The sequence below is a fragment of the Phalacrocorax aristotelis genome, chromosome 3 (genome assembly GCF_949628215.1).
Source record: "Phalacrocorax aristotelis chromosome 3, bGulAri2.1, whole genome shotgun sequence".
Lineage (NCBI taxonomy): Eukaryota > Metazoa > Chordata > Aves > Suliformes > Phalacrocoracidae > Phalacrocorax > Phalacrocorax aristotelis.
The window spans coordinates 3,490,865-3,754,884 of record NC_134278.1 but is presented as its reverse complement, the minus strand read 5'-3'; the positions used below and the strand labels follow the sequence as shown (position 1 = coordinate 3,754,884).

At 48.1% G+C, this 264,020-nt stretch overlaps 4 protein-coding genes across 4 annotated transcripts; 3 read left to right on the top strand and 1 right to left on the bottom strand.

Moving 5' to 3' along the window:
• Positions 1 to 13,451: 13,451 nt before the first annotated feature.
• LOC142055696 (cygnin) lies at positions 13,452 to 14,885 on the top strand. Its single transcript, XM_075089816.1, has 2 exons — positions 13,452 to 13,509; positions 14,752 to 14,885. The coding sequence occupies exons 1-2, from the start codon at positions 13,452 to 13,454 to the stop codon at positions 14,883 to 14,885; spliced, it is 192 nt and encodes a 63-aa protein (XP_074945917.1).
• Positions 14,886 to 23,543: 8,658 nt separating this feature from the next.
• On the bottom strand, positions 23,544 to 24,885 carry LOC142055695 (small basic protein 1-like). Its single transcript, XM_075089815.1, has 2 exons — positions 24,265 to 24,885; positions 23,544 to 23,777 (listed from the first exon to the last, which is right to left on the bottom strand). The coding sequence occupies exons 1-2, from the start codon at positions 24,320 to 24,322 to the stop codon at positions 23,647 to 23,649; spliced, it is 189 nt and encodes a 62-aa protein (XP_074945916.1). The 5' UTR covers positions 24,323 to 24,885; the 3' UTR covers positions 23,544 to 23,646.
• Positions 24,886 to 28,572: 3,687 nt separating this feature from the next.
• LOC142055694 (cygnin-like) lies at positions 28,573 to 29,904 on the top strand. Its single transcript, XM_075089814.1, has 2 exons — positions 28,573 to 28,630; positions 29,771 to 29,904. Exons 1-2 carry the CDS (start codon positions 28,573 to 28,575, stop codon positions 29,902 to 29,904), a joined length of 192 nt encoding a protein of 63 aa, XP_074945915.1.
• A 33,880-nt stretch (positions 29,905 to 63,784) lies between these two features.
• On the top strand, positions 63,785 to 256,878 carry XKR6 (XK related 6). The gene is made up of 3 exons (XM_075086529.1): positions 63,785 to 64,622; positions 228,117 to 228,313; positions 248,675 to 256,878. Exons 1-3 carry the CDS (start codon positions 63,892 to 63,894, stop codon positions 249,637 to 249,639), a joined length of 1,893 nt encoding a protein of 630 aa, XP_074942630.1. The 5' UTR covers positions 63,785 to 63,891; the 3' UTR covers positions 249,640 to 256,878.
• The last annotated feature ends 7,142 nt before the right edge of the window (positions 256,879 to 264,020 follow it).

Genomic DNA, 264,020 nt, shown 5'->3' with positions numbered 1-264,020 from the left:
AACAGTCCTGTGGCCCCAGAGAAAGAGGGAAAAGGAAAATTTGGGCAGTGGCTGCACACCCTGAGGCCAATTATAAATGCAGCGCTTCCCCCATGTTAAACCTAACGACTCTGCAATCCCCAGCCGATGCGTGGAAGTGGATCATCTCTTTCTCAGCTCAGAGAAAAAAAAAAGCATAAAATATAGTCCCCAAATCGAGGGCATATCAGATATTACACTGACAAAAAGGAACGAGAGATGCTTTAGAAATGTGCCTAAGAAGAGGAGTGACTGGCACTCAGGTGGGTTTCACTGCCTGCCTTTTTCTATGTGCTTTAGGGAAAATGAACTGCTGTGTGGCAAAGCTGAAAGACTTGCACTCAAAAAAAATTTGGCTCAAATCTCATCTCTTCCAGAGGAACCTCTGAATACTGCAGTGAGAGTCATCCTGCTCTTTTGGACTCATTTTTCCTCCTGTAAAATAAGGATCAGTAACATTTAGAGCAGGTTCCTTCCCTTCCTTTATTTCAACACTACCTGGTGCAATACAGCCCTGATATTGGTCGGTAAACGTTACTACAATCTTATGAAGAATGGAGGATGTACGGGACACCATGAATAGTACAACACGCCTCCTGTGCAATAAAACCCTACCGGCCTGGCAGCTTTTTGCTGTTGGTCCTGCACAAATTATCCTGCCCTGCGTTCCTAAACCCACAGCTGCCGCTCCCCACTCAAGGAGAAATAACCCAACCTGTAAACTGGGCTGTGCACACCAACATTTTTAATATAACCTGAAGGCAAGTGCGTACAGAGCTCCCTGTGTCCGGCAGAGAACTTGTATGGGTATTTGTGAGGGTGCATTTGGTTCCTAATAACATATAATTTATTGATCTGGGCTCAGCAGCTGCCATGCACCGTAAGCTTACTTGCTCTGATAAAGTCTCCTAAGAAACAGCGTCCCTATCAAGCAGGAGTACCGTGCACATCTAGAAAGTGTCCAAGCAGAAGGAAATGCAGCTAAATCAGGGGTCTTTGCCAAATGCCCAGAGATTCCTCCTGCCAGACCCCTAAATGCCCGGCCATCTGCTTCCCTCTGCCCCATAATGTGTCTTGAAGAGATTCGCAGAGGGGCTTGTCTGACCTCAGCAGGAGAAGGGGCTCTTCCCACATCTCCCTTTCCTGGCTGGAGAGGAACCATACGGGTCTCTGGCCACTCTCCCTGCATCTCCCTGGAGGACCCCAGGGCACGGTACAGACCTCGGGGAGTGGAGCCTTCTCTCCATGGTTGCCTGTGGTTGGTCTGGATTCACCGGTGAGAACAAATCTCCCAGATCAGAGTCAATCATCATGATTTTTGGCTTTTCAGCAAGCGAGCTCTCCTCCACTACGTGTGTTCATACCAGCAGGGTTTTGCCTGTGAAATCCAAGAATTAATTGGCTGCAGAACAGCAGAGAATCACCCTCCATATGCTGCAGTCCCATGATCGTTTCCCTCTTGGATGAGCACTAGTATTTTTTAGGGCTCTCTACTTACTTGTTTTCATTCCTGAAATAGATCGTGATCTTATTATCCAAACACCCAGCTGCTTTCCCCTAGGAAGGGGAGCGAAGGAGCAGCAAGCGCAAGGTAAAGGATATTTGTGGCTGAAAATCATCTGTGATTGCAGTGACTGTATCCGTAGCGGTAAATCCAAGGCAGCCGTGAGGCCAGCTGGCATGACCGAGCCATACACAGGATATTGAGGTCTCCTGGCTTCCCAAAATGGGATTCATAGTGGGCGACTTGCTGGGTATTAGTCCCTGTGCTAACTCTTGAGCTCTGCCTAGGACCCAGTTTACCCAGACCAAAAGTGTGCCAGGGGCTGTGCTAAAGTTTGTCTTAGCCTGGTCCTGGCACGGCTTCATTTACTGGTGTAGATGTAGTCAGGGGGACTGGAAAAGAAAGAGGTGGAGAGCAAAACCCTCCCATAATGAAGCAAATAAATTATTCTATATACAAAATTTGCTACAACAGAGGAAGAATCAGCCGAAGCTGATTTATATGTTGTTTTCCACTTAATATCCACCAGTATGTCTGAGCACACAGCACTTCCTAAGAGCCGCCATCTACGTTTCTTCACTAAACTCTATATGAAATATATGATTTCCCACAAACTGGGTTCATCCTCTTGACAGCTGGGAGGAGGGAGCCTGCAGGTGTGGGAGAGCTTCCCAGTTAGCTCTTCTGAAACCACAGCAACGTCAAACTGGGAATATGGCAACCAGAGAGTGAGTGGGCAAGTCTGAAGACAGACCGCAGGAGGAAGGAGGCTGGGAGGATGCAGTGGAGCAGACATATGTACCCAACACTGCAGACACAAGGGTTCCTGGTGTCTAAGTTTCCTTAATAAATTATTTTTAGCGTAATTTTTTTTTTTTTTTTTTGCAGGGAATAGCTAGTTTCTGGCAAAACTTTTCCATTTTGTCGTAAAGAATCATGGGACACTGCATAACGTTCAGAAATTTAACATTTTTTGCAAAGCTTTTTGTCTTTTCCCTCTCAAGGGTTTTTTTTAGTTTTCATTTGTCAATGTCTGGGCAATGAAAAGGGAACTCTGGGTTTGTTTTCTCTTCATTTTATGAAAATCCTTTCTTCTTGCAGAATTATCCAGGCACTCACCAAGGACAAACCTACAGGTCTCTGCGCTCTCGGAGTATCTTTAGGGCTGGCCATCCGAAACAGACGGACAGCTTGATGCCAAGGTTGTATGCAATTATTCTGAGTGAGTGAGAACAATTGGTCAGGTACAAATTGTCCCCAAAACTTTCCCCAGCACTTGTTACTACCCATGTGGGAAGGGTAGGATATCTGATATCATCTGCATTTGGCTTTTTCAGAAATTATTAGGGGGGAAAAAACCCAACCTCTTTCATGTACTCAGAAAATACTGAATCCTGAAGACAACATCAACTTAAGCCACTGCATAGGGGTCTGATAATATTTCATGTATTGATGCGCCGTGACCTGATTCATTAGATGGAAGCATGAATGGTTTTGAGAGTTTAGCTCTGGATGGGATTTAACATTTGGGGGGCCCCGACATCTCTCCGTGTGGAGGGAAAAAATGGAGAGAAAGAGAAATTGGTGGCAGAGAAGAGAAACCCCTGTGGTTATAAAGGTTTTCCATCAGAGAGTGCTGTGAATAAAGGGGCAGTAATGAAACGATCTTGACCTGCACACGGCTTTAAGTGGATAGAATTAAACAGGCAGTTATACAGTGACTACAGTTTGCAACAGAGACAGCTGTGCTTTCTCTGGAGCCCACAAGAAAGCATTATGTTATTCAAGTGAACGGGGCTCTTCTTCCACCTGTTTCTGAAAGGGCAAACGAAGATAACATGAGGTGATGAAACAAATTGTTTATGAACTGATTTTTTTTAATTACTATTTAAAAACTGTGGTGCTCTGAAAATATGGTTCTTGGTGCTTTTCCATAGGATATGGGACAGGTTCTCTGTGTCCTAGGAGGTACATACACTGCGGAAATTCTTCTTGACTTCAAAGCTGGGTTCTTAGGGTCTGACTGAATTTAGATCATTCCTGAGAAATCGCATCGTGACTTGCCTCTTGAAGAGTATAAATTAATATATCTTCAAAATCAAACCCTCCTGGACTTGATGGAGACTTGATAAGGGCTTCTGCTTAATAAAAAAAATAAAAGGGGGTTTTATGCAGGAAGATCAGAACTGGTGAAACCTGCCAAGTTGCCCCATAAGAAATTGCAGACTGCTTAACTATTAGTTCATCCCTATGAAGTGAACAGGCTTGTCCTGGTTATGTTAAGGGACTTAAGAATTCATTTCTTCCCCCTTTATATTCTCTGTGTATCCAAACACTGTGGTTATGCCACAAATACATCTGATACATCTGATATATCTCATGTATCTGTGGTCCTTCATCAGAGCCCTGACGGACAGGGAGGAAAGTCTCCAACTGAAGTATTTGCTGAAAACCACATTTCACAGTGGGTTAAACGGGCAACACCAATAGGACCTGAGGAACCATTTAATCAATTCCAAGATGCCCTTTAGATGCTCGAATGCACCAACATGGAATTCTGACTCAAAGGCTTAGAAAGTTTTGCTTGAGTAGGTGGGGGGACGTGAGGAGCTACAGGTTTCATAGACCCAGTATGAGCCTCCCAAACAGAGGGGGCAGAGATAACAAGACCAGCTCATACCTGATTCAGAAATAGCAGTGAACAACCTGTTCTGGAGAACAGGAGAGGAGCAGCAGCCGACTACCTTCTTTCTCTATGGACCCTCCTTGGCCACCAAGTCAGCCTGAGGCAACATCTCTATGCATCAGCCATACTTCCCACAGCTGCATTTTCCTACAAATCTCCATAGATTTGTGGACGTTGGGTTACTGTGGGCACCGCTGCAGATTTCACTCATGAACTTCACAACCAGGGAAAATGGTTTTAAATGTCAGGAGCTGGAACCGCATGCTGGTGTTGTCAGTTCAACAGCGAATGCTTAGGTTGTGCTGAGCATTTAAGATCAAATATGAATAGGCTGAGTTAGGGCTTGCTAGGCTGAGTGTCTAGAGTAGCTTGAGGCTATGTGTGAAGCATTGCTTGTCAGGCAAAAAAGGGGTTCTCAGCGTGGGAGTAAATGTTCTCTCTGTCGGATGTTCAGAAGTGGAAACCTTTTCCTTCAGAATCCAATTAATGGCTCCAGTTAATAAAGAACAAATGGCCAGAGTACCCGTGCTTATATGTGACAAAGAGATTAGAGGTAGGGTAGCCCAGTAGGGTCAGACATGCTCCTACAAGCTGAAAAGCCTTTTGTTCCACTCCCTGTTGTATGGAGCGGGATAAATTTAGAGCAATGACTTGTCATTTTGGAAATCAGAAAGGACACAGAGAAAGTGAGCACTGGAAAAAGTCAAGCTGTGCTATAACTCACCAACAGTGCTGAAGCAGAGTAAAAGTCTCTTTGGCCGTAACATCAGAGACAGAGCGGAGCTGCTATTGTAGTACGAGGGCTTTCCAGAGAGCATCGGCACAGCCAGCGGCCAAATATTTTGCTGTGGTGTTGAGGAAGAATTAGGGTCAGAAAATCAAAAAATAATTGGGAATGGCCTCAGTGGGAGCCAGTCCCACAGGAAGGGAGAGCCTTATTCACTGCCATCCTTCCCCAGATTTAGAAAAGTGGCACATAAAACCAGGGTGAAATAACAAGGACTTCTCAGGAGTCTTTTCAGTCTGTGACTCCACTGTAAAATTTGAGAACAGCAAACACAGAATTACAGTTCAGAGCAAGAAGTAACAAAAAGAGACATCCAGGTGAGTATGATCTGATCTCAGTATTATGCAAGGCTTTGAGAACAAACATGTGAGCAAGAACACAAAAGAAAATGCATCATGATTCCTCTGCTGAAGAGATTTCAATAGACTGGCCTGATGAAGTAGGGTTTCTTAGTAAAGAGAAGGCATCAGATCTCACCAAATGCACTTTCGTGAAGAGCATTAGTAAAATGTTGACAAAAAACTACTTTCGATGAAGTGGAGGGGGTTAATAAAGGCACTGTAAATCAGCTGAAGTATAACCTTGAAAGAGAAAGTGTCAGGCACAAGGGAGGTTACTGAGAAATTTTCTCAAGGATCATTCTTAGAACAAAAATTCAGGTGTGAAAAAGTAATGTACTGGACCAAAAGCTAGTGTGTGCCATCGACACAGGAAAAGATTAAGGCAACACAGAAAGAACTGGGACGTCATAAGGACTGGAGTTATAGAAATGAGATTCACAGTGTAAAAAATCATGAGATTCAGAGTGTAAAATTGTTCACAGTGTGAAACTGTTGCTCATGTGCCAGAAGACTAAGACCAGGACTCTGCTCTCACAAATACTTTGTCACAGGTAAAAAGAAGAGGTGTATTAGTCTGATCACAGCAGAGCCCTGGACCAATACTTTAATGTGCTGAGAAGGCAAATGCAACTGAGGCATCAAACTCTGGACAGAAACAGAGCAGAACTTGTGCCTTTACTGGTATCTTTCTTGTACTGAGCAGCCCAAAACTGGACACAGGACTCCAGATGAAGTCCCATAAGTGCCAAGTAGAGGGAAATAATCACTTCCCTTGACCTGGTGTCCATGCTTTTGCTGGGACAGTCCAGTACACAGTTGGCCTTCACTGCTGCAAGGATACCCTGCTGACTCACATTGAACTGAGTGTTTGTGGTTGGTGATGCTACTGGAAAGAACATGTTTTGGAAAAAGATGTGAATTTATATAGTGAAATGGAGGAAAATTCACCTTGAGGAAAGATAAGGAGACGAAGCAGTGTGGCTTATCAAAGCTTTGCCCTGGGGAGTGATCCAGTTCAGGGTACAAATATCTTCACAGAGAGAATATGCCAAAAATTACTGTTTAACTGAACAGAGGAAGGCATAACCTCCTGATGCTTCCTTTTCACAGAATCCCAGAATCCCAGACCGGTGGGGGTTGGAAGGGCCCTCTGGAGCTCATCCCGTCCCACCCCCTGCTGGAGCAGGCACACCCAGAGCAGGGGCACAGGGCCGCGTCCAGGCGGGGGGTGAATGTCTCCAGGGAAGGGACCCCACAGCCTCTCTGGGCAGCCTGTGCCCCTGCTCTGGCACCCACACAGGGAAGGGGCTTGTCCTCATGTTCAGGTGGAGCTTCCCGTGTTCCAGCTTGTGCCCGTGGCCCCTTGGCCTGGCGTTGGGCACCACTGAAAAGAGCCCGGCCCCATCCTCCTGACACCCACCCTTCAGATATTTATAAGCATTGATGAGACCCCCCTCAGCCTTCTCTTCTCCAGGCTGAACAGACTCAGGTCTCTCAGCCTTTCCTCACGAGGGAGATGCTCCAGCCCCTGATCCCCTTGGCAGCTCTGCCCCGGCCTTGCTCCAGCAGTTCCCTGCCCTTCTTGCACTGGGGGGCCCAGAACTGGCCGCAGCCCCGCAGCTGTGGCCTCACTGGGGCAGAGCAGAGGGGGAGGAGAACCTCCCTCGCCCTGCTGCCCACACGCCTTTTCATGCAGCCCAGGATTTAATGCAGCCCTGTCTTGTTTAAACAGACTAAACTTAGAAAGAAAGCTTAAGAAAGTTCTTAAGAGTGAGAGTAATTAACAATAGATATGTTGATGTCTTCATTTCCTGGAGATCTTCAACTCATGACTGGATACTGTTCACCAGGGAAAATTTTCACCAAGAGTGCCACTTCGTGTCTTGTGAAGTCCAAAAAATCTGATTATTTTTACTCCTCCTTCTTTCTCTAGTACTTAGAGATGTTGTGATCCTGTTACCCTAGGGTGCACCCATACTCTAGTTTAAACCGTGTTGTACTTCTAAACGGTTGGTACAGTCCCAGGAGCTGTTGTGTTCTAGGACAACTAGCCCCAGTTTCACCAAATCCCAAGTGCAAGTTCAGGAGTTACCATGGACCAAGGACCATGCCCAGTAGGCATTTTGGATAGAACCACACAGTTTTGGAAGCTGTTATAGTTTAATATCATGGTCATGGCCAAACCAGACTAGCTGGTTTATGGACCAGGACATGGGTCCTGATGCTGTTTAGTTCATAGCAGCTCAGCAGAAATGCAGATCGCAAGATGAATCAAGTCTGCAAACATCCTTGCCTCCACAGCTAAGTTCTCCTTTTCACATCTCCTTGCTGCACAGCACACGGTTCAGCTGACTTAGACTTGCCAAGGACTTGGCTTCAAGTTTTCAACTGCAAAGAGCCAGAGGAGAGGAGTCAAGAGATGGCAGTACCCTTGGCTGCCTCGCTACCTGAGCCATTCACCCCCTTGTCTTTCCCTCTTCTGGATTAAATGAACCTAGAGCAGGTGAAAAGGGAGCCACAGAATCAAGTCAGGTCTTGTTGGAAGAACTAGGTGAGGACTTTTATCTGCTCATATGAAAATTTACAGTGGAAGGTTCTCACAGATAGCTCGTAGGTATCTGATGCCCTTGAATGGTGATAGGGTACGATGGGGTAGGTAGGTCAGGACAGTTTTCTTACTGCCCTCCTCCCTTGAAAATGTGCCCAACATAATTTAATATGGGTGAAAAATAAGGAGTCTAGCTTAAACCAGCAAAGACCATAACTATTTAATTTACTGGGTAATTCCTCTGTAGTTTTAAAGAGCTGTCAAGGTACCCACTTTCTACAGCTGCATCCATTGCATCTGCCTTCACTGGAGCAGGAATACAGTGAAATACAGTAAAAAATATGATTTGTGAAGAGACATAAAAGATCCTTGCCCTCCTCTGCTGGCTTTTCTCCAGCTCTGCTGTTCTTCCTGTGGTGCAGAGTGCTTCAGCATCTCCCAGCACTGGCTTCTTTCGTGTATCTGTAGACTCATCCAGACTCATCCTTTCTGGTCCTTGTGCCTCAATTTCCTCCTCAAAGGAGGAAATTATAGCTGTTTGTTTTGCATCCAGAAAAGGTGAATCCACACAAACACTGCAGCTCCGTGTGCTGAGCCCACACTAGCAGTGAGTGGTGGTGTTTGTTTGAATTCAAATGTGAATAGCTTGAATGAGGGATTCCCTGTTGAACATTTATAGGAAAATACACATTCAATATCTATAAAATAAACTCTGCATATGAAAAAAAAAAAACACTTCCTTGCCAAGAAAAGAAGAAGCTGCTTAGTATAAGAATAATGATTTTTTTTCCTTCAAAATTTTGGTAAATGGAATTACTTATTTTAAAAGGTTATGAATGGTCAATTGCAGAAATGAGCGGACTTATTTCCCTGTAGCGGTCATGTGACCACTACGACAAACGAGAAAAACAAGAAAAACAAGACAGAGATGGAGTGCAGAGCAAAGGGAAAAAGCAAAGAATGAAGGAGGCTGCTAGGAGGGCATGAACATATCATGGCAGATAATTGGGGGAGGCATAAAAAAGAGAGAAGGAATGGAGAAATCTGGAAAGGGGGTAAATGGGTGACAGATGAGAGGCTGGGAAGTCCTTCTCCAGTCTACTCTTTGGCAATCTGAACATACAAAATTTATGGCCATTGGACACTATACAAAACTGTCCCACTGCAGGTTGCCCAGACAAGACTCTGAAGGTGGTAATTCCTAATTTTGACCTCCCAGCTCTCTCTGTCCTCTCCAGCTTCCTAGCTGCTGCGTTACCTGAGCAGGCAGGGAGAAAAGCAAGAGAAAAGCAAAACAGTGTAGAACATGCTCATGCCTGGAGGCCAGGGGAGGTCTTGGTGTGCTGGGAGCAAAGAACAATGCTCATCAAAAACAAAGATAAGACATTGGTGCTTAGAGAAGGACTCCTGCCACAAGTGGCATGGCAGGAGGAGAAACTTGAGCAAATCCATCTCCAAAGAGGCGTTGTTTGCTTGTCGGCGTGTGCAATGTCACCCCGACCCGCTGGTCCCACTCACAAAGGCGCCTGGCAGCCAGGTCCATGCTCCAATGGGCTTCTCCTCGCTGCTCGCCGGCCACTTTCACCAACCCGGACACGCGGGGGCAATTCCCCCTGCCCCAGATCCGGCTGCTCAGACTCTGCCGCCAGCATGTGCAGAGCTGCCGGGCACAGCTCTGCTCGACCCAGCGCCAGCCGGGACTGCTGGCGGCAGAGCGGCTCCCCAGAGGTGCAGGAGTTAAGGCTGGCTGCCGGTCTGATAAGCACTGTCTGCAAGGCACAGACACAATGGCCGATACCGGGACATCAGATCCATCACGGGGAATAGTTTTCAGGGTGCATCCATCCCTGTCCGGTGCACTGGCAGTGAGGGTCCTCAAGGGTCTCCCCGAAATGTGGTCCTTCACATTTTCATCCCATGCATTTGGCTGGGTACTTTGTCTCAGTTTTGTTTTGGTTCCCTGCCCCCCCCCCCCCCCCCGTATTGATCATAGCCTAAAGGAAATTAAGGAAAAATTGTGTATGAACAGGAGTTAATAAATTTCCAGTTACCATGGTGATGGTAGAAGGACATCTCAGAAGGCTGTTCTGAGTCCTGAACTACCCAGGGTCCTCATTAACGAACGGCATAATGGAATAAAGATTGTTCTTACTGAATCTGCAAATAGCAGTCTGAAAGGGACTGCAGCATGTTGGGGGACACTGGTGATTGGCATTTTTTTGCAAAAGGCAGGAACAACTGGTGGAGAAGGTGGAACAAGCAATATCTGGCAATGCAGTGATTCTGCAGGAGAGGTGCGGGGCTGCAGTGGGTAACAAGGTGCACATGTCATCCTGTAATGGAAAATGCAGAAAGCATTCTTTTTAAAGAAACCCAACAGGTTATCACTTGTTAGGCGCTTAAATTAATCCATGTATTACTCCAAACTGCTAGACTTGCAGGGAGTGTGCTGTTTACTGCTTAGGGCACCATACTTCAAGATGAGGTGGAATAGTTGGAGGGAGCCTGGTGCTGAGATGGTTAATGGACCAAGAAAATGCAATCTATAACAAAAGTCTGGAAGAACTGAGATCATGGTGATGGGAAAAAAAGTACGTGGGAGCTATGATGCCCCACAAATCTGGAATAAAGAGTGCATAGGAAGGGAATCATATGCTCCCCATGAGTAGGGTGGTCCAGATGAGAAACAGTGGGCTGAAACTGCAGGGGTGACCGTTCAGTGTTGCATACAGTACACCATCTCTGATGAGTGTCCTGAAGGAGGGGAAGTGATGTGGGGGACGCCAGTTATTGGCCAGTTATTCCCAAAGAGGCTTATCAACTTTCTGAGAGGGATGATTTAGACTTGTAAGGAGCTTTGCCTGGGGGATGTGGAGCAGTGACCCTGAGGATATCTACAGTTCCACACATTTTTGGTAACAACACACAATAAATCATCATGGTTGCATCTTTGTTGGTAAACTGAACAGCACCAGGGCCCACTCCACGGTCCTGAGGCCATAACCTTGCTGCATCCGTAGTGATAAACTCTCTTCCACTCAAAGCAGGATGACTGCATCCCAGTCATCTTGGAAATCATACCTGTCCTATACAGACACATGAAGTGTTGTGGGAAATGTATTTACAAAAGTGTCAAGTGGCCTTGGAAAAAAGCATGGCCAGGGCTGTCCTAAAAACTTACCGATGGGGACAGCCAGCTTGCTGTGTCAGGCTTCAGCACAGTTTATTTATTAGTATAAGCCAGCCACAGAAGGGTAAATCATGCTATAGAATCATAGAACCATCTAGGTTGGAAAAGACCTTTAAGACCATCAAGTCCAACTGTTAACCCAACACTGCCAACTCTACCGCTAAACCATGTCCCCAAGCACCACGTCTGCACATCTTTTAAATACCTCCAGGGATGGAGACTCAACCACTTGCCTGGGCAGCCTGTTCCAGTGCTCAACCACTCTTTCAGCAAACACATTTTTCCTAATATCCAATCTAAACCTCCCCTGGCACAACTTTAGGCCATTTCCTCTCATCCTATCGCTTGCTACTTGGGAAGAGGCTGACGGCCACCTCACTACAACCTCCTTTCAGATAGCTGTAGAGTGATAAGGTCTCCCCTCAGCCCCCTCTTCTCCAGGCTAAACCCCCCCAGCCCCCTCAGCCGCCCCCCAGCACACTTGTGCTCCAGACCCTGCCCCAGCTCCGTTGCTCCCTGCATAGCAGGGACGGATCTAGCCGAATGTCTTCACTCTGACAGTGGTGAATAGCTGATGCTTAGAAGGGTGGAAGAACATGGCAAAAATACAGCAGCGTGTTTTTGGAAACCCGTCCAATTCCAGTAGTCTGAGGTTTGGAGTTTACTGAGTTGGATATGGGTCCGTATCATGTGCTTAATGCCCCTCAATGGTTTTTATGGATTTCATGGAAGTATAGAATAACACAGGGTGGAAGGGAGCTCTGGAGGTCATCTGGTCCAGCCAGCTGCTCAGAGCAGAGCAAACTTAAAAGTTAGATTGACTGCCCTCCTTGCTTTCTGAACGGATTTACAATATTTTCCTCCATGATATCCATGGCGATGAGTTGAAGCATCCCATTGCATGCAGTGTGAAAGAATTATTTATTTGTTCAGTGCATCGTACTTCTGTATGTCATCTCGTACATCTCTGGTTATGAGAAAGGGAAAACCATAGTTCTCTCTTTCTTATAACACTTAGAGTTTTAGCACTGCTGTCACATCTCCCCACATACTTGTCTCCTCCTATGGCGGAAGAGTCTCAGTATAGTTACTGTCTCACTGTCCGAAAATAAGTCCTCAGCTTTCACCATCCTTGCTACCATCCTTTGTACCTCTTCTTGTCTTACTCTACGTGTGCAGAGACACGGACACCAGCAGTGTGCACAGTGTGCAGCATGAAGTTCCCTTGAAACTCTCACAGGTATGCACTGATTTTTGTCAGTGCTCACTCTGGCAAATCCCAAGACTCAGATTTCCTTTCTGACTGCCTCTGCACACTGAGGTGGCTTTTTTTTTCTGCAGTGCTCTTTGGAAGCACCTCTTTCCTGGAAGGTGAAAGTAAGTTTGCCATCTTGTCTTGTCTGCCATCTGCTTACGCTGCCGCTCGGTGCTGAGATCCTTCTGCCTTTCAGACCCCTTGCAGTCAGCTTTCATTTCACTGCTCTGAATAACCTTCTGTTGGCATCAGAGCTCTCATGGCAGCAGGAATCAGGCTATCTTGATGATCCTAGAGGTCTTTTCCAGCCTTAATGATTCTGTGATTCTATTAGTCTATCTCCATCCCAGAAATTAAGCACGCTTGAGACCCCAGAGCTGTCTGGAGGGTTTGTGAGGAAGAAGTGATGATCAAAGTGTCTGCAAGTGGTCGGCTCATCCAGGCTCCTGGGAAAAGGCTCTCAGCTCTAGTGCTCCTGCCATCAGTGGGGTGAGAGGGGACAACAGAACACGCTACATTGAACGTGGTGTTTGCTAAATTTATCAGAGGGATTTTGCAGTCGTGGTTCCCAAGAGGATGATACACAGATATCAGGTCCTTCCCAAGACAAGGCTGCTCACACCAGGGCCCTCTCTCAGCTTGTCCAGCCCCTCATGGTGACAGGTCTAGACAATGGAGGGAGAGTTATTGGTGCATCATGGTCATGGCTCAGCCCTATTGCATGCAGTTGCATCCCTGCCAATGGTTGAGAAAGACCTGAAGCCCTTTGATATTGATCTTGCTGTCTGTGAGGTCCCTCTGCCCCAGCAGATCTATCTACTCACCGTTCGCTCCTGTCACACTCAATGGTTTTCATTTGAATTGGATATTGATACCAGATCTGGGGAGAGCAGAGTTTTGCCAACATAGCCAGGTGCAAGGTGGAGGGGCCAGTGGTTGTGCTGTGCGGTGAACCATGAGCAGTCCCGTGAGCAACAGGACCTCCCCCAGAACCGTCCTCTCTGCTCAGGAAGGCACTATAAATATGAGGATCCCCAGCCTTGCCACTCAGCAGCGTCCAGCTCAGGCCCTCTCCAACCCTCCTCTCTCCAGCCTTGCGGAGATCCCAGCTCAACTCCAGCCATGAGGTTCCTCTACCTTGTCTTCACTGTCTTCCTGCTGGTCTCCTTGGCTGTCCCAGGTAAGAGGGTGAAGCTTGTTGGAAGGTGAGCTGAGCAACGGTGGGAGAACTAGAGTGATGAGGGTCAGTGGGCCATATTTTGATAGGCAGCCTGAGCAAATGTGGTCTCCATTGGCTTTAAAGGCTGTGATTTTGTTGCCCACATAAATATGTTTAGTCCTTCGGGTATGCAGATGGGTGCTGATCTCCTGCAAATGCAGAGATGACTTGGTTACCTCAGGTTGTCTTAAATGGGGCTCTATGTTCATGTGCAGACAAAACAGTTTTCAAAGGAAAAATCACTTTAAAGTACTGCAAGAGGCACATTTAGGATGTTTTAGACATTTTTGACACCTTCTAGATCAAGGTGAGCTGGGCCCTGGTGTAACTACTTTAGCTATGGAGTACCAAGTGAGTGCTGGATGTCTTTTTCAGAGCCTCCTGGATCATCTGCTCAGATGATGCCACATTTCGTGTCAAACCAGGTCAGGAGTATATCTTCAGGGTGCTGTTCCCTTGCATTTTTAATGTGCAGTGATGACAGATATCTCTCCAATTCTGGTTCTTGCCTCCCTCTTCAATGAACTAAAGGGGATTGGGGGCTCAGAAGGGTTCCCAGCCCAATATCCATGCACTCTGGACACCATTTCCCAGGTATTTTAGGCCAACAGTCTTCCACCCTAGTGCCTAGTGTTTGGCACTTGAAACTCTTTTAACACATGCAGGTCAGATTTCTGGTCACCACAGGAACTGCCACCTGTGAAATCCTTCATATTTTTTGGAACACCAACTCAATTGTTTGAAACTACTTCGGTGTTGCTTTTGCTGTGTTGCTCTGAGAACACTGATCCTGTCCCTAAAGGAGAGGTGCAAGGCGTCTGTGCAGTCTTGCGTAGGCGAGCACCTTTATGAACTTTGCTGTTGGGGCATCGCTCAATGCGGGCAAGGAATCTGCTCTCCTTGGGAGCGTCTTTCCCAAACTGCACCTGTGTCACCAACTGGCCCTGTAGTCACCAGCTGGGGGCAGAGGGATGCACAAAGGGTTTCTCAGGCTTGCGCTCTTCAAGGCCCCTTCCTGCCCTGGGGCTGGGCTTGGGCAGGAGCATGGACGCGTGGGAGGATGGGGCAGGACCTCCCTACGAGCAGGGTCTCGTCCTTCTGACCACTGCCACACTTATCCCTGGAGGTGATGGAGGGCACGGCGGTGGGGCACAGAGGCACCTGTCCTGACCCAGCCGCTCTCCCTCTGTCTCCCCCTTGCAGGCTACGGGCAGATAAGGAAACACTGCCCCAAGGTGGGCTACTGCTCCAGCAAGTGCACCAAGGCGGACGTGTGGTCCTTCTCCGCCGACTGCAAGTACTACTGCTGCATCCCGCCCGGCTGGAAGGGGAAATAGGAGCTGAAGAGGAAGCTTCTGGGGAAGAGGAGGCAGCGTGGTGGCCTTGGGAGCAGCTTCTCAACTGTCTAACCCAATTGTCATCCCCTCCTTTCAATAAAGAAAAAGAGAAAAAAAGGAGATGCAACTCTGGTGTGTGCAGTGTCGTTACTTGTGTCCCCATGATCCTGTTAGGATGGGTTCTCCAAGCCCAGCCCAAAAGGCCCATTAGCACCATGTCTCATTGTTCTTTTTGCACAAAATGTGTTGCAAAAGTGCTAAACATACGGAGTTTTCCTCTCTGTTTCCCCCAGTGAATTCAGCCAATGGTGAAAGAAAAATTTCTGGTTGGAATATCACCCTCCTGGGTGTCCCTTTCCCCACTGAGCCTCAGAGCAAAGCCCATAGGTCTCATGTGTGGCAGGGAGCCTGGTTCAGAGCTGGGACTCAAAAAATTGGTATCCATCTGAGATCCTGGCAAGACTGTTGCTCCCAGGACTGAGTAATGAGCAGGAATGGCTGGGTGCAGTATTTCACGCTCCCTTCAGCATCTCCCGGAAACCTTTTCTAGAAAGGTTCCCAAAAGCTTCTCTGCTGAAACCTCCTTCAAGAGCATCTACTGAAGTCATTCACAGGTGCCTGCTGTGGGCATACAGCAGCCCTAGTAGGGTCTGTAAAGGGACTATTTGCAGCAGCCTTTTCTCCTTCAATGATTATGTCCACCCTCATCTGTCTCAGCCTATGGAGTCACCGTTGGTACCATCCCTATGGAAAATAGAGTCATTATCTACATGTCCTTTTAATGATGTCCTGTTTCATGTTCCTGCATCCTAGCTGTGGTTTCATGAGTGCTGGTCATGTGCAAGTCTACGGAAATCTTGCGGTGTCAGAAGGTGTCCTTGGATTGTGGGGAGAATGGTTCACAGCGTTGGAGAAACCCACAAATTGTAAGGGAACACAATGAAACAAAGCAGGGATTGGTGGAAGTGAAAAATGTAGATAGAGGGACCTAAGAGGGAGCACTGAGAGACCAACCAGTATGACCAGCGGTTGGTGAAGGTGTTCAAGGAGCTACCTGCAAGCATGATAAACCCACACTGGCCTGTGGCGAGCTTCCACCTCCTTCTCTTCTAGTAAATACCTACCCAGCTTGAATAAAGGCAATGCCATTTCCCATGGCCTCTGTGGACCTTGGATGGGGAAGGGATAAATGGGAAAGTGAAGGGAAACACACAACCAAAATCTCTGCAGCAGATTTCAGGCTAGAAAAGGGGCTGCAAACTGCCTGCTTTGTTTTCCCACACGGTCATTCCTAGAAGAGGAACAATTTGGGGAACTTAACGCATTTCTGGCAGCCTCAGCTCTGACCTCCCAGTGAACTTTGGTGTTGTCAAAACACCTTCTCAGCAACTCCAGAGAAACTGTAGTTCTTCATGTTGTAAAATTAGGCCACTGTCAATCTCTTTTAGGATGTTCTCTGTGCCACTGATCCAGGGCTTGATTTGGTGTACGTGAGCCCAAGTATTTTGCAAGTCTCGAATCACCCATGGGTCTTCGTTCGCTGAAGTCGTTGTGGAAATTCTCACTATTTCAGCAGAGGATCCTTCCTCAGGCATCATCTGTAGTTCCCTTCTCATACATTTTCTTTGACTGGTGAATTTAGTAAGAAAAGCAAAAAAAAAGTGAGGAGCCTTAAGACTTGGGGTTCTCAGGGGTCCTGACAAATCTGGAAAAGAAACCATATTTTTCAGTGACGAAGCAGAATACCCTTGTATTTATAGCCTACATAGTCACAGGATTGGAATAATGAAGTGATCATGAATTGCTGTTGTTTTTAATCTAAAACCACGTCACACTAGTGCAGTCATTTATTCACCCCTCTCATGTGAAGATTTCGTGGTGTTCCATGTCTTGAAAGGACAGGTATTTTAGGAAAAACCCTCTGTCTTTCATATCTGGCAGCTAGAGTAATTTGAGAAATTATGATAAATACCAATTAAAACAGCATCATAAATTGCAGCTCCAAAAGAAAAGGTCTTTTTCTGAGCCCTGTTTCTGGAAGCTGCAGGGTGATAATAGATTGAATCTTGTTTGTAAGATTTTTTTTCCCCCACTGCTTTCCTTTATATCTTATTTTCAGTGAAATATGATGACTTCTGCAGAAACATTTTAAAGGAAACAAGCTGCATAGAGCAGTAAAAAATACTTTCCACACAAATCTGGAGTTACCATATTGTCTGGTGCTATATATTATAAAGATCTGTCTTTTCTTGTAGTGACAGTCAGTACATCTGCCCCGGAAGAAAGAGGAACGCCAGGCATAATGAAAATGTCTGGTCCAATGATTCGTGTTAATATGCCCATCTGCTTCTCTGTCACTCGTACCTACGTCTAATCGCAGGCAGCAATTGGGGCAGAGTCTGCACTGGCTTTTTTTGCATCGGGACGTGGACCTTTCTGGTTGAGTGTAGTTTGTATAAATAGCAAAGCAATGACCCATCAGGGCTTTTTCTAGTTGATGCTTCCCCAAAAAGGGGGAGGCTGAAGGCTCATCAGATCTCAGGTTTTACTCTCTGAATGGCACATACAAGGCTCGGTGCCTCCAACTCTTCCCTCTTCTTGCATGGGGGTGTTAGCTGTCATTAAAAGGAGGTGAACACCTTCTCGTTGAAACAGGAAAATTAAAAAGCAAGGAAAGGGTCCCAAAATTGCTGGCTAAAATTCCCAAGATTTATCAAGCAATACAGTGTGATGATGCTGTTCTCTCCTCTCTCTTCCTTTCCTAATTACGTGCATTCCCGGTCTCTACTGGGCAATGAAATAACCAACATAGAGTCATTCATTCCACGTATAAAATTAATTTGATTATTCCTATGTGCATCACTCTGCATCGATCTGCACTGAATTTCATCAGCCAGTTTGCAAGCCAGCCGCTCAAACCAGCGAGCTCCTTCCGCAGCCATCACCTTTTTTACACTGAACAACACAATGCCAGTAGCGAATTTTGCCATCTTCCCATTCAACCCCTTTTCCAGATCTTTTATGATCAAATTTACAACTGTAGCCCCAACAGTGACCCCCCCGCAGTGCTCCTGTGACCTCCCTCTCCTGCAGCTAGAGCCCCATAGCGCTAGTCCTTGCCTCCTGCACCCCAGTCTCTCTAGCCCTCAAGTCCGCTGTCTCATTCAGGGAGAACTAGCAGGTTTTTAGGAAAGGATTTTCCTCTGTTTTTTTCCCATGTTATTACATTTATAACTGGTACAATCCTGGCTTACAATCCTGTAGGACCTTTTAAGCTGGTATTTTTCATAACATTAGCATCTCCACATCTTCCCACAGTAAATCTTTGTTAAGCAATAGATCAGACACTGCGGTCAGGAGGGCAGCTATTTCATCCTTGAATTCTCTTAGGACTTTTGGGGAAAAAAGATCTGGCTGCTGGTGATGTGTTGCTGCTTATTTCCTCTCTTCCACCTCCTTTACATTTAGGACAAGTCCTTTGATGAGTTCCCACAAAGGAGAGTTCAGCTTCCGACCTGTGATTCTGGGATTCTTGCAAGGTGAACACAGCTCCAAATATTTCGTTTAGCTTCCATGGGGTGGCCTTATCTTTTATTAGCTCTACTGCTCTGACCATCTCCTGCCCTACACACTCTTCATCAGGCTTCCTGTTCCTAATCTGTTTGGAAGAAAAAGGCCTATTTTAAGAGGTTTCTTTGCCTTTTGCAAGATCCTCCTGCCATTCTCTGCTGAGTTGCCTTATTGTGTTTTACACGTTGTCAGGCACAGTTTATTATCTTTTCTATTTTCCATGTTCGGACACAATTTCAGCTGCTTCTTTCTAACAATGTCCCTCATCCCACTGTTCTGCTATGACCTATTCCTCTTCCTCTTTCTCAGGGCTTTTTTTTAATAGGTGTCATACATTTTGTCTTAGTCTCCAGTACAGTGGCCTTAAATAGCTCCCACGGTACTTGCAAAGAATCTTTTTGCAAAGATCTAATTCTTTTAATGGTCCCTTTTGTCTTCTTTTAAACAATTTCTCCATTTTAAGTAGCTCCCTTATTGCAATTAAGCACAAAGTAGTGACCTTTCCATCCGTTCTTGCTCCTGCAACGATGTGGAGTGTAAGCACCGTATGGTCTGTGCTGCAGAGTGGCTCTCCCAGGGTAAAACTCTGAACCAAATCCAGCATGTTGGTCAGAACTGAGCGCTGTTTCTCTGTTATTTAGCATGCCAAAGGCAGTACTGAGAAATCATGTATGTCTTTGTCTCCTACTGCTAGGTCAGTGAGCCTGTAGCTGGTGTTTTCTCCCTGTAAATGTATGAGAACCCTGTAATCAAGTAATTTATCAGTACTGGCTTCATAAGGTATAAATATTCAGCTACTTCTCCAATAAAAGGTGCTTTCCAGGATATAAATCTGCTTCTTGGCATAGCTAGAATTTATAAAATGAACAGACTGAAATTAGAAAGAGACCATATTTTTAGCAGTGACGATGACTGACCACACTAGGGAAGATTTCTCTTTTTCTTGGATGTCTGTTCACACCTGGATACCTTCGGCCATGAAATTAACTTCTGGGCAACTAATCCCCTCCAAGATGAGTTTCTGGGATCCTCTGTACCAGAGCTCTACTCTGGGAAGATGGGACTGTGTCTTCCAACCTTATCTTGCACCTTCATACCCAAAGCGCCATCCAACGTGCATCACACTTTCAGGATGATGCTGTAAAACGCGTGATGTCGGGGGTTACTGTTTAAGACTCTATACTTTTGCTCATCCTTCTTCTGAAAGCCTGAAACTGCCACAAGCATGTTCCATGTATGCAATAGCATTTGATTGCTTGTCTTTTTTTGGATGCTTAGCTTCCTGATGCCAAGAGGAAGGTTTAGCCTCTTGTTGGTGTAATAGCTGGCTATTTCTCTCATAATGTCAGTCTGTTATCACAGATTTCTCAGACACCAGAGCACAATCCTACCGTTTTTACTTTTTTTCTTTCACACATGTCATCACCAATACCTCTCTCCTGCTGCTTTCACTGTGTGTGAAAGCACTCATGAGCCAGCACCGGGCCCTTGGGGCCAAGGGGGCCAGCGGTGTCCTGGGGGGCATGAAAAGGCGTGTGGGCAGCAGGGCGAGGGAGGTTCTCCTCCCCCTCTGCTCTGCCCCAGTGAGGCCACAGCTGCAGGGCTGCGGCCAGTTCTGGGCCCCCCAGTGCAAGAAGGGCAGGGAACTGCTGGAGCAAGGCCGGGGCAGAGCTGCCAAGGGGATCAGGGGCTGGACCATCTCCCTCGTGAGGAAAGGCTGAGAGACCTGGGTCTGCTCAGCCTGGAGAAGAGAAGGCTGAGGGGGGATCTCATCAGTGCTTATAAATACCTGAAGGGCGGGTGTCAGGAGGATGGGGCCGGGCTCTTTTCAGTGGTGCCCAACGCCAGGCCAAGGGGCCACGGGCACAAGCTGGAACACGGGAGGTTCCACCTGAACATGAGGACAAACCCCTTCCCTGTGCGGGTGCCAGAGCAGGGGCACAGGCTGCCCAGAGAGGCTGTGGGGTCCCTTCTCTGGAGACATTCACCCCCCGCCTGGACGCGGCCCTGTGCCCCTGCTCTGGGGGTGCCTGCTCCAGCAGGGGGTGGGACGGGATGAGCTCCAGAGGTCCCTTCCAACCCCAGCCAGTCTGGGATTCTGTAAATAAGAGTGGTTGAAGTGCTCTTTGCAACCGTATGGTTCCTATCTCGTCCTGGAACAACAGATTTGTGGTCAGAAAGTTCCCTACCAAAATTAAGTTGTTATTATTGACCATCTTTACAAGAGATTTTTAGTTCCTCAGCTTCTGTCCTGCCTCCAAAGGCATCACTTGGATGCCATTCACAGAGGGGCCTTTTGCTCTCCTTTGGTGAAGACAGCTTAGTCAAATAGTGTTTCCATACAACAGAGACAACACTTTTGCAGCCAAAACATTTGCCCTAAGCACCCGATGTCTCTCACTCCCTGCTCCTCACTCACTGCTTCTGAAGACGAATCCATAGCATCTGCAGGGTGCCCTACCATCGCAAGAGGAGATGAGTGGCCCAGCGAAGTTTGGGACGTTTCCTGCCTATCAGGACAGGGCAGACACAGCTTTTCCTCCTTCGAGTGCCTTTCACTGTGGAAATGTTAGATGGCTGCACTGCTGTTGTGAAAGAGGTGAAAAAGCAAAACCCATATTTAATATAAGCACAAAGTGTATGCGTATGAAATGCCAGCTGTTCTGTGTAACAGAGCTGTGTCCGTCTGCCTTCCCTGCTTCTGCGGTCAGTGGAGGGAAGAGACAGCTGCAGTGGATGAACCCGCAAATTGCACCACGTGCAACTTCTGCGGCGGGGAAATGCAGGGATAGCGTTCAGGGCACCTGGGCAGAAGAGGCCAGGCAATTTCCTTCCACCTCTTTTTTAGGAAAAACCCCACCTTTTGTGTGTTAAGGGCTTCTCTATTGTAGGGATCCTCTTAGGGATCCCATGTCCAACCAATAAACGAGGTGGGATTTGAAGATGAAGGAAGCCTGTCTCCCCATCTCCTTACATCAAACCCATGTCAAATTCCAGGCTGAAACCCCCAAAACAGGACCCGTGCCTGTTGTTTAGGGCAGTTGGAGGGTCTCTTTGCTCCCCAAGAGGCTGCAACAAAGTGCCCCAGGAAGTTACACAGCTGCATATGCAGGGGAAGTACCGGGGGGAACAGTCATTCTAACAAAGGAAATTCAAAATAAACTACTGGTGTCAGAAACTTTCTTTAGCTGAAGAAACACTTTGAAGGCTGAAGATGCAGCAGAGCGAGAGACACCACTTCAAAAACCCATTTTGCAGTTCATTCACTTTCACGTGGCTTTTCTTTTCACTCTCCTCACACCATTCTTATTTTTCTCTTGGGGAGAAAAAAACAGCAAAGGGTTGCTGCTATTCAGTGTTTCCTTTTGCAATTTTTATTATTTTATCAAACTTTCAACCCCGTGTGTCTATGCAATCTTCTCACCAGCACATGGTTGTCTTAGGTGACTTTTCCTTCTTTCATATCCTATTATCTGGGGTCAGGTGAAGCTTGACAAATTACTGCTTGGAAGAGAACAGTCTGTGGCTCTTGATGGGCCATCCTCTACCAAGTGTGACATTTACCTGCTGCCTATCCCTGCCTGATCTCAGCCCCTGTGCATAGGATGTTAACATCCTCACGCTCAGTATCTCACAGTACGCACCCAGTTTTGAAAGAGACTTATTCCTCTTATCACGAAAAATATCATAAGAGATCCCACCGTCGCCACAGCTTTATCAGGATTCCTGTATCCTTGGTTAATCTTTAAAGTGATAAAGTTTTTAAAGTTATCAGATTTCATATTTATCTTACGTCCTAAAACAAAGGATCATAAGGCTGCTCAGTGAGTTATTTCTGTTTGCCCCTAAATTACTTGGTACACAGTCATTTGGACCACAGTAGCAAGCCCCTTGGAGCACCCTACGCTGTACATAGAGACACGAAGGGTGGCTTCACCTGCCCGGCTGGCAGCAGAGACACGCCTGCAGGCACCGTGTGTTCAGACTCCCCTGGCAATTGGACGAGTTCGGAACAAATACAGAAATTAGCCTTTGGAAGAAATCACTTTTCCCCTCAACTCCATGTACTGGCTGTAGTGCCAAGATCTCTGCTGACCACCAGGGATGCTGCAGAAAAGAGGAGACACGGACCTTCCCCCTGCAGAAATTAAACAATCTTTCTGCAAGGCAGAGGTCTGCATCTCCTCTCTTCTCCTGCAGCATCTATCAGTCCAACAGTAGCCTTTTTCTGGGTTTGAAAGGCCCCATGATTGGAAACTTATTCTTTTTTTTCCTGGAGGGTTTCAGAGAAACAGGACTGTTCTCTGTCCCATGAGCCAGTCAGGAAATTGACCCTTTTTGACACAAACATCTCTCCCTCCAATGTTGCTCCTGAGGCTTGTCTGGCTGCCCTTTGCCAGGATAGTCTGGGCCACCCAACACCAGATTGCTCCCCGCCCCTCTGCAGGAAGCCTGCAGTGAGTGGTTTATCATGCAGTGGAGGGGGTACGGAGGGGGACACTCAGAAATCCACCTTGTTTTTTCTTCCATTAACGGTGACCTCCAAGGGAATAATCTGGTCATAGGCTACACTGAGAAGCCACCTGCTTTGTGCATGTCCAGGACAGCCACGGGGCCAAGAAACCTGAGTGACTGCACTGGGATGAGGATGCTCTAGAGGCACCCCGGGAGTGGGATTTTGGGGGTGCAAGGTGAAGGCAGTGGCTGTTTGCCTCCAGTCTCTACCCCTACAATGGGAGGGAGGTCCCCAGTGCAGAGGCTGAGTGGCACTTATGGGGCACTGGGGGCTGTTATGTCCCTTTAAACTGGGATTCAGCTTGTGGCGGAGGGAGACACAATATTAGGCAGTCAGTCCCCTCCCAGCCTTTGCCACCACCCTGCTTTGAAGCAATGGGAAAATCCCAAAGCCTCTTCTCTTCCAGTGTGTCACTTTGCTGTCACAAGTCTGGGGCTGTGGGAAACGTCCAGGGCTGTCAGGGGTGTGTCGTGATCACTGTCCAGGGAGGTCTGGCTGCAGAACCTCTCCTGGTGCTGCCCTCCCAGGAGGTGAATGAACCACACAGCACACAAAAATCATATCTGCCCATCTTTACTTGAAAGCAGTGAACACCGTCTCTGTCACACCATGGATACAGCGCTGGGAACCCTCCCACGAGTGCTGCTCTTCCTCCACAGCTGGACTCTTTCACAATCATTTTCCCTTTTTGGGTGGGGGGATACAGCAGTACCTCTTCCCACAGGACTGGCTGAAAGTCCACTCGTCCCTTTTGCCACACATGTGGGAACAGTATCCGTCACAAGAGCCCTTATACTGCCCGTACCCTGCGATGGGAGGGAGAGAGAGATGGGTTACAAGAGAAAATGTCAGACACCATAGGAGAACAGAGCCCCAAAATTTATCTCCTTGCTGGCTCCAGGGTGGTACTGATGCACAGGGTACCTTTGGGTTTAAAACCACATAGGATGGGACCCAAGCGGTCAGTTCCCATTGAGCTGGGGGACCTCTGGGCTCTTAAAGGTCATCTCTCTGCATTTGTCAGTACTGCACCTTGCTGGCAAGATCCCTTTGCATGAGCACAAGAGACAGGCATTGGCAGTGCAGCATTCATCTCATCCCAAATCGGTTGTGCAAGCTAGGTTGGGTAAATCATCAGCCAGAGTTAACTGCAGGTAGCCAGCTGCCAAAGCTGGGTGGGATGAACCACCTCCCTCCACACCAAGGCACAAAGCCCAGAGGGGTGACAGGCACCCGTGCTCCCAGCCTCTGGGGTCAGCCCTGCTTTCGCTCCTCCATGAGTTGCTGTCTTACCTGGGGTGGCCAAGGAGAAAAGCAGGAGCACAGCAAAGACCACGCAAAGCACCCTCATGCCTGGAGGCCAGTGGAGATCTCAGCACGCTGGGAGCAAAGTGGGTCTGAGGTGGCCACAGCGGGGGACCTTGGAGGGCCTGGGTTTTATAGAGGGACTCCTGCCGTAAGTGGCACAGCAGGAGGGGAAACTTGAGCAACCCATCTCCAAAGAGGCGTTGTTTGCTTGCTGGCGTGTGCAATGTCACCCCGACCCGCTGGTCCCACTCACAAAGCATTGTTTGTGATGTCCATCGCAATAACTGTGTGTGTTATTGTCCATCGCAGTAACATAACATTGACATAAGAATGGACATTGTTATGTCCATGTTTGCGGGCATAAGCATTTTTTAAACTTTTTAAATAACTTGGGATTTTGTTTTGCTTTATTTTGTTTTATTTTTTTTTTTCTGGGATTTTTAAAAGCTTCCCCTTAGCTGATTTCCTGCTTCCCCACCTCGGATAGTGCTGGCTCTATTTTTTCAGGTACTGTAGTATGGACATTGAATCAGAATTGAGTTTTTGAGTATTGCAGGAGCCCTCAAGTCCATTTTGAGTATTGAAGACACTTGGCAGCCAGGTCCATGCTCCAACAGGCTTCTCCTCGCTGCTCGCCGGCCACTTTCACCAACCCGGACACGCGGGGGCAATTCCCCCTGCCCCAGATCCGGCTGCTCAGACTCTGCCGCCAGCATGTGCAGAGCTGCCGGGCACAGCTCTGCTCGACCCAGCGCCAGCCGGGACTGCTGGCGGCAGAGCGGCTCCCCAGAGGTGCAGGAGTTAAGGCTGGCTGCCGGTCTGATAAGCACTGTCTGCAAGGCACAGACACAATGGCCGATACCGGGACATCAGATCCATCACGGGGAATAGTTTTCAGGGTGCATCCATCCCTGTCCGGTGCACTGGCAGTGAGGGTCCTCAAGGGTCTCCCCCAAATGTGCAAACTCTGCAACATTTTCATGGAATCATAGAATCATAGAACCCATAGTTTGGGCTGGAAGGGACCTTTAGAGGCCATCTAATCCAAACTGCCCCACCATGAGCAGGGTCATCTTCAACCAGAGCAGGTTGCTCAGACCCCCGTCCAACCTGACCTTGAGTGTTCCCAGGGATGGGGCATCGACCACCTCTCAGGGCAACCTGGGCCAGGCTTTCACCACCCTCACTGTGAAAAATGTGTTCCTTATATCCAGTCTAAATCTGCCCTCCTTTAGTTTAAAACCATCACCCTGTCCTGTCACAGCAGGCCTTGCTAAAGAGGCTGCCCCACCCTTCCTACAGCCCCCCTTCAAGCCCTGAAAGGCCGCAATAAGGTCTCCCCGCAGCCTCCCCTTCCCCGGCTGCACAACCCCAGCTCTCCCAGCCCGGCCTCGCAGCAGGGGGGCTCCAGCCCTCGGAGCATTTCTGTGCCCCCTCTGGCCCCGCTCCAACAGCCCCGTGTCTGTCCCGTGCTGAGGAGCCCCGAGCTGGAGGCGGCGCTGCAGGGGGGTCTCACAGAGCGGGGCAGAGGGGCAGGACCCCCTCCCTCGCCCGGCTGCCCGCGCTGCTGGGGATGCAGCCCGGGGCACGGCTGGGGGTCTGGGCTGCGAGCGCATGTTGCCGGCTTGTGTCCAGCCTTTCACCCCCCAGCACCCCCAAGTCCTTCTGGGCAGGGCTGCTCCCCACCCCTCCACCCCCAGCCTGTGCTGATCCCGGGGGCTGCCCCGACCCACGTGCAGGACCCTGCACTGGGCCTGATTTTCATCACGTTCATTTGGCCCAAGACCTATTTGGGTATTTTGCCTGAAATCTTTGAAAAAGGACTATGATGCTGATTAAAGGGCATGTAGGCAAATATGTAAATAAAGCTAAAGTAATGAATTGACACACCACATCTGATCTGTTGTGAGTCTAATGCTCTCCTGCCTAATAATTTTCATGGTTGTCTAGAGAGTGTGCTTACTAAATTCACATATAAGAAGTTGAAAGGGACTGCAAAGCATTAGAGGACAGTATTAGCATTCCAGTGGATCTTCTCTTGCTAAAGAAATAATGAAAAAATATAATGAAGTGATAGGGAAAGCTACCTTGTCTATACAGACAAGAATAATTAGCTGGAGAATACAGAACAAGGAGTTTCTGGCTGGATGGCAGTTCTGTAGGGAAAATTTGCGTTGCAGTAGATCATAGGTAGGCAGAAATGAGCAATTGCATGGTGTTGGGAAACCAGCACTAATTGTCCTACAAGCATGAACAAAAGCTGCGTAAAACACAGGACGTACCCACTGCACTGGGCACCCTTCTGAAGTGCATCCATCCAGTTTTGTCCACTGTGCTTCAAGAAAGCACTGAAAGGGCTGAAGGGAGCTCAGAAAATGACAGGAGGTCAGGAAGATGTGACCTGCAAGAAAAGGCTAAAGCAAGTGGAATAATGAGGAGGAGGAGGAAAGAGAAGACATGGAAAACATGGAAGTCCTCCAATCCACAAAAGTCAATACATTGGAAAGGTATGGTCTGTTCTTGGTGGCCAGGATGAGAAGTGGGTGACTCCAGTCACAGGCAGAAGTCCTCACTTGAGATGTAGGAATCACCTGCAGGATCACACCGCAGCAGAAAGGATTGAGTAGGGGGAGTGTAGAAACACCATTGCTGAAGGTCTTAAGTAAAAAATAAACAAACTCCTGAGAGCAACACTTAGACATGGGGGTGATGAAGCAGACAAGGCGCACAGTCCCCCCACCCTTGCTTTTACTCAATTTCTGTACTTAAGTAAGATCAGAGAGAGGAATGTAAGGCTGAGCCAAGTCAGAGTGCGGAGCCTGGCTTGGGCCGAAGCGAGTACCTGGGAAGGAGTCCAAGAGCATGTTTTCACTGGGTAAAATTCCCCACCCGCCAGTAACATGAAGGTTGGTGAGTTCCTCAAGAAGGTTTTATACCTAATGTTTTAATTTGTACCTGCTCCATTAATTTATAAATTCCTTTCAATACATTTGTCCTTTGAATACATTTTGACTTCTTGAACTTCTGCAACAAGTTCCATGTTTCAGCGACACTCAGTGTGGAAGAGGACATTTTTTGGGTATTTTTTTGATAAGTGCCTGATTTACCACTGCATCCCACCTATTTCTTGGGTTATGAAAATTGGAGAACCAGAGTTCTGTCTTTCATAGGCCTCTAAAATTTGTACAGCTTTGTGGTACAAATCCAATAACGTTTCTTCCCTGAGATGAAGATGATCTCCAGAGGTCCCTTCCAACCCCTGTGATTCTGTGTTTCTGTGACACTGATTCAGCATATGGTATTTGCTGCCCAGTTGTTCAGTGTTGTAAGATCCTTCTGCTGCCCTTTGCAGATTTAGGTTTGACGGTATTCAGTAATTTTGCAATAGCAGCAGCTTCTGTCCCTTCACCAGTCACCTCTTTTTTTCTGGCTGTTTGTAAAGCTATTAAACAGCCCAGTGAACTGAGGCTGGAAAAGTTCCTTTGCAGAGCTCTGCTGATGCCTGAAACCCCAGAGCTGTCTGGAGGGTTTGTGAGGAAGAAGTGATGATCAAAGTGTCTGCAAGTGGTCGGCTCATCCAGGCTCCTGGGAGCTCTCAGCCCCAGTGCTCCTTCCCATCCATCAGTGGGGTGAGAGGGGACAACAAAAGAGACTACACTGAACGTGGTGTTTGCTAAATTTATCAGAGAGATTTTGCAGACATGGTTCCCTTCACAAGTGGAGATGGGAACATGGGTCCTTTCCAAGCCAACAACCCCACATGGTGACCAGTCTGGACAATGGAGGGATTTTTATCAGTGCATTGTGGCCACATTTCAGCCCTATTGCATGCAGTTGCATCTCTGCCAGAGGCTGGGAAAGGCCTGAAGCCCCGTGATACTGATCTTGTTCTCCCCTCATCATTATACCTGCAGATCTCCATCAGGTCCCTCTGACCCATCAGCCCAGTCCTAACAACTCTGCTATTGACACCCGCTATTCATTTGTGCTCTCATCAAAGCCAGTGTGCTGAAATCCTATCTGATATTGGGTAACCACATCTGGGGGAAGGGGGTGGCTGCCAGCACACTTGGGCACATGGGGGAAATTCTGGTGCTCATGCCATGACTGCACGTCCAGCCACAAACAGCACAACTTGGATGAATTCCAATGTCTCCCAAGCATCCTCCGCTCTGCAGGGAAACGCTCTATAAAAACCGGCAGCAGCAGACTCCCTGTATACAACTCCTTCCTTTGAGCTGTCTCCAACCCTCCTCTCTCCAGCCTTGCGGAGATCCCAGCTCAACTCCAGCCATGAGGTTCCTCTACCTTGTCTTTGCTGTCTTCCTGCTGGTCTCCCTGGCCACTCCAGGTAAGATGACAAATAGCGTGAGATGATCTGGTGCTAGCTGGGATTCCTTTAAAGTAACTTTAGCTCTTGAAAATATAGTTATTACCATCTGAGGTGACTGCTATAATCTGGCCAGATATTTTAATGACTTCGTTCAAGGGACAATGAAATGAGGGCCACCTCAGAGAGGTTCGAGTAGGAATAACTGAAGTTAAGACTTCAGTATCCACTTTGGGGGTAAGCCCAGGCCAGACAATTGCCAAACAAGAGTCTGTGTGTGGCCACTTCTCTTGGGCACTCAGAGAGTTTCATAGAACCAGACAGTGCTCTTCTGTGCAACTCAGTTTCTGTATCAAGGCTCACCTGGGCACGTCTGATTTACTGATGTGGCATAGCTGTTGTTGCTTATGCCTGTTTCTGAGACTGGGAGGTTTTCTGGTCCCTCTACCAGAGTCAGAAGAGAATTCAGGGCTGAGATCTCCCAGACAGGCATTACAAGCTCCCTTCAGATATCAATTCTCATCCACCTGGGACAACTTTATCACTTGGCCCACTTTTAATCTCCATGCTGAACATTTGTTGCTGTTGTGGGGCCAATTTTAAGACCATTTCAGCATCCTTTCTGCCTTTTCTAAGCAAGAGCATAATTTTTAAAAGCATTATATAAGTACAGGGACCTGAGTGGAGAGCTAAGTTTTTGAAATCAGCCTGATGTGGCTTTTGCTGTGTTGCTCTGAGAACACTGATCCTGTCCCTAAAGGAGAGGTGCAAGGCGTCTGTGCAGTCTTGCGTAGGCGAGCACCTTTATGAACTTTGCTGTTGGGGCATCGCTCAATGCGGGCAAGGAATCTGCTCTCCTTGGGAGCGTCTTTCCCAAACTGCACCTGTGTCACCAACTGGCCCTGTAGTCACCAGCTGGGGGCAGAGGGATGCACAAAGGGTTTCTCAGGCTTGCGCTCTTCAAGGCCCCTTCCTGCCCTGGGGCTGGGCTTGGGCAGGAGCATGGACGCGTGGGAGGATGGGGCAGGACCTCCCTACGAGCAGGGTCTCGTCCTTCTGACCACTGCCACACTTATCCCTGGAGGTGATGGAGGGCACGGCGGTGGGGCACAGAGGCACCTGTCCTGACCCAGCCGCTCTCCCTCTGTCTCCCCCTTGCAGGCTACGGGCAGATAAGGAAGCGCTGCCCCAAGGTGGGCTACTGCTCCAGCAAGTGCACCAAGGCGGACGTGTGGTCCTTCTCCGCCGACTGCAAGTACTACTGCTGCATCCCGCCCGGCTGGAAGGGGAAATAGGAGCTGAAGAGGAAGCTTCTGGGGAAGAGGAGGCAGCGTGGTGGCCTTGGGAGCAGCTTCTCAACTGTCTAACCCAATTGTCATCCCCTCCTTTCAATAAAGAAAAAGAGAAAAAAAGGAGATGTAACTCTGGTGTGTGCAGTGTCGTTACTTGTGTCCCCATGATCCCGTTAGGATGGGTTCTCCAAGCCCAGCCCAAAGACTCAGCAGAGCCAAAAACCCTGTGACAACAAGCTGCAGAGCTGCCAGTGGTCTTATGGGATAGGGACCTGGGAAGAAAGTGTATCATTTTCCCTCTTGCCTTGAACACAGACCTCTAGAGACAAGAGAGACCCTTGCAGGTTCTTCCTGCTTTTTCAGGCTACAGGTTTTCTGCAGATGTCTTAAAAAATATGGGTGGTTCAGCAATGTCTCCTCTAAGCATAAGACAGCCCTCTTTCCATGAAAATTTTAGCAGATCCCCAGGGGTGGGCAACAGAGAAGCAAATAGGCCCTTACAGACCTCATGCAATGGATTTTATATCCTCTTTGTGCCAAAGTCCCAAGACTCAGTCAGTGCTTCTCTCTTATTTGCAGATCAATACTGTATGTGGGGTTTGGTTTCTGCTCTCCCTTGCTCAAACTGGGTGTGTTGGAGCAGAAAAAGCTATGAAGAAGAGCCATGAAGGTGATCAAATGTATGTAGAAGCTCTGTAGCAGGAGCAGTCATGGACCTCTGCATAGCCAAAGTGTTCAGAGACTGTCACCACTGGATTGGCAGTCTCCTGCTTTTACACCAGTCTAGGAGAGGCAACACAGTTTTTAGGCTTCTCATAAGAAACCTAATTCTTTCTACCACATAAGTACAGGTGTGAAGGTACAAGTATAGTATGGGTATGTGGATGTAAATAGGGAATAAGAGCCTGTGGTGGGTTGACCCTTGCTGGACGCCAGGTGCCAACCAAATCCACTCTATCACTGCCCTCCTCAACGAGGCAGGGGGAGAAAATACAACAAAAGGCTTGTGGTAAGGACAGGGAGATCACTCAGCAATTTCCATCATGAGCAAAACAGACTCCACTTGGGGAAATTAATTTAATTTATTGCAAATCAAAGTCAGGTTAGGCTAATGAGAAAACAAATCTTAAAATACCTCCCTTCCTCCTCCTTCTTCCTGCACTCAACTTCACTCCCAATATCTCTGCGTCTTCCCCCTGACCAGAGCAGGAGGACAGGGAATGGGGGTTGGGGTCAGTCCATCACATGTTGTCTCTTCCACTCCTTCCTTCTCTGGGGGAGGACTCCTCACACTCTTCCCCTGCTCCAGTGAGGGGTCCCTCCCATGGGGTGCAGCCCTTCAGGAACAGACTGCTCCCATGTGGGTCCCCCACAGGGCCACAAGTCCTGCCAGCAAACCTGCTCCAGCATGGGGTCCTCTCTCCACGGGCCCACAGGTCCTGCCAGGAGCCTGCTCCAGCATGGGCTTCCCATGGCGTCACAGCCTCCTTCAGGCATCCACCTGCTCTGGTGTGGGGTCCTGCACGGGCTGCAGGGGGATATCTGCTCCACCATGCACCTCCATGGGTTGCAGGGGGACAGCCTTCCTCACCATGGTCTTCATGATGGGCTGCAGGGGAATCTCTGCTCTGGATCCTGCAGCACCTCCTCTTGCCTGGCACTGGCTCTATCAGACATGGGGGAAGCTTCTGGCATCTTCTCACAGAAGCCAACCCTGTAGCCCCCCCAAAAAACCTTGCCACATAAACCTAATACAGATTCTAACAGTGAAACAGCTTCTGCAAGGAAAAGCTGCTACAACCAGCTCTGCTCTCACTTTTCTGGGGAGGGATCTATATGACATTACCCAACAACAGTGGCCATTTGGGGGGTTTGCTGGATGGAATTTGTTGTGAGTCAAGGACTGCCATCACTGAGTTATCTAATGGATACAGTGGTGGTTGTTATTTGTAGAGGAATCAGGGACCAGAAGAGCTATAGGGACTGAGTGATCAATTCCCTGCTAGAAGGAGGACCTGTAGAAGGGGGCACTGGGAAAATCTGGGGTAGCTTAATCGTTCTGCTGTAGTTCTCCTCTACTTCTCTTCTGCTTTCCTACCTTGCAATACAATGGACACACATGGTGCAGAAAGAGAGAACATCTGCAAATCCACAGGGACTGGGATCTGCTCAGCACCTTAGAGCTGTGCTGTCCAAGTTGGATGTGAAGGACAGACCCCCTTGTTCCCAGTCCCTTCATGTCTTTGGCCACCTGGCACTCTGTGGGTGGGTTTAAAATGGAGCTCAGGGAGAGCTAAACGTGAGGTGCATAGAAGATGTACAGACATGCTAGTGGTTGATTGAATTGCCTGAATAAAGATGTCCAGTGCCATGTGAGGCACCAGTGAGTGTCTGGGACATCCATATGTCGTTGGCAGATATGACGTGGGAGCTAAGGGAGACCATTACCCTCTGGAGATGAGGTAGGACATCACAAATACACACCTAAGATGTCTTGGTCACTGGGAATAGTCAGTCCAGTCAATAGTGCTGAGAGAGTTTAAAGCATAGTTCAACTCACCCTAAATAAAAACCTCCAGGCCAGTAATCTGAGTGACTCTCCCATCTCCATGGATTATATTGAGTAGATCTCCATTGACCATCAAAGGCGTGTAGACATCCAGAACAAAAGGAGACATCCACGTGAGAAATCAAAATATAGGTGTATTCATCTCTGGATTAATCTCACTCAGAGTGGACAGACTTGGAGTGAGTGCTTCTGCAATTTTTGCTCTCCAGGGCAGATAGCCCCAGTTTGCTCTCAGGCAGTTCTGGAGGGAATGGTATAATGCAGTGCCAATATTGTTCGGTCTCAAACATTCACTCGTTGCCAGGGAACACAACCTACAGTGTCTCTGCTTGGGTTCAGTGTCTTCTTGGACTGGAGGTGCTGTGGTATTTCTTTGCTTCTCCACAAAGGAGAAGGAAACGAGGGAAGAAATACATCAATCACTGATATATCAAATATAAATGTAAACGTTAGGACTACTTCCCAGCTTGTGGTGAGCGAGACTTTAGGTGGGCAATAGAGGCATAAGCTACTTGCCACTCTTCTTTGGTCATTTCTGCACTTAGTCCTTGCTATATTCTATTCATTTATGTTCACAAAGTCCAATACTCCGTGACTAGAAGTGAGTTGATATTTATCCTATCTGCAGAAAGTGACTTCCAAATCTCTTGGACATGGCTGAGGTAGGAGAGCAGGAGAAACACAGGAAATTTTAGGGGTCTCATATGGTGCTCTTTGTGTTCAGGCAACTGAATGGAGCCCCAGATGATTATCTTAGACTGGTGACCTCACCTTCAGACAGCCAGTGGTTTTTTTGCAGGAGAGGCATTTCAACTTTACAACAACTTGCATGTCCATTGCCACAGCACTTAGGATTCTAGTAGAGGGTCTAGGTCTTGACATACAGTTGGGAATGCATTCAGTGGCGTTGGCCAGGGTAGTACCAGTCCTCTCAGGTCTCTGTTTCAGAAGGGAAGAAGAAGGGGTCTCAGACTTGTTGCTGTAACACTGTCCACCACAACCATTCCTACAAGCCGACACCAAGTCCCCTGACCAGGGACTGATAGTCCCAATTATCTGTGCTAAAAGCTTTGGCAGCCAGATTGAGAGGAGTCCAGCTCCCAAGGGAGAGAGGCCTCCACAGGCCACACGAGATGCCTTCAAAGAGCCAGTGACAAACGGGCACAGAGTAGATGTCTCATTGTCAGATGGCCACTGGGTTGGAGTGACATAATATCCCGCTAAGCAGCAAACAATGTGTCCTTGGACAACAGTGAAGTCACGCTCCTCCTTAACATTGTCCTCTCTGTCAAGAAATGTCTATAAATACCAGGGTCTCCAGGCTTTTTCTTAGCAAGTGATTCAAGATCTCTCTGCAAGGCTGCATCCCAAACCTGCTGTGAACCTGGTGGATATCCAGTCATGAGGATCATCTATGTTGTGTTTGCTGTCTTTCTAATGGCCTTGATGGCCACCCCAGGTAAGGTGGCAAATTATGTGGAGCAGAAATGAGAGATAATAGTGAACCATAAAGGAATTAAGGTTAAAAAAAGACTTTTCCAGGAAAGTAGGTGTGGGTGGTGAGTCTTGTATGAAGATTTTGGTTGGGTTCATCTCACAAGACTTTTGGAGTGGAGTTCAGCTCCAGAATCACACCATCCTAGATTTAAACATCCACCATCTGAGGGTCTTCATGTGAACTGGGTCCCATCATGGTCATTGGACACTAGTTGATAGAGTCAGAACAATCCAGTTCATCTCAAGCTATGGTGACTATACCGACAAATTCAGCAGCGCCAGGGGTGAGGTCTCAGCTTGACACCTGAACTAAGTCCTCCACAGCATTTAACTGACAGCACTGTCACTGGCTTAGTTTTGCTCTTAGCCAAATGGCATGGACTCAAACCATTCCTGAGACAAGTGCTGACAGTGACCAGAGTCCATTCCCAAGTATCCATGTAGATGTGAACACTTAGTTTTAAGGAGCGAGTTTACTGTGTAGTGGTGAGATTTCTGTGCTGTTGACCATGATGAATCAGTCAATGCAGACATAGCTTGCTTGCTTTCTTTCCACAGGCAAAAGCCAGTCAAAAAAGAGCTGCAGTGGCTATTGTTGCAGGACATGTGCTAAAGGAGAGAAGGAGGAGCATACCGAAGACTGCAAGAGGATGTACTGCTGCCTGGCACACAGGAAAAAGAAGTAGAGCAGAGACTTTCAGTGCTGAGAGGAGGAAGGAAACAGTGATGTTTACATTAGTTTCTTCTTCCTTGATGGAAATAGAGTTTGCTCCTCTCATTAAAAGAGACCAGTTCTCACCCTGAAGTGTGCTCTGTGGTTCGTTGTCTTCCAAAAAGTTGTGTGCAGAGGATCAGGAAAGGTCTGGTAAGTCTTGCCAGATAAGTTCATATTTATGAAGATGATATGGCCAAATGCAGGTACTGCACTTTCTCATAACAGCTGCATCACAACAGGACTCGTAAGTGAGTTTATTAGTAGTCTGTTCATGTGAAGCTGTGCCTTTGGACAGGGATGTGCAGGAGCAGAGATGGCCAGGCAGTATCAGAGAGAGATCCTCGGTATGCGTCATCGCTGTCTCCAGAGGTCCATCCCACACGTGGACTGAGATGGTCTATCAGCAATGACCATCACCAAGGCTTTGCATGTTCACTATATCCATCACCAAACATGCCCACATTGATAGCTCTGAGTCATGTCCTCTAAGCTCAGACTTGCTCACTGCCCAAGTTGTGGTACGAGCCAGCAGACCCCAGCAGGTCCCACAAAACCGCCTAGCATTATTCTTTGAGAGGTTACCCAGCACCGGCTGAAAGCTATGCTCACCAAGGTGCGCAGCACACTGCAGACGCCATCTTTGCTTTGTAGGACTTTGTAGAGACCCCTACACAGGTTTTCATTACCTCTTCTTCTGGTCCAGACAATCTGAGCCAGCAAACCAGACATAATCCTATGAAGGTGATGGTTTCAGTTTCCAAAGCCCTTTTGGATTTCTTTAGAAGATGTCTTTGACATGTGAGTAACCTTAGAATTATAGAATCACAGAATCATTAAGGTTGGAAAAGACCTCTAAGTTCATCAGGTCCAACCACCAACTCAACACCTCCAGGCCTCCTAAACCATGCCCTGAAGTGTCACATCTACATGGTTTTTGAACCCCCCCAGGGATGGGGACTCCTCCACCTCCTGGGCAGCCTGTGCCAGGGCCTGACCACTCTTTCAGTGAATAAATTTTTCCTAATATCCAATCTCAACCTCCCCTGATCCAGCTTGAGGCCATTTCCTCTCATCCTAGACAGGAGGAGGAAGAGAAGATGCCTTGTTTCGTCCTAGAGAGATGCCTGGGATGTCCTAACTCCAACCCTCACCCCCCTGCACTGCCAATACATTGGAAAACAATCCTCTAAAGCATTTGTATCCGATGATGTTGATGTTTCCTCTTATTCTCCCCCACTGTTTGTCCGTAGTGAGCTCAGAGCCTACTTGCTCAAGAGTCATGTGAAGGTATCAAACTCCTGCTAAAGCCTTTGGCTTGGTCTGCTGTAAAGCCTTGGTCCTGGAGTCAGTATTTCATGAGCAAAGCTCTCACTGACTTAAATGGTGCAAGATCAGGACTGGAATAAGAGGGGAAATAGGGTAATGAGCATTGCTTTGTGAGCAGGTCTGTGCTGTGCTGCAGGGGCACTTTGTAAGCACAGGCTCCTCGGGACTGAGTAGCTGGAGAATTAAGCAGGAGGAGAGAGACACAATCTGTCACATCTCAATAACAGATTGGACTCAGGTAGTGCGGGTGCAGTCTAAAAATTGTGCCGTGGCTTCTGAATCTGCAAATTCCCACTGGCAATTCAGTATTGTCCCCAGACGGATTTAAGTTTTTTTCCTTCTGCAGTCTTGTGCCATTAGCCCGTTTTCTCCAAAACAGGGTAACTCTCTCAATGAGTTTGCATGGTGGGGTAAGTAGCCCATGGCATCCATGCTGAGTCACGAGAAGACTCTTTCCAAGGAGACAGCACGGCGATCTTGCCCTTCAGTGGCTCATTCTCGGCCAAGGCAGTGTCTCTTAGCACCACTGGGTTCACCTGAAGGAGGAAATCTGGTGACTGTGAAAGCAACCCACAGTCCATCATTGAGAGCAGAACTGCAGCCACTGACAGCAGCAAAAAGCCCGACCTTCTGCAGTGCAGAACTTAGAAAATATAAGGAATAGTTGGGGAAATATGCCCTAAACCCCAGAAATTGTCCTTTTGGAAAAATTTTGGAGGGTCTTACCATGGGTTAGGCACGTGCCACCAAGATGCTAAATAACAGCCCTGAGGTATTTGCCTTCCTGACACTCATTTATATCTCACCCTGCCAAAGGAATCCAACAGGAATGTGCAGGGAACGCAATGGCCCGAACCTGCCTCTCGCAAGGCACATCCGTGGTTGTCTCTGCACAACCCGGGCATCCTCTGCAGCGCCTTTCAGCTTCTCCCTCCCACATCAAAGCAGGAGGGCTTCCTCCTGTCTCGCACGTTCCCCATGAATTATCCAGCCTCACTGCTGTGGGACCGTGCTGGATGAACCAGGCAGTCCTCCTCACGAACCCCTTGCCTTCCCCTTTTTCTTCTGTGCTTTTATTTAAACAAGAATTTAAAATGCCCAGACATGAAAGAAAACATTTTGCCTGATCATGAAGGAATCCTTTCTTCTTTCTTTTTTTTTGGACAAACTGAAAAGGCAAAAACTTCATCTCTTTTTAGGTCAAAGTCAATTTTCTTTCAACTCTTGGGGCTTGCCAGTGAACCGGAATATCCACTGTGTCCCGCTCCGGTTCGGAGAACAGAGACGCGCACCGGTGCCGCAGCGGGAAGCAGAGCACACAAGCTAGGCAAGAAGGAAATATCCAGGGCTCTTCTTTCTCAGCATTTGTTTTGGAGGCAAAGCATAAAACAAACTACCTCAGCCTCGCATGTTGCTGATCCTAGCTCCTGTTCACTGTGTTTTTTCTCTCCTTTTCTAGCAACGCCTCCAGGAGGGACACTTAGAAATCCCTGCTGTGGGGTGCTGTGGATGCTGAGACTTCACCTGGGTAGGAGGGGATACTAGGTGGGTTTCCTGGAGAAGAATTCACTGGGGCTCAGGGTATTGCCTTCTGCAGGCATTTGAGGCCAATTTTTGCCTTTCTCTCCCATCAGTGCCCTCAGCTGTGGACTCTGGTGTCACCTCCCACAAGGCACAGGTGAGTTATCCTAAGCACAGGGGAAAAAAGGCTCCCCTGCCTCTCTCTAAGGGCAAGGAAGTTGTGGTTTTTCTCAGTTCTAATATACAGCAAAGGGAAAAGATTTAAAAGCTCAACATATCTGAGAAAAACACTTGAGCCAAACCCAAATCTTTCCCCTTCCCCAGCTGTCCTCCATCAATCCCAATTTCACCTGGTGGGATATTTATTTAAAGGAATTATTTTCTTTCTATAGAAAAATACCTATGGAAAGCTGTGAGTAATACTGCTATCATGTCGCTATTTTGCTCTTGCCCTCATTTCTTCCCCACCTGCATTCCTGGGGCTGTAGCGAGATGCTTTGGGAAGGGCAGGAACATCTACTCAGAGCACTGGGAGTGGGAGTGATGTCCGCTGCTTGTGCGCTGCCCAGCTTGCTGATTTCTGCTTCCAACATGCCTTGAGGAAACACAAAATACAGTGCGGATATTGACAATTTCATTTTTCATGAGGCTAGAGTTGATGGGGTCAAGAGAGCCTGTTGCAGGTCTAACCTGGATGCAGGTACCAGCGATGCACTTCCCTCCTTGGCTGAGACGTGCCAGTTCACTTTGCTGTTTGGAAATATCTAAGGATGCTCATAAAGGCAATTTCCAGCCAGCCCAGTGTTGCTGCAAAGCACCCTGGCAGGATCCCCACGTGTCCTGACCACCACACAGGGCAAGTGCTGCAGAGCCAGCCACAGTCAGTGCTTATTTCTACAGTTCTCATTGCGACTGTTGCTGCAGTTTTTGCTTTTACCACTGTGGGAGCTCTTCGAAATGATCCCCGTCCCTGTGCCCTTGTTTCACTAGATGGTGGGCAGTCAGGGAGCAGAAGACAGCAGATGTCACCAAGAGCTGAAGACTTACAATCTTCATCACCGAAGCCAGCTCAGCAGAAAGGCAATGATTTTACTTCCAAAACTTAAACTTACCTCCAAACGTTTAAGCCCACAGCTGCCTGTCTTGCAGGAGAGAAATGCTCCCTGGCTACTCAGCAGAGAGATCTCCTGTCTGGCAGGGAGGCCGTAAGGGCCAGGTGAGGACAACAGCAAAGCTGCCCACTGGTGAGGGATGGGGATGGCGGAGGGGTAGGGGATTGCTCACACACCAGTCATAGTCTGGCCATGGCCAGGTAGTGCCAGCTGGCCTCAGGGCCAGAAAACAGGCCCTGGCACTGTTTAATTGACTGGAAGAGATGTCTCCAGTGTGTCCAAGGCCACAGGACCAGATCCAGGAATATGCTGCATGACTTCTTCTGGACTGGTAAACTCAAAGAAAGAGGGGTGGGGGAACAGAGCTGAGGAGGTTGTTTTGTATTTGGGTGTCTGTAGATTTCCATAGGTTGCAAATATGATGTGGAGAGAAGGGTGACCTGATAAAAGGGGTGCTTGGAAAAGAAAGGATTTTATGTTTGTGTTCCCATCTTCCACTTCCAAAGACAAAGCCTGGAGAACAGAAATGCACTGTATGGGGACAGGGAGGGGACCTTGTTTCTAATCCTGAGGAGCTCCTGCAACAAAAGCGGAGGCAGAGAAAAGCTCTGGGAAAAGAGGTGGGGATTTGTTGAGGGGACACACTGGTCTTTTGTGGGTGGATGACCGGTAGCACAGTGTGCTCTGCCACACCATGAAGGCACCAGGTGGTAGAGCTTACCCCACCATCTTATTGTGTCCTTCTGAAAGGAAGGACAATTTGGGAATAGAGACCACAGACAGCTGAGACCAGAAGCCAGTGTATTGCTGGCTCCTACAGCCTCCTCCTCCTCGGGTTCCCATCCCAACCACCCCATCCTAAAGGAGCTGCTCCAAGCACCATGGGAGGGTGAGGAACGGCTGCAGGAGCAACGCAAGCTGCTGGGTCTGACAGCATAAAGGCAACTTGGCTCACGTAGAACCAAGAGGAAATCCAAATCCCTCTTCCAGGAGGAGGCAGGCGTGGTCACTTTTCCAAGCAGAAACGAGCACAAGCAAAATACCAAAAGCATGGCTAGAGACATGGCTTTTGGCAGCTCTCTGCAGCTTCTGATCTCTGCCTCCCACGGGCCGTGCCAGCTGCAGTGTCAGTAGTCAAGGTGAGACACACAACTCCTGGTCAGAGTCCAGCCAGATGGCGAGAAAGAAGATTTGGGGAAGGCTGCCATCTTTTGGATGACTGCAAAATAACGGCACCTGCTTAGGAAATGCTGCTCAAGGACCAGAGAGATGTCAGCTCAAGCCTTTTTCTTGGAGGATGAGCTGCAGCCATGGATGACTGACGTTTTCCTGCTTCGCTCTTGCCTCCCACAGACAGACCCAGATCTTTATTTACGGCAAAGTAGGATCAGATCTGGAAACGATCTGGCAGATTTTCTGTCTGGCCCTTCATGCCCTTCAGCAGCGGCTGCTGAAGGAAGGAGGTGCACATCTGGAGAGCAATATTCAAGCTACCTTCCACCTGGCTGACTCAGGTCCTGTAAGCAACACAGAGGATGCAGGTGGAAGGGGTGCATCTAGGCTTGGTACATTAGTTTTGGGGGTCTCTCTGCCTACCCCTGCTGCTGTTAGGGGATTTCAGGGTCTCCTGTTACCTTTCCACAGAAATGTTTTCTGGTGTTTGTAATTGCTGTACCTGCTCTCTCAGCCTCTGAGGTGTAAACTCTGACACCAGTCACCTCGGTCCTACACTCCTCTGATAACTTGTCCCCTGGGTCCCCTCCACCGCTCCGTATCACAGGCCCAGCTGGCTCATGGCCTTAAATGCATCAGAGCACCTGCCCGCCTGGCGGCCCACTTTCCTGCAGATTAAACATTTGTCTAATGGCCGTAAGCTGCTTAAATATGTCTTGGGCAAAGCCCCTTTGTGAGCGCTCTGAGAACACGTGGTCCCCTGCTGGGACCCCTGCTATGCCCCCACACCAAAGCATTTGTTATGGATGTGTATTCTGGGTTTTCTTCCCTTTTGTGCACCCAGTCTGCTCATCTCCCTTCTATGGGCATGAAGGAGTGAAGAATTTGCACCATCATGGACAAAGGGAAATGGCCTGCTTCACATGGCCAAAGAGACTCTGCAAGCCTGCATCCCTTTTCCACCCTGCCCCAACTTTCCGGGATATCCCAGTGCAAGCCTCTTCCCTCGATCCCATACTGTCTTCATCTAGCAAGCCAATACCACAATGTTTAGGATCTGTCAATGCATGCATGTACAGCACGTTTTAATCAGCCTGACAAAACCCAAATCAAGTCAGAGTCAAAATATCGATTGCTTCCATGAATTTCCACCCCCACAATCCTGGCAGCTCCAGCTTGACCTCCCCTGCCATCTCTGATCAAGCTGAAACCTTTAGCCTATCCCCCTAAAAGCTTCAAATGCAAGTGAAGTGAGAGTTCCCCACAGCCAGATCAGCAGCTTGTTTGACTGTATGTAGCATGGGAGGATGATCAAGCTGGCCAATGCTGGGAATGTCTGGCCCAGACAGCAAGAGTTGGGATTTTTTTTCCAAGGGAACTTTTCATCTTGATGACTTTAACCTGTTACACAAATTTTGCCTCCAGAGAAGGGATGATAGAGACCACTGCCCCTCTGCTGCATCCCTGCTTTGTTGCCTGTATTGAAAGCAAATACTACCTCTAAAATCTAAACAATAATACATTTTACCATGCTCTGAATATACAGCAAAGAAATAACAGAAAAGACCCAGTACAGAACTGAAAGCACTAGAAACAAGGCAAGGAATTCCAGAAACACTCCGTGCGCTAAAATCAAGGGGATTCATGCAGGGCTTATGATATTAGAGGGGGACAATGGGATGTGCACATCATGCGATGCTAAGCTGGGGCTCCTAAGCCGTGGCTCCTTGAGGATTAGAGAAGGAAAGTGTGTGGGGGAGGTGGCTGGAACAGAGGAATGGGGAATGGCTTAGCATTGCCAGATTTTAGAGTATCATGGGGGTTGGTGGCTGTGATCCCCTTTGGGAGAGCATGGTCTGGTAGGAGGGAGGGCCTCGTGGGCTACATGGAAAGGTGAAAAAGAGGCAAGGTGATGCTATTGCCCAGAAATATGTTCTGCTTTTCAGCTAGGACATGGGGTGCCTCCCTTGTGTGGGGAGTCCCAAGGAGGGGTGCTTTGCAGGCAGGAGCGTTGGAGCCCAGCCCTTCAGCTCCCATCGCTTACGGTGCTACAAGGGCTGGGAGAGAGCAGACGGGCCCGTAGGAAGGAGCACAGTGGTATGAGGGAGACATGGAGGAGGGAAGGGAAGCAAGGTGGCCGGCAGGGGCAGGGAGGGATGTGGGCGGGAAAGATTCCAGGTGCAGAACATCACCAGAGACCAGAAAGGAGAAGGTTGCATAAACCAAGGTGATGTGATGGCTTCATGAGTATCTCAGGACTTGGCACAGGGAAGGGTTGGGTAGGTGCTGCACACTGTGGCTTGAAAAGGGGAAAAAATGGAGGAAGGAATGGTGTCAGGGAATGAAGGCAATTCATCTTATGACTGTATGACCAAGAGGATTTAGAGGTGGTCCTGGGGAACTGGTCTGGTTTGGTGTTTCACTGGAAATGAATAGTTGGGTGCTCAGAGTGACTAACGGTGGGTAATTGTCTAGAGAATCAATAAAGATATGAAGCTTCAAGGTATGAGCATCCAAAGCTGCCCTGGGTAAGAAAGGACACAGTATCACCAGCTCCAAGGCTCAGTGTGCTGGAAGATGTGGTCCAGCGCAGACATGTTCATTCCTCCCTAAGGAACTCTCTGTGGTGGGAGTCCCAGGCCCGCTTAGACAGACCTGTTCACAGTTGTGTTGCAGGCACTACTGGTGTCTCCACCATGCTCTTGTGGTGTGCACACACTACACGCCTTGGGGTATCTGCCAGCCCAACATGCAGCCAGCCAGCCCTTACAGCATCCCTGTAAACTCTTTTCCAGCCTTAAGCTTGACTTGGACCACCTGCCACTGAGTTCACCACTCAGCCCCCATGTTCTGCTATCTCTTGGAGAAAGGATCCAGGCTTCCCGTCCCTATCTTGGAGATGGGACTCCCTTTGGAGGCATTTCTTGACTACAGAGGGAGCTCAGGGCAACGCGGCCCATGATAGGTGCTCTCATATTCACAGGCCCCACTGTGCAAGTCACCTTGGGGGATGACGGCCTGAACTATGCCAATATCTCTTAACAAAGGATGGTGAACAGGGATAAAGAGCTAGACCGCAGGGCTGTCTGATTTTCTCCCTGTTTCCCTGGACCAGACCAACCTCTGTTTTGTCCCTTTGTCCTCTATTTGTTCTTGCTCACAGGCATAGCTGCCTGTTCAGTGGTGACCTGGCTGGGAAGAGGGACAGGACCAAGTAAGGCTCATGTAGGGCAGCAACCCAAAGGGCAGTACAGAGGTGTCAAGGCTGTGTGCTGTGTCTGTCCCATGCCCTACAATCTTTTTCAGCTCATTGCTTGGTGGGTCTGGGTCACTTGGCTCCCCAAGTGTCCTGGGCTCTTGCATTAAATACAGAGGTAGGGACTGGGCATGTGGATGCAGTGGCTGTGCTAATCCACAAAGACCCCTCCAGAAAGGCTGAGGTGAGCAATGTCCCCAGTCATAGGCATGTGTATAGGGCAAGAGCAACTCACCAGACTCATATATTTAGAAATCTCTTAAGAGAGATTTTAAAGAGAGAGAATTTAATGTGCTCTTGTGCATGTATCAAAGACAGAGTGGGCAGTTGGGCTGTATCTATACCAGTCAAAAAAGCCCCAGGGCCAGGCCTTTTCTCTAGTCCTGAGACCATTTGGCATAGCCTGGCCACATCCATACTATTAAATCCTCTCAGTCTTCAAAACAGGGTTGTCACTCCAGCGGTCAACTGGGAACGGTCCCTGGTCTATGCTAACTCCTGAGCTTCCCAGGGTTGTTTGGGTCAGTGCTTGTTCACCTCGGCTGAAACTGGCAATTTAGCAGTATGGGTGACTGTGCCCCAAATTGTTTAATTTGCAGTTAATCATGTAGCCCTAGGGAATCTAGCTTCAAGTACAGTAGAGTGGGATAATGGCCATGTGGCCATAATGACCAGGACAGGAGCAAACCAGAAAGACCATACAGGAAAGACATTCACCAACAGTGTCAGCTCATAAAATATGAGGCAAAATTGTAATTCACGCAAAGAAGAGAAGCCTCCTTTTCTCTGTAAAAGTGAAAACGCAGCAACCAAATAATTACTCCAGCCTTGGCTATCCAGTCAGAAAGCATCAGGCATTTCTGAACAGCGCTGAATGAGGGACTGACGGGGCTGGCTGGCATTTCATTCCAGCTTCCTTTCACTTGAGCAATCCACTCTTAAGACTCTTGCTTCTGTCACTTTTACAGCTCCTTGCACTCAAGGCTGCAGTAGCATGTGCTTGAAGAGATGCTAAATGTTTTTTGTGGCATTGTTTTTCTTAAAACTAACATTTTTTCCTTCTCCCTGAATAGCTGTGCCTCCTATTGTTTCTGATACCAGTTATAATTTCATTGTGAAATGTGATCTCTGGCCAAATTATTCTTTGAATGATTGAGTTTCTTCTTGTCTATAAATTTCCCCTGAAAGTTTAACTTTCAGATGATGCACTCATCATCTGAAAGGATGTTGTAGTGAGGTGGGTGTTGGTCTCTTTTCCCAAGTAACAAGTGATAGGGCAAGAGGAACCGGCCTCAAGCTGCGTCAGGGGAAGTTTAGGTTGGATACTAGGAAAAACTTCTTCACCGAAAGGGTTGTCAGGCACTGGCACAGGCTGCCCAGGGAGGTGGTTAAGCCCCCATCCCTGGAGGTATTTAAAAGACATGCAGATGCGGTGCTTGGGGACATGGTTTAGTGGTGGGCAGTGTTACATTTATGGTTGGACTCAAATCTTAAAGGTCTTTTCCAACCTAAATGATTCTATGATTCTATGATTCTTCCGGGTCTCCGGTGGTGTAAGTCCTTGAAATGACCTTTCTTCTTGCATTTGCATGATAGCCATGCTCTTTTCCCAGAAATGCCTGAAAGCTTTGCCCAGAGAAGCCAAAGGATATGTAGGACATTTCATAGGTGATATTCACCTCACTCCATGGTGCTGGAGAAGCCTGCAGAGCAGCACAAGTATGTTCTTCCCTGAGGAGAGGAAATAGCCAAAAACCCAGAAATGTTTTATAAAAACAAAAGAGGAGTTTAAGGATATTCAAATTAAAAAAAGGGAACAACAGGCCTAAAACACTCTTTCCATTTTACCCTGCCATGTACAATATAAGTCCTGGATGTCAGTTGTTGAAGGTAAAGTTCAAGTGAGGTGCCGCAAATGAGAGATCTCACCGCTGTATATAGCCCATTTATGGACTTCACTGCCACAGAAGGTCACTGAGTCAACTGCTGTGACTGGATAATTGCACGACCACGAACATTTGTAGCTCTGCATGCAAAGATCCTGTAATAAAGGTAATCAAATCTCATGCTTCAGCGCATAAGTGGATCTTCTGCAGCAGCTAGGAAAGAGGTTTTCCACCCGCACACCCGGAACTGTGCAGTTAGTTTGGTGTGCTACGGAGGCAACCTCTGAAGCCTCAGGTTTTGGCCATCGCTGGAGGCAGGAAGCACGATTTGATGAGCCAGTGGTCTAACCAGGTATGGCAATTCCTGTGCAAGAGCCAGGGAGATCACAAAAAGAGAAGTGTACAATTAATATGCTACAGTGAGCCATTTTGCTGCCACATTTGGAAATAGATGGGGTTGAGGAGATAACCTCAGCAGCAAACCATAGTTTGAAATATCGAGAAAGGACCAGAGGGCACTTATGCAACGGAGTCTGAAATATCCTTGGAGACTGCAGGTGGCACTTTGCCCAGTTCAAGAATGAGGAGCAATGAAGAAGCCCTCAGTCCTCAGTGAACACTAAACCACTGAATCTCCCTCCCATGACAAGCCATCGGTATTCCCTTTAAAGAAAAGACCAGCCATGGTGCTACCTCTACTGCAAACCAGAGAAGAAACATAACGCCCTGGAGGGTGTCATGCTGCGGTCAAAGATTGTGTTCTATACTCGTTTATGTGGATAAATCTTGGAAATCAGAATCCGTGCAGGCCTACCCCAACTAAAATTTCCACCATATGCAAGAGAAAAAAAGCAACGTGGCAAGAAGACAACTGGCATTGCAATATGAACGATGCACTGCAGAGTTGGGATGTTTGGAAGTAAGAAGATGGTACAGACAAGCAGCGTCTTGGAGAAAAAGGCATCATCTGATAGTGTGAAAACTGGTCAGACAAAAATGCCCACTGTAGGTGATACAGAGGAGGCTGAATTAGTGCTTTTCAAACCTAAATGTCCGAGTGACTTCACTTTTGATTACAAGGACCCAAGCTCTGCATCATGAGGCTGTGAAAGCCTGTAACTTCTGCAGGTCAGCACAGACTGGAGCAGAAATGGATGTTTCCCAGCAAGCAGAGAGCTGCGAAATATTCTATTGAAAACCAGCGCCAGGAAACTGTTCCCATCTGATACACAGTAATTTTGCACAGTGGTGAAGGTTTTCACACATAGCAATAAAGAGTGATTTTGGAAAGCAAATAGCTGAAAGAGCAGTTGCACCTGAAAATGAAGGTATCACCTCCGGTCATGATTGCAGCTCCCTGACGTAGCGAGCCAACGCGAGCCAGGCACAGGATTTCCCACTGGGGTACCAGCCGCCAGACTGTTACACTGCCTACACACTGTCAAATGCACTCAGATTTGCAATTCGCCGAGCACCGGGTTAAAGTACACAGGGCTTTAAAGAAAACAAGCTTTGCTGCAGTGCTGGCAGTCAGCTGTGATATTCATCGGTCATTTCTGTTCATAGAGACCATACAGCCTACTTATTCCAGCATCCTTCACCGGTGCAAGTTTTATGTTGACACATCCAAGCTCTTCTGAAGAAAAAAAATAGGTCCTGGAAAATGGCTGGGAAGCCACAGATTATACAATAATATTTTCTGCATGTTGAACAACAAATTGAACTTGATCAAAGAGGCATTAGGTGGATCCATCTTGTTCCAGTGAGAGCAAAGGGAAGATCTGGAGATCATTGGGCCTCAAGACTCTCCCATTGATGTTTTCTTAGTTTCAGCTGATCTAACTGTACCCATTGCTGTGAAGAAGCTGCAAGCACTTACCCCAAGGTCTCTGCTTATTTAAAGCCTTGCCATAGCAGAGTTCTGCACTCTTCTCACTCTTTAGGAGGCCGGTCCTCAGCAGACACCAGTAACGAGCTGCATGGGAGAGGACTCATTCCTCTTTCCCAGCAGTGATGCCCTGAAGGAGTTTGTGGCAACACTCACCTGTTGAGACCTCAAGGTGACACTGGAGGCCAATGCCATCCAAAGCAGGTGAACCACAGCTTGGGTCTCCACAAACCATGAGGTCTCTCCTAAAGTTGAACGTATATATGGCTTTGACTCTCAGGTGAGGTCCAACTGCCAAGTCACCCTTCACCATAACCTCTATTAACCAATTCAAGACAGACTTGAAGACTCAGGAAGAACCTATGAGGTCCTTCCACCTGCATTTGCTCCTGCAAAGACAGTGTTAACTTGCATCTCCTGCAGCAAATGGGATGTCCTCTTCCACTGCACTTCTCTGTACCTAGATGGTTGTCCTTTGCAGTGGAAAAAGGCAAGGTCCTGATTCAGCAAAGCATTACACCCAGAATTAATCCGAAGCCTCTCTGTGCTCTTTGAAGCAAGTGTCACTGAAAGATAGTGTTTAAATATTCTGCCACACAGACATGTCTCAGGCACGTGCTTAGATAGGGATGAAGATTAAAATGTTTTGTTTAATCAAGACCTGATAAAAAAGCTGTCGACAAAGAGGTGGAAAGAGTGGTGAGCATTTATGTACTGAAAGCACACGTGAGCAATGTGACGGCATCGCATTCCCTGTGAGAAACGTGGGGCGAGGAACGGGGTGTGTGCGCTAGTCCCTGGTGTGTCACGACACTACCACGGCTCCTGAAAATAAAGAGTTTGCTGTCTCGCATCCTGCCAGCCCGGCCCAGCTGCCATCTTGCGCCGAATCCTCCTGGAAGCCATGAGCTGCAGCACACCGCGCAGAGAGCAACTTGCTCGCACAAGTGGAACCGGTGGCTTCTCTCTTGAATGTTAATTAATGAATAGCTAGCACAACAGATGCCCTGCATCTTCACAGCACCTTGCAAAGCATTAAGCGTTGAAAACATAATGAATGCCATTCCTCATGAAGAATGTATTTTCTCTAAAGTAGAGATTTCTTGGTGGGATTTTCTGACCTGTCTTATGCATGATCAGCAGAACTACTCTTAGTGTTCAGGTCTATGAATTAAGTCTCTCTCTATGTCTCAGAGGAATGGGAATTCTTTCCTCTCTTCCAGGTGAAATGCTAGAGGAGCTGAGGAGGCTGCACAATCTCCTCTGGAGCTAGAAGGACAGTTAAGAACTTTTTGGGTCAGGGTAAGTCTCATCCAACAGGCCCAGTTTTGCAGTTCTCACCTGGACAGTTGCCCCATTGGATTCATTGCAAGTACAGTGTTCTGTAAGATTTAGATCAAGAGTTATTGTCTGCTGCTGTTTCAGCTTCTTCTTTTTTCTTTTTTTCATTCTGCCCTAAAAATGCCAGAGCTTGTTATCCTCTCAGAGATTCAACCTGAGCATTTGTGCTGCAGAATCCCCCGTGCCCCTTTTTTTCAGCCTAACTAGCAGATAACTGAGTTCCTAACGCTTTTCTTTGAGGATTCCTTGCTACCCTCCAGCTTTGCTTGACCTCCCCAGGTTTCCCTCTGTATTGCACTTGAGCAACGCAGGAGGTAGGTTTCTCCGGTACTGGCTGGGTTTCCCATGGGAGATGCCACAAGGAGCACTTTTGTGACACTTGCCCAAAGACCACGCACACATGGCTCTCAGGCTCTGGCAACCCAAGAAGCAAGACTCAAACTGTCACCTAATCAAAGCATCCGGAGCTGTTGGGGCACAGCTCTACCTCTGAACATGGCTTTGCTCACTCTGCCTAGTCTGGGTTGCTCTTGCCTAATGTCAGCCCTCTAGACATTAGATTTCTTGTGCAGTGCTCTGCACTCTCTCCATGGTCAGCAGAAAGAGGACAGGCATCTCCAGAGCATGGTTCATCCTGTCCTAAAGTGCATGACTAAGACAGGGAGAGGAATTGCCTTCTAGATGTGCTGGCACCCTCTCCAAGTCCTGCAGAGAAACTCTGAAGGACCAGCTTGAACAAGATGTCCAACTTTTAGGTGTTTAAAACAAGGTGAGACAAATTCCCATGCCTGGATAAGTATTTAGGAACCTTATAGGGAAGAACAATTCTTCCACTGCTTTATTAAGCAATCTTCAAGCTTATTTACCTCATCTTTCCTGTCTCTTTAAATGCCACTGAAGTTGCTGTCATCATAAATCAGAGTCATCAGAACTGCCTTTCAAAGCAAAACTTCTAACCGGGAAGAAAAGACATCACTGTGAAGCAAACACCAATGGGTTATATATTGCTACTGCATGAGGGCTGCTCCAACCTCACCTCACAGTGGGCCAAACTGATGGGCTTGTGGTCTCCATCCTTCCAGGGAGCAGTATGCCCCGAGAGCTTTACAACAGCGGGACTGGTTCAAACCAAGGATGTACCTAGCATTTTCCCCCTGGGTTTTGGCCATTAACAGGTCCTTCTAAGAAGAGCAGGGCGAACACATATGATCATATGATACATACCTCTACTAATTTCCCTCTTTCTGGTCATTTTCAGCTCAGGGGATTCCTTGAACCTGTTGCTATTTGCCTGCAATGGGCTTTTTTTTCCTAGTTCTCATTCTGGAAAAGATGGTAAACGGTTGGTCCCCATTCACAGTTCTCAGGTCCTCCAGGAGTTTGCGGTCTCTGCTGCACAGAGCTCTGGGGCAGCCCATGCAGAACATGTCAGGCATCCCACTGGGGAGGTTTGTCACTGTCCAGCCTCGGTGGCTGGGTGTCCCTGAGGTTCTCACGCTCCAGCAGTTTTGCATGCAGTGACTTGTTTCCAAGCACTGGCATGACTGGTGGTTAACTGGTGGTCCCCAGTGATGACTAATCAGCTGACAAATGAAGCTTTTCTCTGAAAGAAATGTCCATCAACCCTGAGGTGAATCTGCAGGCTGTGCTGACTTTGAGCCCTGAGTGAGCCCAAGCTGAACAGTGAGACTTGGGAATGGTGATTTATAAAAGAGCTTGAAGCAGTGAAAAAGAAAAGAGCAAAGGGAATAAAGGCTCTTTTATGTCTTTCTGCTTTCTTGAGGAAACAAGACTTGGGAGATCACATCCTCAGGGTGGTCGTCTCTGATTTTCCATGTCCTTATCATTCCTACCCCCTCCAAGAACTCCTTCATCCCTTAGCCAGTTTCTACTGGATCTGAAGGAGAGGAGAGACATCCTATTCAGGTCTTCTCCCAGTCAAGATGAACCCCACTGGTTCTTCTACTGGGCTGTTGCACAGCATGGCCAACTCTGTGCATGAGCAGGCCTCCTGCACTGTCCCTCTGCCACGGCGCTCATTTATTCATAAACCAGTGTTTTCCAATGGAAGGGTAATGCTGGGGAAAACAGTGTCCCCTGTTGTCAGAGTCACTGGTTATGTGCTTTTCAACTAAAAAATAAAAAGAATTCCACACCAGAATGTAACACATAAGGATACAAAACGAATTCACTCTTATAATGAATTTCTGCCTTTTCCTCACACAAAACTCTCTCACAATTCTTAAACATACTCCTTGTTCAAAGATCGTTGGATTCGTTTTGTTTGGATTTCTTTTGCAATCAATAATTATGTTTGACTAAAAACAAAGAGCATCACTGATACACATATATGCATTTTAATTATCATCATAAAGTATCGCTCTGCTCATGGGTTTGATGACATTAATATTGATAATAATTGATAACTTTATGACATTCCCAAAGTATTTGCCATGTGTTGTTTAACTCCCCTACCTAACCAGGCGGGGAAGAGGACATTGGAACAGGTTGAAGAAAGGACACATTCATACCTGAAAACGCTATTTGAAAATTAGTTTCAATGGCTATTCAGGTGTTTGAGCAAAATCCTCACTCTATAAATTCCAGAGTTGAACACAATGAAATTGAAATTCACTTTGAGGATCAAAGAAACATTACTATAAATCGTACCGTAAACTCAGAGGTAGCAGTACCTGGTGTCGGTGTAACATGAATCCTCGGAGGGCTTGCCAGAGGTTAACTCATGTGTGTATCATGAACAACCCACGAAATAACTTTGCTGGCCCTTGCTAGGACTCCCTAGGCTTGGTCTTTTCTGCTTTACTGTGGAATTGGATGAGTTTTGGGTTTTTTTTTTTATTTCCCAAGTTCAACAGAAGATGCTTCTCTCAAGGGCACGAAACAAAGACCACTTTATCTCCTGCAGCAGAATTTCACTCACCACTGGTACTTCAGAAAGAGGTCTATAAACACACCAACTAATTCTGCTTGGCAAGGGTAAATTTCCCCCACCAGTGCATCGCTGCTGTGTGAGGGTGGCCTGACGAATGCATTGACAAGACATAAGGAAAGATTTAGGAGTGGTTTGGGAGCATAATAAATGAATCCCCCTTTGAGTCGACTCTATGTTCCTTGGATCTATCAAGCAATCAAAATAAGCCCTTTGGATTACTTGAGACAAATGCCTGTCTGCACAACAAATCACCACAGATTGCTTATGACAGCCAAATGAGACATCCTTTCAGAACATCACCCAGCAACTCTCACAGGTCTGGACCATATTATAAAGCAGGAGTTAAGAAATTTAAAAGCACATCACTTCTTTTGGGTTTTCTTTCATAGGATAAGGACAAGTGACGCCAAACGTGTGTGGGAATGCCTGCTCTTCCAGGGCAGTTTGGCGAAATGTTTGCTACAAGGCATTAGAGATTTTCCATTGTCTTTGACATTTCAGGTTACTAAAGGATTATATCTGTAGACTGTGGTAATCCCTGAATATTTGGAGAATACAAGCACGACTCTCCAAACATCAGACATCTGCCCCATGGTGCTGCACATCTGCCATTCCTGTGGATTTTTGAACAATTTCCTTTGATGAGCAGGTTTATTTCAATGGAAATCTACAAATGAGAAAAGCTCCGTGGCTGTGTCGAGTCTGCAGTTTTATAGCTTAACATTTTTATCCAAGACAAAATACACAGTCAGTCTCTTTGGACATCACACAAACACGCATAAATGCACAAAGATAAATAGGCTGAACCCACACATGCACACACAAACACACGCTGAAACCTACTTTGCTGAAAAATCTGGCTCTGAAACAAATATATATTTTTTAAATTAACATTTTTTAGAGACACTAACTGCATCTTGAGTGCAGAAACACATTATTTTGTAGGCGTTTTCAGTAGCACAATACCAACCCCTATTTTTAACTATTGACTAATTACCAGTAGATCTTAATTACATGGTATGTGGAGGCACTAATAAGTTTACAAATCTGCCAACAACACTAAACACATATGTCTTTTCAAGCATTAGCCTCCCTCTCTTTTTTAAAAAACCCTTTCTCCAATTTGGCAGCAGAAGATACTGGAAAAGGCTGTAATTGTGGCTGATTAGAGGGCGAGCATCTAAACACCCATTCTTGCAGAGAGAAGAATGGCTCAAAGCATGCGGAGGAATCAAAAGAGAAGCCAGCAGAGCCTGGAGAACTTGTATTTTCAGCGAGGTGAAAGAAGGGTTGCCTTTGGAGTAGTTTACTTTTTTCTTCTGTGCAAGCCTCATGGAGCCGTGTGCAGGTTTTATTTATTAGCTCTGTTTAGGAAACAGTGGCACGATATGGCCCATATTTTGCGATGGGGCTGAAAATCAGTATAAAGGGGAGCTATGCAGAAGGAGCTGCTGGTTCTGCCCCCGCTGCCATCCCATGGCAGCCCCCAGGAGCCTCCCAGACCAGGTGCACACAACGGCTCTATTGCAAACCCAACAGTGCCAGGATCTTCCTCTGGCCCCAGCTGGCCTGCTATGGTCATGTCCACAAAATCAGTCATTCCAAAAACTCAAAAAACTCTTGCAAAAAAAACCCCAACAGTCTCCAAGATAACTATTTGCTATACTAAGATGGATATCTTCTCTGAGAAGAAGCATGGTGTTATATTGTGCAGTTACTTTTGAGCTTCTTTTGCAAAAAGCTTTTGGCCCTTCCAAACGTGAGTGACTTTCCAGGAGTTCCCCCTCTATTCTGCTTTGCTGGTTTATGGCACAATGCAGCCAAACCCATCCCCGGGTGATTTTCTGTTTTCCCATCTTGTTTGAGGGTTTTGACAAAGTTTTGGCCCTCTTCACTCCCTATAGATGCTTTACACAGCAGCTGGACCCTCACGTCTACCAAAATACCTTTCAGACCCAGGTCCCACAAAGATGCCCACTCATGCAGACGCTTCCCACAGCCCTGAGTGGGGCTGAGCGAACCTGTGAGCCGTGGGGGATGCTCCTCTTGTGCAGAGTGAGTCTGCCAGGGAAGGGAAGGGGGCTGTGGGTCCTGCGGCACGCCTGTTAAATCCACACTGGCATTGCCTGCTTTGGGGAGGTTTGCTCAGTCCCAGTGAGTGGATTCACAGGGATCTAGGACGCAAAGAGGTCATTGCAATTAGCTGATCGTCTGGAAGTCTCAGACTTTCATGATCCCCTTCAACACTTGGTCTACCTCCACCTGAAGCCAGGTGGACGGAATGTGCATGCACACGATTAAAGAAATGTGCATTTGGTAATTGGAGTTATATCCCTTATAATATACCTAATAATCACACCGCATTTTATCATGCACGATTCCAGATGCTTCACAGACTTTCATCCTCTTGAACACCCTCATGCTGGTGACTGCACTGCCACATACAAACCTCAGAATCCCAGAATCCCAGACTGGTGGGGGCTGGAAGGGCCCTCTGGAGCTCATCCCGTCCCACCCCCTGCTGGAGCAGGCACCCCCAGAGCAGGGGCACAGGGCCGCGTCCAGGCGGGGGGTGAATGTCTCCAGGGAAGGGACCCCACAGCCTCTCTGGGCAGCCTGTGCCCCTGCTCTGGCACCCAACCTCTGCTCACTCATCCTGCTCCCTCAAGACACATACCTGTTTGCTACCCTGGGTGAAAAAAGCAGAGTCTAGCACTGGTCAGGATTTAAGACCTTGAAAGCAGTTTTCTGTAGGAGGTTAGGGATTTCCTTTTAATCAAATGTGAGATAAAAACCTCCCTTTTGTGTTCCCAGTGGCAAATGCTCTCATGCTCTGGAGAAGGCACCCATGCACTTGTACATGGGCCTTCCATTTCAGGCCACAGAGTTGATCACTCTGGTCCATGTTAGCATACGAAGCTGCTCTTCCAGGAAAAGAGCACTGGGAGGAGATGCGTTTTTGGCATCAGGCACAGAGGATGTCCCAGAGCCACTGAAAAAGCCTTCAAGTAAGTGTTTCCGAAGGGACAACTCCAATGCTGACGGCTACTCACTGCGTAGAACTGCACATCCAGAAGTGTGCTGGCAAAGCTTCCCATGTGCTCTTCCCAGCAGCGCAGTGCCTGACAAAAAGGACCAGCACCCTGAGCCCGCCCTCACCACAAGCCTCTGCACACCCAGCAGCGCTTATTACAAGAGGTGACCACTTGTGGGAGGTCTAATGTTGCTTTGGAAGCTGTACAGAGGCTAGTAATAATATCAGGGAGCTATCAAAAGCAGGAATTTATAGCAGAGTTGCTGTATAGGATGATTTTTAGTATAAATAATTTCAATAATTTAACAGGAACAAAAATTAATCTTCCATTTCAAGTGCAAGTATAACCAGAGTGAAGAATGTGGATATTCCTGGGAAAAATGCTGGCGACATTTGCAGACTGAGTCGGCACTGCTGTTGATCTCCTCAAGTATTTGCCATGGAATCTCTAGATAAACTTGAGTTTTACGACTATATAAACGAGAGCAGGCGTCACCTTTCCGTATCCATATTTCTAAATGCAGAAGGGTATTTCTGCCTGGGATGATTCAATGTTTATTTCTACATGGTGGAGGAGAAGAGATTATTGTCATTTGCTTTGATGAAGGAGGTAGTTGTCACCTTCCCATTTTTCCATATTGAATCTTTGTTAGCAAATAACATGTCTTGAGTAAAATGAGAGTAGGAGATAATTTAAATGGGTGCCACACTTAGCCTCGGCAACGAAATTACAAAAGTGAATCAACATGAAAGCAGAACCATTTTTCTCAACAATTTAGGTAATTATGGACAAGGCAAGCATTAGTTTTTGCTGCAGAGAAACTGAACCAGTTACTCTGGTATCACGGGGCAAACTGAAGTTCCTTAATTAACAGATTCAGAAATATTGTGTGCGCTGGCAGATGGAAGAACCGGTAAGAGCCCTTGCCAAAGCTGGATACGCTGGTGATGTGAACATAGCAGAGAGCACAGGGTGTGCCTGAACCAAGGCTTCAAATAGAAATAGTTTTCAGGCATTGTCTGAAATAGCCACATGATCATTTTTGCCATACAGATGAGAGACCTTAAGCGTCCATTTCAAGCTGGGCAAATCTCATCTGTCCCCTGAGATACTAAGTGACCTGTGCAAAGCCAAATTAATTAAAAGCATTTAAAAATAGAGAAAGGGAAATGGTGGTGCTTTTAGCATGGAAAGAGAATAAAAGGAAGTAAGAAATAGCGTTTCTGTTATCCTACAAAAGAGATCTTTGCTCAGTTGTAGAATAAACAGTATTTATGCCCCATGTCCTTACATCACTTGATGCCAAGTGGCAAAGCCAGATGAACGGTTCTCTTCAAAACAGGTAAAAAGTCCATGTCGCTGCCTGAAACTAGAGCCTGCTCCTGCCAAGAGTGGATGAGGCAGGAGAGGACACAGGGGCATGGGGTGGGAAGGAGCCTGAAGAAGCAAGCTGGGTACTTCTGCTGCTGTTGAGAAGTTGACAGCTGTTAGGGAGAACAGATCTTGTCCGTGCCTAGAACCAACATCAGTCATAGGTACATGTGGATGTGCACTGGGGCCCTAACCTGGCTTCTACCAAAAGTAATGGCAGAATATACGGATAATTTTTACTATGAGGGTGATGAAAGCCTGGCCCAGGTTGCCCCAAGAGGTGGTCGATGCCCCATCCCTGGGAACACTCAAGGCCAGGCTGGACGGGGCTCTGAGCAACCTGCTCTGGTTGAAGATGTCCCTGCTCATGGCAGGGGGTTGGACTGGATGGCCTCTAAAGGTCCCTTCCAGCCCAAACCATTCTGTGATTCTATGATAATAATCTGGGCTAGATGCAGTTTCTGAATGTCTACTGCCGCCTGACATGGCCCAAGGAGGCTGGGACATCCTGCTCCAAGACTGGCAGGTATGATGCAGGAGGTACGGAGACCCAAGCCCTCTTGGAGCATCAGCTGGAGGCCAGGTGAGATTCCCTGGGGCCTTCCAAATGGCACTAGATGTCTCCATGAAGGCAACTGAACAGAGCCATTGGTGAGCTCTTTCTTGGCTACGATGGGAACTTGGATGCCTAAATCATGCATGGTTGCACTCGGGTGTTGCAGTTTGGAGTTGAATCCAACTCCCACAGACTTAGAATAGGGGCTTTATCAGAGCCAGGCATTTTATTCAGGACCAAAGTGTCAGAAATTGTGGTTGTAGTGGAGCCAAGGCAGGGGACAAAAGATTTACCGAGTGCAAAAGGACACGTAAGTGAGAAATCCCACGTGGTTCATGTGAGAAGAGAAAGGCTGCAAAGTTGTAACCAACCTAAATAATAGGAATAAAATAGGAATGGAAATTCTGTCCTGAGGACAAAAAAGGAAAGAAAAATAAGGAGACCTGGTGTGGGCAGCGCTTTAGGAAAATGGTCCGTGGAGGATCTCACAAGGTCAGTGGGAATCGGGGAAGATGATTTCTCTGCAGTACCCTGACTACAGGAAGGACCGTGAAGAGAGGAAGGGGAGACACTAAGGTGTAATAGCCCACGTTAGAAACAGGCGATGCTTGGGCTCATGTTTCAGCTAAAGGGAGGTGGAAGAGACTACAGCCACCAGAGCAGCTACAACCACCAGCCTTTTCCTTGTTGTTTTCCAAGGGGAAACCTGAGCAGGTTGGGATTAGTGCAACATTCTATCTTTATTTGGTTTGATAGGAAAGGTCGTGCATTTAATTAACAACTCCGTAGTGACAGCATCAATTACAGGAAAATACTTCCTTCTATTACATGCATGGGTGTGGATGAGGTTTACAGCATTCCCAGGTATTAAAATGAGCATCAGGGAGTGTGTCTGGAAACGGGGGTCCTGTTACAGGGAATATACTTCACCTTAGTTAAGGTGTGAAATCCTGCTCCGCTTCCTCCCACGGTCCGTGGCTTTACGCTGGCTTTCTCAGTGACCTGGAAGAACTGAAAAGCTCCACGCTACGAACAGTTCCTATTGGGACAGTGGCCAACCTCCGCACGCACCCAGGTCAGAAGGGGAAGCGTCACCTGATAACTTTATTTTTCACTGAGCTCCGAAGAGCAGCGTGGCACGCTGACAAGAGCAGCCAGCTACTCTATGAGATACGTCCCTGCCCTTCATAGCCAATTAAATCATTGGAGCCCCATGGGGGGATGTAGGAAATGCTGTGTAGTTGCTTTTCCTAAATCCCAGCTTGGAAGATTACCAAGCAGGTCCATCAAACTGGAGGTCTTAGCTGTAAATGATTTTCCAAGGGGAGAAACACAGTTCCCTGCACCGCCCACCACCGTTTTTGGCTGATGAAGTCACGTTGCTTCTTCCTGCCAGGTAACCAGTACCTCGAAGAGCATGACTGAGGGGATTAGCCTGTGCTTGGTTAAGTGGGAAAGCTGCAACTACTGCCAGGCTTTGCACAGAAAAGGCAGGCAGGTCGGAAAGCTTCTTGCAGTCACCCTTTTCCGCGCAGGCAAGTCCCCAGGTGACCCTACGATCACGCATCCGATCTCACTGGTTCGGCTGATTGCATCTAAAAGGTGTCCCACGGAGGCAGGTCTCTGAAAACAGACAGGCAGGTTCCTTTTGATGTACAGTAATAAATGAAATCAGTTGCAGCTCCCAGGAGATTAAAGGAAGCCTACAGAGAGCTGCATAAACCATGTCACCGCGGGTAAGGTCTAGATAATCGGAACTATGAAGTTTGCTAATGCACACTTCCCAAGACCATACTAATTCTTAAATTTGCTAGATGTGAAGTGATTTAAATGTAATATTACTGTCCAACAGAGAAAAGTTTGGGATACATGTAATTACATATTCATTAGAGAACCGTTACCCATCTTTTATCATGTGACATCTGAGGTCCTGAACATGTTTTAGGGATGCTAACCAAGCTTCACAACCTCTTTAGATTATATGGGTGGCTCCATTTTGCCAAAAATATAGCCAGAAGGAGGAGTTTGTTTTTAAGGAATAGCCTCTTGTTTAAAATGCCCTCTTCTGTGACAGCCCCATCCTCCTAAAATCTCAGCAAGTGAAACCAGGGTGGCTTGCAGGGATATTTACTTTGCACAAAGACCCGCCTCTGGTTGGACTACTGGAGCCTAAACATATTCTTTAATTTTAATGTATTTCCTGGAAAGCGTAAGCCATTCAAAACTACTGAGTTGCCCATGAAATGATAGAGTTGTAAGGAACTGGGATTATAAATCAAATACCTGGTCTGGCTGTCAGAACACACCACGTTCAGTTGTTTCAAGGTATCAGTAGGGACTAACACATGACTGTTGGCAATCGCTGATAACACTTATTGATCGGTTGTACTACTCAACTGAAGGCTCAAAAACTACGCCCTCAAATAAAAAAAGAAAAGAAGTGCTAGAACATTTCTCAGGGTCTCCTAGAGGCAGTTCTTAGGACGACTGAGGTGGCTTTTCAATATGTAACATTTGGCACCTTCTGCACCTTTCCTAGAGAGCCTGATGTCACAAAGTGCTGTCACAGGGCCATAAATAACAGCAAAAGCAGCACCGTGTTAATTCTCCCCAGATATATACATGTAGCATTCAAAAAGTCTAACAGAAGTGCAGAAGTTAATCAACAGAAGGACTGACCAAAGTGTGCCTTCTAAGTCAAGCTCACGCAATAACCATCGAGTTTACCAACATCTCCAACTTTTAATACTGCAGAGACTTTAACATCGTGGCAAAGGAAGCTGGAGTTTTTTTCTGCCTCATGCATGAATAACAAAGCCACCTGCTATATTCCAGCGGTGGATGCTTTATTGTTAGTGATGATGCATGAGGCAGAAATAATGCAGTTTGATTTTCAGAGGCAATACCAAGTTGAGCTTGCAAGGCTGTCAGCCCACACTCGTTTGAATTGAGAACTGAGCAAACAACATGGAAGTAATTGATGGAAACTAATGACACAATAAGATGTCATTTTTTCTGACCTACTTTGCTTAAAGTAAATCCCCGTTAATTGTAATTATCTGTGCTGGTAGCAGAGTACTCCACACACACCAAACACTCAGCTGGATCCATCTCCCAGTTATTTAAATGAGGTAGTTCCAGATTTACACAACTCTGATTCTGGCTCACATACCTCTCTCTATATAGTGTTTGTTCCCCTGATCTGAATAAATGCCTGGAAGATGGAAGACCACACAGCTCAATTAGTGTATTGATCAGGACGAAAAAAGCCTTTAAGCAACCAGCACGGGAAGGTTATGATCCCATGCCTTGGTTTGCTGGGTGCTCTGGAGGACCAAACACGCCTCCCCTCCCTGGTGTCTCGCTGGTGCTCTTGAAGAACAGAAAAAAAACATGAAATGCAAGGCACGGACAGATCAGCTCTGAGTGCTGTGAGGGAAAACCCCTTACTAAACATGTTATAGAAATACTTGCAGATCCAAGGGTCACCCAGAGTCCACCCGGACCTCTGGACACAAGTGCCTGCAGCGTGATGGAAGCGTGGGTCACTGCTTAGCGCAGGGAAATGCTTTCTCCTCTCAAACATATGAGGTAAGAGGGATATGAACAGGGGTGTGACTGACACATCCTTAAAAAAAACCCAACCAAACCAACTTAAAAATACATAGTGTTGGCTAATAAAAGAAACAGGCTTTGACTAATAACTCTTCTAGCTTGCTGTAAGGGCCGGCGCGACAGCAAAGCGGGACTGCGGCTCTCGTTGGCTGAAGGGGCAAAGCCCTTTCCCATGTCCTCGGCTGAAGCAACCCCGCCGCGGTGGCTGTGGGTACCAGGGAAATTAGGGGGTTTGGGGTGCTTTGATCACAGGCGCATCTCTGCTGTGTGATAAGTGAGTGAGCGGGAGCTGGAGAACATCATGGGATAATCAGGAATTAAGATGTAAGCGGTGGAGATATCACTTCTGGCCACCCACGGAGTCATGTATCCGTGACTCATCGCCTGATGCAGGAAGGAACGTAGTGTACCACACATCGAAATGGACAAGATCTTTCCAAGGAGAGATGATCTGGGCTGGTAAACCTTTCAAGGGCTTTCATCCCAACTGTTTATTGTTTCACATTGCTATGTAATTTCCTTTATAAAATTACGAAGCTATGTGTTAAAACTAGTTAGGCTTTTTTTTTTTTTTTTTTACTCCTACTGGAAGGATCTTCCGATTTCTAGACTAAATATATTCACGGCCGTTTCCTACTCATTTACTCTTCTGCTGCTGCCCTTCAGCGTCCGACGCCTTCCCTTTGCTTGCATTTACTTTCCAGGATATATTTATAGGCAGAAAACATATCTCTTCTTCAGTCTTATTTTGCTAAACGAAACAAGCCAAATCCTTTCAGTCCACAGTAGAAAGCCAGGCTGTCCTGACCTCTGATCAACACCTGGCTCTCCCCTGCAGACGTCCCAGCTTGAATTCACCCTTCTTGGACACGGGTGGCCACAACCGCACTGAGAAATTCAGAGGCAGTCTCAACAGTATATTGTATCATGTCATATATTGTCCAAGAACTGCTTTTCTCATTTAGTGTGCCAATGCTAAAAATCAGCTGCTGTCTTCTCCCACCCGTATGTCTCATCGCACAAGTTTGGGTTGTTTTTGTGTCAAAACAGATGACTCTTCTGCCCCCTTATTGGTTCGTGAAATGCAATGTGCACCTACACTTCTATTTAAATAATAAGACCAAATAGTTTTATTACTTCTGTGCTGTTTTATTTCGGTATTTTTTTCCCTTTGAAATTTGCTACATAGAAAAGTTTGAAGAAATGAGGAACGCTTCCATTTATATCTCATCGTACTGCAAAACAAAAGTTTAAGCTTAATACGGGTGCCTCTCACCCGACACTACGGGTCCCAGAGTCCTCATTTCTTCTGTTAATTCTTACGAATTAACGTACATGCTTAGGTTTTAAAGTGGAAAACGGGAGAGGGGTTTTATGTTACGTCTATGCCTTACGCGTTCAAATTCATTTTGGTCAAGTTGAGGGCTGGCGTTCGTCTCATTTATTTCCGTGTTCATATTTCTTGCCACAGCTTAAGTCAGCAGAAAATGAGGGACTATCCGCAACATTTGCATTCAGCGTCGTGGGGACCCGAGGGATCACGTCCCCCCCCCGACCCCACTCTGTAACACCGGCTTTCTCCTTCTGAAGAACGTTGTGCTGGAGTTTCGCGCACTGCGAATGACTTTGATTTGGCCACATACGGGCGTGCGTCAGAGCGCATTCATCTGGACAATGCACCGAGCTTTGCTCTTTGCTGTCTCCTTTCTTCTGTTTCTCTGCTCTAGGAGGATCCAACTGTTTCAAAACCAGCAGCATCTTTCAGACTTTGCGAAACTTTTGAACTCCAACATCACTCGGAAAGGCCAAATACATGCTTCCCAGACAGCTTATTTAAGATATGCAAGTCCTCCCACTCTTCTCAAGATTAAATTAATTTTCCCTCCCTGGATAAAGCATTTTATCTGCGCTCATGCACCTTTCCACCTGCTTGGCTTGCTTTTTTTTCTGTTGAAATTTAGACTCTGCAAAGCAGTGACTTTGGCAGCCGGTTCTGAAGCCCTGAATCCACCAGCCCTGATATTTTGCCACAATTGTGAAAAAAAAAAAAAAGAAAGGAAAAAGAAAAAAAATAAAGGGCAGAATTCAAAGTCTCACAAAAAGAGGCAAAAGAGCCCACAGGAGACTAAAGAGCTGGAGAAGGAGCATCTGGAAGGATCAGGCTTATTGAACGGGGGAAAAAAGCAACAGAAAAGAGGGGAGATTGTAACCTACAGAGGACAGCACAAGACAGCACAGAAAACATGGATGCGATGAACAAACAAATGTGAACGGGTAGAAAGGGAACTGTGGGGGGAAAGGACCTTGAATTTGGCTTCCCCAGCCTGCCAGCCGGTCCTTCAGTGAAACACCTGCCTGGGGTGCAGCTCAGCCCCAGGCAGATCCCAAAACGGGAGCTGGGAGCTGCTTCCTCAGCTGGCCAGAGGTTTGTCCCCTCCGGCAAGGAGCCGGGCCCCGGGAGGAGCCGGCTGGCTTGCCTGACCCGTCAGCACAGGGCGGGTGAAGCAAGTCCCCCAAAGTGGGTAATGAAGGGATAAGTGCCGAGGACGGGATGGGGGATCCGTGCGTGTAGAAGGAGAGGGACAGGAGGAGACTGTGGTAGGGGATTTGGGAGGTCACTGAGGCCGTGTGAGGTTGGGGTGCTGAGGTGTGCTTGGAGACTGCTGCAGTGCGATGGGGGACCTATGGGACAGGGATGGGACAGGGATGGGACAGAGCTCCCCCCTCCCCAGCACAGCCATAGGAAGGAGAAAGGCAAAGGGAAACCCAGAGGAGGGCCTGGACCTGGGAGCTGCTGGAGGTGGGAAGGAGGAGGTGGTCTGGCTGAGGGTGGGCTGAGGACAACCTGGGTGGCAGAGTGGTGGCCCTGGGGCTTGAGGGTGAGCAGGTGATGGGGACAGGGGGGTTGCACTGCAGGATGGGGATTTGAGGGCCAAGATACTGGGCTGGGGAGCTGATCTGGGAGAGGGATGGGGTCAGCACAAGGGGCCCCAGCTGAGGATGATCTGGGGGATGCTGGTGTCAGCGCACGGTGGTTGGGGGAAGAAGCACAACGGATCCTGTGGGTGCTAACACAGAGGGGACAGGGAGAAGAGCAGTGGGTGCCAGTGCAATGGGAACAGGACAGAGGGCAGTGCTGGGTGCTGGTGCAATGGGAACTGGTGCAATAGGGATGGGGCAGAGGGCAGCGGTGGGCGCTGCTGCAATGGGAGCAGGGCAGTGGGCAGCATTGGGTGTCAGTGCGATGGGAACGGGTGCAATGGGAACAGGACAGACAGCAGCAGTGGGTGCGGCTGCAGTGGGAGCAGGACAGAGGGTAGCAGCGGGTGCCGGTGCAATGGGAACTGGTGCACTGGGAGAGGCGCAGCAGGCAGCACTGGGTGCTGCTGCAAAGGGAACAGGGCAGACAGCAGCAGTGGGTGTAAGTGCGATGGGAGCTGGGCAATTGGCAGCAGCGGGTGCCAGTGCAGCCAGAGTGGGGCAGCGTGTGGTGCTGGGTGCCGGTGCAATGGGAACTGGTGCAATGGGAGCGGGGCAGAAGGCAGCACTGGGTGCCGGTGCACCGGGAGCGGGGCAGAAGGCAGTAGCGGGCGTCAGTGCAATGGGAGCAGGGCAGTGTGCAGCGCTGGGTGCCGGTGCCACCGGAGCGGGGCAGCAGCATGTGGCGCTGGGTGCTGGTGCAATGGGAGCGGGGCAGAAGGCAGCAGCGGGTGCCGGTGCACCGGGAGCGGGGCAGTGTGCAGCGCTGGGTGCCGGTGCAATGGGAACTGGTGCAATGGGAGCGGGGCAGCGGGCAGCAGCGGGTGCCGGTGCCCCGGGAGCCGGGCAGCGCTGGGCGCCCGTGTGCGGGGGTGCCGGCAGAGAGCAGCACCGAGCGGGGGGGGGGCGGCCCGCTGCCCTGTGCCCGCTCCGCTGCAGCGCGGCCCGGCCCGGCCCCGCCGGCCCGCCCGCCCGGCCGCCCCACCCGCCGCGGCGCTGCCCCGCTCGGTCGCTAGGCGGCCCGGCCCGGCCCGGCCCGTCCTGCGCGGAAGAAGCGCCGCCCCCGGAAGCGGCGGGCGGGCAGGCGGGCGGGCGGCGGGTGGGGGGGTGCCGGGAGCGGGGACGGGGGGGGGCAGAGCCAGCGAGCGCGCCCGGCGGAGGGGCCGGAGACGCGGCGGCGGCGGCGGCGGCAGCAAGATGGCGGCCAAGTCGGATGGCGGCGGCGGTGGCGTGGGCTTCGCCCAGCTGCACAACCTGGACGAGGCGGCGGCGGCGGCGGCGGCGGCGGGCGTCTGCGGCGCCGGCGGCGTCGGGGCAGCGGCGGCCGAGGGCGCGGAGGAGCCGGGCGGCAGCAGCTCCTTGCACATCTGCCACTGCTGCAACACGTCGTCGTGCTACTGGGGCTGCCGGAGCGCCTGCCTGCGGAGCCTCTTCGGGCGGGCGGCCGCCGCCGCCGCCGCCGAGCCGCTGGCCCCGCGTCCCGCCGCCGAGGGGCCGCCGCGGGCGCCGGAGGTCGGCGAGGCGGGCGAGCGGCCGTGGCTGGACTGCCTGTGGATCGTGCTGGCGCTGCTGGTGCTGCTGGGGGACGTGGGCACGGACCTGTGGCTGGCGCTGCACCACTACGGCCGGCGGGACTACGTCTGGTGCGGCCTGACGCTGGCCTTCGTGCTGCTGCCCTCGGTGCTGGTGCAGATCCTCAGCTTCCGCTGGTTCGTGCAGGACTACACGGGCGGCGGGCTGGGCGCCGTGCAGGGCCTCAGCAGCCGCGGGCCGCCCATGATGGGGGCCGCCGTCCGCCGGGGGGGACCCGCCGGCGGGGTAGGAGGAGCCGCCGGCACCGTCACCCCCGGGGCGCAGCGCCTCTGCAGGATCTCCGTCTGGGTCTGGCAGTCCGTCATCCACCTGCTGCAGATGGGGCAGGTCTGGAGGTAAGGGGAGGGGGCGGCCGGGTGTCCCCCGACCCCGGGGGTGGGGGTGGTCGGGGGGCGCCGTCAGCTCGTTGGCCGACATGGCGGTGGGTCGGAGCGCCCCGGGCGCGGGTCGCTGCCGCCCGGCTGTCGTGGGGCTGGCGGGCGTCACCGCCTCGTGGTTCGAGGTGGATCGGGGCCCCCTGGCAGAGGTGGGACGGATGGGGGTCAGTGTCACCTCGTGGTCCGAGGTGGGCGTGGATCAGTGTCCCCTGGCTAAGGTGGGGCAGGTGGGGGTCGCTGTCACCTCATGGTCTGAGGTGGACGTGGGTCAGTGTCACCTCATGGTTTGAGGGGGGTGGGGGTCACTATCACCTCGTGGTCTGAGATGGATATGGATCAGTGTCCCCTGGCTAAGGTGAGGCAGGTGGGGGTCGCTGTCACCTCGTGGTCCGAGGTGGGTTGGTGTCCCCTGGTTGAGGTGGGGCAGATGGGTATCACAGTCAGCTTTTGGTCCAGTTGGACATGGGTCAGTGTCACCTCATGGTCTGAGGTGGGTCATTGTCCCCTGGCTGAGGTGGGGCAGATGGGCATCACTGTCACCTTGTGGTCTCAGTTGAGTCGGTGTCCCCTGGTTTGAGGCGGACAGGGTTTGATGTCAGCTTGTAGTCTGAGATGGACGTAGGTCAGTGTCATCTCATGGTTTGAGGTGGGTCTCTGTCCCCTGGCTGAGGTGGGGCAGATGGGGATCACTGTCAGCTCGTGGTCCAAGGTGGACGTGGGTCAGTGTCACCTCATGGTCTGAGGTGGAGCAGATGAGCATCACTTGTCACCTCATGGTTTGAGGCGGATCGGGGGTGCTGTCCCCTGGCTGAGGTGAGGCCAGTGGGGGTCAGTGTCACCTCATGGTTTGAGGTGGGTCATTGTCCCTTAGCTGAGGTAGGATGGATGGGCATTGCTGTCACTTCGTGGTCTGAGGTGGACATGGGTCAATGTCATCTCATGGTTTGAGGTGGGTCACTGTCCTCTGGCTGAGGTGGGGTGAATGGGGATTGCTGTCATCTTATGGTTTGAGGTGGACATAGGTCAGTGTCACCTCATGGTTTGAGGTGGGTCACTGTCTCCTGGCTGAGGTGGGGGATGTCGGGGTTGTTGTCACCTCACGGTCTGAGGTGGACGTGGGTCAGTGCTCCCCTGGGCGGAGGAGGTGGGAGGGCCCCCTTCATGCTGAGGGGATGTCCAAGGGGAAGAGAAGTTCCCCCAAAATGTGCCTGTGGGGATTGCTGGTCCAAGTGTGACGTGGGTCAGTGCCCCCCGTGTGGCGATTTGGGGTGACCCCTGCTTCACTGAGCAGAGCCCCGAAGGGAGGAGATGTGCCCCCCCAAGTGACTGTCTGGGGCTGGGGAGAGGGGATTGGGGACTGCCATCACCTCACGGCACGGAGGGGACATGGGTCGGTGCCCCCCAGAATCAAGGGGGCGTGGAAGGGGTCCTAGCTCTGTGGGGCTGTAAATGGTGCTTCAAGGGCCAGGGTGGGCTCTTGGTGCCCTACAAAAATGGGGCAGGACAGGGGGTTGGGGTGGAGCTGCTCTTCCTGACAGGAGTTAGTGGGGGGGACACCCCACGGGTGACACCGTGGAGGCTGGCCCGGGGGCTGGGAGTGACCCTCGCCCTGGCAGCGCTGCGGAGGGAGGTCCTCTGGCCCTGGGGAGGGCTTGCCCCACCGCTCCCCTTCTGGAGCCAAGGGGGGGATGCATGGGAAAGGCCCCACAGAAAGCAGGGGGCTGCTCCAGAGAGGGTCTGCAGGGGGGGCAGATGGCAGACCCCCAGCTGCCGAGCGCTGGGATGTGCTGTTCCCAGAGGGTTGGTGTCTTCTGGTGTGGATCGAACCCCCCGTGGAAGACGAGGGGGTGAGGGTGGCATCCGTCCCTGAGAACCTCTTCCCACCTGGTGGAGGGGGAGCCCCCCCCGGCTCGCTGACCCCCTGCACTGAAGGAGCGGGTGGTGGGAGTGGAAAAACGCAGCGTGATGCTTTGGCGAAAGAAGAAACCTTCTCCTCGGGGGAGTGGGGATGGCATTGGGGTTGTCGATGCGAGACTGAAGGTCAGGGACAGGGACTGTTCCCCTCGAGAAGGAGAGGTGCTGGGGTAGGGGAGGTGCTGGCCAGAGGAAGGGTCTGGGAGGTGACCCCAGGCTCAGTGGGAATAAAAGAGCATCCTCCAGAGTGAGCTGGAAAATGCGTTATCCTCCCCAAAAAGAGAAGTGGGAGGAGGCGGGGAGGGATTCTCCGGGATGAAAGCCTGTAGATGCAAACACTTCCACAGAGATGTCAGTCTTACCGAGAGGGGTGTTGTAAGGACAGCTGGAAAGACCCGGCGTGGCCCAGTGTCTTCCGAGACAGGACGTGGGTTAATAAGACGGGAGGGGTGTGAGGCGTGGGTGTGCTGGAGGGTGGAGGGAAGCCTCTGGGGTGTGTCACGGGGTGGCGGATGCACCCCTCCACCCCACGGGTGGGTTAAACTGTAGGGAAAAGGTGGCAGATGGGGTTGGTTGGGTTTTGTGGCTTTTAAAATGATCCTTAGGGAGAAGACGCTGAATTTTTTTTAAGGGGGGAGAAGATGGCATGTCATGGTGAAGCAGTGGGAAGCCCTGGAGGAGCTCCCGGGAAGGGTTAATATCTCTGCGTTGGTGTTTCCCGGATGGATTAATGGGGCAAAAATAACCTCACTGGTGGATTTTAGGAAATTTTTGCTGGGGTATAGATGAGAAAAAAGATGAAGGGAAAGGCAGAAAGTGATGACTGATGGGGAGGTCCTTCCCCCCCCCATCTCAGTAGCTGAAGGGGTTAACTCTGCTGCCTAATGAAATCGGTGAAGAAGTGGCTGGAGTTAAGATGGAGACAGCATGGTTGAGCCTGGAGGAGGGGTGCGTGGGTGGAGGCAGGGGAGGGCCTTGACACCTCTTCTGAGGACACTGCTCTCTCCGGATAAAATGAATATACACATCAAAGATTTCTTTTTTTATTTTATTTTATTTTTTTTCTAAAGAAGCCGAGGGGGCGGAGGGGAGGGGATCTGCGTGGGAAGGGTGCGTGAAATGTATACCTAGGAAATAAGCCCATGAAATCGTGCAGCGCAACAGCAAATACATATTTCTTCTGCATCTTCAATGTCATTTGTGTAGCATTCAAAGCACATTTGTTCTCAACTTCTGCTCGGGGGGGGTGTCTTTGATTTTTTTTCCCCTTGAGGCTGAGGTTTGGGCTGGGGATGGTGGGAGGGGGGATGCGTGCAGGTGATGCATGCGAGGATGATGAATCGGTTCGCGACCCTTCCTCCTGCTTTCCCTGGTACTCCCGAGTGCTGATCCCATCAGCAAAAAGCAGTTCTCGATGCAGATGCTCCTCTGGCAAGTTGGATTTTTCCCCTCTTGGAGCCAGGCAAAAGAAATGATTGTGTATTAGCTGCGGTGAAAGCCAGGGTTTGCAGAAGCGCCCCGTGCTCCTGCACGCTTGAGTGAACGAGGTGGGGACGGGTACGGCGAGGCGATGCTGGCAGAGACGGGGGGGGTGCGTGAGGAGGGCTGATTTTTCTTTTTTTGTTAAAATGGAGAAGCAAAGCTCAAGTTACCCAGACTTTTACCCCCTTTCTTAACGCGGAGGAAAAACATTTGCTTCTGAGGTTGTGCAGGGCTGGGACTGCTGAAAGGGACCGAAAAGGAGCGCTGCAGACCCGATCACGTTAGGTGAAATAAGAGAGCTTGCTCTCCTGTTGATCACTAATCCTGCTAGCGCACGGCTCCTGCTTTTTTAGGCACGCAGAACAGCGTAGCCAGCGTGGAGCTGCCTCCCAATATCTGACCAAAGCAAGAATAACTTCATGGGATCGGCGGGCTAGCCTCCCTCCACGAGGGAGTCTTTTTACATTCCCACTATAGCTATTGCAAACTCCATTAAAATTAATCTTGAATGCGGTGATGGGACTAATGCAGGAAAGCGCTGTTTTAGCGGTGTTTGCCTGCAGCTAAATCGCTTCGTGCCGGTAAGAAGTTTAGACGTGGGGACAGAGGAGGAAGACCTAGGACGGTGTAATGCACTGAGCCTGCTTTCCTGCGTAATCATGGATACGCGCTGCGACGGCACGTAGCGTAATTGGGATTGTACGGCGTGTAGGGGCTGTTGTGGCTGTTGCTCAGCAGCTGGAAGCGAAGTCGTAGAGAATAGAGAGGGCAGGTTGGAGTTGTACAGAAATCCTCGTCCTGAACACGTTAGGTAATCTGGGTTTTGATTTGAGGGATCACACAGTTCCTGTAAGGACTTCTTTTCCTGAATGATGGGAAGACTTGCTAATAAGATGATGAATAAATAAAATTTTATGGCAGAAATATAAACATACATCGGGCTCTTACTTTAGCAAAATTCTCTCTTCATTCTGTCAGGATTGTGGTGGAAGTAGCTTGTTGTTTTTGAGTAATCTGGGTGGGGGCTTTGTCTTCTCTTCATGTCCTGGTCAGGGGGTGAATTGTGACCAGCGGGGAGTGCTGGGCGGGCAGCACAAGTGCTGAGGGGGGAACTTAATGATATTCCTGGTGTGGTTTTTTTTGGTTTTTTTTTTTTTTTTTCTCAGCTGAGAACCTAAGGCTGTGTTAATACTGCCTGCCTGTAGTGGCTGCTGGAAAGAAAGTGTACGTGTGCATTGTAAAAACGTGTGTATACATAGATGTATATATCTAGGTATAATCTATGTGTATGTATATTTTTAACTGTTGCTTGAAGTCATATGATCTCAGGTGGCATTCCCACTGATAAAGCTCAGGTCCAGCACTTTTTACCTTCATAAATCTACAATTTTAACCTTTCATCTCAAATCTCTCAGATTATCTTGAGGGCTAGCATGATCCAGGCAGAGTGTCCGAAAAGTAAAGGGTGGTGGTTGGGGCACATGACGCTCGCTACGGTGCTGCTGCGCCGCGAGCTGCGGAAGGGCCGTTCATTGAGGAGGGATGTTGCAGTGCTGTGGTTTTGCTGGAAACAGGCTGAAGGCGGGTCGGTTGTTGGAGCTTGCCAGGGCTGCTGATTTTGCCAAAGCCATTCAGCTGGGTAAATTCAGGAGAAATAGTTTTGACTTGAAGTTTTTGCATCTTGGATAGTTGCACAAGTTGTATTAATGACAATTAAGAGTATAAGTTCTGTGTCTGATGTACCTTTCTTTAACCCCTGTTGTAAGTGGGTTAGTGGGTCATGATTGCTGTCCTGGAGTACAAGGTTTAGAGTATAAAGTACAATCCTTTGCGTTGCGGCGCGCTATGAAAAGAAAACGTTCTTGGATTCCATTGGATTAACAGTACGTGGCATTTGAGCTAAGATGAACGCTGATCAGCTGGAAATCGCGCTGTGTCTGTTAAACTGTCAATGACGGTACATTTTGTGACTTGAATGTAATATGTTTGTGGGTTTTCTTTTTAAAACTGATTTGTATACATATTTAGGAGAAAAACGTTCTGTAAGAAATCAACCAAACAAACCAGAACAACTCTTGTCACTGTCTTGACATTAAAAACACCTTATGTGTTTGTGATTAAAAGAAAGATTCTGAAGATTTAGTCAAAGACTTGACATCTTGTTTATTAGTGGAAAGACCAAATCTATGAGTTGTTCTTCTTTCAGCGTGCCCGGAGGTGGAAGGATGAATCAATGGGTTTAAATGGAATATGTGATATTTAATGACTACGCAATGAGTGGGTTTAGACTCTACTAAAATACTTTGTTCTCGGATGAACCGTGAGTTAGATACATGCTGCTTCAGATAGTGCAGAAATACAGGCAGCTACACTCTGAAGATATCTGCCCAAGTCCCTTAGAAGTGGGAGACATCTGCTCGTCAAATGACAGACGATCGAGAAGCTGCTGACCTAACGCTGCCTCGTTGTCTTGGTTGGGGATGTTCAGCTCTGTAGAGCCTTTCTGTAAATTTACTGCCTTCCCTGGCACGCTCGAGTGTTTTTTTCAGCTTTTTCTGGTTAGCTTGTCTGGCAGCTAAGTTTTTCCCTTTAGCCAAGTTTTAACAGCTTGCTTTTATAGTATGGAGTTTTGTCAGCTTTTGACAAGTTGGCAGAGGGAAGACATTCTGGGATAGATGATAAATATGTTCTCCCTACAAAATCAGGTCTGGGGTATAACTGTTTTTCCAGAGAGGTGGTTCTCCTTTCCAAAAACCTTACCAGCTCTCCCCCATTTCTAAGAGTTTTCTATGGGATCTCTGTAAGTAAGTGCCGGGCTGTGGGTGTAGAGGTCCAAAGACATTGAGTCTGAAGTGCAAGGCAGGTAGGTTGTGTGTGTGTGTGAAAACAATAATCATTGTAATAATCATGAAAAAAGGCTTTATCACTTGAGTAGGGTCTCCATTGGTTGCGGGGTGGTGGCGAGGCTCCGTGTCTTGTTGAGTGCTACCCACTAGAGGGGGTCAAACCACAGATGTTGAAGCAGATCTGCTGTGCCAGCCTTGGGAGGGCAGAGTTTTCTCCAAACCTTTTCTTGGGAGAAATAACGTGCTGCCCTGACCTGGTGGGAACTCACCTTCCCATGCAATTCAGCGTTTCTGCAGTGACAGCATGGCTTGGGTTAGGTGGGTGAGAGGGATTCGGAGGAGAAACTGGACTTTGGTTTCCTCTTGGATGCGGGGATGCTGTTGAGGAAGAGCACGAGGTGCCTTGCGATTGAGGTGGTCCTGTGGTGGCAGCAGCTCATTGCCTCTCCACCGTGGTATGTGGGGAGGAAGAAGGGGAAGCAGAAACCCTTTGGTGACCTGACATTGTTCTTACTGGAATGAGCATAAAGTTTCCATGGCTTTCAAGGTGAGGACGCTGGTGCTAGGTATTTTCAAGAGACCATCTCCAGGAGTCTGAAAACTATAAGGGAAGATGGCTGCTTTGAAGTTGGGTTGCAGGCTGCTTTCCTAAACACTGCTACCCACGTGGTCTGTGACCAGAACGTCCCTTTTCAGTTTCTCAGGCTTCACGCTGAACTCGAGGACAGACAGTTGTGCCTTTTTTTTCCAGGTGCCCTGTGGCTTTATCTCTAATGCCAGTGGCAACCTGAAAGTGCTCTTCCTGGTGGAGGGGAGGCAGGGTGCCAAGGGAAGGAGGAAAGATGGCTCACCTCTTTAACATTGAAAAAAAATTATAAGCGCTCTACTTCCCACCTTTCTAGACACTTCCATTTTGCTTTTAGCTGCATTGAGCTAGCTTTATTCCTTGCAGTGGTTCTCCTCTCAGTACAAATGTAGGTTATTCAGGGAGCATTTCCTTTAATGAAAAGGGTGGATGTAGAACTGATGGTGATAAAGCATCTTTTTGGAGGAGAGCTGCTTTTGCTGTCTTGAGACTGCAAGGAACAGAAATTGGACGTCAAACGTGTAATTTTCCTCGGGGAATGAAGGTGAGCCTATGGAGAAGTCTGGATCCCTCACAGAACTTCTCCCTGTACTTCCGTTTCGCTTTATTTCCCTTGAATCCTGACTTGATTTTTAGCATCTCACTGTCATAAAAATCAGTGTAGTATAAGCAGTGTTTTAACACCTGAAAGCTTTTAGGCAGGAGGAACTATGAATCAGAGTAATGCTTTGCTATCGCTAGAGATAAAATTAAATTGTAATTAAAGGTATAGGCAAAGAACATGTGCCAAATATTGTTACTTCATTGACCCGCTGCCTTCTGATGGGCTGGGATTCAGACCGACACCCTAGCCTGCTATGACTGCTTTAAGGCACTGAGATGGTTTTCCAAACCGGATCCCAAGAAAATGGGGAAAGAGCTTTCTTGGGGAGAAGGATCTTTAGAAAATCCTCAAACCTAGTGGCCATCTGGCAGTGGGAGGGATAGCTTGCACTTCTCACCCTGTGGAGCAGAACAGCACGATCTTTGCAGGGCAGATCAACAGGCATGTTCTAAGCCCTTGGGGACTGGTGGTGCCCACAGTGTCAGGGATGCTCCTAAAATTCCCTGAGTTGTGGGACTGAGCATTTGGCTGTGTCCCAGGGCGGCTGGTAGCAGCCCACCGCAGCTCCCCATGGCTGGATTTTTATTTTTATATTCTTTTTGCAACTCCCCCTACTCTGGGAATTTGTATTGCCCACCACCCTATATTCTGGTTTCAGCCTTTGGTTATGTGTAACTGCTGTAGCACGGGAGCCACAGTCACATTGCTCAGGAGGAGTCTCAGGAGATGCTGATTGTCCGCTCTTGGACAAATCTGACCCACGGACCGAGTACTCCATTTAAAGTATGGACCTGCTTGGATGGCTAAGCTATGTGTCTGTGTCTGCTTTTGTTATTTCAGTATAAATGGCCGTGTTATTCCTTCCACCAGTGTCTCGAAGCCCTGGCTGCACCAGCAGCCTCCTTAGGGCAAAACTGGATCTTGGCCGAGAGACAAAAATACAGAGCGAAAGGCAATCTTAAATGTGTCCCCAAAACTATAATGGGACCTGAAGACTGTGCTTCTCCTCACCCCTCCTTTCTTCTGAAATCTGTGAGAGCTCAGATTCACCTATGAAATATTCAGTCTGTCCTTAAGTGACTTCAGCTGCACAGAAGATCTTTTGCAGAATTGTCAGCTTCGCTGAAACCTCCTGTATTCAAGCCCAAAGCCTTTATCGCAAGGACCTCCTCTTCCTCTGCTCCGCTCTGCCTGCACGGTTGTACATTATGATTTGGTTTTCCTGCTGCAGAGGCTGTTGAGTATTTTTGCGTCCCAAATAAATACCTGTGTATTGTATCCGCTCTAGCACAGTATGGGTTGAGGGAATAGGCATGTTCTCACTTGTCCCAAAACCCCATGGGAAATAGGAGTGCATCATAAATGCTGCCTCAGTGCCCTGCCGTGGATGGTCTGTGAACAGGGACTAAGAAAAACAAGCCTGTTACGAACAGGTTTAAATTAACACTGCAGAGGTCTGGACTCATGCTGGAAAAACTCAATAGGCTGTTGTGCTGTATCACCCTTTCTACCTTTGCAGGTCATCTGGATGTGGGAAAAATTTGCTGTAAAACCCCCACGAATTTGGCAGAACTCTTATTAAAAACTCTTCAGGAGTCACAATGCAAAAGGCTCTGGCACCTGGAGCTGCCTTTATCACCTTTCTAATTAAACCTGCAGAAAAAAAGTCAAACCCAAGCGACAGAGAAGCATGGCTGGCTGCTGGAGCCTCCTTCAGCTCGCGGGTCTCGCTCGGTGGGGTTTTCTGTGGGGCAGCAGTGGGGCAGGGGTGCCAGGCCACGCTTCTGCTTGCACGACGGGGAGTGGACTTCCCAGCTCTTTATAAAAATAAAGGAGTGATGAGCTCCCCCGTCCTTCCAGGGGGGTGGCTCAGGCTTGTCTGCTAAGCAGGGGGATGACAAGTATCCCTGCGAGTTTGCAGAGAGCTCCAGCGTCTGGGAAAATCACCATTTCCTCAGTTTCTGTTGTAAGAGGAGAACAGTTTAACTCTTCGTGCTTGCCTCCCCCCCGCCCCCCGCCAGGCAGTTCTGGATGATAGGACTGGCAGCAATGCATTGCCTGATGTACCAAACACAGAAGACAGCAGTAAAGCACCGGGAGTGGTTTTGAGTTTGGGATTGGAATTCATCCCAGTTATGTCTAAGCAAGGGAAAAAAAGAGCAACGGAGGCCGATGTTGTTGAAGTAAAAATTGTAAAGAGTGGTATAAGCAGAAGGCATTTAAATAATGTAAACAGTCTGGCATAGGAGGAAGGATGGGAGGCATTCCAGAAACAAAGGGAAAATAGTTTTAAAACATGGCTATAAATATACCAACTCTTGAATTTCAGAGATTATCTCAATTAGTGCTTTTTCAGTATATCTTTACAACAGTATTGTAGGAGTTCACAAAAGATAATAGAGGCTATGACATACAGAGAACTGATATTAATTTGTTTAATTAAAAGGATGAAGGGCTCCCTAAAATAAGATTCACTTATCTTCCGTTGCAGGGAGGAACGAGGTTATATTGAGAAAACCATGGCTTATAGCATTGTAGTGTGGAGAAAGCGTGGCGAGAGCCGGGGCTGGGAGTAAGAGCCCCTTCCTCAGCCTCGGCAGCTGCTTGCTCAATGACTTTCACTAGCAAATCCCTTCCCGTGGGATTAATGTGATGTTAAGAGCAAAATGGTATGGTTTTACATTTCCAGGAGGATTTTGTTTGATGTTTTGGGAGCAGAAATTTTCCTCCAGTTAAAAAAAAAATAAAAATTCAGACATCAGAACTTTCGGGTGCAGGCAAACACACTTTTAACTGGGCGTCTGTGAGTGTGGAGCTGTGCGTGTGCGTGCTTGGTGCCCGCTTTGGCTTTGGAGGCGTGCAGGCGCATGTCAGAATATATGTCCAGCCTCAGCTCCGCGTACGCATCCCTTGGCGTGGGGGGGTAGGTGTGCGTTTGCATCCAGCCACGTCTTAGGAGGTGTAGGGGGAGGCAGTAGGGGCCGGGGGGGAGAGAAGACCCTCATGCAGATCTAAATTAAATTAGCCCCCTGGATGTATATTAAGACGTTAAGTAGCACTAAGCTCTGTATCCTGGCTCAGCAATATTTCGAGGCACTTTATTGCTTTAATGGAGGGATAAAATAGAACCTGCAATTATAGTAATTTTTTCTAATTGAATATTTTGCTTTATTCTTTTCCTTTCAAAGCATGACTGTAAGTACTAGCCTTCAGAAAGCTTTTGGAAATATTTATACTTTCTGGCAATGGGTGTAAATACGCTTTTCCTTGGGCAGACCGTTTCAGTCCCTCGTGGCTGGGGAGCAGAACGGCCCTGGAAAGTGGTTGGAAATAAGCATTCCTCCGGTCATTTTAACCACCTTGCCATTACCACTGGGAAATACCAGTTTCCCATCTGCTGGAGTGGGGAATGCAGTGCTTTCCGTCACTGTACGTGGGCTTGACGTGCTTTTGTCAGGTGTCTTTTTAATTAATTTATTGTTCATGCAGAGCTAGTGCTCAACGGCTGCATCCAGTCTTTTATCTGAGGGCCATGCTCTGCGCGGGTGGATGAGATCCTTGATTTCTGCCACCTAGGCTGAGTTTGGGGAGGAGGGTGAGAAAAAGCACTTTGTGGATCTTGCTTGAGCAAGATGAAAATGGCAGGTAAAAGCAAAAGCTGATGGGCAACGTCCTCGCCCAAAACTGTTTGAGACTGGTGGGCAGCAATGCTGACAATAGAGATGGGGAATTAAACTTGAATCGTATGAACGCTGATCGTATAATTGGGTGTCGATTGAAGTTTTTGAAGTGGCCATTTGCGGTGACACAAAATACCAGCTTTTCAAAACCTGAGTTCCTACCTCCAGCTCAAGCCCCAAGCAGGCAGAAAAATGCAGATGAATTAACATAATAATTGCATTGTCCATGCTTTGTGCCAAATCTCTGGTTTAAAGAGGGAGATTTGCCGATACTTCCTCCGTGCATACACCCACGATGGGATGCTATCAGTTCTACGCTGTTGCAATAGCTGTCTTCTCGTCTAAAGGGGACTTTTGATCCAATAAACTGCTTATCTCATGTAGTTGTCCTTTCATCTAGCGTGGGTGGTGTGTGACGGCTGATTGAAGGCACAGTATTGTGGTTCATTTATGAATATTAATTAGGAATGGAAATAATTTGGAACAGCGTGCACCAACAACTCTCGACACGCTGGCTGCAGAAACGCGTCTGTTCCTCCCTCGCAGGAGACTTATGGCTACGAGTCCTCTCCTGGGGAGGATGCGAACTGACGTTGGGGTGTGAAGTCACCGCATACGGGCTGTCACGCCGACACACCGACGGTACAGCAAGAGCTTGCTGTAATGCTTTGCTTCCCGGCGTTTGTTACGACTGGGCTGGGGAAGAAACGGTTTCTGTGGGAAGGCTGCAGCGGTGCCTTGCCAAGTCCTGTGGATCAGACCCGGAGCGGGAGCTGGAGGTTGAAGCTTCCACATCTGCATGTGGTTGTATTGAAAGGCAGCGCGATGGACTTTCGCACCCGTCTTTTTATGAAGGACGTGCTTGTCTCCTGAACGCTTAATCTTACCTTAGTCCTTGTCAGTCCTGTTCTTTTGTTACGTGTTGATGTAAACGCATCGTACCACCGATGCCAGGAAAGACTCCAGCCCAAAATCTGGCGCAGCCTGATTTTGGATGATACAGGAGCCTCTCTGCAGGTCCGTCCCATTCCTCTCCTCTCTCAGGTAACAGACCCACAAAATCCCACCATGTGCACTCACCAAGCGTAGAGCCCTCTTTGTCTCACCTTCTAGGAACTTGCCCTTAATGGCCACGTCTCTGCTTATGAGCTAAGTAGTGGCAGGATTTGTCCTCTGGCCCTGAGACGGGCTGGCGTAGCCTGGCCGTTTCTATTGTATTAAGCTTTCTTGGCTTCAGGAGAGGGTGGCTGCCTCCAGGCTGCCAGCTGGGAGTGGTTTTTGGTTCGTGCTGACTCCTGAGCAGTGCTGAGGAGCTGCTGGGGTGGGGGTTGGTAGGTCCTGGCCAAAATTGTGCCAGGGATGGACCTGTAGCTGTTGGGCTGCAGAGGCTGCAGCGTACTAAGTTACAAGGAGGAGCCTGGAAGGATGCAACGCTTTTGGGAGGAAAATATTCCCTTTACGTAGGGTTAATTTTTGTTTTCTTATGAGATTATGTGGGTTTTTTCTTTTTCCAGTTGCTGAAGGTGTATCCAGCCTATCAGAGTCTCTAGCAAAATGGTGAAACTCTGGCTCAGGTTGCCCCGAGAGGTGGTCGATGCCCCATCCCTGGGAACACTCAAGGCCAGACTGGACGGGGCTCTGAGCAACCTGCTCTGGTTGAAGATGTCCCTGCTCATGCCAGGGGGTTGGACTGGATGGCCTTTAAGGTCCAACCCAAACTATTCTGTGATTCTATGAAAATCTAGCTTTCGGATGTGGCCACATGGTTTACCTGTTTGGGTCTAAATTTACTTTATGGCCCATGTGTGTGCTCCAGTAGTGGACCAGATGCCTTCAGTGGATTAGATTGTAAATATCACCTTTGGGACATCTGTATTCAGTGGGTCACTTTAGTATTAATGCTTAAGGGTGAGAACCAGGTGGGCAATGGAGAAAGGAGAATTCCTTAGGCACATCTGTCCAGCTGTGAGACCCAAATGTTTGCGTCCTTGTGAACCCGTCCAGCTCAGATGCTGCTGGAGGAGGACGTGGTTTGTCATTCCAGCAGCTTTCTTCAGCATGCTTTGCTCTGCAGTGAGGACCATCCTGGGAGCACAGGACAGGCAGCGAGCCAGAAATGTGGGTTTCTGGGGTCACCCATCTTCACCCAGACCCAGCCAAACTTAATTTCTGTGTCATGCATTTCTTTTGAAGCAAGATAAGTAATTAGCTGATTTACTTTAAAACTCTTCAGAGCCCTTAAAAAGAGTTGTTTAGAAATGACATGATTATTCCGCTTTCTGCAAAGTGGGCTATTAGGAAAAGTTGTTCCTCTCGCAGCCCACGGGCAGTCCAGGGGTGCCGCGATGTGTCACACGCGCTCAGTGTCGCAAATCACTCGCGTTTACGTGCCCCTTGCTTTAAGTGAGACATGGTGGCTGTCAGAGAGCAATCATCTTGATCTGCAGGCGCAGTTTGGCGTTTGCTTCGTTCCCGGCGTGGCTGGGTTGGGTCTCTGGACCAACACGCTCTTTGCTTTTCAATTGTGCGCTTTAGATCTGCGATAATAAAACATAATATCAAAGTAAACTATACTGTTGTGGATACAGAAAAATCAGGATGCTCAGTAGGACTTTAGGGAGTAATAAATTTGTTCTATATTTAATCTCGTATTTATCACAGTGTCAGTATGAGACCGCTTCATTTTACTATTTTAACTGTATCTAAGAATAACTGAATACTTGAAATACTGAGAAAGTGGCTAATACCTGGTGGTAGCTGATGGGATCCAGCTTTAATAGTTATTGATTGGTTTCAAAAAGATCCCGGTAATATTACATCTTAGCTACTGTGTGTTGCAAGTTAAAGATCTCTCAGTTATGTAAGATTAGAAGTAATTCTAGATTTTCAACTTAATCATCCTTCAGTAGATAAATGCAGCCAGAACTTCAGGTGTCATTTATAATTTTGCAAAAAATTGTGGTTGATCTGCTACAGTTTTATTGTGTGAAAACCTTGGCATCCTCAAGTTCAGATGTTCTCGAGCATTTGCCCAGCTGCTCTAAAATTGGTGTGGCTTCACTGATGGGGATGCAAATACCCGTTTGAAATTTGCTTGTCAGACAACGAACACGAGAGACAAATGAACCCTGTAGGGTTGGTCTTATCGCTTGGTCCTTTCTGATAATGCCCTGTATCCTAGAATGTACAGGAGAGCCTGCAGAGGCAGGCTGAAAAAACCCCTTATGTTCTCATATGAAAATAAAAATTAACCCTAAGTTAGGGGAATGTTTTCCTTCCAAAAATCCAGAGCAGAAAGTAAGATTAAACACTGCTCTGTAGTATTAAAACTCTGCCTGGGTAACCTGGCATTTACCCGAACAACCCTTCCATTGGTGTGCTTCAAAACACCACCTTAATTGATGCTTTACTGCCATTTGTGCAGAGCGTGTTTTTAGTCTTTGTTTTACTGCTCTGGAGTTTAATAATTCTGTTTATAAAAATGTTTGGGTTTTTTGTTTTGTGTGTTTTTTTTTTTTCCTGGTATGGCTTGTTGCACAATTAGAACTTTGTTAAAGGCTCTCATTATTCTTCCTTACTGTGATCAAGCTCTGCCCGGAACGAGCCACCGAGTTTTCTGTTTGAACACGCAGATCTTGCCGTAATTCCCTGCTGCTCCTTTATTCAGGAACCAGCTCTTTGTAGTGACCAATTTTTTAGCAGTGAGGGCAATTTATTTCTGACCCTTGTATTTTTTCTTGTTGGTATTTAATGTGTCCTCAGACCTAAAAAAAGCTACTACAATTATCGGGAGCTATGTAACTGCAGCAGGGAGCTTGAATTCAGGGTTTGAGTCAAATTTCTGATGGCTTTGCTGACTTCTTTGCCTGGGACTGGATTATTTTCCCCTTTCTTTCAGGGGATTAGGGGATTTGTAAACCAGGACTCCTAACAAAGGTGTCTAAAAAACCAGAAGGTCACAACTCTGTCATTTGCTTTGAATTAATTGCTTTTATGGTCCTGAAAGCGTGTTTTGAGGGAAATGGAGAGGAAAGAAAAAAATCATACTTTTATTTTGGAGGGGAGCTGCTGAAATACTTCACATAGGAACTCATGAATGAAGCGGTACTGACTGAAAGCTCGTTAGTTCGTGCCATTTCCCACATTGAAAATGGGGCTCACTTCAGCAGAAAGCTGTTTAAGCCTCCTGGCTGCTTGAGGAGCCGGTCCGTAATCGGGGCGGTGTTTCTGGCTGGGGTCTGGTGCTGGGTTCCTGTGCGCTGCTGTGGAGTTACTGCTCGTAAAGGACCACAGCCCTCTACCCTTCCCTAATAAAGAATTAAAATGCATGTGTTCAGACTGGATATTTTGCCTAGCATCGACCTTTACGGTCAGCGAAAGGGTTCTTGCCTTGGTAACACTTTCCACTGGGTATAGTGTTAATTGGTTGTGTGAATTAACTGAAGACTAAACTTCATTAGGCTGCCACTGTCGTTGCATTTGTATTCTTCCTGTCCTAAATCCTCAGTGAAAACATCTGTCAGTCACCCAAAATAGAAGCTTGAATTCTTAGGAACAATTTCACCATCATAACACTGTGGATTAGGCTTAAAGAACAGTCACCTTTAAAGAAATTTCTTTTTCTTCCAAACCCCTTTCCAAGAGGAAACCTTTCAGTAGGACGCTTAATCTGTGTTAGCTGTAACTGCAAGTTTGCGTTCGTGTTTGTGCAGCGGGTGCGGTCCTCCAATATATCAGATGCTCCGGGATGAGCAATGTCCTCCTCCCTTGGCAGCGCCGGTCTTCTGTTTTCTGCTCTTTACCCATTTTCCTTCTGTGGGAGCATATTCCACTTTTGGCTTGGAAGGTATCGTTGTTTTCTTCAGCAGTACGGCTAACGTAGGTCAACGTGTTTTATTTGGACTCTTACCTGTTCCCAAACCTGGGGTTTCTGTGTAATCAATGCACTGCATTGCTGTGGTCATTAATTATTTTATTAAACCAGATGTCTCCAGGGTTGGGCTACTTGCTGTATGTATGGAACTGAGTGGCAGAAACCAGCGAACGGCAACATTTTCAAGTTTCAGTATTGCCTTTGTTCCGTGCAGACTTTGTAGGGTCCTCCAGCAGACAGCCGGGCGTGATGCCTGAGAACTAGTGGTAATCAAAGGAAGGAAAACCTGTCATTGCCATTTCTTAGCCGAAGAGTCTTCAAACTCTCAAACAGAGGCTTGAACACCAGCAGACTGATGCAGCCTTGCTTGCCCGAATTTTCCACCCTAGCTAGTCCCAGCTTGGGTCTTCAGCGGGCAGCCTTCCTGCTGAGGGCCCTTAACATTAACCCAAAACTGAGGGAGTGTAACTCCACAGGTGATGAGTTTTGAAAAGTGTCAGCGGCTGAGAAGCTGATAGTGCTGTGAGTTCTCTCATTGCAGGAGAAGGCATTTAGGGTCGCCTTCCTACCAACAGTGGAGAACTAGCCGAGAAGAGAGCAGCAAAAGAGGCGGTTCATAATAGAAATGCAACTTTAAAGCCTGACAAATTAAGGCTGGTTTTACTGAAAGCGCTGTTACGCACTGTATTAGATTTCAGAAAAGCACGTTTGTAGGAGCAGGGAATGACCATGAAAATTCACCATCCCAAATATAAAATTTGCTCATGCATCCTTTGCTCGATGATTCTAATGATAATGCTGAAATGACTTTATTTGCCCATTAAAGGATATATATTACTCTTCCTAATCATATGAGTAGAATTATAAAAAGAAATTTCTGCTTTAAATTAGGCTGTTTACTCAGCTCTGCGGAGTAGCTGTTATTCTCCTCTATACACCATTTCCCATTCTGCGTATCTCCGCAGCTACACGGACCGCAGCAATGGGGCTGGCGTACAGACACGAAGAGTGAGATACATCTAAAACCTCTGGATTCAGTCAGCAAAGACAGCTTTTGTCAGTTTATGATCTCATGCTTTTTATTTTTTCCCCTGCAGGAGTTCCGTTATCTGATAAGGTTGTATCGCCTTGGGTCAAGCCAACGGGATTACCTAAATGAGGCTGTTTGCTACCCTGTCCTTCCCGACTCAGCGCTGGGTTTTCTTGCTCTGCGTTGGCTTTGATGGGGGCCGTTCCTGGGGTGTCCTGCAGTCGTTCGGTTGTGCCTTTGGTGAATTAAAGGAATAACTCTGTATCCTGAATGAGTCAGGGCTCAGGGTGACAGGTATCACTGGCTGTTGTGCAGAGCTGCCTGTGATCTGTAATGACTGCCTGAATTAAAGGAAGAAACCACAAAGGAGCATCAATGTTTGGTGTTTTTAATGGAGTTCCAATTTGAGCATAAAATACCTTTTTTCTTTTTCTTTTTTTTTTTGAACCCTACCACTTATTGAAAACAGTTCACAATGCTTGAAAGAGCTTTTCTGGAGGTATAGCAAAGTGCAACTGAAGCATTTGTATCTTCAGAGATCTCAGGCCAAAACGTTGTGCAGCTCATTATCGTGTTTCTGATGGCGAACAGAAAAGAGCACAGGTGGCCTAGGAGAAGGCATTGGATCCAGGCAGGTGTGTCGTGATTTTCCTCCAGGTTATTGGGCCGTCATCTGGCATTTGTGGCTTAGAAAGTTCCTGAGCAGGAGGTGGCATGTGTTTAACAGCCCGTGATGAATACATCAGTCCTTTGAGGGTTTTTGAAGTTTGGCAAAATTTTCTTCAGTGCTGTTTAGAAAATTTTGCTTCATTTGGCATCTCCTCGCCGTTGTGATGAGGGAGATACCCACACCAGGGCGTGAATTCTGAGGGTTTGAAACTGTCTTCCTGCAAAAAAGGAAGAATAGGAAAATTACAGCTAGTCGTTTTGTTTCTTGTTTTTTGTTTTTTCCCCATGCAAATTCATGTGTGCGATAGGGATCTCATTAAATCACTTGAGCTTTAGACACGTTAGTTATCCTGGAAGAGCTGAAACCAGCGGGGTGAGTTTCTGTCCCTTGCAGAGGCAGAAAATACCTGTGCAAGAAGTACCTTTCCATAGATCAATTGTGGAGACTCTTATTTTTGAGTGGAGCGAGATCCTGAATGTTGCAAAGTCGGTTTTCCAGCTTCTCTGCAGGATAGACATGGAGGCCCGAGTTCCTTCCCGGTGGCAAACCAACAGAGTAATGTCAGCTGAGGATTTGTCTTACTGACACGTTGAAAAGACTTGAAGACCCTTGCGGTTTCTAGGGTTTGTATGTGCAATAGCTTCTGGCTGGAGTTAGTACCAGGACTACAGTCAGATGAGAAGCTGGCTTGAATAGCACAGTGAAGATTTGGAAAACTTGTGTTTGTTCTTGATACTGCTATTAGGTAATTATGTTTTGTGCGTATTGGACTTCAGGAATATGTACAAAGTACTCTCTTGCTGTTGGAGTTTTTAGTGTGAATGCGTTACCTACTTCACAGTCGAAGTGTGTTTTAATGTGATGGATTTCGTAGGTGAGATTGCCATAAAAACATGCCCGTGCTCTCTACAACCGCTGCAAGGAGAGCTGAACACCTTTCGGGAGATGGGAAACCCAGGTCTGAAAACAGACGCTGTAATACCCCCTCAGGATCAGATACTGCCTCTTACCTGGGATGCACGTGCTAATGAACAGCGTACCGGGGGTGATTTGACGCAGAGATGCCTTGGCGTGAAACCAGGAATAGCTTCAGCAGCAGAGATGCATTCACGGCCGAGTCATTAAGCTGAGTTTCTCTCATTTTTCTTTCTTTCTTTTTTTTTTTCCTTCTGGAGTACTCGCCGCAGGGTCTAGCGAGACTGGGGTCCCCACTAATTTCGCTGCAGGTCGTTATGATCCCAGCTGCAGGATGTGCGGCTTGATTTGAAGAAGAATCCTGGAAGAGGGCAAGCAGTGAGAAGGGAGCGTGGGCATTGCAAGAACATATTTTGCCTAAATACTTCGTGGGAGGCTACCAAGTGGTGTAATAACTAATCTCAAAGGTGATAGCTGTTTTTTAAAAAAAGAAAAACCTTGTTTCTGATTTCAGCTTCTCGATAGCGTGGTTTGGCTCACGCCCTGGAGCTGTCAGTGCAGGCGTGGGGCAGGAAGAAGGTGAAGGGCTGGTGGATGAATTGAGGAACATCATTGCTTCAACAAGTGGCAGTGTGAAACCTTGTGTGGGGTTCTTCTGAATTCATAAGAGCAGGAAACAAAGTGAAAAAGCAGCTGAATTCAGTATCTCGAGAGCTTTCTGTGATCCTGCGTTATAGGTAGGAAAATTCCAAGTAGTTCCAGCCTGTTCATATTGTCCAGTTAACAGTAGTTTCCCTTTAAAATACCTTATTTTCTCAAGACAGAAATTAATCTGTAGGATTCTTTGCCAACGTTTACTTGGTACATAAACTTCTGATGTCTCTTCCCACCCCTTCTTCTTTGTTTTTATCATATTTCACATTTCTGAGCGACCTCCTCCTGCATTTCCCGTGGGGCACTGACAGTGTTACTGCTGCTTTCGAGGTTTGCTTGCAGTGAGCGCAAACAAGGAGGCACCTGCGCTTCATATGTCATCTGAAACACAAAATCATCAGCTGCACGATGCCTTCCCAGCCCTCCGGAGAGTAGGGTTGTCCCCTGGTACCCCAGCCCGCCGCTGCTAATTCACCTGCTTTCTCTGAGCACTAAGCAGGTCTGGATCCCACGTAGGCCCTCCATCTCCAGCCACAGGCCTTGTGTTCTCCGGGATGAGAGCAGAGTGTAATATTGATTATAATGTTTACTGTAGTTATTTATTACATTCATTAGCAGGGATGAGATGAGAGACTATCTTACTGTATTAAGTTGTCCCAGAGACACCTGGACAGTAAATAATAAATAAACAATCGACGATGGCGTAGAACTGGTGGAAAGCTGGGATGGTCAATGTAAGGATCTACCAGCCAGCCTTTTTAAATGAATAATGTGCGGATAAAGTGTGGTTATTACTTTCTGTGGCTGGTAATACTGTATTAAGGGACCTGGGTGACTGGAGACGTATCTCGACTGAGCTAATTGAGGTCCATCTTGAGACGGCCGTCTTCCTCGCTGTTGCACAGCGTTGTGGCTTTGGATACACGTCTCCACAGGATTTCACGCAGAGATAAAAACCTCAAAACTGCGACTCTGCTGTAAACATACGCTTCTTCTAATGAAGCAAAGATATAGCTAAAGTGATTAATGTTCCTGAAGTGGTGATTTGTTGGGAAAGGGAGGTAAAAACCAGAGCAGAGCAAGGATATTTCCTTGTGCTACTCATTTAATTTCCTCCTAGTTTACCACCAAATAGACCTTCCGTTATCACAAGAGAGAGATGAAGGTCTGTGCGGAGGCACGGGGGACTGCAGCATTTTCCAACTTCACTGGTTATCACGGACGTTTACCCAACGTTCAGCTTTTACTGGAGGCTTTTGAACCCAGAACCAGCTCAGAGCCCAGTACTGCAGCTGTGGTGCCCTATTTTGTAGAAGAATAAAACTTATCATTTGACCAAAGAGGCCTCAGCAGGAGGTCGGTGACAGAAGGGGCAGGAGGACTGGTAGAAGGCAGCTGAATTGAAAGCACGGAAGAGTAGCCAAACTTTGTTGGCTGCTTTTAGTTGTAGTAACTATTACAAAAAAAACCCAACCCAAAAATCCTACATTTACACTTTACCTTAAGCAGCCATGACTCGTAAATGAAGCCATTCAGCTCTGAGTTCAGAGCGTAAACCACTGGAGATGTATTTAAAGCAATAAACCCTGTAGTTGCACTTGTATTTTTGTCTTAAATCCTGTTTGTGTAAGGCTGATAATTTACACAGGGCTTTACAAACACAGATAAGACATGCTTTCCTTGCCCTGGTAACTCATTCTTAGAGGCTCTGGCTTTCCAAATCAGTACTTTGTCTGTGTATGAGGGCATCCCCTTGCTTCCTTGTGTACCCTCTGCCTGGCACCTGTGAGTGGTCCTTGAGCCAGGGCCTGGTTTTTGTGTACAGACATTGCTTCACCCCTGGGGGCTCTGATTCCCAGTTGGGCACTGGGCTTCATTTTGATGCTGGCAATCATTTTGGGGGTGGTGAGTACTGCATCCAGGAGGCGAGCTGCCAGCTCATGTAACGGTGGTCTCAGGAGCAAGCCCAGGCTCGTGTTACTGCTAAACTCCTGTTGTGACAAACACTAGTTAGGACATTGTGCGTCTAATACTGACAGTTCTTGGCGTTTCATGTTGTTGTAGATCTGTCCTACTCCTTGGGAAGGATCCTCCTTACGTTGGAGACACGGGGAGTTTGGCACATCATAGCGCGGGTCGCATCTCCGTCGCGCTGTCGTGCTCTGGCGCAGAGCGTGCTTGTTCTCGTGAGGTTTTTCTCTTGCTCGTGATCTCTCGTGGCATCGAGCACTTCAGACAGGCTGAAAAGTGTGAGTGTTTCCTGCGGGAGCGTATTGTACTCTCCTGGTTCCAAATGGGTCAAAGTCCCTGATGTAGTTGTGGCAAACTGCAGAGCTGGCAGAAGAATGAATAAATTGGAGACCGTATGAACGTTATGGGGAGATGATCGTTAACCAGCATTCATGTGTAAAAAGTGGCGTCTAGACAGTCAAACACTGCTAATAGCCTTTGATTAACCATTTTTGTTTTGTTCTTGCTCAGTGTGTTAATCACTGTGATTAAAATGCTTAGCCACCATGGAGCTAGATGTTGTATAAATTAGTAAGTAAGCAAATCCAAACAGATGGGGCAGGGAAAATTAGTGTCTCTGGCAGGGCCAGCGTTAGGCAAGGCAGGGCCAAGGAAGGTTTAGGGGGAGACCCTAAATAATCTAAGAAAAGCAGGCCTGCCAGACCTCCCTGCTCTCCTGTTCCTGTAAAGCTTCACCACCTCAAGCCTTCTTTCTCTGCCCCTAGAGCCCATTGCTGTCCTCACCTGGTCCACCGGTCCCCGGATAAGCTGGGTCTTTGCCCAGGATGCTACAGTCAAGCCTGGAAACGGCTCTTCCCTTTGCACAAGACGAGTTGTTAACATGCCGGCTTCTCTGTGGTGTGGATGCTGTCCCCTCCGCTCCAAAGCCCTGGGGCAGAGGACCTGGGGAGAAGGGTCAGCCACTCAGTCCTGGCTCAAGACCTGACCAGCTTTCTAGTTTTTTGGGTTTTTCTCTTTTTTATAGCAATAGCAAAGGAGTGCTATTGATGTTCAACCTCTCCACGACCAGATGTGTGAGGATACCATCCTTCACTGGCAGGACTGACTAAGCTGTTGGGCTTGGGGCTAAGTCCTCATCTGATGCACGTTTTTCAAGGAAGGAGCAGAGCTGGAAAGGGTGGGAGAGGCACCTTACACTGCTTGTAAGATCAGGAGCCTTGATAGGTGTCGAGATGCATCACAATCAGAACCCAGTCGTGTCACCTCTAAAGAGAAATCACAGTTAAAATAGGTAAGCGCAGCGTTTTCTATGTGGTAGGCTTAGACAAAGACAGAATTACCTGGAGCAGGGAGCGTCTGCGGAGGTGATAGTGAGACCACACTAACAGCCCTTTCTGTTCTTCCTTCTGCTTAATTTGTTTTTCCATGTAACTCATTTTCTGGTAGAGCTGTGAAAAAAAAATTAAATGGATAGTTTTGGTGACAGGAGGTTTTTGGCTATTATGTGCTGGGATCTGTAGCTAGGATTTCCAATTTCCCTCTTAATCAAAAGGCTTCCTAAACCTTTCAGAAGTGCTCTCCTGGGATGACTGCACTCACAGAAATGCAAGTGCTTTGTTTCTGCTGGTGTCTGTCTCTTCAGACGTAGCTCAAACACGGTGCGGTCACCAGCCCAGTCGTGCTCTTGCCGGCGCTGCTGGGCGTGAGCATCGCGGGGCTGGGTGTACCCAGTGCACAGCTCTTCCTTCTCCCGTGCCCTCAGCCCAGCCCTGTGTATGTGACAGTCCTGGGATATTGCAGTGTGAAAAGTTGGAAATTCCGGCAGTTTCCCCACTTAAACAAAATGCTGACTTTAATCTGAACTGGTGCAGATTCAGTGCAAGCATGCCTGTGCGGAGCTTGTCAGGTTAAGTTGAATTTTGTTCTTGGTTTTCTGCTGTGCCGGAGGGATTTTTACTGATAATGCAGCAGCATCGCTGTTGGCCTTTGGGCTGACGGGCAGCAGCAGCTTTTGGGCTGTGAGACAAGTGAGGCTGGATGGGGACGTGTGTTTGGGGGAGGAGAGGGTCAGCAGAGAGCTGCCAAGGGGATCAGGGGCTGGAGCATCGCCCTCGTGAGGAAAGGCTGGGAGACCTGGGTCTGTTCAGCCTGGAGAAGAGAAGGCTGAGGGGGATCTCATCAGTGCTTATAAATATCTGAAGGGCGGGTGTCAGGAGGATGGGGCCGGGCTCTTTTCAGTGGTGCCCAACGCCAGGCCAAGGGGCCACGGGCACAAGCTGGAACACGGGAAGTTCCCCCTGAACATGAGGACAAACCCCTTCCCTGTGCGGGTGCCAGAGCAGGGGCACAGGCTGCCCAGAGAGGCTGTGGGGTCCCTTCCCTGGAGACATTCACCCCCCGCCTGGACGCGGTCCTGTGCCCCCTGCTCTGGGGGTGCCTGCTCCAGCAGGGGGTGGGACGGGATGAGCTCCAGAGGTCCCTGCCAACCCCTGCTTTCTATTTAAAAGTCAGTCCTTCTCTGCTTCTTTGGGTTTTTTTGTTTTTTTTTTTTTATTTTTTTTATCTCCCCATCCCCTTGCTGTAGCGTTTTCCCTCCTGTCCTTATATGAACCATCCATCTTTTTCTTAATCTTTCTGAATTCTTTGTTAGCTTGATTAATCACAGCAATTTTCAAGCCTTATAAAAAAACTTGTTGCTTTTTTCTCCTTCTTTACACTGGCCCTCCTTCCTTGCTTTCATCTTGTTTTTTTTTTTTCCTAGGGACATATGCCTATATGCAAGAATGCATAGATAGAGCTCAACAAAAATATGTTTCTTTTATACCTGAAATAAGTAAGAAGACCTCAGATCCAGCACTGTGTCTATACCTTAAAAAGATGGACTTATTCAGCACTCTTCTAAGGCGCTTGAGACCCGTGAATACACAGCTGAGTGTGTCAAGCTGCAGAGTGACCACATTCCAAGTGCATTGCAAATATTTTATTTGCAGCATGTTAAGGTTTTCAGACACTGCCGTATTGTTATTGCCCGGAAAATGCTGACATATATTTTATGTAACACATCAGATGTGATACCAACTCACTTTGCAGAACCGAGTAGCATTGCTACGGCCAATTGTTCAACGCAGCATTTTGCTAAGTTTTCTGACATGCTTAATAAAGATATTTTCATGATTCTAGATTCAGTCTGAATGCCATTAACTGCTGGCGTTCTGAGAAAGCAGAAACGCGGCTCGTAATGCCAGGCTCTGCAGGTTTTTCTCAGCAGCCAGTAGGTATGAATTCAGAGCGTCTAAACCCTAGAAATAAAAAGCACCTGCGCGGGTTGGTGTAACCTGGGTTGCTGCTTTCTGTCGATCGGTGTTCTGCAAATCGGCTCCGCCCCTCAGTTAGGGTAAGGCAGAGCCGGCGGGTATTTTCTTGGGGATGGGGATAGAGGCGGTTGAATATTTTGGCACGCAGGAGACCTGGCAGAGAATATAAGGAAAGCGTCTGCTGTCAGCCTGTGTTAGGGTCCCCGTGATATCCATGTGTTGCCTTGGCAGAGTCCGGAGCCCGCAGACTTGCGTATCTTGCAGCCAGAATCTGAAATCGTTGTGTCAGTAGAACGGAGCTGGGTCTTGTTGCAATCGGTTTAGCTTGGATTTAGTTATTTTTTCGCTTACAACCTTCTGCAGTGGCTAGCTGCAGTAGTGGTTTGGAAATGTACCTGGCTTTGCACGTGGTTTGGATGTGCTGGGAGAAAACAGTCCGCGCGTTGCATTTCAGAGGATGGTGGTGATTGACGTCAGATTACTCCGGGCGTCTCTGTACCCTTACGGGAGTGCTGCATCACTGAACACCCCTGTGGAGATCAGGCTCACATCGCATCCCTTCCCAAAGAGGGTATACCTGTTCCTCAGGCACAACCAGTGTTCCCCAGCTTCTGTGTTTTTGTGCTTAGTGTGTAAAGAGGAGGAATTTTTACCAGAAAGAAATAAAAATGTGCGTGTTTAACTTTTGCCACAGTGAAGACTGCAGGAGAGGAAAGAAGACTGTGCTCTTGTGGTACAGGTGTCCTCTTTGACCATGTGAGCTTTTAAGAAAGCTAGCAGGATGGGAAGGATGGAGGCCAGGAGGAGGGTGAAGGAGGGGGTGGGATCTTCAATGCTCCTTTTACAGATCCCAAGGATGCCCCAGTTTGGTGCAGAACATGAAGCAGGGAGTGGCAGAGAGTTGACTTGCTGTTTTGCATAGATCTGAACAGCTTCTGAGTTGCTTAAAATAAGCACTTTGAAGGTGTCAGGTTCTGGAGGAGGTAAAGTATGCACAAGTAGGAGCTCTAGGGAAGGGTGCATTGCAGAGCTGAGACCAAGATGTGGGGCAGTGGGGGAGCTGGACTGTGAAAGTCCAGGCAGTGTGTGTGCTGGGGAGCGCAGCAGAGGGGCCAGAGGAAGAAGCTGTTCTGGTCGAGTGAAATAAAAGATGTATAAAGTTGGCTGCAGTGTGAAATGAACCCAGAGCACTGGTGAGAGCTGGTGGGAGCCTTGTCACTGCTGCAACAGTGTCACCCTGCTGGCATGAAAGCTTTAGTACACCCAGATTTTCTTCCAGTACAAGAAGTATGGCTAGTCCTTGCCAATTTTATTTAGTTTTCTGCAAACGTCTGCAGAACAGAGTGACTAATATTTAGAAGAAATAGTGGTTGCATTTATGCTACTTAAAAAACTTAGGAGAAAACCTGATTAGCATTTTCCATAGTGATCTTTAGCTTCTTTTCTTGATGCGTTATTACATTGTTTTCCAGGAAACTGCATCTGAATCATGAAAAAGCATAGCATAAAGCACATGATCATTAGTCTTTTTTGAAATTAGCTGATGCTTATTGTGATGAACAGCATGTGTGCAGGAGAGACAGAGGCAGCCCCTGTAGGAACTTCTGGATTTGGCCAGTTTCAACCAGATTTTTCAATGTAGATTTTGAAGATACCAAATTACTGCAGAGTCCGTGAAAGCGGAGGGGAGAGAAAAACCTGTTATGGTTCTCGTGGAGTAAAAGCTGCCAGGTGTTGTGTCGGAGAATCCATGAGTGAATTCACCAGGACATACTAATCCATGGTACACTGAGCTTCATCCTCGCCCCCCTGCTCGTAGATCTGGCCATCTCAGAGGAGCATTGCTCCTCCACAAGTAAGTCTTTGGCAGAAGCGACACCCTAATCTGAGTCCAGGGCTCTGGTTTTACCTCCTGTGGCTGCTGCCGATCCCAGCTCAGGCATGTGGCAGCCAGGGCATCGCAGAGCACGGCGCTATGGCAGGGTGTGTGATAGATCTCAGTGTGTTTTGTAGATATATGCGAGCTCCGCATGTTGGCCTGGTTACTGAGATTTTGTTCGATTGTGTTGGTTTAACTCAGTGGGAGGCTATTTGAGAAGGAAATGAAAGGCTCAATGAACAGCGAATGCTTGAAGAGGTGTTAAGAGGAAATACCAGACGTATAAGCTTTAGGTTCTTTGTTTTAAAGTTTTTTGCTGTCTCTTCAGCCAGCCTGAATTTGAGCAGCACAGGAGTAATCCTGCGAGCACAGAGGAATGTGTCACTCCTGAAGGAGTAAGAGAGTCCCTGTTCGAGGAAGGAGGAGTTTGTGCAGGGAGGACCTGCTGAAAAAAGAGGTGGATAAAAAGAGCGAAGGAGATAAGGAGAGTAGATACGAGGAAGAAACTTTTTATGATGAGGGTGGTGAAAGCCTGGCCCAGGTTGCCCCGAGAGGTGGTCGATGCCCCATCCCTGGGAACACCCAAGGCCAGGCTGGACGGGGCTCTGAGCAACCTGCTCTGGTTGAAGATGTCCCTGCTCATGGCAGGGGGTTGGGCTGGGTGGCCTCTAAAGGTCCCTTCCCACCCAAACCCTTCTGTGATCCTGTGAAAAGTTTCATCTGCCTCAGTTGCTGGCGGAGGATGATGAGGCTTTATGCCAGACCTGTTTGTTTGTGAGACAGGATTTTGTAACAAGCAGCCTTGTTCTCACCACTGGGAGAAATATTTCTATAAATGTAGTTTTATCACCAAGAAGGGTTTCTGGAGGCCAGAATTCAGTCTGACCGGCAGGATGGGTCACAGCTCGGGCTGTCGTGTCCCAGAGAGGGGAGAACTGCAGGATTTCCCTGCAGGGTGGTAGGGACGGCCAGGTGTGAGTGAGAGCATTCAGAGGGGCTCGTAGTGCTCTGTGTCACTATGCCGGGGACAAGCTCTTCTGCAGACGGAAATAATCAGGAAACCTGATCCTCTTAGGTGAAAAAGCAAGAGGTTTTGTCCTTTTAGAAACTCTTTTTGTGACTTTCACTCTGTTTATATTCTTAATTATTGGGAAATTGAAACTATTTTGAATTTATTTTCCTAGAAAGGAGTATTTATATGGGAAAAAAAAAATCTGGTTGTATAAATGGATGAGTCTGAAGTACTACAGAAAAAGAAGGTCTAAAGTCAGAACTTTCCTAACCGTTACAAGTGATCATGTCAACTGTAGCAGAAGCCCAGTAGCAATGAGGTAATGAGAGGGAGACTTGATTGCTGAAACAAATGTAATTTCCACAGCATTAAGATCTGGCCAGAACTGCATTCTGAGGCAGCAGATTGCATTCTTATTAGACCACTGTGGTTTTCCCCGTTTTGCTATAGACACACACAGGCTTATTACTATTTAGACCAAGTAGTCAGGGCTACAATAATATCTCACTGCTCACTGACGTGTAATTTCTGTCCAAGTTACAACAAAATGTCTGCTTCTGAAGCCCGTAATGATTATGGCTGCCGATTTTTGCATACTTGGGATGGAGATGCTGGAGATACGGTAAGCCTGGAGAGGTTCACTTTGCTTTAAAAGATTTGAGAACTTGATCTACGCTTAGGTGGAAAACACCATGTCCAAGTAATCTGCTTTCTCTTTGGACTAAACTTTAGCGCAAGAGGAGTTTCCTTCCCAATATTCATAATTTTTCCTTCTTTCTGAAAAACCTCATAGCAAACGTAAGGCTTTTGGGTCCAGGATTGAAAGACTGTTTATCTTTCCATTTAGGTTACATCGCTGGTGACTCTTGCCGTCGGTCCAGCACGAGCGCCGTTCTGCGAGCAGCAGTGGGGGAAGTGCTCGCACGCATAGGCAAGAAGAGCTCTTGCACGTTTTTACAGCTGTTGCAAGCAAAGTTTTCATTGCTGCCAGATGAAGGGTAGCAACGGTGTGGCACAGGCTGGGCATGGAAGGCTCTGTTGAAGAAGATGTCAGGACTGAGTGTTGGCTTCTTTCTCCAGATTTTATGCAGTCGGATTACCAGTCGCTTTACAAAAACAGTTCCTTCTTAATAATCCCTTTAACTTATTCATCTTTCCCAAAGTTTTTTCACATGGTTAGTGAAAGATGGGGGCATGTGCCTACCTTCTGTTCTAAGCAAGATGCTGTGGTGCTCTTGAAGCTAGCATCCATCTGCATCCCTCATAGTTGCCTGCCCATCATTCTCTACTTCTTGAGCATTCCCTGTTCAACGTTTCTCCCTGGGTATGTGTGAATTTGTACAGTTAATATTATAACAGAAGTATGCTGTGAGATCAGATGATTTATAAAAAGGAGGATAAAAATCTTACTTCATGAAAATGAATCTTGTGAAACCACATCTAACCTTTAAAGTGAGCAAGAATACTTCTGGAGAGGTGTATTGTGTGAAATTGCACTGTTAAGAGACAGAGGGTAGTCTCTCTCTTGGCTCCAGGACATTAAAACGCAACCCCTGACCTTGATACCGCCTAAGAGGTGACCTGATGGGTCAAGAGCTGGCACATAATTTCAAGCCCACAGCGTGTGCTGTGACTGTACTGCGCTGGGTTTAATATAGGTTTGGTTTGCCAGGTACTGAACTGGTGCACTCAGATGGAGCCTGAGGGTGGGCATCAGTCCAGCATCTAGGGACAACCCCTGAAGTGGTGGCATATGACTTATAAACCGAGAAGAAGCAGCTAGACCATCTCCAAAGGAGAAAACAGACTCTGGTTCAGCGCTTTCTGTGCTGTTAACGCTGCAGACGGTCTCCAGAGTGGTTTTGGCAGAGCAAGGTTTGGCACTGGTGCAGCATCACCTGGTAGCGCCCTTCCTCGATTAAACGTTGGCACGGCCCATCTGTGCTAGCTCCTGACTTAGATCCTGCCCCCAAAGTTCCTAATCTAGGACAAGTGGCAGCGAAGGAGGCTGTGGTACAACAGCGCCGCTTTCTCAGCAGCAGCAGATTCGGGCGAAGTTCAGCCACAGAAGCTTTTCCAAGGCAGAGCAGGTGGAAAATGCAAAACCTTGCATCACTTGAGAACGGATGTTCTTGCTCCGTTTGCCGAGGAACAGCGCTTGAGAAAGGATGTTCTTGTTCTGGTCACCGAGGAGTATATCAAGCGGTTGCAGAGCAGAAACCTTTATGTGATTTGGTGGATCTAAATGGGTTAAAGTCTCTGTGCCTTTGCTTTTAGCATGGGAGCAAGTCAGTAACAAACTCCTCCAGCTCCACTTCCAGGCTTCAGGCAGTTTCTAGTAATTCTTCTCCACACAGGAAAGTGGAAGGGGTGGCTTGATGGCCTGGTCCCTTTCCCATCTCCTGAAGAGTTTTGGTCCCTTGTGAAGGCAGGACATCAGCCAGGGTGGGCCACGGCTCTGATACACTCCAGTTTAAGTGTGTTGCTGGTGATGAATGTACTATGTTACTTGTTGAAGAGACGTATGGGAGGGGATTGACCTGGGGCCCAAGGATTAGAGCCATTTGGGACTTCGAGTTCTCCAAGAGGAAGAAATGCAGGTTCTCTCAGTGATTTTCTTCCTTCTTTAGTTCCATTAAAGTCCTGAAGCTGGATATTGATGGTTTATGAGCAACTTAATATTGAAATAAAAATAAAAATATCTTTGATACAGAATAACTGCAGAGTTTGGGGATAGGTTTTGTTCTTAACGTTTATTTATCTGACATGGGTTAATGCACCAAGAAAATGCATCAATTACATTGAAAAGTCTTCCCATATCACCTTGTCCCCCATGTCATTCATGTTAAGTGTTGAGGGCAGCAATGATAGGAGAAGGTTATAAGCCCAAGTATTGAAAAATATTGGCGTGGGGTCAGGGAATAGTGTTGCAGGAACAAAAGTTTTATGAAGAAAAGGAATGACTAATAGAGCTTTCTGGTCTCTTGTCTTGGTGCATTTTTCAGTATTCCACTGAAGTTTCCAGCTCAGCCCGACTCAGCAGCTGGTTGTCCAGTTTCTGCTTTTACTCTTGCGATTAGTCATGGGGGGGATTCAGAGATAGTTCTCCCCAGGAGAGAAAACCAAAGCAAGGCAGCTCTGTCCTAGTGAGAATGTACATGCCCTCATTGAAAGCTTAAATTAATGTTTATAAAACATCAGGGATCACAGAAATGTTGTGACTTCAGGTTAGTGATTTGTTGTTTTTTTTTTTTAAATATGGTTAATGCACTTTGAGGCTGCTGAAACAGCGAAGCAAACAGTTGTAGGTTTGTAGGAAATCTGTGTCATGCTTCTAAAGTTTATAGCTGTGGGTAGGAGGAGAAGTGTCATCTTATCTCCAGGAACTAAAACATCCTGATTGTATCACATAGAATCAACCTCCAAAATTCATTCCGGCACAGAGAAACCCAGTCAAATAAAATTGCCTGGTTTTGAAGAAGGACTTTGAAGCTTTGTGATCACTGGCATTTGTGTCAAGCCAGGGTTATTTACAAGCTGCTGTGGAGGGGCTTAACTAATCACTAGAGTATTAGCCAGTTTTTTCTCTCTTGGAAAGAAAAACTATCAAATCCTTGAGTTTTGAGTGGGGTTGAGAGGTTTTTCACTTTTGGCATCGTGTTTCGATCTCTGCTAGAGGCACAGCAGGGCAGTGTGGTTCATTTTGCTGTCAAAATGCAAAAAAGCAGTACGCAGGAGGTAGGAGCAGAGTCTGGCTACAAGGGTGGGGGTTGGAAATGTTGTCCGGGTGTGTAGGGTTTGTTAGCAAAGCCAGAGTTCACCCAGAGTTGACGCTTGCGAGGAGATGTCGAGAGCAGCAAGATGATCATCTGTTCCTGCATCGTGGCCTTTTGCTGAATGGGATGCAGGATTTAGCACCCGGGGACACAGATAAGGTTGAGGTCCTCAGTGCCGCCTTTGCTTTGGTCTTCACCAGCAAGGTCTCCCAGGCCTCTGTGATTAGCAAAGGGGTTTGAGATGCAGAGGAGCAGCAGCAGTGGATAAGGGTTGAGTCAGGGATTGCTAGCAAGTCTGAGAGACCTGACGGGCTCCATCTGCGAGTGCTGAGTGAGGTGGCTGATGTTAAAGCAAGGCCACTCTTTATTATCTCTGAAAATTCATGGAGACTGGGGGAGGCCCTCGGTGATGGGAGAAAGGTGAATATTGCACCCATCTTCCTAAGACCCCAAGGACAACCCAGGGAGCTACAGGCCACTCTTCTCCACTTTGGTCCCTGGGGAGATCATGGGTGAGTCCTCTTGGAACAAATTTCTGGGCATGGGCAGGAAAAGAAAGAGGTTGGGAACAGTCAGAATGGATTTACCAAGGGTAAGTCATGTCTGACCAACCTGATTGCCTTGTAGGTTAAAATGATTGGATTTGTGGGTGAGGGGAGAACAGTGGATGCCATTTACCTCGACTGTAGCTTTCAACACTGTCTCCCACAGTATTCCCATATCCAAGCTGGGATGTTACAGTGAAGGCAAGTCAACTAAGTGGGAAAAAATTGGTTGGATGGTCTGGCTCAGAGGGCCGTTGTCCTGGAGGACAGCGTACAAGTGGAGCACCACAGGGTTTATCTTGGGACCTGTTAGCATCTCTATCAACCCGACAGAGTATACTCCTCATGTTTGGAGAAGGCACACGTTATGTACGCTGGAGGGCAGGGCTGCTGTTTGGAAGGTCCTGGACAGGCTGCGGGAATGAACCAACAGGAAGCTCATAAATTTTGGAAAGAACAAAGTCCTGCAATTAAGACGGAGGACCTTTTGCAACACTACGGGCTGGAGATGAGCTGGCTGGGGAGCATCTTGCTGCAGAGGAGTAGGGGGTCATGCCCTGGGATGCCAGCAGCATCCTGAGTTCTTTAAACAGGAGCACAGCCCCGTAGACAGAGGGGAGCAACTTGACCTCCTATGCAAAATTCTGCATCCAGTTTTATGCCCCCCAATACAAAATAAACCTTGAAAAAACTGGAGTGAGTTCAAAAACAGGCCACCAGCGTGGTTTTCTTTTGCGACAAAAAGCATTTACCTGTAATGCCTATGTATTTTCCCTAAGATCTTAGATGCTGTCTGTATCATGTTATCACGAGTGGTGTGTGTGCGGGTTGCAAAGCCCGAGTAAGAGCTCATCAAGCAGACAACTAACCATTCCCAGAATTATCTGAGGGTTTTTTCGCTGCCGAGTTAAGGCTGAGAACAAGAAGCATGTGTTCTCCCTGAGCATAGCTGGGTCTGTTGGCAAAACTGTTACAAAAAAAAAAATCTTACAAAACGAAGAAGTGGGTTGAACTTCCCAGGTTTTACATTTGTAGGGGAAGCAGTCAAGATTTTCCCCCCACCAGCAGCAGATTGCATTGAATCCGAACTAGGTGGCTACCATCTGCTTTCACACGGCTTTGAAAACATGGGCCAACCCTCCACGGCGTGGGTGAGGAAGATGGTGGAGAGTGTTTACAAGTCTGTGTTTACGGGATTTGGGATTAATGTGCTGTTTTCTTATTTTGAGTCAGAGTAAAATTGAATTAGGCTTTGACTGAAATGCTGAGTGCAACTTGCTTTCAGCACCGCGGTGTGATTTAAAAGATGAGCTTCTAAAATCTTTCTCTACCAAAATATTTTGACCCCACCCCATCCTGGTTGATAGTATAATCCTGGAACGTGTATTTTGAAGTTATTCTGCTCTCAATCCGCTGTAACAGACTCAGATGATATATTCTGGTGTCTCAGCGGTGAAGTAGAATCCCTCAAAATTTTTGGAGGAAAAGGAGAAAAAGGTTTTACAGACCGTAGGATTGGGTCTGGCGTATGGATAACTCTGATTTCTTGAGTAGGATGTCCTGATCCAGGCAGAAGGGAGACATGCCAGAGTCAATAAATCACGGGGTGACTAGAACTTGCCACGCTGCTGTCAAGGCATATCATGTGTGAGCCACACAGGTACGTCTTCTATTTTTAGTCTTATGTGTTTTAAAAAAATAACAAAATGGAAAAACTGATGTTCGCACTGCAGTTAAGGTCAGCGAGGTGCTGGAGCGAGCACCAGTGGGAAGACAGAATGGCAAGGTGCTTGTGCTGGGCTTCTGCTCCTGCCCCAGTCTCCTGCATCCCTGTCAGTCCGTCGTTGTAAGGTCAGCTCTCGTTTGGGGCTTTTGAGGATTACGCGTTGCTACAAGGGATGAATCGTCGGGTGGTGACCCCAGTCAGTGCCAACGACTGGAGATATCACTCAGTCTGCAGAGTCCCTTGTGAAGCCAAAGGAATAACATGCCTGAAATCAAGTGGTGCGACCCGCGATGAATAAGGATACGCTGGAAAGGGGCAGGGTTCCTCGCACGCTGCGTGAGGCCTGATTATTTCACTTGACTTGGCCGACTGAGCTGATTTTACCTGATTTCACACGGAGGGGCTTGGCTTAAGCTTTTCTCCACTGTGTGGCTGAATCAGAGAGCATTACGGTGGCAGGTGGACTGGGAGAGAGATTTTTGTATCAGCAAAGGTGCCGACACAGTAAAAGGAGTTTTTGGATGGTTCATTTATTGGTTATTTCTGTGCCTAGTTTTTTCAGTGCCTCCCATGGCGCTGCAGTTCCCAGGTGCTGTTCAAAGGAGAGGCGAGCAACTCCACCGCGCATGGAAAGCAGCGTTTGCACAAGGCCCGAGACGACGAAACATCTGGCCCTCTGTGTTTTAGTTCTTAACTTGAAATCTTCAGCTGGATCGGCGTTTACATTCCAGCTCATTTACGCCACTGTTAGAGGAGGTGTGGGTATAATTTATTCTCGCATTTACACTGCCAGAGTGGTTTAAAGTGGTGAATGAGAATCAGGCCCTGGGTTTTCTGGTGGTTTCTTTTTGTTCTAATGACGGGTGCACAGCTGGATGCAGTAGCCTTTAGCCAAACCCTGGAGCATCTCTTCATTACTCTAATTCACAGTAGTGCCTGGGAGACCTGTTGCGAGTAAGTGAACAGAGGATAAGAAAAGCAAGGCTCGTCACGTCTCAGAGCTGCTTTGTTCTTTTACTTTGATAATTATAGTTTGGGTTTTTATCCTTTAGGCTATTTTATTACGTGTTATGCCATCCCGGTTTGGTGCGCTGTTAGGGATGGGACGGCTCAGGTGCAGGGGGGGGTTCCTGCTCACTGCTTGCTAGAAAGTGCACTCGGATTCACTCGTGTGACCTTTTGACACAGGTGTATGTTGATAAATCTTTGCTGACAAGCGAAGAGCCATTACCATTTGTAATTTGCAAATGGGAAAAAGCGGCAATTAGGGAAGAGTGACTTCATAACACTGGCTCTAAGAATTTATTTAAGGGAAGATGGATTTGGTGTGAGGTGTTGATGAAGAATGTTTTGGTTTTGCCAGGTTCCCAAAAAGCCCTTTTTAATAAATTGCTCATCTTTAGAGGCCTGTAAGAAATACCACGAATTGCCTTTTATCAGCCTATAACGTGCTTTCATCACTCTGGAGAAGTATGTGATAGTGATGCTGAGTTGGTCCCCGGAGAAAGCCAGGAGACATGGCTAACGGCTCAAGTTATGGTTGCACCGAGTCTGTGTTACAATGGAGCTTATGTTTCCCCGTTAGTACAGATATCTCTCTATCCTTATCACCGAAGTGCTGCCGCTCGTTGCTCACATGCAGAATTACTGTACTGGACTGGAGTGGTACAAGTAATTTAACTCAATAATACTGGAGTCAGAACCAACTCCTTTTTGAAATGTTATGATTTATTGCTGCTTGAGGCTCTTAAGATTGAAATGGTTTTCCAGTCTTGAAACTCTTAAGACATCTAAATATTACTCTGCATTTACTAAGAGGCAAAATCTACTTGGCGTTGATGGCATTGAGGTAATAAAGATGGGACTCTGAACAGCTGTTTTGCAAACAGCTTCTGCAAGCAGCTTTGAAAAGTAACCAGGTGTTAAAATATAACTCTGCCGGGTTTCTTAAGCAGGTTTTTTGGTTTTCTCAGGAATTTGGGTTTTCTAACTCTCAACTGTGGACTTGTCAAACGCAAGTTGCACATGGTGTGCAACACGTGCCAGTGCGGGGGGGGGTGGTGGTGGAAGAAGAGGAGACAATGATTTCTTGGTTTAATCTTCCACTTGAAAAAAAAAAATTGGTAACACCAGAGTTCTTAAATTGTTCATCTGAGCCTAGCTAGGGATAGTGGTTTATCAGATTATAAATGTGCTTTCATTACCTGGAGGTATATAATATGTTGGTCTGTGAAATATACACTTGGGCAATGAGAAACTGAAGGTCACAGAACTATCACTGGATCCCTGCCAGCGAGCGTATTAAAATAAAATAAATCCTTGGTGCGTTGTCGATGGCACACATACAGATACCCTCTCTGCTTCAGAGCAGAACGAACGCAGCGTATGCTTTTGCATACCCCTTCCTGCTGACGCTTTGCAGCCCTCTTGCAGATACGCATCATTACCTTGCACTGGTCGAACGTTTCCTATCCGAGCGTGCCGTCTTTGAAGACTTTTAACGATTGCATCCAGTTCCTGTGACACCTGCCGGTGTTTTTACAGGTGAGGGTCTGCCAGGATCTCCAGAGGGTTAGAACTAAGCTGTGAGCAGGGGTGTGCGTTTCATAGCTCCTGGAGCCTCTCCGGGCCAGGCTCGCAGCTGGGTAAGGCCAATGCTGCTAGTTAAGAGGCGACGTTGTGCCCTGTAATGGGCAGACACATCCTCTTCTTCCTCCTCCCCAGATGACAGCGGGTCGAAGCAGGTTTTTGACAGCTCCCACTGTCCTCCCACGAAACAGCTGGAGACCCTCTGTCTCGCTCTGTTTGCCCTCCGTCTGCCAGCAAACCTTGTGCTTTGCCCTCCTGCGACGTGACAGCTCTCTTGGTTTTACCAATGTCCAGTTTTACGGGTTTACCAGTGTCCACCCATATTTATTTTTGTATTTTAGTTTCTATGGCTAAGCGAAGCTGAACTGGGGTTTGCCTCTGAGGCGAGTTGGTTCCCCCTCTCCTTCCAGTGTACCGCTTAACAGGCTTTAAAAACTGCTGACAGTTGTTTTAAGAGCTGCTTTTCGGTCGGGCCTTTTGTAACTCTGCAGCAGGAGGAAGATATTGTTAGAAACCAAAGGAACGGAAGGGTTGCCGTTGCTCCAGGCGGGAGGAAAGGGTGCTTCGCTGCTGGAGAATAATACTCCTCCTGCCCCTCCTGCTAAGGCACTCAAGAGTTCGCTTCGGCGGCACTCCAGCTGTCAGGCTGAGATGTGTTATCGGTAGCACCGCAGCAAACCAGGAGGAGGTTTGAAACAAGGGCTGGGGTCCAGAAGTGACTTGGTTAAATGGTCACTGAGAAACCAAAGATGCTGGGGGAGGAAATGAATTGCAGAGCTTTTCCCAGGCATGTGGGGGAAAATTGAAGGGGGGACTGTAGAGGAGAGTATTCCCGAGCGCAGCGTGCTGCGGCAGAGATTCTTCTTGTTTCTCAAGGTGTAAAGGCAGGCGGTGCGTGAGCACGGATTGCTTCGGTGGGTGCGTTTCAAACACGCCCCTAATTTAGCACATACTAAAATAGCGCTAAGTCTGTTAAACGTATGATGTTGCTTAGAGTCTTTATGTTGGCACACGTTGGAAAAGCAGTAGGTTCTCTTGTTCGCGTGTACGCTGAAGAACGTGAACGAGGGAGGGCTTGGAGTTGCTCAGAGTTGCTCCAAGCAGCAAACAAAAATACGTTACAGTCCAGAAGAAGTAGCAATTAATGCATTTGTGGAAAAAGAGGGCAAGTGCTCTATGCTTTGTGGTCTGAAGCCCTGCCTTCGTGAGGTCGTGTCAGGCAAAAGCTGCCGGCGGATATAAGCACCTCAGGTACAGCCTTTTAGAAGAGGACGCAGTGAAAAATAAGCGAGAAGAATGCTTACCCTGTCTCTCCGCCTGGCGAGCAGCAGAGCAACAAAGCAGGACCAAGGCCCTCGCTACACGGGGGCTGAGGCAGGCTTTGGGTTTTGATCTTGGCGCTCACAGAAGCGTGAAACAGCACCCGGCTCGCGGCTTTGGCACTTGCAGGCCAAACCCAGCGTGCTTCCGTGCGGAGCTCGCTCCTTGTCCCACGCCGTGCGGGGCTCTGTGCGTGTGCTGTGACGGGCTCTTCCACTGCACCCCGTACACGACTTGGTTGAATATTCTGAGGCTCTGGCCCATTTCCATCCCTTGGCATCGTAACATTTCAGCAAGCACCATTGGTTTTTTTTGTTTTTTCCTGTGCAATTGGACAGTCAAAATCTGTGGTGAATGTATTAACGTACATTGAATTATAGAACAGGTATTTAGAATTTTTCCTGAAGGATCCTAAAATGCTTTACAGACACATTCATGTATCACTACACAAATGCGGCCGCTTTTGCTTCATGCTTAGATTTAATTCAAGGTGGAGGGAGAGAATTTGCCCAGGGAGATCAGGTAAACCAGTATATGCCCTCAAATCGATTGCTACGGCCAGGTCTGAGCTCAATGTATGTCCTACCACCCTGCAGGGAGAGCTGTCAGTAAAAGATCCAGGTCAGTGGGGGTACAGGGGAGCATGTTAAGCCATTACTACTACATCCTTTTGCAGGAAGGGGTGGATGCTCCATTACATTACGAAGTTTCTTAACAGGAAGACAGATCATGAGTATGAGCAGAGAGTTTTCTTGCATAAACCCAGGAGACGGCTACAACTGCACCAACCCCCCTCTGTCCCATCCTCCCCAGAAAAAGGTATCTCAAGATTGCAGCTGACCATGCACTGCTGGTGACAGAGGATGGCACCAGGCTGAGGGGTGACATCTCACATGGTTCACTGTATCCATGGTCCAGCTACATCATCGGGATCTGGAGGTGCAAAACCAGGCCCACAGCTCTTTTTGGACCAGCTGGATGCCCCACCGTGCCTTTGCCGTGAATTTGCATCTTCTCTTCTCCTGAAATGAAAAACCCTCCAAATATTCAGGGTGAAAACCGATAAAATATTCATTTATTCTTAGACTCATTAAGGCAGTGTAATTGGATGTAGGCGCTTCCTCCACTCTTAACAGCGTTGTCTCGCTCCTGAGCCAAGATTCATTTCCACGGGCAAGAGGATGCTCTGCGCTCGCTCCTCACGGATAACGGATGTGTAAAGAGTCCTTGTAGCTCACCTCTCTTGAAAAGCAGCAAACTGTCGCAGCATCTACCTTGCTTCAGCTCTTCCCAGGGATGGCTTTGCTCGTGATGCTGCTTTTGCTCCAGCCCCGAGGCTGGGGTTGCTAATCAAGGCCATCATCGGCCTCTTGGAGGTCTTTTGTTTCCAAAACTGGTTTTCTGTGGTTTCCTCTTCCTGTGATTGTTTTTCTTCCTGTTTCTAACAAAGCTGCATCCATTTGAAGGCTCCTGCTCCATCTTCCCCTTTCTTTAAGATGTATTTGTGTGCTTTTTTTTCTTTTGTAATTGAAACAGTCTCCAGCCCCTGCTAGGATCAGGATCTCCCTGGGTGCTTTCAAATGCACAGTGAGACAGATTTTGTCCTAAAGAGACCTAACTTGTTCTTTGTACCAGGCCTTCAAATGCAAAAGCTGCTTACAGCATCTATATTACATGTTAAATAGCATGCATACTGGGCTGGATGGGGTGAAACACCACTTTTAGAGGCTGGGAACAGCTGAAATTGCTCTCTGAGTCTACAGCCATCAGGAGGGTGGCATCGTCTGGAAAGGCTGCAGTGTGCAGAACACACGCAGCCGTGCTGGGCATTGGCACCCGGCCCCCAGCAAACATAACACTAAAATATAGGCTTATCCTCAAAAAAGCTTTAACTTGTTGCCACCGCCAGCAACTTTTCCATGTTTGGTGGCAGAATGAGCTCCCGGATGCCGTTAAAGGCAGGTGAACCTTAAACATAACCTGGGGCATAAGGGCAAAAGGGCAAGTTTGTGGTACCCCCAGTAGAGGATGGCAGCACCCTTGCCTCTGGAGGAGCCAACAGGCAAACATTTCACTAATTTTTAGTGTGTGCCAAATCTCACTGATCTTGCAGGCTGCTATATTTAATAAAAGCTGCTATTGAGTAATTCCAGTTTTATTCACAGCTCCCAAACTTTGTAAATATTGTCGCTACAAATTGCAAAGTTACTGGAAAGGTTTCTTGTTAAATTCATCATGCGGGAGTTAATTAACATTTAAGGATTTGGGTTTGTCTCGTTTCATTTGGGCTAATCTTGTGCAAGCGTTAGACTTGCACAGAGTGGGCCAGATCCTGCTGGGGCGGTGCTGATTTATCAGCTGAGGCACGTGAGAGCAGAAATACTGCTCGAATGTCCCGTACCTCGGACATGGTGACTTTCAGGAGGAACCTGGCATTCGTGGTCCCTGCTGAGCTCTTTTGGGGACAGTTTGGATGCTTTCGTGTCACCAGTTCATTTAAGGCATTGAATAGGTTTGTAATTATTGATGTTCAGTTGTGTCGCCTTAAGGAAGGGTTGCTTTGAGGCTGAAATTTGTGTATTGGAGAGAGATGGGTGAAATGCTGAAGATAATGAGAGGTCCACTGGTTAAGCCTTACTTTTTGAATAGCCTTGTTGGGGTTAGAGAGCACTTTCTTAAAGTGTATTAACTGTATTATCTGTGGAGATGAATGTAAGAGAGCCTTTGAAGGAATTAGTGAAATTCAGCTGAGACTACTTTACATTCAGGCAATGGAGAGCTGCTGAAGAACCCAACACTGCCTGAAAGCTTAAGGGATCCTCTTCTGCTCTCCCAGTGATGCCGACCCTAACAACACATTTAAAAACTGCTTTTCCACCTGCCAGACTGACCTGCAACTTCACCACGGCCTGACGAAGTGGAGTTCTCGTGAAATTTGCTCCTGCTTTTGGAAGGGGGGGAGTTAAGTAATCCACCGACGCCGTGCCTGCGGTGAAGGGTGGGACTTCAGTTCGGTCCTGCGTGGGCTCAACAAAACTATCAAGTGCATCTTGGTTTTTAAGTGTGTCGACAGCAGGGGCTACTTGGGCATGTGGTAAAGTGTTTTGCAGGTGTCTTTGGTCCTTTGTGGGGCAAGCGAGATGAATTCTACTGTCTCGATTTAAAGGCAAACTGCCTTTTTTTGGTTGTTGTTGTTAAGAAAAAGCTTAAGCAGTAACACAGGAAGAAATTTTGTGTGCTTGGAGGATGCTGTCCTGGCTGTCAGAGCAGCTGCTGCACAGGGTGGTTGTGCTGCATGGTAGCATCTCTTCACCTCAGGCACCAATGGATCACTTTTGCTCCAGAAGAGTGATAGAAAAATGCGGCCACTCCTCATTTTTTTAAAGGAAAAGTCCATATGTCACAGTCTTGTGTGAACAGACGTGGTGTCTGGGACGGATGGGCAAAGTTAGCTGGGCTGCGATGAGTTTGCTCACGGTAAGAATCCACATCAAAATGGGAATTGATGGGAGCTTGGAGAAACTGAGCTTGAAAAATAGCTATTTATTGATAGCGCTCACACAGCTAATGCTGGGATCGCGAGCCTCTTAACGTGCCATCGACGTGGAGCGCCATGTCCCAGCAGGGCAGTCTGTCTGTCTTGGAAATCTACAGCATCTGTTGCAAAACTACAGAGGTGCTGATTTACTCCTTACCTCTGCTGGGTAGGAGCGAGCAGCAAATTAACGGGCTTGGTGGAGTAGCTTGTGCTCTGGCTGCGTAGAGGAAAATCGTCCCTTAGGAAACAGTTTGGGCGTCAGATATTTAGGTATTGGCAGAGGCTTAGGGGGGCTATCTTTAGCAGCTGCTGGTGCTCATTAAATGCTGAGGCCTCTGAGGCTTTTCTCTGTCAGGTGATGTGGGAGGGGGCCTTTGCACTCACGCCCACCCGTTTTCATTCTTCACCCAGCGAATACCCATGAAACTCAGTGTCGTGGGATGCTGGGAGAGTGGTTTTAGCATAGGGAGAAAGGTAAACCCTCCTGATCCTGTTTGGGATGGCCCCGTGGATGGATACAAGGCGATGAATCGTGTCTTGAAGAAAGTGTGGTGATTATATTGCTGCAAATGGGTAGGAAGGATTTAACTCTGCTTTCCTTTGAAGCTCTAAAAGCGATCCTGTCAGAGGTGCTCAGAAGCGGTAGATGCAGTGAGAGATGTCCAAAGCAGGCAGGTCTGCAGAGCAGCCGTCCAAAGGCTCAGGTTGAAGCTGCACAGTCATCCCCCTCTCTGGCTCTAGAGCAAACCTGGCCATCCTGGTGCGTTTTTTCCCCACCGTAAAAACAGAGCCACCTACACACATGGCAGAAGTGGTGTGAGCATCGGTTCACTAACATTTACATTTATTTAACTTCTAAGAGTACTACCACTTCTAAGCACTAGTAGAAATGTTCAGGAAGCAATAGAGGCTGCTCGTCCAGAGGAAGACTGAACAGTCTGCATTCATCGTCTCTACGCTTTGTGCACAGCTCAGGGTTTCCGGGCCATTTCTGGCCCTTGTTTTCCCCTGCTGCCCGATTTAAATTCTCTCGTCATGAGGAGCCGGCTGCCGGTGCGGTGGATAATCTAGTTCGTGTACCGAGTTACAAGGACAGTAAGAGATCAGAGATATCGGCAAGATTCAAGTAGCTTTTAGCCCCATATAATGCAGATTCTGCAGCCTCAGTGTGTTGCCCTGTTGCAGGAGGCGTGTGCTGCTGTTCTCCACAGCAGCCTTTACTGCTTGGCCTGGAGCGGGGGCGATGAGTTGGTCCTGTCCACAGACATGTGTGCGGGGGAGCCCTGCTTTTTTTTAATAGGGCATCCAGAAATAGGTGCAGGGAATTCATGTTGCGTTTCCCTGGAAGTTCTCGAGGCAGATCTTCTAATTCTGAATTCTCATAATACAAGTGACAAACACATCCCCCCCCCAAAAAAACCCATAAGTGCTGTTCTGTTATTACTGTTGGTTATCCTGAAATTCCTTGCTGACATGCTGGCTTGTCCGGTGCAGCAAGGCAATGCCTGTGAACTGGAGAAAAATGGTAAGAATTGAGGGGTTCCGCGACCGACAGTATCTGAAAGGCCGTTTTGCTCCTCTCAGGTTACTTCTGGTTATCCAAACAACCTGATTTGAGACTTGAATTGGATTTAGAAGATGCTTCTATGCTGGTGGTCCTGTACGTTCCTATGCCTCAGTTTCCCCGCATCTTTCCCCAAATGTCTTTCTAACTGCCTTGACCACCTCTCAGCACAGGTAGTCCTGCTGCTGGATCGCCCTCCAGAAGATGCAGTAATACTGACACCGAGCAGCTAATTTTGTCCTTTGTAAATTTAATTAAGACTTCCAAAGGGCTCTCCGTTGACGTCACGAGATTAGGGGGAGGTTCTATAGATGAATCTGCTTGTTTTCCCTGACATGCTTTATCTTCTAATCCAGGTTTATCAGCAGTCTTTCCCAGACTGTCATTAAAAGCAGTGGTGCCTCAGTGTATAATATTCTGGTTAAGTCCAGCTGTATTAACATCTTATCTGATTTCTCATGCGACATTTTTGCTACCCAGAAGAAAACAGGAGAATGACCTCCCTGTAATGTGAGTATTAATACCGTGAGAAGAAAGAAGAGTAGGGAATGACACTTAAAATCTTACTTTTGAAGTACCAATCTGAGTTGATGGAATTGGTCTGTAACTGCTCCCCAAGGCATACTGTAAACTTGTAATGGAGGCACTGGACATAAATAAATGCTTTAAGCAGTTTAGTTGGAAGTCTGGATCTTCACCTTTCCCCCTTTCCCTTTTCAGTCTCTGTTCCTCCCTCCTGCCTGGCACTGTAATGATTTGAAGGGGTTTGTATCTATTTTCACGTGGCTGCCTTGGAGATCTTTTCGGCCAACTTCCCTCTGGACTATCCACAAACATTAAAAGATGTTTGAAATTACTCAACCTCAACGGTGCTTGAAATTGAGCCATGTTCTGTTGTGTCAACAGAGTGCTTCAAGTGGTGATTGTAGAGGCCAGAATAAAGGTTTCCAGCTCTGGTGCTGCCCGCAAAACTGCTTTATTAAGTGATGTTCCTCTGCCTGGTAGCTTAGACGTGCTGCTCTGGAGGCTTATTTGTCCATCTTCCTTCCTGTATTTTATTTGGGTTCTGTGATCAATGAATGGGTTGAAATGGCCCTTTCAAGGCCTGCTGCAAGACTCCTTCCTGATTGTTTTCCTCTGCATGCTTGATTCTAGTCAGTGGTGATTCAGGGAAGGATCAGCGGCTTCAAGGGGTTATTGGAAATCTGTGGTGTCACTTGGACCCTGAAAAATTTCATGATGCTCTCGTTGGCAGTGCTGAGTTTTTCCTAGACCAGATTCTTTCAGAGGCAGCTGAAGTGGCCACCTCTTCTTCACCCTTGTGTTGCCCGTGACGTACATGGAATAGGAACAGTGAAGCATAATTTCACAGAATCATAGAATAATACAATGGTTTGGGTTGGAAGGGACCTTTAGAGGCCACCCAGTCCAACCCCCCCTGCCATGAGCAGGGACATCTTCAACCAGAGCAGGTTGCTCAGAGCCCCATCCAGCCTGGCCTTGAGTGTTCCCAGGGATGGGGCATCGACCACCTCTCGGGGCAGCCTGGGCCAGGCTTTCACCGCCCTCAGCGTGAACAGTTCCTTCCTTCTCTCTAGTCTGAATCTCCCCTCTTTTAGTTTAAACCCATCTCCCCTTGTCCTGTCGCTGCAGGGCCTGCTAAAAGGATTGCCCCCGTCCTTCCTACAGCCCCCCTTCAAGCCCCGAGAGGCCGCAATAAGGTCCCCCCGCAGCCTCCCCTTCCCCGGCTGCACAACCCCAGCTCTCCCAGCCCGGCCTCGCAGCAGGGGGGCTCCAGCCCTCGGAGCATTTCTGTGCCCCCTCTGGCCCTGCTCCAACAGATCTATGTCCTTATTTGGCTTATTTCAGACTCAGACAGTATCTTTCCTGAGTAGTTCTGCTGACCAACAGACCGGTTGCTGTCTGGGCTACGAGGACAGTCAAATGTACAATGTATATTTGGGAAATGATGCATTTTAGTGGGTGCAATCAGCCTCTGGGTCTTTCCTGGCTCAGGATTTCTTCTTTGCTGCGGCAACTTTGATACTTTGCGGTAAATATCTGGGAACAGGACACTATTGTCTGGTGTCTAAAGGCATCCTTTAAGTGAAAGATGAGGGGCGAGTTTCTTTTTTAGTTCAGAAAGCGTTTGGTGAGTGGGGAGCTCTGCTGATGGTGGATCAGGTGTTGAAAAAATCCTCTCTTGGCTAGTCCCACCTCACAGTGAAAGCAGCAGATTACCCTCTTTATCTGAGGTCAAAATAAGCAAAATATTTCAAGGGCCAGCGATTTCATAGTGAAGTCATATGATAACGTTGGAGCCGAGGATTTCCGAGGGGGGAGGCTGGTAAAGGCCTGTTTTGTTGTCTTCCAGTTTGGATGTCTCATGAGCAGTGCTGTGAGTGCCAGACCTAATGAAGCCTGGCGTCCTGGGGGCTTGTGTCTCATGGTCGGCTGCTCTGCACCCCAGAAGGATATTGCAGGCCTGCAGAAGGTTTTTCTGTCATTTATAGGGCTTGTTTGGATTCTTCAGTGCCCAGGAAAGGAGGGGGTTCGCACTGTAGTCTTTCCCCAAGGATGAGAGAGGAGGAGGGTTCACGACCTCCGTTCAGCATCAGCGTGACCTTCGGTGGGCTCAAACTGATTTTAAGCCTGTGTCTTCCACAGGAACTCAGTGTCTCTTCCCTCTATCTCTGTAAAACCCCTGCAAACACGAGCTATGTTTAAGACTGCGTCTGCTGCGTCATATGTGGCATACGCACATTACGGTCAGATAAGGTATCTGTCCGTAAGAAAGCAGCCGAAAAGGTTAAAACAACTTGTGTGACAACCAAAGCTTGCACGTGCCACCTTGTTCTTTTCCTGCGCGGCTGCCTCCGAGCAGTAGTGTGGCAAATGCGACTATTAGGGGAAAACCAAAGCTGACGCTGTGCGCTTAAAACTGGAGTTGCATCATTGGATTAATCTTTAAATAAACATAAAATGGGATAGATGTAGAGGTAAATACATAGATCTTTATAAAAACTGTGTAAGTATATACATATATAAATATATAAAAATAGGATATAAATGTAGACGTGCATAAAAATAGATATGTACTGGGATTTTCAAAAGGGAGTACCCAGGTAGCCACCTTAGAAGTCATCTGTGCTCGTCATGCGTTTCCTTGAACATGGGGAAAGAAAGCAGTGCAGGTGACTGTTGTGGAGGGTGGGATTGCTGATTCAGCATCCAGACAGGAATGTAGAGCTGCTAAATGTGAACGTTGTTATTTGGGAGAGCATTTGTTCTTCCTTCTGGGGCTTCAGGTGCCAATATGTGATCACCTGAGGAAAAAAAAACAAACCCTCAGTTTGTACTTAAGAAACATATATGCACTCCTGTCTCTAGCTGCAAAAAACAGCTGGAGAGCATGAGTTTGAAATGCTGAAAATCAAGAAGTAAAAAGTACCACCCCCATGTATGCTTATATATTTTTAAATCCTGCAATTAAGGCATTTTTGTAACATTGTCAATTCCGATTATAAGAGAGGTGCATTTCTGGAAGAGGTGGGAGCGAAAGCCCCTTGGACGAGCATTCAAGCTGACTGCTCATCCCGGTGGCAGGTGAAGAGGCCACCATCCAGCTGGAGCAGAGCAGTAATGATTTTCTATTTCTGAAGCACCTTTGAAATTGTGGAGGTATGAGGAGACACATGTTCCTGAGGGTCAGTGTTTCTGATAAACTCGGAAAGAATTTTACAGTGACAATTTGCGTGTATGGCGTATCAAGAAAGCGAGTAAATTTGGGCTGCTTCGTGGATGGGTTTGAAGGCAAGGGTGGGGAGAGGGGAACAGTGGAAGCAAAATGAATAATAAGCACATAAGAAAAGGGTGGTCTGATACTTGAAGGTGAGTAGGAAGGGTCTCAGCTGTAAGAAGGACATGAAGTTGTTGTGGCTGTGAGTGTCTGTAATTCTTGATGTTGGGCCTGAGCCCTGGATCGGGTGTTAGAGAGCAAAGGGAGGAGGCAGTCCGAAGGTCCGTGCTTCTTCTAAACGCTTGTCGAAGGTGGGAGGTGGACTGGAAATTGGAGAGGGCACGTGTGGGTACGGGAAGCTGAGTGAAACGGTTCCCTGAGCAGGAACGTAAGAAGTGAGTTTCAGGCGAGAATGTGGGAAGGGATGCTGCAGACGGGGCGCTTCTGCTTTGTGAGCAGGTTGCAAGTCTTAGGTCTTAAATATTTGAGTTCCTAGAGGATGTTTGAGGACGAAATAATTGCGGAAGAGAACAACTTGCAAAAGCATGGTAGCTGAAGGGTGTTAGAGTAGCTGGTATCACCTACTCCTGGGCATTCTCCTGGAGGAGATGATACCTGCTGAAAGGGGGGAGGTCTGCAAAGGCATGGGGGAGGGAGGAAAAACTGATTAAAACGTTCATTTAAGGACAGCGAGACTTGCTCTTCTAATAATTGCAGAGATTTGGGGGAAACTTCCAAATGAAAATTTGAGACGTCACCAGAAGTATTTAGGAGAACAAGTTCCAGTCCGGTGGAGGTTTGGGCATTTCATACCCTCTCGTATGCGCCCTGTGCTCCAGAGGCCAGATTTAGATCCCTAGAGGTAGGTGGGTACGTCAGTCTGGCCAGGCTGGAGAGCTGGGCCCAGGGGAACCTCGGGGAATTCAACCAGAGCCAGTGCAAGGCCCTGCCCCTGGGGAGGAACAGCCCCCCGCACCAGCACAGGCTGGGGGGGACCTGCTGGAGAGCGGCTCTGCTGAGAGGCCCTGGGGGTGCTGGGGGGCAGCGAGGTGACCCTGAGCCAGCACCGGGCCCTTGGGGCCAAGGGGGCCAGCGGTGTCCTGGGGGGCATGGAAAGGCGTGTGGGCAGCAGGGCGAGGGAGGTTCTCCTCCCCCTCTGCTCTGCCCCAGTGAGGCCACAGCTGCAGGGCTGCGGCCAGTTCTGGGCCCCCCAGTGCAAGAAGGGCAGGGAACTGCTGGAGCAAGGCCGGGGGAGAGCTGCCAAGGGGATCAGGGGCTGGAGCATCGCCCTCGTGAGGAAAGGCTGAGAGACCTGGGTCTGCTCAGCCTGGAGAAGAGAAGGCTGAGGGGGGATCTCATCAATGCTTATAAATATCTGAAGGGCGGGTGTCAGGAGGATGGGGCCGGGCTCTTTTCAGTGGTGCCCAACGCCAGGCCAAGGGGCCACGGGCACAAGCTGGAACACGGGAAGTTCCCCCTGAACATGAGGACAAACCCCTTCCCTGTGCGGGTGCCAGAGCAGGGGCACAGGCTGCCCAGAGGGGCTGTGGGGTCCCTTCCCTGGAGACATTCACCCCCCGCCTGGACGCGGCCCTGTGCCCCTGCTCTGGGGGTGCCTGCTCATGCAGGGGGTGGGACGAGGTGGTCTCCAGAGGTCCCTTCCAGCCCCCACCACTCTGGGATTGTGTGTGGATCCCTGCATATTTCAAAAATTACGTGCATTTTTAAGGTGGCTTTGACGTGATTGTCACTCTCTAAAAACAGGGCGTAAGAGCTTGAGGGCCTTGGGTATCTTCTGCTGTGTGACAGCATCACGTCAGGCAGGTGGGCATGGACGGGTGCTCGGTGGTACCGGCAGTCGTAACCTCGTGGCTTCAAAAGAGCTTTGAAAACTCACAGCAGCCGAGCTGCCGAGTTTCCTCTTTCACTGCGAGCTTTCAGCATGCAGTCTCCGTTTTGAACATGGCATTCATCTGAAGTATTCATTAAGATGGGGAATTATTTGCATATTATTAGCATTATTACATGGAAATAAAGCTGCTGCTGGTTCTTCCCTCCCTCCATGTATCTTTCATCACCCGCCTTTATAACTGCTCTGAATCCTGTTTGTTGTGTGACAAACTGGGCTGATAAATCTCGTTACTCACTTGAATGGCTGGGAGACTCATTGCACATTACTGAATTTTGTGAATTATGTAATAAATGCATAATTAAAATTAAACCCAGAGCCTCTCGTGGAACCTTATAAAATTCCGTTCATGATGAATTATAGAGAAATGTACATGGGTATTACAATTGAAGCCTAATTATTTGGATTTATTTTTAATCAATATTTAATATGCTACCTATAAGTTCCTGCATACCCACAGCAAATCTGCCAGTGCGGCTTTGCTGGTAAGCAAAGAAAGTGTGTGTGTGTAGCGTAAGATGTTTGTTTTCATTGCGCTTCATATTTTAATACTTGATTACAGAAAGAAAAACTCCCCTGAGCACAATGTGCTCAAAAATTTCTTCAGCTGAGGAAAGTGACTGCTACGAGTCTGCTTCACCCAAGTCTTTTCCCACCTGATCACCTTTGAATATTGCGGTTGATTGGAGGAGGATTTCAATCATAGAAATAATTCACCCTAATGGACCATCACTTGGTTGTTCACTCATTGAATTGTCATTAAAATCATCCTGAAAAATCTTTTCCGTGATGTATTTCCGCAGTTCTGATTCTTATTTAAAGGCAGCTGCCCAAACTGCTGTCAGGTTTAAACTCGAGACGCGCTAAAAACTTATCGTCTACGTGCTAAAACGGGCGTTAGAGATATTTTCCAACGCTGTGGCACAGAGAAGTGATCTTTTCAAGGCAAACAGCCTGCAAGCTCCCGTTTAATTTTGAAAGGTTTGTCTCTTAAGTACGAAATTGAATAGAAGGGATTTTATTCCCCTAAATCCCCGATTCTCGTGAAAGCAGCTTGAGACCTCAGTAAAAGAATTAACACACGGGTTAAACTTACAATAAGAAGCAGTACTTAGGAAATGCCTATTCGGATGCCGTTAAGGAAATAATAGCATTAGTTCTTGTCGTGTCAGTGTGGATTCCTCGCGCTGCCGGCTGCGTGCTGACACGCGTACGTTGGATGTTGCTGGCCCGGGCGTGAAATTGAGGACAATGAAAATAAAGATGACTTTTCTTGGAGGCGATTCATTTGAATGTTTAAGCCGGTACTTCTGCACACACATAGGACAGGTAATTCAGTATGACAAATAAGGCACTAATAATCCCCCCCGATGCTGTTGTTTGTGACCGAGATGATCTTAATTGCAGCTGTGTAACTGGTAAAATGCCTTTATCCTAAACCAGGAATATGCCGTGGCAGACGTGTTTTGTGCTCTTGTAAGCAGATTTCTATTCGTTTCTGGCATCTCTTAGAAACATAATACAGTTTTTTACCTCTTATTTCCATTACGTTTTTTTTTTAATGAGCCATTTATTGTCCCAATGTATATATATTTTAATGAATATACATTACATCCATCACTTAAGAGAAAGCATTTTTAATATCTTGATTTTATTTATTTATTTATTTACAATTCATGGTAATCCAGAATCCTGAAACGAAGCATTATTTTCAGTTTCTTCTGTCTGCCATTTCGTAATCATCCATGTGTATCTTTATTTTTAGCTTAAGCAAAAGACGTGACGCGTTAAGGCTGAACTGGGGTTATTTTGACATCATCTGGTTTCATCATAGAAGGTGCTGTAGGAGATCGTCCTGCTGAAAAACTTCCAACAAAATGGTAATGAGAGAAAAAAAAGGCTTCTGCTGTGCTGTCGTTCTTCTGTTTCTTTGTCTTTAGACACAACTACTGCTTCTTTGCACAGCTTCTCTTTACCTTTCTGCGGGGTTTGCTGTTGCATATAGCCCTGGGTGTCCCGTAAATCCCCCTGGAGGGATTTGTGCTCTGGGAGCAGAGGGGAGGTTAGGCCGCGTTTTACCAAGCAAAAACCCGCCTGACTAAGAATGATGGAAAGTTTTGTAGAGGCACATAATTGGCAGGTGTAGCAAATTCATCTCTAAATTAACAACAGTGGAGGAAACAACGCAGGCATGTGCTGAAGCTGGTAGTTCATCTCCTACGAGTGCATGTCTGAGAGTTTACCCAAGTACTCCCTGAAGCTGGAACTTAAGAAGGAAGCAAAAAATAAAAAGTTGCTTTACAGATTGTTTTAATACAGAGAGTATTTGCTGTGTTTTGGCACAAGATATATTTAGGGTGTGTGTGTGAAGCTTATGAAAGGCCTTTCTTCGCATTTTGAAGTGATAGACACGTGCAGCTAACGCTGTCTGGTTCGAGTTGCAGCTAAATAAGTGCTTGTTTCAGACAGTGTATGTTTTAGCGTAGTGTTACTCGATCCTCGCTCAAGTAATCTTTTCAAGCTGAATAATCTTAGGATTCTGGAGAACAGCAATCTATCATATTAGGTAGCTCGCAAATCAGGATTAAAAAAAAAAGTTATGTAAAAAGGAATTAATTTGGAAGAGCCACACTGAATGCATAGAAGTATATGCACATGAGAAGTTTATTGTCCGTACCAGAAAACTGTACGTTACTGTACCATATATTTTTCATATTCTTGGACTGCACCTTGCATGAAATGCCTCATTCTGCGCTTCTCTGTAGCTGTTCCTTTCTTACTCGGTAACGGGAGTTGCTCGCTTCTAACAAAAAGTGCTTATCCATATTATGCGTCTTTTTACGTGTGTCCATTTAAATTAATATTTAACAGATCAAAGATGCATGTGTGATATAACGTGTCCGCTTATGTCTAATTGTTACTTCATATGATCTAGCCTTTTTGTACTTAATTTTTTTGTGCCTTTTATCTACCAGGATATTTTTTAGATGGCAGTGTAAGGAGTTGATTTACACTTGAAAGTGGACTTTTTCTTTTGGAGTACTTCTGGGTTTATTAGTTAGCGGTATCCTTTTACCAGCACAGCTAACGGTGCACTTACCGTGGAAGTGTGGAAGGCTGTTTCATCCCAAACCAGGTATCCCCACTCCTGTTCCAGTACAAGGTATAGTTATGCTCATCTATTTGCACCTGCCTGTACAATTTTTTTTTTTTAAAGGCTTTGGGGTGGTTACTTTACCCTGCTGGGTTTTTTTTTCCAGCTGACTTCATTTATCTACAAGTTAGGTGTCCAGTCTGAGCTACTTCTCTTGGCTCCCACCCAGTTGACAGCACTGACACCGTGATGTGTCCTCGCTTAGCGATTCTGTCCCTCCATTGACTCCAGCTTTGACTGGAGACCCACCTCCGACAGCTGACGTTTGGTGGGATGAACTTGGCTTCCCCATCAGCAGAGAGCAGGACCTGAGCTCTGAACGTCCTCCGGCACCTTTGAAACTTCTTTCCTTGGGTGCGTAAGCTACGATATCCCACTGAGAGCTGCAGAAGTGCCTCTGCCACAGCAGGACAGCGCTGGCCACACAGCAGGGAGGTTGGTATGCTGATTCCCGTGCAACACCTTGTCCTGGATCTGAGCTGCATGGCCAGCAGTCCTAGCACGGGGATGTGTGTCAACATTCACTTTAATCAAAGCCATCTCTTGGCATCCCGCCTTTGCCAAGGGAGACTTTTGCCTGTCAGAGTGGAGGATTTAATTTTTTTCTTTTATGCAATGCCATCTCCACAAAAGCCACAGTTGCAGGCAGCCTTAAACAGCTTGGGCTTTCCAGGGTCAGGGAGCCGTATGGAAAGCTTTACGTGCCGATGACAGGAGCACGCCGTGGTTTGGCGTGGGAGCCCTGGGAGGCTGCAGTCGTGCCGTGTGGCATTGCTGCCCTCAGCTTGAATGGCCACGAGTAGCCCATGCTTGAAACCAGCTGGTGGTTCAAGATGCCGTTTCCAGTCATCCAGAAACCCCAGGAGAGCGCTCTATTGCAATAGCTTACAGAGGAGGAGAAGGGGGAAAAAACAGTCCTTTTTTAGGGTGAAATCCCCTCGTCACTGAAATTACTGGAAAGACTTTCATCAGTGGCTTTGCTCTCTGAGGCTTATGGGTCTTCCTGATTAAATGCAGTATGCTGTAGAGAGAGGAGGTCTGTACCGCCGGGATGAGCTGCCACGCATCAAACCCCAGAGACAAGTCAGCTCTGGGTGCAGATAAGCTCAGTTTCCACAGGGGACTGTCCCTTCCAGTCACGCTTCTTGCTGGCAGGTCTGAAACTCATCTCGTCTTTGTTGCATTCCACTCAAAAGTAGTGCATGTAAATATAAAGCCAAACCCCTACATGTATTAGTGGGGTGCCATGAATTCCCCTAGATTTGTTTTATCAAGAAGATGCTAAATTCCTCCAGTTCTGCTGTTTTTCCCTCCAATACACGGGAACATGAGAGCACACCAAGTGGAAAAAAATTCCTGTCGTACTTAGAAGCAGGTTTTTGTTGAGTGGCTCAGTTCCTGTAGGTGTAAAGCATTATTTTAATTTTTCTTTCACCGTTTCAGTTTTAATTTATTGATAATGGATGAATTGAGCATTACTATTTATTTAATTCTTTTCTTTTCTTTTTGTTTTTTAGGTCTGAAAGGTTTTTATGGGTGGTGAGATATTCCGGTGCTTGGATCAATGTGTTTCATTTAATATTGGGAAGGCGTGGATTTTTTTTCATTCTTTGGTTGAGTTTTTTTAAGTTGCTGTAATTATAAGTCAGCGTAGCAGATCCAGATGAGGTGTATCTACGTGTGTAAACATGTACAACACTGTGCGCGGAGCAAATGGAACCATCCCAGGGCAGAAAGAAACCCCGAGGAGCTGCCACAGGGAACGTGGAGGGAAGGGGGAGGCTTTGGCCGGGGAGTTGCTCAAACCCGCTTGATGTTGGAAGCGCGATGAAAGCATGCGTGGACCAAACACAGCTTCTTTTAGCAAAGAAGCCGACTTCCACGAAAGAAACTGGGATGTCGGGGGTTTGCTTCGCCAGCAGTGCTGCGTCAGCCGGAGCTCACCTTAGCCTGAGGTTTAGCAGGATTTCTGCTGTGCTGTGAGCGACACGGAGGGGGAGACTCTCCCGTGCTTAGCTGAAGCAGCATCTGCTGGAACGGCGCGATCTCTCAGCGCTAAAGGTTGCGAAGCCTCAGGTGAGGTCCCAGACACCAGGCAGCGCAGGGGGGAGCTTTGCTGCTGGCTTCGGCATCGCCGGGATTTCACCCCTCAGCTAGAGAACTGAAGCGTGCTTTTAATTTCCTCCTGTGCTTGGGTCTGTCCCTGCTCAGCAGAGCGCTAAATCCTCTGCCTGAGCACTCGCAGTCCTCTGCCAGGACAATGTGAGAGCTGTCAGGAGCTGTGTTTTGGGGATTGCGTGAGCCACGTTAGGGGGAAAAAAAAGGTTTTTAAAAAAATTATATTTAGATGTAAAAATAAAAGCCTCCTGGGATTTCTGGACTGAGATCAGATGAGGTGCGATTTGGATGGTGACACCCTGACAGTAACCAGGTGGACAAACCTGCATTACCATGCTCTTCTTTCACTGTAGACCTGCTCTCCCTGGCCATAGGGTTCCTTTATAACAGCCTGTTCAGAGTAACTCTGCTCTCTGGGATATTTAACTTGCTCTGTTTTCAGTTAGCGACTGCTGAACCAAATAAAAGAGAGATGTTTTTAACTTATATCCTGGTGTGTATCTGGAGTTTAGAAATCTCCGCAGAAGATTAAGCAAGTTAGAGAGAGAAATTAGCTTTGATCCCTTTCTGCCAGCATAGGATTATTCCGCATCATGCTGGTTTTGAAGTTCATGTCTAATCCGGTTTTACACATCTCAGGGGACTGGGCTTCTTACGGCTTCTGCGAAGCAGTTGTGCGGTGGAGCCCTCTGAGTTAGAGGCGCTTACTTGATACTGAGATTCAATTTGCATTTCCAGTACTACATCCCATTTCACCCTGTGCCATATAGATAACGTCGCTACTTCGTGCTCTTTGGCTTTCAAAGGCATACGGATCGTTACCGTGCTCGTGCTATTTTACGTGCTCACTACACACGTAGTAAAACTGTATACATTTGAATGCCGGTCTTGCAAACAACTCTGCGTGACTTGTGTGTAGGTCTTCGAACTGTTGAACGTATTTACGTACAGAAGGGCTTGCAGAGTCCAGCGTGGATCGTAGCGCACAGAAACAGCTGGCGTGAAACAAGACTGAGAGAGGCGGATGTGCAGAAATATTACTAATCGAGGCAAAGAGGCGGGTGGTGTAACTGCTTCCCAGCAAAGTGGGAGGTTTAAAGGGTCATTCCGGAGTTGGTTTTTTTTTTTTGCTTTTAAATGCACTGTTTTATGGATGATGAGTTTGTAAAACCACAAGTTTTCTTTCTAATAAATGTCTATTTTCAGGCTTAAAAAAATACTTGTCTGTGATCCTTTGAAGGGCCTCTTTACAGGAATTCGGGGTTGTCGGTATGCTCGGGCGTTTTCTCCTTACGCACGCCGGGCATCGCCGCCGCAGACCAGCAGAGCATTTAAGCACATGATCTATTTTAAGTGTGCAAGCGATGCGTTTAAAAATGACAGCGTGTTTTGCTGGCCTGACAAAAGCTTGTTCAGAGCCGTGTTAGGTTAGCACCCAGATCAGTCCCAGGGACGCTTCAGGAACTGCCTTCTGGAGCAGAAAGTACCGGATAGGTCAGAAAATAAGGTTTATACGTTAAAAATGTGTTTTATAGGTCAAAATTTAAATTTTCCGGTTGCTAAGCATTATCTATATTTTAGTGATAAGCCTGAGAGATCCCAGAATTGAACCCTCATCTCTGTTCCTGCCCTGTGCCTTCACTCCTTACTCACACCTTGCAGTATTATTTCAGTTTTCTTACAGAGTGCAGACGGCAAGGAGAAAATCCTGCTGCATTTCTAGAAGGGAGAGAGAGGAAGCAGAAAGATGTTAAAGGACGAATGCAATAGATAACCTAAATATTACGCTGTGTACACCGAGATGGATTTTTTTTCTCAGATCACCTACAGGATTAACTATATGACAGTAAATCAGTGTGTGGGGCACTTGGAAATATGTGTGCGTTTCAGTTTTTAGCGGTGCGAGGGATGCACTCCTGCAGCCCGGGCGGCAGAGAATAGCCTTGTTTTTCTGAGCTGAGTTGCTCAGGCAGCCCGTGCTATTTGCCATTTGTTGTGGGGTAGAACCTGAATCCGTCCCGATGAAGTTGAATGAGCCGTCCTTCTCCCCCAGAGCAGAGAAATGCCATTAATCCTGACGGGGACCCACCATATTCAGGGATTTCACATCACCTGTGCAGAAAAGGTGGGTTTGGAAGCATCCTCTTCCATCTTAACATGGCTTTGACCAGGCCATTGCATGCTCCTGCCACCAGGAGCACCTTCTATAAAAAAAATAAGATGTTTTTAAGTAAATCAGCGCTGGAAGATTGCAGTGCTGTCAGAGTGACTTATCTCTGCTGCCTTGGAAAGGGCATTTCTGGAAGAACACGGCGGATGCTGCCTTAGCAGGATGCCACGTGCACCTCCCCGGCGAGCAGTCTGGTCTGAATCCTGCGGAAGGTCTTCAAGAGATCTATCGGTGCCCTACTTAATTTAAAATGTTTGGTTTATTTTTTTTTTGTTTTGTTCTCATCACTATAGTAAAATTATTTTTATGACCGTTTGGGTATTACCTGCCTTTATAATCTTTCTATAATTAAATTTACAAATCCGCTTTTTAGCTGGTGATGTCTAAAACCTTGCAAACGGGATCCTTTGTGCGTTAACCTATATTTATGTTACTCTTATTCCTTCTGGCAGTAATTATCCTGGCTCTAGGCCTAGGATTAATCCATAAGATGCTGAACATGCTTGAATTTTTTCCCCCTTTTCTGTGGCAAACTCTCTCATCTTATGCAGAGCAGGGCATTTTTAAAACCGCTTCCTATGAAGCAGGTTAAATATTACCCCTCTTAAGTGATTCACAGGAGGAGCCATAGCAAAGGTTAATTGATCCTGTGCCATGGATACAGACAGGAGGAATGATTCAGCCTCCGTCACAAGGAGGGATTTATGGGAGGCGTTTGGCTGTTTCCGAGCCTGGTGACGCAGCTTTCGCTGCGCGGCCGAGAGACCATCACCCGTCACCGCTCTGTGGGAGTTTGGGGTGTCAAGCTGTAACAAGGCCGGGTATGTTGTCAGTGCAGTACAGGGGCTCCGGCGCTGGGCTGGTGGGGCTCATGCACCGTGGGTTTGGAGCTGTTGGGCATGAGGCCATGCTGCCCTGTTCTCCAGCACATACTATAGGTGCTAACCTGTGGGGCACAGCACTCCTCAGTAGGTTAGAGCTGCATACAGGGCGTGCCAGGGGTTGTTGTGTCTCTCCATCCAAAAATGAAGATCTCAGTGACCTCAGCAGAAGCAGGATTTCACCCAACTTGACCCAAAGGTAGGGCAAAACGCCGCTGGGTTCTGTGGACTTGGTGCAAGACCCCTTTAGCATGAGCAAAGTGATGGCACTGTCCTGCCACTCGGAGCTGGAGCAGAAAGTGGCCTCTTCCCTGGGTGTCCCATGCAGCTGAACGTTTTGGATAAAACCTGCAGTATCCCAAAGCTGCTCTGCCACCGACCAAAAGTGCTTTAGAGGTGGCTTGGAAGAGCGAGGGAGCAAGTCCCCTTGCAAAGGTTGTTACTTGCTTGGTGCATCTCTGCATCTTGCAGGTGAACGTGTAGTTGCTTCTCATAATCGTTAACTTCTGCAAGTCTTTTCATGTTTGTTGAACTTGGAATAAACTGGGTTTTGTTGTAATGAAGCACGCTGAGCCCTGACTCCTGTGTTATAACGCAAAAAGAAAAGTAGAATTTCTGGCATCTTCTAGAGAACATCAAAAACATTGTTGTGGCTTTTTCCTGGATGACATTGAGTAGAAATTAGTCTTACATGGATGGGAGTTCTACATTCGCCCTAACTCGTGCTGGAGGGTGTATTCCTGTGTGAAGCCAAGGACACCTTAGAGGACACAGAGAATGCAGCACTTGGGGTTTGGGTTTTTTTTCCCCCCATAAAGCTGAATATAAGCTGTGATGCCTCGGCTAGCTAGTACGGACCCCAGTGGTCCCTGGGTCTGGTTCAAGAGTTAGCCTGCTCCAGGGATCATTCCCAAATGGCCTTTTACTAGCAAACACTTTCTTTTGGAGAGAAACAGTAGGATGTATCTGTGCCCGGTAGCACTGTGACCAGAGGATGGATCCTGGTAAGGTCTGTCCTACACCACCTACGTTGGCAGATTGGATTGCGGACCTACCTGCCTTTGAGGCTACTGGTCCTCTCCAGTCTGGTAAGATCGCTGTGATCTGAAGCACGGTTTCGCAGCCTACTTGATTAAAATTTCATCCGGTCATGTCTGAGAGAGAAAAGTCTTGGATTTGTTTGTTTCTTGTGGGTTTGTCTGAGTAACGCTTCATAAGTAGGGAGGAGCATTGAAGTGTTAAAATCCACTATCTGCAGCATGCTACAAGATCCTTAAAGAAACCATGGAGGGTACGCGCCCACCGTAAAATACCAGGCTGGAATGTTTATTCATTGTCTTACCTTAGAAGGTTTCGGGGGCATCAAAGAGAGGTACCAACAACCTTCTGGGAGCAGGGGTGGGTGTCATGTTAAAAATGAGCACAGACCTTAGCGTGGGTGATTGACAAATTGCAGATAGCTGGGGAAGGAGAGTTCTGGCCCAGGTTGCCCCGAGAGGTGGTCGATGCCCCATCCCTGGGAACACTCAAGGCCAGGCTGGACGGGGTCTGAGCAACCTGCACTGGTTGAAGATGCCCCTGCTCATGGCAGGGGGTTGGGCTGGATGGTCTCTAAAGGTCCCTCCCGACTCAAACCATTCAACAATTCTGTGACATGTGTCCTCTCCTCCTGCTCCTGTGATGCTGGCTGGGTTATTGATCAGACCTTCTCTAGTCCTTTTCTAATAGCACATCCTTCTCCCCCTCTCTGGGATGTCTAAGAAGGAGGAGGCACTGTGAAAGACTTGGTACTGTTTCTGAGCTGCTGGTGGAGCATCAGCATTTGGAGGTACTCCCCATGGCTGAGCTCTCTTTGGAGACTGGCCCATGGCCAACACCCAGCCATGCCCGAATAGTGGTCAGGGTGGCCTCAATGAGTTTGTAGCTTGAAGCTTCAGCCTTCCTAGAGACCCAGATCGATGCAGCATCGTACTCTTTGCTGCTGTGTTGGGAGAGGTGCCATGTGCTGTAGCAAACGTTGCCCATTGGGAGTTTTTCCTCAGGAAACCTTTCTGGAGTCATTGATTTGCAGCGTGTCTGAGCCAAATTTAAGCATGGAGCCACATAGATCTGAATTTAGCTGTGCTGGCTGTTTTCCCTAGGAGGAGGGATCACGGGGATGGATTTGATTGCCTCGGAAAATTAGTGTTGATTTCAGTGAAGAATATTTTATTACAGTGTTTGCATTGGCATTCTCTTCATAGGATAATGGCTAAGAGTTCCCAGTGTTTCCTGTGCTTGTGTGTATTTAATGATTTAATCTGTTCCTTCCAAACACTGGGTTGGGGAAAAAAAAAAAACCAAAGGCCTGGCTGCCTGCTCTTAATATTCCATGGTAAAATAAAATCAGTAATTCCAAAGGTGGCGTTGCAATTGAGAAGAAAGAAAACTAGACTTGGAAAATATTAAAACTGAATAATACACTCCAAAATAGACACTGGCCATGGTGTTTGCTTCCATTACAGAAGAGAGTGAGGCTGTAGTGCTTTCAGAAATAGGGATGCTGTTATTTCCATCCCTTAGCATGGGTTTAGGCTCATGAGTTTGAAGTTGTTTGCTGGTGAGGGGGTGCTCAGTCTTCCCTCTACCACATTTAATGCCTTGAACAGCCCTTGGTCACCTGCCTGGGGAAAAAAAGTTGAAAATTTTGCCTGTGTAAAAGCCCTTTTTAAGCTGAGGCTTCTGCTGTGATTTTTAGGCTGCAAGCACTAAAAGCCTTTGGCATTTGCTTGCTCAAGTGCAGTTTTACAGGACAGAAACAGCGCCGTGCTGCCCGATATCTGCGCTACCGTATTCCCCAAAATGAGCCCGAGCAGTAACCGATGCTCTCCAGAGGGGTGCTGAAGCCTCGTTAGGCACCGGCAGGTAACGAAGGATGTGTCCACAGCACCAGCCCTTCCGGGAGCGGTTTTACAAACATAAAATAATGAGTTGACCAAGCTGCTGGCCTTTAAACCATGTTTTCCCCTGTGTGAGCTCTTAACACCTCCCCTTAAACTCTCTTTAATCCCTGCAGGCAGCAGCTCAGCGCTATTAAGGTTTCCCTGCCCTGAGGACCCAACCGTATGCTGCACACGTGGGGCGCGCGCGAGCCAGGGAGGTTGTTTAATAGCATCAGGCAGTTCAATCCAGTTTAATTTGGGCTCTGACTTGCAAAGAGCAAGGTGGGTAAGAGTTGCCGCTGCAAGTTATGTGCTCAGGAGTCTCCCATATCCCCGCCAGCTGTTGCTGGTGAGGGATGGCTTGCAGCAAAGGTAGAGACCTCCAGGATGGGGCAGGCATGCGGCAAGCTCGCCGGCTGTCCATTTTAGCCTGCCTGTGTTTACAACTCGGAGCCTGAAGATTTCCCTTGCCTCCCTTCTCCGGCATCACTGCAGGCCACGGGAAATTTCGGATCAACAGGCAATATCTTCAGACAGCCCCGGCAAGTGAGACTAATGAAAAAGGGTACGTAGTGCTAAGGCTGGTGTTGGCCGCTCATAAATTCAGCACTGTACCTGTTAAACCAGGCTGCCATGCCCGGCACGGGGGAAACAAGTGTAATCAAAGAAAGGTATTTCAGGCACGCAAGTTTGGCTAATTAAAATGCTAACGATATGCTGGAGCTAACGAGACCAAGGCTGTACATTATGGGGGCCAGGGCGTGCATCCAGGTCTGCTTGCAGAGCTTCTGGTCAAGGATGTTGCTCCTTCTGCTGAGGACTGGGAAAAGAAATACAGAGACCGATAGGAGGGGAGGGCTGAGCATCACTTAAAGGTTATTGAATGTTTTGTGTAAGTCCTGAGCCTTGATTCATGGCATCACTGAGCTGGCAGGGAATCCTATCTGGGGTTTATAGCAGCATATTTCTGGATCAAGAGTACCAGCCAGGCTTTGTTACCTCTGAGCATCTCCCTGAGCAGCTCCCCTTTAGGAGAGGAGCAGGGTGGTTGAGAAGCACAAGCAGAGGAGTGCAGATGACAGACCTCTATCGTCTCCTGACTTCCGAGTCTCTCCGTGGGCAGCAGAAGGGCTCCTTTATAGCATTATGTTTACCAAAGCTGCCTGGAGGAGGTTGTTTAAACAGCAGTGGTTTGAACCATGCTCTTGACATAATTTTTCTCCATCTGCAGCCTAAATACCAGCCTCTTCTCTGAACTGAATGACTCTTGTGGTTAGTCACATGCTTTTAAGGTGCAATCGTTCCCTTCGTAAGCTCCTGTGCCATTTAGAGCCGCCTAGCATGATTTCTACAGCAAGACTCGGGCATATACCAGACCCTATATGAGAAACACAGCATTTGTAGAAGCATATGGAGACGTTGTGATTCAGGCTGGATCTGCTGCATGAAATGAGGACACACAGAGCAGGACAGGGATGCTGTGAGATCGTGGTGCTGAGATTGAGGCTGTTTCCCCATTGATTCTGCTAAAACACATATATTTTCTTTATGTACAGTTTTGAGCCACATGTGTGGCTCAGGAGAATGAAAATCTAGGATGCAATAAGTGGTAGCTTCCAGTACTGAACAAAATCTGGCTATTTGGGAAATGTTCATAAGAAGCAACTCACCCATCCACATGCTGGTTTCTTTGACGCTCGCGGGCAAGGGCTGGTGCCTCCGGATGTGGTGGCTTAAGGTGTTACTGTCCGAGTGCTGTGCCCTGTCCCTCTGCCAGAGGCAACACCTCAAATCCTTGGCTTTAATCAGTGGAGAGGTGGCTCTGCAAACACGCTGCATGAGGAATTGCAGCAGCAGAGACTGGAGCACACCGATTCTTGGGAGCTGCAAGAGCTCCGGAGGTTCAGTTCAGCGCGTGGCTTTTGGAGACCCCCTGAGCACCTCCTGAGATTGGGTCTCATCCAAATATCTTGTTGCAATACAGTATGAATCTGCCAAAAACGCACTGTGCTGCCTGCCCCTTGGCGGTGGTGGCACTTGGCTCCTTGGAAACTGAGCTGGGAGTATCTTCCTGGAGGGGCCAGAGCTGACCTCACTTGGTCAGCTTGATATCTCGTGGCTTTTCTGCAGAGCTGTTGGGGGTCATCTGTGCTTGAGGTGCCATCCTCCACTTGGCCAAGCTCAAGAGATGGCGGTCACTGTAAAAATGTCCTAGTCTGGTCAGATCAGCCAAGCATGTAGTAGTTCTGTCAGCATAGTGTGTCCATGGGAGGATGGTGGACCTGGCATGAAGCTGTGGTAGTTTTTTTATAAATTCAAGCCATCAGGGTGTGTTCATGCTCGGTCAGTGCTTTGACTGAGGGAGCTGTGGAAATTTTGATCCAGTTCAAGGTAACCTGAAACTGGATTTGTGTGTTAGAATAGAATAGTTCCAGTTGGAAGGGACCTGCAATGATCATCTAGTACAACTGCAAGATCCCGGGGCGTGAACACTGTTGTCAGCCAGGGCACGGTGCAGATACGTGCCGGGTTGTGAAATGGCCCTGTAGGGTTGACATTTCCCTTTTCCACACCCCAGAGTGGAGCTTGTAGTGGTGATGGGCTGGTTTCCCCCATGTCCTCTGCAAGCCTCAGCCCTACCAGTCAAATCAGTTTAAAAACACCTTCACTTTTGACTATAGAGATTATTTGTGCGAAGAAGCACTTGAGTTAACAGCACCAGGAGCTCAAGGTAAGTTTACAGCAAAAACTTGCACTTCAAAGAGGCAGTGCATCTTTTTCAGCCAGACAAGTCTACTCTCACCTAATCCTCAATGGCGTGGAGTAATTGGTTCAAGAGACAAGTAGTTTTTGTGGCAGGAGGAGCAACAAAGAGTTTGAGAAGAAGGATTTAAGCTGGTTGTTCGGGGGGAGGACCGTAGCGCCTGTGAGCAGCGGTGAGGGTGAGGGTGAGGGTGAGCAGCGGTGGTAGGAGCAGTTGCTCTCATGTTGGGTGCACACGTGGTACGCTGCGATGGTGTTTGTTATGTGTGGGGCTGGAGGTTTTGCCTGTAAAAAATTGGTTGTGGTGTTGTGAAAGGGAGTGGTGGGACAGCCCAGCTCATGTTAAAAGTCAGGGGTAGATGTCCACCCATCCTCTGCTGCATGAAGCTTCCTCTGGATGTCTTCTGCTCTGTGTAAAGCGTTCATCCTTTCTTCACTATAAATGAGTTGCTTTGCAAACTGAAAAAGTGATTATTAAATGAACCTTCTTTTTCGAGTGAGTTTTGAAGCCTTTTGATGTGAGAACAGTCCTGTCGTGTGATTCCGTGGCCACAAAAATGTGCTTTTTATTTTCAAAAGGAAAGACTCAAACCTGGGGAGAAATTCCCAGGAGGGAAGTTTAACAGCTTTCAAAGTGTTCTGCAGCACTTTCTGTGTGGGCAGGAAGATTTCTCTCCCCTCAAAACAGGCAGGCTCCTCTCTGCAAAATCCCTCTGGGCTGCCTGTGATCCCTTCTGATGATGCCGTGAAGTTATCTGGACCACGGGAAGCCATCAGTGCTGTGATCCAGCTTGACAAAGCAGCTTCATGTTACTTCCTTAGCTATAGTGATAGCTGGGGTCCTCCCAGTGTTCAGAGATCCCAAATATATCGTGCTTAGAGCCCACTGGCTGTGCCTGAGAGCTGCAAAGGGTGTAGAGCAGCCTGGGGAGCTGCCTGGCCCAACTGAAGCGCCTCTTGTGATGCGTGCTGCATCTTGGAGACTTCTAGAGCCTGGCCTAGATAACTGTACCCCACCGCTTGCCTTTCCATGCACTGCCTTTTCAAATAAACAAATAAATAGATATTCCTGGGGTGAAACTCTCAAAGCCTTCTGGAATATAGGAGAACTAACAGCAAGTACTGTCCAGGATGGTGGAGGGGAAAATTTCCCGGTGTCATCTTGAGCAGCTGCTTCGCTTCACAGTCCCACGGCTCTAGTCAAGCAGATTAAGACATGAGAGCATGTGGGCCTTGGAGCTGGTGCAAAATCCAATGTGGGCTCTCGCTGCCAAGTGAAGCAGCCTGACAGCTGTCCAGATGGTACATCAAACCCAACCACGCTGCCCGTGGTAAACCTCGACCACTTCTCATCTGCCAAAGAGCAGGACAAGCCGTGGCAGCCAGGCTCCTCCACCTGGCAGCAGTGAGTTGGGATGCTCAGCTTCTCGGAGGAGAGCAGTAGCAGTTCTGAAGTCCTGCTCATAGCTTGGAAACATCTCTGATTCCTTCGTTAGATGTTGGGTTATGTTAGGATTTAGCAATCTCCAGCTGAGCTTGCAAGAGATAACAGACTGTGCCCCTGTAAGAGCTTGCAGTTGAATGGGAGGCGATGAGCAGACAAGGCAACTTCGGATTTTGCCAGCAGCCTGATGTGCGCACATTTTTGTCTTCTGGAGTGACAGAGCGGCATGAAGATTTTCATCAGCACTGCCCAAGAAGGCACGTGCTTCATCGCAAAGCAGTTTGGAGCATCGACGCAAGCAGGCACAGGTGGAGCCCAGGCTCCAGCAGCTCTTCCAGGAGCGTGCGACAGCCAGAGCCGATGCCAGAGCAAGCGTAGCTGTCAAAGAGCTGCCAGGTGGATTTCAGTCCCTGTGGTTCCTTCAGTCCTGGGATTTTCCGATTCTCAGGCCTCCGGGGAGAATATCACTAATGCAATTTGAGACCCATCACTCAGTGAAACCCTGTGGGAATTCAGCACCAGCTCGCTCCCGCCTTTGCTGAGCCCATTGCTTTTGCTGCAGAAAGAACTGGTGCACTCAGGTGTTTGTTCCCATCTTTTTCATACACCAAAATGTTTGTTTTCAGTGAAGAAATGCCTTCATGCGTGACAGAGCCCTGGCTGCCCTCGCAGCCAGTACGCTATGTGTTTGTCCTGCTGCAAACCCGGGTAGTGCCATGGTCCCGAATAAGGCATCTCCATGGCAGAGAGCGGACTGACAGGCGAGGAGTGGATCGGCTGGGGAAACCTCCCGTAGATTGAGCTGTGTGTGAATTTAGGGGTCGAGTAAGGATAGAAAAGAGGTGCTCAGTCAGCGAGGATGGGATTGTGTTCGTCTCCTCCTACGCCTACACGTAGGAGTCTGCTCCAGGGAAGGAAACCTCTGCAGCCTCCGCTGGCTGTGTGAAGATATCTGTGTTAGCTGCAGTAGGAGCCTGGAGAGGGGACTTGGACATGGACACCTGTGGTTTGGCTGCGACTTTTCCTGGGAATTATATCTGCTTGCTTTGGTGAAGCTCTGTCCACGCAGCATTTCCCATGACGGATTTAGGTGGCAGAGCAATGTGCCACTGCTGAAACGTGGTTTTTCGGTGCAAAGCCAGGAGCATCCCGTGAGAACCACGTGGAACCCAGTACCGGCATGCGGGGCAGACTCGCCAGGGCCTTGGGAACCACCGTTGAGCCCCGCAGCGAGGGCGAGATGTGAGGGAAGCAAGCCCCGAGTGGGAGTCTGTTTTTCTACCAACGCTGAATTCAAAAGGAGCCGTGAATGTAGAGACAGCTGAGCAACGGCACGGCCTCCGCTTTCCTTCTGCACCAGGAATTATTTCCGCTAAAAGGGCTGTTTTGCATTTTCTTTTAATATTAATTTTCCATTTAACAATGTCACTCATGAAGCTGGGGTACAGCAAGTGATTATTCACATCTGAGTGCAAAAAGCCAGGCTGGGCATTACGCTCTCCTGCGTTAGAGGTTCCTGCCAGGTTAGTTTGCGGGGAGCAATATCTTCTTCCACATTTCTGGGAGAATCAGCATTGCATAAAGGGTGAAATACTTCCCTGGGTCCTGGGACATACGGATCTACCATTCAGCTACCCAGTAACCTCCTGCTAAGTTTTTGGTGACAAGATCTGCTGCCTGTTAGATATTTGTGCTCTGTCTGGCACAGCAGGGCAGGCTGGGTGTTGGTTTTTATCTCAGTGTTAAATAACTTTGTCCACAGATTTTGGAGGTAGGAGGGAAAGGGCTCGCAGTTGGCTCTCTTAAGTGTGACTTTGTGGATTATCTGTGTTCCCAGTCATGTAATACAGAAGATGCTGTGTGGCTCTGCAGCCTCATGTGTGGCTTCACCCACCCCCGGCGCTGCCTCTCTGGTGTCCTGGTGTTGGGCAGATCTCCAAGGACATTTTCAGTGATGGATGTCTTCACTGGAAACATCCCATTTGGTGTACATGAATCCTACCCAAGAGCTGTAGTAGCAACCACCACCTGTGCTTACAGGAGGGGTCTTCATGGTGTAATGCTCTACCATATGAGCCTCTTTATGAGGTCCGTTGGTTACAGTATCTCCTAGAAGAAGGTCCTGCCTGGAGACGTGGGAGAAGACTGCTCTGAACTTGCAGATTTGGACATCTGAGCGTAAAGGGTGACACATTCGGGTAGCCAGCTCTCTTTAAAGTAGGCTCCTGAGTAGCTGTGAAGACCCAAGCCAAAGTTTGCATGAAGGATGTGATGGCCCAAGCATGGAGAAGGACTCGTGTGATGTATTTTGATGGCTCCTTGCACATGGCAATTCCCTGGCATCAGCAAAGCTGCTTCCCCAGGGCCTGTCCCCACCTGTCCTCTTGCTTCCTTACTTATGCAGTACTCATTGCTGTCGTATCAAGCTTGCTTCCTCACTTAAATTAACTGTTTCCCATTGCAAGGATGTGTTGGCCCTTTCTTTAATAAAAAGATGTATTGCAAATGGATGTAATCCCCAAAACTTGTGCTCCATCACAGCGTTGCTTCCCTGTTTTAAGTTATTGCAAGTATTTATGAAGCATTCGCTTTCGTTGACCCTGACCCTGGCCGCCCACTCTCTGCAGCCATTCTCCATTTCAATGCTTGGAGGATGTGGAATCGCAAAGCACAAGAGATGGATATTGGGCAGGCACTGCACTGCAGCCTAGAGAACCTGTAACCTTGTTTTACTTAAAACCCGCAATCCTGAATTCAGTCTAGTGCAATCCTAGAAGAAAACTGCGTTGGGTTACGCTTCTTCTAGTGAACACACCTATTTATATCTAGCATAGAGAACATGACTTGCATGTATTTAGCAGAGAGAATATGACTTGCAGAGAGTTACTCATCCCATTTTGAGGCAGGTGTCCCAGGCCACTTCCAACCACCAGCCTTCCTGCTCTCCTGTCCTACTTCACAGCTTGTCTCAAACTGGGGATAACAATGCCTCTGGGCTCTCACATCCCCCAGCCTACGCAGCACTTGAGAGTAGATGTCCAAAAGCACTCGAAGTGCTGACTTTGTAGAGGCTGCTGTTCTGTTTCTGCTGTGAGCTGTCCCGTCACACAGGCTTGGGAAACAAAGCAAGGGCAACCAGGTGGTGGAAAGGTTCAAAAGCCTCTTTTGTTTGCTTTTTGCCCTTGAAAGGCAAAATGATGTCATGGAGGGAAGCTGAAGGCACGAGAAAGCTCCTCGTGGCGTTGACACCTGAGTTTTGGAAGTTAATTGCATAACAGCCTTTGCCACGCTCCCAAATCCTGTGTCTTGGTAGCACTGTATCAAAAAGGAGGACGTGAAGAGTCCAGAGCGTCATTCAGAACTGTGCTTAATGGTGTCCCTGTTTGTGCACCACAGTGGTGTCTATCGTGAGGCGCTGGCAAGAGTTCACGACACCTGTGGATGAATTATAATGAAGTGAGAAATAAGATTGCACAAGGAGTCTTTGGGCAAGTCTCGGGGGCAGTTTGGCAAGGAAGCGATTAGCTTACAGGCTTCATCAGAGAGAGAATTCATATAAGATGTTGTGTTTTCTGGCTGCTAATAGCAATGGGGGTGCAGCCACAAATAAAGAAATGCATCACGCATTTTAAACCTCCTATACAAGCATTTCTGCAGGGAGGATAATAATGGCACAACCTCGAGGAAGTACAAGGAGGTACTCTGAGGCAAATGAACTCCCGCGGATAACAGAGAATGAGGAAAGAAAAAGAAGGGGGGGGAGAAACAGCTTGGTTGGAGCAGAACTGAATCCTGGAAATACTCCAGGCTTTGGGAATCGGTAGGCTCCTGGTTCTTGATAGCTCCCTCATGGAGCTTAACAAAGACTGGAATATAAAGATATGTTAATACCTTTTCTTTGGGAGTTGTTTGCCTCTGTTGTGGACTATGGGACTTGAGCCTCAAGCCTAAAAATAGGGATAATTGATGTAATCCTAAACCAAAGGAACACGCCAGCTGACTGCACAGATTATAAGCCTGTCTCCTCAACACCTGGAGGTCGTGGGGTGACATGCAAAGAGGATATTTTTTGAATGCTGCCCCCCTGATCATCACGTGTGATGAAAAAGCAGTGGGCGATGGGAGCAAGGGATGGATGGAGCAATTTGTTATTCATGAGAGGCACTCTGGGAATGGATTTCAGGAAGCTGATACCTTCTCTGGAGGTCAGCCCATAACTGTGGGCTGCTGTGGAAGATTGCCGTTCACAAGGGAAGGAGGTGACTTTTCTGTCTGAATTTAAGCTGTCTTAAACTATCTACTGCTGCCTTCTTGCTATAGATGCAACCAGTGCAGATCCCTGTGCTCAAGCTGAAATTCCCTTTTAGTTTTAAAAAAGCCGGCTGGCAGCACGCTCCTTGCAAGAGGTACCCAACTCCGAGGTGCACCCCCAAGTTGGTCTGAAAGAGGACGTCTCCACCAATGTCCTTGCAGTAGAGGTGGCCTTTGTTGCCTGCTGAGAACCATTGGGATGGTCTTGGAAATCTGTGTTCAGGCTTTTCCCCATGATGACAGGATTATTTTGTCTCTTTAATCAGTGCCAGCGGGATCAGAACAAGGACTTGGTGATGTAGAAACAACTGTTTGCAAAGAGCTAGAGACGAGTGGCTCTGCAGGGTCCTGCTGGTCACCGGTGCCTGGCTTCAGCTGGGATCTTTAGATACCATCCAGGATGTGTTGAGATCTACCATCCAATGAATATAGCATTTCCTTACCATGCCTGTACTAGCACTGCCATCCCAAAGAAATCCTAGGTGCATCCAAACTGCCTGTTTTGATGCCGGATGGGACCAGGGACCATTCCCAACAGGCAGTTTGGATGGCACTACCCTTTCTGGATGCCAGGGTAGTTTAATAGCAGACATACAGCGGGGGCAGTAGAAAGGTCCCTGGCTCTGTTTTGTTCCTGGTGCTGCAACTGTCTTTACTCTTTGTCAGCAAAAAGAGTCAAAAATAAAACCATTTAGTGAAGAGTTCAGATTGGGAGAGGCAGGGTGGGTGATGGCTGTCTGATTCATCCCGTGCCCATGTCCTGGCAGGCGCCGCCAGTTTGGGAACATGAAAATGAGAAGCGGCAAGACTCAAGGCCGCAAAGGGGATACTGGTCCGTGCCCAGACCATCCTGTGGCTGGGATGCAGATCAGCAGTGACCCTAACTAGCCACGAGGCTGGAGATTTTAAAGCTCTTCTGGGCAGAGTCCTCATGCATAGCATAGCTGAGTCTTTATTAGGTCTGGTAGATGCTACTGAAAAATTAATAATGCACTTACAGGTCTTAGTTAAGGCGTCTGCTCTGGGCAGTGAGTGAATGTCCCTGCTGACGGGGCCTGAAAACCTTGAGAGCTAAGTGTTGGTTGCTATTTATTCCCTTTTATTTAGCATCTATATTTAATGCTTCGCCTCTTTCAATGGCTTTGCAAATATGAACGAATTAATTGGAAAGTTACTGCAGTGCACATAATAAGTAGAGCCTTGCTAATTAGTCAGAGTGGGGTGTTCACGTATCTGTGTTCAACAGGCTACTTCGAGTGTTCGTGTTTACTTTCTTCCTTCCACTCCAAGCGCTGCTTTCAGCTACACTTCACTGGTGGGGGAAATCCAAGATTCAGAAAAACTGCTTTCTGAAGGGTTTTTCTTAGAAAAGAAAGGCAGAACCTCTGTGCTCTAGAAAGAGGAGTTACACTGATGCATTTAATCTCCTGATTTACAGTGAGTTAAACTTGTCCTTTTTTCTTCCTTTCTCTTGCTCTTTTTTGAAGACTGATCAGATAGCATTAAAAATATACCTGGCTGGGAATGTACCTCTAATTAATTGCATTGCAGCAAATGAGACCATTTCAATAAATCCTCCATGCACATTTTAGACCTTAATCAAGTGGTAACCTATTTGACAGTGCATTGCAGTGAGCTAGGTAATTTCATCCCTCTTGGAATAAGGCTTATTCCATAGAAGTGATTAATGAATTAGGAGTTGTAGGTCATTCTGTTACTGCAGTCACCGTGGGGTGTGTTTTGTTTTTGCATCTGTGCCCAAGAGATAGCTTCCGAGTGTCTTCCTCTGCTGGGTAACTGCTTGCTTCTCAAGCTTATCCATCCCAAATCTCCCTGTAATATTAGTGGAAACATGGTGGAGCAGGGAATGAATGCAGGGGGAAATTAAGTTGCTTTGAAATTAAGTTGCTTTCAGTGGGTTTTGCTGAATCTGTGGCCGAAAGCACCCTCCAGACTTAGAAAAATTGATGGGAACTGATCTTGCTTTCTCCATCATCATGGCCTCAGCTTGCATCCTGCTTCTGCACTGGTCACCTATGGATAATTCAGTGGGTTAGCCCTTGAAACAAATGGAGCTGGTAGGAATAGTCCATGTTTCTTTTACATCTCTGAATGGACATCTCCAGCTTTCCCTAGTGACCTTGATTGGAAACCCTACAGCATGCCCCAAGGAGTCTTCAGAGGCGTAGGGCTGAGAACAGCACTGAGCTCTTCTTTGCTTTGTAACTCAGTACATCATCGCTACTCACCACGGGGTGGTTCGAGGACAGGATTGTATAAATTAACATTGGTGGTGTAGTCTTCAATATTATTTCACTGCTGTAAGAGTTTCAGAGTCCTCTAATCTCTCCTTGTTCTGCTGAGTTTCCTGCAGCCCTTTACTTTCATTCGATATGTTGCCTTCAACTCCATGTAGCAGCATAAATTAGATTGAGGTGCATAGTAGCAAAAATGAGCCAAACCAACCAAAAGTAGCCCAAATAAAAGGAAATGCAGAAGAGTTAAAAATGACCCAAATCCTAGTAATTGTCAGGGGTGGGGATTGAGTGTTGGGGGGGGGCAGTGTTTGGTTGTTGCTTGGTTCGTTGTATTTCGCCAAGATGGAGGAGAATTTCTCTATGAAGGTCTGAGGAATGGCTATTCTTTATTTCTTATGTCCCCTGGTTTGGTCTTAATTAGCTGAAAGCACAACGTCCCATGATCTTTCTGTACAGTCACAGGTTCGATACGCCACTCCTACTCATTTGTGAACCTGCTTACAAGTCCAAGAGGCTGTAAGTCTTGTCCAACAATACAGACATCTGTATTTTTCCTGCTGAACTTGGGGTGTGTTGTTTATGCCCTAAATCCCAGCTGTGACCTCTAAGCCCAGGAGAAACAAGTCTCTGGTCCCGTCTTTCTCCTTCCTGCTTCATTTCTCTCCGGCCGTCCTGGCAGCAGGCGTTTCTCTCTGACTCTGCCCTTTTTGCTGTGCAGAGACCACCAACTCCTTGCTAGGTGCTTCCCCGCCAAAGCTCTGCACCAACACCTTGGGTGCTCCTTTCCTGGCTCCCCTGGTCCTTCCATCCCATCCAAGACACTGCCTCAGCCCGCTGCCTCCAGGATGATGCTTTGTAGCCTCTGGGGAACGCCGTGGCATTGGGTTCATCCCCAGCGCCGAGACGCTTCGACACGGCCGTTACAGAGATGGGTGAGATGTTCTGCTGGAGGGAGACGTGGCCAGCACACATCAGCTGCTAGGCAGCCGCCGCTTTATCCAGCATCAGGCTCAGATAATCCCCTGTGCCTTTAAACATGATGCACATCAGAGCCAAACAGTGCAGAGGAATTCCCCCTTCCCGCTCCCGCCTCCCAGTCCTCACTGCCTCCTTTTTCGTTTAAATTTTAGGAACTGGAGAGCGGATTGCAGCTGACACAGATTTGTAGCCATCTCCATGGCTACAGAGACAGGCGAGTTGTATGTGGAGCGTGTTCATTGTTAAGTTTCTAATTTCAGCAAGGTTGCTGGATGGTTTTTCTCCTTTTTTTTCTGCAGCCCCGTGATACCCTGGAGAGGGATGAGAGCTGTTGGTGTCCCTGCCTCCCCCTGCTCCGCCAGGCACGCTCCCTTGCTGCATGCCTGCTATCCTCGGAGCAAAAGCGCTGGGAACCAGTCTCCAGTTTTTGAAGCCTTGCTTTTTTTTCCCCATCTGCCCATACCTCTAGGTATTCGGCTCACGTCTGCCTCGGAAATTCCCACCACTCCCTGAATTTCCTCAGTGCTTACTGAGATCTCATCGCCCCTCCTTGCTGCCTCCTCTTGCTCGCAGCCTTGCAAGCGCCGACCTCCCTGGGCACAGACCCATCTTGGTGCACAGCCAGTGGGATGCTGTGCGAAGGTTAACATGCAACAGGCATTGCTGGCCACTCGCATGTGCAGACTGTAAAGGACACCCCTTATGTGGCTGTGCTGGCAAATTCTGGCCGAGGAGAAGGGGAACAGCATTACCCATCTCTCACATGGAAGGGAAGTGGGATGCGGTTATGTGTTTCATGGAGATCGAGGTGGCACTGGTGTTTCAAAAGTTTTGACCTTCCATTCTCACCTCGAAAAAATGCACACCTGCATGCAGACTTGGAAATTCTTTAAAAACTTTGTTTGAAATGAAGTGAAATTTGGTGTTCCAAATTAGGATTAATGCTGCATCCCCCTCAAGTCATGCTCTGATGTGCTGGGGGGAAAGAGATCGTGTCCCTTGTGCAGATGCTCTGGAGCTTGAGTGACCTTGTTCGTATTTCCCCACGACTGTGGGGTCTCCCTCCCTCTTCCCAGAAGTTGTGCACAAATTCAATGCACAAACTTGGCCACATCTGCACAACACAGTGCTGGAACCTAGGTCTCCTTGATGACATAGTAATAGCTCTGATGTGCTGTAATCATCATCTTTGTGGTCTTTTCTGTTCAGTATCTGGAGTGAGAGCTGTGTTGTAGCCTGCCAGAGTAACATATCTATAGGGTGTAGCTGAAGGGCTGTGTTCCTTGTCCCAGGGACCATGAAGGTGGCTGGGCTGGTGGTGGAAGACTCTGCTGGATGAGGGCAGTCAACCTGCTGCGAATTGTCTATGCCGTCTGCTGGGAATGGTCACTGCCTGGGAATAGTTTGAGGCAATGTGAGTTTCCATCAGCCAAAACCATGTCACAAACCCTGCTAACCGTTAGCAATGTGAATCATCAGTTTCCCAGAGGTGAAGCCTGCGCCCTGTTTTAGTTGGGTGTAGGGGCACCCGTGCAGTCAAGAAGAACTTGGGATAGCTGGTGGCAGAGCAGGGCGTCGGGATGGTGGCCACAGTTTGCCCAGTCTGGCCAAACTCCGTGAGCAAGGTCAGGTCCTGTCAGAGAGTGGATGTGCTCAGGCTGTCCTCCTTAGCGGCTTGGGTTAAGCTGCTCTTGTAGGAGAGAGTCAAGGCATTGAGTTTTAGCTCCAGAAACAGAACAAAGAATGGACAGCTGGCGTAGTCAAGGTGAGTGAGTGATCCTGTGCCCAACACTTCATGTTTCTCCAGCACAAACCCCTCCTTCCTCAAAGCAAAAACAACCACCTGTGTTTGACCCATGTGAGAACAATTCTGCTAAAAGTGGAAAGCAGCTCCTCCACTGGGCTGTCAAGCAAAGAAGAGGCCATCTGGCCTCTTGTTGTCTTTCGATCCCAATGCAAGATCCTTCCATTGGGGACTCTATGGATTTGTCTTTCTCTAACGAATGGTATGCATCTGTGCTTGAATATACTTTGAAAGCCTGAAGAATAGCGGCCAATATTTCTTGCCTTTGAAACCACAAAAACAAACATTGGGATGTTTTTGCAACAAATACCACCTCTGCTGGAATCATCGGTGCCCTTTTCTTTTTGGACTGCAAATGGAAAGCGGGGGAAGATGCTACACTTGAACTCGAGTGCCCTGTGCTACCTTTAAATGTCCTACATCAGCAGGTCAGTTAGTACCCTGGCTGAAAACCCCATGGGTGTGCTAATTGAATTAAACTCCTTCCTATAAAGCATTGGATTCTTAAGGTCAATGTGCAATGAAACACATAGCCATAATTGAGGTATTCATTCACTCATGTGCATGCTGGAGGAAAGGCCTGTCTGATTGATGTACCTACTGATGCGCTCCTTGAGTTAGGATTTGCCTGACATTTCAGTCCCAGCTGGTTTGTTTGGGAAGGTCTTCATGCTTCCTGCACACCGAAATAAGTTTTCTTTATCTGACTCATTCCCTCTCCTTGTAGCTTCATTGGAAAGGTATCTTATCAGATCTGTTCGAAAATGTAAGTTTTTTCTTACTAGTGATGTTAAGGGACGAGCCAGTCCCACCAGCGGAGCCCCACATTAATTCCTCGCCTGAGCACTGTGTGGAAGGGTGTGTTTTGTGGCAGACCGAGCTGCATTCACCTGCTCCGAGTTACCCAACGAAGCAATTTATCCTTCTGTTCTCAGTACGTGGCCATTTTCTTTTGCTTCTTCACCTTTTGAAACAGACAGTGAGTAGGGCTTTTCTTAGGGGAGACAGAGGAGCAGTTGACTGGAAGAGAGACTAAATCCCATGAGGGGAGTGAGCAAGAAAGGCTGTTGCTGGAGACTGCTGTTCTGGTTGGGGCTCTGCAGGAGATGAAGGACTTTTTGGGTGGATTAACCCGAGCAGTAACCCTTGCATATTCCAGCGTATCATTATTCCTTCTGCTTTTGGAGAAGAAAACACTGTGTTTCTGAACAGGGTGGGTGTGATTAGAAGAGAGGGAATGATGCTGGGTTCAACGTTACGGATCCTCCCCACCAGGCATGGGAATGGCCCACTCACAAGAAGAGCAGGAGGGCTGTGGGCATCTGCAGGAAAAACAGATGGCTGTTGTGGTGGTCTGGCAAGGACAAGGGCTCTTTCTGCTCCTGGAGAGTGAGGAGAGATTGCTCAACTCTTGCAAGAAAAGCAAGAACAGGATGGGGACTCGGCCTGGGTTTCCAGCAGGAGCTCTGGAAAGGGCAGATCACAGCCGATAAGCGGAGATAACCACGCTCTCATCTCCAGAGCAGCTCACAGCTGAGGATGGATAAAACCTGACTTTCCACAGGCAGAAAGCCAGAGATCTTGTCCATTTTCTGCCAGAGTTTGTCCTTTTCCTACTACTGGTAGGCTACAAAAAGGTCATATTATAAGGACAAATCGAGTCCCCAGTCTTAGAGAAGGGCTGTTATTACTCTGAAGTGAAAACAATAAAATCAAGATAACGCCAGGCTTTGCCATAGTCCTTCTGTACAGAGAGCTCTAGAGGCTTTGCTGTCTCCCTGGGAAAGAAATTACAGTCTGGGGGTTAACTTTTCTGCTTTAGTAATTTTTCAGAGTTGATTTTGGCTTTGGTCTGGAATATCTCTTCAGATTTTTTGTTTGCGTGCTGACATTTTAATAAAAATGTTTTATTTCATGTCTATAGTACTTAAAAAAATAATTGGGAGGGAAGGCAAGGGGATAGCTTTTCATCAAGTGTCTCATTTTCCTAAAGATCCTTTGCTTGGAAAATATATTTTTTCTGAGAAAGTCTGTGTGCTCCAGGAGCTAAGGGTGAACACTCCTCCTTCACCAGCAGAGAGAAGTGGAAATGCAAAGGATTTGCACAAGTTCAAACTCCCCCAAAACAAAGAGCAGGAGGGTCCAGCCCTGCTCCACTGTGGAGGCATCAGCACGTGCCCCATCCCAGGAGGGCTGCTGAAACTGGGCGCTTCCCACAGAGGCTGCTGCCGCTTTTTTTGCTCTTTGGCATCTTCTTGCAGATATTGGCACCGCCACCATGCTGTGCTGCAAAAAGCATTTGTATTACAAGCTACAGAGAGGGGATCCGCACACAAAGACCTGACCTACTGTGAATTCACATTAATGAAATTATTTCTGTTAGCCCCACAGACCTTAGGCTGGCCTCCAGACCTGGCCTTGGGGCTGCCAGGACGTGGATGTAGAGAGCGGAGCAGCGGTAAGCCTCGCTGGCCTTGTCTTAGAAATGGCAGAAGGAAAGAAAACTCAGGTGTGGCCTGACAACAAGGTGGAAAATGTAGCATGGAAGTGGAAGAAGGAGCAGGGATCGGGAGTGTTTCTAGTAGCGACCAGCCTGATCCCATCATATCTTGGAGAGCTTGCTGGAACTTGGCATGTATTTGTGATCTCCCAAGTACATCAAGGGTGAGTCCAGGCTGGATTGGGGCAGAGTTCGGAGGCAGGGTCCAGAGGACAGGACAGGGTGAGATGGGATGCCCATATCATCCCAAATTCATCAGCTGGAGGGATAGTGTAAGGGGTTTGGGGTGCCAGCTGGAAGCAACCTGTGTTTCCCCATGGAGTTGAAGCCACCAGCGAGGAGACTGCTGTACTCTGAGCCTGGGGTCGGGGTCTCCCTTTGCTGGGGCTTTGCAAAGAGACCAGGCATCAGTTAAACCCAAGGGTTGAACTCAGTGATCCCCTTGCTCCAAATCTGGTGCACAGGCACCAGTCGTGGCCCTGCCCTCCCAGCAATGGCTCTTTCATCACAGCCTGTGGTGGCTAAAACTGCACCAGGACAGCTACCACCTCCAAGTTGCTGAGAGAAAGGAGGGACTAATTAACCTCTCTTATTAGTAGCACACTAATAAAAATGTTAGCATCCCCAAAAGATTTGCAGAATTAATCACAGCTGGAGCGACAACGACTGAAGAGTAAACCTGAACAGCAAAAGGAAAGCATATCCCACACATCGTCTTGACTCCCCAGCACGTGCGCATCCACAGTCATGTTTCTGCCTGGTCTCCCTCCCAGAAGTGGTGTTGCAATAGTACCCAAAGGCCCCAGCTGAAATTACCCAGGTGCTGAAGGTCCTGCACATCCTTACAAGATGGTTGCTGCTCTGAAGGAATATTGCAGCCTGATAGAAGAATTATTTTTCGATAGGAAGGTGTACAGGACCAGCAAACGTGACACAGAGCCTGTGGGACTTCAGGACTTCTCTGAAACAGCAGCTGAAGGCCAGGAGAAATACCTTGGGGCATCGCAGGCGGTGCCAGATGCATCCCTGTAGGCGAGAGACTCGAGCATAGAGGAGCTTGGAGAGAGCAGTCTAGCTGTCCTGGAGGAGACATCTGCTTCAGGGAGAGCGGAACTGCTTCCCCAGCCTCGCTGACTGTATGGGGTAGGACTTCCATGGCTGTGGTGGGAATTTAGACACCTGCAGATAGGCACCTGCGTTTAGATACCCTAACCTGGAGCTGAGTCCTGGGCTGGTGGTCTTGACTGCTTGGTGGCAGGTATGAATAGTTCCTGTGAACTGTTTCAGGAACTGCACCAAAATCAATTTGGAAATTAAGCAAAGCCGCTGGAAATGGAGGGTTATGGTCTCTGTTTCCAAGAGTTCAGACCCGAAAGCCACAGTGTAGCACACAGACGCTTGAGCAAAGGGAATTGCTCTGTCGGCAGCGAGTGGTGGGTCTGCTTGGGGAGGAGAACCAGGAAAGGAAATTATTGTGTCAGGTGATATGAAACAACCTTCTCCTCTCCCCTGGCTTATAACCCTCCCTCTGTCACAGCTCAGCCGCTGCCAGCTACATGGGGGTAAAACACAAGAAATGTTACAGTAGGTTGTAAGGTAGTTTGGCTGGGGCTGTTTCTTCCCATCATGTAGATGTCCACCAGTTTATATTGCTCACAAAGCAGTGCCCTCTGGTTTAGAAATTCCTGGTGGAGTGCGTTCAATTCCCTGCTCAGTGCCAGACCTCCTAGGTGTCTTTGGGGAGACTTCACACCTCCTTTTGCTGTTTCCAGTGCCGTAGGATTGATAGCACTTCCCTGCCAGAAAAAAGATCGCGTGCAAAAAGCACCCGTCACCTTTCTCCATGGGCTGTTTGTCTGCCCCTGAGCTCCTTAGAGCGGATGCTATTGCAAGTCTGGATTGCTAACATTTTGCCAGCAGGCACTCGAGCTTTTCTAGCACCGCTGCTCATAATTAAGCTAATGCAATTGTGCGATTGCGCTCTTGTAGTGCGTGTGTTCACCTAACACGGGGTGGGCATGTGTATCCAGCTCTTAAAAACATCTTCTGAAACCACAGCCTGCAAGGCGGTGATACTGGAGGTTGAAATTTGGTTTGGGAGGAAGATGCTATTTGGCTTCTGTACAAGGAAGACCAACCCTTTCCAACCTGAGGATCAGATCAAACACTTGCCAGTCTGCTAAATGCTAAGTGCTAATTTTGTGGGGTTTTCATCTGTTTCGTGCACTTAAAATAGGATCCCTCCTCTGGCTATCCTTGGGAACTCTTCAAGGAGGTTAAAAATACAAACGTGAAAGCTGTAATGATAAATGTCCCCTCAGGATTGATTTGAAGCCTTTCAGATGTGTTGCAGAGCCAGGGCAGAAAACTGCAGAACTAAAGCTGTAACACTCACACAGCTGAAGCTCTCGTTGCAGAGACGCAGAGGATGTGAACAAGACGTTGCATGATGAAGCACACAGAATAATGCTTTGTTTCCTAGGAGCTGTTCTGCTCCTGGCCTCATAGAAAAGGCATCTTGCACTGTACATCTGCGTACACACGTGCACAGCGTTATCCAGTGGGAAGAAAAGCAATGAACTCAAAGCATTGAGTCGGCAAGGTTGATCCAGGCCAGCTAGCACAGTTCCCAGCCACACTCAGGGGGTTCGGAAGAGCCATGGGCCATTCCCAAGAGGTGGTTTGGATGGTCCCTCCTGCTCTTGGGCAAGAGAGTTTAGCTGCAGCAAGCTCTCAGGACCACAGAATGGTGCGTCTCCTAGTTTATGTACAATGGTACACATAGCCATTGAGATGATGACCGTCGGTTGGAGTGAGAGAGTTGTGTGGGTATTGCAGTTCTTGTGGTTGACTGATGATCAAGGGAGCATTGGTGATGGATGCTGCTGTCCCGCTGCATGCAAATGTTCTCCTTCAGAGCTGGCCAGCTGTGATTTTTGCCATAATGTTTGTGCCCAGGTCTGCACCCCCTGGGGCTGGGCACCAAACCTCTGAGTCTTTGAATCTACCATTCTGTGATTCTGTGAATCTTCTTGTCAGAGTGGTAGCATCCACCCTGGTGACAACCACGTCTGTCACTTTCCTTCCCCACCTTGTCACCGTTTCTTATCCCAGTGGGTCACCTGGACCCTTCAGGGGAGCACGTGGGACTGGCTAGACCATAATGTCCTGAGCCTTTCTGCCCACCTCAGCTACCAGCACCTTCCCCGCTCCATAGCTGTTACCTCCTGACTGTACCCCTGCATCCTTTGAGCTCCCACCAGCACTGCTCTGAGCTTTCCTTGGCTGCCCTCCAGCACTCAGCTGAGCAAACCGGGTGAGACTGCAGTGGTTGTTTCCTTAATGGCTTGCATGCTGAAGGTTATTCCTCTTCCTGGGTCTCAATTTCATCCTTTTCCTATGCCATCTTCAGGCTCTTTCTGCTCTCCCCGTGACAAGGTGGTTGGGAACACCACACCAAGGGGGTTCTCCACCAGCTCCCATCCCTCCCTTGGGGTGGATCCCTGCTGACACAGGCTCCCTACTCTTTCATGCTGTCTCCATCAGCTAAATTTATGCAGAACACCCTGAGCACCTTGTAATCCTTCTTGAACTCTCTTCTTTTCATCAACACCAAAAAGCACAGATTCGTATTTCTGTTCCTCCCAGCTTCTGCCATTCAGGCCATCTTCATCAGCTCCTCTGGTGTGGCCACCAGCCAGCCAGCCTCCACCATGGCCCTCAGAGAGCTTGGCTCTCTGCAGGCAAGCCATTTGTGACCATACAGAAGTTCTAAGGCAGCTCAATCCATGAAAATTGTCTCTTCTAACTGCAGTGATTACGACCATCCTCCATTAGTCCATCACAACCTGTCCAGGCCATGTCTTTAACGACCTGAGTATCGCAGTCATGCTCTTGGCCACTGACCAGGATCAGGACCTCCACCTGCAAAGTGCTCTACAGATGCAGTGTAGGAGGCAGTACCTGCCATGGTCTTCCAAAAGGGGAGGAGGAGGAGGGAAAGGACAGGCATGAAGTAGAAAGGACAGCAGCAGAAAGGAAAAGCCAATGATGTTTAGAAAATGCTCATGGGAATTTTTTCATAAACCATATGTGTGCATTTCTACATGTGTTTGTGCATTTTAACTATTTATCTGAGATTTTATATATATATATATATATATATATATATATATATATATATATGTGGGCAGCTAGTTCTGAAGGTTTTAAGTGAAAAGCAGCCACTTCAGCTATCCCCAGCCAAGCCCAGGAAGGGAGGTTTCAGAAGGACATCCAATCTTCATTTAAATACATCATGAAACAAGGCATTTACCATGTTTCTGGGCAAATCATGCCAGTGGGTAGTTCTTCTCTCTGTGGAAAATATGCACGCTTTTTGCCTATGAATTGGTGAAATTTTTGATTTCTGGGCGGTAGTCATTGTTCACCTTGGGCGCACTGAACCCTCACTAAACCTCTGAAGCTCTTGTCGTTACGGGCATTAATTATGATCATTTTTGAAAGGACCCTGAGCAAAGTGGGCCCTTCTGCAGATAAATTGACTTTTTTCCATGCATTTGTCTGGGATCAAATCTCTTGTTCCTGCAGGCACGTCTTTGTGGTGTAAGTCGAAGTAAAGTGAAGCCTGTTTTAATGGAGCTATGCTCGTAAGAGCCTTCAGTGAGCATGGCTAGAGCCAGGGAAGGTCTCACTGCAGTACCACGTCTTGCAACGCAGATCTTCTTGAAATGGCTGAGGTTTGCAGGCTTGACCTTGGCAGGGTTTTGCTTTGGAGGCTGGCAAGGCTTCTGTTTTGGCTGGGCACGCTTATCGTAGAATCATAGAATGGTTTGGGTTGGAAGGGGCCTTAAAGATCATCTAGTTCCAACCCCCCTGCCATGGGCCACCTTCCACTAGACCAGGTTGCTCAAAGCCCCATCCAACCTGGCCTTGAAAAATTCTAGGTTCCTACTGTCAAAACTATTAAAGGAAAAAGCTATTCTTACGAGCTCACTGCTCCCAATTCACAAAATACAGTGCTGTAGATAATGGTAAATAGCTTGGTGAAGGCTAAGACTCGGGCATATTTTTAACTAGTTTTGGCAACAGGAGAAGGAGGAACATTTCTTGGCTCAAATGGAAAGCCACATTTGGATCTCTTCCTTTTCCTTGTTCTTTAGTCTTTTGTGCCTATGAGATAATTGGGATTTTGCAGTGGAGAGGCAGAGAGTGGGTCTCCTCCTGCACCAGCATCCTGCTGTGGGAGCAGCCTAACAGAGCCAGGCTTTCAAATACACTCCAGCTCTGCCATGGATTCAGTTCTGCTGTATTCCCCCTGTTTTGCCATATTTGTGTCTCTCATCACTTTGGGATTAGGATAGCTTGGAGCAGGAACAGCTTCTACCCACGAGTGTGGATTACATGGCTGCTTGTGCCTTCAGCCTCTTGTAGGATGCAAAAGCACACGATTCCTCTGGTTCCTCTGATTTTTTTCTGGGAAACAGCAGGCAGGGCACATGGAGGGTCTACCCGGGTGGTGAGCGTGTGTGTGTACTAGCAAATTAGACACTACCAGGTCCTGGACACTGTGGGTCAGTTACCTGTAATGCTAAATTTTAGGTTCCTCCACTGTTTGGCGTGCATGGACGTAGCCATCCTGCCCAGGGCGGTGAGTCCTTGCAGGCGTGGTCTGTGTGTGCAGCCTGAAAGCTCACCGGGGCCACGTCTCTGTATCCGCACTAACAAACCAACCAGGGGAAGGGCACAAGGCTGAATCCTAGTCTGGGATCATCCGTGCCACTAAATCATTCCTGTGGTCCCAAGCATGGTTTTGGCCCAGACCAACTATCCTTCTCCCAGACGATATCTGGGCGTGCTTGAGGGTTTAGCATGGATGCTTTCCAACCGGCATGATGCCAGCTTGTTTTGGAGGACAGGCGAGTTTAGCCATATGGATGTGAGCTGTGCCATGCTGCTTGCCCTCAGAGAACTGGCTGTGACCCATTTTATTTCTTAGCAGGGACGTGGGCTGTGTGTCCCGGGGGCACTGGATTTGTGCGCCGCGTTGTCAGACTGCAAGCAAAGCTGCCCTTTGCCAGGTGTCTGGAAGTTTTAAGGACTGTTAATGAGTAAAAACTAAACCCCACCGGCTGCCACCCCTCCCTGGGACACCTGTGACGTACTCCAGCATCCATAGTTTTCTGTGCTTGCACCCAAGCAGAAATAGGCCCAGATTTAGAGCATTTACAGTCAAAACACGGGAAACTGAGGCACGGGACTCCTTTGACCTACCGGGATCCCACAGGACGCACATACTGGGTCCACATACTGTGGAAACTGCTGCCAAAGAGGTGCTGTTTGGATGTGGGTGACCGGTTTGAATTAGGCAGATCAAGGTAGAACCAATGTCTGAGCCAGGTTGCTGCATAAATAATTATGTGTCAGGGCTCAGAAGGGCTCACCCAATCTTGCCGGCTCCTCTCATGTAGGAACACATGAGAGCCCTCAGGGGGGATGGGGATCTACCTGCCAGGTGCAAATCACCCCTGATCTGGGAGCTGGTTAGCAGTATTAATGTAACTGTATTTAAGCTCAGACACCTGCCTTCAGCATCCTGCTGTGCCCCCATTGTCCTCCTGGGGCGCATAGGTTAAGCTGTGGAACTCATCGCTGAAGAGGGCTGGGGGTGCTGGAGGTTTATGGAGCTTGAAAAGTGATTAGAATTAGAAAATTAGGAAAAAACAACCCTCTATAGATAGGACCTGATTGCCGGAGATTGGGAGTGTTGTGGGAAACTATCATCTTACCCAATTCTTATGCTCTCCTTGGGAATCTGTTACTGGCTGTTATTGGAGACAGAAGATGGACGAGTCTGGCCCAGCACAGCAGTTTCTGAGATCTTATGCAATTTGATCCAACTTGAGCAATTCAAGGGAGTTCAGATTTGTGACCCCGCTTTGGACATCTCTTGGATGTTTAAATTCTGTGATAGCGCGGCAACTTACAATCACAGTCTACAAAAGGCTGTACACAGCCTTGGGAGGAGAAGTGTTTCGGCTCCAAGGGGCTGATAATATCCCAGAGGCAGCACCACGACTGCTGTGTGACTTCAGAGCCGTGGTGGAAACTCCATCTCGCCACCAAGGTGACAAGCTCCATCTCCGAGGACACGTCCATATAAATGCAGCCTTCACTATGGGGAGCCTGGCTCATTCCGGGTGTGTTGCAGAGCACATAGCTCCTAAAATGACCCCTTTCTTCAGACTTTTCAGCTTTCTGTGTTAACCAAAAATCCTATTTTAAGTGGGGGGAACTGATTCCCAGTGCTGCTCACGAAATGTATTTGGTGTTCATCCTCATGAGGTGGACGAACAGCCCTGCTGAATGAATAAAGAACAGAGCTTTGCTGCTCAAAGTGGCGTTGATGCTAATGCAAAATGGCACAAAGCGGAGCAGGAGGAGCTTCACCTGGTGGGAGCAGAGGCAGGAACTGACCTTGAAGAAAACAGCTCAGATTTGGATGTCTGTGAGCAATTTGAAATTGCTGTTCAGCACCGGTAACGGCCATGCGTTCAGCGCCGGTGTTGCAATGGTGTTATACCGTGCGCACCTGTACGCACAACTGGATGGTGCTGGTTCAGTCGCTGAACAGCCCTCTGAAGAGGCAGCTGCTGCTGAGCAAAAACAAGCCCCCAGCCTACCATTTCCACTGATTTCTTCCTGCAGAGAGAGAGGCTGTGTAGCACGGAGCTTCACTGTAGTAGGAGGCATTGGGCCTTTTTAATGCATATATGCAGCTTTGGTTTGAGAAGACAAAGCACAAGACCGTCTCTTCACTCCAAGTGGAAGATGTTGTAATTTCTACGAGCCTTTGTTCCTATGAGCATCCTCTCCTATCATGGACCAGCCTCACATACCCTGTCCCTTGCTCAAATTATCTGAACCCCAACTGTGGGTAGCTCTGTTGTGCTGGAAGACAGGGATAACCGGCACAGGGATATTCTCTTTTTCTCTCCATCAGTCCAAGAGCGTGGTTCCCTCCACCCATCAAAGGAGCATAGCCTATTGCCTTTCTCCCCGTCACTCTGTAACTGCTCCTAGCCAGACACTCATTGCTTGAAGCAGTGTTTGATTTAACCAGAGGCAACCGAACGCCATAGTCATCAGTCAGTTCTTGACACTATTAAGGCCTGGGAGATAAAGGAGCAAATTAAAAGGGAAGGAAATAAAAAAGAGAGAGAGAGAGAATAATAATAATAAAAAAAATCCTATCCCCTAAGATCTGATTTCATGTTAAATGTTTTCATCTTTGGAGTGAGCATTAACAGCTGATCAGCAGTGTCTGCTCTTTTCACTCCCTCATAAAACGCGGTTGTTCAAAGAGACGGGGAATGTTGTCTCCTGCAGGAGATGAATGGCTGGTAGCTGCCTGGATCTGGCTATTGTGTAGGCTTGCCAGCCTACCATGGGCTGCAGGAAAGGGCTGGCCTCCTCGCTACCACTGCTGGAGCTTAAAAATCTGTGGGCCCTTCTTCCTTGGGCTCCTCAGTGAGAGAAAACTACTGCGTAGGGGAGCAGAAGGGAGGAAAGCCAGGCAGGGTTTTCCTGAAGAGGTGTAACGGGCTACTGGTGGGACTGTTTATCAGGGAGAAGATCCCTGGCATGTGGCCGGGATTTTATATGGTCTGAAATGGGCAGTCGCTGCAGACAGGTCAGCCAGAACTTCAGAGGAGTTTGCCAGGGCTTTCTGCGGGCGGGAGTTGAGATGGAGCTGTGCCATCTGCCTTGACATTTCTAAGTATCCCTACCAATATTTTGATAGTCCCCCTTCGACCCCTGCTTGTGCCTAATCTGGAGGACAAGCCAGATCTCCCATGGGTGTAAAGAAACACAAATTGACTAACCTTGATGGAGAAGCTTCCATTTACAACAGTTGTGGTTGCCTTGGACATCAATGTCATACCAGTTGTTGATCCACAATTGTGGAAATATTCAGACTGATATCGAATTTGCAACCCCTTTGGGGAAAAGCTGGAATGAAAGATTGCAACTAAGGGACTGTCTTGATGCCACTGCGTAGGAGGCAAAGATGTCCCTTCTACTCAGCCACCTCAGGAGAAGGCAAATGGCTCCTAGTTCATGAAATAAATGCTAGTCTTAGGTCTCATTTCCACTTGTTGCCACATGTGCCCGGCAGTGGCCAAGCTGGAAGTCAGGGGAATACTTTTAAAGGTTCATTGACTGATATCTGGCACCTAAAACGTCTTACTCCTGGGACTTTTTGACTATGCTGGAGATGTTTCCAACACAGCAAGCACCCTGCTTTCTATTTTATAGAATCCTGGAAACTGGAGTTGGGAGAGTTGAGTGCAGTTAGTCTTCAGGCAACTCTTCCTGCGCTGTTCCCTGTTTTTTAAGTCCTGTCCCATGAATTCTGTAATCAGAGAAAATCTTTGTTTCCTCCAGTTGACTTCAGGACAGTTTTTCTGGATTACCCTAAAACTGCTGTTACCCCAAACCCCTTTTTGGGATGGAATGGGATGGTGAGGTAGCCTCTGGAGACCCAACTTTGGCTCTCTGAAGGGCATCATGTGAGAAGTAGCTGTGTCAGGACTGCAGACCCCCTTATTTTCAAAACCGAGGCAGCCTCAGCTGTGTGTGCAAACTTCCCAAAATGCAGCTGTATCGTCCTGCACCTGTTTGTCAAGCAATGATGAAAATGGAAATCTGAATCAGTTAGCAGTACATTTTTAAAACTATGTTTGCATCATTAGGCATTTATGAGTGATGACCTGACAGCTTAGGAGTCAGGATGCTTCATTATCCCTGTTGTGATTAAACACACCTCTAGAAGGTATTTGGGGGCTTTTTGTTTAACATTTCTGTATAAAATGGGTGTGAAATTCCAAGCAATGCCATCTGATAGGCATTCAGGCTCCTCTGCAGTGAGGGAGTAGCAGTATGTGTCCAGAGGGGGAGGAACAGCAAAGTAGATGGTCTCACCTGGAAGTCACTCCTCTGGTCATTCACCTAAGTGCTGCATTTGGCTATGGTGCCACTAAGGGAGCGATGTTTATCCACACCTTGGCAACTAGTGCCATTGAAGACACACTGTGTTATGTGAACATCCTCACAGGGCTGTTAGATACCCCACCAGCCAGGCTGGAGGAGCACCTAGAGGCAGGTGGGACAACCTGAGTCACTGACCCCTATTCCTTCACTGTGGTGAGGGCCTGGGCTCATAAGGAGACACTTACTATGTGAACGTAGGTTTCTGAATCCAGACCTGACCGCCATCACTGGGGACTGGTTTGGTTGCCCACCAGTAAATATCTGGTGAGGTTTGAGATGCCAGCAGGATCCATCTGGCCACTGGGTGTTGCTCCAGGAAGACATGGCATGCATGAGTGTGGGAGATCCCTTAGGATCCCTTAGGTCAAGGGAGGTTCTCCTCCCCCTCTGCTCTGCCCCAGTGAGGCCACACCTGCGGGGCTGCGGCCAGTTCTGGGCCCCCCAGTGCAAGAAGGGCAGGGAACTGCTGGAGCAAGGCCGGGGCAGAGCTGCCAAGGGGATCAGGGGCTGGAGCATCTCCCTCGTGAGGAAAGGCTGAGAGACCTGGGCCTGCTCAGCCTGCAGAAGACAAGGCTGAGGGGGGATCTCATCAGTGCTTATAAATATCTGAAGGGCGGGTGTCAGGAGGATGGGGCCAGGCTCTTTTCAGTGGTGCCCAACGCCAGGCCAAGGGGCCACGGGCACAAGCTGGAACACGGGAAGTTCCACCTGAACATGAGGACAAACCCCTTCCCTGTGCGGGTGCCAGAGCAGGGGCACAGGCTGCCCAGAGAGGCTGTGGGGTCCCTTCCCTGGAGACATTCACCCCCCGCCTGGACGCGGCCCTGTGCCCCTGCTCTGGGGGTGCCTGCTCACGCAGGGGGTGGGACGGGGTGAGCTCCAGAGGTCCCTGCCAACCCCCACCGGTCTGGGATTCTGGGATTCTGTGACAAATGTCAGGAGGTGGAAATGCATGAGAAAGTGAACAGTGCTGCTAGTGTCCACATTTATTTCTGTCTGAGAGAACTTATTTGAATAGTCTTTAAGCAAGACTTTTGGTCTATAGGCAACAGCCACAAATGGGCGCTGCATGAACTGAGTTCGTCTGACTTATTTTAGTTGTCTGCATTAGAGTGGGTGACTACGTGCCAGCATCCGCGGGCTGTACTGACTGATCTCCATTGCCACGTGTCTTCCACCCATCTGTTCCCAGGGGCCTGTGCAGCCCCATATACTTGGTCTCATTTGCAGTTTTCCACTGCTCCTAAAAGCAGAAGGTGGTGTGGGAGGTTCAACGTCACGCTCTGCTATTGGTCTCCACCAAAGTGTTTTGAAATTAGGGCTTTTAATGGGAACTCCATGGAATGGAGGGACGTCCTTTTCACTGGTACCTGTGGAGAAGGGATCCAGTATCTGAGGCAAATGAACTGCGTGATGTGCTTCTACCTGCAATTACATGAGACTCAGTGTTTGGGGCTGGGAGGATGTCAAACAGCCCAGCCCTGAAACCACCAGCATTTTTACGGTGTCCACACAATAGCTGTCAGATCACCATCAGATCTTCGGTAGAAAGAGGAGAATAGGACGATATTTGCTGGGCTCTCTAATCTGAGAGCCTTCAGGCTCATGGTTTCAGAGGCATTTCTATCCACTTGTGCAATTGAATCAAGACTGCCAGGCTGGTTTGATACCATCAGGTATCAGGCCATATCTTATGGCAACTGCCACAAATTATCACAAGTATATTAATTTAAAATAGTTCATAGGAGGTTTTTTAAGATAAAGGCTTGAATGGTACTTAACACATTCCTGGGGGACTCTGAGAACTCCAAGAACTCAGTGATGTAAAGAAATATTAAAATAAATGTGAACTTCAATTTTTTTTAGGAGAATAATAGTTTTGCTAACACTATCGTGAGCCAGCCATGAGATGTGTCTTTGGCAGTACAGCATTCCTGGACATGGTCCTTGGTAAACAAGAGAGAAAAAGCTGGAGCTGGAGCTGAGTGTTTATTCATCATTATCTTTTTTTTTTTTTTTTTAAGATATACCTCATGTTTAAGAAAGCTTAGGATCCCTCTAGCAATGGCAGCTGGCTCAGGGGTGGGCATTCTTTGCAGCTCCTTGCAGGCACTGTTTTTTCTAACGTGTGCCTCTCAGTATTTCCTTGTTAAGAACAGCTTTTGGTTTTATTCCTCCTACCACTCATTTTCACAAAGACCCAGCCTGCTACCTAATAAACTCAGCATGTTGGCAGCCAATCGTCTGATACTTCTGAAGCGAGTGCCTCTGTTTCTGCTAACACAGGCAACTTGATTTGTAAACAGATACTTAAGTGGGTGTTTTTAGCGGTATAGCAGATGGTCAATACAGCTGCCTTCTCTCCCTTCTCTGCATTCGCTCCCCTCCTCTACAATAACAGTTTCTTGCCATTTTTCTCTGTAATGTGGATTATTTTTTTTTTTTTAAAAAAAAAAGCATTACAAGAGAGAGAAAATTGCTCAGTGACTTTCAAGAGGAAAAATTGGATGGCAACCTCAAATGTTACCATAAAAGCACTGTGAAAGCTACCCACACATCCTCACTTTGCTTGACTTTCCCCGCTTGAGTAACTCTGGATCTCAATGGGACTGCTTGTGTGGGTAGAGCACAACACAAGGATCGACCTTCCTCACGCACAGAAACTCGTGACTAATGCTACAATACGCAGCTAAAGTATTCATTTTCCTCTCTGCTTGATGTAGTTAGTCACTCGTACTTAGGTAGGTGCTTCCCTGAATTCTACATCAAGGCTTGGAAGTAACGTGAGGATATGAGGGGATGGTGTAGGTCACTCTCCAAGGGTTTGCTTGCTTTGGTCCAGTAGTGGGATTGGGGTCTCTGTAGGTGTTTTGCTCTTGCTGTTTCATATCTGCCTTGTATTAGACTCAGGTTTTCTGAAGTTACCTTGCTGTCCCCTGTGCAATCAATGATTTGGCAAAATCAGCCCCAAGTGGGTGGTGGGGTTGAGTCCCCTTCCCTCCTGGGCACTGTACCACAGTCCAACATCTCTCTCTTTAGAAGGGTCTTTGTAAACACTTTAAATTTGCCTTTTGTTTGCTTTCAAGCTATCATTTCTACTTTCCTTTCCAGCACAGCCCCGATGCATGCTTAACACCTTCAGGAATCCGCACTTAACTTTACAAACACATTAAAGCAGTGGAGTGAGACTAATCCAACGCTAGTCTAGGGGCTGGACTGACTTAAGCCACTGCTGCAGCTTTTAAAGCAAACCAGCCATCATCTCTCCTTTCTTACAACAGGTTTAGCTAGGGATCAAAGTCCAGGTGGGGTCCTTTTGAATAGTCTTTTGTCCTTGACAGATTGTCGCTCTCTGCAGTTCATCCATAAGACCTGGAGATGCTATCAGTGAAAACATGATGTGTTCTGCCTATCCAAGCCAGGGTCCTCCATGCATTGCCTTCTGAGAGAGGATCGTGGCTCAGTTCTTATCCCCACAGCTTAAAATACTCTAGGGTTGGCTGTCAGGTCTTCTGACCTGATGCTTGAAAAGAAACCCATTGAGGCGTTTCTGAGCTATTGACATACGATGGTGCATATAGCCCCTGGAACACAACGTGATCTCTTTCTGCTTGCACCTGAGGTGTAAGAACGGTTCCTCCTGGCAGAGGTAGCACAACCCCTGCTTGAACTGATTGTTTCCTCAGGTCTGCGAGCATCACTGCAGGTGATCGATCTCTTGGGCTAGTTTACCAAGATGCCCTGGGTTTAAAAAATCCCCACTCCTCTGCGTATTAAGCAAAGCTAGCCTTTACAACAGGGCAAGTTGAGAGCAGCTGTGCACAGGCTTGCGCGGGTAGATCTCTGCCTGGAGCAGTAATGCCTTACCTCCTTGCTGATGGGTCCGAGCAGCATGTCCAGCACGGCCTGAGGCAACTGGGAGCGTTTCCTGCCTCTTCAGCCCTTTTCCAGGCAGATTGCACCGAGGCTTAAGTCATTCCTTTAGTGACCCCATTCATGATGTTTCATGAATCTCCTGAGAAAGCTGACCAGGAATTTCTCAAGGCAAACTTTTATCTCCCTGCTGGAAAACACCAGTTCAGACAAAAAACTGGGAGGGTGCTTGTTTCAGTAAAGTCTCCAGCAGGGAGGACCCCTGTGAACTAATAGTCTGGTGGCCTGGGTGCTTATCTAGAGGTTATTTTTTACAGGTTTCCCCCCGTGGTGGGTGCCCCCATGGGTGGCGATATGCTCCAGTAGCCTGTAGTGTGGTTCATCTGCCTACTCACCCATTGGCAAGAGACTTCTCTCCATGACGTGCTGTATAAGCTTCCCAGCCTTGCCAGGATGGAGTGTGGGGGATTCATTCATAAGAGGTGGATGGGCTGGCTGCTCCAGGTGCCTCTTCCTCTCCAGCAGCAATTAGGAAAAGATGCAAGGAACTATGACATGTAATTTCCAATGCTGGAGGCATTTAGGAAAGCTTGAGCACACACAAAGATGGAATGCATGAGGGATTGCATGAGGGATATTTGAAGCCTGGGCATCCCACAACACCCATGGGCTGCCCCTTCCTCACTTTTACCTGTCTTGCTGATGGGGTTTCACATGCTGCTGGCATGTAGGACTGGAGCTTGGCTCTAAATCCGACTGGGAAAACAGCACTGCTTGGGTTAACAGTGCTGGTGGAGGGATTTGCACAAGGGCAGAAGGAAACGACCTTTCCCGGCGACAGGACTTTGCCGAAGGGTCTGCTCCTTTTCCCCCGCAAGGAGAATTTCTGGCCCAGGACACCGCTGCCTTGCTGTTTTCTGACGGGAGTCTCATTGCGTGGGGATGGCTACAGCTCCCGGCTCCTGCCCGTGCCTCTGGCCTCCATCCACGGCTATCGGAGGGCCCTGTGCAATAGCCAGAGCCGCTTGTGCTTCTGTTCCCTGGACCTGAGCCCAGCCGATTTCCCTCCCCGGCACTCCTTTCCATGAATGAAGTGGAGGGATTTGGCTGGGTGCCCAAACCCTCCGGGCTTTTATCAATGGGATCAACAGTTTGTCAGATCCGTGATGATGAGTCACAGTGAGATCCCGTTACTGTTTGTTAATACCTGGCGTGGTGCAGGTCAGCCTGCCCCGGCCACGGCTGCGATTTCAGCCCAGCTCTGCAGAGAGCCGGGGATCTGCATGGAAGGGGTTTGCTTGGACCCCCTTGACTATGCATGTGCAAAAAGCTGCTCATCACTGTGCACTCACACGCGGACACTGCTGTACGCTCTGGAGGGCAAACAGACCCTGCAAGCTCAGGGCACACGCACAAGGCTGCGTACGCAAACACAGCTGCCATTTGTCCGCGTGTGTAAGCACCGTTGCACGTGTGCGCAATGCACATGCTTGCAAAAACCAGCTTGCACACACCCAGACATGTATGCACAGGTGCAAACATGGGCATGCACACACCTGTGCAGGACATACATGCATGAACCCATTTAATGCATGCATACACCCAAGCACTTGTGCATATATTAAGTTTAACTAAGTTATTTAACTTAATACTAGTTAAGTTTGCTGATGGCACAAAACTGGGAGGAGCTGTTGGTGCTCCCGAGGGCGGCGAGGCCCTGCAGAGGGGTCTGGACCCACCGCAGAGCTGGGCAATCACCAGCCCTATGGAGTTTAACAAGGGCAAGCGCCGGGTTTTGCCCCTGGGGCAGGGCAGCCCCGGCTGTACAGACGCCTGGGGAGCGAGGGGCTGGGGAGCAGCTCCCCAGGGAGGGACCGGGGGGCTCTGGCCGACGGCAGGTTGAACACGAGCCACCAGCGTGCCCTGGCAGCCCAGAGGACAACCGTGCCCTGGGGGGCACCGAGCCCTGCATCGCAGCCGGGCGAGGGGGGGGATTGTCCCGCTCTGCCCCGCGCTGGGGCGGCCTCACCCCGAGCGCTGTGGGCAGCGTTGGGCGCCGCAGGACATTGGGGGTATAAAGGTACTGGAGAGTGTCCCGAGGGGGCCGCGGGGCTGGGGAAGGGTTTAGAGGGGAAACCGTACGAGGAGCGGCTGGAGTCCCTTGGGTTGTTCAGCTGGAGCAGAGGAGGCCGAGGGCAGCCCCATGGCGCTCTGCAGCTCCCTCCCGAGGGCAGGAGGAGGGGCAGGTGCTGGTCTCTGCTCTCTGGTGACCAACGCCAGGGCCCGAGGGAATGGCAGGGAGATGTGCCAGGGGAGGGTTAGGCTGGGCATTAGGAGAAGGTCCTTCCCCCAGAGGGTGGTGGAGCCCTGGCACAGGCTCCCCAGGGAGGCATCACGGTACCAGCCTGGCGATATTCAAGCAGCGCTTGGACACGGCCCTCAGAGACCTGGTGTGAATTTGGGGTGTCCTGTGCAGGGACAGGAGCTGGGCTCGATGGTCCTTGTGGGTCCCTTCCAGCTCAGGGCATTCTGTGATTCTGTGATTCTATACGCTCAAGCTTACCTGAGCACAAACGTGTAAATGCAGAGCCCAACATATGTGCATGCTCGGACAAGGTGGCATCCTGCGTGTTCCCTCTTCCCAAAGGTAGCCATGCAGGGCTGTGGTCCCTTGGAGGAGGACAGGATAACGTGGCTCAGACACTCAGAAAAGGTCCAAAAAGCAGATGTAGTTGAGGTCTGCATGGTGGTACAGCATGTGTCAGGTTTTCCATGGTGGTCTCAGAGATGGGCTGGGGTGGCAGGCACAGAGGGGAGAGGACATGATCACCACCACCTGGGGGATGAGTGCTGAGCTACCTGGCAGTGTGCCGGTCCCATTGTGATCAGCCAGCTCTTTTCCCCACATTTTGAAATTCAGTGGCTTCACCTATGGCATTACCAATCTCATGCTCTCCAGGATGCACATCAGGCCCTCAGAAACTAACTAAAATGATGATCCTAAAGGTCCTTCCCAACCTAAATGAATCTATGATTCTAAAACCAGGCGAGTAGAGAAAAAGCCATCAGCATTCAAGTTTTTTATTATTATTTTTTCCCATTGGTGTTAGAGCCTGGAGGAATATTTTCAAGTCAAATCTCACCTCAGAGACATTTTAAATGCTTGTCTTTGCATGAGAGGTGCAAAAATCTGTTTCCAAAGCATTCATGTTTGGTTTTGTGCAGCGTCTTTCACCATAGTGGCTATCACAGCTTTACTTTGATTTCCTAAAGAAACCAGACCTACACAGATGGAGGGTGGCTGTCAGCAGCTGAGGGCCCTTCACATCTTTTAATACTAATTTGTCAGAGGATGAATCCTACAAGTTTCACACAACCAGGCATGTGGAAAGAGAAGAGGGACCAGTTAGTATCCTTTGTGGTGCAAGAAGCAGCCCAGGAGCATACCCCTTTTAAATTCCAGCCAAACCACCCATTAGAGAGATTTTATGAACGTCACAGCCTTGGGTAAATCTTTTCTTGGGGTTTGTGCTCTATTGGACATCAGGGAATCCACCATCCCTTGGAAACCAACCTTGCTTTGCTCTTTTACTCACAGAGCAATTTGTTTTCTTAGCTGCATCGTAGCATAGGGAGAGGTCTGGTAGTTATTTCATGTTAGAGCATGTAAAGAAACACTTTGGGAGACAAATGGAAAAAGCTGGGTTTTTTTGAACCCTGGGATACTGCAAGAACATTGAAATTTCCTAACAGCCGTAATAATAGTAAAGCTGATGTTGCCTTGGTTGTTTATGGCTTTCATTTTCAATCACCTCTTGTGGATGGCAGAATGAAACTTAAAGTGTATTTATGCACAGCACTGAGAGTATGGTTACACGAATTGTAATGGAAGGGAAGTTCGTAGGGAAGGAAGATGCGTTTATTACACTGGCTGGTACAGCAAGAGAAAGACATCAAACTTACAGGCTCCAAGCCTGAGCATCTGGTCATCCTTTCTGAACTTACCTAAGGTCAGGCAGCTTCGAGGGTACCAAGCTGGAGCTCTTCTAAACCTGATGCTCAGCACCTGCCATGAGCTGGGGATCTGCAAGCTGGGGCTCAGTCCAAAAACCTGAGCAGGAGGGACAAGCAGCAGCTGCAACATTGGCCTTAATCCTACATATCCTAACAAAAATACATGCTCTCTGAATTTCAACCAGTAAGGGCAGGTTTTCAGAGGCTGAGGGAGCTGAGGTAGAGCATTTTGGATCAGGAAGAGTCATACCAGGAAAGCCTTTGTTTTAGCATGCCGCAGGGTTTTCAGGAGAGCTACAAAGACCATACCCCTTGCACCTGAGCTTCTGAAGGCCCCTCTTGCCATCAGATCTGGCCCATCCTTGGTCTGAAAATCATTTCCAAATGGTTTGCAAAGAAAAAAGTGTGTGAGTTGGAAATTCATCAGGTTATTGGCCCAGAAAATATTCCCTCTTCCAACAGTAGCTGTAGAACTTCTCAGTTGTGAGGTGGCTGAGACCCCTGCGGGCTCCCTGACATCCTCGGAAAACAGCAGGTTGAACGCCCCTCCGCACAGGGCTTTTGGAGCACATTGGCTTCCAGGTCTACCCAGAGAAAACATGGCTGCTGAATATTGAATCATTGATGGTAAAAAGCAGGTGGAGATTTGTGGATAAAAGGGCTCTTCTGTGGGAGGACACGAACCTCCGCCTTGTCTTGCACACGGCTCCCTCCAAATACCCTCTGAACTCCTGGGTGCGACCCAGCCCAGCGCAGCAGCAGCTGCACGTCGGGGAGAGTAATTGCATTTCCAGCTCCTGCTCCCTGAGCATCTGGATCCCCTCCCTTGAGTGCAGCGGGATTGCTTGATCTTCCCACAGCTCTTTCTGCCCATCAGACAAAACTAGTCCTCCCTCCCTCTCAGCCCCATTCCCTCCCACTCCTGCTTTCCCCTGGTGCCTGCTTAGACCCATTAAGTTTTTAGTCTGGCTCTTGTTTACAATCTCCATTTACTGTTGCTCCATTCTTATTTCTTCTGTTTAATTCCTGCTGCCTGCATAGCTCGTGATTCAGTGGCAGGAAGGCAGAGTCCCACCAAGCTTTAGGGTTGTTGGCTTTGGGAGCTTTTTTGAGCGTTTCCTGAAAGGTCTATCATGTTTGGGACCTCATCTGTTACCTTTGGGCTGGAGCCGTGTCGCTGCAGCTGATGGGGGCTGATGGATGGTGCGCGACACTTTTTCTGGGAAGGTGTCATCCCACTGGCAGCTTCTCCTGCCTGTACATCCATGGCAGGAGCTTGATTAAAGTTTCCAAGAGCAGCATGTTGAGACTGCAGTCACCTGCAAACCACTCTGCTAGGAGGTCTCTTTTTGCCCAAGCCTGAGGGGCCAACGCCAGGCTGGGGAGTGGGCAGAAGTACCCCATCTCTTGTAAGGGTGCAGGAGACATCACGGGTCGTGCAAGATCCTTGCATGTACAGCTGAATCGGGACCTAGAAGAGTGTTTGCAGTTTAGGCAGCCCAAGCAGAAGACTTCAGGACTCAGAGAAGTAGTTCTGGTTAATTTACATATACAGATGTTGCCTTACATGGGGGCTTTTACTAGTAATTCCACTGTCCAAACATAGGTGCCAAATGCCATCTGAGGTACCCTTAGGCTATTCCCTGGCTGTCACTCCAGGAGGTCATATGTGCTCGGTTCCAGGTTGATCCAAATAAAAATCTTCCCATGTTTTTGAGTGAGAGAAACCTTCATCCAACCCAAATTGCTTTGCTTTTCCCCACCTCCAGTTCAGCAGCTGCACTGGAACGCCATGTGTCCCACCACCACACCAGCGACGCAGACAGGACATCGAACAGACACGTTGCCATCCTTGGCTGATACAGTAGGAAACCGATGCACAGACAGGTCACAGCAGAGACCAGGATCCAACGGGCCTATTTTGCTGGATTAAAGATGTGCAAGGGGCTGTGCTAACAGCGGTAATGGTGCGATCCCTGTCCCTGTCCCTGCTTTGTTCACTGGTGCAGACAAAGCCTTTCTGTCCCATCTCTACCTCTGCTGCATCCTCTGTCTTTCAGGCATCTTTCTCTCCAACAACTCCCAGCCCTGCCCAGGCATTTACCCGGCAGAAATATGACTTTTAATTACTATTTTTTATTACTTCCTTTTCATATTTGCACTGGGGGGCTCTCTGCTGTTCTGCTTTAATCTGCATCCTGAGAAATTACTTTCTCAGACATGATCTACTGAATGGGAAAGGGAAATAGGGCTTACTGAAGGCAACGATGGGCTTGTTGGCAGCAGAGAAACACTTTAGTATAAGGCCAGCTGACATCCATGCTGTTAGTCTGTTAGCTGTTGCTTTTGTCTCCTACCCATCAGGGTGGCCAGATCCATTCTGCTTCTTGGCAATGGTCTCCGTCTTACCCTACTCCCCTGAACTGGGCTTGGGCTTTCTCTACCATCGTGCTGTACCCTCTCTACCGGCCTAAAGACCCCCTAACCTGCCCCAAAACAAATAAAATATTTTTTTATCTGCCAAGCCATATTTTGTCAAACAAGGTCTAGCTCGCTTTTCAGTTTGATTTCCCCTCCCTCAACCCCCATCTTCCCCCAAAAGCATTGCGGGGTGGACAAAGTCCTGTGGATCCCCCCTGGCCTGGCTGTTACCCACCCGGCTGCCTTTATGCTGAGGTTTCCATAAGAGCCGCTGCCTTGTTACACACAGGGGCACTAATTGGATTAAAATATCAATGTTAAGACTTTAGCACAGCAGTCCCTCCCTCCACCCCATTGTGGCTTAGCGTCCCTGTCATTATCTTTTATTAGACGGCATCTATCAGCATGCTGGGATTGTTCGCAGTCTGCCATCCACAAAGGAGGATCTGCAAATCATTTAACTGGAAAGCTTTTGGACAATGCAAACATTTATTCCTCAACATGAAGATGTGGAAGCCAGCTGGTCTTTTCAATAGGGCCAGGTGTCATGGTTTAACCCCAGACAGCAACTGAGCCCCACGCAGCCACTCGCTCACTGCTCCACAGTGGGATGGGGGAGAGAATCGGAAGAGTAAAAGTGAGGAAATTCGTGGGTTGAGGTAAAGGCAGTTTAACAGGTAAAGCAAAAGCTGCGCGTGGAAGCAAAGCAAACCAAGGCATTCATTCACCCCTTCCCGTGGGCAGGCGGGGGCTCAGCCATCCCCAGGACAGCAGGGCTCCATCACACATAGTGGTGACTTGGGAAGGGAAACGCCATCACTGTGAATGTCCCCCCCTTCCTTCTTCTTCCCCCAGCTCTATGTGCTGAGCATGATGTGATATGGTAGGGAATATGCTTTTGGTCAGTTGGGGTCAGCTGTCCCAGCTGTGTCCCCTCCCAAATCCTTGTGCACCCCCAGCCCACTTGCTGGTGGGGTGGGGTGGGGTGAGAGGCAGAAAAGGCCTTGACTCTGTGTAAGCCCTGCTCAGCAAGAATGAAAACGTCCCTGTATTATCACCACTGTTTCCAGCAGAAATCTAAAATATAGCCTCATACTAGATACTGTGGAGAAAACTCTCTATCCCAGCCAAAGCCAGCACAGCAAGTCAAGGGCTGCGTGGGGCTAAATGGCTGGAGGCAGGAGCAGGGATGAGGAGCACACCGAGAACGGAGTAGGTTGTCTCTTTCGTTTTGTTTTGTTTTCCAAACGCTGCTCAGCCTTCAGGTGTGTTACGCCAGGGGAAGGAAGAGAGAACAAACGCTGGAGGGAGGGCTGTCACCATTTTCAGAGGGAAATGGTATGGGGCCAATTCACGGACACGCTGTAGATCTGCAATGTGGGTCCTGTCTCATGCTTAGTCCAAAGTATCTAAGGGAGGAGACTGTGGTCACCAAAGAGCCTTCTGTCAGCAGTGGGGACACCTCCAGTCATCCCACCCGCGAGAGGTGTCCAAGACACACAGGAGCAGCCACCTTTGGAGGTGCCGGTGGCTGTAGATGGCTGGGTGAGTGGCAGATGTGTGGTGAATCACAAAGCTCCTCAACACAACCAGCTTCAAGCCTTGCAAGAGAGACTCCTCCTCGCAGCAGAACCCCTGAGCCATTAGATTTCTTTTAGACTAAAGCAGCGCGTAATATATAATTGATAATGGTTATTCCTGGTATACTCCTTGTAATGAAATTTTAATGCTAGGGACAACTTTGTGTGTGCGTGCGTGTATGAAATATACAGCTGTATCTTCACGGTGTTAAGTACAGGTGCTCAGTGTTTGTTCTGGCAGCCGAGTGCATCTCAGCTTTCTTCTCAATGTCGATGAGGTCAGTCCCATATTTCACTGGTACCGGTATTTCCACCGAGGCCAAGGGTCCAGGTCTTGAAGTGGACTCTGTTCCCAACCCATGTTAAAACATGACTCCCAAGTGATACAGAGGTGTTACCCACGCCAGTGCCTCCCCTCATGCACTGGGAATTTGGCTGCCCATAAGTAACATCTCCGTTGCCTGTGGGTCCCGTTAGGAGCAACCTCGGCTGGCAGCAGCAGGCTCTCATCCCCCAGCAAGCTGCCTTTTAGTAAGTTGAACAATTTGGACCCCTGCAGTAAACCAGCTTGCCTTTCTCTTGACACTGATAAAGTGGTCTTGCAAACAAATTCCAGCAGCGACAGTGCGATGCTTTTTTTAATTTATTTTTGCTTCCCACCCCCCAACTTTGTCTTCCCGTTGAATGGTTGGCATTCTCCGAAGAGCACAAAACATTTGATCTCATGGCAATAATTAGCTGCAGGGGGGCTAATTAACTCCATCTCCAATGGTCCAAGGTTCACACTGAGCTGTGTTTTCCCCTCCATTGATTTATTTCCATAGGCCAGGGGAGGCAGCAGTATATATATAACTCCCTCATTGCTGGTGTCCAACCCTGAGCCCTAATGGGAAAGCAGAAGGATTCTGCCTCCAGATCAGGTTTGCCCAAATTAATGGGAATAAGGAAAATAAGTCATCATACCCTCTCCTATATCCATGTCTTCATGCTGATTACGGATGTCTCCTCCCTTTCAACGTGCTCTGCCCTCACCCCTTTCCCATTGCTGTGTTTGCTATAGCAGAGTTCAAAATGTTGTCTCAGAGATTTCTGCTGAGTCTGGTTTCCCAGACTCACCGTAATGAGCTGCTTACAAGTTTTGACTGAAGCTTGGCTTGGGCTATCCATCGCTCTTGGACTCACTGATGTCTTCTGCAGGGGTAAGATCATGGGACAGTCTTTTCCATGAGCAGGATGAAATGTGCACCCTCTCTCTACCTTTGTCTGCCTCCTTGTCTCTTTTCTACCCAAGTGATTACTTTTGTGATGTTTGTGAGGGGTATAAGATTTGGACCAAATGGGATAACCTATTCATGTGAGCTGTCCCTAGCTCCTGCTCCTAGGTCCTCTTTAGGACCCATATGGTGGAACAGTCTGGGACAGCGCTTGTTGGTCTGGGCCCACACTGTGCCAGGGACTGTTTTGGCAAACAGAGTCCTCCCTGCACCTCGCCAGTCGCTGGTGCCAAGATGCACCATTGGCTGCAAGAGTGGGACATTTCCTCGACTGCTTTCTTTATATCCAGGTTACAGGGCTGCCACATTTCCCGGTCATTAGCAATACAAATAAATGAGTGGTGCTTATCTTCAGAGAACCACACAGAATCACAGAATCCCAGACTGGTGGGGCTGGAAGGGCCCTCTGGAGCTCATCCCGTCCCACCCCCTGCTGGAGCAGGCACCCCCAGAGCAGGGGCACAGGGCTGCGTCCAGGCGGGGGGTGAATGTCTCCAGGGAAGGGACCCCACAGCCTCTCTGGGCAGCCTGTGCCCCTGCTCTGGCACCCGCACAGGGAAGGGGTTTGTCCTCGTGTTCAGGTGGAGCTTCCCGTGTTCCAGCTCGTGCCCGTGGCCCCTTGGCCTGGTGCTGGGCACCACTGAAAAGAGCCCGGCCCCATCCTCCTGACACCCGCCCTTCAGATATTTATAGGCATTGATGAGATCCCCCCTCAGCCTTCTCTTCTCCAGGCTGAGCAGACCCAGGTCTCTCAGCCTTTCCTCACGAGGGAGATGCTCCAGCCCCTGATCCCCTTGGCAGCTCTGCGCTGGCCTTGCTCCAGCAGTTCCCTGCCCTTCTTGCACTGGGGGCCCAGAACTGGCCTCAGCCCCGCAGCTGTGGCCTCACTGGGGCAGAGCAGAGGGGGAGGAGAACCTCCCTCGCCCTGCTGCCCACACGCCTTTCCATGCCCCCCAGGACACCGCTGGCCCCCTTAGCCCCAAGGGCCCGGTGCTGGCTCAGGGTCACCTCGCTGCCCCCCAGCACCCCCAGGGCCTCTCAGCAGAGCCGCTCTCCAGCAGGTCCCCCCCAGCCTGTGCTGGTGCGGGGGGCTGTTCCTCCCCAGGGGCAGGGCCTTGCACTGGCTCTGGCTGAATTCCCTGAGGCTCCCCTGGGCCCAGCTCTCCAGCCTGGCCAGCTCTCGCTGGATGGCAGCACAGCCTCTGGTGTATCAGCCGCCCCTCCCAGCTTGGGATCGTCAGCGAACTTGCTGAGGTTACGCCCCATCCCATCAGCCAGGTCATCGATGACTATGTTGAACAGGACAGGACCCAGCACAGACACCTGGGGAACACCGCTAGTTATGGGCCTCCATCCAGACCCTGCCCCATTGATCATGACCCTCTGAGCTCTGCGCTTCAGCCAGTTCTCTCTCTTTTGGGGAGTGCATTCCCTGCTTTCTCCTCCCAGCCCTCTCTCCTGGCTCACAACTGCTCAGTGGGGATGTCTAGAGCTGGTGATTGCTTCACCCAACTTACACATCCCCTGTCTATCCCTGGGCACATCTTTATGGTCCCTTTTCCACCTACACTTACCCAAATCCTCCCTGCTCTGTTGTCCCACCATGCAGCCACTTTCCCAGGCATAGCCCTTGCTCGCTGCAAACACTCCTCACTTCATGTCCTTGATAGCTGTTTAGCCAAAGTAACTGGCGTTTGAATCTGTCCCCTGGAGCAGAGGGCAAGCAACTGAAAGGGTGTTATGTGAGTCACCATCTAAATTCATTTGTTGATGAAAGTCACTACTGTTGCTTTGGACACCTGCCCTGACATCAGCCGGGGCACCGATGAATTAAAAGCCTGCTGCCAGCAGCCAGGAGATGTCCTCAGGTTTGCCCAGGCCCTGCCGCGGCTGAATGATTGATTATTGTAAGTTGTAAATGAAACAGCGTTGGGACACAAGGGCTGGGGTTGAATCTTCTCTACCCGTACACTACCACCACCACCCTTAGCGCTGTTTCAGCCCTGGCCGGCTCAGACTTACCCAAACCATCCCTGGCACATCTCGGGAGTTGACATGGGCCAGGAACCCTCCTCAACAGGTGGTTGGGATGCAGCCGATCTGCTTAGAGGGTGAGAAAAATTAATAGTGTGGATGTGGCCAGGCCACAGGGCTGGAGACCAGGCTCCAGCGTGGGTTTATTCTCTTGCAGAGGTGTAACGCCAGCATCAGCTCTGGCCCTGAGCACTGTGAGGGTGTGCCACTTTGCCTTTCCTGCATCCCCGCTGCTCTCAGCATCCATCTCTTCTGATAGCCTTTCCTAGGACCTGGGTGAAAGAGATGATCCCCAACCTAGCAGGCTTCTTTCCACTCCAAGGTTCAACTGCAATTTGGAGCTTCCTCCAAGCACCCAGCCCAAGGGCGGTGGCTCGATGGCGGTCCCGCAAAATCCCCCGTAGGATGCTCACACACCACAGGCTGTGCTTTGCACGGGGGTGGGCGAGTGCTGCATCGCAGAGAGGCTCGTGTGAGCCAACCGTTGTCAGGGTAACGAGAGAGTTGGTGCGGAGGCGGAGAGGGGATGCCGAGAGTGCGGAGGATTCGGGGAGGCAGGGGGGCCGACGGGCTCTCCCGTCATCCCTCAATGCAGAGATCCCCCTGAGGTAGAGGCATCTCGCTGCTGCTTTCCGTGACGGGGCTTGGCAGCTTACCGGCTCGGCTCCTCCCCGCTGGCGAGGATGAAGTTGATGGATCTGTCTGCACTGTTCCTTCTCCGAGTCAACCCATTGCTCCCTGTAGCACCAAAAAAAAAAAAAAAAAAAGAAAAAAATAAAAAGAAAGAAAAAAGAGCAGGCTTTTGGTGAGGAAAGAAAGGGAATCCAGAGGTGTATGGAGGAGCAGTGCCAAATTCCCACTCTCCCCATACCCGTGATTCCTGCATGGCACTGGAAGGCACCAATGTAACAGCATCATCCCTCGACGCCTGAGTTCAAGGCAAACAGGGTCACCCCTTCTTCTGCCTTCCCCAGGAAATACCCTGCTTCCCACCCTGCCCCTCATCAGGTTGCCCTGAGAGGTGGCACACCACGGAGGCGACGCAGGACCACCAGCATGGCGGGCAGGGTGTGGCCCTGGTGCGGGGGCTTCCATCGCTTTTCTGTCCTTCTCAGCAGCCCTGTTGGCCATCCAGATGCTGGCTTCTCCCCGGGAGACGGCAGGGAGGTCACCAAAGGCCACGTCTGGCCTTCTGCTGCGGTTCATGGGTGACGAGCAGAGGTTTGCATGCAGCCATCAGGGCGTGCAGAGGCAACGCTGCAGTGCAGCTGTGGAACAAGTGCGGCCGTAGGAACAAGGCTCTGGGGAGTCCTCTGGGCTGTGCTCAACTCCCAGGTTGAGCCCTGGCTGGGTCTGGGCCAGTATGAGCTGTGCCAAGCAGCACTTTAGCAGTTTTGGTGGGGATGGTCAAGTCCCAGTGGCGTGGCAGGGTTTAACTCATGATGCTAGATGAAGCCATGGTGGCCACGGATCTTGCCGCATGGCTGGGCGGGAGGAACAGGCACCTAAAGGTAGGTGCCACACCTCAGGGAGATCTCACTCCTTGGCCCAGCTTCTCCGTACCTACATTGCCTTGCTGAGGATGTTCCCGTTGCGTCCTGTGCATTTTTGGGAGGAGAGCACTGAAACCTGCAAGTGGGCCTTTGACTACTAAAAGGCAAAGTGAAGGAACTGCATGTATTAGGAGTGTTGATGAGAACACCATGAGGAAATGAAGTTATGTGATCTTACTGTATCACTGTGGGGTTGAAAGTCCCCATGACAGGGGCTGGGTGGTGAAGAACGTGCTTGAGCAGTGGGAGATTTACTGCTGTATCTTCCTGGCTGCTCCACGAATTGCAACACACAAGGTCTTACTTGTGGTCTCAGCTCAAAATCTCGGCTAGCTCAAAGAATGAATCCCCATCCGGGCTTGGGATGAGTATTTCACCAGCACCAGGATGAGCCCTGGTTTATCCTACTAAATATTAGGTGCTAAGGTGAGCCTTCGGTTGCATGCCTGTGTTTAGGCAGGATAAATCCAAGCCAAGGGAGCAGAGTCACTAACGTAGGATAGAGTAAGTCCTTAATTTTGCTAATGACCATTGACTTTGTCCTTCTAGCTTGGTCTGCGACCCAGCAGAGCCCCAGGTACAGCCGAAGCACAGCTCCAGTGAGAGGTGAGGAAGAGGAGTAGGGTCTGACACCAGGAGAGGCAAGAGTGTGGCCAAGAGAGGGATGCTCAGAGAAGCAGCTGAAATACATCCGTGGCTGCAACCATGCCTCCGCTGGGATTTCCAATCAGTCTCTAAATGCAATGGAAATCACAGGCATATTTATTCTCTTCCAGTTCTTAATCCTGCATTGAACCTGATGGCGGTGATGGATATTAGGGCTGATTGGACATGGCTTATTATTATTATTACTATTATTATTATTTTGCTGGCTGCAGGGTGTATAACTGGCTCTTGCAGCTCTCTGCCTCTTCTCTGCTGCTCATGTGACTCCTGGGGACCTGTCCCAGTTTAGTCCCAGGGACCTGGAATGACTCTGTGGCAGGATCATATTTTTTTTACTTTCTTAGAAGTTTGGTTTTGTTCTGCCTTTCTTCTGCTCCGCATTTTTTTAGTGTTGGGGAAAAGCCCTAAAAATTTCCAGGTTTGAGTGTGTGCAGAGGTATATATCTATACATGCTCTCTTAGGGCACCCGCATCTTGACTCGAGGGGTGAGGACCTGGCCCAGGCGGTTTGGCAGGAGGGGAGAGTTGAACAGTCTGGGTACAGGTGGGCTCAAGGAGGGGACCCTGGTATTGATTTTACCAGTAGACCTATAACCTCTGCATCTCCCACACGGGTGCAGCCCCTTGCAAACAGCCATCCTTGCCTCTCCTCTTCCTCCTTCTCTCTGTCTTCCTCTTCCTCCTCAGCTTCACTCAAACTCATCCGCTGAGCGCATAAATAAATATTTATTTATAAAGATATTTAAAGAGCATCGCCTTGCTAAGTGCTGTGCTGAGCTGGAGACAGAAGGGGTGGGAAGAGGGGAAAAAGGTGCTAATGGAGAAATTAATATAACGCCCAAATCTGAATCGCCTGAGGGCTGCGAAGCTCTTGGTGAAGGAAACTGATTAATGTCCCTGCTAGAGCCGGTCCACGGCTTTGAGAGAAAATATGAGGTCATGTTTGTAAACTTTAGGTCTCTTATGACTGGTTTCTGGATTTTTTTTGGATCATGTTAAATATATTTTTTCAGAAAATTCTCCTAAAAAATCTCAAAAAAATTCTTCCCCCCCAAAAAATACCGGCAACCATCTTGCCCTGAGCATTTTCTCAGCGTTGATTTTTGATTTGCTGCTGATTTCTTTCAGCAGAAACAGGTCTTGGGCATGTCGCAAACTTGTGGCTATGTCGTCTGATTTCAGTTCTGGTGCTGAGCCTGCAAGTCACCTGGGGAAACTGAGGCACAGAGGGAGGAGGCACATCTTAGAGCCCAGGGCTTTTGGGCACTCTGATGGAAAAAATGGGATTCAAATCCAAGTGCCTGGGAGCAAAGGGTGCCAAAATTACCTGGGTGGATCAGGTTTTTCAAGGCGGTATATTTTTGTATTGCAATGATTAGCATTTAGGTATTGTCTGGGTAGACAGGAAACACACAGCCCCAGGGCACGTTTCCTCCCAAACCATAAATAAAGGTTAATTTGTGTCCGGGAGGGTCCTCCTCTAAGCGTGTGTTTGCATGGCAGCATGTTGCATATGTGTGTGTGTGTGTAGATAGACTTATTTAAAGTCCAGATCCTTTTGTGCTCCACATAAACATCATCTTTATACATCAGCTGGGGTTTTAATCTCTTGGGCTTCTGAAGTAACGTTGTATTTAGGAAACGATAAAAACTCCAAGCTCCTGACCGCTTGTTAGTGCTGAGCATAAGGAAACCTTGTGCCTTGGGGCTTTGGGGACTTGGGCTTTTGAAGGTGAAGTTTGCAGGGAAATCCTTGCAGCATGAAGTGCAGCTCCTGCCTGATTATACAGCCAGCGCGCTCGTGCGCTAATAAAAAGAGAGGAGAAAGAGCTTTTTGCGGTGCTGTGGTCTGGTTGAGGCTGGGTGCCCTGGGTGGGGGGAGAGGGGAGCGGGGAGGGGTGTGGGGATGGGAGGTGGGGAAGGAGGCTTTATGCCATGCACGTGTCTCCGTGCCGAGCAGGCGTTCGGGTTGCTCGTGTGCTTTTTGGGTAGCAGACCGGGCTCTTCGTCCCCCTGAGATGGGGGACAGAGCATGCAAACAGCCCGGCACGGTGCTGGGGTGTCAGCGAGGAGGGATGCAGGTGCATAACTTGGGTGAAGCAGCCTGGCATGTCCTTGGCTCCCCGTGGCCAGCCGGTCCTGCCGCTCGGTGCTGCAGCGGGGACAGGATTTTTGTGCATGCAAACATTCGCCGTTCCAACAGCGGCAGTTTCCAAAATGACCCCGTCGCCGCAGGACGGATCCCTTTATCTGTAGCGGTGGTGCGCTAGAGGAGGGGATGGAGGGAGGAGAGCGATGGAGGGGGGAGGAGGAGGAGAGGGAGGCTGGGAACTGATTAAGTGGGAGGCATTTTGTCCAGCAGCAGCAGCGAGGATGCAGATGAAAGAACCATCCCCTCCTGGGGGAAAAGGTGATGGTGAGGATGGTCTGGTGTGCCCATGGGCGGGCTGGCACAGATGCACCCAGCTCAGCGCCCCTCGTCCCCAGGCACCCCTCCATCCCGGTGGGGCTGTGCAGCTGCCGGGGCCCGGATTAAGATGGATAGATTGGTGAGAACCGTTCGGTGTGACTGGAATAGAAAGCACGGTGGCTTCGTGCTGACTTGAGGGCATGGATCCAGAAAATAGCACTGCTCGGGAGATGATTACTTTACTATTGGAGCTTGTCCTTAAAATAGCAAGCTTGCTCCTCGCTGCCCCTCCTTCCCCTTCGCCTGTGCGTATTCCTAGTGATGGCTGTGAGATTCCTGGGGTGTCCCCCCTGCAATTTATTCCTTATTTGTTTCCTTATTATCCATGTCTCATCATACTTTGTGAAGATGTCCTTGAAGGGCTCCCAGTCAGCTCTCAGCTCACAGTGGGGCAGAGCTCAGCTCTGACCATCACATTTGCAGCAGACGAGGGATTGGGAGGAGCTGGGGAAAAATCACAGTCAGGGCAGCCATGGGGTGGTGAATGCAGCGTGGGAGTCCCCACCCCAGGGGTGATGCTGGGATGTCACCCAGGAGCATCACTGGGGAACACCAAAGGCCTCCCTCCTGGGAAGGTGCTGGCTGGGACCCTGGGGCAAGGTCCTGCAAGGACATGCTGCGAGCCTTGGTAGGCCATGCTGGGCAAAATCCCGGCCCCAAGCTGTCCGTGTGGGTTCGCTCTGGCCACTGGGCTATTTTTTTCACGTGGGGAGCAGCAATGAGAAAAACAAAGCCGAAAACAGAGCAGGGAGCAACCCAGGGCAGGCACCGATTCCTTGGAGCCGAAGCTTTCAGGACAAGCAGAGCCTTGTGCCGTCACCATGGGGAGGGGTGACGGGACATGAAGTCCATGCCGCATCCCACGGGTGCATTTGCGTCTTTTGCTCTGGCGTAGAGAAAGCCACCGATGGCAAAGGAGTCATCAGCATCGGGCTGGAGGGGGAAGCAGCAACCTCTTCCACCGGCTCAGCTAGGAGACCATGAGTCAGAGACCTCAGCAAGGGGTCTGAGCTCATTTCAGGGCTAAACTTAGTTCAGAGAGTCCCAGCAGCTACTCGGGAGCGTTGCCACGTTGGGATGGATGCCCTGTAGCAGCATTTTGTAGGCCAGGCCATCCGGTTATTATTCTTAATGTTAAAAATATTCTCTGCTGAGTTATAGAGGCTTTTGTTCTTGCTAGGCTGTCTCTGCGTGGATGTCTCATGTCTTCCCGTGTCCTGGGTTTACATAAAATACTGAGTCCTTGCAAAGGGAAGGGGAATGAGATTTCTGGATCTGAGGATGTCGTAGGACAGAAGAACTGGGGTCACAAGGAGAAAGGGGAAGAGCAGTGGTCATCCAGAGGAAAGCAAGGAGAGCCATAGGGTGTCTGTACCAGTAAATGCAGCAATGCTGGAATCCTGACGCAGGGTCTGCCATTTGACTGACTGCATTGCTCGTTTATTGTGGCACCAGTTGGCCAAGACCGACAAGCACTGACCCACATAATGCCCGGGCATGGGGCAGGGACCATGTCTGTTCCCGTGAAGCGGTCTGGATACAGCCACACCCCTTCAGAGGATACAAGAGTTTAGCAATATGGACCTGCACCTAAAGGCTGAGCTTTCCTTTCCCATTTTTCCAGCCTTGGGGCAGCCTCAACCTCACTGGAGCCATGCAATTCCAGGCATGTCATTTCCAGCATGGGAGACACCAACCTGTGCAGTCATACCAGACATTAACCGTGACCAAGGTGCTTAGGTGTGGTTTCCACCATGACAACATGGGGCTATGGTGGTCTGAAGTGCTCTGGCATCTCCTGCCCTACCTGAAAGACGGAGATCAGCTTCAGCCTCACCTACATGAGCAAATGAAAAGGTGCAAGGGGACTCAATGCTCCACACTGCTAAAATGATGTCATGGTTGCTGATACAGCTTTGACCTGGCCAAAGACGACCAACCCAAGCAGTGGCTGGATGGAGTTTGGGATTTAGCCCAGCCTAGCCCAGGGGCCACCCCCAACAGGCAGCTCAAGTGCAACCACCCTACTTCGTAGAGTGAGGATTTGGTGGTGTGGAAGTGGTTTTAGGGCCAGAGTTGGATAAGGAGCTCTAAAATATATATACATACATATTTATTTATTTAAAATTATGCAAACAGCTGCATGGACACGCTCATGTTGGCTTCAGCTGGCCTTTTTTCTGCTTAATTAATGATGACGATTCTTGCGGCGTGCTTGGCATTCATTAAAAAAAGTGTCATAAAGGAGCTGGTTATTTCTTCTGTTTCTTCTGAGTAATACTGCTAAACCAATTTTGAACCAGCTTAAGAGGAGCTTAGAGGAGCCCTTTGGACAGCAGTGTAAGGTCTCTTGCAGAGAGCCATGCCAAGGGTTTATGTTTCATTTGAAGGGTGACTTGAAAAATTTGTGGACAACCCCACACCGAAACAACTCTGTTCTCCCTGAAAAATGGAAAAAAACCAACCAAACAAACAAAAAAAATCCCTCTTTGTTATTTCCTTGAGAAACATTTTATTATCTGTCTTCTGGCAGGAGCAGACATCAGGAGGGGACAGGGCAGGTATGGGGAGGCAGCAGAAGGGCAGAGGCCATGCCAGCAGGAGAGCAGGTCCTGAGATGTCAGGGGTGGGGCTGGTTTGGAGGTTGGGGCCACCTTTGTCACCAGTACAAGGACAGGGTGAGGGACAGAAGAATGACCTTTTCCAACCATGTGGGGATGTCCAGGGGAAAGAGAGGAGGTGGGAACATGGAGGAGAAAGCAACGAGCTAAAGATAATCCAGAACCAACATTTAACTAATCTCCTTAAAATAAATTTTTGGGGCCATTCTGGTAATTTGGTTGGTTTTTTTTTTAAGGCTGTCCATTCTGAGATTAGCTCTTAGGAGAGCAAGGACTTGGAAATATTTTTCAAGCTATTTGTGACTCAGCAGCTGGGAAGCGTTGATTACCAGTAGCAGCTGACGTCCGAAAAGCATCGAAGTCTTTATTATATTATCCAAAAAGGCCACAGACTTCTTTTTTATTACCCCAGCTTCAGAACAACAAGTACCCAAGCCTTCAAGCAAGGCCGAGAACACAGGGCAGAAAAAGGCACTGTAGGAAAATTGTAATCTCTTTCCCAAAAGCTCATCAAGTTTTCCTTTCGTAGGTGCCTACGACCAGTTGCATTTCCTTGGGGTGGTCCCGTTGAATTTAAGCAAGACAAGCAACCCAAAATCAGCCAGTCTGGTGTCTGGCTGCTCCCAAGTGTAGTTGGTAGATGAAGTTCCCAGTGTTTCCAGGGAGCATCGCTTCTGTGTTTTTATGGGAGAGAACCGTCCTCTCTCACACGTCCCGGAAGGCTGATTTCCTTGAGGGCAGCATCATCCAAGCCAGAGGAGCACTGAGCAAGTTGGATCACTGCTCTCTGGCTCAGTTTCCCAGCGCTTGTAGACTCAGAAGACCACATCAGCTCGAGAGTATCTTCTCTCTGTCCCAGTCTTGGTCAGCAGCCCTAAACATTACTGTAGCATTGCTTTAGTGGTTATTTATCATTGCCACGACAATCCATCAGGGTGCTCTGGCCTTGGCAAGGTCGTCTTCAAAAACAGTTCAGGTCCAGGTCTGATTTGAATGGCCACGTCTGGCGAGTGGGTGGCCACAGCAAGGTGCTTTGGTGCTGTTGTGTCAGGTCAGGGGCGAGGAGCGAGACCTGCCTCCCCCTTCTCCAGGGCACTTGCCTGTAGCCCATGCAATGAAGCAGGTCAAGCCACTCTTGCTACTGTTTATCCCTTTTCCCTCAGCCTCTTCTTGCCTTTACAGCTCCTGTTTGTCATTCAGAGGCAAACTCCCCTGCAGTTTTCCCCTCTGTTGCAATTATAGACTTGCTTCCTCTGTTTATCTCCTAACCCAGCCTGCCCAGTAGAGCTGATAGCCAGGAACCACTCAGGATGCTGCAAGTCCAAGCAGCCGATCCGCATTAGCAAAATAGCGAGGGGAGCGAGCCAGACGCACGGCCGGGTTCCCTCGGCCAAGCGGAGGCAGCAGCACGTCAGCAACGTGCACCCTCAGTGCAAACCTCCATATGGATGGCAGCGTCCCCCCGGGTCCCGTCAGAGTGGCTGAGCATCACTGCTGCCTGCTGGAAAAGGGGCCCTGCCAAAGCCGTGGTGGGAAGCGATAGCATCCCAGCTGTTGCATCTGACAGGCAAAGAGGCACCGGTGTGGGATACGGGCTCTGGAGCACCTTTGCTCCTGTTTTTTGTTGTCCGCAGTGATGAGCAAGACTGGGGATAAAATGAGGGGAGAAGGTTTCAGGGTACCGGAGGGCACTTTGTACTGGAAATGCGCAGGAGTGGAGTGGTCCATTTTGCCCCCAGGGTGTGTGATGTTGGGCACGGCTGGGTGGAGAGCGTGGGCAAGTCACCCCGTGAGCGACTGAAAATGAGAAATGCTTGGTGAGGAAGTTCAGAACTGAAGCTAAATGAGGTTTGTGCCTGCTTTGAAGAGGGCATCAGTGTCCTCCTCATCACCTGGGATGGTAAACCTGTGGAGGCATCTGCTAGGGTTTGGTTTGCGTGACAGGAGCTTGCAGAGGCTCAGGTTGGAGCCCTGGTGCACTATGTTTTTAGAGACAGAAGCACACATTATAATCCCTGTCCCGGAGGATACAGGTCGCACAAGGAAAGCAACACTCTTTAGAAGAGCAGGAGCTAATTTGGGATTAGGACTCGTGTCTGATTTGGGGCTTACAGCCTGGGGCTGTGGACCAGGTGCCTCCTGAAGACTCAGTTCCCTTTCAGGTGAATGACTTCAAGGAACAAAGGGATTAGAGTTGCCTGAGACTGTGCTGTAAAGAAGGTTCACAGTGAAAGGGCCAGGGGAAATCAGTGAAATGATGAGGAACAAGCCTCAGAAAAATGTGGTAGTGCAGGGTGTTATTGCATGGTGGCACTTGGTGCTGCAGGGTGGCAGTTGGGACTGGAAGGCTCTTTGAACAGGGAACAGACATCCATGGAGGGCATGTCCATCAGCGGGTAGCAATGCAGCCTGGACATCAGAGGGTCCCTGAGCTGCTGATTCGCAGTGTCTGGTGGGCACAGGAGAAGGTCACCTTATAAAGCTTCTCTAGGCACCTGCTACTGGTCACCGCTAGAGAGAAGAGACCTCTAGATGGGCCTTTGGTTTGATGCCTATCTCTTCCATGTCTCTCAGAGGACAGTGGGAACAAGAAGATGCCCATGGATAACAGTAACAACCAGCTGAATGCCCCTAACAGAGTTTCTCCTGGAGCCTGTGGTGTGCATCAGGCCCTTGAACACCAGCAGGAGCTTGTGATGGGCTCTTTCCAAACCTGCTTTCACACATTTTTCTCCAGGGACACGCTGTGCCTCAAACCTCAGATCTTTCTTATGCAAAATCCAAGGGCTCATTTAGAAAGCAGCTGTTGGGTGCAAATCCAGCTAGTTCTTCTTTGTGCCTTCCTAGGCATGCAAACTCATTGGGGAAGACCTTGAGGGACCACGGGCATGTCCCTGCTGGCAAATCTGGGGAAAGATCCTGACCTCCATTAGCACCATTGCATTTTTTTGTCGGGCCTCTGCTGATTTTCGTGCCATTTTGTTTCTGCCATGAGGCAGTTATGACTAAGAAAAGGCAACACCAACTCTCTATCAATCAAACCTGCAGTGGCTGCGCGTGCCCTTGTGATTCCTTCTCCAGCCCCATTGCCTAAGAGCAGCCAACGTGCCCCGCAGCATGACATGCTCATCCCTCGCAGGGTGGACTTTGTGAAGGCAGGGAGAGCACTTCAGCGACGGTCCCCTGAGATTTATATATCCAATATGTTGTAGTGGTGGGATGAGTGATCTCAACTAGAAGGCTTGTGAGATGCACGGGAGGATCAATAACTCCCTGAACAAGCCAGAGCAAAGGCTCATTCTCCTCTCTAAACTCACTGGTTTTATGGTCCCTCTTGTCTGTCTTCCAGCATGAGCTCGGGAAGTTGTTTTAGGACAAATCCCAGTCCATTCACACGCGCGTCTTGCCCATGAGGATGAGTTATATTCTCTTTCCTTCCCCTGCTCTGCTTTCAGCTCTGCCCCTGCCTCTCAGTTTGCTTTCCTCTGTGCAAAGAGCTTGTCTGAAACCTGTAATTACCAAAGGTGGGAGCGCAATCGGAATATCCAGACTTTGTGTTCGTACCAAGTGGATGTAAGAAGTTGACCTTTAGGATATGCCTGTTGAATTGGATTTCTGAAATACTTTGCTTCAGAAATAATGCTTCAGGGAAAAAAAAATATATATTAGAGAGTGTGTGTGTGTGTGTACGCATGCATAGCTGTGTGGATATGGATACAAATTCATACACAGATATAGATGTATATAAGTATATATGCATATATATATTAATTGACATGCAGGCCTCACTTTGCTGCTATTATTGCAGCCTTCTGATTCCCAAAACTCAAAACTTCATCCCGTAGAATAAAAACAATGTTTTGGAAGTTAATAGTTCTAATGCAATGGGAGGGAAAAAAATAAAACAGGAAGTCTCCTATTTTGATTACAGATTTCAAATATTTCTCAAGATGGGAACGTTTCAGTGAAATAGCAGATTTTAACAACGTGATCCTTGCCTGTGGACAGCCACTGGGCTGGAAAATGAAACCTCACCAGCCGTAGCAACCTCCAGAGCTTGATGAGGAGTAGCAGACTCGAGGCCGAGGCACAATGCTGGCACGTGGGATTTGGGATTTTCTTCTGGTGTCTGACACCGTTTTGCATGATTCATGGCTTCCCCGTCACCGCAGTGCGCTACTCCTGCTCGGAGCTGGAAGACGTCCCTTTGTAGGACCTAGGCGGAGATCTCTGGTGCTTCTGTGCTATGGGACTCTTCGGGTAATGATCATCTGGGGAGGACTGACTCCAGCTATGTGCTATCCCTTTTCTAAGGAGGGGATTGCAACCGCTGTCATAATACAAATAATTAAGTTTACGTTGGTAAATAAGACGTAAAGAGGCCTTCTTCTGAGTTGCTAAAATTTCTAGAAAAGGCAGAAAATCAAACTCTGTCCAGGAGTAAATGTTAATATTTCAGCTCTTACTGTCTTTCTGGACTGGGAGAAGGAAGTTGAGAGCCTGTACCTATTTGTTCTGCAGAACAACCTTTCTCTTTGTGGAAAACCATGTGACAAGTGGGATTTTCACCTTTTATATTGGGGTTGGTTTTTTTTGGATAATCGAAATGTCCCAGGTCAGCTCAGTGTTAATCGATGTCCACCCTGGCCCCATGGCCTCCTAGGATGCAGTTTGACCATTTCGGGTCTCTATCACTTCCTCAGGGATGAATCCCCATTTTGGACTGTTTCACCCCACCCACTAAAAAGGGTGACCCCAGATTTTCCACAGAGGGTGCTTGCTCGAGCCTGTGAGCTCCCCACCCCTTGCTGCACCAAGAGTACTTCCACAGACCCGCTCAAAAAAATCAGTCAAGTAACATAATAAAATGCTGAAGTGATTTAATACGTCTATTTCCCATCCAATCAAGACTTAATAAATGTCTCTTTTTTTTTCCCCCACCCTTTTTCTTCCTTCCTTCCCTCTCTTCTTTCTTCCTTTCTCTTAAAATTGCATATATTATTGAATTTGTTTGATATGGAGTGTGTTTAAGAGGCTGTATAAATCTGGAGGAATTCATTAAGCCCCACTGAATTTATTGAAAGTTATAAAGTTTTAAAATCTACAAATTTTTGACATCTTTAAAGAATTATTAATTATTGCATACCATTAAATACTGTTAACACTCATGTTGCATTTATGAAGCAGTTGAGCTTCATTGAATATGCAGATCAGGTAATTCATCTTTTTAAGCTCCATTGGTCATTTGGTTCTTAAAAAAGATGGGGTTCACAGGAAGGAGGAGACACCAAAGTTTGCAGAGTTCTTAGGGTAGAAGAATTCAGAGCCAAGATCAGGATTTCTGTATTTCCAGATATTTTCATCTAAGTCTGTTGAATGCCCTCCTTGGTCTTCAGCTCGGTATTAAAGCAGTGCCTGGCGGTGTTGCTTAGGGTCATGGCCTTGTCCTGGGTCATTGTCCTTCAAACATTGGGTTTGAAGGTGGGTTGAGTTGAGGTGAGACGGTGACACAAGCTTGAGAAAAGCAAGTCCATGTATGCGAGGCAGTCACCTGGAGGTGTGAAGTTTCTCAAGAAGACAGGGAGGTGTTAGGAGTCCCCAGGTGGAAAGCGACTGCGGACTGCACAGACGGGTGACAACGGCTACTCTGTATGGATATTGAGAAGGTTGCTAGAGAAAATGCAGGGAAACTGAGTCACAGAGAGAGTGACTTAACCTGTGTTAATTGTAGAGAAATATCCTCTGTCTACTCGTACCTGACCTACGAGGGGGAACTGGGGAAGCCAGGTGTGCTCAGCCCAGGGCGGAGAAGGTGTTGGGTGATTGAATTGCTGTCCTCTACGTATGAGTAGGGGGTACAGAGGAGATCAAAACATGCCTTTCTCGGAGATGCCCGATAAAAGGATGGCAGGCAATGGGCACGGGATGTAGCGAGGGAAAGCCTCAGCTAACTTCATCTAATGTCCAAGCTGGCCCTGCTTTGTGTTGGGGGATGCGGGGGTCACAGAAGTCATCTGGAAGTCCCTGAGTGTATGCGTGTGTGTGTAGGAGGTCTGCGGCTGAAAAGCTGATGTCACAGCCCCTTCCCCCCTGAAATGACATCACTGAAACCCAGCCCTCACGGCAAGTATGTGGGGGTCCTGGGAACAGGAGCTGGGTGCTCATGGGGATGTCCTTGCAGCCTCGCCACGGTGCAGGGTTGGGAGCCAAGCAGACAGTCCCCATTCATGATTGGGGTATGTCAGATTTGCACCCAGAGTTATATATAGAGGGGCAGGTAGAATATACAGAAAACATAGGCTGTGTGCCTGAGGGTGGCTTGATTTTTTTACGTGCTCCAGGAAAATGAGTGGCATTTACTCTGGAAAAAAGGAAAAACCTCTTTTGAAATCTTCACACTATCACCTACTGTTTGGGTTGTAAAACTGAGGTTTATGTTGGGCAAAGCCTGTCACCCACTTCCAGAATCCCCAGGGTTGACCGCCAAGGCTCTGGCAGGCACGGAGACCTATCTAGCAGCAGGGCTGTGGATGAGGTGCATCCCAGACCTTCTCCCTGCAGAGATGACGGCTCCTGGAGGAGACCTCCTTTTTAGCCCCTTCCCGTACAGAGATGGGTGGCACTTCCCATGCTGGCGTAACTCTGCAGAGACCACCACCAACTCTGTTGTTGCTGTAAGGTGCCAGGAGCTTCAGGCTCCACCACTAAGCCAGTGGAGAGTCATCCCAGCCCCACCGAATTTGGGGCAAAGCTCTGATTGATATTGGCCAGAGGTTTTCAGTTCTTCTCCAGAAAAGTGCATCCACCCAAAATCTTCCTCATCTTGCCCATCAGTTCTGGCTCTTCCCACCTCAGGAGCAGATGCATCTCCTGGGCAAACACAGACCAGGGGAGCTGGATAGGACTGCTACTGGCAGCCCCTTGCTGCGAAATCAGAGCATCTCGCTCAGCCTCCGCAGCTCGTGGCGTGTCTGTCGTGTCTGGGGGGTGTCAAACGTCTGGGAAGAGAAGGGAGTGGTGAACGAGTGTCCTCTTTATGTACACCCAGGCACAGCAACCACTGCATCCTGCCCTGATGCGCTTCGTAGCATCGTGACCACTTGGAGAGGTTGGCCATCAGGCCGCATTAAGGTCCAATTAACTGTTACTTTTGTTAGGCTTATTTATGACTAGTCGCACCAGAACTATTAAAGGGATTCACAGGTTTACTCAAGCAGTGATCGAGACACAGAATTACCCTTTCTTACTGCTAAAATCAAAGCAATAATTCATTTCATTGACTTTACCAGAGACTACACAGTCTGACACAGAGGCCAGAAACCTCACCTTTCCTCTGGGAGATCTCCAAAGGATCTGCCCAATGTGGTCCCCTTATTTTATCTACTGTCACATCGATTTTTCTCAGGGTGTCTTTACCATATTTCAGTGTTACAGCATCATTCCTGGTGGCTCTACAAATCACGCCAGTCAGACTAAGTTTAGTATTTATCCTCCCTTTGTCACGGTTATATTGCAATTAAGAATTGCCTGTGCACTTCATCTCTAACCGAAAACCATTTGAGTGAAAAAATGACAAACTGAACAGAATTACCGTGTCTCTATCATGGTCTCTAACAAGGTTGCTGAAACTTTCCAGGATAAAAGGGTAGTTTCTGTAAGCCAGCGTACCCACAATCCAACGTCCTCATGCCAAGAAAGTTTCTCAGGTTTAAATTTCACCTGCTTACGTGGCTGCAAGGCTGAAACTCCTCAGTGGGGCCAGCACAGGAGGTTGCTGTAAGAGGGCAGCATTTGCACCCAGAGCCAAGCGCGGCTTACAGCCAATGAGGGGACCATTGGCTGCATTTGGAGGGTGGGTAAGGAGGGGAGAGGGCTCAGAGATCAGCTGAGCTGTGAAATGAATGATTAGTTCACTGGTCTTCTCCAGGTGCTCTTGTCACCTGGGGACCCCCCACGCTGGGGACCCCACCACAACCTGAGAGGTCCCCATCCTTCCCGGTGAGGGTAGTTGTGGCTGAAGTTGGAGCCTACAGATGCTTCCCACCTTGGTGTAATCCCACTCAAAGGTTTTTGCGCATGGAGAGTATCATATAAATTAAACCAGTATAAAGACAGTTGAACTTTAGCGGGGGCTTGAGAGGTTGAGTATATGTGAGGACATGGCAGAAAGTCTGCCTGAATGTCTTCTAAGGTAGGTGAGTTAAAACCCCAGATATGCATATTCTGAACAAATGGCCCCTATTAGACTCAAAACAAAATTAAATAAACAAAAATAGTACTGGGAGAGGGTGTATGCATGGGGGATCGAGTGCAGAATAATTCACTGGCTTTGAAAAATCACACTTTCCATTGGTTCAGTTCAGTTTTTCAGGGTGCTCCCCATACAGACAGTCTTGAAGAAATCTTGAGGAACTCTGATTAGGTGGGGACCGTGATCTGAGTAACTTCTTTAAGACAAAATAAGACTAAGGACTTAAAGGGCAAGGTCAAGCCCTAAGTGTATGAAGGACTTTGCACACTGAGCATCGCATTCACAGAGCTGATCTTGAGATATCAGAAGTTGAAAGCTGCATAGGCAAAAAATAGAAAATATAGATATATATCTGTGTGAGTATTTCCTGGTATACAGATCAAGACACAGACCAAGAAAAAAAAAATCTGCTTTTGAGAAAAATTAGAGATGGCCTTAAGCCTCATCTATCCAAGGACTTATTCTGGACTACGCACTTGACATTAGTGGTTCGTAATTAATTCCCTGTGTTGATGCTCTTATTCCAGAATCAGACACGCCTTATTTCAAATTAGTTCAATCCACCTGGGACCCTGCCACAAAACCAGGTTAAGAAATTAGCACAGATCAGCTGAGCTTTGGTAACCAACTGCATAGGCAGGCAAGCCTATAGAAAATGCAAAGGAATTCAGCTTAATTTTACATATCAGAGAGGAGGATAACCATATAGCGCTAGCAATACCTGCCTCTGAGTGAAAAACACACATGTGAGCAATAACCAAGTCTCAGCTGATGCACAGTAATATTTTAAGTTGCAGTGATGTGATATAGTGTAAGAGCCCCCAGCGCCGCTGGGAAATAGCTCTTCTACTCTAAACTCTCTTCCTGCTGTAATAAGAGTGATTTTTTTTTCCTCTGAAAATAAATCTACAGAGAAGATTTCATAGATCGGTGGCCTGACCAGGAGGAAGGGCTGAGAGAGCTCCGTTCTGGGCATAGCGCTGATCATTTACCAATTCTGTTACCACATGGCGTACCAGTTAATGAATCACTACTGTAGCGTTTCTGTACTTTTGCTGATTTTTTTTTGTATAGCTAAAGAACTTTTCGATTTGAAACAAGTATGAAATTTCATCCCAGGTGCCGTGAACAAATCTACTTATCCTAAGAACCAATATAGGTGAAAAATGCAAGCAAACAAACAAAAAAGGAGCCTATTTAGTAGCAATGTCGGGTGGTTGGTATAAGCTGCCTGAGCAAAGGATCCTGGGGTGTCTAAGCTCTGATGGGGATGGTCCCTATGTGGGGACTTGTTCGGCTCAGTGCTAACTCGCCTGCTCTGTGTAGACATCATTTCAGAAAACCAAAGCACCAGGTGCACAGGGTGCACGTCCGAAGGGTGATAGCACATTTCCTGTGGAATATTTAGCTTGCAGAACCAGAAGCGACAACGCTGAACCCCTCTTTTCTCTGAGCCTGCACCAGACGTCATGTTGGTGAGTGAGGCGACAGCTTGGTCCTTGGCAGAGAGACCCTGTGGTCTCCATCATCTACCCCAGGAGTGTGCCAAACCACCATGGGGAGTGGGTCTTCCCTTTCATGTTGCTTTCTTCAGCTTGATGGCATTGCAGCGTTGTTTGTTGGAAAAAGTGCCCACTGGCATGAATTAAACAAATCCCTGCCTGAGTGCAGGAAGGGGCCTTTTGAGCAGTCCCAAAGGAGGCTGCAAGAAGAGTCCTGATCTATTCTTGGAGAAAGAAGAGGCCCCATCAGTAATTAACCTGGAGTGAAGTGCTTGAGCACAGAACCCCCTGCTCTGCCACAGAGATATCTGGCTCCAGAGCAGCGTAAAGAAAATTGCTCTGTTATCAGGAAAAAAAATCTGGGGGAAAAGAGAGAGGTGAAAATTTCTGTGAGAATGAGACTGTGGGGCATGGATGATAGGAAAACAAGCAGACACGAAGTAACCCACCTCTGGTTTTGAGCCTTGTAGCAAGTGATCTTCCTAAATTATTGGGACTTACTTTTGCTTCTAGGAAACTCCTGCAAGCTTTCCAGACAGTGTAAAATGTGGTTTCTATGTTGTAACAGCCTTTTGAGGTATTTTACTTTGCCACCTGGAGGTGCTCTGTGAATCAGATTGTGTTCTAGTCCTGTGGTCTTCAGACCTCCTGGTTTAGACATCCTTCAGACCTCCTGGCCTCCAATGACCATAGTATAAAACCAGCAGCAAGTCCAGAGGTGCACCCCAGCAGTCATGGGGCCAGGGTGTATCAGACCTAAGTCTTAAAAATGCCTGAAAGTGGCTTGAGATATCAACTGCTCCACGGTTTCGGTGAGCCACCTGCAGACTACAGCTGTATGGATGGATTAGGCAGTGCCAGGACATGATCTGGGGCCAATAGCATTGGCCCAAGTGGTTCCTAGGTGCGCTTTTGGAGTTAGCACAGGGCAGGGGTAGCGCTGGGGTGGTACTTTAAAGGTAGAAGATCAAAGAGGAAAGTGCTTCTTCGTGGTTTGGATCCTCATCCAGGTTTTGCTCTGAACAAATGGCAGGAGCTGTGGTTCACAGGGGGCTCCCGGGCAGTGGGAAGGCACCGGGATTAGTGAAATACAAAATATATGAAGTCAGGGAGGGGAAGCTCTCTGGAAGATCATCTGTCTCCTGCCCTCCTGATGTGACCAACCAAGACAGCTCAGCTCCCCAGGGAAACTGGCACTAACGAGGCCTCGGGTGAACTTCTCAAGTGCAGCGAGGTCAGACCTTTTGCATAGCTGCCCTTCGGCTGTGGGACTCAATCCTCAAGAGATTAGGATGACCAGAGATCTTTGTCGCTTTTGGAACAGATGATGGTGAGGACCATCTCTTCACATTAGCGTCCTCTTGATGTGCTCCCTAAGGGAATGATTATGGTGATGATGCTAATGTGAAGATACTAGCCAGGCATTCTCAGCCAGGTCTGCAGCAAAGAGGAGCCGTGCTAGCTGAGTGAAGGGGCAGTGGTTTGAGGATGGAGCATGCTGAGGTGGTGGGGAGTCCACCGCTCTTCTCCCAGGAGACAAGCTGAAAATGTAGCTTGCTGTGATGGGAACCCACCTCTCATGGATGTTCTTCCTTGAGGTCTTCTAGGAACTTCACAGCACAAGGTGCTTGTGGATAGAAAGGATGGTCTAACTCTGTGACCCCACTCGCAATGCAGCACACTCATTTCTTCCTTATATTTTTCATTGTAGTTTGATTTCCTTGCATAGATGATTTGGAGATTAGAGCTGTGTGTTGGGAGGAAGGGGGGTTAAGTCACAAAGATGGTGAACTAACCTTGCCAAAGTTGCTTTGGGTCAAGCTTTAGACGTAACTATCTGTTTTAGCATCTCCTCACGTGAGCAATTACAAGCAGAGTTGCGTGTATTGGTCTCCCTCCTGGTAATCCTTCTGCACTGAAGGTCTGTACCTCACACCTCTGCAGCCCACAGCCAGAGCTTTTCTGCTCTCCCATGAACTGGTGTGTGACCGGCCAAACTTCAAAGCTGGTGGCTTCAGTGAGGAGGAGAAGCCATAGTGCAGCTGGTGGCTGGGGAGGCTGGTGCTGTGGCCGCTCTACCACCGTGTGTCCTGAAATGCAGAAACATCTGGCATGTGCCTTCACAGTCCTCGTCTTAGTGGACAAAAAGTGGACAGAACTTGAACAGCATTTCCATTTCACCTTCCTAAGTCAGGGCAGCTTCCAGAAGCAGTAGAAGGTATGCTGAACCTCAAGCACCAGTCCCAAGTGCTTGCGTTTGTGGGTGCTGCAGCACACCAAAAGTTTAGTCCAAGGCCCAGGTTCAAAGACCTGAGGTGTCCCAGAGTATGTGCAGGAGCTTTGCTAATCGCAGTCAATGGGGTCATTATCAGACCCCCTACGAGGTGAGACTAACTTGGGCATCCTGCATTACCTGGCCACCAGGTTGAGGAGAACGCCAAGTGATCCAGGTGGTCTGTGCTTCACACTGGCCAGATGTGGCTTCCCATACAGGCAGGGGTGAGATGCCACTACAGCACCAGCAACAAGACGCTCCAGGACATCATCTGACTGTAGGTCCTCGTGTTTTGTGTTTGGAAAGTGGTGTTCACTGCTCACATCCTGGACAGCTGAGCATGAGCCAGCAGTGCCCAGGTGGCCAAGGAGGCCACCAGCCCCCGGGCTTGTGTCAGCCCTGGTGTGGCCAGCAGGAGCCAGGCAGGGATGGGGCCCCTGTGCTCGGCACTGGGGAGGCTCTACCTCGAATGCTGGGCTCAGGTTTGGACCCCTCGGGACAAGGAGGGCCTTGAGGGGCTGGAGCGTGTCCAGAGAAGGGCAGCGGGGCTGGGGCAGGGTCTGGAGCACAAGTGTGCTGGGGGGCGGCTGAGGGAGCTGGGGGGGTTTAGCCTGGAGAAGAGGGGGCTGAGGGGAGCCCTTCTCGTTCTCTGCAGCTGCCTGAGAGGGGCTGGAGTGAGGGGGGGGCTGGTCTCTGCTCCCAGGTCACCATTGACAGGATTAGAGGAACTGGCCCCAAGCTGCGTCAGGGGAGGTTTAGGTTGGAGACGAGGGAAAATGTCTTCCCTGCCAGAGGGGTCAGGCCCTGGCACAGGCTGCCCAGAGAGGTGGGGGAGTCACCGTCCCTGGGGGGGTTCAAACACCGTGCAGCCGTGGCACTTGAGGCCATGGTTTAGGAGGCCTGGGGGTGTTGGGTTGGCGGTTGGGCTTGGTGATCCTGGAGGTCTTTTCTAACATTAATGATTCTATGAGTCTATGACCAACAGAGGGTTGCTCACCGACTGGGGGAGATGCCCACTGCAGGTCAGTCTGTGGCATCCCACCATCTTTGATCACTTTGACTAGGGGAATAGGGACAGGAGAGGTGCCAGTGCTGGAGACGTGTTCAGCAATAAGGACTCAGGACTGTATCTTGCCCTGCCGGGGTCTACCCACCCTTGCAGTCTGCTTCTGCCCGAGTGTCCAGGGAAAACTCAACAGCAGGGAAGACAACGTGACACCCACTATTCACCCATGGAGGGGGAAATGCCATTAGCTAATTTGAGGTTTTGCTCCTTGTGTCTCCTTAGCAGCAGACCAGCAAACCAGCCAGAGTACAGTTAGCAACATATAACGTGCAAAGCAGGATGGACAGGGCTGATTAAATAAAAGCGCATTGTAGCTGTAAATAAGGGACCTTAAATGAAATCTGTCACAACTGTTAGGCTACAGCCGCAAGTAAAGGACAAAGAAATATCTACAAGAGCTCAATAATGCAGACAGTAGGTTCTTTATGACTGCCTCAAAAGGTGCAGTGAAAATGTCTTTGGCTTTGTGGGAGTTGTGACGAAAGCCCGTGATAATGTGCGTAGCAATAGTTTTCATAAAAATCTTTTAAAAAAGAAAGATTAATGGAACTTATGCTTTTAGGGCCAGATTTTCCAAAGCAATTCACCGCTGGGCTATCTCAGCTCCCATTGGAGTCAACAGGGGTTATACCTCTGAAATCAATGGAGGAGCAGAGTTGCTGATTCTGAGAGCTTCTGAAAAGCTCATTCCTCGTATATTTTTGGCTAAGAAGGCAAACAAATAAATACCCCCATCAAAAAAAAAAAAGAGCCCTATCCCCAAAAGCCCAGCTTCTCCCATCCTTCCTTGTAGGGAGAGAGGAGAGGATTATTTCAATAATCCTGCCCTAAACCTGGAGGAACGTTAATCATACCAGTGGATTTACATCCATGATCGAGGGGGGCACACGGATTCCTATTTCACGGGGAGCTGATGGGCAGTTCAGCATCAAGGGATGCTGCTCCACCACATCTCCTCCTCCCACGGCAAAACCAGGGCTTGTAAGCAGTACTGCTGCCACAGTCTGTTCCCATTGCATCTCTTAAAGTGCCTTTGCAGCCCTCCAAGCTCCGAGTGAGCCAAGGGGATGGGTGGGAGACAGGAGAGGATGGAAGAGGGGAGCAACGCAATCCTTTTAGAAAGTGTAAATAGACAGAGCAGGAGGCTCAGTAGGAGCAGTGCTTGGAGATGCCTTGGCTGGAGCAGAAAGAGGCACTCAGGGCATGACACAAGTAGGTTTTTCTGCCTCCCACTCTCTACATCATTACAGGAGGCAGAGCAGAAAGGCAAGGAGTCATCCACCTCCCCTGCCCGCAAGGCTTGTGGAGATGCTGCCTTCACCTGCTCTTGCTAGCACGCACAGACCTGGCCTGCTCTGAGCGCCAACGCGGCAAAAGACTTTGTGCTTCTCAAATGAAATGGTTTCGTCTCTAAACGCATCCTTTGCAGGGCAGCGAGGGGTGAACACAGGTCTCCAGCCTCAGGCAGGGAAACAGCCTCAGGAGACCTGCTCCTTCTACAGCATGACTTCCTCTGCGCTCCGCATGTGCTGTTGCACCTTCCTTTTTCATATTTTTCATACTTCTATCTTTCCATTTGCAAATGATTGCTGGCTTTCAGGGGCCAGACATTAGTAATGCAAACCTGGCTGGTTTGGCTTTCTCTTACCTACCTCTGTGGACCGTCCATGCTCTGTGGCCACATTGCAAGGAAGCAGCTTCCGTGGGAAGGAGAGTCTTGCTTCGTGGCCTGCTTTCTTGGCCTGCCAGACTTGAGTTGCTGTCTAATTCTAAGCAAGTTTGGAGAATTTCTCTGCATTTTGTCTTTGCTATCAGACTTTTGGCTATCTTTCCAAACAAAGCTGCCTGCCCATTGCTTTGCAAGTGATTCCTTGAGCCCACGTTCCCCTTTGGCTTTGGACTACATGGGTTTGACTGCAGTCCATGGACACAGCCTTCTCCACTATAGGTGTTTCACAGAATCACAGAGTATGTGAGTTTGCAAGAGGCCTCAGGAGATTGCCTAGTCACCTCTCCTATTTTTCCTTTGGGTTTCAAAACCATCAAATAGCTCTCCTTTGGGAAGTTATCACTGGTGCCACTCTTATTCACTTCTTGTACAATTTTGTCCCCAACAGTACAGTGATAAAAATATATTTTTTTTTCCCTATGTATTGTTATCAGCCATGTTCACCTCTGCAGTTGGCCTCAGTTCTTCTTCCCATGCCTGCATGGGGGCTTTTCTCCCTGGCAAGCATGTGCTCCTGGCTGCCTTAATCTCTCCATGCTGCCTGTTCAGATTCACTTTCTGGATGCTGGGTTGTTTGCCTGTTAATTAGTCTTTCCCATGCTGCAAGTCTGGCGATGCTGCCTCCTGCCACCATGCTTCATGTACCACCTGCTGCAATACAGTACGAAGGGACTCCATGTTTGCAAAACTAAATGGCCTATTTATTAAATGAACTATTTATAGAAATGCTGAAACCTAGGAGACGGCACCAAAGCCTGAGTATCCACTTAACCTTTGTGTCCTGCTTGACATGATGCCTGCTACAGCCGTGGTAATTCCCCCTCCTGCCTGGTCAGCCTGGCAGTCCAAAAGCACAACCACATTTATTTTGCTGATATCTGAGCACAATGTATTTATCCTCGTGATGCTTAGGGACCTACCGACGGTGGGATCTCAGTGCTGCGGGCCGTGACTATGTCTTCCCACCCAAGGGATGCCTTGGGACAGAAACATCCTCAGTTTGCAAACAGTCAATTCCTTTTCTGTCACGGTTAATTCAACCAAATGGAAAGTTTAACAGAACTGTATCTTTTGTGATGGTTTAACCCATTCCTTCCCTGCCAACCCCCTGCTCGTGCTTTTCTTTCTGGTGACACCTTGCCTCTGACCAGGGGGAATGCCAAGGCAAGCAGGGCTGGCAAAAGTTTCCCTCTCGCACTCTAGGGCTGTGCTCCTGGCCTTCAATCACACATCTGTGCACAATGCTAAGGATTAATTTAATCTGGCTCACTAAATAAATGCTGGGGAGATCCCCCGTCCCAAAAGGCTCCTTAATTTATCAAGTTAAATGGCAACAAGATCCTAGCTGCTGAATTGGCCAAATTCAGCCTGGAAGTCAGTACAAGACCAGATCACAGAATCACAGAATGGTGGGGGTTGGAAGGGACCTCTGGAGATCACCCCGTCCCACCCCCTGCTGGAGCAGGCACCCCCAGAGCAGGGGCACAGGACCGTGTCCAGGCAGGGGGTGAATGTCTCCAGGGAAGGGACCCCACAGCCTCTCTGGGCAGCCTGTTCCACCTAGAGACATCCATGTGGGGATGGCAGCTTGGATATAGGACCTACAGGAGCCCCATGCCCTTCTGCAGCAGCAGCAAGAGGCTAGGTGGCATCCTCAAAGCTATCTCAAGGGGTACAGCACAGGCTACTCAGGGAGATGCATCCTTGCAGGTGTGAAAGAGGAGGGTGTTTTGGAGGCCACCAACAGGGCAAGTTTCTGCAATGTTGGGCGAGTCAGACCTTCCTCCCTGTTGGCAGTGGCTGGCAGTGCAGTTAAAGGTAGCCCAGCTCCAGCCCCACAGCAGTGCTCTGCTGTCACACCTTCCCCCCAGGGCTTTCTTGCAGGTTCCCTTCATTATTCCTTTTCCCTCCGACCTTTGGCTACAGCATGAGGTTGTGCTTAGGGATAGACCATGGCCTCGGTTCCATCTGTTCCACTGCTCTGGCACCCGCACAGGGAAGGGGCTTGTCCTCGTGTTCAGGTGGAACTTCCCGTGTTCCAGCTTGTGCCCGTGGCCCCTTGGCCTGGCGTTGGGCACCGCTGAAGAGTCCAGGCCCCATTGTCCTGAAACTCATACCTGTGGCCAGGGTACCCAGCAAGGCTGATTTCAGGCTACTGTTTGGGGGATGGAAGAGAGTTGCCTTCGCTATGAGCAGCCGTGTGCTGAGTTAAACTTCCCCTCCGAGTTGGTCTCAATGAAAACAGTATGTATTTGTATTAGTAGTATAGATATAGAATATAATAGAACCGGCCAGTTTCACTAAACAGTATCCTTTCCAGTTTTGCTCTTTTGTTAAGTAACAAATCTCTAGAAGACTTTCCAGACAACCCAAAAGAGCTTTATTAACTAACTGCCAATAATCCCATGTTTTTCACAGAAGGAGGGAGCCTGAGGAGATCCAGGCAGGAGTTTCTTATTCTCACTGAGTTTCCTGTACCAGTGTTTCATGGGTTACAGCACGTGACCTGCCCTGAAAATGTGATCCCTGTCAGTTGCTTTTCCACTGGAAGAGCTACACCAGAGGATAAGCCATCTCTTCCACGCAGCTACCTGTGCTTAGTCCTACCTATGCTGTCAGTTGGCCCAAAGACTTCGGCATCTGGCTGAGGCATCTCTTTGCAAACGCTGTATTTCTGTGAAGTAATGGTCCAATAGACACTCATGACCTTGTTTATGAGCAACTGACACCACTCACTGGATATTTTTAGTAGACTTGAAACTGCAGGCACCCTGTGTACACCATGGTGGTCAGCAGTGATTGTTGGTGACTGCAACCCATGCTGTGTTTCCAGCCAGCTCTCCAAGATGCTGCTGTGGCTTGTGTTGTTGTGATCCTGTTGGCCTTTCTCAGACATCCCTTGGACATATCACTTATTGGCTCCCTTCTGAGTCTTAAGTTGAATTACTTGGGATGCCTAATCATATGAACGCCGTAATTGCCGTGTACGTCAATCACATCGCATGCACGGTCGGCTGTCACAACTCCGCTCCTGCTTCCTAATGGCGTTCTGCTTTCAGCCACATTAATGACCGTAATTATTTTCCTAAGCATAAATTGTTCCTAATGACCGTAGTCATTTTTAGCATGATAGCACGGCAAATGATGCATCCATGGGACAGGATGAAGCCAAGGAACAGATCTTTCAAACCCTGTTAAATGTCAGGCACACGTATTGTTTACAGGGCGCTTTAGACTGTGCTGTGTTACTCCTGTTGTTGGTTTGGAAGTGCAACCCGTTTGTCGCTTCTCTTCGGCCTTTTCTGGCTGTGATCAAGGGCGGTCTTGGTGTGCGTTTCCTTTGCCCACAGCTCAAAGCTAGATATTTCGCTCAGGCAAAGGAGGACACTCAGTAGGTCTCTTTCAATTGCTGGTCACTGAGTGCGGGGGCAAAATGATTTGCAAAATTATTAGATATTTCAAAGGAATCTATCAAATTGAATTTGTCTCAGATAATTAAGCACTCCAATTGCTGATTATAGGTTTTTTGAAACCTGTGCAGTTTTGTTTTTTCATACCCATCACTCCAGCTGATCTTCATTGTTTTAGTCTCTGCTCTGGGGCTTTGTCAAAAGTATCTGCAGCTCAGACAGAATGTAAGTCTTGGTGTAATTTTCGTGGAAGACTTCATCACACATGATTAACTCATTTGTAGTCTTAATTAGATCTTGATCCTGGATGACTGTTGAAAGATCTATAAGTTGATATTTGATTATTGGAGTAGTTAATTGTGCCCTGGGCACAGGCCCCAAGGCTCGACTCTGCAAGGTTAGCACCATAAGCAGAAACACACAAGGTAGTTCTGCAGCATCCATGTTGGGGACAGGCCTGAGTGAGGGCTGATTACTCCTGTTCTTGGGACTTCATCACCACTCAGGGTTTGCAAAGTTTTTCCTCAGGCTCTAGCATCCTAAAATCAGACTGTTGTTGGAGAGCCTTTGCTCCCATTAAAGTGTTTCTCTCACACTTGTAAAGAAAAGCAATTCAAGTGCTGCCCATGAGCTCGAAACTTAAATAAAGTCTCTGGTATTATTAGTAATGCCATCCATTTGGAGAGGTAAAGATACCTATTTCTGAAGAGCTGGGGTTAACTGTATTTTCTGTGCAGGACTGAAAATCCCAGGGAAGCAGGAGGCTGCGTGTAAGAGGAGGTTTCTGGGTCTGACTGACTTCCGAGCAGCGCAGCCTGCCCCGGGGGTCCTGGTGCTCTCAGAAGTGGTCTCAGCTGCCATTTCTGAAAGCAGGTCCCCTTTGAGCACCGCTGTTGATTATGGATGTTGTGACCCTGGTGACTCTCATCCACAAACTGAGCTCAGCCCTGCTTGGGAGCGGGCAGAGGTGGTCGACGTGTGCGTGTGTGTGCACGCAGATGGCTGCCCCGTGCCTGGGCTGGTCCTTACCCAGGGGTTGTGCACCTTGGGAATAGATTTCCAGTTGTGTTTTCTGGCCCTGAGGCCAACTGATGCAATCTATCCGTGCCTTTACTATCATGTCTCCTGCCCCTCTGTCCTTGCATCTTTCTCAAAAGCGAGTGTTTCCACCCAGCCTGCAGAGTGGGAACTGTCCCCCACCCAGGCCACCTCCCACACCAATCTCAGGAATCGTTTTGGGTCATTGGTTGCTGCCGTGGGACAAAATGCTGCTAGGAACAGTTTAACAAGATAGACCACCAAGCTGTAGTGCCAGTGGCTTGGCACTACACCTATGGAGGTGTTTGCTGGCTGCAAAGCCCTTCCTACACAACTAAGTGATGAATGGGCTGGAGGAGGGGTTTAAACTCAGCGAGCTGCTTAGGAAGGGCTTAGGAAGGGCAGAGCCTGCGTGAAGGAGGGCAACAGGCTGCTGACCTTATTCCCTCTCCTTCTTGGCACAATTTTCCAGGGTTTTGGGTTGAAGGGCTGGTTTTGACAAACTTCAGGGATTGCTAGATCTGGTCATGACAGTGGGCTCAGGCTAATCCTCTGTTAGCTGACAGCGTATATACACCCAAAGGAGCGCAGAGGGTCTCCCAGGTATCCTAAAATGGAGAAGCCCTGCTCTTCTTGCCTTACACATGAATACCTATGTACATTGGGATGTGCCCTGCATCGTTTCTGCCTGGAGGGAGCTCCAGCTGCTCAGCATTGCATCGCGACACAGCTAGGCAGGAAGGCTGCGACCAGCTGCACCACCTGTTTTTCAAATTGGGCTCGTTTTGTGCACTGATTCATTGCAGGCAGAGCTAAATCCAAATGTTAGGCAGGAGGTAGGACTGATCCTGTGGATTTCCTCAGCCCGATGAGTGTTAATTTGATCCATGCTGCTGTGGCAGGGGGGAAACATGGGGGCGGTATGGCTGAACATTGAGATTCTGAAAAGGGTGATGGAGAATTTAATGGATCTTGGCAGCTTAATGCTCCATTTTTCTTGTGATTCCCCCTCGTTTCTTATCTCTCGTATTTACATAAATTATGTGGGCTCCAGGGAAGCTGCTAGGCATAGAAATTTAATCAACCTGATTCTCAGGAGCCTGGTCACTGTGCAGCAAAAGAGAAAAGTGGAGTGGAAAAGAAAAGAAAAAAAGAAAAAAAAGAAAAAAAAAAGAAAAAAGAAATCATCAGAGCACAGGATGTGTCAAAAGGGACTGTTAATAACACCAGCCCCGAGCCCCGTTCAGCAAGGAGGTGGATTTCAGGAGTGGGGAAAGGATGACATCACCTTTTGCTGCACACGGGTTTTTCTGGCAAGCGAGAGAGAGCTGGCTTTTACACACGGCAGGTGAACAGCAGCCAGGGAGGCAGTTTAACCGCTCTCAGCCCTGCACAGCAGCACTTTTAATTTGGGGATGCTTATGGGGAGATCCTGGCATGGGATCTCCTCTTGTAACACTTTTCCCCTGTGGCCAGGCTCCTTCTTCCAGTTCTTCAGCAATGCTGTTAGAGGAGGGCTGGGATAAAAGGGCTGGGGAAGAAGTCGGTGCAGAATTGCCCGGCTCCTCCTCGCAGGATGACATAATGCGTGGTGTGGTCTCTGAACTCATGGTTTGCAGAGGAGGGGTCTGCTGGGATGCAGCGTGGTTAGAGGTACACCCACATATTGGTCAGGGGTGCTGGGTCAATTCAAGCAGGGGTGGAAATTCAGGAGGAAAACAGTGAAGGGGGAACCACCCCTGATTTCCCTACCTGATTTTGAGTGCTCCTGCCCTCTCCACATTTGAGAGGCAGACCCTCCCCTTCCCAATGCAGCTCACCCTCTGCTTTTGTATATATAAAAAAAAGTTCCTTTGTTTCAGGGTGGATTTTCCATTTTATTTTGAGCTAACTGCTGACATGGGAGATTGAAACACTTGAGTTTTAAAATATCAGACTAGAATTCTTATACTTTTCTGCTCTTTCTTTGATGCCTTTTTATTTCCAATGCAAAACTGTTACCCAGGTTCATACATCACTTCCCTTGCCTCTAGCCATTTTTCAGGTCAACATTGTTTCTCCAAGATGTTGGGATGTTCAGGCTGAATCATAGAATCACAGAATGCCCTGAGCTGGAAGGGACCCACAAGGATCATCAAGTCCAACTCTTGTCCCTGCACAGGACAGCCCCAAATTTACAGGAACATCAGGAAAAGCTTTTTCTTAGGAGATAATGCAGCACTGGAAGAGATATTCAGGGAAGTGCAGGCATCTCCACACCTGGAGGTTGTCAAGACCTGGTGAGCCCACACCATGGCTGACCTCAACAGGTGTTGGACATAGTCTTGCTTCGTGCAGACGGTCAGACAGAGACCTCCAGATTTCTCTTCCACCCAATGTTTCGCTTGTTCTCTGCAACCTCAACCAGGCAGGAGATCTGTTGGGCTGGTTTTCCACCCGAATACTGCATGACACAACACCAAGTACTTGACAGAAGTCCTTTGCAGTTATCCTTATCAACCAAACCTGACCTCTGAGCAAAGACAGATGGGAGAGTTTTGTTGTGGGGATTTCAGGCTGCCATTGAACACTGCGCTCTGTTACTGATCCTGGTCTCCACCTGCCTGCTTTCCCCACGTTGGTGGCACGATCAGCAAGCCCAAGAAATACTTTGGAAGAGCCCCATTAAATTTCTTTCTATTCTTTCACTGCCGATGGTCTGGGAAATTACACTAGCTGTCAATGTTGAAGATGGCTTTTATGGATGCTGGGCTTATCACAGCTCACCTTATGCATGGTGACAGGCTGCACTGACTGCATTATTAATCTGACAGGCAAATGCTCCCGCTCAAGGGGGAGTGGGCCAGGATATGAACCATTAGATCCAAAGATCTTCCTTGCCAGGGTGTGGAGGGGGACCATCCCTCCCTGTCTTGCCCATTAGCTGGACTGACTGCTGTCTAGGCTGCTGCTGCCAAACTGCTCAGGAGAATTGGGTCTGATGACCAAAATGCTGCTCCAAAGTCCATGGAAGCATGACGAGACCCTCGTTGGCACCAGTGAAGAAGTGTTTTGTCTGTTCTTTGTGTTCAGTGGTGGTTAATGAGACAACTGAGGCGGGTTTGAGGAAGCCTTTATCATTAATCTACTGTTAGTCTAGAGCACAAGGCTTTTTTCCCCTTTGTTTGTTTTCTCCTGAAATATCCCTCTTTCAGGTCTTTATAGCTCTCCATCCCAGTTCTGGGGTAGTGTTGATTCAGCCCATATAGAGTTGGCCCAGCACTGACAGCGGAGCAGAAGCAGTAAGAGCTCCACAGTGACACTCTATAGTGAGAGATGTGAAGCAGAGTAAGGTATTATTAGCAGCTGATGCCTTCTTGGCTGGTGTAGTAACCCATCCCTTCCACTATGGACAAGAACAAGGCTTCATTCTTCTGGGTGTTTTAAAAGAAATTCAGGGTATTCATGTTTTTGACATACAGGCAGTGGTGGCTACAACATACGGTAACTGGGATTCTTGAATGAACAGCATGAACGGAGCGGAGGGCCATCTACCTTTGGGAAAAACAAGAAGATATAAATATTGGGAGTCATCTAACCAGAAGAAAACCTCCACACTGTAGACACTTATTTCTGAGCTGTTACTTTGTCCCCCCTTTACAGTTAATGGAGGGAAACACGTATCTAAAGTAGCTCAAATGCATTTCTCTCAGCTGATTACAGAAAGGACCTGGGGCAACTGACTCAAAGGTAGACGCCTATATTTTAGTCACTTAAGGTTCAGTTCAGCTGGTTGCATTATTCGTTACTTATTACTTTTTCAGGCTCAGCATTTTGCCTAAATACAGGTGCCTAGCATCACTTGAGATACCCAGAGACATCCATGTGGGGATGGCAGCTTGGATATAGGACCTACAGGAGCCCCATGCCCTTCTGCAGCAGCAGCAAGAGGCTAGGTGGCATCCTCAAAGCTATCTCAAGGGGTACAGCACAGGCTACTCAGGGAGATGCATCCTTGCAGGTGTGAAAGAGGAGGGTGTTTTGGAGGCCACCAACAGGGCAAGTTTCTGCAATGTTGGGCGAGTCAGACCTTCCTCCCTGTTGGCAGTGGCTGGCAGTGCAGTTAAAGGTAGCCCAGCTCCAGCCCCACAGCAGTGCTCTGCTGTCACACCTTCCCCCCAGGGCTTTCTTGCAGGTTCCCTTCATTATTCCTTTTCCCTCTGACCTTTGGCTACAGTGTGAGGTTGTGCTTAGGGATAGACCATGGCCTTGGTTCCATCTGCTTGCACGAAGAGCCACATCAAGGCCAGCTTTTTACCCGTGAGGGTAAAAAGTCAGCTCCAAAATGACCATCTTGGTAGTTGCTTCTGGAGGCACCAAGGTAGAGCCAGGAGTGTCGGGGTGGCCCAGGAGCAGAAGCATCTGCTAGGTCTCTCCATGTCTTCTTCACAAAAGGACACTAGATTTTATCTCCATAATGTCACACACGCAGGGAAGAAGGCTGGTACATCCTGCAAGCACAAGTCTGCCCAGAAACCTTATCCTACTGAGACTGGAAATACGGAAGAGCTGAATCACAGCTCCTAGGAAAAAAACATCATGACATTTCTGTAATCCTGTGGGGTTTTAAGCTTTCTTTTCTGAAAAGTTGAATTTTCCTTTGGAAAATGTGGATCAGACCCCAAAACTTTTAGTAGTTTTAGTAGCTGAGAGGTGTATCCCGTTCCTGGTTCCTCTTATAGTCCAAATTTCTACCAGTCACTATAGGAAAATATTTCCTAGAAGAAAGGCAGCCACGTGGAACTGCAGATCAGGAAATTCTGGCTGCATATATCCTCAGTAAATAAAACAGAGCCTTTTGGCCACATCCACTTTATTATGGATGTTCTTACCCTCCAAAACAGAGTGCCCATATCAGGACTGCTGTCTCTGCCCACATTAATTCCTAAAGCTTGCCAAAAATTTGTGAAAGAATGGGCAAAAGCTATAGCAAGAATCATCCTAAAGAAGCTCAGATGAAAAAGTGTCAGTCTTAAGACCTTGATTTACTAACACAGACGTAATCTCTCTGTCCAGAAGATTATGGGCCCAAACATAGGATCTGTTGCATGCCTGCGTGACTCATCGGGATAGGATGGTTGTGGCACGCTTGTCGGTTGCCAGAGGCACCCAAGATGTGTCCGGCATCACATTGCCTTGGCTTGTTTCCTTAGCCTGAGAAGCAGGTAGTGACAGCTAAGTTAGTCTGGTGGCCCCCTTCAAGCTGGAGCCAAACTTGGGCCCCAGATCACTTCTGAGGTCTGATTGCACTGACACAACGCGCCAAAGACAGTAGGAGAGGCAGGGCTCTTCGAAATGTTTGCAGTGGTGTATCTCCTGTAATATAAAGAACAGCTTTGTACTATGGTTTTCTTCGAAAGTTTAATTAAAAAGTTCTCTTTCTTTCTTTCCTTTTGTCCTTTGAAAATATGAGGATAAAGGAGACGGATAAAAATAAAATAGAAGTGAAGTTAAAGCATGCAAATGTTGATTAAAAAATATCAACCCACTCTACTGTGAAATGCTAACAATGGTTCCCATGGCTCCTGTCTCCCGAGCCAGAATAGCCCCACTGGGTGAACTTTTGATTTCTGAAAGCACAGGCACTTCTTGAATGGGCACCATTAGTTACTCACACCCAGAAGGGCATTATCTGCTGTAGGAGATAAAATCACCTAGTGAGCACCCCTGTTTGGAAAGTGATGTCAGTCAAATTCCAACTTGAAACAGGTTTCACATCTTTGAACAGCGTGGGAACATGGTAATGGAAATAAATCACCAACAGGGACCATGACTTTTTATTTTTTTGTTCAATTGTTTGCATGGATAAGCCAAACCTGGATAGTTTTCTGGAAGCCAAAACCCATCATAGGGATCTAATGACGTTCTCAAGTGAAATTCCCTACCCCAGGTGCTAAGGGCAATCACTCCAGAAGCTCATTACCGTCCTGTTATTTCACCTCCCACTCTGTGCATCCGTGAAGAAAAATAAAAAACCCCCAAACAATCATTTATTAAGTATTTAATTCTCACTTTCACTTTGCCCACTTCACAGCAGTATTTAGCACTAACACAGCACTTCAGCCAACCTGTGGAAATTTCACAGCGTTTAGTGTGTCTGGCAATTGAAGAGTAGTAGTAACCTCAGTGTGTTTCTCCAGGGCTTGCTCTTTTACCTCCTCCTTCTTTCTTTCCAACAGGTCAGCAGATTTCTACTCGCAATCAATACAATCGCTAGAAAAACATCAGCCTCCAGTAAAGATCCCCCGATCCATTTGGTAGCCTGCGTGCAAGGCAGGGAGCAAAGGTCAAGAAAGTGGAAAGAGTTGTAGGTTGTTTATAAGATCTTGGACCAGCTGCAGGGCTCCCTGCTGAAGACACAGTAGCAGGTAGCTTTGATGCCCCCGACCACCTTCCTCCGATCACATGGCCCCAACATGCAACGAGTGTGTGTTGATATTTGCAGCCAGAAGATGGGATGGGGACAAATCACGTTTCAGCCCCGACAGCTTCTCCCTGAGCAACTCTGGGGCTTCAAGTGGTTCAACTGGGGCAGCTTTTTAGGGAGCCCTGGGAAAGCCAGGGCAAAGCCATGGCTGCCCAAGATTTCAGTGTATTGGGTACCTCTGCTGCAGTCACAAGCAGCAGGCTCAGCAGAGGCTGCCCTGCAGCTGCTAACTCAACTTTTGGGTCAAATTTAATGAGAAACTTGAAATGAGCCAGGCTTGGCATTGAAAAAAATAACAGTTGTGCTGGGCCAGACAGCTTTAAAGTCGATCAGGCGCAGGTTGAGCAACAGCAGGATGGTCTAAGAACAAGGCAAGCACATGATGCTGCATCCCAGGATGCTCCTGAAGGGCCTTCCTGAGCTAGATGTGGTGCTGCCAAGTTGCTAACAGAATTTTCCTCAGTGGTTGAATTTGCCTTTTGGGTTTTTTTTCAAAATGCTTGGCAGCATAAGGGGTTGCCCAGTTTAACTGTGCTGTATAGGAAAAAAAGGACCCTTCCTTTTGCTAGGCTTGAACTGTCACCTGAGCATTTCATGCAAGGCTCCTCCCTCTTGCTAGGGAAATCCGTCATTTCAGGGCGCTCGTCATTTTACAGCTGTTTGTGTTATATCCCATCAGTTGTCCCTTTTCTGGACTGAAGAGTCTTGGCCTCTGTGACAGCTTTTCATACAGAAACTGCTCCATCTCTCTGACCACCTTCACCACCCTTTTCTGAACCTTCTCTAGTTCTGCTACATCCTTTTGGAGATGAGTGAGGACACAAACACACAGCACGCAGGATGCTGGACAGAGAAGCAGCAGCGTGATTTCTTGTTTGCTTTCTTCCTTTCTCAGTCCTCCCTTTTATCTGATTTTGCTCTTCTGACCCATTCCTGAGCTGTGCCGGTAGCACAAGCCGCGGTGGCTGCAGGGCTGGCAGAAGCACATTGCAGCCGTCTGGCTGAAGAGGATGCAGTGCAGTGAGAAGGTTTCCAGCCCTCCTTTTACAGCCTGCAACGCTTTTCCCCCCTCTCTGCTCTGCCTAGCTGCGATTGCTCTGCCTTCTCCCACTTTCTCTGGCTGGCACAGATGGCTGGAGGTTTTTCTGAAGCTTGAAAACACAGTGTAAAGACACTGAGGCCGCCGTATTCCTGCGTGAGGCTCAGCTTTACGGAGCAAGTGGTTGGCCACCACGGCCATCCCCATCTCTTCCCATTGATCTGGCGTGGGTTTGTTGCAAACAGGTTGGGGGATTTAATTAGAAGCAGCAAAACATTTTGATTTATGATTCCTACCTGCCATACCTCCTCCCCTCCCTCTCTGCTGTCCAGCTTCATGCTTGCCAGAGCAGATATTTTTAATATATATTTTTTTTATCACGAGCCACCCCTTCAGCGCTATAGGCAAAGCTTTTAGCAAGGGAAAAGATGCCCAGCTTACAAGTACCTCTCCAGTTTCTATGGCTTGCTGTAGTGATTTTGCAGGAGAGGCAAAGGGCTGTATCCTGGCTGTTGCTATTCCCTCTGCAGAGAGAGGTTCACCTCTTCTCACAGCATCATCCCGCGGGTGTCCTGGGTGGCACATCCATCCTTTGCCGTGGTGCAGAGCTGTTCCTTTTTGCCCTGGCTTGCACCTTGTCCAGGGCAGTGCTCTGTGCCTGCTTTCCCCCTTACCAGGCATCAAGGCATTAATAAATTAGCCCCTCTGGCCAGCTACCCTTGAGTTTTTCAAAAGCTGAGCTAAATCCCAGGGTAGGGGCAGCAGGAGGGAAACACCTCTGCAACCACCGAGTTTGCCAGATCTGCGTCTGAGCTTAGATTTGACTCATGAATTAATATGAAAGAGATTCCACTATATATTTTGGGCTGGGATGCGTGTGTGTATGTATGTAATCAAATGAGTCATTTCCACACTCATTTGTAGGTCAAATATAAAGTCACGCCTCCCGGAACAAAGACTGGGAGATGGGATTCGTGGTAAAGGGGATGCAGCAGAGGGATGCAGGGATGGGGTGGCTGGTCCCCGTCGCATGGCCACGGCAGGACAGGCTCCTCCATCCATCCGGAGCAGCCAGGAGCAGCGATATGATCTCTGCTGTGGCGTTGCTGCAGTGGCTCTGGGGAGACTGTCCAGACCCGCCGTCTGCAGCTCGGGAGGGAAACCAGAGAAAGGCAGGGGGGTAACGGAAGGACTGAAAGAGGTGCCAGATGGTGAGCAAGGTTCAGCTCATGTAACGCCTCGGAGAGTGTGGGGACGGGGGAAGGGCAGCAAGAGCTTGGCCTCGGTCTCTTGATGCCTCCATGTGGAGCAGGAACCCGATAAAGTGACTTTTCTCCTCATGTTTAGCTGCAACAAAGGGTACCAAGACCTAGCTGCTTCCTTGGGTCACTAGTGAGAAACCCTTTGCCTTTCCAAAGACAATGATTCCATTTGTATTAAGTTACAGCTGCCCTTATTTTATTTTATTTTATTTTATTTTATTTTATTTTATTTTATTTTATTTTATTTTATTTTATTTTATTTTATTTTAATAACGTTTTGCCATGATAATACATGATACGGTAATGGGTCATCCCACTGAACGCTACAGATGGCACACACTGAATATGAAGTTCAAAAAGTGAAATACAACCAGGAAGAAAAAATTTTACCAAGAAGTGACATTTCCTAGGTTTCTAAGAAGAGCTTTCCCAAATCATCCCAAAGGTCTTTTACAGAAAAACTTCAAAATACTCATTTATTCCAGCTTGGCCTCAAAGCTGATTTCCCATATTTATATCAGACAGCAATTCCTGGTTTGACCTACTCCACCAGCAGGAGATTGTGTAGATGTATAAATAAACCATGTATATGGTCATATATATGTTAGATATATACGTGTATTGTTTATTCCTGTAAATACATAGGTCATAAAGCAGGTTTTTATTCATTCATTTATATATGCCATATACATCTATGTGTGTGTGTATATGTGTATAGATGTGTATACACCTATAATTACTACATAAGCCATAGATATATATGCATATAGGTTGGTACATATATATGAATCTGTGTCTATGATTAAGGGCATGTATAAAGGTATGTGGTTTATTTATTCATTATATATTTTTCTGTGGGATACATAGTTCTGTGTGGTGCTTATAAATTTAAAAAAAAAAAAGAAAAACAAAAACTGTTTAAAAATTCATTCCAGAGTCATTACACGAAGAGCCTTGTGGGTAAAATCCTGGGAAAGATGAAAGTGGGGCAGTGGCCTAGTGTCAGAAAATGGATTTGGGTGAATATGAGGATGATTTCTAAATAGGAGAGCGGTTGGACCAGAAGGATGGGATTCACCTCATCTGACTTGGTATTTTGGCAATGGAGATATTTCCAAATGAGGTATATAATATATAATTAAACTCATAATTTATCGCAGCCTAAAGCAGAGCTCTGAAACACATCAGATGGCCCTCACTGTGAAAAACCACAACTTTTTGTTCCTGTTGAACACAAAGGGTACGGCGCGTTACCAGCGCGGATGGGCGTGTGCGTGGTGGGTCCCTGACTGCCACCTGGAAGGAGCCCCGTCCCCTGCAGCCGTCGGAAGCACTGACAGCCGTTCCTGCTCCTCTGCCCGTGAGTTTTGTGTACCACCGCATCCTCCCGCTCTCCATCCGCGAGAGAGAGCTTCCTCCGGAGGATGACTCAGTGCAGGAGGCTTGTTTCGTGAGATGAGTCACCCTCTGCACTTGCCCCTTGCTCCCCCTCGGCTGCAGAGGAAGCCCGGTTGACATCAGATGTCTGATGTTGGAGACGCGAATAACCCCATGCCCTGAGCACGCACCATGCATCCACTCACCACAAACCCCAAGGCGCTGCCAATGTCTCGTGTCAAGCCGGTGACCCGCAGTACCCAAACCGCTAGAAAAACATGGACCAGAAGGAGAAACCAAGGGCACTTCATATACTTGCCTTCATATACTTGCCCCATCGCCCCAGGGCTGGATGCGTTGCCGTCATCCGCCTAATAAGAGCTTTCCACATAGACCTCATCCTTGCCTGACTCCTCACCCAACCTCTCCTACTGCCTCTTTGACCCAGCCCTCACCTTCACGGGTGGTGATACCATCCTGGAGTGGTGGTGGTACCATCCTGGAGAGGTGCTGGGCCGTGGGAACCAGGGCTTAAGCCGCACCAGCTACAGGTTGTGCTCCCAACGTGTCTGCAGAGGGGCTTGTTCCCATGAAGTCAGTCATGAAATATTTCCCTCGCCGAATGGTGAGCCTAAAACTTTTTGACAGGATCCCTCGAAGGCACTGTCAGCTGTGATTGTCTCGGACGTTGCACCGCAGGCACAGGCAGCCTCTCAATGATTTGGGATGATAGAGGATGGAGCAAGGAAGGTTTTATTTTTTAGTGTACTTCCTTCTCCGCGTGCCTGCCCATGCAACTCCGTAGTGGTGTGGCATCGCATGAGTAATCCTCCAGGACTTACTCTACGCCAGGCAGCCTATGAGACACCCTGCCAGCTCCCAAGAGGCTTTACAGAGCCCAGAGCTCTTAACATATAGTTGTGCTTTCACCGACTGATGTGGTAGGGTGGGTCCTTGAATGCCTGTGTCTGGGCAAAATACTCAAGACAAACAAGGCATTTTACAGTGAAGCTGCTTACTCTCCCCTGAAGGAAGATGCCCATTTGTCCAAAAGCAACTGTTTTAGGTGAGAAAACACCAGTGTTGGTAAAGTTTTCATGGGAAGGGTTTTATTTTGGGTCCAGGTTGGTCATCTGGCTCCATATCCCGTCTTCTGAAGTAGCTAAGCGTGTCCATATGGGGATGGGGTGCATCTCCCATATCCTGGCTGGTATGGGGAAGAGGGAGACCAAGAGGTAGAAGGCAGTTTTTCAGGTGTAGACATCGCTTTTCTGTCCCATCTGGCACAATTTTACCTTCTTGCCCTTATTTTACAAATGCCACCAAGCTGAGGAAGGCAAACCTCAGGAGATCGTGCTGTCCCATCCAGGATCTCCATACCATTGTACCACTGAGGTTTTTGTTGAGTCGACGCTAAACGTCCACCCCGGCTAGTCCATTCACCAGTCACACTGTGCACCCTTTACGTTAATCCCAAAGTCATCTTGCACTTAAAATTCACAGACCCACCTACAAAATGCCTCTGAGGAAATGGGGGGTGGCACACACACTGATCAGAGAGGCTTTCTGCAACTGGGCTCTGCAGAAGCCATCCATCCCCAGCCCTTCTCCATCCTTTGGATCAGGCTGTGCCTGCCTGAGCACACCGGTTTTGATGAGTTGGGTTTTTTTTAGAGCCTGGGAGGGGAGCGTTTTTCCTGTGAAAGCCACTGAACGGCAGGTTTCATCTCCCAAGCTGGCTCTCAAACACAGAGCAAAACCATTGCGGGCTCTTCCTCCGCTCATTAACACGCAACTGGGAGAGAGGCAGGAACTTCCTAATGACTCGCGGCTCGGGAGCGAGGAGCCGGCGCTTTTGTTATGTCGTGTCGGAGCCGGTTTCACCTTTGATTCCTCTGATACTAGGAGGGGACTGCTGACAGCAAGTGCTGAAAGCAGGCATCATCAGGAGAGGAGATGAAGGCCCAGCCTAATGCCTTTTTTATTTTTTTTGGTCCTGTGGATTTAAAGAGCTGGGCTGGGTAATCTGGAGGTTTGGACAGCATGAAACACCTTGCTTTTGAATGGCTGTGGCAATTTAAATGGGGGAGCTCAGAGGCAGGTGATTTTTTTTTCTTCTTTTTAGCATGTTTTTACTGAAGTGATGATCATGGGAAGGGCTGGAGGTAACTAATACATTCTGCAATTTCTGCCCTCTCGTGGGAAAACAGGCTGAAAATCAGCCCCATAAGTCCGGGAGCGCTGGAGCAGTTCATTTGATGTGAAAGATACAGCTCTGACTTTTCTGTCCATGTCACCAGAGGGTTTGAGCATCACTCCCCGAATGCAGGAGGATGAATAGGGTCCTCCACCATACCTTGTAATAGGTGAAGCCAACTGAGAGCCAGCAGAAGACCTGGATTCAGATCATATCCAACATAATTTGTGGGGCAACAGGCTGAAGTAAGCTTAGTTCATCACCTCCAGCCATTAACACCCCCTCCACAGCACTGGTTAGGGGGCTGGTGACCATCATGCCCACAGTGGGGTGACGCTTTGGCCATTCTGGCTCCTCCAAAGGGTACATCGTAAGTGCAGGTAGCACCTGTCCTCCCAGAGCCCCATTACCTGGCCCACACGTGCTGGCTGGGTACAACCTCATTTGGGGACAAGCCCGTGGTCCCCCAGGCCTCTGTCCCCCCCACCACATCAATCTGATTTATGAGCAGGGATCTGAACTCCAGCCCTTACCCACTATGGGCTACTCTGTGAGGATCTGCTCTCACCGCTGCCTCCAGCATCACCTCTCTTAGTTTCTTCTTTGGTCCCACCAGTGAACAACAACAACAAAAAAAGAAGGTATGTGCATTGCTTCACTAGACTCGTGTTTAGTAGAAAGAATACCATAGTGATTTTAGGAGGTTTTTTTAAATCCATCTAGGTAGGCACAATCACAGAATCACAGAATGACAGAATCCCAGGTTGGAAGGGACCTCAGGGATCATCTAGTCCAACCTTTCTAGGCAGAGCCCAGCCTAGACAAGACGACCCAGCACCCTGTCCAGACGACTCTTGAAGGTGTCCAATGTGGCCGAGTCAACCCCTTCCCTGGGGAGATTATTCCAATGGTGACTGTCCTCAGTGTGAAAAACCTCCCTCTGGTGTCCAGTCGGAATCTCCCCAAGAGCAACTTGTGTCCATCCCCCCTTGTCCTCTCCGTGTGACTCCGTGTAAAAAGGGAGTCTCCATCTTCTTTGTAGCTTCCCCTTAAGTACTGGTACACGGTGATGAGATCCCCTCTGAGCCTCCTTTTTTCAAGGCTGAACAAACCCAGCTCTCCCAGCCTATCCTCATATGGCAGCTTCCCAGTCCTTTGATTATCTTGGTGGCCCTTCTCTGGACCCCTTCCAGCCTGTCCACATCCTTTTTGTACAGCGGGGACCAGAACTGTACACAGCACTCCAGGTGCGGCCTGACAAGCGCTGAGTAGAGAGGGATGATGACTTCTTTCTCTCTGCTGGCAATGCCCTTTTTGATGCAACCCAGCATCCCGTTGGCTGCCTTGGCCGCAGCAGCCACTGTTTGCTCATGTTGAGCTTCCTGCCCACCAGGACCCCCAGGTCCCTTTCCACAGAGCTGCTCTCCAGCCAGGTGCATCCCACTCTGTGCTGCACTCCCGGATTATGTTTTCCCAGGTGCAGGACCTTACACTTGTCCTTGTTGAACTTCATAAGGTTCTTCAATATCATATCTCTCCACAGTCTCTGATCATTTTACAATATAACCACCCAGAAGATTGAAAGAGAAGCTGATTTTCAACCCAAAAATATGCTTCCATCCCCTTCCATGGGAAAAGGGTCTTTGAGAGCCATCCATGGAGTCTCCTTATTATAAACTTCAAACCTTTTAAAAAGCAGCTGGTTATTGGCTTTCAAGTGTAAAATAGGTAAAATATGGGACCTGACAGCCAAATTTTGTAGCTATGTTTAAACCATGGAAGTGATCAGTGCCAGTGACAATTCTCTGAGCTTGAGACTGACCTGTGCGGTCTGCTCGCAGTCACACGATCAAATCTCTCAGCCACCAAAATGATGTGGCAGGATCCCAAATGTTTTACTGTAAATGGTCCCTGGATTCAGCTAATCCCTCATCCACGCCTGGGAATTGTCTGGGAGAAGGCTAATTCTCCGAGCGCAGGGCTGTGCCAGGATCGTGCTCACAATTTAAGTGCGGACAGTCAGGCTTCAGCCCTTTTCTACATTCCCACACACTGCTGAGTTTTCTGGCGTGGGTGTAGCCGTACTGTTCCTACAAAATGTCAAATGAAAGTTATTAAAAGTGATAGCGAAGGTGTGAAAAGTCCCAGTTGTCAAACCATTTATTTACTACAATACCCCATGAATTCAAGAAGATACCTCAAAGGGTACTTTATGTTCTGAAACGGCTGGGCATGTTCCTCTCCATCACTGAGCAGATGTCATGGTCCATTCCAGATTCACCTACCTTCCCTGTGTTTCTCATAGCTGATGTGGTACAGAAGTACATATTTAAATGGTAATACTGTTGTGGTTTAACCCCAGCCAGCAACCGAGCCCCACGCAGCCGCTCGCTCACTCCCCCCAGTGGGATGGGGGAGAGAATCAGAAGAGTAAAAGTGAGAAGACTCATGGCTTTATATAAAGACAGTTTAACAGGTAAAGCAAAAGCTGCGCGCGGAAGCAAAGCAAAACAAGGAATTCATTCACCCCTTCCCGTGGGCAGGCGGGGGCTCAGCCATCCCCAGGACAGCAGGGCTCCATCACACGTAACGGTGACTTGGGAAGGGAAACACCATCACTTTGAACGTCCTCCGCTTCCTTCTTCCCCCATCTCTATGTGCTGAGCATGACATGATATGGTGTGGAATATCCCTTAGGTCAGTTTAGTAACAACTGGCTGTGCCCCTCCCAGCTTCTTCCATGCATCTCCAGCCTTCTCAGTCGGCAGAGCATGAGAAGCTGAAAAGTCCTTGACTTACCGTAAGCACTACTTAGCAACAACTACAACATCAGTATGTTATCATATTATTCTCATGCTTAGTCGAAAACACAGCACTATGCCAGCTTCTAGGGAAAAAAATTAACTCTATCTCAGCCAAACCCAGGACAAATATCCATTGGTTTTTTTCACTGCAAACGAACCAAACCTTGCAGTGCTACCATTTAATGCATTTTGTTGTTTTTGCAGACATTATATGATTTACTAAAACATTAATTTCCTACAGCAAAAGTTATAATGGGATGATACAAAAGTAAAATTGATTTTAAATTATTATGGCAAGCTTGCAGAAACACTCCCATTATTCAACAGAATGGGTGAAGGCACTGCAGTTCTCACAGCTGTGAAGGAAATTATGTTATTTAAGATCACAGGCTTTGAGTGGCATTGCCAGGCGTCAGTGACACCATTATGGTGGAGTCCTGTTATTAGGGAATGTGCTCATAAGAGAGCTTGACTGAGAGCAACTTGGACCATGTAGAAAAGCTGTGTTACCATAATCACAGAATCCCAGAGTGGAGGGGGCTGGAAGGGCCCTCTGGAGCTCATCCCGTCCCACCCCCTGCGTGAGCAGGCACCCCCAGAGCAGGGGCACAGGGCCGCGTCCAGGCAGGGGGTGAATGTCTCCAGGGAAGGGACCCCACAGCCTCTCTGGGCAGCCTGTGCCCCTGCTCTGGCACCCGCACAGGGAAGGGGTTTGTCCTCATGTTCAGGGGGAACTTCCCATGTTCCAGCTTGTGCCCGTGGCCCCTTGGCCTGGCGTTGGGCACCACTGAAAAGAGCCCGGCCCCATCCTCCTGACACCCACCCTTCAGATATTTATAAGCACTGATGAGATCCCCCCTCAGCCTTCTCTTCTCCAGGCTGAACAGACCCAGGTCTCTCAGCCTTTCCTCACGAGGGAGATGCTCCAGCCCCTGATCCCCTTGGCAGCTCTCCCCTGGCCTTGCTCCAGCAGTTCCCTGCCCTTCTTGCACTGGGGGGCCCAGAACTGGCCGCAGCCCCCCAGATGTGGCCTCACTGGGGCAGAGCAGAGGGGGAGGAGAACCTCCCTTGCCCTGCTGGCCACACGCCTTTCCATGCCCCCCAGGACACCGCTGGCCTCCTTGGCCCCAAGGGCCCGGTGCTGGCTCAGGGTCACCCCGCTGCCCCCCAGCACCCCCAGGGCCTCTCAGCAGAGCCGCTCTCCAGCAGGTCCCCCCCAGCCTGTGCTGGTGCAGGGGGCTGTTCCTCCCCAGGGGCAGGGCCTTGCACTGGCTCTGGTTGAATTCCCTGAGGTTCCCCTGGGCCCAGCTCTCCAGCCTGGCCAGCTCTCGCTGGACGGCAGCGACTTGGTTTGCTTTGTATTTTATTGAAATGGTGCTGGCGGGGGTGGTGCTGTGGCAATCACCAAGATCTCTGACTTTGATCAGTGTTAACAGCAGGAGCTTCAGGCACGACTTTGCCTCTTGGGGACTTGTCCTTGATATTCCTAAAAGCAAGGATTGCCCCTTCCTTGGACTGCCTCTGTGCATCGACAGCTGCCCTCAAGCTGGTGCTTCCCAAACGAACACCATTTTTCACTTGAAGGTTGGCATCCTAAATTAACTTTCTCCAAGGGTAGTTAAAGCCAAGGGAGAGGGAGGGGGGCAGACTGCAAAGCCCAAGGGCTCCAGCTCAAACACAAAGTCTGCTTGAGCCAGGGTGATGTTTTTCGATGCTGGGTTGCATCGGGAGTGTGATGCACAAATAAGCAGTCTGTGTCATGGAGAAAAATAGGGCCGAGGACCCTCCTAAGGCCATAGTAATGAATTGCGGGGTCCCATCCTAAAGGCTTTACCTTTCTTCAGGGGACTGTGCAGGAATAAGCAGGCTGTCAGCGCCCTGGGACAGGATCCTGTGCAAGACTAAGGCGTTGTAGAGGCAGCGGCTACCTCAGACTGGCTTAAGTGCACGGAGTCAGAGATGCTTTCCTGTGGGAGAAGGCTGGCGATATTAAACGTTTACAATAAATAGACATAAGGTGTTATTACATCCCATCGTTCCTGGTTTATGAGAGCACACAGCACGGTTATGTCTATGGCATAGCTACCCTGCTGTCTGGAGCACCCCGGCTCATCCCATGAGGGATGAGCCCACCCTGGTTCGAAGGCTCAGAGGGTTCAATAGCATAGATGTGGCCAGATTCTGCCTGTTGGCCTCAAGGCAAGAGAGGGACCCTGAAATGTTTAGTTAATTACTTTATATGAGGCCCTAGAGACTGGAGCAAAGCTCAGTGTAAAAAACAATTCTTTTTCTTGGCCCAATAAATGACACGAGCTCTAAAACTGCTCATTCCTCACCTGATGCTTCTGCTCCGTAAACATCGTGTAAGGAAAGTACTTGTTTGCACTCAGGAGCATGCGGGGACTCTATGATTTGACACGAATAATTCATGGGAATGTTTGCTCCCGCGACAGCGTGCTGCAAGACGAAGATGAAATGAGACAGATCATTTGAATTCCCCGTTGCCGTGGCTGCGTACGAAGGCTTACATGCAGATGTTGAGAGCACCCAACAGCAGTAAGCTATTTATTGATATCATAACCATTTCTAATCCAGCGTGGATTCTAGGGCAGCGGGGTAAGAAAAGCAGTTGCACAACAGGATGAAGCTATGACCAAATGGAGGCAGGGTGATATCAGAAATACTGGTTTTGCTGCGTATGGCCATGGGCAAATTACCCTGATTTCCTACATTACAGGTATGCTTGTCTGAGGGCTCGACCCCTGATGATTATGGCTTCAGAATAGAAACTAGTGTAATGACCACAAAATGTATAGCATGGGCCAGGAGTGCTGGGGCATAGTCATGACAGCTTTTAGATACAGCCCTACGTATTTCTCTATTTCTCTTTCCCTTCCTATGTAGTGTGGCTCAGCAATTGAAATTCTAAGTTGTCTCAGTAGGACTTGACATTTGTTTTTGTTAAAAAACAGCTTTAACTGCTAAAACCACTGTTTTTTGTTGTTGTTGCCATTTTTCCTGGGATTTGTCACTTCTGAAGAGTCCAAATCTCAAGCCCACCATGCTTCTTCCTTCCTTCTTTCTCCCCTGAAGCTCTGACCATTACCATTTTTGGACAGTTACAGAGTCTGGATCACTTTGGGGCCAAAACTGATCAGATTGACAATGAGTAGGTAAATGAGACAAGGGGCCGGATGTGACAAGGCAAAAATCCCTAAATTTACTGGTGCTTATCAACTAAAATAAAATCCTTCTATACCTAATTTAAACTCCTCAGATTTGGGGGTTCCACTGAATAGTTGTTCAGTAAAAATCTCCTTCGCATCACTGCTATTGTTCAAATCCATCCCTAAGAGTCGAAGTGCTTTGGTAGGGTAATGGAAAAGGAATTGATGTCAGAGGCCAAATCTCCAAAAAGTAGCAACACCCTCTGTTTAAGCAGAGTAAATTTATTTGTCTCCACGTGCTTTCTCGCAGGCGTGTAGACATGGAGTGTTGTAAGGCCTGCGTGCACAGACAGGTGGGATAATCTCATCGTGCTTTGAGATGTCCTGACAAGACTCGGAAGTGATCGACAGGTCTCACCAGAGTCTTAGCAAACTTTGCTGAGGGTCACTCAGGCAGGGGTCTCCTGAAACCTACCCTTTCAGACAAGTTTCCCCTAAGGAAAAGCGATTGCAGCTTCACCTTCCTTTCTTGCCAGTCTAAACCTGGAGTGGTTCATCAGCCTCAGCCCTGCCCACTCTCACAGGGCTTGGAGGCGACCTGTCTGGGTGAACCAACGCCAGTTAATGACAGATGACCATGGCACCGGGGGGGGTGATCTCAGAGGGGGCTTTTCTCCTCCCTCCTTCCTGCACAAACAAGGATGGGGCAGGGGCAAGAATGCATTTGTGCTGGACTGGGTTTTTTGGCAGGGGTCTTGGCCTCACCTAAACCGTCAGTGAAGTTCCCGATGCCCCCAGATTCCTCATGTGCACCTCCCCTGACGGCCGAGATGAGACAGCGTCGGTGGGAAATCAAGGGTCAGGTTTTGGCTCTTCCACAAGCTCCCTCTGTGACCGCAGGCGATTTATTGCATCTCTCAGTGCCTCAGTCCCCTGCTGTTAATAACACATCCTTTCCTTTGCTGTGTTTCTGTCCTTGTCAGTTTAGATTTTAAATCCTTTAGGGCAAGAGCTGTCTCTTACTATGTGTATGAACTGGGCTCAGTACAATCAAACTCTGATCCCTGATCCAAAACTATGATCCAGCAGAAGCCTTTTAATGTTGCTGTAATATAAATAACAGTGATACCTAGAGCCAGGGCTCCTGGGTTCTGTGCCCAGGTCTCTCAACACTGCATTGCAGCCAGGGACAAATTACTTTACCCCTTGCTAGAATAAAGCACCTCTAAAATAGTGGTGAGCAGGACTGGCTGAATGGCAAAGGAAAACAGGATCTATCTATGAATGACTTTAATGTAGGGTTGATGGGGTGCAAGAATTGACTAACCAGTTGTGAATAACTAATACGAATTAAATCTGGCTTCCTAGAGAACTGATCACTAGTCCTAAGGCAAAAAATGAAAGGGATTGCAGTTACCCGGAGGGCTGGTCCGATACTGGAGCAAAGGCTTTGTGGACGGTGTCTTGGCTCTACCGCGTGACTGCTGTTCTGCTGCCTCATGCTTCCCAACCTTCTCCGTTTGCTGCCTTAATAAACAAAGATGTTCAGAGAGATGTATTCTGCCCATGTACCGCTCTCTGCTGCCTACAAACCTACCGAGCGAGCTCCCAAACCTCCTTTATATGCTGCTTCTCTTTTCTAAGCGCTGAGCAGTGACATCTTTGTCAAAGGGCATAGCTGGTGACAGGAGGACTAGCAGCCCCGGAGGTTGCAAGGACAGAGGGTCCCGGTAGTGTGGCTTGCAGGGATGTGCAGACTCTGCTGTCAATCTCACAGCGAGGGTTTCTTCCAGCCGGTGTATGCAGTAGACAGTAGGGGCCAGGGAAGGGCAAGATCTCCAGGCGTGAGGCGAATAAACTGGGTGGCATCTCATGGGCAAAGCATAGATGGAGAAATGAATAACTTGGGGAGGAGGAGAGCCTGATTTCTTGTCTCTGGCAGGGTAGAGTTGGCCTGCCTGGCTTGGTGGCCTGTTGTCATAGAGATTTCCCCCTCTGGCCTGAGACCCAGGAGTTCCGTTCAGTTGTTCAAACCAGGCACCCAGCACCATTCAAGATGTTGTGGGTGTCCCAGTGCACTGCGGGCTGTGGGTCTAGAAGGGCACAGGTCTTCTGCATGCCTTGTGTTCTACCTGCCAGCAGTACATGGACATCTTTGATACCCTCTGAAATGGTGGCAGATGCGTATGAGTCTTGCCTCTGGTCTCCAACTTCTTCAGGGACACCTTGGAGAAGCCAGCTGGAGGATTATGCATGGGATTGTCATCCATGGGGACTTTCACTGAAAGGCAAGACTACTCCTCTGGGTGGGGAAGGACATGGAAGCTATGGGACAGTATCTATTCTAGACGAGAGCTATTCATGGCATGTGTCGTCTTCCCAAGGGTCCACAAAGCAAAAGGCGGCCAATTTAAGAGATGGCTGGAATAAAAAAAAATCCCAGCCAGCTCTGGGAGCTCCTACTCCAGCTGTAAGATGGGAATGCATTCAATTTTAGTGAGAACTTTACTTCCCACAGGAAGATCCTTTCCTACCTGTTAGCGCGGTCCCTGGCACTGTCCCAGTCTCCATGTTCCCCAGGTATTTTCCATGGAGAAGTATGTGCATCCAGAGCAAGTGAGTCCTCAAAATGGCATATCAAAATGATGCCAAGGATGTGAGAGACATCTGGTGTCAGCCATCAGATCTCAGCTAGTTCTCTGGATCCTTCTGTAGTCAAGGGAAGGAGAGAGGAAATCTGTAGGAGGTGTTGTAGACACTTATCTTGGGATGGGATGAATAGCTTTCTGGAAATCTCTCTCTCTTTCTCTCCATTGATAAAAGATGGAACCGAGATGATGAGTTTAAATTAGCTTTCCCACTTTTGGACAGCTGAAGTGAGAAAGGAAATCCCATTCAAGGAGACTTGGGTCTACTTCTGTGGCTCCAGAAGAGATTTTTAGAAACATCGAATTAAGCTTCAACAAAAAGCTGCAAACAACTGGAGCGAACTCCTACTGCGTCTAGGGCCACCCCAGAGGCTTGGGGTACTGGAGGAGGAAACATTTGATACAAAACATTCCTTACAGGCCAGAGAAAAAGGTTGTGTGAGGAAAGCAAGAGGAAAGGGATTAATTCACAAAGCTACCTTAAAACCATAGGATCAGTGTCCTGCTTTTAGCTGTCACCTCAAGAGGTAGGGCATGCAGGCAGGGCAGGTAGAAGGTGGAGGCTTAGTTCCCTCCATAGCCCGGAGGTGACCCAGGCCTGCAGCATCCTCTTTCCAACAGGGTGTCCACATAGGACCATGTTCATAACCCAACCCTCTGGCACCCGGCCACCCTGTGCAGCTGAGGAAGCGTTTCCAGCTGCAGGGAATCAAGCCTCGGCATTATCCTCTCCGGGCCATCCTTCGAGCCAGCAGACGAGAGTCTTCCTGACACGCTGCCATGTCTCAGGAGATGTTTAAGTGTTAGATATCCTGCACAGCAGCCCCAGCACAGGAACCTGAGAGCTTTGTCTCCTCAGTTGGGTCGGGGCGGCTAATGGGTTCACTTGTGGTGTTCGATGGCCAAGGTCAAGCCCTTCCCTCACGTCTAGTAAAGAACCCACAAGAAGGCATCTGAACCCACAAGAAGGGGTTTGAACCCACAAGAAAGGGCCTGAACTCACCTGTGCACTCTCCTGGGTGGCAGGAGAGGGCACAGGGACTGTTCCTAGTTGGGTGTTGAGGTCTGGGCCAACACGTGGGATGGTGTGTTGGAGGCAGGGGAGGATGGAGGAGGAAATTATGAGCCTTTTGGTGGCCTAGACCTGTCACTAGTGTTGGACAGTCCCTCCTGTGTCTGCCTGCCATCGCTTACCTGCTTAGGCGACTCAAATACCTGAAGTTTTAGACTAGGATTTGAGGAACTTACGTCCTGGGCTGAGATGCTTAGAGTCAGCTGCAATTTTTTAACCAGTCAGGGTTTAGCTTTGGAGACAAAGGGCAACCTGAGTTAGATTCAGAGTTCGTAACGGAGGGGTTGTGTCAAATCCTTACTCCCTAAGGTGGCAGGTGGGACTCTGAGCTCTGCAATCTCAGGTGTATGGACAGGACATCTCTCAGAGCCCGTTCAAACTGGTTGCTGATGGCAGGCATCTCCAACATCCCTGCAAACGTAGGAGGTGACGTATGCTATATCGTATGGTGTTTGATGTCCTAACTCCTGTGAAGGGTAAGGCAGGTCTTACCGGGGCGGGAGGGCTAACAGTGTCACGCTGGATTTGGGGACTGTGCCTGCAAAAGGGCTTTTCTGAACATGTGTACAGGTAGCTGGCACGTCCCTTAGCTGCAGAGCAAGTCCCCTAAGCTGTGGGCAGCAGGTTGCAGGGAGGACAGGTCACTTGAATGTGGAGTGATGGGGTCTCAAAAGCAGAAGATCAGCCGTGGCACTTCAGTTGTGGAGACCTGGCTGGGGAGAAGCAGATGGTGGGAAGGGGTTACCTAGGGAGGAGCTGGGAGAGGCAGGGAGAAAGGACATTTTGGGCTAGCAGAAAGACTCTTCATAGCCAAAAGAGGACACCCCTTTGCTTCTCAGCTGACCCCAGTGTTTGCTTCAACCCATAACTGCAAAACCCCCAGCTGTGTTTCCTTCAGCTCCTCAACAACCACAACATCTGCTCTCCTCCTGTTTAAGAGCAGATCCCTGGAGTGCAGGAATCTCTTCCAGGCCCATCCCAACAGGCAGCTGCACCACCTTTCCCAGCCAATTCTGCAGCATCTGCCACGCAGCCTGAAGTTACCCGACCACTCTGGTCACAAGCCTGCCTTCTTGGGAGGAAAACTTTCATGTTCTCTATTGCCTGGGATCCTTGCCTTGCTGCACGAGGTTAATCCTCCCTCCAGGAGGCAACGCTTTGCAAGATCAGAGAAGGCAGGAGAAAACAGAGGAGCTTTGGAGACAGTGTGCTATGCCAGCAGGGAAACGTTGCATGTTTGCACTTCGGAGAGGCATTTGGGCAGTAAATGACAGAGGTGCTGAATTATTCCACAGGAGAGGGAGGGGGTGTGAGCACAGGAGGGGAAAATCCATTCATTCATTACAGAAATCAATAGCCCCCATGTGTCATTTAAGCTGGCCTTCCCCTGGAGAAGTGCAAGATGGAAGAGACCTCTGCTGCTTTGCTGATGAGAGCAGAAACTCTGCCCGGGCTCAGCCAGAGGAAGGTGCCTAAAGAGATTATTCAGTGGTGACTCCTGAGTCACGTCTAGATCAATGCGTTCAGCAATTTATTGGTGCTGCTGGGATATATCTCGTCTAAGCATTTACAATAGTCAATGTTAATGCAAACATCCTCCACGCAGTGCAGGGCAGCTGCGTTGGCTGTATCAGGCATGCAAGAGGCATTCAGTTGGGCTGGGGAAGCATTTTGAGTAGCAGGAGGTCGAAAGGACGTGTGTGAAAACAAAGGGCTTTATATTCTTTTGTACGAGGCTCGCACCTTGTGCTTCCAAAAGGAGAAGAGGACCCATCCAGCAGGGACAGGGAGACAAGGACCTCCCAGATGAAAAACCACCAACCTCCACAACAATTTCGCCCACTAGCTAGAGGACAGTCGCTGAACCTCTCTGCCTCCAGTTCTGCACCTGACTGTGCGTGAGCACCAGTCCCTTGGGCTGGGCCGCAGGATCCCATACCTCACAGCCCACACGCTGGTCACTGGTAGAAAGCTCCTGTGACCTCATTTGTGTCACTTGGATAAACTGTCCGCCGGCACGAGAAGACTCAGCTGTACCTGGAGGGTGGTGGAGCAAGGACGTGGTCAGGTGGCTTCACTTTTATTAAGCTCCAAGCAAAAAGCTCCTTATAAATTAGTAGGAGAAAAGGTAAAAAGAAAAAAAATTACTGTAATTCTGGGTAATACTGTACCTGGGCTGTTTCTTCTACAGCCATGACCACTAGAAAGTAGTCCTTTTTTCACGTTACTTAGAGTCAGTCTTAATTAAGAGTTGCCTATTAAATGAAACAGCTGCAAGTGCAGCCACCCATAGGCTCCTGCGTAGCCTGACTTGCTTCGTTGTATTATATCCTTACTGGGAGCCCCCGAGCCCCCAGCAGCTAGAAGAAATACTCCAAACAGGCGAAGCTGCTGGTAGGCTGGTGGTTAATCATGGGGCTGGGAGGAGACTGGTAAAATAACTGCAAGGAAAGCAGGGAAGGATGCTCATGTGAACTTCCTAAGCATGCCGAGGGCGAAAGGGTGTTTCTGCAGGGATCAGCACAAATACGCTGAGGTAAGGGCTCCTATACCTTCCAGAAGCGCTGTGTCTCCTCTCCTGATGGCTTACTACATCCTTGTGGCTTTTGGAAAGCCACTGTGAGGGGACGGTTAGGCTCGTTTGATTCTCTTGTACCCAGTGCCTCAAAAGCCCCAGGAGACTGTGAAGCCCAAATGCAGCGCAGCGCGTGCGTGTTTGCAGGACTGCTGTTGTACTTATAGCCCCCTTAAAGAACAGAGTACGTACACGCTTCAGAACCCGCCAGTACATTTCCTCTGGCCAGGAATAGCTGATGAGTAATACAAAGCGGCAGAGGTAATAAATATTAAAGAGCTGGAAAATGTTAAAGTGCACGGGCAGCAGAGCTGACACGCACTGTGGGTGTGAAGTGCAGAGATCGTCGGCGTGCACCTTGCGCAGGCATTGCTTTTCATCCTGTCATGAAGGAAGCAGCGTAGAAATAAACGTTGCAATTATTTGCTGTTAATAGCGTGTTGCAAAGCGTTGTGCATTTCAGCAAGGCTGCGGTGTCATGCCCTGTGCCTGTCCCCATCCCCTTTATGGGTCCAAGCAACGGTTTTCCTGGCGTGATGTGTCTGGAGCAGTGGAGGCACAGCCGGTGGGAGGAAGGAGACGCAGTGCAAAGCACCTGAGTGGTGGCGAGGTCACGTTTCCCAGGAGAGCGCATGCCTAGAAGATTGCAAATTAGGATTAAGCACCTCATGGTGGGTGCATTGAAGGTGATATGTGGCTGTTCATGAATGGTATCCAGACTGGGCATCGTGACAGCTCATTGGAGTTGAGGCCATCAACTCTTGGGTCCTGCAAACGCCCTGAACATCTTCCTGCTCCTCTCAGCCCGTAGTGTGGCTGTTTCCACATGGTGATGGGACTCCGGTGCCATTTCTGTGCTGGAGTTTCCTTGCAGTCCCCAGCTGATACCAAAGATCCCTGCTACTCCCACCAGATATAATGCTATAAGGTCTATGGGGAAAAGACACACCCCAATTCTTCCTCCACCTGGCTAGAGCCAAAATGGCCATGAATACCTTTCTACACCCTTTTCTGGTCCCCATCGGTGTCCATACCAAGCTGCAGCTAGACGGGGCCATATCAAGCTGCAGCTAGACGGGGCCGACTGCGGCGAGACAACAAGGGTTAAACTCTTTCCTGGCAGGCTGGAAGGACGCTGTGTGATTTCTCAGAGCCGTGCGCACCCAGAGAGGAAGGCAGGCCCTTGCTAATGTATGCGCAGCTTCTGCGGAACTAAAAATAGCCAGGATCTGAGGCCATTCTTCCAGGATTTCACAGGCGCTCACCCAAATTTTCGCTCCTTCTTCTCAAACGGATCACAAAATGAAGGTGACAGTCTCAACCCTCATGCAAAGCCTCCGCGTCGGGAGCCTTGCTCCAGGGATGCCTTTGACCCCTGCAGCACAGACAAGCTGGGGACGTGCTGCTGAACGTATAGTTCCAGGTCTGTGACGGTCCCTTGCAGGGCTGGGGTGGACCCCAGCGTTCCCAGTCGCTGCTGAGCAGTGCCTGGAGGATTTGCTGGCCCCGGGGAGCCCTCGTGCTTTGCTCTGCAGCAGTGTGTGCCAGGAAGGGGATGCAAGTGGCGGGGAGAGCACGCAGCAGCCAGCAGCAGGCCTACAGCTCTGACCCTGGCAGCCCTGCAGCAGGCACGGGCTCTGTTTCAGCCTCACCAGGTCCTTGAGAATCAGCCCCCCTTCTCTGAAGCAGGGTCCTCTCCCCCTAAACTGCTCCTGGCTGGTGTTTTTCTGGCATGCTGTTAAAAAAGTCCTGGGGCATCCACCTCCTCAGCTCTACAAAGCCAGCATCCATGGGGGCTAGGAGAGACTTTGCTGTACGAAAAAGTCTTGTCTAGTGATTTCAGGTCCTGCTTCAGCATCAGTGACCTTGATGGCCAGGGAGAGAGTAAATACTGTAAATTCAGTGAATACTATCCTAGAATCCATTTCAGTTCCCTGAACTCCCAGCAGGAGACGTGACCCCCCTTCCCCAGCAGTCAGAGCCTGGGAATGGGAAATGTTTCCCTCTGAGTGAGGGCACCAGCTCCCAGTCATGTTATTCTTTGGCTCTGGGGTCCACAACAGTTTTTGAGGATTTGGACCCCAGGCATCCTGCTGTCTCCATTCAGATCTTTGGACCTGCTACTGCAAATTGGTTTGTTAAATCACTCAGAAAGTGGAAAACCCTTAGAAAAGAAAACCACCTCATGATGTCTCCACTTCCAGGGGACTCGCTGCTACTTAAAGCCATTGCTGTGCCCTCTGCATCATCCACTGAGGGATCTTGGAGCCTTGCAGAGAGCCGTGAGGAGATGAGGATGCAATGCAAACTTCTCTCCTGTGATATCCTGTGGCTCTGGTGAGTCCACATGATGCCAAATTACCTCTCAAGACCATCTGGGTTAAATACTGCAATGTGGCCCATCCTATAGAAAGGACAAGGCAACTATTCCCACGTGTCCCTGTAGCATCATGCCCTTGAATACTCACATTTTGGGAGCCCTCAGGCATTTCTGTGGATTTGCCCTGAAACTTCCCTTGCTTGGAGCCAAGACGAGTCAACTGAAAGACCTCCGCTTACTTTCAAGGCCTTCAGCTGCATCTGTTCCCATAAGGCTTACTGGACGGGGACCAGTTTTATTTCTAAAAGGAGAGCCCTGACATTAAACCCTATTAGCTCAAACACACTTGAAGCAAAAATTCAGTCTGACTTCAGCTTCTTTCTTTCTGTGTAAAGCTGTTTAACAGCTTTGATTTAAAACAGAAGGCTTTGCCGGAGGCGATAGCACTAGGTGTTGGAGTATACTTTAAGTAAATAAGTATGTGTAAAATAGGAAAAGGACTGGGGCTTAACTATTCATAACTAATCTGGGGGTGAATCCGTGATAAAAGAGAGCATTTGGCTCAGTGATAGGACGTGAGACCTTCCCACGTGTGAGAGGTGCTGCGACATGTCTCTGCAGCACCCATCACTTTGGTAACCTCTCCAGCAGCCCCCGCTACGCTTCCTGCTCCTTTACGCCACATGGAGATGCTTCTCACATTAAAATTAAAAAAAGTCATTCACACCCTGGTGCTGAAGAGGTCTTTGGGGTTTTTTTTTCTGGTTTAGGACTCTACACCTCACAAAATAATTGACAAGTAAAAACATAAACATGATTTCTACAAGGGTCGAAACTGTAGTAGCTCCCACTGCAAAGGTATTCTCTGATGCTGTATTGATTTACCGAGCAAAGATCTGGAAATAGGGATTTTACAACCTGGATATCCAGGGGAACCCCGCAGGCCATGGGGACGCAGGCAAGGAGAGGCTCATTTGGCAGAGCTGCTTGCAAAATTGGGGTTGTGATGAATGTGCCAATGACACATTCATGACTGTTTTTGCAAATAATAAGTGCTGGCTAGGCTCTGGCTAAGCACAGGTATTTCGGCAACAGCCCAGATTTGGGAAAGTTTGAAAATGAATGCCAAAAGTGAGGCTGTGTAGGGCTAGCGCTTTCTTATTTGTTTCTCTTCTTCCGGTTGTGATCTTTCAGTCTGTGAGTCAGAGGACAATACTCTGCAGCTAGCAAAGGAGAAGAGTCACAAAGATGAATCCCAGAAACACCTCCAGATTGAGCAACGTGGGTACAGACAGCTCACATGTCCTTGGCCTCTGGAGCTTTAGCCGCACCGATGCCCTTGCCCCAGATTTCTGCCCCACGCATCTGCTGCAGGTTATGACCCTGGTATCTGTCAGCAGGATAAAATGCACACCTGCAGCTCTGCCATGTGGTCCTGCAGTCCCAAATATCTGCTTAAACCGTCAGTAAAAAGGGAATTGAACGAACACCACAAATGATGTCCCAGAGGAGGTGACATAGGTACATGTCTCATTCGGCTGTCGTTGCATCAAAGCAATCATTTCAGCGGCGCTGAGCACATTGCTCTGAAATTAGCTCCCTGTTTCCTGTGTCAGAGCCCCCACATTATCAGCCACAAGTTAAATCAGCCTGCAAACATCAAAGCTGCAGGAACTGGATCCTAAAAATCCTGCAGCATCATGATTTTATTGTCTCTCTCCAACTATTTGACGGAACTGACTGTTTTCAAGGAGGGGTTGATTTGTAGACTTTCTTTAAATAGTGAAAGTGATCTCGGGCCGAAAATTATTTCTGCAATGATTGTGGTTAAGTGCTGGAACAGGTTGCCCAGAGAGGTTGTGGAGTCTCCATTCCTGGAGATTTTCAAAACTCACCTGCACAAGGCCACGACCAACCTTCTCTAACTTCAAAGCTGTCCTCACACGGAGGTCCAGGGATCTCTAGAGGTCCCTTCCAACCTAAATTATTCTATCACTCTCTGAGACGGTCCTCCTCAATGTGCATTTTATAAATCAGATGCCTCTTTTGTGGTTGGTGTCTAGTAAAGCCATCTGTGCTTTAAAACAGCTTTAAACTGGTGTAGAGTACAAAATTATTACAGTTTCTCCTGCACAGCAGAAGACTACCACTATCATTCTTCCTAGTAGGTATTTCAGCTGCAGATAGTATTTTGCAAAAAGCAAGACTTTCAAATATAAATGGACGTTCAAGTATCGTCCCCTCTCAAATACATGCATTTAAGGAATAGGGTTTTGAATTCACTTAAAGACCAGTACTTTTCCTGAGGTGGTGGCTGTCGTGCCTATGAATTAGGGGTATTCAGAAAGTTTGACTTGACTTGACCCTTTGGCTTTAAAGGGAACAGGTCTTGGCTAACGCTTTTGAGAATCTCGCTCACAGAGAAGTTTTCAAGCAGGGATAAGGAAACAAAGAGCCAACATGAACATCTAGGTGCTAGAAGACATGAAAGAGATTGATGCCAGAAACTGCAGTATAGGTTAACTCAAAAATGTTAATATAGGCCAAGTAATCCATTTTTCTTGCTTTGATGAAATCGCTGTTGCGTAATCTTGTTGTGAGCGACTCCTAAGCCTGATGCTGGATCACAGTGGTGCTGTGATAAGTGAGAAGTTGGGTAAAGTCTCATACTGGGGTTCCAGGTCCGGCACCGAGATGACGATAAACTCTGTGTCCAAAGTAGGACAGTGTCCTAAGTGACCTACTAGTCTACACACCTCATGGATGTCATGCCACGCATTTAAGCTTTTTAAGTGCGCTCAGCGACTTTCTCCTCTGATAAGCAAGACAAGGCATGGAATGGAGATTATTAGTTGTTTAATAGGAGCTGATAGAAGCAATGAACTAGATAAGGGGTAGGTGTAGTTGCACACTGAAGCATGTTTATGGGGCAGAAGAGGGCAGAAACTTCAAGGCAGAAGGACTGAAACACTTGATGAACACACCTCTTGTATTTTATTCATTCTTAGGTATAAACCATCTGAAGAAATGCCATAAGTGGCAAGATTTCAGAAAACTCTGAGAATCCCGATTCTGAAAATCAGGGCCCTGGTGAAGGCCATCAGAATTATGAGAGATTTAATCACATGTGGTTGGGATGACCTGTGATGATACCGGATTAAAGGAAGGGTTTGCGCACTGCTTGCCTAGTCCTATGAGAAGAATTAAGGTGCCCTACCTTGTTTTTGAGATGACAAGTGAACTTTCCCGGTTTAGCAATGGTCCTCAGCATAGTTTTGGCCCAACACAACTAGCAGTGGTGTAAATAAGTCCTGCACACCCTTTGAGGATTAGTCCAGGACAAGAACCATTCCCTAGAGGTGGTTTGGATGCAGCTCCTTGTTCTGGAGAAGTTTGATGCTGTGGAAGCATCCAGATGAAGCTATGGTGTATCAGCACCTGGATGGGACCCCAGAGTTACTACTTTGATACTCAAACTAGGAACAATAATTATCCATCTGTGAATCCTTATCACTAACTTGCAACATTATAACAGAGGAAAAAGTCGCTATCAAAAGTTGATGTTGAGCACATCAATTGTGATGGCAACTGTAAGTTTGATTTTGATTTTTTTTAATAGACAGCATTTTACTTTCATGCTCCCCTGTTGCTTGAGCACTGCATCTTATATTCCTTTTATATCTGTTAGAATGAAAGTAATTCATTAAAATTAAAAAAGCGGGCCAAAGCCGCAGCTGGTGTAAATTGCTAGAGCCCTGTGGATGCCAGCTCGCTCCAGCTGAGATCTGGCCTCACATAACCTTGTTTTAAGGGTACAGGCAGCCTCCACTGCAAGCCTTTCAGCTGAGCAGTTACTCATGTCCTCATTTCCTCCCTTCCAAGGAGAGGGCTTTTAAAGTGTAAACACCCTCTAATGCATAAGGATAATGGCTCCTTCCAAGAGTTAGCGGGAGTGCCGGCAGAGGAGACGGCAGGAGGGTAAGCCATCAGCTGAATAACTCGCCCCTGCCACCCCTCTTCCTCCAGGAGTGAGCACCGGGGAGAAGGTTGGTGCCACGGGATGGTGAGGGAGATGGTGTCCATCCATGCGGTGTGTGTGGCTACCATGATACCTAGGGTATAACCATACTGCAGAGTAGGGTTGTCCACAGAGAAGTGGAGTACATTTGTAAGGTGCTGGGAAGGGTGTTGTACCCATTGCCCTCCCAGTCTTCATAAATCCTACTCATCCAAAGGGGCATGTAAGGTGCTGCAGGTCTAAGTTGCAACCTACTCAGCAGAGTTTATTTTCTGAGCTCCTTTCCCTAGAGCTGTGTTTCTGACTTCTCAAGCGTGCTCTTCCATTTTTCAAGCCAGGGTTTGCTTCTGAAAGCAGTAGTAGGCTTGGCTGTGCTTGGTCAAGAAGAGTTTCCCAACCTGGAGTTGTTGGGAGTGGAACGAGTAGCTCAAATCCTATTCCCTTCTGTCTTTCCATATACCTCTACTAGCAAACTAGGCAATTTCAAGGCCTGCTCTTGGGCACTGTAACTTCATAGGAGACATGGTATTGTTGGGTTGATGGTTGGACTTGATGGTCCCAGGTCTTTTCCAACCTTAATGATTCTATGATTCATCATGCTGCTACATTGTTAGTATAATCTGTAGATTTGTCATATATATGCCAGCACTCTCCCAAGTAATCATAACCTGCGCAGGGTTCGGGACTCCACAAGGGCCAGGCAGCTACCTGGTTTTGGGGGATGAGAGAGTTCATGTCTGTGGTCAGTCTGGGCTTATTGGCCTCAGGAAAAGTGATCAAGCCCCTGTCCTTTGTTGACTTCTGAGTCAACTGAGTCAAAAGACTACTGAGGTGCCTGACCTTGGTCAGCTTGGGTTGTGTGGGACAGGCCATCAGGACTCTTCTTTCCTCAGAACATAACCCAGGGCCCGTGCTGATGTGCGTGTCCATGCTCCTGCAACCCTCTTACACATTGGCATCCTCTTTGTTTCAAGCCAGCCTGTTGCCTGAAGCATCCTCCTACACTTTCTGCTGGTGGTATTCAGAGCCACCTCTGTAAATCGAACAGTGCCAAGGCACAGCCACAACCCTGTAACAGTTAATTGTCAGCACAGTCTCTGGCAATTTTGGCTGAGGCCAACTAGCGTGGCCACAGCCACGTGGAGTTGAGTCATGCCAGCTGGCCAAGGGCAAAGGCTGGTCTTTGGTCTCCCTTGTGGAATGGTATAGACAGAGCCTCTGACTCCATAATCCTACCTCTGGACATTTCTGCTACAGTCCGTGCTGAGACTGCTGAGCAGCCTCCATCATCCACATGAAGCCTCTTTTTCCGTAGCACTTAGGGTGGGGTTTTTCTTTACAGTAGGAGCATCTCCTTTTCTCCCTCCTCACTTTTCTCCCTCTTCATGGCATCCTGGGACTCTCTCCAAAGGTTATTTGACCACATTTCTGGAGCTGATGGCTTTGGCTCCTTAAAAACATGCTTTGTCGCAGGCACAGCAGTGACTTTGTCCCGCGCAGTTTGTGTGCTACTGCGACGTACGTAGTAAATAAGCGTGAGGGTAATTATACCAACAGGAATTCTGGGAATCCTGCCAGGATGGAGGGGACAGCCAATCCTTTGTGCATTTAAAGAAAATCACCCCGAATCCCCCTCCCTGCCCCAAATTAGTTCTATCTCTTGAAGCCATGATGGGGCTTAGAACTAAAAATACATACATACACACAAATACACATGTTTGTATATAAAAATAGCCAGTATTCAAAAAATAAAAAGACCAAAGTTAGGCTCCTGAATCCAAAATTAAGCTCCTAAATAAACAAATTAGCCTGATTTTCAAAAGCACAGAGCAGTGAATGGCTTTCACTGACATAAGAGGAAGCATCGTGTTGCTGAAGATTGAAGATCAGGCCTGAATATGGATTTGAAAGTCTAATTATAGAATCCTGTTTGCTACCAGCTTGACCGAGAACAACAAATTTCAGGTGAAATGACATTGATTTTTTTTCCCCCCCCTTAGAGTTTGTCTACACTTAAGCAGTGTTAGGAAAGGTAAGAAAAAGCCCTCAAACAAGTAAATAAAATACCACAAAGAAGAACAGATATACTGGAATAAAACTGCTTACACCAGTGCTGTACATTTGTGTTTGGAAAACGGGTTAAGCGTCACCAGTGTTACAGCTGGGTGAAATTTTATATTGATTAATTATTATTTATTAGTTGTTGAAAGCCTACCAGGTGGAAATACTGCTTTTCTCAGTTACTCTTGCACTTTCTCTGCTAAAAACTCAAAATTGAGTGGCATCAAAGCGGAATGGGTTTTTACTCCCCCCTTTCCTCTCTTTGTCAGATGTGGGTCTGAAGGATGCTAAAGAGAGAGCACCACATTTTTGTATGGACTGAAAAGAGAGTGCAAAGGGACTCTCACTTCTGAATTCATTTCCCTTTAGCCACAAATGGCCCTTGGAGCCGTTTTGCTCACGTGCTTTTTATTTGGGAAGCTGTGACCCCTTGCTGGCCAAAATTATGCCAGGAGATTCCCGAGGTCACAGTCCCATGTGGCAGTTGGGTACGGATAGATTTGACCTTGTGGGTCTTCTGGTACAGATCAGATTTGGCAGGTCTGGGCTTTATGGTGCCAAGGGAGTATGTGGACCCTGGGTGGAGGACCATCAGCAGGCAGAGTGGTACTCACTCACGGGTTTGTGCTGAGGTGTTTAGAGGCTTGGGACAGCACTAAAAGACCTGGGTTTTGCTGCCAGAAGAGCTTGGGAGAGCCCTTTTGGTGCTCCATGACTTGGTTTCCCCATCTATGGAAGGGGCACAATACAGTTGACCTTGCCTGTGGGGTCAACAGCCAAGAGAATTTGGTGTTACTGTCATTGCCATTGTTCTGGCCATTGATGGAGGGAGAACCGGGGTGTTATATTTATCCAATGCATTTTTATGTCCTTTTATATGTGCTACCTCCAAGAATAAGTGACATGTCCTCTCACTGTGACCAGTGAGAAACATTCATGCTTTAGCTGTGCAGATGGTGGTGAATCCTAGAGATCAAGGAGAAATCGTTGCGGGATGTGGTGTCCCTTCTGTTAGTTTCTGCTTAATCTTTTTGAGTGACTCAATGCCATTGTTATAGTTTGGTTCTGCCAACCTGGAATGCTTGAAAAAGTAGAGACAGTCTTAAAAAACAGCAAAACCTGGAGACAGCTGGTGGGGGCAGCAATGTGGAGGAGTAGAGGTCCAGCAAATGTGAGCTGTGAAAAGGGACTGAAAGAAATAGGGGTTTTTTTAGTCTGAAGAAAAGAAGACCAAGGGTTTACATGGTAGCTAGGTGCAAACAGGTAAAAGACTGCTGCAGGGTGAAAATTAATAAATCCTTCTCCTTGTCCATGGCTGGGATGATGAGAAATTAGTGGCTTAAACTTCAGAAGAGGCGTTTAGTTTTCATGTACTATCAGGAACAGGAGCTCCTGGGAGGGGGAGGCGATGCAAGACTACAGAGCAGATTCGGTAAATATCTCTCTGGAAAGAGTTTTGCAGAGGTGATGCTGTCTTTGCCCGTGGCAGCGCCTTATGGGCACTACCGCCTTGGTTTTCAGTGGCCCCGTGTCACTGATATTATAAAACCCAGTTGCACATTCCTTTTTTCTGCTTTCTCCTTGAGCCATTACAACTCGCTCTCCCCAACTTTATCTTTCCTGCTAAACTACATTTATTTAGTTTCTTGCATGCGTGAAAGGAAGGCAGGATTCCTGTGTCATCCTGCAGTGTCTGGGGTCGTTCAGGGAAATGCCGAGTACAGGCGGTGGCCTTGGGCATGTTGGGGAGTGGGAGGAGGGCTGGTGTCCCTGGGAGAGCAGGTGGTCCACGGGCGTTTCCACCCCACTCGGGCTCAGCTGGGGATGTCACACCAGTGTCACCAGTGTCGTATGTGACTGGCGTAGCATTTTCTCGAGTGTTGAGCCCCATCTGGTGGCTTTCCTGCGTCAGTTTTTTTGTGTCCTTGTGTCTTCTTTCGGGATTTTTCGTCTTCTGTGCTCGTGAACTGCGGACGGGAAGGAAGGACGGGGTGCTTGAGAAAGGGCAGGGCTTGCAGAGCTACCTTTGCTTCTCTCCCAGCTCCCCGTCCCTCGGTGTAATTTGGAGATACAGAGGCTGTCGAGGTTTATGTCCTTCCCTTCTGCTCTTCCTTGCTGTGCAATCTCGCCCAAGTGGCAAGGAATGAGCTAATCGTTTTGGCGAAACCCCAGTTTGTGCTGTGAGCCCCTCCCAGCGCCTTCAGAAGGCACCTCATCCCACCGTCATGCTGGCATCTGAGGTGGGACAGATGAACGGTCCCGGGAGGGGACATTTCTATGCATTGACAAGCTCAGATGACCAATTTTAGGGTCGGCATTAGGTGAAATGATTCCCATCCCAAATTTCAGACCACAAGGTTACAGCCACCACTCAGGATGAGGAGGAAAAAAACCCAATATTAGATCATTAATGTCAGCAAGCCTTAGAAAGGAGCCTGTTAGGAGATGCTTCCTTCCTTAAATATAATGACTCCTGTGATGTCTGGCTACCTTGTGCTACCCTGACTGGATCACCTTTGTTTACAACGGTTGGCCAAAGGTTACCTGAAGGGAAGTTGTGTCCCCAGGGTGAGGTTTGCAGGTCTCCTTGCACACCTGATATGGAAACAGAAAGAATACAGCAGTACCTGTCCGTGCATGAGACACCTCCTTCTAGTCCAGCATTGCACAAAGTCTCAATAGTTGACCAGTGGCAAGCTGTGGCCTCTTGCATTTGTGGGTTACACACGTGCTGAAGGTGAACGTAGCATCTCATTGCTCCAGCTGTGATGAAATAGGGTCAAATCTCTGGGGTCCGTGAGGGAAGCTCCTTAGTGCAGTGCTGAAGGGGCTTAGATGATCTGCCAAGCCACTGCCGAGTGTTATGACCAGCATTTGTCAAGTAGCTTCTTCTCATCACGAAAAGAAAGTGAAGGAGTTGTTTTCTTGGGCAAATGTTTCATGAGCATTTCCTATCCCCCACGCTTTACATTTGGGGGGTACAAGTCAAAGGTTTCCCACTCTTGCAATACCAAAGTGGTCCTCAGATCTTGCAGGAGATAGTTTTAGAGCTGTGTAGATACTTCTGTCTACCCCAGATTCTCTTTCCCCCCAGACAACTAGCCCACAGTCCCATCCTTCTCAGGTTTTGATGCACGCCAAAGTCTCACGCTCAGCTTTTATCTCCTGTTCCCTGCAGGTATATCCGAACTATGTACCTGGGGATCCAGAGCCAGAGGCGGAAGGAACACCAGCGGCGTTTCTACTGGGCTATGATGTACGAATATGCAGACGTAAATATGTTGCGCCTCCTGGAAACTTTCCTCGAGAGCGCCCCTCAACTGGTGCTACAGCTCTGCATAATGATCCAAAAGAACCGTGCAGAAACATTACCATGTAAGTGGACCCCTCGTCCCCCCCTCCCCATCCTCCCGGCCTCTCCCCTCTGATCCCGTGCTCAGCTGCCGATGGATGTCTTGCTAACTGTCCGCCCTACGCAACCTGGTGTGTAAGGGGCTGCCACTTGGGACAAATCTCATTCCAGCTCTGCGCTGCGTTCGCTGGGTAAAACTTCTGCTCGTTCTGCTGTAAAAAAAAAACCAAACGGTATCAGTCGAAAGACAGGATTCAGCTCTTCCACACATAGTCCAGTCTAAAGAAATGCTGGTGTTGTCAGGAGGACCCAGGCAGTCTCTGCTGCTATGGCAGGTGTCACCATTCATTGGCCACCTGGCACTGGGCAAACACAATCATTCCCTGCCTCAGTTTCCCTCCTTACATGAATAGGATGATAAAACTGGCCAGATTTGAATTTTTGTTGCGAGGACAAATGGTTCAATGCCTGTGCAATGCTCTGATGGTGTGAAGTGTAGTATAAGGGTGTTTTTTTTTTTAATAACTAAATGTTGTAGGACCTTTTCTGAAGAGTGCCCAGGAATTAAGGTTTAGTCATTGGTACCGTGGTTCTCAGCAAACTGAAGACAAGAGATGGGGGGAAGGCAGCGGAGGGAATTGTGTAGGGACAGAGTTGTAGTGCAGGTATCCTTGCAAAGGTAGATAGATGAGCAGAGGCTGGGAAGCAACCCCAGAGAAGAGTTTGCCTGTTCTGATGTCCTTTGCTGCAGTCATGTCCTGGAGCATGTGGCATCCGCCATGGTCAAGAGGAATATATCCCTGCCCCAGCCCTGAGGTGAGCAGCTCTACCAGCCCATGCCCGTGGGAGTGCTGGCCGCCTAAGAGTCACCAGCTCAAGGGAGAATTGTCCTTTCCAAGGACCAACAGCGGTATCAGCTGATGAGCTGCTGGGTTATTCAGCCCCTCCTTGATCCACACACCAGGGATGACACTTGGATTATGATTCTCAAAGCCAGCCTGTTTGTGGCATGTCGTTTCTGGAAGTCCTGAGGAGTTTCTTGGAGCTAGGACTGGAACTTGGCAGTTCTTCAGGGTTAAATTTTGCTGGTTGGACTGAGGTCACCACTATCCAGAGCATCAGTAAGTCAGACTGCTTTCCCCTTCCTCCATACTTTAAGCATGTCCATCACAGTTGTTTATAGAGGCCTCCCTTCTCCTATTTATGCAGTCTTTTTCTGAAACCTCTCATCACGAGCTCTCCAGGCCTCCAAAATGCTGACATGATGAACATGCCTTTCTACAACTCCTGCTAGAACTGCTCACACTTGCCAGCACCCTTTTACTGCTGCTTCCAACATTATTAACCCTACTAAAACTGTATAAATCATAACCTAAGAGGCTTGCCAGGTCGTTATGCAGATTGTTGGACTTACTACAAAAAGCACCGGGTAAACTTTGCTGGCCTCTTTTGTGCTGGAAGTCAGACAACATGGCTCAATAATCCCTCCAGGCTTTCAAATCTGCAGCTCTTTCAGTTTGCCATTTCCAGGCATGGCTGCCTAATCCACCGAACAAGCTGCATCATTTTCCAACTCCCCCTTCTTCAGCTATGCAGTTCCTCCGTTCCTCCACCACACCGAGCAAGCTGCGCTCTCTTCCGAGGCAGCGCACGTCCCCGCCTGCCTCCCCGAGCCCTGGAGGGCTCTTTGCTTGCCACGCTCCAGCAGCCGAGCTCTCAGCGTCCCCAGTGCACCTTCTCCCTGCCTCCCCCACTGCCTGTGCCAGAGATGCAGTCACACACCTCGGGGCTGCGTGCTGAGCAGCGGACACTGCTGATGGATATGAGCAGCAGAGCTTGCTCAGCACTCCTGACTCAGGTGCAAGGTTTCCTAAAGCTCCTCCATGCCTGTTCAGTGTGTCTGTCTGCCTCCTCCTCCCGGCCAGTACGTAATTATGTAAAAGGAAATTAAATCCTGAGAGGAGCCGTTATGAAAAGGACCATCAAAGATAGCCCTTAAAGCAGGCAGAAACCAAAGGAAGATAGAAACTATTAGGAAGACAGTGTGTTTAAAAATCAAATCAAGTCTCTCCTGGCTCATCGTGTCTGTGTGAGCGTGGCTCCTCACACGGTACAGGAAGAGGGACAGTATCAGCTGTGTTGCTGAGGGATGGATGCCGGTGAAACAACCCACAGCAGGGCTTAAAAACCTAAGTACAGCCCGTGCTAATATATCCAGACTCCAGTTATTTCCATATGGTTCACATAGTCTCTTATGGATTCATTTAATGCTACAACAAGGTAGATTTACCATTTTATATGGCATACATCCTCTTCCAAGGCCCCCCTGCTCTTACGACTGCCATGCCAAGCCCAGTGCAGGAAGCCAAGCCAGGCTCCAGCCTTCTCCATATGGGCCAGCTAATGTCTCCTTCTCCTATTTAAGGAGCTGTAGAAGAAGAGTTACTGGAATGGCTATCAGGAAATTTTCCTTTCGTCTCCTGGTTCCCATGTTAGGGTAGGTGTTGAGGTAAGAAGAGCGAATACACTGGAGCTCTTTACTCAAACCCAGAGCATCTCCTCCAGAGGTGTTCAGGAGCATGGTGACAGAAAGGGCTGGTCTTGCCTGTTGTGGTTGCAGCAAGTAGGGGAGCACTGTGAGGACTGGTAAAAGGGGATGCAATCAGGCTAATGCTTTATTTCCTGGTTTCCATATCTATTGTGGGTGGAAGAAAGAAAAGCCTCACCATGCCTTGCAAGACCATTTTACTCTGAGAGGTACCTGTTTGAAAGGGTTGGGTGGAACCTGTGTTTATTGTCCCTTTAGCGCTCAAAGAATGGACTGGTTTCACCAACGGGCCCCTGCTCACCCATGAGTTAGCATCTCCTACATGGTCTGACACCACGAGCAGCAGAAGCGCTGGAGCTGGAATTTGAGGTCAAGTCCCAGCTTCAGTAAAGCTTGGGACAAATCCCGCTGAGATTTCATGAAGGTCAGGATTCGTTCCTTCGTCATATTCCCTAGCACAAGACAGACCAGGTCCCAGCTTAGCCGTTGTTGCCCAATGACTTGGGAAGAGCAGAAAATAGCACAGAGAGAAAAGAAGAGCTCGGTGTACTCTGTCGGGTGAGCAGACCTGACCTGGAAGGTGCATGCTGAGAGCCTGAGCTGGAGTATTTTTTGCTAGAACAAATGGGTCAGCATCAGCTCCTGAATATGCATGTGGAAGAAGCTGGTGTTGATATGCAGGCCCTTTGTGAGCGATTCATCTGCTATGACCACAGCTATGTGATCCAAAACAGAGTCAATGGAAGGTGAGGGAGGAAGGGTGCCTCCAAAATATGGATCAGCCCATGTCCAAAGCAGCTGAAGGAGGTGAGATGAGATGCTCACCCTCCAGCAGCACCTTTCTCCAAGGAATGTCGACAGAACCTAGGTGATTTGTTTAGACCTACCCCTTAGGGCTAGGCTAGAGGAGGTGATGGGACTCTGAAGAGGATGCAACTCTGTCCCTCACTCACCTTAACTGTCCCTGAGACCTGGGAGAGGGTGGCATGAAAGGGTGGACATCTCTCAGATTCCTGGACAGCACTGGCCAGAGGACCCCCCTGATTTAAATAACATGGCGTAATTGCAGGGGCAAATGTAACGATAACAACAAAAAAAGCCCAGCAACCCAGATCTTCATTTTGTGATCACTCCTAGCAGATAATCCACCTCACTTCTTGCAGAATAAACCAGCCTTAACCCACCTCACCCTGCAGAGGTTCCTCTGCACAGAATGGAAAGGAGCACATATAACCAGCTTAAAGGAAATGCCCAACTTCTAGGCAGTTAGTGAGGTTAGAGAAGGATTCCAGTTTTTTCAGCATAACTCTCTTCTTAAAGGTTTCCTTAATTTTTTCATGTGGCTACTTTACGACTTGATGAGATTTAGCCAAACCTCTAACGTCCTCCTGCCCACGACATGAGTGCTTTATGCAGTGCTTTTGCTGGGAATTTGCCTGCGTGAGGCTGCAGTTTTCAGCGCAGGGTTTCTCCCCTCCGAAAAGGACTGTCTATCCACCAATGCTGCGTCCATCTCCTCTGTAACCCTGCTGTTGATCTGAAAGAGATTTGCAGCGTAAGCCTTCATTATGCAAAGTCCTGCTGAAATCTCTGGGATTTTGCGAGGTGTCTGCACTCAGCAGTCCGCAATAAATAGACTGAAGCTGCTCATATATTTAAGAAAAAGCAACATTAGCTTCAGCCTGTCTAGAGGGGGTCACTTTTTTAAGGAGAGTGATACAAGTTAGGCACTAAAAGGGATTTTAGACCTCTCAGCTAGAGTTGTGTGTTGGCTAAAGGGTTATCCTGCTGGGGTTTGCAAATGATGTCGCCAAATTTTGTTATCCATCCCAGAGCAAAATCCTATCTGTTGAATCATGTCCCCTCTCTTTCTGTACCGTGTCTGGAGGCCGTTTATGGTCAGGGCTTGTCCTGTTTTGCAAGGGCACTCTGAGATGCCTTGCCCTGTCACTTATCTTAGAAAATTGAACTGGTCTTTATGGGGTATTGGAGGACAAGCAGCAGGGGTGGGTTAGCCATTGTCCTCACTGCCCAGAGGAGGTGCTCCCCATCAAGCCGAGTGGGTTCGGGATAAGCCAATCTCAAGTTAAACACTCCTGCACCTGAGTGAGAAGTTTCCTGTGTGGGTGGTAATGAGTTAAGTCTCATGTGGAGATAAATTTCTCAGTTAATTTTCCCCTGATGACAGGCTGATAGTTAACCAATAATATGCTGTGAATAACGGATATGCTGTGAACTACATGCTGTCTGAAATGTTCTGTTAGATATATTCATAGGGTAGGAAATATCCAAAGGCACCACGGCATGTTGAGGAATGGCTTGAGATCTAAAAACAAGGCCATATCTAAAGAACAACAAATGAATGGATTACTTCTTACTCAGTCCTCTTCTCACTCAGGCCCCAAAGATCAAAGATCAAAGCAAGCTTCTTAGCTGGGGCAGCCAAGTTAGAAAGGGAGCCTTCAGCCTTTGGTTGCCCAAGGGCGTGATTTTCAAATGTGATCAACAGTGGCCTGAACCGAACTGAAGAGGCTAAAACTCCTGTAGCTCCACTGAAAGTGGAGAAGAGATTCAGTAGATTTGAAAGTTCATCCTACAGGTAACACTGCTAGCCTTGAAGAAGCACTAGAAGTTAGTGGAGGATCCTTCATGCTCGCCTAGGCTGAGCAGGTATGTCCATTGCAGAGCCCTGCAGAAATCCAGTTCTGGGGTGCACAGAGACAGGCACCAGCAATGGGCATCCATCATCACCACTGTTGCCCTGTTAGCATGGGCCTGACATGGTTTTGGCTTGGACCAGCTAACTCTGACCCAAACAGTCCCCAAGGACTGCGTGGGAATAAGCACAGACCAGGGACCATTCCCAGCAGGTGGTTAAACATGGCCGCTTTTGGATGGTAAGACATGGAGTACGGATGGGGCCAGGGAGTGCCTGCTGGCCTCAGGGCTGGAGCAACCACTTGGTTCGTAGTAGAGATGCAACCATAGAGGACTATGGATGGGCAATACCATGCTGGATGGAAAACCATGTGCAGGGGAAAGTGCTTGTTGTGGGGTGTTGCTGCCTGTTTTCCACAGGTGTCTTTCAGTTTGGGTGTAACTAAATACATTCCAACAGTGCTCAAACAGGAATCCAAAACCCCAAGTTCAAATCTCTGTGACTTCAGTACACAAAATTGTCCCCATTTGTGCAGAGTCCTATAACCAGAGTTACCCATCATAAATAAGCCATGATTCACCCTTTCTGCACCGGGTTCAGATTCCACAGGGCTCAGTACAAAAAAGACCAAGATGTCATCTACACCCTGTGTTTGGGATGGGTGAGACACTGATGCAGGCCTAAGGGAAGTCCTTCTCCTCCAGAAGCAGAAATCCTCCTCCCTTTTCTGACCGGTGTCCTTAGATCAAGCAAGATAACTGCAGTGTATGCCTAAAAAGGTCTTTGCCTCATAAAGACGTTGCTAACAGGAGATGTGGTGGGTGAAAGGCCTACCAGAGTCACAGTCTGCGCTTTGGCTTGGGCTGTGAGACAGGTCATAAGGAAAAAAGATGCTAGAACTTTGCCCATGGGATTGAAGAGATATTCTCTCTCCCTCTCTCTCATGCCATTCCTTGGGGAGTAAAAGAAATGGGAAACATCCATCACCCAGCCCTGGTTCCCTGTGACAGAAGAGGCATGAGCAGAAAAGCAGTTGCTTGTTGCCATGGGGGCAAGGGACCCCACCATTTGTGTGCTTGCTGAAGAGGCTTGGTGGGGAGGAACCGGGGTAACCTGCATTGAAAGTTTGTCCTGATTGAACCACAGTTTCCCTTTAAATGTTCTTCAGCAGGCGGAGGAGGCACCTCACAAAATGCCCATATAGCTCCAAACACATAAGCAGCTCACCTGGGAGGCCACTCATATGACTCAAATGCTTTGCCAGACTGGGGCATATGGCTCTGTTCCTGCCTTCCCCTCCTTCTCACCAAAGCCGGATGACAGATAGCAATTTGGTGCCCTGCTTGAAATGAGTTGCTGGTCCCGGGCCAATTCCCAGCAGCATCAAAAAGCCATCTCCACAGTTGGCAGTGGGCACTGAGGACGTCTTGCTCTGGCACGCTGAGAGCAGGCCAAGCCTGAGGCGCGCTGGCAGTGAGCGGCGTGGGGAAAGCTTGCCCTATCGTTAGCCGTATTGTCCCAGCGCGGTGGGAAAGGACTGTGTCCAGGAACCTTTGAAGCCAGTGACAGCTTTTTTTTTTTTTCCAATGGGCTTTGGAGCAAGCCCAAAGGGAGACGTCATCCCTTAGCCCATCCCCACCTGCAGTTTCTCTGTCCACCACCTTGCCGTAGCTCTCACTCTGTTATTCTGGAATGCTGATAAAAACCCTTCTGTTCCACATCACGTGCCACCATCACACATATGACATGCCACAGCCAATAAAGATGAGTCACCATTCACGGGACAGCGCTGGAAAGTAGCCAGTGCTGCCAATTTTAAGCTTCGTAAGGCTGTGGTAATCACTGGGAGGGGGTTACATCATCAGAGCACTACACAAGCATTAGCTCATGCTCTTCCTAGGAGCTGCAGGCCAGCTGGGAAACTGAGGCACGGAGAAAGAGGTCTGTGTAGCCCAAGGGGAGGGTTTCTATGGTGCAGGCTCCTGGAGAGCAAGTTCATGCCAAACATAGTCTAGGCAGGAAATTAAGGCTTTTCCAGGTAATTTTATGCTGCGGACTTTCTCAGAGACATACCTCCCATGGCAGATCCATGATTAGAGCATAGGAAAAGGTGGTTGCGCACTGCTGTGCAATTGGCTAGTCAAATGCATGGAAATTCAACTCTTTTCATCTTCAGGTTGCTCTAGTGTGCAGCTCTGGGGTTCACATCAGGCATCGAGGAGAGCATGCTAACGCTGGGTTAACAGAGAGCACACGGACACTGAGATGTGCAAAAAACCTGGGGAAAATGCAGGGGTGGTGCTAGGCAAGGACTTCTCTGTGTTTCTACCCCTGATGTGGACAGGGCAGTTCAGGTTGATGCAACTGGCTCAAAATCACTGAGTATTGAAGGAAAGACCTTTCTTATTTCAGAAACTATCAGTTGTTTTAGATTATTAGCTCAGGGTGACAGTCCTGAGTCTGGAAGTGCAGTACTGAGTCAGTGGAAATCTGCTGAAATGACTTTTGTCCTAAGTGGCATTTGACCAACCTCATGCTCTCAGTGCCCTCAGTACGTTCACGTCTTCGCAAGGGTGCTCACTGATGGGGGACGTCCACCAGGCACGGCTGTTTCCCTCTCACAGGAGCCCTATCTGAAATACCCTAAGGTGCAAACAGGTGTTTGCAGTAGGGGAATGGATGCATGGTTTGATCTCAGCCTGTCCTTGGGGAAGGTGATGTTCATTAACCTGTTGAAGAGGCAGTCTCAACTCCGTCATGTACACACATGAACTTCTGAGAAGGCAAAAAGACGCAGGAGAGACAAGCCAACCTAAGCACGACTTGAATCTGTGGATGCTGGCGTGTCATTGAGTTCTGGCCTGCTACACATCACTCAGACCTTTGCAGAGAGTTCAAAGCATGGGAAGGAGAGGAAGAAACAGGTTCCTGCTGTTATCCTTGGAAATCAGTGTCCCTGGTGCCTTCAGCTACCCCACTGCGAGACAGCACCGGCTGCACCACATCCGTTTTTGTCACTTTGTCACTCCCCCTCACAGAAATGCTCTGCCAGACTCACTCTAATGATGCCAGCCCTGTGTACTCTCCAGAAGTGCTGAGATGCTCCTTCTTTTCAGGATACCAGTCCCCTCACTTGCAATTATGCCAAGACAATTCCACCGATGGCCCCCTACACAATAACAAAGACTTAAAAACCATAAGGTTAGCAAAGTGTGCACTGCTGACACATCTCCTCTAAACACAGTGAATGAAGACTTCTTTGGCCAGTGAGTGTGAACCAAGTTGGGTTTCCTTCCTCTTCCCCATCCAAGACTGGGATGAAGGTATTTCTCTAATGGCCTGCAAACTTTCTGTGTCCAGGCCAAGCCATTAACCAGAGGTGGTTTGCAGGATCCATGTTTGGTACTGTCACAGACTGAAATATTGCTTTGATGTTGCCTTGTCTCCAAGGAACTGGCTGTGGGAGCTGTATTTATAGCAGGAAGTTCCTTCACTAAGCCCTGGCAGAAGATGTTGCTTCCCCAATCTGGTGATGAGTCTGTTGGGTTTCATCTATGCTAATAAACTGCAACACATCAGAACATGAGCACAGCCACCAGATCTCAGCCATCCACTGGTTCAGTTATCAGCACGGTCCTTGGCACGTTTTTAGCCCACAGCAGCAAGCAGCAACCCAAACAATAACCAGGGTTGGCTCAGGTGTTAGCGTGGGCCAAGGATGATTCCCAACAAGCAATCTGGATTGGACCACCCTGTTTTGGAGGCTGAGGCAGAATAACGACATGGATATAGCAGTCAACAGAATTAGGTTTTGCTCAGTTACTGAACTCTAGGCACAGGGTCCCAGGTTCAAAAGCTGCCCCAGACCTGTGCTAGGGAAAAGAGATTCTCATGGTTGCTTTCAGAAGCAGGCAGCAGAACTCCTAGGGCTTTCCTTTCCAGTGCTGATATGCTCCCCTATTTTTCAGAGTATTTTAGTCCCACTTGCAAGACTACAACATCCTTTCAACTTGTGCTAGGCAGATTTAAATCCTTCTCAATGGCTGTGGTTCTCATCTGAATTTTAAAAAAGAATGCCAGGATAAAGATGCTCTAACAAGTACCAAATGTACGGTGTTTAAGTGCAAGTATATTGTATGCGTTTGCGGAGTTGTGTTGTTTCATGCCAACTATCCCTACTCAGAACATAGAAATGGGTGGGGAAAGATTTTGTTCTAAATCAAGCCATGTGTTGTTTTCCTTAGCAAAGGTTTTTTTCCTCCTTTCGGTGCATTCTAGTAGTATCATAAAGTGTGTTTCTCTTCTAAAGGTTCCTAGAGGTAGAGTTCAAATGTCATTAGGTCTGAAAAATCTCAGTATAGGAGGGTTGTTCTGATCTTTGCAGAGTGTAAACTGGGAGCGACTCTGCTAGAGTCTGTGAAGAGACTCAATGTACTCAAGAATCTGAGTAAAGAATTGGCCCCTAAAAATTGTGTCTAAAATGTCCTTCACAAAGAACCAGCTGTTGAATGTGCAATATGATTTTTCTTCCAGAATAACGCCTCTTGGATTTTGCCATCTTATTCTTCCCAGTTAAAAGTAATCCCATGTTCATTTTTTGTCTCCTGTTGCTCTGGGAAAGTCTAAATAGCAGAGGGAAAATCCCCAGATCTCAGCAATCAGCGACCACACAATGTTGCATATCTAACCAAGAGGCTACAAGAGCAGCACAGTCATACATAAAGACAGTCTTTAGTCTATAGAGATCCGTGGTAGATCCATCTAATGGTGGTGCTTAGCTCTCCATAGTAACTAAAAAGGTAGCTTAGGTTGCCTTTTTTCCCATCACAGGTGCCTGGTAAGATTTGGATGCATCTGGGACATGCTGATGGCCACGTAGATAGGAGGCTCTGCTCAGGCTACTCCGATTTCTGAACTGAGGTCATAATCAAATGAGCACAAGAGCAACCAGGAAGTACGCCAAGAAAAAGCAGTAGAAGTCTATAGAGATGACTTGCACACTTCTCTGCTGGCTGTGTTCCTTTCAGGCTGAACCAGGTTTCTGTGATAGACTCTGCTGCCCCGTAACATCGACTACAAAGAGGGATTTTGCTCTGCATGCACAGGTTTAAATCCTGTCCTTGCTGGAGGTGTTGTCAGGACATCCTGATGGAGCATTTCAAGTGAAATTTCTTGGGGTCTTTCGAGGAGGTTCAAATCCTCTTGTCTGTGGCTGTTCGCTTTTGGGGATTCAGGTGGGGTTCTTTTTCAGTATGATTCTGAGCCAGTGGTTAAAGGTGTTCAGATTAACAGGAATTTAACTAAAGTCTTTATAATTACAGTGATGCAGAGGGCATCTTGCCCTGAACAGAGTGGCAATTCATACAGCTTTTGACAAAAATAGACACGTATAAGAGTTCTCGTGCTTTATCTCCAAACAACCTAAACTGTGCCCAGGAAATCCTGGCTGCTGCTCTCCCAGCACATTTCCAGTGCAGAATTAGCCCAGGTGATTGGTACCTGGATAAATTTAGACCAGGCTCAGACCAGACCGTCTCTCGTTCCTGTAAGCGTGCATTAGAAGACAGAGATACACATAGCTGTTTGTTCTGAGGGTCTCTATGGACCCCAATACAGCCCTGCCCACATGAGATTCAGCATGCCCTTTGGAGGATGGACTGGGGGAAGATGCACAAAGTCATGGTGGGAAGATCCTGGAGAGATATTGCCACTTGTGTGGATAGCCTGGGTCCTCACTGCTGGGGCTGTGGGTTACCCAGCTACGTGAATCCCAATTTAAGTGATAAACAGCAGCTATTCTAGTTGAAAACACCATCCAATGTAGCCCCACACTGACATCAAAAACACCACCAGTAAGATTAATGAGATTTCTGGTTTACTTGCCAAAAATCACAAAGGAAAGACCTATATTAACACCCTCAAAGTAGCATCCACTGAAGTGGGATTATCAGCTTTTGGTGAGAAGGGGACAGTGAATTCTTTTTTTTTACATTTACTGAACATTTAGGGGAAGTTTCAAAATGGAAGATCCATTTCAAAATAAATAGCTTCATGTCATATATAACGTCACAACAATTAATGTCACCTCAGAAGGGACTCCAAAGGCAAGATTAGTCTTGCTGTGTGTCCCCTCTTTTCTCTACCCCATGATTGCCTCCAGCTTCTTTAGGACTGAAACTATTCACCATACTCACCCCAGATGGTCTTAGACACCTGCCATGCATTGCTCCCCCTGAAATGTATGATTTTGAAGTTAATTTCCTTTAACTCCACCATTAAACTCCCATCAGAGACCCTGGTGGCTGGATGGACCTTCAGAACAGGGCTTTTCTCTGTAAGGCAGGGTTTGCCCATCTAGTTGTAGCAATAGAGTCATGCTGGCATTTTCCCGAGACCAGATTCTTAGAAGGATTAACCTATATTGCCAAAATAACATTTTGCTGGCATAAAGCTGTCTCCACATCTGTATTACACTTTACCTAAGCTCTAGCTGCCATGCTTGGGCTCCCCAGAGCTGTCTGGACACAGCAGCCACCTGGGCTAATTTAGTCTGCCAAAAAGCCCAGCCTGGAAAATCTGACAGTATGAGAGGCTCCATCTCCAGGACCTGAACCACAGGTCTTTCACATTATTTTTAAAGTGATGAAGGTGATTATATGACCACATTTGTGATAGAGCACAGATTATGTCTATACCTGTAATTCAAACCGTGCTGGAGGCCAAGCACTGGTGCTTAAGTGATGCTGTTAACATGGTCTTTGGTATGGTTTTGGCCAGCTAGCCCTTTCCCAAAGATTTCCCAGGCATGAGAAAATGAGTTCACATCATCTAGGAACCACTCCCAAAAGGCAGATTGGATACAGCTACAGAGAGCATTTAATAGTATGGACATGGCAGACTCTGCCAGCTGGGCTCAGGGTCAGCGAATAGTCCTGGCTCTGTTTCTCATTTGCTAGTTTAGATGTCACCGCAGTGACCCAGGTTCTCTCAAGGCCTCGGTTCTCATGTGCCCTTCTCCTCTCCACCGCTTTTTTATTAGCTGTTATCTGGCGGCGAGCCACTATACAAGACCAAGATCTCAGTTAGCTAAGTGGGATGAGGCTTGTTTGAAGATCTGTGTATATATAAGGACTGAGATTTCAGCTAAGTGCTGCCAGAAATGTTTCAGCTGTGGAGTGGATGTCAGCAGCTTTTTTTTGTCTACATAAATAGGTAAAAACGGAGATACCTGCAGTCAGCACCCTAGGAAAAGGGCAAGGCTATTACGGAAAGCAAATAGTGGACTTACCTGCCTCTGAGGACTGTGTACAGGCACTCCTGTTGAGACCAGCCGCCTTCTCATTGACGTAGCAGGGGGATATTGCCTTTCTGCTACCACTTTCTTGAGGATGGTGATAACTCTGTCTGCCTGGTCAGGGAAATGCAACTTGAATATGTCCTCTGACTGATCATGGCACCCTTCTCTCATCAGGATGGCGGTGGGGGCTTGTTTTGCCTGCTTGGCCGTCAGTCATATAAAATCATTGTGTTGCACCACTTGAATTCGCCCACGTTATGTTGGGTCTGTCAAACTCTGCTAAGCTGATGCTAGCTATTCTGCTCATCTGGGAGCCACAAACAGGTTTTCCCAACACTCCTCTCTGCTCTTCTCACCTTGATGGGACTCAGAGCTCTCCTCTGAGCTCTTGTGGGGAGTTAGCGGATGCTAAACCACTGCTACCGGCTTTTCATCTTACCTGCTTCTTGTTTGGTCATTTCAGTTTGATCTCCCACACTCCAGGTGGAGTCAATGGAGAGACAGAGAGGCATTTCCAGAGGGCAGCTCATCCCATGTTTCAGACAGCTCTCCTTGGGTGAGATAAACACTGAGGCACATGATGCAAGGAAGATCTTCATTAAGAGTGTTTTAAAGCAAGGGGGAAGCTTTGCCAATCCTTATGTGGTGGGTGATAGCCAACATTTTCAACAGGATATCTGATGCTTCGCTGAGGGTATTCAAGGACAATCCAAAACGGAGGGCAGATTATCCCATTCCTGCTTGGCCTGGGGTGCTTGTGCCTCCTGCAGAAGGATCAGTCGCTGGCTTGCATCCAGGAGAAGATACAAGACTAGATGGCCCCAGGGCCTGAGCTGGTTTGGCAGCTCCCGAGTTCACAGAGGAGATGAATAGGAGGAGACATGACAGAAGCAGCCGAGATAATGAGAGCACAGATCAGACGAATGTGGCCGGTCACCTCTTCTAGCAGCAGAGAAAAAGGGGCATTCAGGAGAACTGAAAGGCAGCAGGATGAAAGGGGAGAAAAGCAAGTCCTTTTGAAACACAGTCCATAGTGAACCCGTGGACCTCAGTTCCTCAAGGCAGTGCTAAGGCGAATGTTGGGGGGGACTAAAAAGAGATCCAGCATTTCTGGGGTCAGTGAGGACATCTTAATTTAGCAAAAAGAAAAGGTTTTAGGAAGCATTCACATTTCAGGACATGAGCCAGCCTTTAACTGGCAAGGGGTGGGAGGGCGACTCTCCATGCGAGCAAGCTGTTCTGAAGTTGTCTGCTATGGAGTTTCTCAGTCTCATAATAAAAGGTTTGGGAATGTGGATGTTCCTCTGATCTAATGTGGAAGAGCCCTCCTTGTGTTAGCTTGGACTTGGACTATCCTGTATAGAAACTCAATGCAAGCCTCACGTCAGGAAGTCCCCATGGGATGCAGTGGTACAAGACCCTTTTCTTGTTGTCCAGACCTACTTGGAGATTGGCCCCTGAATTGAGTTACTTACCTTTGTTCCCTGACTTTCCCAAACAGTTACCAGCAGTTTTCTATTTCTTGTGGACTGGTGACGCTGTGTCCTGTGGGACTCAGGTCCTGGGGAGAACGAGGCTGTGATGTTCCTTGGAGGAAAATCTCAGAAGAGCTCCCTAGCAAGGGAGCAGATGCTGAGGATTTGGGACTCACCCCTTGCCCAACAAAACCAAAACATTTTTCACAAGAAAGAGTGAAGGACAGGGTGCTGGTGTAACATCTCTTCCCATTGTCAGGCTCTGGCTTTTCCTCCCTGGTCACTCCAGCTCTTGAGTAGAGTACAGAGGTGTCACATAGATGCGAGGAGGCCACTCCTGGGTCAGACTTTCGAGTGATGTTCACCAGAGGTGGAACAGTGCTCATCTGCCTTAATGGACTGGTTAAGGAAGTGTCCTGAAATCCTATGAGGAAAATGAATGGCAAAATGGTCTATGCAGCCCTCTATTATTTATATACCGGTAACAATCCATATTTTTCCATGTTCAAAGTGAAAAACAAAGAGGGAAAATGAAGGAAAGAAGACAGAAGTCATTCCCTCCTCTGAAAGAGAAGGAAAAAAGAAAGATCAAGCATCAGACTCCAGCAGGTACAATGAAAATCAGACCTGGGGTCTGATTCTGACCCCTCTTACCCTGGTGCCAATAAATAAAAACAGATTAAAAAGTAAGGGGGAGCGACTTTCAGGCGACGTTGTTACAAAAGCAGAGTCTGGCTCGATCTCTTGTATATAAACGCATTTTCACTCTGTGCGCATCAAAATGAAAGCCTGTTCCTAGATTCATACTGAGCTTCAGGGAGGAATGTGCCACCCAAAGGGGAAAACGCGATAACAGGGTTCACAGCACAGAGCCCTGAGCAGCCAGCGAGTGACGGGGAGGGACCGAGACGTGGCACTTGGCATTAAGCAAGCGCTGCCTTCGCACAGGCGTTGATGGAAGGTTCCATGTCACACTGAGTATTTGCTGCCCAGCTCACCTGGGAGAAATGTTGGTATCTTCCCATTTTGTTTTAGTAGAGTCTTCAGGAGAATTAATGTCAAAAAAAGAAATAGAGCATCATTTAAGCATCATTTTCAGGTTTAAAGGGACAGGCACCACAGTAAATACTTAGGGAATATGCTACAGCAAGTGCATTCAGATCGCTTATAGCCAATAACCTGCAGCTGGAATCATGATGAAAACTGTACATACCCCTAGTGAAAAACATCTCTCCTCAGCTGAACAACACTGTGAGTAAGGAAAAAATGGATATATTGTTCATTTTAAATATTCTTTTTTTGTGTGTGTATATGATTTGTCTACAGCTTTTATTAGACTAGTTGTAAAACCATGTGTAATTGCATAGTATGAATAGGCCAGATAGACTGGGATGGCTTTCCATGCACTGTTTTTATTCCTGCACATATATGGGCTTTAAAAACAGCAATGGCAATCTAAGGGGAGTCATTATTTTGAGACTCTCTTGTGGATGTGGTTTTCTTCAAAGAGCCCCGTCATATTTATGAGGTGGCCTTTTCTTTTTCTGGGCCATCAGTAGGAACTAGAGGATGAAAACTGAAGCAGGCTGAAATTCAGCCTGCCCCTGCGAGCTTCAGCAAGGCTCCAGAACCTTCCCTTGAATTCAGAGTGGTTCATGCTCTTCTCCCCTATCAGACCACTACCTGCATTATAGTCTAGTCCACTCATGCTTTCATGATCCCAAGCAATGGTTCTTGTTTCCCCTTCTCAGAGATTCTATGCCTTGGTCCAACACTCTTCTCAGAAAGTTTAGCCTTTTATATAGATGCCTCATTTCCCCTTGCTTTCTCATTTCTGTTCACCATTTACCATTGCTTAGCCTCCGTGCCACGTGTGTTTACAGCTGGGGACTGTTCATTAGGTCCCCTGAGAAAGGCAGAATTACTAAGGCAAGAAGTCAGCATCAAAGCAGTTTAAGATGACGGGCGAGTTCAGCTCCAGAGTCAGACACCTAAATAAAGGTGTCTCTGACGGAGGTGTCTCCATGTGATGGGGGTGTCCAAGCTTCCCCTGTGTTAAGTGGAGATGTAGGCAATATGACCACAGGGTCTAAACAACAACCTTCGCACAGCTCTGGCTCCACTAGCTGTGATGGGTCAGGAAACAATTTGGTTGACTTTTGCCTAGTGTCATTTGAGGTGCCCTGAGTACCCTGCCTCACTCCAGCTCCCAGCTCCAAAATATTCTTGTCTTCTGTATACAAGTCTGTCACATCTGCCAGCCCCACATGGAGGTCTGGAATATCCTAGAGCATCTCAAATGTTGCTGGATTCCCACCTGTGACGGTTGCACTAAGCCTTAATTCTCCGTTGAGTAAAGTAAGAGACACCACTCACCCATGGACACCCCGAGGTGAGTCTCTAGAGTAGGAGCTGTCTGAAATGCAATGTGAGAGAGATCTATTCTCTGCCTTAGCACAGATTTTGTATGAGACCTTGGATAAATCCTTCAATCTTGGTGCTTCTCCTGTCAAATGGGGACATGATAAAGCTCTGTCTCTGAATGTAGGTTAGGAGATGTCTCACCGTGAGGACTTCAGGGCATATTACTAAAGGGATCTGGGGGACTAATTCTTGTGATGTGTCATTCAAGATACATGGGCTTGACTTCTCAATGGTGCTGACTGTGGCCTGCGAGTCACTCATTGCTTCTAGCAGGTGATAGGAGGAGTTCAAGGGCTGTCGTACAGCCCAATGAAGAGAGTTTGAAGATAACCCCAGTCTAGGCCAGTCTGACTTGTTATGGGCAGGTGGGGTACAGATCCCACAGATGCAGCAACAGGGCTTCCAGCCTCATGGTAGCTGACATCCTCCTGGCTTGAGAATGCCCACAGAGATCTGGCGGTGCATGGTGGGTATTTTCCACTCCCAAGAGTAAGCACAGAGTGGGAGGAGTGGGAGTGGGTTTTTTGAAGTGACTTCAGTTTTAAACCAACCCCAACCCTTTGATAAACAAACCTTGGAAGGGAGTTGAAACCCACTCACACTAGATGAAGGTGCGTCAGTCACCATGTGCAAAAGTCAAAATCAAAATAAAAAAGTACTTCCCATGTGATCCAACTTGCCAGGACTTTTTGTTCTAGTTATAATTGGAGAGACCTCTCTAGTTGCTTAGAAATAAGGCCTGGAGAAGTGGAAGAGAAAGGAACAGTTTATCCCATAGTCTGTGAGAATTGACTATTGTATGATGATATCACAGGTTAGAACTAACAGGGAAAGATGGGAATGAGAAACTCATGATCAAGATGACAAAAGCCAAGGTGTGCTTTGTCATTTAGGTCTGTATGAAATAGCCAGGGAAGAATTTCTGTGGCAACACGGTAAGAAGTACTGGAGAAGTCATCATATCACCCCATGATTCCTGTTGACATCCACCTACTGATCGCACCCCTTTACACCCAGGTCCAGACCCTGCTCATCCCTAGGATGCCAAATTTGCATTCACGAGAGTCATGAATTTTTAAACAACTGCAGGAATATGTCAAAGTCTCTGGAGAAACTTCATTCCCCCCCTCAGATCTTAGTGCAAATGAGGAGGCAACAAACTGTTTCATAAGGGTAGGACTCATCCCACCTGACTGCTGGTGTTCGCAAGTCCCCGCACTCCCCTGTCAAGGGATGGAGACAGAAACTTTGGGAGCATGAGTCAACCCCCCCTTGTCCCACACGTGGATCTTAGGACAGGGTGAATCACTTTCTGGGGGTGTCTGCCTCTCTCTGTTGACTCGATGAGACGTTCAGATGACTATCAGCAGGCATGGTACCGTGCAATATGTGACTCAACACACATAGTCTCAGCCAGCTCTGTGCGATTTACAGCAAAGACTGTGATTAGTGTAGGTTTCTGCACTGAAAACCTTGCAGTGGGAAAAGCCTTTATGTGTATACTGGGGTTTTGTTTCTGGTGTATTTTCTTCTTCTCTCTATTATAGAATAAACGAACCCAAGAGAAACATTTTAAGCCAGTGGGACACATCTCTCTCTTGTGGGTTGGCACTGGTTGAGTTTCGGTATACAGGTACATTTAATGCCATACAAGTTTCTGGTATAACAGCACTAAAATAAGGCAATGTATTACTTTTTTTTCTGCTTATCATGGAAAGTTTTTAAACTGAATAGGTAGAAGATAGTTCAACAAGCAGTACTTATACACATAGCAGCATTTACCTTAAGAATTCTGTGGCATTGCTTAGCCTTCCAAAAGTTTAATTATGTCTACTAAAACTGTAACACATCTGATAGTTTAAAAATAAATCTTATCAACATCTCTTTGGGGCTGAGACTATTCACTTTTAGAAGTTTCCATCCATTAGAGTCCCCAAGTCCTATATGCAAGTGCTTCTTATCGAGGGCTTAGAACCTGGGGAAAATTGTGGTTTTCTTGAAGATTGTGGCCTAAAGCTTCCCTCATTAAGGCCACTGATCTTACTAGTTTGTGGCTTGTTGTTTTTTTAAAATTCAGTCTGAAATGCTAATGCACGTGTGAGCCATAAGCCAAGGTATTGAGAGCTGGTGGAAGGGTGTAGCTTTGGTGGACCTGCAGGCTGGGAGAATTTCAATGAGGGGCAGAGGTGGAGGTCTGCCATCCTTCCCGGCCACCTTCTCCAGCACCTCTCCTCCAGGCATAGCTAGGCTGGAGTGGGTGGAAATCTAACCCCAACACAGTGTGGGGTGGGCTCCTCAAAGAGGAGAAGATAAACTCTCTAGAGTGAGGTCTGAAGAGCCAGTGGATCTTCTTTCCATCCCCGTGGGAGCCAGGTCCTTGTGGGCAGAGGGAAGAGTGAGAAGAAAACAGGAGAAGAGAAATGTAGGGGTTTCAGACATTTTGGCTTTTTAACCCTTAGCAGCTGCAGCAAGATGCTGCTTGGGTTTTCTTAAAGTAGTAAAAGCAAAATAGAGCCGGGCCTAATTTCCAGTATGTTACACATCAGAGATGGAGGGGCGTTTGTTATTGTTTGTTTTCTTTGAAACCATTAGCATTTTTCCTTTCGATTTTATAGGTGGTGCTCCCAGAGAAATCTTTGGCAAAGGCCCAATCAAAGTATAGCTACCAAATTACTTATCTTCCCAAACACGGATCTTAGTCCATCATCCGTTCCCTCACCTGCAAAGCAGTTGTCCAGTGAGCAGCGGTGGGAGCAAAGGAATGAGATGCCAGTGGCCTTTTCTTTTCCCAGCAATATGTCAATTCATTTTTATTATGATGGTTTGCTCAATGAGTTGTTCAATTTACCCTTGCGGTAATCAATGATATTGTATTTTCAAAAGCTCCTGAAGTGTGGCGGGGTGCTCTTTTATCCATTGGAGCAAATAAATAGTTGAAGTGTTGGTTGTGATGGGGAATAAGATCAGGCCCTTTTGGCATATCATGGGGTGCCCACCCCATGCCAGGGCACAAGGGGATGAGTTGGGAGCCAAGGATGGCCCCAGGGCAGCCGATGCCCTCACTGATGGGAGCGGTGCCGCAGCGTCTGAGTGCACTGGGCAGAGCTGCATGCTCGTAATGGCTCCCTCAGCAGCCCCAGGCCAGGCAAGGGCATGGACCAGATCCGGGGTCTCTTTGGGGGGTTCCACCAGGAGCAGAGTGAGACAGGGCTGGAGACACAGCTATGACTTGGAACTGTAGGCCATCCAGGAGACAGCTGGACATAAGCTACTTCCAACATAGGCCTTCAGTCCATCCTGGAAACGGGACAGGGGAGTTGCTGGAGGGATCAGATTCTTTGTTTTGGGACCATTTGGTGGGTATTGATGAGTCTTAATGTTCCCTGTATTTATCTATTTGTCTCCATGGGACCACACGGTGACAAAAAACCTGCCTGTTTTCCCAAAGGAAATGCAAACGGGGACTCCTGATTAAGGCAGAGTCAAGTACAAGTTAATATGAATGTTGCTTGTATGAAAGTATTTTAGAATAAAAAAGATCCATGCGGTCACAAGGAATACAGGTGTCCTGCTCTTGCAATGGTGCACTGCAAGAGGGACCCCTTTCTGCAGAAAGTAACCTTCATACTTGGGCTGCAGCGTTTAGATGGGATCTGGATTTCAGATTCTCAACTGTGGATCTCATCAGGATGAGGACAGGCTGTTCCCTGCAAGAAGAGCAGAGCTGGGGTGGGGTGGCAGAGCCGACAGCTCAGGAATATAAGCATAATGTGCTGTGTCAGAGGAGCCCTGAATACAGCATCATTTCCAATTCCACCGCTGATATTTCTGTATTTCTCTCCTCTAGACTATAAGGACAACCTGATGTGAGTTCAACCTCTGGGCTACTGAGCCTGCCCCAGATGCAATAATGTAGTGAGCAGATGATGTTTTCAACCAAACCTCCTGTCTAACTCAGTGGATCTGTGTGTCTTCCGGCAGGTGTGTCCTCTGTGGCCTCCCTGATGTCCCTGGCTTGGGTGCTAGCCTCCTATCACAAGCTTCTTCGGGACTCTAGGGACGACAAGAAGAGTATGAGCTACAGAGGGGCCCTCATCCATCTCTTCTGGCGCCTCTTCACCATCTCATCCCGAGTTATTTCTTTTGCTCTCTTTGCTTCCATCTTCCAGCTCTACTTTGGGATCTTTGTAGTGGTCCATTGGTGTGCCATGGCTTTCTGGATCATCCATGGTGGGACAGATTTCTGCATGTCTAAGTGGGAGGAGATCCTCTTCAACATGGTGGTAGGGATTGTGTACATTTTCTGCTGGTTTAATGTCAAGGAAGGGCGGACTCGATACAGAATGTTTGCGTATTACACGGTAGTCCTGACGGAGAACGCTGCCTTGACGCTCCTTTGGTATTTTTACAGAGATCCTGACACTACTGACTCATATGCCGTGCCAGCACTGTGTTGTGTCTTTCTTAGCTTTGCTGCTGGGATAGCTTTGATGCTGTTATATTATGGTGTGCTGCATCCCATGGGGCCAAGAGCTAAGATCTTTGCCAGCTCCTGTTGCGCCGAGCTGCTCTGGGGCATTCCTTTGCCCCCCGATGTTGAGCCCATGGCACCCCAAACCCCTGGGTACCGGGGGGCCCAGGCTACGCCCACCAGAGCGGTCACGGAGCAACAGGAGGAACTCACAGCTGACACTTGCTTGCCCGTTTTCCAGGTGAGAGCAATGGTACCATCTACTCCATCTGGGCGACCCTACCCCCCAGAGGGGCCTCTCATTAAGATTGACATCCCAAGAAAAAGATACCCTGCATGGGATGCTCATTTTGTAGACAGGAGGTTAAGAAGAACTATCAACATCCTCCAGTATGTCACCCCCACAGCTGTAGGTATTAGGTATAGAGATGGACCTCTCTTATATGAGTTGCTACAATATGAATCTTCACTTTAAAAGCTCCTTAAAGCAAAAGTAAAAGAGGGGACCTTATTTTTGTTTACGGTAAACACAGATCATGAAACAAACACAAACCTTCAGATAAGCTTTCTTTCTGGTTGCTGTATGTATAAAAAAAAAAAAAAAAGATATTCTCTATGTTTTGTAAGTAAAAACAAAAAGAAAAACTTTTCTTTTGTTTTTTACACACAAGAAACAGTATTTCAACTTCCACACCTAGGATTCACAGGTGGAGAAGGAGGCATCTCCACATCAGTTTTATACCGTACACCAAGTGTAGAACATTATTTATGGGATTGGTGCTGATTGAAAAATAAAAAAAAAAAAAACAAACAAACAAACCTACAACTGCCTTATGCCCTTAGGTGCTGAGTTTCATTAAGTACTGTCACCTTTCTCATGCAAAACTCTTTGATGATTATATGCCAGGAAAAAAACGAACCAACTGAAATACAAACCGTAAAATTTAAAAAAAAAAAAAAAAAAAAGAAAAGAAAAAAATGAACAACAACAACAAAAAGAGAGAAATGTATGAAAACAAAATCTTGTTGCTCTTATTGGATTTAGCAGAAAAAAAACACCCAAATGTCTAAAGATAAGAAAGCAAAGCCAAGACAACCCCAATGGAGTTTGATTTTTTCCAACAGTTGGAAGACAAAATCAGGTCTGTAACTAAATTTGGCAACGCATTTATAACACCATTTGGCCAAGCCTGCAAGCCTTGGCCAAGCCGTGTTACAAACGCAACCCCACCACGTGTTACAAAGGCAATCCCACCACGTAACCGTTTTCCTCGTGTAAATGGGCCACGCGTAATGGTCGGTTTGCACCAGATTAATATGGTAATACAGTATCTGATCTTGTTCCGAACAATTGCACACGCTAAAGCGCCACTGACTTCAGTGGAGGAAATAACAACCGTCTGAGCCCAGAATAAGGCCTGCCACCTTGATTTCTGGAAAATAAGAAATCTGCGAACATTGAAATTGTATACCAAAAACATGATACTAAAGTACATTTACACATATCTAATAACTATTTCAGTAATAATAAAACTCAGCATAGTAGCAAAAAGCGAGTCAATTTAAAGGCACAATACTTGATCAGTGACTGGCAAAATAATTTGACCTACTGTATCATTTTAAGGCTGTGAAAGGCATACATGTATTATTTGTAATCTCGTGTAAGACCTGTCATGTCTCATTCAGTGCGAGCCTTAAAGTGATTGTAAAGCATCCTTTGTTCCATTTTGGGGGTTTTGGGTTTTGATTTTTGTTTTGTTTTGTTTTGTTTTGTTTTGTTTTTAAGGAAAACAAAACATGAAAATCGGGATAAAAACAAACAAACAAACAACAAAACAACCAACAAACTTCTTCAAACGGTAATAACCTGTAAACTGACTCACGTCTTGAGATGATTTGGTGCTTTGTATTTTTGTTGATGTTGTTGTTGTGATTTAGCTGAGAATTCTTCAAGTCGGTACATGTGGGGAACTGCTGATAAAAACTGTCTTGTGTCACCCTCTACTGTAAGTACATGGCGAGAAACACCACCAGAGGAAATTCAAGAGCGTAGCGAGAGCATCGTGGTTTAGCTTAGCCTTCTCACTGCAAGGAGATGCTGCCACCTCCGATGATGGCAAAGCCTAGACGGTCACCTGCCAAGGGCTGTGTGGTTGTCTTGACATTTCCAAATAACCCACTCGGTGTCTGAACATTCACATCTCTCGAATTCTGTTTCTGTGCTGGAATCTCTTGTTTCAAGTTAAATCACGGGTTTGCGTCTATCCAACACCCTTTTCCGTTTCGAGAGTATTGCTCCTTTAAAGGAATATTCCCGTTTCAGGGCATCTTTTCAATCCCACCATCCCTCTGCTTGGGGGGGGGGAAAAACAACAACAACAAAATGAGATATTTTTAAGTGAATGCTGTAGTATTTTCTGTGTGTACTTGCAATTTTTTATTCCAGAAATACTGTAACTGTCTAGGGTGCAAAACTCCCATGCTGACCTATTCTGAAGAGAAGATCAGCATGAGGGGGGATATTTTTTAATTATGATTATGTTTTTTTTTAATTTGAGGAATCAGTTGGGTTTTTTAATTATAATAGTATTTAAAGAAACTAGTACCAATTTTATACAACAGTTTAAAGAAGCTGAATGCTTTCTTCGCCTGAATATACCTGAAGAGAAACATTTTTTTCAATCAGTGGTCCTTTGCAGTGTGCTGAGAAAATGTTGGGGTTTCTTCAGTTGTTTCGTTTTGTTTTGTAAAGAAAACTTTTAACTGGTGTCTGTCCCTTTCAAGGAGGGCAGAACTTATTCACGCCAAACTATAGACACACGGCAAAGTTTATAAGAAGCCAAATTGTCACTGGTACTGTAATTCCCAGTCAAACTCCATTTCAGGCAAATGTTTCTGGGCTCTGATTACACCCAATATGATGGTCACATTTTCATGCAAAGGGAGGGATTTTTGTCTTGTCATTCCCTACCTAAATTCCCAGTACCTTGTCCACCGCACGCATAAATACATACATATATGCACACAGAATTATACATATTTGTGAAAAGCTTTCATTTCCCTTCTCCGTTGTCTGTGTCCCATAACCAGTCCCTTCTCAAGTGTCCTAGTAACATTTCACCCTGTTCCTTCCCTAATCAGTATGCTGTCTCCATAAAAAGAGGTAATTTGTGAAGTGAACTTGCTGTCCCCAGCTGCTGAGTCATAAAAACACAGAGGTGCCCATCTTCCAGCAACAGGCCTGCATTTCTCCTCCCAGGACTTTCTTTTGACTTACCTTTAATACCAGTGTAGACTTACTCTGATCCAGTTCCCTAAGACTCATGCCCTGTGTAAAGGAGAGCCTTGGTCCTTCCATGAAGAGCTCTCCTCTACATATCTGCATTTCATTGGCATAAGCATGAAAAAGGAATGGATGACAAACAACCCTGCTGTTCCTCGGGGACATTTCCTCCAGAAGATAGCATCCTCATTTTCAGAAGCACCATGAGAATGTCCCCTTCCCTGAACTTGTCAACCTTGAGGTCTGGTTTGGAGATGTGATCCCACTCCCTGGCCCCACCTGAACAGCCGGACCCTGCCGCTTTGCACCAGGACAGTGAGATGAGTCAACGAGCCGAGGCACACTCATCAGGAGTCGAGGAGGAGACCCTTCAGTGTTGTCTCTCATGAGCATCTGCAGCCTGCCTTCCCTCAGGAACAGGACCCTTGCTCCAGACCACCGCACCAACAGCCGTCCTCTCCAACCCGTTACGGGTGTGGAGGGGCAAAACACTCTAGAAGTGACCTTACCTCTCAATGCAGTGCTAATTTCTCACAGCCAAACCAGCTTGACTAAGGGCTTGACACACCCCTGTTCCAAAGTCCTCCTCCTTCATGGCTCGTAGTATGGATAACAATGAAGGCGGGTGCCTCCACTGCGTGTTTAGACTGTTTCATTACGTTTAGTCGCATAAACTTTCTGCCTCCGCTATTAGTCCTTTCTTTGAATGATATCCACTGGTATCTTGATTTAGCAAAAGATTTCCAGTGAGAGCCTGTGTCAGCCCTGAAGAACTATTTCTCTTTGAAGGACTTCATTACAGCCTTAATATAAAGCACATGCTTTACCACTACACCCTACGAGTTCCTGGTGGACAGTTTGGTGTGGTGACCATTTCCTCTTGGGATTGTCTGTGATCTTGTTGCCAAACAGCGCCTTTTGCCAAGCCAAAAGCTCGGGGAGGAAAATTGCCCCCAGCTCTTTATTGGTACTAATCCCAGTGCTAAGAGTCTAGTCCTCGCCTTCTGGTTTTGGGTTTGGTTGGTTTTTTGGGGGTTTTTTTGCACAGGGTCTCTTTGATTTTTTACTTTGGCAGGATGGTCAGTGACTTATTTCAGTTTCACCTGGGTTTTAACTCCTTAGCTTCTTCCCAATATTAAGTTATACCGCATCCCACCTTCTTGCCAGAAGATACCTCACGGGGGTTTTTTCAAACTGTCACGGCGAAGGATGAGCCCACATTTATTCACATCTCAAGATCAGTGGGCAACTTCTCTGGCATGTTTGTGCTGCTGGATTCACCCTGGGATCATCTAAACCAGCCCAACTATGCTGTGCCAGGGCAAAGCCAGGGCGTGAGGGCTCCACCATCCCCACTGTTATGTTGTTCAAACCTTCCCTGGTATGGTTTTGACCCACTCCAGCCAGCCCTGGGCACCTGGCCAGAGGCAGTCCCCAGTTGGCAGTTCGGATGCAGCCACTCTGTATCGGGGGTGAAAGTGTTCGGTAGCGTGGATGGGGGCAGCACTTGTCAGCTGGCTTCATGGCCAGAATGGATCCTGGCAGTGCTTCATTTACTAATAAAGATGTAACGATGTGCCACAGACCAGGATTCAGGACTTGGTGGAATACATCAGCTCCGATCTGGCATTTTTCTATTTTCTGCCTAATTCAATGGACAAACTATTTTTCAGCTCACTTTGTTCTTTTTGCTGAGGTTACTTCAAAAACAGCGTCACTTTTGTCGTGCTGATGTCAACCCATCCGTCCACCCCTCCATCCGTGTCAGATGGCTGGCATGCTTAGTGTGATAGCATTACACATCTGTAGGCAGCTAATTTGGAGACAGGAATGATTCAGACCAGACCAAATCAACAACAGAAATACAGGAATTACAAGGTCCCTGCCCGTGCCCTTGCCATGCTTTGCCACCCACACGAGGCATTTTTCACCCGCACCATACCCAACCTGAACCGCAGAAGGGGAGTCAGTGCTGTATAATGACCAGTGGAAAGTGGAGAGCCACCAATTTGAAGTGTAAATATATATATTTTCAGTGTTTTGGATTGGAGCTAATTGTCTGCTTCATCCTGTCCTTCTCTGCACCTGCCAAAAGTCAGTAGACATTTGCATGTATTTTTATTTAAAGCTGACTAGATGAAACGGGACAAAATTAATTTCAAGCCTTAGTCAGCGGCCTGCTAAAACCTGGCTGATGCTGCTCGCAAGGGGAGCATTGCTATTGACTTTCAGAGAGCAGTCGTCCTGTGCTCTTCAGATATATTTTTGTACCCACAAGATTCACTTCACAATTTATCCCTCCTCCCCGTTCCTACACAGAAATGCATGACACACCTGTCACCCACATACCTGCAGCATGACTAAACCTCCTGAAGAAAATGTGGTCTGACGTTCGTCCAGCATGATTTCATTGAAGCTCAGAGGTGCTTTGAAAAGGACAACTTACTACTGTGCATTTGCAAAACCTTTCAGTGCCTGCTTGCTGGGCAGCTTGGGCAAGAGACAATTTGGAAGCTGCCGGAGCCAGCGGAAAATTGTGGAGACAGGCTTTTCTAGGATATTTTCTTCTTTTACTGGGTTAGCTGTTCTCTGGCTTCTGTTCAGATCGGATGTGGTCATGCAAAAAAAAAAAAACCCAGAAAAGAAAAACCCAGATAACCACAACAAAATAAGGTCTATGCCAATCCCCGCAGAAGCTGAGGTAGCTGATGCTACATGGTAGGGATGATGTGAACTCTGTTGTGTACCCTTTGCTTGCTGAAGCTTGCATGTTGTTATTTTGGCAGTTGCCTAAAGCCCTGGGGCTTTGGGGATGGTAGTTTCCCAGGGTTACGGTTGCTGTTTTTATTTCTCCTTGGAGCTCAGGTGTATTCTGGTGCAGAGAATCTCAGCCTGGTTTGAATGAGAAGATTTGAGGCTATCCCAAATAGACGTGGGCAAACCTTTCACTGTGTGCAGAATGCATTTCCAGACCTTTGGGTGACGCTAGAGATTGTTGCAATCCGCTTATTTCTCCATGGGCACGTTCAGAATCCCTTCATTGTTCTGTTGTGTTTGAACTTGGGAATAATGGTGTGGTGACTCTTTTCTGTTGAGGTGTGATGTGAAGAAAGGTAGGAGCCTTCCTGCTGTGCTAGATATTGCCTGTGTTCAACCCTTGTTCCTTACTTGAAGCTCAGACAGTACGATAATGAGAAAAATGAGAAAATGAGGTGACAGATAGCTGCATATGTCCCATTGGCTCTCCACTGATGAGGAGGGAGGCAATCGGTGACAAAATAAACCTGGATAAACCATCTGGACCTTAATGTATATCCCAATATACCTACAACCCAACTGGAAAGCGATGTCATTGAAAAAAATAATGTGGACTATTGTATATTAAAAAACTAAAAACCAAAACAAAGCAAAACCCACAACAAAAGCAAGCTTTGCAAGCAGGCAAAAATGATTTGAAAGCATAAACTTTACTTCCCACGCTCCCTTTGGGACACATGCAGCAAGGCAACTGTTGAAAACCAGGCACTTTGTAATACGCGGAGTTATTTGGATTTGTGCAATGATGTGTTTGTCAGATGGTCTTTTACAGCGAGTGTAGAAAGTGGCCACGGTCTAAAACTCATTGCAGATTTCTGGGTGACAGTACTTCTGGGTTTTGACCCCAGCTCTGCCACGAAGTTGCTGTGTAACCTTGGGCAAACGATTTAACCTTTCTGTGCCTACAGTTTACCCATCTGTACATGGGTATAATAATATTTACCTACCTCACAGGGGTGTTGTGAGGCTTAAGTAAATGCATGTGAGAGGTGGTGGAAGTGCGCCGTATAAGTTTCATTCATGCTGGGTTTGGGCTGTTATCGGGAATGAGCACTAAAGGGGTTTGTTACAACACGCAGAAGGAAAACCTGCTGGTGCGTGCATGTGTCAAGAAAGTGATCTTAAGTCTTTTCTCTCCCCAAAAGCAAGGCATGGAGAAAATTGTTGTGCGCCAACTGAATAGCCTTGCTTTCCTGGTCAAATGTAATAGCACGGTTCGCAATATTATTTTCTTACACAACAGGTGACCTTTCCCTTTTCCTTTCTGTTTCTGGAAACTTGAAACTAAAGATCACAAACGTATGTCTGAACCGAACGGATTACTGATGAATACTTGAATTTCTCTAAAGGTTGCTCTCATCAGCCACGGTTAATGTGCACTAATCTTTCAGTCATCAGCTTCCATCTGAATACAGTGAAAAATTTGCTCACGCTGTTTTGGAATAGCCTGGACCTTGTTTGGGAGGCTGGTATACTGTTTGCTGAGGACTCTTGTAGGCAGGGGAAAACTAGGGTCTCAACTGATAAACATGTGAAAAATCTTCTTTCTTTTTGTTTTTGCCTTTTAAGTTCTTGACTGCCTAAGACAGCACAATAATTGCATTTTACTTGGTTGTACGGTAGCTTTTTTTTAACTGTTTCCTTACGCAAAGGGTGAAGGTGGGTTGTGAAATGATAAACTAGACTCAACGCTGCTCACGCGCGACTCCTCTTGAAGTACCCACTTTCCTGGAGAAAAAATCTGTGCCACATCCAGAGAGACTAGACCAGGCCTGCCTTCACTGTCCTCCCGCAGGCAAAACTTCCCTTGCCTTCAGTGGGAGTTTTGGCTGTCAATTATGTGTCCATCGAGGTGGATTCATCCCTGGTTGAACCCCAAGACACTCGGGTGAAACCCAGGATACCTCTCTTTAGAACGAGGGAAGGGATCCAGTTCATTGCTCCAAATATTGCCACTGGTCAGATAGTTCAGGAGGGAAAAAAAGCATGCTATAGAGAGCCTGGGTTTTTTTTTTTTTCTGTTTTTGAGCCAAGTGTTTTATTGTCTAAGTGTCCTGACCATTATATAATGTATCTTTTGGAAATGCAATGCGAGGCAAGACTCCCTGCTCCCTTTTAGAAAACCTTTTTGAAGTCTACTCATGCACTCCTTACTCAGGCAAACCTCCGGGGTTTTGTTGTTGGGTCTCATTTTCTCTCCTGAGTAAGGACTGTGAAATCTGGCCGGTTCTGGATAACCGGGTGGTGTTTCAGGCAGCCATTGTCTTCTCTAACCCAAGACTTGCCTTGCATGAAGCAAGAACGAAGCTAGGAAGCCCTCCTCCTCCAGCTCTGTCCTGGTCTGCCACGTACGTTCCGTGTCCCTTTTCTGTATCCACCATGGGGAGGTGGTTCAAAATCTTCTGGCTACATGGGCCAGGCTCTTCCACCTGATTAACCAGGCAGCTGCAGATCCTCATGTTGGGGCAGAGCAAATTCAGAAGCCCTACCCTTGCAGATGGGCCACTGCTCATCTGCATCGGCTTTGGGTCTGCTCCTCCCCACTCTTCTCCCCCAGACATTTATTTGCCCTGTTTTAAGCACTCAGCTCAGTGCTTCTGGGTTCTTTTTACTGCTTCTGTTCCAAAAAGATTGAAGCTGGGGAGAAAACCAGCGATGTAACTCCTTCGGTGCTATGCTAACTGCTTTGTTTGACCCAACCAAATGCTGGCCAACATACAGATTTTCCCTCTTTGTCCTAAGAAGCACCACTCATCTGTGTCTTGAACAGGGATGGACTGAGAGGGGTGAGAGAGGGCAAGTGTGGTTTTGAAAGCAATTTAAGTCTTGTGTATCTAGTAGAGAAAAAAAAAGATGTAAATGCAGGCTGCTTTCAAAGATAGTTGTCACCCACCTCGTGGAAGTAAATAGGATATAACCTATAAGGTATTGAGGGCATTATATATATATACATATACATATATTTAAAAAAAAAAGACAAAAAGTCCACCTTATCAATAAATCACCCTTTATTTTTCCTGAAAATGTACCGTTCAACAGTAAATACACCTGGCTGTGCTTGCACCCAGTTGTTTTGCTTTGACCCACTTCAGCAGCAATGGCTAATTTAACTGCAAAGGCGAAAATGCGGGATGAGAGAGAGAACTCCTCCTACTATATATTAGGCCTGATGTGAAGTGGGTGGCTATGAATTTTCAGGATAAAGGGACTAATCAACATGTATGTCTGTGTCTATATACACAGTCCTGTGGAGATATAGAAAAGCATACGTGCCACGTTACTGCAATAGTATATATGTTTTAATATATATGAACACATTGTGAATTCCAAAGGGCTTTTTGACATGAGGAAGGTAGTTTCTGGTGCGAGGTGCTAGCAATTTGGGATTTGCAAGCAGGGTTGAAATAAATATTCATTGTATGGGGTTTTTAATAAGTAAAAACAGAGACAAAAGACCATCAGAAGCTTAAGGCCCTTCTGAGGAAATGGTGTACCACCTGATCTTCCACTTCTTAAGAAATTTGGAAGCCAAAATCAGACCAAAAATGAAAGCCAAACGCGGTGTCAGTATAAATCAGTAAAGATCCATTGATGCCCAGGTGCCTCCGTACACTCCCTATGCTAAAAATAGTCATTTCTACTGGTACCAGGGGAGCCCAAACTGGGCCCTATTTTTTTTCTTAACCTGTGATAATAGATTTTCTGTTGGAGCTCGTAGATTTCACCAAAACCCAGCAAAATTTGGACAAAACTAGGAGTTTCTTTCCAAACGGAGCCATCTGAGCGTAGCATACGCCTGACCTACACGGGGGCTTTGTAGTCTCTGGTTTTAGCTGAGGAGGAGATGGTTTCCCTTTCCGCCAGTGTCACCCTTGCAATGAGAACAGCCCTGTTGATACACGCAGCAAACTGGGCCCTCCTTTGCAAGGATTAACTCCCCCCTCCCAAATCTGATTTCAAGCCCTTAGAATTCAAATGCCAAATGCCACTCAAAGGGAATGATTATTGTTTTCTCTCCAGATGTCATTCCCGTTCATCAGTCACAGGGAGAAGCAGCTCATATTTTCCTTTCTAGTGGTATTTACCAATAAAACGTGCTGCCGGTGCCAGAGCCTCCTTCCCTCGGCCCCAGCTGAACACCACCTGCATGCCGCCCCCGTCTTTCCTCCCCTTTCCTCCACCTTAAAAGCAAACACTGTTCTTTCCCAAGTAGCAAAAATCCAGGACAAATGCCAGATGATTACACCTGCAATCTGTTCGCTTTAGGATTTTATTTCAGTTTCCGGGGGCACATGAGTACACGCAGGGACATGCCCCCACAGAAATTTCAGTAGCCTGAAGTTGAAGCCACTTGACTTCAGTGGACTTGCTCTGAGCTGACACTGCTGCAAGAGAAACTATACACCCAGTGTACCCCAGGCGACCCCCTCAAATTACTGCAGTTTCACACCATTCCCACAGAACCTGGTTTTTTCAACAATTACTGAAGCCTGGGTATCAGCCAATAAATTTGCAATGGATAAGTAGTAGTGGAAGTGGACTGGTTCACGCTTATCCCTAGACCTCCTAGTACTACTCGAGCAATTAAACAAGCCTTAAATTGCAGCCCTTTGGAGGAGAGCTGTGATACGTGTTTTCTAAAGAAGTGTCTAAATAGGTATCACAGCCAAATACCTTGGCCCCCATCTTCTCTGTGTAGGGAGAGTGAGAGGGAAGAGATTTTACAGTGAACATCAAAGTTTGTCATTAGCTAGAAAATGGATTTAAAACTTTTTTTTTTGGGTGGAAAACATTTTCCTGTCAGAAAAAAACCCCAATGGTTTTAGCTAATGTTCCCACTGCAAACTGTTCTACCATTCCAGCCTTTTGTTCCAATGAGGAATGGGAATTAGTTTCAAAAGTGTTTAAATTACTCAGGGAAGGATTATTTCACATCTAGGTCTGGTGACTTCCACTCATGTCACTGGGCCAAGTTCAGACCATTCCACTAAAGCCGATGGGATTACCCAGTATGAAACCAGTATGAGAGAATAAGCTGGGGTGAGGCCCCTGCGTGGTCTCCTGTGTGTTCCCTGTCAGAGACTGACGGTGATGTGCTTGGGAACTCGACGCAGCACGCCCCATCATGGACCTGTTCCCCTAAAAACAGGATTTTCACAGAAAAGCTATCTATTTTGGAGGGTTTGAATGACTTTTTGATTGCAAGGAAATATCATCCCTTCGGTGTGTGTATTTGTGGATGCGCTGTCGTATGCAGATACACGTTCTCTCTCCATCTCTGCCGTGGGCTGTTGGTTGGGAATGCCAAGGGGATTTTAGGGTTGTCTCTGTTGGCAGATATAATATGTTCCCTAGTACTGTTGGCCTGTGCTCCAGGGCATGGCCAGATGTTGCCTGGCTCCCATCACCAATCCCAGCTCCAGCCCTGGATCTCTGCCATAGTTGCCCCAGGTGTTGCAATGCGGGCTTAAAGGCCCTTGTCTACCCTACGAAAGTGCTGGGAAGACAGACTAGTTATATACTTCTTGCAAAGCTCTTGAGCAGCTTCCAATTGAAAGAAATTCTGAAATTTCACGGTATCTTCCCAAATTAGCTTCCATCCTAGAAGCATTTCTGATTAGTGAATTTTGATAGTACTGGAAAATTGGCACAGCCATAGAGAATAGCACAATTTAAATACTTATATTTCAGAAGTGCCACTTTTCCCATAAACATTGAAATTTGACTAATCACTGCTGGAAAACCAGAAAATGCACTTGCACTTGATTCCTCAGATAAACCTTATTCAAGGAGAACAAATTCCCCAATCATGACAAATGGTAAAAAGAAGCTACCAAAGCCGGACACCTGGGTTTTTCTAACATTTTTGAATGCAATGAACTGTATCCACTGAATATTGTCCGTTTGCCTTGCAGTAGGCACACTGGGTCTGCAGCCAGGCTTAGGATCCTCTTGTGCTAAGCACTTTACCAAAACACAGAAAGAACGCGGACCTGCCCTAAAATAGCCTTTGGTTTCACTGTGGTTGTTTGTGTGACCTTGGGCAAGTCGTGTAACTGCTCCGTGCCTCGGTTTCCCCATCTGTAAAATGTGAGGTGCAAAGCCAACCTCGCAAGGATGACGTGAGGGTTATTTAGTCAATGTTGGTGAAGTGCTTCAAGACCTTAACATCAAAAGCGCTGCAGGACCGCAGCAGTGTTGAGCAGAGGACAAAGCAATGCATCCTGTCACCTTTGCCTGGTCTCCATGCAGCCCAGCAGAGACAGGGATGCAGGCTGATCTGGATTTGGGTGTCTCAGGGAGGACTAGCACAACCCACACAAGATGCCACACTAAGCTTTTAGGGAGTGCTTTTCTCCATCCCCTGAAATGCTCCACTCTCCCTTTGGAAAGCATGCGGGGAAGTCAGCTGAGAAGCCAAGGATTTAGCACAGTCCCATCAGGTCACGGAATTGGAGAAAGCAGAGATGGAAAGAGCACGTGGGTCATCAGGTGCATTCCGAAGAGCTCATGCCACAGGCATCCCTGCGTCTTATTCTCCCACCCTAAATCCTGTCTGGTTGGAAATCTCCCAAAGAAGGGGTTTGCTCACCCCAGACCCCCTCGATCAGGCATATCAGACAGAAATAATGGTCTAAGCTTTCCTAGCAAGAAGTACGTTTTTTGTAAACTAAGCTTGAAACTTAGTCATGCCCATGCCTTGAATTTTGCCTTATTAACAAAGTCAGCCCATTCTGGACCCAGGTCATTCATCTCCAGTTGTCCTTCCAGTGCCATTCTGACCCAGCGTGGCTTGCAGGCGAAGATGCCTGTCCATCCAAGTTAGGATCAAGGATCTGCCAGTTAGACTGGGAGAGGTTGGCTCCTTCCTCGGTCACTTCCTCACCTGAGCCATCCTTATTGGGGGTCTAGAGAGACTCGGATCCAAATCAGACCCCCAAAAGTAGATATGAATGAATAAGCAAAACTACTTTAAGCCCTGCCACAGGCAACGCCTTCTCTCCCCGACAGTGGCATTTCAACACCATTTCTAGCTTCTGCCAGCAAGCTGCACACGTGGTGCTTGGGAGATACAAGGACTGCCACGAACCCTTGCTCTAAGCTGGCCTAGAGAAGTGGCCGAGGGCAGCCCTGAGCCTCTTCTCGCGTCCAGCGAGCGCGTTTCTGCCGAGCTCAGTGGCGTTGCCCTTGATTTGGTGCAATGCCGCTGAGAGCAGGGGCGGGCTGCCTGTCAGCACCTGTCTGAAAAGCTATGGTGGTTTAGGTGGGATGGGCTGACAGGTGTCAACACGATGCAAAACTGGTGCTATTAACTTGGCATAGAGTGCCTGCGAGTCTCTTCTTTTTCTTTTTCAATCACCAAGCAATTACCTTATGCATGGAAAGCCCGTTGTTTATAGACAGCGTCTGTAGTGACTTCTCATTTCACAGGAGAGCTCTAAGTATCTGCTCTGTCTTATTCCCCAGCCCTTCCTCTAATTTGTATGTCTTGGAGGGCAAGGTGTGCATGTGAGCGTGTGCTTGAGCATGAATTTATTAGCAAAGGCGATGAAGCAAGGGCCAACCCAAATATTTAGTGCAACGGAGGTTTTGACTGAGTAAGGAGTGAATGAGAAGCACGGGCTAAGACCTCGAAAAACCAGATGTCCAGATTTTGATCTCCATCTCAGTCCAGCGGGACTTCTGTAAATCTATCGAGATCATTGTCTGTATCCAGGACAATTTCTCCTCTGGGCTCCTGGGGAGTGACAGATTGAGATATTCAGGGCAGAGCTCCACAGAGGGATGAGATCAGGCTCGCTGAGCACCTTCAACTTCCCCTGGTTTGGTGGGAGCTGAAGGCATCCGGCACATCCCAGGAGGCAGTCCACGTGAGGTTGTGCCCTGTTCCTGTTAGATTATGCTTTGAGCGTTCGAAGTTCACTTCTGCTTTCCTTACACCGGTGCAACATGTTGAACACGACGAGATGTGGTCATTTTAATTTAGGAAGGCTGTTAAAATGTGTCCAAAGTGCTAGGTAAGAGCTCGCAAAGTCAACGTGCCCCTTAAAAGACCAAATTCGGGTCTCGTTTTCACCAAGGCACCAGCCACCCTGCTCGAACCCCACTCTTTCTTCTGGGAATGCCCTGGTTTTTCTGCCGTCAGCGAGGCCAGAATTTGGCCTGGCCCCACCTGCCCTCATGAATTCCAAAAAGCCCTTTATGTTTGTTGACGACAGCTATGTTAGGGCAGCAACATTTCAATTCTCAAAACCTTGTGGTGCCTTTTCTTGTGGTGCTTACCCTTCACAGGACTTCAGTCAAGGCAACCACTTGCATCAGACAGCAACGCCAGTACTTTTCCTCTGTATTATGTGCCAGTGCAGTAACAGACTTTAATGTATACATATATAAATATAGATAGATAGATATATTGCTATAGTTATAATTATATATATATAATTGAGGTTCTGATGCCGCTGTATGGGGAATGGACCATTCCTCTACAGGACTGTACACTGCTCGAGTGAAACCAACAGCTCAACGTCCTGTAAAGCATTAAAACCTTGGCAAGGAGCTTCTCTTTCCCGCATTCATTTTGCGGCTCCCTTCTCTCCTGCTGCCCTTCTCCCCGCTCCCAGAGACGCACTCCGTGAAAGCTGCTGTTTCGCACTGTAGCAATCTCTCCGAATAGCTCTCCCCGTTGCCAGCCTATGCCGCAAGGCACCATCTTCCTCCCGCCGCGGCATGGGGACGTCCCCCCGTGCTGCGAAAGG

Coding starts and splice junctions, on each gene's coding strand:
- LOC142055696 (XM_075089816.1), top strand. CDS start 13,452: ATGAGGTTCCTCTACCTTGTCTTCACTGTCTTCCTGCTGGTCTCCTTG. Junction 13,510..14,751: donor GGTCTCCTTGGCTGTCCCAG/GTAAGAGGGTGA, acceptor TCCCCCTTGCAG/GCTACGGGCAGATAAGGAAA.
- LOC142055695 (XM_075089815.1), bottom strand. CDS start 24,322: ATGAGGGTGCTTTGCGTGGTCTTTGCTGTGCTCCTGCTTTTCTCCTTG. Junction 23,778..24,264: donor TTTCTCCTTGGCCACCCCAG/GTAAGACAGCAA, acceptor CTCCCATCGCAG/GGTACGGGCAGTATAAGGGC.
- LOC142055694 (XM_075089814.1), top strand. CDS start 28,573: ATGAGGTTCCTCTACCTTGTCTTTGCTGTCTTCCTGCTGGTCTCCCTG. Junction 28,631..29,770: donor GGTCTCCCTGGCCACTCCAG/GTAAGATGACAA, acceptor TCCCCCTTGCAG/GCTACGGGCAGATAAGGAAG.
- XKR6 (XM_075086529.1), top strand. CDS start 63,892: ATGGCGGCCAAGTCGGATGGCGGCGGCGGTGGCGTGGGCTTCGCCCAG. Junction 64,623..228,116: donor CAGATGGGGCAGGTCTGGAG/GTAAGGGGAGGG, acceptor TGTTCCCTGCAG/GTATATCCGAACTATGTACC. Junction 228,314..248,674: donor CCGTGCAGAAACATTACCAT/GTAAGTGGACCC, acceptor GTCTTCCGGCAG/GTGTGTCCTCTGTGGCCTCC.